Consider the following 288,358-nt stretch of genomic DNA (forward strand, 5'->3'; position numbering starts at 1 on the left):
GCGAAAGAGACAAGTCGGTAGATTTCGTTCTTCCCAAGAGAGAAAGTGTGGCGGGCGGAGGTCCGCGTGTCTCCTCTAACGCGAGCTGGGTGGTGGTGTATCGAGGTCCACGCGATCCCGGGGCGGGAGGCGTGCGCTCTGCTGCCCAGGCTCCGGGACTGAACACCTCGAAGTGCCGTCCCTGGAGGACAGAGCCACTTGGGGAGGTCGGGCAGGATGCTGGGTGGTGGCGGTGGGAACGGAAGGAAAGCGTAGTGGACACGAGGGTGAGAGGACCCGGTGGGGGACTGCAAGGGATGCGCCAGCGGAGGGAAAGCACAACCCAACCCAAACTTTCGCGGACCCCGGGGTCTAGGAAGCGCGAGCCAGGCAGAACCACCAGCCTCTCCCACCGCCCGGTGCGCCCAGCTGTAGCGAGGAGGGGCCGAGCGCAGCGCGGGCTGGAAACGGGCGGTCCCCGCGTCGCGCCCACTCGCCGAGCCAACGCGCCGCTGCTCCCGGCGCTGAGCGGCGGTCCACCTGAGAAGCCGGACCGCGGGGCTCCGGCCTGCGCGCGGGCTCGGACGAAAGGGGAAATCCAACACGGATCGGGAAACCAGAGTGGAAACTTGACCTCACAGCCTCGCCCCGCCGGGGGAAGTGCCCTTGGGCGGCCGGCGAGCGCGCAGGCTGGAGTCAGGCTCGGGAAGTGAGCGCAGAGATTTTCACGGGCTAGAGAAAACGGATTAAAAAGACACGTAAAAAGCCATCCAAGGCGGCCGCTGGAGCCCGGCAGTTTGGAAGACCACCCCCTTTCCCGCTAGGAGGACAACCGTGACTCGCACTCGCCGAGACCAGGCGCTCCTGGGCGGCCTCGGGTCTGCGTGGAGGAGGTGTCTCTCCAACGCCGGGAGCATATTCAGACGCCCACGGCAGCGGCCAGGGATTGAGATGCGGCGCGCAGCCGGGGGACCGTCCCGGCTGAGGAAGGTCCGGGGCGGAGCCGGGCACCGCTGACCTCGCGCGGGTCCGAGGGGTGTGCCCGGGCCCCGCCCGCCTCCGCCCCCTCGCGCGCCCGCCGTGCGCTCCTCCCCGCGGCGGCTGTGGCGGCGAATCCAGGGGCTGCGCGGAGCTGCTCGCCCAGCCGCCAGTGCCTGCAAGCTCCGGGTTGCTTGGGGAATTCACTTGGCTGCTTCGCCGCTACTCCCTCCTCAGGCTTCTGATGGCTTTCTGTCTCCGGCCCTGTCCCTCTCTTTAAAAGGAAAACTTTACCGAGATTTCGTTTTCCCCTTTGGAGGAAGAGGATTAAAAGTTCTCAGAACTGGTGCCGCTCGGGCGCTGTTTGCCGGCGGGGTTCCGGTGCCACCATGTGCACCAACATAGTTTACGAGTGGCTGAAAGCGCTCCAGCTCCCGCAGTACGCCGAGTCCTTCGTGGATAACGGCTACGATGACCTGGAGGTGTGCAAGCAGATCGGGGACCCGGACCTGGACGCCATCGGGGTGCTGGCGCCCGCGCACCGCCGCCGCATCCTGGAGGCCGTGCGCCGGCTGCGCGAGCAGGACGCCGCCGCCGCCGGCCTCTATTTCACGCTGGAGCCGCAGCCGCCGCCCGCGCCACCCGGGCCGTCCCCGCTCGCCGTCCCCACCCGCCGCCTGGGGGAGTCGTGCGGCGGCCCGAGCCAGGGCCCCCGCGGGGACCCCCGCGGCCAGACGACCGCCCCTCGCGGCAGGGAGCTGGTGAGCTACCCGAAACTGAAGCTGAAGATCATGATCCGGGATAAGCTCGTCCGCGACGGCATCCACCTGAGCAAGCCCCCGTACTCCCGCAAGGTAAGGAGGCGCCGCCCGGACAGCGCGGGGCGCGCGGCTTAGGGACCCGCCCAGCCGCTCGGCTCCGGCTTGGGGCAGCCCATTCCGGGAGACGACGCGAGACGAGGATGCTTCGGGCGATTGGGATCCTTTTCTGTGTTCTTTCTGTCTTCGCTCTTTTATTCCCTCCTCCCTGGTGTTAAGACAGGACCTCTCACCCAGGTGTTAATAATTCTCCACTAGGACCAAGTCCCCCGCGTAGTCTCGGTCAGCAACTGGACGCCCGGTGCTCCCCCAGTGGGGCCCCGGGCAGTTCTTGATAGCCTCCGTGTATTTTTGGGTCTAGGGGTACCAGAAGAATGGTTAAACCCCACATGGTTCTCGACCTTTCTTTTTTCTCGTTCTTTTCCTTGCCTTTTCTAGAAGCTGCCAAGGGAAACTGGCCAACTCTTTTCATCAAAGAGTGAGAATTGATGCCCTGTTGCTCTCAATTCCATTCAGTCGCATCCCAGCACCGCTGCACATTTGGAACGCGAATGACTGGCCTGAACAGTGTAGGGGAAAAGTTAACAGAAAACCAAGTCGGCCCACTTGGAATAAGTTCCTTCGACTTAGGTAGAGGGAGGTAGTGGGTGCTCAGGGCGTTGGAGGTCCCAGGGCCACTGAAGGTTCGCTGCTGAGTTCTGTGCTGGGTCACCAGTTTGGTTGATTATTAATTCAGGTGAGATGAAGCAGGTGCTACGGACTTCTCAGTGGGTTCGAATGTGGGAAAGGAGGGCACAACCCAAGGAAGTGAGATTTTTCGTCACCAGTGAGGAATTCCCTAGGGAAGGAGCCTGGAAAGAAGCAGGGAAGTTGTGGCAGCCGCTGTGTGAGGAAGGCTGAACTGTGGATTTGAGCGTTTAATGATTATTTCTTTCGAGAACTCGGCCTCCAGCTGAGACTGTTCAGCTTAGGCTTCTGCAGCCATCCAGGTAGAGGGGTCCTAACTTGAAAGGAGGAAGTAGACAGTACATGGAATCCTCAAGCCTGCCTGGGGTTACTGTAGGAAAAGGAGCGCCTCAACGGGAAAGTCAGGACAGAGAGAGGCTCAGGGGGAAATGATGGTGGTGCTGCTCTTGCTGGCCAGGAGTGAACACCGCCTGCAAACAGGGCCAGGCGGATAATCCACACGTTGTGTGCTTGTCTGGGGCGCTTGCATTGCTTTATAGTCTGAAGACCATAACGTCTGGATTCAAGGAAGTTCCAAAGAAAACTGTAAAAAGTAGACAGAGGAGTTCAGGCCACTCAGACTTCTGTGATAACAGCCCAGGAAGTGAGGTGGGCTTGGGCTGTGAGAGTGTGAGCACCTGGGCACATGGTGAGAGCACAGGTCAAGTCCTGGCCAGAAAGGGATGCCAAGAACAAGTTCATGTCACTTGGTATTGCTTATGCTTCAGGAGGAGAGCTGGGTGCTGGGCTGGGAGGACAGAGGAGAGGATGGGCTGTAGGCAAGGTTGATGTGCAGGAAGTAACACATTTTGATTCTGATGCTTAAAAAGACAGACTAGATATCAAACAGAATCTAAAAAGAATCAGTGGAGGAGGATTCTAAGCTCATGAGTGCCCGGCCATCGGCTTTGGACTGTGCATTCCTGCCTAAATCAGTGTATGATATGGGTAAGAGCAATTTAATGAAGAAAATTTCAGCTTACATTGTAGTACGATTTACTTTTCATGTAAATAATAATTTTGGTCAACTTCTATATGTAAATCCCATAACAATAATGTTCGATAATAAAAATGTACCCTTTTTCACTTTCTATGCCTATGTAATTCTCTTTCTCAAACTGAAGAATAAAATGAGGCCAGAATGTTTTTGAACCACTTCCACTGATGCTCCCAACTGGGGACCAGAAAAATGTGGCTGACAAATTTAATTGTAAAAATATTCTGTTACTTTATATATTTTTTGCAAGAAAAACATACACTAAATTATAAATAATTATACTTAGAAACCAAAATATAATTAGTATAGTCCAAACTGAGCATGCACGTGTATAGTGCCAGATTATGTTGGTCATTCTGAATTTGTTGCTTATGTGTCCATTATCTCTTTCAGTTTTGGATTTTAGTTTATTTAAGATGTTTTTGGATGCAGCTTGTTTCTTTACAGACAGGTTTAGGACTCCTCTTTAAAATGTGATCCAATTTTTAATTTCCTCAGATTCCTTGGCTCTGTTATGATCAGAAAATATAATGTTTATTATGTGCATTTGGAATTCTGCTTATTAGAGAGGCCTCACCTCTTCTTTATAGTCTCTGCATGGCTGATCCTTGTAATTTTTTTGTACTGTGGTGAGATTATTAGATGGTTTGAAAGCAGATTTTACCAAGGGTGATCAAGGCAGGAAGAGTGAGCCCTTACAGAAGAAAGTAAGTTGCAGAGTTTCCCCAAGAATTACTTGAAAGGACTGTAGGATTGTAGTATTTGCCTCAATAACAGATAATATTACCAGGAACTCTGCCACACTGCTATGTTCATTACATCTTATCAACAGTTGTTAATTTCCTCTTTTAGGTCAGTTAAAGTGTAAGAAAAGTAAGTTTCTCTTTGTTTTCCAAAGGCAGTATAGCTTTGGAAAAAGCGCTGCTTAAAATCTAAAAACATTGAATGACTCCCTCCTTTGCCCTGTCCTTAGCTTCTCTGACTGTGGTGATTTTCTACCTTCATGAAATGAGGACATGTTTTCACAAAGTAAGTATTAGGTAAAGCTTGTACAAGAAAAAAAGGAAGTGAAGTTGCTCAGTCATGTCTGACTCTTTGCGACCGCATGGACTGTAGCCTACCAGGGTCCTCTGTCCGTGGGATTCTCCAGGCAAGAATACTGGAGTGGATTGCCATTTCCTTCTTCAGGGGATCTTCCCAACCCAGGGATCAAACCCAGGTCTCCCTCATTGCGGGCAGATGCTTTACCATCTGAGCCACCAGGGAAGCTCCTTCTCAATACCAAGCTTCTCTCTCTGGAGGCTCTGCCAGGCTCCAGGTTACTGAGATAAGCAGAATGCACCAGCCCTGCCCTCAAGGAACTTGGGATCTGGTGGGGAAGACAGAATAGAATGAACAACAATGATAAGGTATGCTGATTGCTTTCATGGGAGGCACATGAGCCATGGACAGGTGCCTCCAATCTAGTCTCGGGAGGTGGGGTCATGACAGGCTCTCTAGAACCTGTCTTTAGTCTGAGAACTGAAGGATGCAGGGGTTAGCCTGAAGGAGAGGAGCGACCTAAAGAGAACAAATGTTCTAGGCAGAGAGAATGGTGTGCTCAAGGGCCAGAAGGCGAGGGATGGCACCATCTAGCAGGGCAGAGGGGATGTAGAGGGATTCAGTCTGGCTGGAGCACAGAGTGCTTGGAGGAAGTGGTAGGAGGTGGAGACAGGCGGGGGCTGGTCCTGAATGGACTTGGACTGTATCTCAAGAGGGGAGCTATTGATGGATCCTGACCAGAGATGGAGTAAATGATTAGGATGAGGTTGCAGTGTCAGGAGACACGTGCTGCAGCCTGGACTGCTTGGCGACAGCGGGAGGTGCCATGGAGGTAAGTGAGCCAGGATTGGATGACTATTTGAATGACAAGGGTGAGAGAGGAGGGAGGTTGAAATGACAGGTAGAGAGTTCCAGTCTAGGGTTGTGAAGCCCTCTCCTGAGTAGGGAACCCAGGAGAAAAGCAAGTTTAGAAACAAAGATGTTGCCTTCGGGTTTAAACACACTGAGTGTCCAATGCCGGAGGCATATTTGTACATATTTATCTAGTTAACAGTTAGAAACATGGCTATGGAGCAGAGAAAAGATGCTGGGGCAAAAGATACAGATTTGGGAGTTGTCCCCATGTTGAAGCAACAAATATGAGTAAGCTGTAGAAGGAGAAGAGAGAAGGGACCCAGACAGAACCCTGGGGAAAACCAGGATTTGAGAGATGGGCGGAGGATGAAGAACCTTGGAGGGAGGTGAAAGGGTGAGTCTTCGGAAGCAGTGTTGCTTCAAGGAGGAGGGACTGGTCAGGAGGTCAGAGTGCGACCAAGCAGGATAAGAAATAAGTGTATCCATGGGAAGTAGCAGCCATGCCAGCGGAGACCTCTGAAATAGCAGGTTAAAGTGATGGACAGAGAGGAAGTAAAAATGGGGAGCACAAACTTTTTCTTTTTAAAGACTTAATTTTTTTAAAGAGCAGTTTTATTTTTTTTAAGATTTTAAAATAAGATTCTTTTATGTGGACCATTTTTAAAGTCTTTATTGAACTGGTTGCAATATTGATTCTGTTTTATGCTTTGGTTTTTTGGCCATGAGGCGTGTGGGATCTCAGCTCTCCGATCAGGGATAAAACTCATATGCCCTGAATTAGAAGGTGAAATCTTAACCACTGGACCATCCTGAAAGTCTCTAAAAGCACAGTTTTAAGGTCACAGCAAAACTGAGAGAATGGTACAGAGATTTCCTATCTACCCCGGCCCCTACCCAAGCATGGTTGCCTGTCTTATCTGCATCCCCCACCAGAAGTGGTACATTTGTTATGATTGATAAACTTACATCAGTATATTGTAATCATCTAAAGTTCAGATTTTACATTAGGGTTCACTATTGATGGTATGTATTCTGTGACTTTGGACAAATGTATACTGAATGACACATAGCCATCATTATGGTATCAAGCAGGGTATATTCACTGCCCTAAAAATCCTTTGTGTTCTGCCCATTCATCCCTCTCTTTTCCAACACCTGGGGACAAATGATTTTTTTTTTTTTTTTTTGCTATTTCCATAGTTTTGCCTTTTCCAGAACATCACATAGTTAAGAGTTCTGTAGCCATTTCAGATTGGTTTCTTTCACTTATTAGCGATAGGCATTTATGATTCCTCTGGGTCTTTTCATGGCTTGATAGCTCATTTCTTTTTAGTGCTGAGTCATATTCCATTGTCTGGATGTACTGCAGACAACTTTTTAACGAAGTCAGACTGAGAAGATAGAACTGAAGCTACATCTGGAGGAAGAAGGGGGAATTTGGGTCAAGCGAGGAGTTTTGTGAATTTGTATTTTTTTCAAGAATGAGAGAAGCTATAGCGTGTCCGAGTGTTGGTGGGAGAATGTCAGGGAGAGGGAGCCTGTGAAGATAATGGGAGAAGGGAGATGACCCAAGAGATCAAGGAAGTGGAGGGAATTGTGTCCAGAGAACTGGAAGGAAAGGGGGTGGAGACGCTTTCTCTGTGACAGAGGGGTAGAGAGGAGGATGGATGAGCAGACTGGGAACTTTGTTGGGGTGACATTGAAGAGTCTTCCTTTCTCTCTCTGCCCACATGATACCAGTGAGGGGATAGATGGAGAGATTAGAGATTTTTGGCGAACATTGTGTTAATAGATAAATATTAGGTATTTTGAATCTGGTGTTTATGCTGCTGCTTCTGCTTAGTTGCTTCAGTTGTGTCCAACTCTTTGTGACCCCATGGACTATATATAGCCTGCCAGGCTCCTCTGAAAACTGGAGTGGGTTGCCATGCCCTCCTCTAGGGGATCTACCCGACCCAGGGATGGAACCTGGGTCTCCTGCATTGCAGGCAGATTCTTTACTACTGAGGCATGAGGGAAGCACCTTTGCCTAAATAGAAATATTGTAGAACAATGCTAAAAGGATTTATATAAGTAAACATGAATAGAAACCACACTCACTATTCATATATTTGTGCTGCAGGTTATAAGCTATGTATGATGTTGTGTTATGTAAGTTTGGCCATGCTTGTGCATGGGGGTTATGGTAGATGTGGATGGTTCAGTTCAGTTCAGTTGCTCAGTCGTGTCTGACATTTTGTGACCCCATGGACTGCAGCATGCCAGGCTTCCCTTTCAATCAACAACTCCTGGAGCTTGCTCAAACTCATGTCCATCATATTGGTGATGCCATCCAACCATCTCATCCTTTGTTGTCCCCTTCTCCTCCTGCTTTCAATCTTTCCCAGCATGAGAGTCTTTTCCGTGAGTCAGTTCTTCACATTACATGGCCAAAGTATTGGAGCTTCAGCTTCAGCTTCAGCATCAGTCCTTCCAATGAATATTCAGGACTGATTTCCTTTAGGATGGACTGGTTGGATCTCCAAGAGACTCTCAAGAGTCTTCAACAACACAGTTCAAAAGCATCAATTCTTCGGCACTCAGCTTTCTTTACAGTCCAACTCTCACATCCATACATGACTACTCGAATAACCATAGCTTTGACTAGATGAACTTTTGTCGACAAAGTAATGTCTCTGCTTTTTAATATGCTGTCTAGGTTGGTCATAGCTTTTCTTTCAAGGAGCAAGCGTCTTTTAATTTAATGGCTGCAGTCACCATCTGCAGTGATTTTGGAGCCCAAGAAAATAGTCTTTCACTGTTTCCATTGTCTCCCCATCTACTTGCCATGAAGATGTGGATGGTAGGGAACTGTAAAGGTATCCTGTTTTCTAGCAGACTTGGGAAAGCGGAAGGGGGCTCTAGGGTAGATTGTGGATGAAGCAGGTATATAGATTTCACTGGAAAATACCTCCTAGGCACACGCTACCAACTAGAGCTGTTTCAGTTAGTATAACCTTACTTAATAATACTATAGGAGTGTTAAACTTCATTCACACCACAGACTTTCATGGTAATAGGGTTATTCATAGGTGTCTGGGAGAGATGGCTTGGGATGAAGGTGTTTGGAGGTAGCATGAGGGCTCCTGTGTCTGGCACCAGGGTGAAGGATATAGAAGAAATATTTAGAAAGAGGTTGGCACAGATAGGCTTGTGTCCTTTGGAGTTGTGCCTTGGGTCCTGGCAGAAGCTGAAATGACAATAAATATCCCTTCTCCCAGGAATTTCTGCCTTTATGAAGTTACTTTGGACAGTCTGGACGTTGGCAAATTTCAGCTTTTTCAAATCAAATCAATATCATCAAGTATCCTCAATCTGGGCAAGATATGATCTTTCTAGGTTTTTTTGTTTGTTTGGTCTTATTCCCTGAAAAGAGTACTGTGGATAAAAAAGAGAGAGAGGAGATGAGCTTGGGTGCTGGCAGGGCTGCCCGTTTCATCATGCTCCTCATAGTTTAGTTTCTATGGAGTTTCAGCATCCCTGGACCCTCAGCCATCCATCCATCCACGCATCCATCAATCCATCCGCCCGCCGTACTTGATGAACATTGAACAAATGCCATGTGCCAAGCCCTTGGCTTTATTGTAGAGAACTAGACAGATATCCTTCTGCTTACTCTTTAATGGACCTTGATGTTGAGGGTCCAGCCCATTGCTGAATGGATGCACCATGTAAAAGTTGAATATTACTTCCAAAAGTTAGCAAGGATTGGAGAATTTTATGCTTGTCTTCATTTCAGATGTTAAAAAACAAGATCAACTGTGGTTGAGACTCCAGTCAGGTAATGAAGTTTAAAATCAAAATGTTTTTCTTCATTAAGTAGTATCAAAGAAGAACTAGGACTTAAAGTGCTATTCTTGCAAGTCATTTGAAAAGAAGATATTGGCAGCAGGGCCAGGACCAAGATAATGCAGGTAGGGTGCCAAGGTGCAAAATTGAAGAAAGGGATCACCCTCGGGGTTGTGCCAGCCTGGGCAGTCTGCCATTAACAAAATCAATCCCTTACCAAAAAATAGCGGATATTTGTGGGGATTGCAGGGAGCCTTCAAGTCGAATGCTGGGCAGTCACCTACCCTTCAGATACTCAGAACCTGCCTTCAACAGCAGGGTGCTGAGAGCCTAGTTAGAGAGCTGAGCTCCCAAACTAAGAGGACATAGTTTCTATGGTGATGACAGCCCATTCAGGTTATCCAGGTGAGAGAAGCATGTGGGTTCCTGTTACTCCTCTGTTGACATGATGGTCTAGTGGTTAAGAGCACAGGCTCAGAAGCAGACTGCAGAGTTCATGTCCCACCTCTGCCCCATGCAAGGTTATCTTTGGCTCCTCTCTCTGCTGTGTGCTTAGTCACCCAGTCGTGTCTGACTCTTTGTGACCTTATATACTGACCTGCCAGGCTCCTCTGTCCATGGGATTCTCCAGGCAAGAATACTGGAGTAGGTTTCCATGCCCTCCTCCTGGGGATCTTCCCAATACAGGAATCCAACCTGAGTCTCTTACGTCTCCTGCATTAGCAGGTAGATTCTTTAGTGTCTGAGCCACCAAGAAAGCCCAAGAATACTGGAGTGGGTAACCTGTCCCTTCTCCAGGGGATCTTCCTGACCCAAGAATCGGACCAGTGTCTCCTGCATTGCAGGCGGATTCTTTACCAGCTGAGCAAACTGGGAAGCCCCTCTCTAAAAAATAGTAATACTCGTGACTCTTAAGGTGATTGGTCCTTGTACAGGTGGCACTAATGGCAAAGAATTGCCTGTCAATGCAGGAAATTTAAGAGTTATGGATTCGAACCCTGGGTCAGGATGATCCACTGGAGGAGGAAATGGCAACCCACTCCAGTATTCTTGCTGGGATAATCACATGGACAGAGGGTCCTGGTGGGCTGTAGTCCTTAAAGTGATTAGATGAGCTAATACCCTTGAAGTCATTAGAACAAAATTTCTATCCATTTCTTAGGACTGTGATCATAAACTCCCACAAACTGGAGGTGTGAAAAAATAGGAATTTATTCTCTGCCGGTTCTGGAGGCTAGATGTTCAAAACTAAGGTTCGGTAGAGTCTTGTTCCAAGATCCTAAAGGTCTGCACCGATTTACCTTTGGAGGTTTCCCCAAAGCACCTCCAAACAGCGCATCTCTCCCTGCCACTGAGAGGACAGGCACTGCCAACCTGCTGGAGCATGTGCCCAGATGTCCAAGCTGTCTGCATGGCAGCCTGGACCTGGTGCCTAGCCTTCCCCTGCTCTCAAAGTGCAAGTGTCAGTCGCTCAGTTGTATTTGACTCTCTACGACCCCATGGACTATAGCCGACCAGGCTCCTCTGTCCATGGAATTTCCCAGGCAAGAATACTGGAGTGAGTAGCCGTTCCCTTCTCCAGGGGATCTTCCCGACCAAGGATTGAACTTGGTCTCCTGCATTGCAGGCAGATTCTTTACCGTTTGAGCTACCAGGGAATCCCTTGGTCTGGGCCCCACTCAAACTAATGGATTTGGAGGGGTCTTTTGGTAAAAGGGCTGAAGCAGCACATCCAGAAGGGACATAGGTTTTCTCCAGAATCCAAAGGGGCACTGTGCCCCTTCTTTGATTGTCAGAGTGGCCAGATGCAACAGCTCATCCTTACTTTAGATAGGATATCTCAGTATAACCCACACCACTGGACCCCTGACAGTTGCACTGAGATAGAAAGCCCCTGAATTTTTGTTAGATTTCCCACTTTCTGACATGCAGAAGTCTTACCAGTACATCTAGAGTAGTTGGTACATCTTGCCCACTAGGTTCAAGCAGCGTGATGTCATGAGTATAGTGGTCCAGTGTGTCATTTTTCAGAAAGGAAAGGCATTTGGAAGAACATTGCCCATGGTGAGGGCAGGTATATCCAGGACTGTGACAGTTGTCACTTTTCAAGGTCGTAGTCTGTGTAGAGCTAGAAACAGCATCGAATCCTTGGCTTATGAAAGTTAAGTGAAAGTGAAAGTCAAGTCGCTCAGTCGTGTCCGACTCTTTGCGACCCCGTGGACTGTGGCCCACCAGGCTTCTCCATCCATGGGATTCTCCAGGCAAGAATGCTGGAGTGGGTTGCCGTTTCCTTCTCCAGGGGATCTTCCCAACCCAGGGATTGAACTGAGGTCTCCCACACTGCAGGCAGACGCTTTAACCTCTGAACCACCAGGGAGGCCATCCTTGGCTTATAGCTAAGGCTTCTTATAGCTAAGGCTTATTATTGCTACTGCCAGCATGTGAGCTAAAGGTTTATAACAGTTATTTTCTAAGGTTTATGAAAAGTGCTATTTGCGATCAAACTGCTGATTTGGGCTTGAGGAGGTTTGGGTGGAGTAGGAAGAGAATCCTTGTTTTCAGTCAATATGAAAGTATTAAGGACAAGGAATTGTGGATCATGCCAAAAGGCATTAAGTATACAATCTGTCTTACATAGAGACTAAGTGATATCTAATAGTTTAAACAGATTTCATTACCGCTTCTAATCGAAATAAATGGTCTGATGAGCCCTTAAAACCTTCCTATTATGTTTCCATAAAGTTATAAATACCAGCAAAATAAGATCTACCACATTTGGAACATGCTCAAAAGACAAGGAAAACAGTTCGTGTGTATTCTTTACCAAAATCCTAATGAACAGCTATTCCAATTTTAAGGTATTTTTCTTAGAGCATAACTTTATAATGAGACTAGAGATGAGCCTGTTGATTTGACACCTGTATTTTTTTAGCATTCTACCTCTATTTGACAAGATTATTTTAAGTACAAGTCAGAAAATAATGTACAGTATTTATTTTCTTGATTTTTTGTTTTAAACAGTTAACAATTAAAATAAGGAATGCATTTCAGTTTTAAAGAATTCAAATTTAGTAAAACCATTTCATCTATGGAATAGAATTTGCACTTAACCAAACTAACATACGACCCGCTTGCAGTTTGTACCAGTTTGTACTGTGTTCCCGTTTTGACTTTTCAACACAAATGAAAACTCTTTAAGTGGTCACATAAGAATAATAGAATTGAACTAATTCAAGTTTTGTTTGTTTTTTAACCAATCATGGTGCTAACATTGTTTATTTTCAGTCTGTTTGACTTATTCATGTAGTACCATGGGAGAGACATGACCACTTTTACCAGCTTATTTTAGAAAAGGACTCTTAGAACCCAGTTTGTGGGTTGGTCCCAGTTATATAACCAGGAGTTCTGTGAATTAACTCCCACGTAGAACACGATGCTTATAAAACGACAGGTAATAAAAGATGCTAGTTTGAAGTGAATGTAATACCATTATCACTTGACAGTAACTGTGACAGCTAGAAGTTAGGCCAACAAAAGATTTTTTCAGGGAGAAATGTTGTATCACTGACATTGTTTAGAGTTTCTTTAGGGCATGCTCATAATTCAGAGTTTCATTTTCTTTTAAGGGCTCGTCTTTGCCTGCCCCTCTCTCTGCCCTGTCCTTGGAAGACATAAAGAAACTTAATCTTTTTAGTTTAATAAAAATTATTTATTTTGTTAAATGGTGCCAGTATATATCTCAAAAGACTGTTGTGTGAATTAAATGGAATAATATTTATAAGGTTACTTTGTAAATTCTAAAAGAACTATACAAATTTAAAGTGTTCTTATTGATAGTGTATAAATCATTGTTTCTAATACAATTTTAAAATATTTCTGATTGAAAAGTGAATACACTGAATTGAGAAAATTTGGAAAATACTAAAGCAGATTGAGAAGAAATTTAAAATGGTCTGTACCATTTCTAACCCTCATAGTGTATTTCTTTAAAAATTACCCATGAATTAGAATTTCTGTCTTATACACATGCACAAATCTGGTATTGGATAAGAAGACGGGTAAGGCTATTCTTGTGTTAGCAAATATCATTTGATGATTTTAATACTAAGACATATTCCATCTTAGTTTAACACCATAATTAATTCAGTCATTTTCTTATTGGGTTGAAGCCTTACCCATGTTATTATTGATTATTTAATTTCTTTATTATTTGAAAATGTCATGTTTGAGAAGTAGTATTTCATCATTCTTTGAATGATATTTCTTAGATTACCAATCAACATAGTTTTATATTTGTAGCTTTTATATTTATAATTGCTACTGCTAAGTCACTTCAGTCGTGTCCGACTCTGTGTGACCCCATAGACGGCAGCCCACCAGGCTCCCCTGTCCCTGGGATTCTCCAGGCAAGAACACTGGAGTGGGTTGCCATTTCCTTCTCCAATGCATGAAAGTGAAAAGTTAAAGGGAAGTTGCTCAGATCTCGAAGTTGCTTCGTGATCCCATGGACTGCAGCCTACCAGGCTCCCCCATCAATGGGATTTTCCACGCAAGAGTACTGGAGTGGGATGCCATTGCCTGCTCCGATTATTTATAATTACGTAGTGCTTTTAATGGTGTTTGCCTATTTTTTTTTTTGTTGGTCTTACACTATTTCCGGTTGCTTTGCGAGAATTCTTTCTATATTAAGGAAAATAATAATTGTTGCATAAAGGTTGCAGAGGTTTTTCAGAGTGTTGGTTTAGCTTAGAATTTTATGATTTATTTTTGGATGTCCAAAATTTTTAAACTCTTATGTATTCTACCTTATCAATAATTTTAGTTGTTTCTTTGAGACTGAAGGAATATAGAGGATACAGACTTAGAATTGAACTTAAAATCTTTTTTTTTTTTTACCATTTACTTGGACAAATTATTTAATCTTTCTAAAACTGAGTTGCTCCATCTATAAAATGGGTGCACTATCACCCACTTGTTAAAGAGTGTTGAATACAGAGACAGTATATGAGAAACACCTCAGAGAGTAACTGACGGATAGTAATTCCTCAAAACGTCTGGGTAATGTTTGTGGTATAATACAAAACCGTATGATTATGAGGTTATTCTTAATATGAAGACTTATCTTAAATTATTAGTTTATGTCCTTGTGATTCTGTTGAGGCTAGTTGTTCTTTTCCTAATTTCAAAAAGCTTTTATACTATCAATAACATATATACTTTATTTGTCTGGTATAACAGTTGAAAATATTTTGCCCAATTTACCGTTTGCTTTTTATGGTTTTCTCTTTTTTTAATGAAGAAATATAATCAATCTCTATTTTCATGATTACTTTTATCCTTATAATATTTTATGATATTATCCTTATAATATTTGTGATTATTTTATCCTTAAATTCCTTCTCTATTAAAAAAAATCAGTTAATATTTACCTATATCTCCAATTAATTTTTTTGGTTTCAGATTTACACCAAGCTCTCTAATTCATCTGAAATTTATTTAGGGACATGATATAAGATAAAGTTCTAATGTTATATGTAATCTGATATAGACAAAATTTTGTCACCTACTTTCACAGGAATTATAGCTTTTATTTGTCTGTTCTGGTCTTATTGCATTGGCTAGAGTTTATATGGCAGTGCTAAATAATAATGGTAAGTAGATGTTTTTGTCTTATTCCAAATTTTAATGGACGTGCTACAAGGATTTTGTTAGTATTCTGCCATTGGCTCTCAGCTTAGGGTATCCTTCATGATGTTGAAGAGCATCTTGGTTTTAGTAACTTTGTAGGCATTTTTTATTAGGAATGGACATTTGATTCTAGTAAATGTCTTTTTTTGCAACTTAAAAATAGTTGAGAGTCTTTTTCTTCTTGGGCCTGCTGCTTGATGTATTGCATGAACAGATTTCCTGACATGAAACCATCCTTAAGTGATGTCTTTTGAAGCAACCTGGGTGTGAGGGTAGGAATTTTGTGATCTCACGCCCAGATTATTGTCACATTCTTTTATACTACGTATCTTTCCTTTCACGATGATGTTTGACATTTACCTTCAGTTTGGTAAGCGCTGCGACAGTTGTTGTCATGATATTATTACAGTTGACTTCTGCCAGTAGCTTTTGGAGGTTGTCATCTCTGTCTAGACAAGCAGGAGAGGCAGTGACAGCGGGGAGATGGGGGGACCAGCGCCACACTCTTCTTACTCAAAAGGCAGTTGACACGGAGTTGTGAGTAATGATTTAGTTTTCTGGTTTGTGGAGACATTTTGTCTTTGAACCAGAGGGCAGAGACTCTGAGGGGGGTGAGGGGTTAACTTGAATCTTTATTGATTTTACCGTTTTCACAGCCAAAATGGGCTCCCCCCCTCACCACCATGTGCAGCTCAGGAAATTGCTCCCAGATTCTAGAATTACATTCTTCTCCTCCTACTCTTCCACTTCCCCCACATACCTTGTATTCCCTGATCAATTAGTCTTCGCCCTTTCTGCCCCCACCCCACCCCACCCCTTTTAGTGGAAAATACAGATGGGGCTGCTTGTCAGATGCCATGTTAAATAGAAAACCCTTATAAAAGAAATGGAAGTGGCATTCATTTTAATGTGAATGTTTGGCTTTGTATAGAAACAACAGTCTACTTATAATAAAGATAAAACTGGAGAACTCTGTAAGAAATATTATTGGAGCAAGTCCTTGATTGACAAACATTTGTGGAAAGGTCAAATAGAATGACTTTCATTTAAAAAGGCCATTGAAGCGAATATTAAAGATGGGATACAAGAATGGTATGTTTCTAGATGAAACAGCTACCTCAGTTGCTGTATTCTGCTTAGTTTGTAGAAATGGATGCACCCAACGCTTCCCAAGCTGGCCATCAATCATGCAGTAAAGATATAGGCACTTTAAAGTAGCCATGCACCAGAGAAGGCAATGGCACCCCACTCCCGTGCTCTTGCCTGGAGAGTCCCATGGACGGAGGAGCCTGGTAGGCTGCAGTCCAATGGGGTCGCTAAGAGTCGGACACGACTGACTGACTTCACTTTCACTTTTCACTTTTGTGCATTGGAGAACGACATGGCAACCCACTCCAGTGTTCTTGCCTGGAGAATCCCAGGGACGGGGGAGCCTGGAGGGCTGCCATCTATGGGGTCGCACAGAGTCGGACACGACTGAGGCGACTTAGCATTAGTATAGCAAGGTAGTCATGTATCAATGCAAAATGAAATACTGCTGGATTAGGATGCTGTTCTTGGGAAACTCTTGATTGACAAAAGTAGTACTGCTTTAAGTATTAGGCATATTTTCATGGCCAGAAAGTAATAAAGTGGTAGATGGTCTTTATGAAGGGGAAATATTTTACATTAAAAAAGTTGAGTAATTTTTGTGCGTGTGTGTGTTTAGCTGCTCAGTTGTATCTGACTCTTTGCAACCCTATGGACTGTAGCCCACCAGGCTCCACTGTCCTTGTGATTTCCCAGGCAAGAATACGGGAGTGGGTTACTATGCCCTCCTCCAGGGAATTTGCCCAACCTAGGGATTGAATCTGTGTTTCCTGTGTCTCATGCATTGGCAGATGGATTCTTTACTGCTGAGCCACCTGGGAAGTCCCTGAGTAATTCTTAGGACTTGCTAACTACAGGATCCAGTTAAGATGAAAAGTTCAGTTCAGTTCAGTTCAGTCGCTCAGTCGTGTCCAACTCTTTGTGACCCCCATGAATCACAGCACGCCAGGCCTCCCTGTCCATCACCAACTCCTGGAGTTCACTCAAACCCACATCCATCGAGTCAGTGATGTCATCCAGCCATCTCATCCTCTGTCGTCCCCTTCTCCTCCTGCCCCCAATCCCTCCCAGCATCAGAGTCTTTTCCAATGAGTCAACTCTTCACAGGAGGTGGTCAAAGTACTGGAGCTTCAGCATTAGCATCATTCCCTCCAAAGAACACCCAGGGCTGATCTCCTTTAGAATGGACTGGTTGGATTTCCTTACAGTCCAAGGGACTCTCAGGAGTCTTCTCCAACACCACAGTTCAAAAGCATCAATTCTTCGGCGCTCAGCCTTCTTCATAGTCCAACTCTCACATCCATATGTGACCACTGGAAAAACCATAGCCTTGACTAGACGGACCTTTGTTGGCAAAGTAATGTCTCTGCTTTTGAATATGCTATCTAGGTTGGTCATAACTTGTCTTCCAAGGAGTAAGCATCTTTTAATTTCATGGCTGCAGTCACCATCTGCAGTGATTTTGGAGCCCCAAAAAATAAAGTCTGACACTGTTTCCACTGTTTCCCCATCTATTTCCCATGAAGTGATGGGACCAGATGCCATGATCTTCGTTTTCTGAATGTTGAGCTTTAAGCCAACTTTTTCACTCTCCTCTTTCACTTTCATCAAGAGGCTTTTGAGTTCCTCTTCACTTTCTGCCATAAGGGTGGTGTCATCTGCATATCTGAGGTGATTGATATTTCTCCTGGCAATCTTGATTCCAGCTTGTGCTTCTTCCAGCCCAGTATTTCTCATGATGTACTCTGCATATAAATTAAATAAGCAGGGTGACAATATACAGCCTTGACATACTCCTTTTCCTATTTGGAACCAGTCTGTTGTTCCGTGTCCAGTTCTAACTGTTGCATCCTGACCTGCATATAGGTTTCTCAAGAGGCAGGTCAGGTGGTCTGGTATTCCCATCTCTTTCAGAATTTTCCACAGTTGATTGTCATCCACACAGTCAAAGGCTTTGGCATAGTCAATAAAGCAGAAATAGATGTTTTTCTGGAACTCTCTTGCTTTTTCCATGATCCAGCAGATGTTGGCAATTTGATCTCTGGTTCCTCTCCTTTTCTAAAACCAGCTTGAACATCTGGAAGTTCACGGTTCACTTATTGCTGAAGCCTGGCTTAGAGAATTTTGAGCATTACTTTACTAGCGTGTGAGATGAGTGCAATTGTGCGGTAGTTTGAGCATTCTTTGGCATTGCCTTTCTTTGGGATTGGAATGAAAACTGACCTTTTCCAGTCCTGTGGCCACTGCTGAGTTTTCCAAATTGGCTGGCATATTGAGTGCAGCACTTTCACAGCATCATCTTTCAGGATTTGAAATAGCTCACCTGGAATTCCATCACCTCCACTAGCTTTGTTTGTAGTGATGCTTTCTGAGGTGCACTTGACTTCACATTCCAGAATGTCTGGCTCTAGGTGAGTGATCATACCATCGTGATTATCTCGATCGTGAAGATCTTTTTTGTACAGTTCTTCTGTGTATTCTTGCCACCTCTTCTTAATATCTTCTGCTTCTGTTAGGTCCATACCATTTCTGTCCTTTATCGAGCCCATCTTTGCATGAAATGTTCCCTTGGTATCTCTAATTTTCTTGAAGAGATCTCTAGTCTTCCCCATTCTGTTGTTTTCCTCTATTTCTGGCTCTACCTAAATGTGAAAGAAAAAAAAAGAATTCGATGAGTTGTTAATTGCATCCAAAGCCAGTGCTCTAGTCACCGTCATTTGTAAAGCATCTAAAGAAAAGATGGGATTAGTTCCTGTCTGGGGTCCCACAAACCCCCTGTATCTCCGGCTTGCTTAGGCTTGCGCAGTAGAAGAAGAATTCAGGATATGCATATTACATCCATTATAGATTAGATTGGAGCCAGGGGGTATGCAAAGTAATTTATTCTTTTGAGACCGACTTCATTATAGAGAGGTGGTGGAGAGTTGGAGTTAGGTTGGTGACATTAACTTTGAGTTTTATTGCCATGTCATTTTAAATCAGAGTTTTTACTGCCACTTCTTGGCAGAGCAGTTTGGGCCATGTTTTTATCTCTGTTAATATGGTTCCTTATATTGATATACTCACCTTGAAAATAGTGGTGAATTGAATCTTCTAATCGTTTATTAAAACATTGTGACAGTGACACGCTTGACCTGCTGAGTCATATTAGTCCTGCTGTCTGACAGGAAGCATGATCTTCTTTATCACCCCCAAGATTGCTGTTTTGGGATGCACATGCTGAATTATGTTACAAGTGATTTGCAGGAAAAGTAGGAGAGGTGTGCTTTTGGAGGCAGCAAACTTAAAAAGCAGGAGCTTCCTAGAGCAGCGAGCTAACCCTGTAATATGACCACTTCAGTGTGCTTCGATTCACTCATTGTGAGATTTAGACGTATTCTTGGTTCAAGGGCTTTCCAGGTGGCTCAAGTGTAAAGAATCTACCTTCCAAGGCAGAGGACACAGACAAGAGAGGTGGGTTTGATCCCTGGGACAGGAAGATCCCCTGGAGGAGGAAATTGCAACCCACTCCAATATTCTTGCCTGGAAAATCCCATGGACAGAGAAGCCTGTGAGCTACAGTCCATATAGGGTTGCAAAAAGGAGTCAGATACGACTAGCGACTGAATACATATACATTCTTGATTTAACCTTATATGAATTAATTATGGATATGTCTGATTTTCCTCTTCAATCAGGAGGGGACTTCTTGACTGAACTACCTCCTTCATGCAGGATAATAATCGTGGTAACAGTCTATATTATTTGAGTGCTTTATCACAGTATTTCATTTTGTCCTCATCACAGGTCTCTGAGAGCAACGTTATTTGTGCTATCCGTTTTATAGGTGAGGAAGATGAGGACTAGTTGTGGGGAAGGCAGTGGATATGTCCTAGAGATTTTCACTTTATTTTTAAAATTTAATAGCATGCTAATCAGTGTAAATTCCACAGGCTCATGATAGAATGAATCCATATTTTATGTTTGATAAGACAAAGAGAATGCCTTCATTCTTCCAACATGCATTACAGATACTGATTGGCAAAAGGAGACTGGAAAGAGACTCATATAGAAATTGAATCACATCAGTTTGGTAACACAAGACCCTGTTAATCTTGTGTTAATCTTCATCAGTGTTAATCCACTGATGAAGCAATTAGTCATCATTAACTGTGAATGTTACTGTGAACATATTCTGCACAGCAAATACTAGTTCTTTTTGGTTCTGATTTTCAAGAGTTTTTACTGTATTTTTAATAAAAATTTTTTATTTGGCTGTGCCAGATCTTAGTTGTTGCTTGCAACTGAGCTCTTTAATCTTGGTTGTGGCACATGGGATCTTTAGTTGTGGCATGTGGGATTTAGTTCCCTAATCAGGGATCAAACCTGGGCCCCCTGCATTGGGAGCACAGAGTCTCAACTAGGGAAGTCCCAGTTTTTACTGTATTACTGTCTTTGCTATATATATAACTTGTGATTTTAGTTTCTTTTTTTTCTTAATTATGTTTGGCTGTGCTGGGCCTTCGTTGGTTCACCAGCTTTCTCTAGTTGTGGTGAGTGGGGGCTACTCTTCTTTGTGGTGCTTGGGCATCTCATTGCAGTGGCTTCTGTTGTTGTGGGACTTACCAAGTGGTGCAGAGGTAAAGAATCTGCCTGCCAGTGCAGGAGATGCAAGAGGCTTGGGTTCAGTCTCTGGGTTGGGAAGATGCCCTGGAGAAGGAAATAGGAACCCACTCTAGTATTCTTGCCTGGATAATCCCGTAGACAAAGGTGCCTATCCTTGGGGTCGCAAAGAGTTGGGCACGACTGAGCATGCTCCCCCTCTTGTGGAGGCTGTAGGGCACGTGGCTCTGTAGTTTTGGCCTAAGTTGCTTGGTGGCATGTGGCATCTTCTCTGATCAGGGACCCAACCCATGTCTCCCATGCTGACAGGCAGATTCTTTAACCACTGAGCTACCAGGGAAGCCCAATTTTAGTTTAAGATAAGTTCTTAAGATCCAGGGCTTTTCTTCATTTAGAAAAAGTGTAGAATAGCATGGGAAGCGGACGTTTAATCAAGTGATTCTCTTCTTTCTTGGAATACTTCTTCTGAGTTGCTTTTGGAGCCTCCAAGACAGGTTTTGAACATCTGTAATATGGTTGGATGGCATCACCGACTTGATGGACGAGAGTCTCAGTGAACTCCAGGAGCTGGTGATGGACAGGGAGACCTGGCGTGCTGGGATTCATGGGGTTGCAAAGAGTTGGACACGACTGAGCGACTGAACTGAACTGAACTGAATGGCATTTTGGTGTTTGAGGTGGGGTTCTGAAACAATTGCAAGTCATTTTAGTAAACAAGTTAGTTAGTGTGTGCTCAGTCACACAGTCATGTCAGACTCTTTGCAATCCCATACTAGTCTCCTCTGTCTATGGAATTTTCCAGGCAATAACACTGGAGTGGGTTCCCATTTAGTTAGTGGGTAGTCCTATTTTAGTTCCAAATCCCAAACAAATGGATGCTTGGGGCTAGTGCACTGGGACGACCCAGAGGGATGGTATGGGGAGGGAAGAGGGAGGAGGGTTCAGGATGGGGAACACATGTATACCTGTGGCAGATTCATTTTGATATTTGGCAAAACCAATACAATATTGTAAAGTTTAAAAATAAAATAAAATTAAAAAAAATAAAATAAAAAGTAAAACAAACAAACAAAAAATGTGACTGTATCGAGACAGAGCTGATTTTCTTAGAAATGTGCATTCTAGGGAGAAATGATTTATTAATATTTTTATCATGTACATAGCGCTACTGTTGTAATAAGCATTGTCTCCCAACAAGTTACTTTTTAAAAGATTTTTATTTTTAAATTTAAAAAAATTAATTTATTGGAGTATGTTTGATTTACAATGTGTTAGTTTCAGATGTTGGAGAAGGCAATGGCACCCCACTCCAGTACTCTTGCCTGGAAAGTCCCATGGATGGAGGAGCCTGGTGGGCTGCAGTCCATGGGGTCTCTACAAGTCAGACACAACTGAGCGACTTCACTTTCACTTTTCACTTTCATGCATTGGAGAAGGAAATGGCAACCCACTCCAGTGTTCTTGCCTGGAGAATCCCGGGGACGGGGGAGCCTGGTGGGCTGCCGTCTATGGGGTCACACAGAGTCAAGACATAACTGAAATGACTTAGCAGCAGCAGCAGTTTCAGACACACAGCAGTGATTGTTATACATATATTCATTGTTTTTTTAGATTCTTTTCTCATACAGTTATCACAGAATACTGAGCAGAGTTCCCTGTGCTGTGCAGTAGGCCCTTGTTGGTTATCTATCTTCTATGGAATAGTTCCTGTGTGTTCATCCCAAGCTCCTGATTTATCCTTCCTGCTACCCTGCTGTGTTTCCCTTTTGGTAACCTTGTGCTCAGTCGCTCAGTCGGATCCGACTCTTTGTGATCCCATGGACTGTAACCCACCAGGTTTCTCTGTCCATGGGATTCTCCAGGCAAGAACACTGGAGTGGTTGCCATTTCCTCCTCCAGGGGATCTTCCCAACCCATGGGTCAAAGCCAGGTCTCCTGTATTGAAGGTCTCCTGTATTCATTACCATCTGAGCCACCAGGGAAGCCCATATGTTTGTTTTTGATATCTGTGAGTCTGTTTCTGTTTTGTAAATAATTTTACGTGCAATCTAATTTTTTTTAATGATACAAATTTGTATCATTAAAAAAAATTAGATTGCATGTATCAGTGATATCATACACTATTTGTCTTTCTCTAACTTACTTCGTTTAATATGATAATCTCTAGGTTGCTGAAGTGATAATCTCATCCATGTTGCTGCAAATGGCATTGTTTCATTCTTCTTTATAGCTGAGTAATATTCCAGTGTGTGTGTGTGTGTGTGTGTGTGTGTGTGTATACCACATCTTCTTTATCCATTCTTTTGTCAATGGACATTTATATTGCTTCCATGTCTTCGTTATTATAAATAGCCCCAAAGGATATGTGCACACAAGTGTTCATTGCAGCACTGTTTACAAAAATTACTTTTAAGGATACTTTTTTTTTTAGCACATGTGTCTTGATTTGTTTGTTTAAAAAATATATTTATTCATTTATAATAAGTACCCTCTTTGCTTAGGTTCATCCATTTTAATGGTCTTACTTTGCAATAAAATTAAGGATATTTGAAATTGAGTAGCAGTTCCAAACTTGGGGAAATAAGCTGTCTTGATCTGAAGAACTAGTTGACATATTGTTGAGTTCCAGTAAAGCTCAGCCCACATTACATCTGTGAGCACCATGTGTGTCTTAACTGGAATATGCCTAGGAAACCTTCAGATCATTTCAGTCTGAAAAAAAGACTCACATACTGAATATGAGGCTTAATTTTGTTGGAAAGAAGGAAAGTTTCAAAATAATGAGAAAGCCTTTGGTTATACTGTAATGTCCATTAGGATCAATAACTTGTTTTAAATAATATTAAGCTCTATAGTTCTGCTTTCATTTAAGGTATAGAAAGCCACAAGAAGACACTGCTCCCACTTTAAGCATGAGAAAAAGATGCATAATGTACAATATCATGCCTATCTTTTGTTCCATCAGAGATCTGAGTTCTAAAGGCAAACAGGTGATCCAAATTCCAAGGAGAGAAGAGACACATCATGGTCAGTTCAGTTCAGTCGCTCAGTCATGTCTGACCCTTTGTGACCCCGTGGACTGCAGCACACCAGGCCTCCCTGTTTATCACCAACTCCGGGAGTTTACTCAAACTCATGTCCATTGAGTCGGTGATGCCATCCAACCATCTCATCCTCATCCTTCTCCTCCTGCCCTCAAACTTTCCCAGCATCAGGGTCTTTTCCAATGAGTCAGTTCTTTGCATGAGGTGGCCAAAGTATTGGAGTTTCAGCTTTAGCATCATTCCTTCTAATGAATATTTAGAATTGATTTCCTTTAGGATGGACTGGTTTGATCTCCTTGCAGTCCAAGGGACTCTTGAGTCTTCTCCAACACCGCAGTTCAAAAGCATCAATTCTTCGGCACTCAGCTTTCTTTATAGTCCAACTCTCACATCCATACGTGACTACTGGAAAAACCATAGCTTTGACTAAATGGACCTTTGTTGGCAAAGTAATGTCCCTGCTTTTACCAGCTGTCAACGCAGATGTTAAGACAACAAGCAAAATTTTTTGAAAAATTTAAAAAGCTAGTATGGGCTAGCAGAACAGTTTTAAGTGGTCACAAACACAAACACACCCCAGACACAAAGAGGATCTGTATATGCTTGCCACTCTTTTCCATAGGCCTTCACTCAGTACTCATGAGAAAGATTAGGAGGGGGCAGAAAACCAGAGAGAGCCTGTCAGTGATGCAGGCATGCAGGTGATGGGAGACAGGCACAAAATCCCCCAGAGTCCCAGAACTTTTGTCATAGGATACAAAAGGTGTCATAGGCAGAGGATGGGCAAGAAAGCTGCCCAACCACCTGGATCCAGGTTCTTTTTTACAGATTAGTTGTTTAGGTATAGAAAATAACTGTTCCAGCCCTGCACTGATGCTGGATAAAGCCCATCTGTACCAAGGGAGCTACAAGACTGAAGGCAGGAGGAGAAGGGGACAACAGAGGATGAGATGGTTGAATGGCATCACTGACTCAAAGGACATGAGTTTGAGCAAACTCTGAGAGACAGTGAAGGACACTGGAGCCTGGTGTGCTGCAGTCCACGGGGTCGCAAAGAGTCGGACACGACTGAGCGACTGAACAACAACCACCACCAAGGGAGGAGTGGGAAATCCATTTATGCCCAGGATCTGAACTGACATTAACCGGGGGTCTGCCATAGCTGGGGAGGAGCAGGCATGGACCCACGGCCCTCCAGCAATGCAAGGTAGAGACTGGCTGTCATTCATGGGTAGAGAAGGAAGGGATGCTGAGAAAGCCTCACCTCGGAAGCTTAGGTGCACAAGGTCTGTCAAAGACATGTGCAACAGGAGAATAAAGAAAACTCCTTTTGACTCCACCATGGAACACTAAGAAAAACTCCTCTGTTACTTACTCCAGATCTCTCACTAAACATAAGGTAGCTGGAATCCACTGCTAGAGGAATTCATAGTTTTTGCTGTACCTTGTTACTATAGCAACAACAAAACACGCATCTACTTCAGTACTCTTAGATTAACACAGCCACTCACAATAATAGCCTGATAACAGAAGAGATGTGCCCCTCCCAGAAGTAAATTCATTTACCTTAGTCTCAGCTGCTCTTTTACATACAGTGTTTTGCATTTAATCAAAACTCATAGATATGCAAAAGGAATGGAAAAGTAAATTGACTTAGCAGAGAAAAAGCACTCAATAGAACCAGACCTAGGAATGACCAGGATGTTGTAACTGAAAGTTAAAAAATGGCTATTAATTATAAAAAAAATACCATAGGGGAAAATGGGTATGGGATTATATGGAAACTCTTTATACTACCTTCTTGATTTTTCTATAAATCTGAAACTTTTCTAAAATAAACTTTATTAAAAATTATATTGTTAAAGAACATATTTAAAATATATTATTAAGGAAATTAAAGTTTAAGCCAGAGACTGAGAGAAAGAATTTGAAAAATGCTTGTCGGATTAAAGGACTGATGCTGAAGCTGAAGCTCCAATACTTTGGCCACGTGATGCGAAGAACTGACTCATTGGAAAAGACCTTGATGCTGGGAAAGATTGAAGACAGGAGGAGAAGGGGATGACAGAGGATGAGATGGTTGGATAGTTGGATGGCATCACCGACTGGATGGAAATGAGTTTGAGCGAGCTCTGGGGGTTGGTGATGGACAGGGAGGCCTGGCGTGCTGCAGTCCATGGGGTTCAGAGAGTTGGACACGACTGAGCTACTGAACCGATGAACTGACTGACTAGAATATAGAAAGAACTCAAACAATTCACCAATAAGAATAAAATCATTTCAGCAGGAAAATAGACAAACATTTTGACCTTCACTAAAGATTTATGGATTGCAATTATGCCCATGATAAGATGCTCAGCATCATTAGTCATTAGATAAATGCAGATTAAAACCACTGTGAGATACTGTTCAGTTCAGTTCAGTCCCTCAGTTGTGTCCGACTCTCTGCGACCCCATGAATCGCAGCACGCCAGGCCTTCCTGTCCATCACCAACTCTGGGAGTCCACTCAAACTCGTGACAGTTGAGTTGGTGATGCCATTCAACCATCTCATCCTCATCCTTCTCCTTCTGCCCTCAATCTTTCCCAGCATCAGGGTCTTTTCCAATGAGTCAACTCTTTGCATGAGGTGGCCGAAGTATTGGAGTTTCAGCTTCAGCATCAGTCCTTCCAATGAACACCCAGGGCTGATCTCCTTCAGAATGGACTGGTTGGATCTCCTTGCAGTCCAAGGGACTCTCAAGAGTCTTCTCCAACACCACAGTTCAAAACCATCAATTCTTCGGCACTCAGCTTTCTTCACAGTCCAACTCTCACATCCATACATGACCACTGGAAAAACCATAGTCTTGACTAGATGGATCTTTGTTGGCAAAGTAATGTCTCTGGTTTTGAATATGCTATCTAGGTTGGTCATAACTTTCCTTCCAAGGAGTAGCGTCTTTTAATTTCATGGCTGCAATCACCATCTGCAGTGATTTTGGACCCCCCACCCCAAAAAAAAGTCTGACACTGTTTCCACTGTTTCCCCATCTATTTCCCATGAAGTGATGGGACCAGATGCCATGATCTTAGTTTTCTGAATGTTGAGCTTTAAGCCAACCCTTTCACTCTTCTCTTTCACTTTCATCAAGAGGCTTTTTTTTTTAGTTCCTCTTCACTTTCTGCCATAAGGGTGGTGTCATCTGCATATCTGAGGTTATTGATATTTCTCCTGACAATCTTGATTCCAGCTTAGAATGGTTAAAATGAAAAAGCCTGTCAAAACCAAGCACTGTTAAGAATATAAAGCAAGTAGAATGCATGTTTCTGATAATGCAGAATGGTCCAACCTCTTTGGAAAACAGTTTGGCAGATTCTTATGAAGGTACTCATAAGCTTACCACACAACTAAGCAGCCTCATTCATAGCTGTTCCCAAGAGACGTTAAATGTATGTTCATACGAAAACCTGTGCATGGATATACATCGAAGCTTTACTGAAAATAGTCCCAAGCTGGAAACAGCCCGAATCTTCATCTGCTTGTGAGTGTAGAAACAGATTGTCATATATTCATACTGTGAGATACTACCAAACAAGAAAAAGGAACAAATAACTGACCCTTGGCAATAACCTTGGAAGCCTTATGCAAGATGAAGGGAGCCAGATTCAGAAGACTATATAGTGTATACTTCCATTTGTATGATATTCTAGAAAAGACAGAAGTATAGTGACAGAAAAAAAGACCAGTGATTGCCATGGGCTGGGATGGAGGGATGGGAATGACTGCCAGAGGGCACATAGAAAATTTTTGAGATGATGAAAATGTTATATATTTTATTGTGGTTGTGGATTCATGACTGTATATGTCTGTCAAAACTCATTGAGACAAATAGATTAAAAGGATACACTGTTGTATGCAAATTATATTTAAACAGACTTATCCCCAAATGCTAGTATACTCTAGAAGGACACATAGTAAGGTCTTAGAAAAAATTTAAAATATAATTTTGAGATCGTGTGATACTTCCTGTTTACAATAATGCTGTGCTATGTGAGGAGGGTTGGATAAGTTACCGCTCTTCTTGGGGCCTTATTTTCCTTATCTGTAAAATGGGATAGCAATCCTTGATACCTTATATGAATTTTTTTTGCGAGCATTTAAATAATACACATAAAGGACTTAGAAAAATTCCCAGAACACAGTAAGGACTCAAATAATGTTATCTCTGTGTTGCTTTAGCAATTGAATGTAATAGGGGACAGAAGACTTAGATCTCCATGTGTTCTTGATGACCTGAAGTAAGAATCTAGATAAATGTTACTATTGATCACTGAAAAACTGCAACCTAAAAGTTGAGGATTATGTTTTATTTAGTGGCCTTATGGGATATAGCCTCTCAGATAACTTGGAGAGGAGGTAAGGGAGGTAAGGGTCTGAAGAGGTAAGTGAGGAGCCAGGCTATATAGGAGATTTTGCCAAAAAAAAAAAAAAAATCCAAACCAAACAAAAATCCAGGTAGTCGAAGTATCAAAAGATGACTGCTAATTAAAGAAAAAACAGACACCTCAAGTTAATGAGTTTAGCACTTTTCTCTGTATGGGAAGATGCAAGAGTCTGAGCTTATTCAAATTACTCCTTTGATATACACTTTAACTATCTAGGGCCAGTATCCTGTTTTTCTCCAGCCTGTGTTCCCCTTAGGTTCACCATCAAGGGTGGCTGAAGAGGTTGATGACTTGATGGCTGCAACACCCTTTGTTTACTGAAAGGCAGGTGCCATTCTTTGTCCATGCTGTTTTACTGCAAAACTGATGTTTGCTTGTGCTGTGCATAAACTCATTTCTGCATTCATTTGACATTTTTTGACTCTCTCTGTTAGACTTTGTTTGTTCGGTGGTGGAATTATCTTGAAGAATAAGACTCAGTCTGTGCTCTCAAGAACTTATTATGAGAACAGACCACTCCATAAGGAATTACAATGCTCTAACTGTGATAAGTACTGTGAGAAGGTGTGGGAGCCTGTTATGAGAGTCAATGGAGTGGGTATCTGATCTGGAAAGCAGGAAGATCTTATGGAGGAGGTGATGATGTGGTTGACCCCTGATGCAAGCTAGTCATCAGTTGGCCTGTTTGGGAGTGGAAATACATTTTTAAAACTTCATGGAACACCCATACAGAGAGAATAGAACCTTAAAAAATAGAACTCAGTCTGTATAAATAGTCTTCAGTCTTTAAGTAAAATCAGTTGATATCCAGAGTGTCCATAGCTAGAGCTTACAAAGGATCTGATTCAAACCTTTTCCCGTTTGTGACTTGGCATCATTGTTAGTCATAATGGAAAGGTCAGACTTAAACCAAAGCCCTCAAATTGCTAAAGAGAGCAGTTAGGATTGTAAGTTGAGGTGTGAACCATGGTGGTTGGTTCCTGTGTGGGCAAAATCAGCTGAAACCTGTGTCACAGAGTCTCATGAAGAGAGAAGCATCTGTCAACCTGTGTTAGAGAAGTGCTGGTTATTGTCAGTGTCCCTGAATGTGCTTGACAAATTCTGCTGCTTTTGAAGGATCAGTCTGTTGATATGCTTACCTACAGGTAGAAAAGCACAACCGAGACAGCCAGTATGCCATCTGGAAAGCTAGATGGTTTATGATGTTCATTTCAGTTCAGTCACTCAGTCGTGTCTGACTCTGCGACCACATGGACTGTAGCCCGCCAGGTTCCTCTGTCCATGGGATTATATAGGCAAGAATACTAGAGTGGGTTGACATTTCCTCTTCCAGGGGCTTATTTAGTGTAGGATGCAGCTTAGGGCTGGGCTGGGTTTTTGGGGTGCTTTGCTTTAGTGCTAAGGAGTGTAGAATTTATTCCATTGCGTGGGACCTGTCAGATATGTTTGACCAGGACAGTTACCTAAACCTGTTTATTTTACAAAGCTTCTTTATGCTTTCACCATTCTCTGTTTTCTTCCCTGTTATCTCCTCAGGAATTCTGATTCTCTTTCTCCACAAGCACCAGTTTATTGGGTTGCTACCCTCCAACTTTGGGGCTTTGATTTAAAAAACTGTCTCCTATATTTCTCTAATGGTAATCAACTACTTTGCCTTTTTTGTTGGTCAAAAGCATATAATTCAGGATATTCCTGCAAGGGTTGAACATGGATTTAATTGCTAAACTGCATTAGTTGACTGGGGCTGCTATAACAAAATACCACAGAGTGGGTGATATAAACAACAAAAATTTATTTTCTCACAATTCTGGAGGCTGGAAGTCCAAGGTCAAGGTGTGGGCAGGGTTCATTCCATTCTGAGGACTCTTCTTGGCTTGCAGATGGCCATCTTTTCCCTGGGTCTCCTCTCTGTGCGTTGTCTGTGTCCTAATCTTCTGATCGCCTCTTATCTTATAAGGGCACCAGTCCTATTGGATGAGAGCCCACCCATATGACCTTATTATCCTGTAATTACCTCTTAAAGGCCCTATCTTCAATACAGTCATATTCTGGAATTCTGGGGCTTAGGACTTCAACATGTGAATTTTGGGCAGGACACAGTTCAACCCATAACACTGACATAAAGGGGTTGCATCTATATTCTACTACCTGACAGGCAGTCATGCTGTTGGGGTTTAAGTCAATCTGGGTATGTGTTGAGATCTGAGCTTGACTCTAAGGCTGAAAGTGGCTAGTTGCTCAGAAGCTGATGGATCTAGGTGGTTGCTCAGTGAAGGTGATCCGTTCTGAAGAGCTCTGCTGCTGCTAAGTCACTTCAGTCGTGTCCGACTCTGTGCAACCCCACAGACGGCAGCCCACCAGGCTCCCCGGTCCCTGGGATTCTCCAGGCAAGAGCACTGGAGTGGGTTGCCATTTCCTTCTCTAGTGCATGAAAGTGAAAAGTGAAAGTGAAGTGGCTCAGTCGTGTCCTACTCTAGCGACCCCATGGACTGTGGCCTACCAGGCTCCTCTGTCCATGGGATTTTCCAGGCAAGAGTACTGGAGTGGGGTGCCATTGCCTTCTCTGTCTGAAGAGCTCAGTCTCTCCCAAATCCAGAAGCAGTCCTTATTACAATAGTTTTAAGTAAGTTTGGAAAGGAAGAAGATAAGTCCGTAGCACGATTGCATGATGTTTACTAGAGAACAACGAGCTAAGCAAGTGCTCGACAGCATGTATAGTTGATGAGATCTCAGGCGCTCAGGTTAGATGCCCTGGGCTCCATCATTTTTGATTTGTGTAACCTCCAACAGAGATGGCTTAATCTTTCTCTGCCACTCTTTTCTTATCTATAAATGAAAGATAATGTTCCCTACCTTATAAGATTGTTCTGAAGATTAAAGGAGAAAATGTATACCAAGCATTTATCACAGTGCTTGGTACATAGTAAGCATTCAGGAAGTTAACTAATATGTGTTCAATGTTTAGCTGCTGTTAGAGATAAAAATGGTGAATCTTTTCACAGGCATGTTAACAGGAGAACTATTAGCAAAATATTTGTCTTTCCAGCCATATTTGTATAAATAAAGTAAACTTTTTCTTATATATTTAAAAAATATTTTAAATATAGTTCTGGTAACCTTATCAAATAATGTGTACTTTTTATTCTTGTGTACACCATAATATTTTTGAAAAATAACTCTCCTTGGCCTTAATCCAACAATTTGAGAAATATCAATTTAGATGTAACTTCAATTTCAGTTCAGTCACTCAGTCATGTCCGACTCTTTGCAACCCCGTGGACTGCAGCACACCAGACCTCCCTGTCTATCACCAACTCTGGGAGTTTACTCAAATTCATGTCCACTGAGTTGGTGATGCCATCCAACCATCTCATCCTCTGTTGTCTCCTTCTCCTCCTGCCTTCAATCTTTCCCAGCATCAGTCTTTTCCAATGAGTCACTTCTTCGCATCAAGTGGCCAAAGTATTGGAGTTTCAGCTTCAGCAGCAGTCCTTCCAATGAATATTCAGGACTGATTTCCTTTAGGATTGACCTAGGTAGATTTATCTTCTAGAATTGAACATTTGATTCTGTTAACAGTATAAATTTAATTGTCTTACTTATGTGGAGTAGATGCAAATAAGTTATTTCTTTGTGTTAAGATACCCAGAACAATTGGATACCATTACCATTTTGTTACAGATAATGTTATAGGAAGGTTTGCATAAAGAAAGGATGGCATTCACAGAAAATGCTGAATAAACTCACTGGTAATGATTTTCTTGAACCTTTTGTGCTTTCTGCCTACTTCTTCCCACTTTGAGCAAAGCAATTTATTATTAATGCTTTTCATACCACTTTGCTAGTCCTATACTCACTTTAGCATATTTTGAAACATCCAATAAAAATGAGTTGGGCACTTATAAATACTTTGTAATATATGGCTATTTTTTTTTTTAACAAAGGGATTGGATTTCATTTTGGCCACTCGTGCTTCAGCGATGGCCACAGAAGGAAAGAGCTATATGGCTATTTCGAATAGTATCATAAAATAATTCTTTCAAAAGTTGCCCAGTTTATACAATGCAAATGGTAACTGAGATACTTATGATTTGTATTGCATGTTTAAAAGAATAAAGTCAGCAGAAAAGGTTTGTTAGTTTTAGTAACAGATTGAAAGGACATTTAAAAATGTCATAAATAGTTGGGACTCTTCAGCATCTTTTTTTTTTCCCCTTAAGATAGATTAGTCTTTACCACATGTGGAAAAGGTACTTTTCTAATATTTATCATCTCCTTTAAACAATCCTACAAACAGAGCTATCCAGCAAACATATTCAGAGGTTCTGCCACAGGAAAGGAAGTATTTGTTCTTTGTGATTGGGATTTCTCTTTAGCAATAATTACCATAAGGACAAATATCATATGATACTGCTTATATGTGGAATCTAAAAAAGTACAAATGAGCTTATTTACAGAATAGAAACAGGGTTATAGGTGTAGAACACAGTCTAATAGCTACTGGGGGAAAGAGGTTAGGGATAGCCTGGGAATGACCTATACACACTGTTACATACGAAACAGATAACTAATAAGGACCTACGGTATAGCACAGAGAACTCTCCTCAGTATTCTGTAATAACCTCCATAGGAAAAGAATCTAAAAGAGTGGACATATGTATAACTGATTCACCTTGCTGTACAGCAGAAAGCAGCACAACATTGAAAATCAACTATGCTGTGTGTGTGCCTCGTCGTGTCCGACTCTTTGCGGTCTCATGAGCTGTAGCCCACCAGGCTCTTCTGTCCATGGGATTTTTCAGGCAAGAATACTGGAGTGGGTTTCCATTTCCTTCTCCTGGGCATCTTCCCTACCCAGGGGTCGAACCCATGTCTCCCGCTTTGCCAGGCAGATTCTTTAGCTGCTTAGCCATCCAATACAAATGAAAAAAAATTAACCTTTTAAACTACAAGTAGAGGTGACTAGGAAAGGAATCAGGTTAATACTAGTGTAGGAATGTTTTCAGTAATAATTACTTACCACGATCTTATACACGTGTGTCACATACACACATGCACATTTTTCTTGTTGGCATTTACCTTGGAGCAGGGCCGGTGGGCAGTGTGCAGGAGGCAGGTGCAGAGAGCTTTTTGTAAGTGATAGGGCATGTCAGTTCTCATTTCCTTTCTGCAGAGAAGTGCAAAGTGAAACAGCCCACGGTACCCTCTGGGGCCTGCCAACTCCCTCCTTTTGCTGGCATCCTAGAGATGTGCCATCCAGCCCCCACCCCTGCCTTCTCAACCACAACTGGCTGGTCGTTTTTGTTTTTTAAATCTTTGTGGTGACTACTGAGGGTTGTGAAATTAATTAATTAAGCAGAACAAACAGTGAGAAGCAAACCTTACCAAGGCTTTGCTGTAAATGCTAAGGATCACCAACTAAAAGGCAGAAATCAGGGGTGCAGAGTGGCTTGGGCTGGAGTTGAGGAGTTGGCGAGATGCATGGCCGGGCTGTGCTTCCTAAACTCTGGGAGAAAAGTCCTTGGTTCTGAGCTCTGGGCATTTTGCATAACCAGCCTTCTTTGCAATTTCTGCCATTTGACGTCTTAATCTGTTATTCTAAGAACTACCAAATCACATTACACAGATCCAAGTTAATCCAAGTTAACCTCTGAACTTGACCTACTTTCATTTAGAATTAGCCTTATTTAAAATTGTAAACTACTGTCTTGACTGTGGCACATTAAACAGTGTTCTGTTTATGAAACATGCCTTTTTCTCCCCACTGTAGATCCCTTCTGGCTTGAGAAGTCTCTGTAACAAAACCAGAATATACATTTCAATTATCCCAGGGCACTTGAACTTTCAAGGATTTAAAAATAATGTATATATTTTTCTTTTCCATTTTGGAAACCAAAGAGATTCTTTAGGATTGAAAATGCTCAATTGGTTTTTGTTCTAATGTTTCCGAAAAAAATTTAAACTTGTTTTTGTGAATGAAGTCCAGTCCACATATGAAATCTATACCCAAGTCACAATAGTTATGATTATGTAAATTGTAGAAGTGAATTTGGCGCAACACTTAAAATATTCTGCCTGAAATTGCAGTACTTAATTGTAATCTTAGATGACTGTCAGGATAATTGCTGTTTTAAGTCTCTTCAGTCTATAAGATGTGAAGGCAGGCCCTTGTCTTATTTACCTCTTCAACCCCAAGGCAGGACACCATGCCCGGTGCCTGGCAGGCACCCACTGAATGGAATGTGCGCTAAGAGGACACTTGCCTCCATTTTCATCTTGCTGATTAATTTCAACAAACGAGCAACCAACATTCAAGTCAGAACCATGCTATTTATTATTATGGGTTGGTTTCCAACACAAGCATTCAGCCCAAAGCAACAAAAGCATACTGTGAGAATCACTTGGGTATTATGGAATTTATCATAAGGGGTGTAAGTGTTAGTTGCTCAGTCGTGCCCGACTCTTTGCTACTCCATGGACTGCAGCCCACCAGGCTCCTGTGTCCATGAGATTTTCCAGACAAGGATACTGGATATCTTTTTGTAAGTGATGTGCTATGCATCATTTATATCAGTTACATGTGTAATATGTTTATGAATGTATCTGTGTGCATTCATTTCCCTCCTGTGAAAGTGAAAGTCGCTCAGTCATGTCTGACTTTTTGCGACCCCATGGACTTTACAGCCCATGGAATTCTCCTGACCAGAATACTGGAGTAGGTAGCTGTTTCCTTCTCCAGGGCATCTTTCCAACCCAGAGACTGAACCAGGGTCTCCTGCATTGCAGGCAGATTCTTTACCGGCTGAACTACTACGGAAGCCCTTCCAGCTTGTTGTTGTAATTCAGCAGCACCGTGCCCTGCTGGGTCATGGTCGCCACCCCGGGTCCCCGCTGCTGCAACCACGGTTACCACCTCCCTGCCGGCACCTGCGCACTGCCTTGGTTTGTCCTGACCCCTGGGGAGCCAGTTATTAAATATTAACTGAACTCCACTGAGGAGGCCTTATTGTGTGAGTTACCTTTAGGAATTTAAGTAGTCAAAGTTAACTTAAATTCTTCTGAACTGAGATTTTACACACCTGCCATGCAGCTTGGTCCCAGGAATGGTCAGACCTTGGGCAGGGGAGGAGTCTGGTGGCACTGCCAGAGGTGGGGTGGGCAGGTTAGGAGCTCAGACTCTAACTGGGGGCCCAGGCCCACCCATCTGTGGAACCCAGGGATGGAGCCAGGTCTTTTGGAGATGAAGGCTTGCCAAATTGAGTGGGTGGGCCACTTTCAAGGAACAAAATGCACAATTAGGTCAAAGCCCTGGGAAAAGCCCAGGTATGAAGCCCAGAAGCTTCAGTGTGTATGTGTTAGTCACTCAGTCATGTCCGACTCTTTGTGACCTCATGGATTATAGCCTGCCAGGCTCCTCTGTCCATGAGACTTTCCAGTCAAGAATACTGGAGTGGGTTGCCATTTCCTTCTCTAGGGGATCTTCCTGATCCAGGGATTGAACCCAGGTCTCCTGCATTGAGGGCAGATTCCTTACTATCTGAGTCACCAATGAAGCCTTCATGGCAGACCTGACTTTGATCAAGTAAAGGGAGCATTTTAGGGATCAGGCAAAGCTTTCAGGGACAACAGGATTGTAAGACATGATACCCAGGAAGCTTAGTGGTGGCAAAAGACAGTAAGAGACTTACTGAAAAAGGGTGAGGATTCTGTATTAGAGGATCAGAATAAATCAGTAGGGTGTGTGCATGGTGTGTGTGTTTGTGCATGTATGTGTGGAGAGAAAAAGAAGGAGAGAGTGAAAGTCTGATTTATTTTAAGGCATTGGCCCACATGATTGTGGGGGCTGGCGTGTCTAAACCTGCAGGCCAGGCTGGAGACTCAGGAAAGAGCTGATGTTGTGGTCTTGAGTCCAAAGTCAGTCTGAAGACAGAATTTCTTCATTCTTGGGAGACCCGGTTTTTCTCTTAAGGCTTTGAACTAACTGGATGAGACCTACCCATGTTGTTCAGGCAAAACTGCTTTAGTCTGTTGTAGGTTGATTTAAATGTTAACCACATTAAAAAAAAATATCTTCATAGCAATGTCCAGACTGTCTTGGGGCACCATAGCCAAGCCACATTGATACAGAAAATGAACCATCGCAAACCCCAATGTGAACTCCCCACTTGGACACAACAAAGGGTGGGAGGGGGTCAGGTCACCTCCTGCCACAGTGTGATGGTCTGCCATACCTAGCACGCAGCAGAACGACACAGGTGGATTTTGGGGGGGTTGATCCCTGCTTTGCCATTGGCTACTTTAGTTTGGGGTCTTGAGTGAGGTGAACGCTTTAGCCTTTTCAGCCTGTCTCCTTCCTTATAAAATGACAGTTTTTGTAGAGACATGCTTTGTCAGAAGTGAAATGGCTGGGGTTTTCAATTTTTTTGTAGTACCCTTTATGAAGCAAAAATCTCATAAGGAATTCCCAAGCAGAGTTAACAGGAGCTTGTCTGAAAGAACAGTTAGGGCAAGGAGTAAGAGTCAGATAACACATACACAGCAGGTTGGGTAACTCATCGGTTTGAGAATCACTGATTCATGTCATTCTAACCCTCTTTCCCATCCTGGCTTTGACAAAATCAAGATTTGAAGTCACATTTCTCCTGGCTGCAAAATTGGCTAGAAAATTCTCTGTTGAAAGTTGTGTCATTTACCCTGGTTTGCACTGATTTGCATAAACACAAGTGTACATTTTGACATCTAGAAACATTTTTTTATGATTTTTAAATGAGAATTTCCTCTGCTCACTCCTCTGGAGAAAGTTCTAGTGAGAGCAAGTCAGAAACTTAGAAAAAAAAATTTATTGGTGTACAGTGGATTTAAGATGTGTTAGTTTCTACTGTCTAGCAAAGTGAATTGAATTAATTATACATCTGCATATAACCACTCTTTATTATTTTCCGGTATGGGTCATTACTGGATAGTAAAGTCAGAATTATAGAACTTACTTGAACTTACATAAAAGTGAGAAAATTTTAATTAAAAAAAATTTACTATCAGAGTCTTTGCTTTGCCATGTCTATAGGTTTGATTTGCTTGGAGCCAAACTGGATATTATGACAACATTTAGGTCTAAATAACTTGAGGAAGAACATCTAAACCTAAAATTATGGAACTCTGGAGTACTGGGAATTATGGGCAGTTTTTAAAAATACTTCAGCACGATGAGGGCATGATTTCTGTTGATGAACTTACAGTTGATAAGAAAAATTTGTGAAATATTACATGTGTAAATTAAGTGATAGCTTAAGGCAGCAAAGATGGGGAAAGCAGGGGGGCTGCTAGTTGAACTGAGTTTAGAATAAGGAGGATGAATCCTTCAGGGTGGGGTGATCTGGGAATTTCTAACATAAAGGATGAAATTTGAGTCAGGTTTAGATATGAATTGAGAGAAGGAATGGAAGCATTCCAGGAGAACGTGAAATATAAGCAAACACATATAAGCAGTGGGAAAGGAATGTTCAAGGGAGAGCAAAATCCTTTTTTTTTTTAAAGTATATTCAAAAATAAGATACTCAAAGGAGATTAAGGCCCTTCAGATGCCAGTGCATTGTGATTGGAAAATTATAATGCATGCAGTTTATAAAAAGGCTCCCTATGGTGGCACAACCTCATTAAAAGAAAATTGTTAGTTTTGCAGGGCTGTAACCTCTATAGTGGACATTAGGCAAATTAGTAGGAGTTAGTATATAGGAAATTTAATTTTAATAGGATGGTTACACTGCATGCTGAACCCTGTGATGTAATAGTAAATACTATAGCTACACAGATATGTGCATTCATGTGAACGCCAGTATTTATGGAATATATTGAAGAGGCAGTTATTACATCATTAGCTATTAAACTTGCACATAAAGTTATGTTCATAATATCACCATCCCTTCCAGTGGCTTGGTGGCCCTGTTCATTGCTTATATGTGTGCCGACGAGAATGTTGTCATTATAAACTTTTTGTAAATGGAGTGACATCCTTTGGTCATTTTTAGTAAGGAGATTGATGCTGCTGCTGTTGGGACTGTTGCAGTCCCCATCACATCCGATTGGTGAGGGTGGCTGTGGCAGTGATTTGTTGTTTGTTGTTCAGTCTCTGAGCCCTGTCTGACTCTTTGCAACCCCATGAACTGCAGCATGCCAGGCTCCCCTGTCCTCCACTATCTCCTGGAGTCTGCTCAAATTCATGTAAAGAGTCACTGATGCTGTCTAACCATCTCATCCTCTGCTGCCCCCTTCTCCTCTTGCCCTCAGTCTTTCCTAGCATCAGGGTCTTTTCCAATGAGTCAGCTCCTTGCATCAGGTAGCCAAAGTATTGGAACTTCAGCTTCAGCAACAGACCTTTCAATGAAGATTCAGGGTTGATTTCCTTTAGGATTGACTGGTTTGATCTCCTTGCTGTCTGTCTAAGGGATTCTCTGGAGTCTTCTCCAACACCACAATTCGAAAGCATCAGTTCTTTGACTCTCAGCCTTCTTTATTGTCTAACTCTCACATCCATACATGACTACTGGAAAAACCATAGCTTTGACTATACGGACCTTTGTCATCAAAGTGATGTCTCTGCTTTTTAATATCCTGTCTAGGTTTGTTGTAGCTTTTCTTCCAAGGAGCAAGCGTCTTTTAATTTCGTGACTGCAGCCACCATCCACAGTGATTTTAGAGCCCAAGAAAATAGTATCTGTCACTGCTTCCACTTTTTCCTCTTCTATATGCTGTGAAGTGATGGGATGCCATGATCTTAGTTTTTTGATGTGGTTTGGGGAGGGATGCACTGTTTAATATGCTTTTGTGGATGGTATATTCTATTTATCTGTTCTGTTTTTCTTTTTTCATATTATGATTTTCCTTAGAAATGTAAAATCCTGGTGATTAAGAAACCATCCACATAGTTTTGCTCCAAAATTGACTTCCCCTAATTTGGCAGTGTAAAATGCTCTTATTGCTTGAGACAAAGCAAATGCTTTCAAAGTTAATTCTGAATAGCTGAAATTCTTTGGCAACAAAATAATTCTGAATACTAGCAGAAAATTTATGGATTTCAATTAGAGTTTGTAGGGTATCATAATTCCAGTTTTATATTCCATGCAGTTCAGTGTTTTGGACTTTTAATGGGGCCAGTGCAGTAATAATAAAAGTGATTCAAAATGCACCCAGTAATTACAGAGATTTGCTGTTGCCTTTGCATTAAAAATGATGATGATTTACACTCAGTGAAATTGCGGTCTGTGGCTCTATTTAGGGTATTCTTGCTATTAAGCTGCTTATTAGTTATGGTCAGTGATTTAAAGCTTAAGAGCTGTATTAGAGGGCTGTGAAATTATTTATTCTTTAATAGATAATAGTAAATTTGAAACAGACGTTAGGTTAATTATAATCTTGTACATTAAGAATATGTATTAGCCCTTTGTCTTTTCTTAGGTCTTTTGAAATTCATTTCAAGTAAATGGCAGATGGGTGATTAGGTTAGAAATCCTGGTATATTCACTGCTTCTCCTGGTTTCTAAATGGTTAAACACCTTTTCTGAATGTTCAGGGAAATAATTTGACTTCTCATTGTGAGTCCTTCTCTCTGCTAAACAATTGCTTGTTTTTACTTTCAACTTGTCCTTGTTCCAGGTTGACATTGCTTAAATTAGGCTGAGAAGATCATAGGGTTAGCCCCATCTTCTGACGTGAGGGTCAGTGTGGGACAGAGATGTGGTTGAGGCCAATACACTTTTAAAACTGGTACTGCAGGAAGGAGTTTGTCATTATTCCTACTGCTGATAATTACATGTATGTTATAAATTTGCATGTGTATATGTGCTCCTCATTGTAGTTTTATGTAAGACAGAAATTATCCAGTGTAAATATCAGATGTGTCAGAATGTGAGTTTCTCATAACAGTAATTAAATTTGATATTCAAGTTCCTGTGTTAATGTCCTCGTATAATGCTTAGATGTTGCACTGAATCAAGAAAAAGTCTAAGATAAAGAGATTCTGTCCAAACTTGTTAAATTAAATCAAATGAGCAAATACACATGTATTATTTAGGATAAATTAATATTATTAAGTTGTGCCATAATAAGAAAATGACCCCCTACTCAATTTCAAAACCTTAACAGATACTTATGTATGGCCCCAAGAAAGTCTAGTATTTGTTGGTGGAGGCTGTCTTCCACACAGTGACTCAGAGATCCAGACTCCCTCTATCTAGTGTCCTGTCATCTCAGCACAAGGCCTCTTCAGGGACAAGAGTGCTTGAGATTGGATCTTGCTATTTTTAAAGAGTGTGACCTGGAGATGACTTCTATTATTTCTACTTAAATCCTGTTTGCCAGAACTCCATCATATCCCTAACATATTTGTAGGGGAGCCTGAAGCAGTAATCTTCCTTTGTGCCAAGGAAAAGGCAGAGCCGTCAGCGTGTTCCCTCTGCTGCAATATGCAAATACTTCTGAACTCTGTGTATAATCATGTGAATTTATCATTGGAAAAATGCCAGGAAGGCATGACATCATTTGAGCAGTTTTATCATCCCCCCATCCCCCTACTCCATGTGCCAAGAATCGATAAGAAAATCAGCTGGTTGTACCCAGTTTCCTGTCACTTGTGCTGCGGCACATTTTAGTTTTTCCTAGCTTTTCTCTTTCCTTCCTTTAGAGAAGTTGGTGACCCAGCACAGCTGAGACACTGCACCTGGGCAGGGTAAATCATACAGTATGTTCGCCCTGAATCTGTCCCACATTGGCTCCCACTTTTTCATCGCTGATCCTCCTCCCTTTTTGTTCCCAGAAAATTCCCCTCATTTCATTAGAATTAATGATGCACATTCTGAAGGTGGGAAGGAGTCATTATTTAGCCATTTAAGATAAGGAGCAGCGGCTGCACTTTGCTGGAGCAGCCATGAAGAGACACCCCACATCCAAGGTAAGAGAAACCCAAGTGAGATGGTAGGTGTTGCGAGAGGGCATCAGAGGGCAGACACACTGAAACCATAATCACAGAAAACTAGCCAATCTGATCACATGGACCACAGCCCTGTCTAACTCAATGAAACCAAGCCATGCCGTGTGGGACCACCCAAGACGGGTGGGTCATGGTGGAGAGGTCTGACAGAATGTGGTCCACTGGAGAAGGGAATGGCAAGCCACTTCAGTATTCTTGCCTTGTGAACCCCATGAACAGTATGAAAAGGCAAAAAGATAGGATACTGAAAGAGGAGCTCCCCAGATCGATAGGTGGCCACTGACTCATTTGAAAAGATCCTGATGCTGGGAAATATTGAGGGCAGGAGTAGAAGGGGACGACAGAGGATGAGATGGTTGGATGGCATCACCGACTCAATGGACATGAGTTTGGGTAAACTTTAGGAGTTGGTGATGGAGAGGGAGGCTTGGCATGCTGCGGTTCATGGGGTCACAGAGTCGAACACGACTGAGCGACTGAAACAGAACTGAACAATAGAACACTAGGTTGATAAATCTGGTTACATGTTGTATTAGTTTTCTCTTGCTGCATGACAAGTTTCCACCAACTTAATGGTTAAAAATAACCCTCATTGGTTATCTCACAGTTAGTTCTGTAGGTCCACACTCTGGGCAAGTTGGCTGGATTCTCTGCTCAGGGTCTTAGAAAGCCAAAGCCAAGGTATCAGTCAACTTGGGCTCTTATCTGGAGTATTTGGGGGAGAATCTGCTCCTAAGATCGTTAAGTTGTTGGGAGAATCCAATTTGTTCAGCTGTAGATTCGAGGTTCCTACATTTTTGCTGGCTGTAGGGTTGGAGACGACTGTGTGACTTCACTTTCACTTTTCACTTTCATGTATTGGAGAAGGAAATGGCAACCCACTCCAGTGTTCTTGCCTGGAGAATCCCAGGGATGGGGGAGCCTGATGGGCTGCTGTCTATGGGTCACACAGAGTTGGACACGACTGAAGTGACTTAGCAGCAGTGCTGGGCAACCAGGGGCTGACTGTATTCCTTCTCATGTAAGCCCTTCCATCTTCACACTGGAAGTGGTGAGCCAACTCCTTCTCTTGCTCCCAGTTTCTCTGTCTTCTAGCCAGAGGAGCATTGTGTTTTAAAATGACTAGAATTAGATTAAGCCAACCCAAAGAATCTGCGTTTTGTCATATAGTGTAATTTAATCATGGGAGTGACATCATGTTTTCATGGGTGTCAGCCTTACTCAAAGGGCAAGGGGTTTAGAGAAAGGCGAGAGTCAGTGATGACATTCTTCGAATTCTGTCTCCCTTAGGTGTTTCTGCCCAGGATAGGTTCGGGAGGAAGTTTTTGTTGTGCAGAACCTGTTTTTTTTTCCTCCCCCAAACACAGCTTTGAAAGGGAAGAAATCTTTCTACAACAGGAGTTAAATGCAGGTAGGGGAAGAGGAGGAAACTGAGGTTGGTGAGGTGGGAGGATGAATTTTCTTGCAAAGTATTCATGATGTATACAAAATACTTAAAAAGCAACTTAATTTGGATAATGGGGATATAAAATAGCTTATTTTTTTTAAAATTAAGACTGCTGCTGCTACTGCTGCTAAGTCGCTTCAGTCGTGTCCGACTCTGTGGGACCCCATAGATGGCAGCCCACGAGGTTCACCCGTCCCTGAGATTCTCCAGGCAAGAACACTGGAAAAATTAAGACTATAATCATAAAAATGCATTTAATAAATAAAGCGAGAAAAGAATAAAATACTGGGCAATTAAAAGAGAGATTTAGTGGAGAATGGGACATGGGGGAGAGCACAGAGACTGAAACATTCAGAAATCTTAGTAGAGTAGCAATAGCCCTTAAAGGATAATGTTGCTGTGTCTAACAGCCAGGTTGCTCTTTACATACACAGTGTCATAATTTTCTTACATGTTGCCAGTTCAGAGAGATCACCACTCAGAGATGGGCATCCCACCTCTCCCCTTCAAACTGCTAGTACTGTCTTTAAAGACCTGCCCTAATTTGAAGTTGTCTCGGTTATTTGCACATCTCATTGTTTATTCTCTCTATCCCCTCCCCCTCCCTAAAGTGTACACTCCATGAAGGGAGGGGCATAGCTGCCTTGCTCTTCTAGGCATTGCACCCAGTGCCTAGAACTGTGCTGTGCACAGGATGAGCACTCAGGAAATACAGATGGAATGAATAAACGACTGGAATGGTCTACCACCCTTTCATCATTGGCCCCTGAGGCAGATCAAATTAAATAAAGGCTTGGAGGTTACAGTTTTCTCTCCCAAATAGGGACTCCCTTTATTTCAATGAGGCTCTTCTAACCTCTTCCCTCTTCCCACTTGGTTGTTTCATCTAATAGAATTCTGATGATACTTAAGTTTGTATTCATACAAAGACCTCGATGTTTCTGGTCAGCAGGCTGATATATCAAATGTTCTAACTGTAACATGCTTACTTGCAGTGGTATTTATTAATAAATTAAATTGAATTTTGTCTTGTCGGGGAATGCTTGCCTTGCTATTTAAATTGTTTCATTGTTACATTAAGTTGTTAAATTAAAAAAAAAGAGAGTTTCTGTAAAGTGTTTATACTTTTCAGGTAACTTGAATATAAAATGATGATGAATGTTCCCTATCAACCTTGCCCTGGAATGGGAATACAGAGAATTGAAGCCTCGGCCCAGGTCTGTCATTAATGTCCTTAGAAGTCAACATTATTTGTGATTTCTGAGAATCATTTCAACATCCATAAGATGAAGAAATTCACAGCATAGGACGTGTGATGGTTTCTTATCCTTCCCCATGAGGTATCCCTCATGCTTTTTTCTTCTTCATTGGAAAAAGATTTAGTTTCTTTGATTGAGACTTAATATTCCTAAATATTGATTGCCATGTGCTCAAAGAAAAGATGGTACCATGAAAGAATTTTCACAGGGTTCCTTAAAGTGAATTGCTCCTCTTACCCTTGGCTTTTCTCCTGTGAAAATGAAAGTATAGAGTAATAGACTGTGTTACTGTATTCTCAGTCACCTTGCTACATTATATGCCTTTCTCCCGAAGGATTATATATTCCAGCCCTTTGAATTAAATTTAGGCAGATGGCATGTTTTAGTCAAAGAAAGGTGAGTAGACGTGATACGGACCTCTTCCAGGCAAAAGCTTTATAAAACCATGCAGAGTTCACAAATTTAATATCTTCCGTCAAACCGCAATAATCGGCTATGTTTTTGATGGAGACTGATTTGTCAGCTTTGGTCCTGGAGTCATGAAAATGTCCCAGAATCATAGCATACCCACCTTGGAATTGCATCATGAGTAAAAAGAAAGCTTTGTAGTTGGAATTCATTGAAATCATGGGGTCATTTGTTACTGCAGCATAAGTGGCCCATCCTCACTCATACACATGCTGACGCTTGTGTACATCAGTTCAAATCATCTTGGCCTTATTTCTTATCCCACTCACTGCTGAGTGAACAGTTCTGCACAAGCTTCAACAGGTAGCTCTGAGATGTAGCCTGACGGCTCATTGGCTCAAGCCTGTGCTTCTTGTTTTATAGCCAGGATCTCCTTTGACTTTGTCAGTAGCTCCTATGAGAGCCGACTGGGCACTCAACGTGTGTAAACACGAAGTGCAGAAAAATGACCACCCACGAAGCAAACCTTGACAAGTGGGTAATAGAAGATGAGGGCTAAATGTTTCTTCTTTCTTCTCTCGCATGCATGGTTTTGAAATGCATTTCCTGAGGTTCCTCTGACCATCTTACAGAATCAAACAGCACATCACAGAGTGGTCAGTTGCATCCTTGTGTTTATTTCACTCTCCCTGGCCACTATTTCTGCTCTCTGGGATCACATTCTCAAATAAATGACTGTACCTAAAGCTTTCATCTCAGTTTCTGTTTTTGGAGGAGCCAGTCAGACATTTTTTTAATTGACCCAATTAGAACATTATCTACCACTAGAGTGAATTCTTTAAGTAATTCAGTGGTGTCAACTTTAACTTGACACTGTAAAGGATTTTACTACATTTATAGAAGCTCGTGAAGCAAGCATAAGCACTTTGTTACTCAGCCTGGAAGTTATTGTTAGATTTGCTGATTCCAAAACACGACTTTCCCCTCCACCTCACAGAGATTAATTTCCTGTCCTGAGTTCTCAGTCCATTCTGATGCTGTAACACAGACTTTATTTGGGAGGAATCATGTATTTTTGAGGTTCAGTGATTTATTGACTAACATACTGTTGGGGTTCCCTGGTGGCTCAGATGGTAAAGAATCTGCCTGCAATGCAGGAGACCCAAGTCCTGTCACTGGGACAGGAAGATCCCCTGGAGGAGGGCATGGCTACCCACTCCAGTATTCTTGCCTGGAAAATCCCATGGACAGAGGAGCCTGGCGGGCTACAATCCATGGGGTCACAAAGAGTCAGACATGACTGAGTGACTAACACTACTACTATTACTACTAGGCGAATGTTTATTTGTTTAAGTTTTATTTATTCATTTTAAAAGCCAATTAGATCTTCACCTTTCCTCAGTTGAATTTTCTTTTATAACAGGTGTCACAGAGTTCCTTGCATGAACAATGGAATGGATTGAATAAAGTAGGCAGATGTTTAAATGTTAATACAGAATTGTGGTTTTGGTGAAACTGTTGCTTTGGGGAGCTCCAAGTGGCCAGTCCACTGACAGAGACAAGTGGAACGTGTGTCTGCATCGTGGGAGATACTGCCTTGCTTAGGAACTGAATTGGCCAAGGTCCCATAGCGTCTTGGCTCTGTTTCCCCTTCACCTCCTTGTCAGTCTGTTCTCTAGAAGTCTTAAAATCACAGCATGATAAGACCAGAGGGTATCTGAAAATCATCTCATCAAACTCTGTGTTCCATAGATCAGAGGACAAGCCTGTAAAGGTTAAGGAAAATGACCCACTTTGGTGGTAGAAGCAAGAGAAATGGAGGGGGTGCCATTTTGGTTGTTAAGAAGCTACCATTCTTTTCTGACATAATTAAATTCTTGATTGTGATGCTCTTAAATGAACCATGAAATTCTAAGTGCTTCCGATGCAAGTGTGATTTTTAACTAAGGCTTTTTTCCCCCCTAATCTGAATGTTAAGGTGGCAGATGCATAACTAATCTTAGCTGAATCTATATTAAGAAATCAGCAAGGTGTCTTTATTTAACTTGCATCATCTGTGAATATAATGTAGTGTCAAATAACATGATTTTGCACATGATATCCTAAAATAAAAACAACTCTGCCTTCAAAGTGATGGTAGAATGCAGTTATGTGAGAGGTGATTTTACATTAGGTCCCAAAGGAAATGAGAAACACAGAAGAGAATAACTGAAGAACTGGTTCCTAAATGTGATTTCAGCAGATGTTTATACATATTTTTTAATGGGCTTCCCTGGTGGCTCAGAGGGTAAAGTGTCTGCCTGCAATGCAGGAGACCTGGGTTCGATCCCTGGATCAGGGAGATCCCCTGGAGAAGGAAATGGCACCCCACTCCAGTACTCTTGCCTGTAAAGTCCCATGGACAGAGAAGCCTGGTAGACTACAGCCCATGAGATAGCAAAGAGTCGGACACAACTGAGCGACTTCACTTTATACATATTTTAAATACAGTTTTATCTGAGGGACAAAAAGTCAGCTCTTGGGATTGTGTTCCATGTCATACAAGGGAAACTCCTATCAACAATAGGGGGTTTCTGAAATCTCTTGTTATCCTAGTTTTGAATTGTCTGAAAGATGTGCAGTCCATTGAACTTCTCTGTTTTTGCTTGGGGATGTTTCCATGGATCTGTATTAGTTTCAGGAAATTTCGGTCCTTTCTATTATCTCTGGAACCAGACATGATTCTTGCAGAAACTACATGGGATTATCTGTTTCTCTGTTTTTTAACATCTTTGTTACAGTGGGTCAGATTCCTAAAGGAGTAAACAATGAAAAATTGTCAGGCTCAACTGTGGAAGATTGTGTGAAGATGAAAGCAAACTATTCTGATTTAAGTCATAAAAAATGTTGGCCTTTAGCTTATTGAAATACTGCTGTATTCAAGCAGTACTGAACTGTATTCAAGAAGTACTGAAATACTTCTTGACTGGCATACTCACCCATGCATGACTGGAGCAACCACACAGTATTAAAGAAGTTGCAATTCTGGCATTTGACTTTCACTTGGTTAATCTTTTATTTTAATGTATTTGAATTTCTTTAAGAACATGATCTTAGTTTCTGATGATTCCCTTTCTTCTGTGAAAGCATCTTCTAACATGAGAAACCGAGACTCTTAGGAATTAATCCAAGGGTCTTGGAACCTACTTGGGTACCAACTATTCTCAGTGGATTTTTACATAAATACTATGTTTCATATAAATTTATTTGAAGGAGTTCTTGAATTCTTGGTCACTTTTTTATACAACAATGTACATTTTATTTTATTTTTCCTTATTTTTGACTGTATCATGGGGCTTGTGGGATCTTAGTTACCTGATTAGGGATTCACCCACATCCTCAGCAGCTAAAGCTCAGAGTCCTAACCATTGGACCACCAGGGAATTCCCTCTTGGTCACTTTTAAAGCAACAATTTTTCTCAAACAGTGGAAAGAAAGTAAGAAGAATGTAATATGAAGTTACTCTCTTTTGTGGTGTATAGTGGGGGTGTGGGGGTGCATACACACATACCCTATGGCAAAAGTGGGCGGTCTTATGTTTTAAAACAATTAAAAAGAGGTTTTTATGCTTGAATAAGCCGAGAACGACTGCTATGGGAGTTATGTTCTATAGAGCATGCTTCACAAAGCTAAATGAAATTTTTAAAAGTTAATGGCTAGACAGTGCTTAAAGCATACACATTATTCCTGATTTATTCTAATAACATTTGTGGATGACTAACTTAATAATGTTGCCGCACATCCATTATGTTTTTCTTCTGAAGATGTGTCTAAGTATCTGTGCCTCCTTAGGGGTGGGTTTATATCACTCCCTGATTGAATGAAGAAATAGAATTCCATGCCTGTTATGGGGCATGTGTTAGAAAAAACATTCAGACACTTATATCGGCTTACACTGTGCCAGATACTGTTCTAAACCGTCTTGCAACTATTTTCTCTTTTAATTCTGATAATAACTCTCTGAAATGTAGGTAGCACTGTGGTTCCCGTTTCAGATGGGAAAGAAGCACAGAGAAGCTCTGTGTCCATGGCTACCCATCTAGGAAGTCGTCAGCCTGGAGTTTCCTTCCAGAGTCTGAGCATGGATCTCTAACCCTGCACTGCTTCCCCCAGGATTTCACTTCTGTCCTGGCAGGAAGGGATGTGATGATTGCTGAGGAATACCTGGAGGATAGGCTGGTTTGGTTTGAGGAAGTAGACCCATGCTTCCTCCATCCTCCCCCACCCTCCCCGCCTCAACATCTCTCTCACACACATACACACATACAGAGCCACCCTGGACTTACTCTGGACACCTGACATTAGGCTACCTTGAACTGTAACTGTTTGAAGCCCTCTGATTTGTGTTTTGCACCCAAACCTTCTCAGAGTACCACTTCATAACAGCAAGTGTATGTGTGCAAAAGACCTTCAGTGTATGATGGAACTCAGTCCTATTTACATGTTTTGCTGCTTCAGGTAACCCATTTACATGTCCTCAGAGTTCATTTGGACAAGGCTAACATTTTGAGGATTATTCAGAAGACTTCATAAGTACTGTTGATTTCTTTAAAAAAAAAAAAAAACAGTTAGCTGATGGTTCTTAAGACCCAGAACAAGGGCATCAGAGTTTGTGGCTTTCTTGAGATGTTTGAAAGTGTCCCTCTTTCCCCTGCAAAAATCAGAGAAGTGGAGTGATGGAAAATAGCAGAGATCCCCTGAGTAGTGCTTCACTCTGCTGCCACTGAACATGCAAATGTGCTTTCCAAGGAATTGCTAAAGAGGATTATGACAGTTGTCTTGCTTCCCTGCCCATTCCAATTTGGCAGGTGAGGTTAAAGCCCAGTGGAGGCCACGCTTCAGTATTCAGGGAGCTGGGACTGGACGCCAAGAGACAAAGGGTTATTTTTGATCAGAATTGCCTAAGTCACTTCAAAAGCTCTTGCTTTTGTAAAGGCTGGCAAGCACAGTCCCTTTGAGAAGTGTTTCCCTGCCCACCCCTTCCACCCAAGCCAGCCTAGCTGTCTTTACAAACCCTCTCCCCAGAGGAGGAAAGTCAACTCACCTTCAAGGCAGAAAGACTATCTACAGACTTCCTAGTTTCAAGAGGTTGAGGCAGGTAGGGAGCCAGGAAGGTAAATGAAGAGTGGTTGGAAGGAAGGAGTTATTGCAAAGGGCAGAATTATATTCCATACTGATGCACTGGTCTGAGATCCACTGGTGATTTTGTGTGTGTGTGTGTGTGGCCTGTATCTTGACTCTGGTGGTTCTCAATGTGTGGTCCACAGATTCCCTGGGGGTCCCCAAGACTAAGTTTGCAAGGTAATAATTATTTCATAACAATACTCTTTGACATTATTTGCCTTTTTCACCTTGTGGACAATTGCATTAGTAGCACAAAAGCCATTAAGTGTAAAAATGCTATCACATTAATGCCAATCAAGGCAGTGACACTAAACTACGGTAGTGCTTATGGCATTCTTGTACACATGCCAAAAAAAATGACCATTTTTCTTAAAATGTCCTTGATGAAGCAGTAGAAATTAGTAAGCTTATTAACTCTCAACTTTTGAGTACATGTTTTTTGATAACCACTCACAAAGATTTCTGTTGCAAATGGAAATGAATGTGAACCTTGTCTCTCTTACCAATCCCTTCTATTGTTGTCTAAGTTACTAGCTCAACTAGCTGCTTTAGTCGTGGAATATCATTTTCACTTAGAAGAACACTATGGAACAAACTATGGTTACCTATTGGATATTTGGCAGCTAAATTTCTTGAAAGTGAGTAAAGTGAACCTTTCCCTGGTGGCTCAGATAGTAAAGAGTCTGCCTGCAATGTGGGAGACCCAGGTTTGATTCCTGGGTTAGGAAGATCCCCCGGAGAAGGAAATGGCCACCCACCCCAGTATTCTTGCCTGGAAAATCCTGGGAGCCTGGTGGACTACAGTCCATGGGGTCACAAAGAATCATTCACTACTGAGCAACTAGTAATATTTTAAGAAAAACAATGGACAATATATGTTAATGACAAAATTTGAATATTTAAGTAAAACTTACATTAAAAACTTGTGTATGCCACAGTAAAACTGACAGTTTCCCAAGACTTGAAGCCTTTTTTGATGGGGTGGGTGGTGATAGTAGCATGTTTCTTTTTTGACATTGAATGATGATTAAGTGTTAACATTTAGAAGATTTGCATAACTCAGGAACCCAGTACTTTCCAGATGATTAATGCATGATATTACCAAGTCACATATGAGAAAGGATCTGTTAATAGTAGAAGACAGACAGATTTTCATGTAGTTAATGGAGTACAAAAAGTTTATTGATATGGTTTCAGATTTCACATTGTAACTGACTTAAGAAACTATACGTTATCAATTTTGGCATGGTATCATAAGAAGTCTATAATTGTTTACCTAGAAAATCTATTAAAATATTTTCCTCTTTCTAATGACAGATTTCCTTCATATATTTCAACTAAAACAACATACTATCACAGTTCAAGTGTGGAAGATGTAAGTACTTGGTAGCCTATTAAACTAGCCATTAAAGAGATATGCAAAAATGCAAAACAATGCCATGTTTATTATTAATTTGTGGGTAAATATATTTATCTTTCATAAAAATGTTGTTTATGTTAACATGATGAATGTACTATCTTAATTTTTAAATGAATTTAATATTTTAAATATTTCACATTTGCAGTTTCAAATATGGTAAATATCAAGTTATTTTATTTATATATGTGTATATATACATATATATATACATATATATACATATATAATACATATATACACATATATATACACATATATATATGAGTTACAATTCATGAACAAAAGCTCTTTGAAATCCTCAGTGGTTTTTAAAACTACAAATTGTTCCTGGAACCAGATGTTTGAGAACTGCTAATATAGAAATTGCCATGTTGACTAGCTGGAGGTTTCTGAACTGTTAAAGGAGTCAAAAAAGTTCTCCAGGTTGGGAATAGTAACTCCTTCATTACATATCTTTAAGTGTACAATGGAAATTATTTAAATATTTTCCTCTGTGAAATGAAGACCTCTTGGAGCTCAAATATGCTTACATTGCACGTTAAACTCTCATTCTTCAATTCTTCAATAACTGATAGCAGAATAGAAAAATACTGGCGTTTACATTCATTTTTAACTTATTGGAAATAAAAATGCCCACGTATATAGTATGTAATTTGCAGAGAAATACTTACAGGTAGTCACTGAAACCTTTTTTCTTATCTTGCAATTTACAGCAAATCATAAATATTCAGGTATATAAACTAGTGGACATCAAGCAAAATAAAAACGTTCACCCCAACTGCTGACTATTTTATATTTTTGATCTTGTAGGAAATAGTTAAATCTCAGTCTGCATCCTAATATACATGGAGGCCATGCAGAAACACAGTATTTAGTTTTTAATGTATTTTTTATAAATCATATTTTTCCTACATAATTAAATAGTTGGCATCATTTATTTAATAGGATGAAGTTAAAATTTTCTTATATATTATGAATGACATTAAATATAATATCTAAATAAGTATTATGCACATTTCTTACCCTGAATAAAAATGAAATACTTTTTGCTTAAAATCACATTTGCATGTACTGCTGAAAATGAAGTGATTAAAAATACTCCTAAGCTCATTTGAGAAATTATATATTTCTATGAAAGGGTTCCATATTAGTTTCTGAGGGCTGTACCACAGACTGAGTGGCTTAAAGCAACATACATTCACTCTCTAGCAGTTTGGGATTCCAGAAGTATGAAAACACAGTTTTGGTGAGGCCATGCTCCCTTCCAAAGCTTTGAAGGGAGAATTCTTCCTTGCCTCTCTCCTAGCGTCAGGTGGCTCCTGGCATCACTGGGCTTGTATTAATAGCTGCATCACTGCATTCTGCATGTCCATCTTCATATGGCCTTCTTCTTTGTGTGTCTCCTCTCCTCTTGAAAGGACACCAGTGATGGCATCTGCAGAGCTTACATCATCTGCAAAGGCTGTATTTCCAAGTTCACATTCTGGAATTTCAGGTGGCTGTGAGTTTGGGGGGATGTTATTCAACTATTGTACATTCCCAATCAAAAATGGTGGGGGGAATTCCCTGGCGGCCCAGTAGTTAAGACTCCTTACTTCCTATTCAGGGAGCATGGGTTCAATCCCTGGTTGGCTGAGTCCTGCATGCTGTGCAACCAAAATAAATAAGTAAATACATAAATAAAATAAAACAAAAATGATGGGGAGTGCAGACATACTTTTACAAGGGTGAGCTTCACTGTTGGATAGAACGGTTTTGCCACTAATTTGACACTCTCAGGATATCTACACTTGAAAGCCTCAGATTCTTTGTAAAACTGAGTTCAGGACAGCCATCATGTGGGCTTATGGTAAGAAGTAAAGGAGATTATGTTTAAATATGCTGTGTCCTCAGCACAGTGCCTGGCACAGAAGAAGTTTATTCAGTTAATATTAGTAGCTGTTGACTGTTACTGAGGTAGACTTTTTATAATCATAGTATGTACTATAAAGATAAAGAACTAAAGGAACTAAAGAGCCTCTTGATGAGGATGAAAGAGGAGAGTGAAAAAGCTGGCTTAAAACTCACCATTTAAAAACCCAAGATCATGACATCCGGTCCCATCACTTCATGGCAATTAGATGGGGAAAAAGTAGAAACAGTGACAGATTTTATTTTCTTGGGCTCCAAAATCACTGTGGACGGAGACTGCAGCCACAATATTAAAAGGCATTTGCTCCTTGTAAGGACAAACCTAGATAGGGTATTAAAAAGCAAAGACATCTCTTTGCCAACAAAGCTATGGTTTTTCCAGTAGTCATGTATGGATGTGAGAGTTGGACTATAAAGAAAGCTGAGTGCCAAATAATTGATGCTTTTGAACTGTGGTGTTGGAGAAGACTCTTGAGAGTCCCTTGGACTGCAGGGACATCCAGCCAGTCCATCCTGAAGGAAATCAGTCTTGAGTATTCATTGGAAGGACTGATGCTGAGGCTGAAACTCGAATACTTTGGCCACCTGATGTGAAGAACTGACTCATTGGAAAAGACCCTGATGCTGGGAAAGACTGAGGGCAGGAGGAGAAGGGAACAACAGAGGATGAGATGGTTGGATGGCATCACCGACTCAATGGACATGAGAACCCATGTCTCCTGCATCTCCTGCATTGCAGGTCTTTCTTACCACTGAGCCACCTGGGAAGCCCTAGTATTCAGCATCCTGTAGCATTTATCATTGTTTCTGTTCTGGACTTCTATTGAGCGTTTCTAGGCCTGTGTCTTGATCACTATTTTGGGTAGCATTTGGAGACTTAGAAGCATAGTACAGAAAGTCTCTAAAAGCCCTTTCTTTGTAATTCTGTACCAGTCCTGCCCAGCCCAGCCTAATCTGTCCTCTTGGAACTGTCAAACTGATTTCATGTCACAATTCTCTTGGTGACTGTTCCAGATCCCCCATGCCACCTTCGGGTGCCTTAAAACTACCCCTGCCCCCTCACCTCCCCTTCTGCAGACGGCCTTGGCTACGTCATTACCTAGAACATCGAGTCTGCTGCACAAGAGCTCCCTGCCTCTCCCCTCCTTCATCTCAAAGTGTGTTGGCATCTTTGCCCATCTGTTCTTTGTTCCCTGTTTCGGGTGAAGAATTACCCTCTCCCCTCTAAGACTAATCCGTCCTCTGGGTATCTACTCATGGCCCTAGTCATAATTATGGCCCATAATTATCCCTTTGTTTTCTTGCATTTGGTCTCTCTCCATGGAACCCTTCCACTCCTTCTGTAAACATGCCCAGATCCTTCCTTGTTCTTAAAAGCACTGTCCCCTCCAGCTACTATTTTGCCTCCTTAACTGTGCTATTATACTTCTTGAAAGTGTGGTGACCTAGCCCCAGCTTCATGTTGTGACCGGCTGTTAATTATTATAAAATTGCTGAAAGAACAATTCAGAATTCCTAACAGTTCAACTCCTGATAATTTCTTCCTGGTAGAGATAAGTCAGGACCAACTCTGGGCAGTGAGGGAGGTCCTAGGCCTCTTGTCTCCAGTTTTCTGCAGCTTGCAGACCACAGCCCTGTGGGCTGCTCTCCATGTGGGGGAATTTTAGCATATTTGGAATATGCGATGACTGCAACAATGTGCTTTTAAGAAATCAGGAATTTACATAGCTATTCAGTTGGAAAAATTATAAAGCCAGTTAATGCCTGGAGGAGAGAATAAACAAAGACACTTTTGTCTTTTAACCTCTGAGTTTTTTCCTGAGGGTTTGCTGAATAAGAAGGGGTAGAAAAATTTCCATCCTCTCCAGTATATTTCAATTTGCTGAAAACCTGCAAATTTAATCCTGAGTGAAGCCTAGAACTCTGTGAGTCCAGAGAAAGTGGTAAGTAGCAGTGCAGTCTGTTATAACCCATTTAGTTTTGTCCAGGAACTAGCTAGTAAATCAGTACTTAGCAAGGACACTCCATACATGAAGACAGTTCAGTTCAGTTCAGTCGCTTAGTCGTGTCTGACTCTTTGCGACCCCATGAATCGCAGCACGCCAGGCCTCCCTGTCCATCACCAACTCCCGGAGTTCACTCAGACTCACGTCCATCGAGTCGGTGATGCCATCCAGCCATCTCATCCTCTGTCGCACCTTCTCCTGCCCTCAATCCCTCCCAGCATCAGAGTCTTTTCCAATGAGTCAACTCTTCTCATGAGGTGGCCAGAGTATTGGACTTTCAGCTTTAGCATCTTTCCTTCCAAAGAAATCCCAGGGCTGATCTCCTTTAGAATGGACTGGTTGGATCTCCTTGCAGTCCAAGGGACACTCAAGAGTCTTGTCCAGCACCACAGTTCAAAGGCATCAATTCTTTGGCGCTCAGCTTTCTTCACAGTCCAACTCTTGCATCCATATATGACCACTGGAAAAACCATAGCCTTGACTAGACGGACCTTTGTTGGCAAAGTAATGTCCCTGCTTTTCAATATGCTATCTAGGTTGATCATAATTTTCCTTCCAAGGAGTAAGTGTCTTTTAATTTCATGACTGCAGTGACCATCTGCAGTGATTTTGGAGCCCCCGAAAATAAAGTCTGACACTGTTTCCACTGTTTCCCTATCTATTTCCCATGAAGTGGTGGGACCAGACGCCATGATCCTAGTTTTCTGAATGTTGAGCTTTAAGCCAACTTTTTCACTCTCCTCTTTCACTTTCATCAAGAGGCTTTTTAGTTCCTCTCACTTTCTGCCATAAGGGTGGTGTCATCTGCATATCTGAGGTTATTAATATTTCTCCCGCAATCTTGATTCCAGCTTGTGCTTCTTCCAGCCCAGCGTTTCTCATGATGTACTCTGCATAGAAGTTAAATAAGCAGGGTGACAGTATACAGCCTTGACGTACTCCTTTTCCTATTTGGAACCAGTCTGTTCCATGTCCAGTTCTAACTGTTGCCTCCTGACCTGCATATAGGTTTCCCAAGAGGCAGATCAGGTGGTCTGGTATTCCCATCTCTTTCAGAATTTTCCACAGTTTATTGTGATCCACACAGTCAAAGGCTTTGGCATAGTCAATAAAGCAGAAATAGATGTTTTTCTATGAAGACAGGATAGTGATAAATAACGGTTTATATTGCATTTGGGTATTTGTGTTTACAGTCAAAAAAAAGAAAGTATACACAGATCATTCTGGAGCGGGCAAACATTTTTCTGGTCTATAGAATCCCTAGGAAATCTACCCTGTGGAACTCCTGTAGCAGGAAAAAGAACATCCATGCCAGCTCATTGTGTAACACGACATCGTGTACTCCAGACTGTTGTTCTGGGAGGCAGCCTCAACCTTCCCAGGAGCTCAGAGGCACCCCTCAGAGGCCTTTGGAGGAACTGAAAGGTGACCATGAAGATACTGATGGGATTAGTGAACATATTGATATTTTTTTCTCAGCCGTGGAGGCAAAGGTATCTATACTCCTGTCTGACTTGCTAGACTTAAATTTCTTGATAGCAACTTAGTTTACTGAGAAATTGGATGTAAAAATTTTACTGTGGACAGTTGAATCAGCCAGCAGCAGTAGTATGTGATGTGCTCTATAATATTCCCAGGGTGGATATTGCTGTTGTTGCTCAGAGGCCAAGTCCTGTCCGACTCTTTGCGACCCCATGTTCTGCAGCAAGGCAGGCCTCCTTGTCCCTCACCATCTCCCAGAGTTTGCCCTAGTTCATGTCCATTGAATTGGTGATGCCATCCAACCATCTCATCCTCTGCTGCCCTCTTCTCCGTCTACCTTCAGTCTTTCCCTGCATCAAGGTCCAATGGGTTGGCTCTTAGCATCAGGTAGCCAAGGATTGGAGCTTCATCTTCAACATCAGTCCTTCCAATGAATATTCAGGGTTGATTTCCTTTAGGATTGACTGGTTTGATCTCTTGCTGGACAAGTGACTCTCAAGCGTCTTCTCCAGCAGCACAGTTTAAAAACATTAATTTTTTGGCACTATGCATTCTTTATGGTCCAACTCTCACATCCATACATGACTACTGGAAAGACCATAGCCTTGACTATATGGACCTCTGCAAAGTGATGTCTCTGCTTTTTAGTACACTCTCTAGGTTTGTCATAGCTCTCCTTCTTAGAAGCTGTCATCTTCTAATTTCATGGCTGCAGTGGATATAAAGAAGTGTAAAATGTGGTTATGCCTTTGGAGAAATTTGAAGCTAAAATGAGGCTGGATTTATACACACCTGCCACCTCCCCAGTCTGTTAGAGTATTACCAATCTTCCTTGGGTCCATCATGATAGGTAGTGTGACATGGCTAAATGTTGAGAAAGTCATGTGGTAAAAAAAATCATGTGTATCACCAGATTAGTGCATGTGTGCCATCCAGGCAAAATTTTTACTGTTATTTTTAATTTATTTTTCCTAAGAGATAGTTGCTTCTGCTACTGCTGCTAAGTCATTTCAGTCGTGTCCGACTCTGTGCAACCCCATAGATGGCAGCCCACCAGGCTCCCCCGTCCCTGGGATTCTCCAGACAAGAACACTGGAGTGGGTTGCCATTTCCTTCTCCAATGCATGAAAGTGAAAAGTGAAAGTGAAGTCGCTCAGTTGTGTCTGACTCTTAGCGACCCCATGGACTGCAGCCCACTAGGCTCCTCTGTCCATGGGATTTTCCAGGCAAGAGTACTGGAGTGGGGTGCCATTGCCTTCGAGAGACAGTTGACCCACCCCCAGTTGTAAGGAAATTGCATGGACTATTATTGTACAGTCACCAGTTTTTTGTTTTTTTAAATCTCAGCTACCAAATGTGGAGAATTTATTGGTTCTACATCTGCAGTGGGGCTACCTCCTTTTAAATACTATCACAATAGCAAAATAACTTCTAAATGGCTTATCTTGCATCTGACACTGATTGCCTTTTAATTAGGGGGAAATTAGAAGCTAAAAAGTGTAGCAGACCTGAAGTCAGTTAAAAATCAGAATAATCAGCTAAGAAAAAAACACACATTATCTCATAAAACTTAATATTTAGCCACAGGATAATAGTTTTTTATTCTCTCAATAACTTTTTCTGTGCCATCGTGCACCCCCTTCGTTTCTCCGATTGGAACTCTAACAGATTAGAATTGCCAGATATGTGGGAAATGAAAGACTTCCTCTCTTCTTCTCTCACCCTCCTTAATAGCCTAGAACAAATAAAACTGAGAAACCCACAGTTCAGCCCAGGAATTAGGTTTGTATGGCCCTGAGGTAAGAACTCTGAGTGTCTCAAAGCAGGTCGGGGAAGAATTAGGCCAGCTAGGGTTATAAACGTTTTAGTAATATCTTCTCAGAAATAGATAATAATTTGGCACATTACAGACTACAGCCATTCAATTTTTATAAACTCTGTCTTTAAAAACAGTAAAGCTTCAAGAACGTTAGTAGAACCAAAAATATAATTTACCATTTATTGGTCTTGTGGTCTCCCTGATAGCTCAGTTAGTAAAGAATCCGCCTGCAATGCAGGAGACAAGGTTCGATTTCTGGGTCGGGAAGATCCCCTGGAGAAGGGAAAGGCTAGCCACTCCAGTATTCTGGCTTGGAGAATTCCATGGACTGTATAGTCCATGGGGTCGCAAAGGGTTAGACACAACTGAGCAACTTTCACTCACTCACTCACTTATTTATTGGTCCAGAGATGGAATTTTGCGAGTTTTGAGAAAGGACCAGATTTGAGGCAATTTTTTTCATGATTTTTTTTTTCTAAGTCAACCTAGTCCTATATCCAAAGAAGGCTGTAAATGCTTATAAGGTGTGTGTATGTGTGTGTTCTCAGTCATGTATGACTCTTTGTGACCCCATGGACTATAACCTGGCAGGCTCCTCTGTCCATGGGATTTCCCAGGCAAGAATACTAGAGAGGGTTGCCATTTCCCCTTCCAGGGGATCTTCCTGACCTAGGGATGAATACGCGTCTCTTGTGTCTCCTGCATTGGCAGGCGGATTCTTTCCCACTAGTGTCACCTGGAGAGCCCAAACTTATATAAAACAGATTTTTGTTCCTTGGAGGAATGAAGAAAGGGCTTTTTTTTTTTTTCCTCTCTGTAGGAATATGCTGGACAATTTAGGGGGAAAATGAAATGGAAAAATGTGAGCTGATAGGAGCAGCTCTGTGAAGTGAGACTGGACTGACATCGCTTGTTTGCCCATAAGACGTCTTTTTAGCAGTTATCTCCTTAATGCTGATCAGAGTTGTAAACGTGTTCATTTCTCTTCTGCTTGAAGAGTGGGATCTATAAGGAGCAGGATCTAGGATGTCACGGTGCATGCCAGGTGCCAGAGCGCCAAGGAGCCTTCCTAGCAGGGAAATTACTAATGTCTCCTGTGATCATGAAGCAACATGTGCTCCGCTAATTACTGTTCTCTGAGACTGCTCTCACATCTTGAAACTCTCCATGACCCAACTGCGGAAATCCTGTTTGTCTGCCTCCCACCCTTTCCCCCAAAGAATGAAAACTAGCAAATGGCAAGGCTGGGCTTGTTTAATCAATGCAATTTGTTTTTGCTGAACCTAAGATGCGAGAGGTTTCAGTTGGGGCTGTTAGCTTGATGCTGTATTTGTGGATGACTTCGTGGCCCACATCTTTAGCTGAGTTTAATGTGGAGGGTGCCTGCGTTTACTAGATGACAGCCTGGCCAAGGCGTTTTCTTTCTTTCCATAGGTTCCTGGAAGACGATGATCTTTAACACAGTGACCTTTAATGGTTGGCAGGGGTATCTTGCTGACTCCAGGCAGAGCTGTATCAGGCACGGTGCAACACCTGAGAATCTTTTGTTTTAACAAGAGTCTTCTCAGGATGGTGTCGCCTTCCTTGGTGACTTTGTCAAAATTCAGCTGTAGTCTTCCTGAGGTCTTTTGCTGTTCAGTTGTCCAGTCGCTCAGTAGTGTCCAACTCTTTCCGACCCCACGGACTGCAGCACTCCAGCCTTCCCTGTCCTTCACTATCTCCCAGAGCTTGCTCAAACTCATGTCCATTGAGTTGGTGATGCCATCCAACCATCTCGTCCTCTGTCATCCCCTTCTCCTCCTGCCTTCAATCTTTCCTATCAGAGTCTTTTCTAATGAGTCGGCTCTTAGTTGCCCTAATGCTGTAATCAGAGGCTCCTTCTGGTTTTTCAGGTAGAAATAGCAAGTTAACTCACACTCTAAAGCAAATACATTTTTGTTGCAGCTCTTTTTCATTTATTCATTTATTAGAGCATTAAAAATGAAACAGTTTTGCCTTCATGTTAAGCTAAATTTCCCTCACTTCTCCCCTCAAAAGAAAAAACACCAAAAAACTTAGCTTGTCAAGTTAGATCGAACATTGCTTTTACATAGTTTATAATAGGAGCTTAATTTTCAAGAATGGATTGGCTTGGAGATGGGTTTATCTGAGTGACTATTTGAATATATTAGTGAGTACTAAGATATTATTACTTGGTATTACAGGGACAAAAAGATCTCAAAACAGCCTGATTCTCTGGGGAAAGAAACTTTCTGAGCATGGCTAGTAATACTTTCTGTCCATTTAGATGCAATTGTTGGATGATTTTGCCCAAAGTAATTAATAGTGACACATTAGTTAACATATTGCTATCAGCAGGTGGCTGTTTGAGCAGGGGTGAACATAGCCTGTGCTAAAACAAATTATTGTACCCTAGAGAAATGTGCAGAATCATTTTTTAAAGTCTTTCGATAATGCCTGCAATACAATTTTTCTGCAAGAGATAAAACTGAGGGTAACACTGGAGAGTTGTAGACTAGAAAAACAAAAATGAAAGAGAGCATAAGTGATTCAGCCTTTTCCAAAAGCATTTTCAGTTAAGCAACAATAAAAACAAACACACCAAAAAACAAGTAAATGGTTCAATACAAGCAGCACAGTCTGCCTGTCGTATCAAAAATCAAGGGAGAGACCCAGGCATCCTCATTCTTCCTTTACACTCTTTTTTTTCCTTCTCCTTTGTCCATTCTGATCTGTCAAGGGACTCTTGGCCCAGGACACAACAGTGACAGATGGGCAGGAAACTGGAATCTGTTGCTGCTTTTCATTTGTGGAGGAATCATGGTGACCATGAAGGGGTTAAAAGTGTCAACACCAATCAGAGCTTGGCGATAATTAGTGTAATATCAATCCCAGAACACTGGTGCAGACGACCACACAATAGCAGATGAATTCTGCTAGGTTACTGCTTTGTAGGAAATCCTTATTCATCTCTTTCCAGCTTATGCACAAATATGCTTAAAAGCCTGTGTGAAAAAGTTACTGTTTGTGCACACAAATGATTATGATTAAAGATGATTGTGAATCTTTTATTTAGGAAGGTGCATTTTGAATTAGCCTTTACACAGACAAGCTGGATAGATACATACCTCCTGAGCACGAGCTAGGTAGCGTTTCAAATATTTCAAATATTCTGCGGTATGTTGACTGATATTCTATGACTAAGGCTACCAAAGTGTAGAGTTGAGTGATGTGATTTAGGAAGGCAAACTATTACAAGATATATTTTTATTTAATTTTGTTTTACTTTCCTATTCTCATAAGAAACATTAAAGGAAAGAGAAGTAGACCTTTTTAAAAAAACAGATATAGGCTTGAGAAGAATAAAATACATTTTCTTATTATTAGCTTCAAAGAGAAAATTGATTGATAAACAACAGTCTTAAAGTTAGTTTTCAAAAGTCCATATGGTAACCAGAAAAGGACAAATATGACTTAAAAAATGGAGCAGAAATCCGTGATGGACTAGGGGAAGAATGGGTAAAGGAGAACTTAAATAACCCCGATATGTTCAAATCCACAGGTCCCAATGGCTGGCATCCTAGAGTTCTTAATGAATTGGCCGAAGTCATCACAGAACCGCTAGATATCATTTTTGAAAACTCGTGGAGGACTGATAAGGTGCCTGAAGACTGGAAAAGGGCATATTTAGAACCTTCTTTCAAAAAGGGAAATGGATGATGACCCTGGAAATACTCATCAGCCTAACTTTTTGCTTGGAAAAATTCTGGAATTATCAACTTAGTACACTGGGTAACACATTCATAATAGCTAGACAAAAGGCAGTGAAATATCACATATAAAGAAGTACTGAATTCATTTTTTTAAAAACATACCATTGTTAGAAACAGTCTTCTGCGTGTTTGAGGGTTCTGCCCTCCACACTATACATTCTTGATGAAAACAAATGAGACTGGCTAAGCTTTTGGTTAATCTGACTAATTTTAAGTGTGTAATACAAGACAAAAAAGTTTCTGGCAATAGCTAGATATTATATCATTTCTAAATTAGCCTTTAACTTGAAAACAGTCATTTTAATTTTGTATTTAAACATTTTTTTTCTGCTTCATATAAGATTGTGTTTTCATAGGTTGAGATATTTTGCATAATTCTATATAGAATAGTTTGGTGAAGGAGCTCTTACTTTAGGTGGTTTAATATAGTTATTTCACATATAAGTACAATGATAAAGGTGACAGATTTATGTTCCTTATAAGATATACTTATAAAGAAAGAAAAGCAAAGGAAGAAACTGTTTTCTAACTTCTGTTTTTAAATTTCATCTGACTGAACTTGAGTGTTGGGACCTGTAAGAGTGTCTTACTCTGACGTACGTTAAGCAAGGGCCAGCTGTGTGGCTTGATGGCTGGTTTTCCTCAGCCCTGGACGCTGCTATGTCCCAGACTGCCTCCCCAGATTCTGATTTCAGGCCTTTGGCGGGGGGTGAGCAGTGGGAGTGGATATTAAGAGCCCTTTATAACAAGAGACTAAAAGGAGAGTAGAAGGAGGTGAGAGGAGGAAATGAAGATGAATCTTGAATTTTTTCTGCTTCCTGATGTTCTTGCCTTTGGATGTTGGCAGTTTTCTTTTCTGCTTAGAAAATGCAACCATGTTGAGAAGACCAAAAACTTAGTTGAAAGGAGACAATCAAAAAGATCTAGAAACACAGCCAGCCCCACGGTCAAACAGCTTCTGAGAACAGCTAGGCAGAACTGTATTCCAAAATCTTCTCTGGACTGCTTAGATATACATAAGAGATAAAAGTTTACATCACATAATACTCAAGAGTAGGAAACTCTCAGAAAAAAAAAGAAATTTACCTTCATTTTTTCCTGGTGCATACTGGAATGGGTAGGCAGTTAAGGTCTCCAAGGGCCATTTTAATCACTTTAAAAATATCAGGTTTACATAGTTTAGCCACTTCTAAAGATTAATTTAGACTGGGTAAATTCAGTCTCATTCTTAAGTACAAATGCAAGGAAATTAAGCTCTGAAAGTATGTATCCATTGTCTTTTAAACAACGTGCTGTAGCTTGCAGCTCTGTAAGAGTTATATTCCAACCAATCTTTCATCATTATTTTTTTTAAGTGAACTAGAGTCTTTAAAATTTCCAAACTAGGTTTTCTTTTCATGGAGTGGGGATCTCTATAGATTTATAGATATGATTTATTGTGATAATAAATGGCTTCCTGTTCTAGACCTCATTTCCAGGTGCAGCATCTGTGGCAGATTTATTTCACAGATGTACATTTTCATGCATTTATTGAATTGTTGCTGGAGAGGACCCGATTTCTGAAAAATCTATTATTTTCACCCTGGGCATTATGATGCGACCTACAGGAACTAGAAAATTCTTCAGTCATTTCAAGTTTGATTTTCTTTTTGTATAATATGTACCTTCAATTATTTTGCCAAGTTTAAATCTTCTCTTTGGGTTTGCTCTTAAAATTTGAAAATGATAATCCTCTACCGACATTGCCAGGAGAAATATCAACAACCTCAGGTATGCAGATGATACCACTCTGGCAAAATGGCAGAATGTGAAGAGGAACTAAAGAGACTCTTGATGAGGGTGAAAGAGGAGAGTGAAAAAGCTAGCTTGAAACTCAACATTCAAAAAACGAAGATCATGGCATTCAGTCCCATAACTTCATGGCAAATAGATGGGGAAACAATGGAAACAGTGACAGACTATTTTCTTGGACTCCAAAATTACTGCAGATGGTGAGTGCAGCCATGAAATTAAAAGACGCTTGCTCCTTGGAAGAAAAGCTATGATAAACCTAGACAGCCTATTAAAAAGCAGAGGCATCACTTTACCAACAAAAGTCTATAAAGTCAAAGTCCATAAGTAGTCATGTATGGATGTGGACCATAGAGATGACTGAGTGCCTAAGAATTGATGCTTTTGAACTGTGGTGTTGGAGAAGACTCTTGAGAGTCCCTCAGACTGCAAGGAGATCAAACCAGTCAATCCTAAAGGAAATCAGTCCTGAATATTCATTGGAAGGACTGATGCTGAAGCTGAAGCTCCAATACTTTGGCCAGCTGTGCGAAGAGCTGACTCACTGGAAAAGACCCTACTCGTAGGAAAAGATCCTCATGCTGGGAAAGACTGAAGGCGAGAGAAGAAGGGGACAGCAGAGGGTAAGATGGTTAGATAGCATTATCCACTCAATAGGCTCGAATTTGAGCAAACTCGGAGAGAATGGAGGACAGAGGAGCTGTGGTGTTCTGCAGTCCACAAAGTGGCAAAGAGTTACATGACTTAGCAACTGAACAACAACAGCAATCTAAATTAAGAGGCACAATCTAGAACAGTGAAATAGCCTATGGAGTTGAAAGATTTCTTACCTGAAAGTAGAGGAAGAAAGCTTTAAGCAGAAAAGTATTGAAGGAAGCCCATTAATTCCTTTGCATTAAATGAAGATGAGTTAAGAGTTAGACTATAGATATGAGAAAGGAAGTAATCTTACCATGAATTGTATCTGGAGATAATAATGCTTAAGAAGAGTAATTTTTCACAGTGTTCTTTTCTTTTATCTAATATTCATGGTATCCTTAATTTTTTAAGGAGAAGGAAATAATGGAGGGATAAATAAATATATTATCAAAACTAGAGGATTATCTTGATTTGTATTTCCTAGACCATCGAGAGAGGTTAATTACAGACTTCATAATATTGAGGAATTGGGAGGATTATAGCAAAATTTTCTTCATTTGATCTAAAATTTTTGAAATGAAGATTTTACTTACTCACACATTCTTGGCAGAGTGAATGCATAATTTTAAGAGTTCTTTCCTCACAAAGGAAATTATATCAATTTAGAATAGCTGTTACTCAGGCATTTTTTCTGTCTAGAGAAATTTATAGCATCTTGATGTTGTGAAATTAATAACAGAAACAGTAAGCATTGAGTTTTCATTTTGGAGTTCCTCAGATCCAAGTTCAAATTCTAGAATCATGTTGATAGCTTTTTCCTGTGGTGATTGTGTTATGAACATAAGCTAACTGTTATATATACAAATAGATAATTGATAAGGACCTACTTATATAGCACAGGGAACTCTAGTGAATACTCTGTAGTGACCTATATGGGAAAAGAATCTAGAAAAAAGACTGGATATATGCCTGTGTATAACTGATTCATTGTACTGTACACATGAAACTGACCCAACATTGTAAATCAATGATACCTCAATAAAAATTTTAAAAAAAAGAAGACAAGCTGAGACTTTAGCACGGGAAATGATCTTGAACAATTACTGAACTCATCAAAGACTTTTTAATCCTTGTCCATAAAATGGGAAGAATAAATACCCTTCCTTAGTTCTTAGGCGGCTTAAGAGTTCTGCAACAAACCCACACAGTTCATGGTGTTTGACGCATAGTAGGTGCACAGTGCCTCACTCTCTTGCCTTCTTTTTTTTCTCTTATATAAAAGATTACCTTGAAACTAACTAGACCACTCAAGCATAAATTGACATGTCCTTGTGGCTGTCTTCAACCCACTGAATAAGGCCCTTTGCTTTCTTTGGAGTGTGTGTTTGTGTGTGTGCTGAGTTGCTCAGTCTTGTCTGACTCTGCAACCCCATGGATGGTAGCCCGCCAGACTGCTCTGTCCGTGGGATTTCCCTGCCAAGAATATGGAATGGGTTGCCATTTCTTTCTCCAGGTGATCTTCCCCACCCAGGGATTTAACTCACATCTCTTGCATCTCTTGCATTACAGGCAGATTTTTTACCACTGTGGCACCTGGGAAACCCTTGCTTTCTTTTAGGAAGGATAAAACAGGATTTCAGTGCCTGCTCATAGTAGGGTTGAAGAAGCGTTTATTGATAGAATGAAAAGGCTGTGATTTTTAAAAACAATGAACCAATGACTAAGATCAGTGTTTTTCAAGTCTGGGGTAATAGTCACATATAAAGGAACTCTTTAATTTACCTCTTTTTAAAACAGCTCTAGATTTATAAATTTGCTCTGCAAATTAGTGAGGGCAAATGTGCATTTTCCTTTCATTTTATGACTGTGATTTACAAATTAGGAGTGCACGTGGGCATTCCCCCATAGCCTTTTCTGAGATGAATCCAGCCAAGACACGAAGCAGATGATGGCGGATCAGCAAAATCTTCTAGATGCAGAGAAACCAGATGTGCTATGCCTGGGATGCACCTGCCAGCAAACAGAAGAGCCTTTCTGGTTTGTTCTCAGTGAAGAGTCTGGGTGTTATAAAAAGGTCTTTGCATGAGCACTGAGCAGTAACAAAAAAAAGGTCAAAGAAAATTTAGTTCTTGGACAAAATGATTAATATTTACATGTAATATTTAATTATGTGTTAAAATATCATGTTCAGACAGGCATAGCATTTCTGAATTTCAAAATAGAGAAGAAGATTATATCCAGAGACATATGTAAGACATAAGCAAGAGCTTCACCTTAAAAATGGCCAGATCTCCATTCATACCAAGGACGGAGTAATAGGGAATTCTTAGAGTAGATCAGCTGACAACTTGTGCTTAGAAGAAAGCCATCATAGATCATAGATGCTGTATTAAATTAAACAAAGTTAGTTCTGCAGAGCAAAGTGAATCAGCTGGGCTTTCTCTTTTAAATTTCCTAATTTTATTCTTATTAATAGTCTGAGTGGTAATCAATGAAACATTCCTATATCAGATGTCTTACCTATCAGATTCTTTGATTCAAAAATCCTCTTCAGTTTTCTGTTATTAATCTCTTAAGGAGATAAAATATAATCATTTTGTATTTCATGATCATTATTTTAGATATTTCCATAAAAGGAAAGAAAAAAGAACAGTAGTTCAGAAAAATGAACCACCTTATTTTTTAACTGATCAAAATAGAGATTTTCTTTTAAATTGTTTAAATTCCTAGAAATTAAATTTTATTTTTTATGGTTATTATTTAAAGATAATATTTAGAGGAAAATTGCAGGTTAAAGACTATTTCAAGAGCTTGGTGGGTTTTTTTTTTTCTTTTTACAATTTGGCCAAAATTTCTTCCACTAGAAGAAAAGGAAAGAAGTTGGCTATTTAATGTTGATGAGAAATACCTTTTATAGATATATTCTGTACCATGCCCTTTGTCAGATGAATTTTCCTTTGTTATTCCAAAAACTGAGATGCTGTATTGAGTATCTTGAGGGCAAAGTGGAATATTGATTAAGACAAATGTTAGAAATTCTGTTGTTCATTGAAGTTGTTGCTCAGCTTGATAAACTGGACAGTATTCTCAGATACCCTGTGGGTTATGAAAGCATTGTTCTTTGAAAAGTTCTAATCATACAAAAATGTGTGCACAGGCCTGAAAAAGCACCTCGTGTCTGTCTAGGCAGTAGAGCAGAGATGCATTCTAAATGAAAGTTGCCCTGTGGTTTTGTATATGTAATTGCAGTTGACACCTTTTTCCTTTCAGTTACCGTTTGAAAAAGGGACTGTGTGAGAAAGCTGAATTGGAACCATGTTATGAATCCTGGAATGTATGCTCATGCAACGCTGTGATCTGCAAACATATGTCCTCTGTTCAATAAATGTTACAGCTTTCACTGCGATTCCCGCCTTGGCTCTTTTGTGATCATTTACATTTCAATGAATGGGACCTAGTATGTGCGTTATTTAAATGGATGATATATAAATGTTTACGATACTGGAGCATTATGGTTAGCATGGGAAATCAGAGTACTAACACAGAAGAAAGGAGAAAGCCTGGCTCCCCACACTGCATGCAAAATTCAAATAAATCCTTAATGATGTTTGCTTGGATGCTTTTGTGTGATGGTTATGTATATGTGTGTTGTGGCTTCTCCCTTCTCTCCCCACCTCTCTTCTGATTAAAAAAGTACTTTTGAGGGTGATAAATAGCATGCAATTCTGTTCCAGTTATTGTGGCCCCCCAGAGTGGGAGGGAGAGTGCTGGGATATATTAGGGGGTCAGTGGGGTCATTTGTGGAGTTTCTCCCATGGATTCTGCTGTGGCTCCCAGAGTCCCTGAAACTCCATCACCCACAGGTTGATGTGATTCAACTATAAATAAGCGGCATCTTGGGGGTCATGAGACCTAAACATTTAAATTCCAGCCTTACCACTTTCTGCCTCCAGGACCTTTGAACAAATAGAATAATTACTGTAAATGCTTAGCACACTAATTAGCACATGATAAGCAGCCCCCAACATTAATTCAAAGAAGTTTTGAAATAGTGTTTTGGGTTCTCTATATATGGTATCATGTGGTATGTTTTGATGATAATGAATAGCTGTTTTTATTCACACTGAATACAAGATGAGAGGAAAGTAAATTTAAAACCAGGAAGATGTGGAATAAATATTAGGAAGAAATGTGCAGATTTCTGATTTTTAGAAACGAAAAAGGACCTGAGGAAGACCTAAACAGATTCAGAAATTGTGTAGTTAAGACACACTGGAGCCTGGACTGTGTGACAAGCCCACCATGACACTGGGCTGGTGATAGACAGTTGAGGTTTTCCCAGATCCTCTAATCCTGGCTTTTTGTCTGATGTCAGGTCCTAGAAAGATACCTACAGGGATCTGTGGCATCTTAAAAAGAAAAAAGACCCATCTTTGTAGACTGGCTTTAATTTCAACTTAGTTTCAGAAGTTTTCAAGACATGCTTTTGTTCATAAACTAAAGCTCCAACCAGCCCCTGGGTTCTGCGGGAGCCAGCATTATGGTATGAAAACCTAATCTTTCAGCTCTAAAATCTCATGCTTCAAATCTTCCTTGATCTGTTGAGCATTATTTAGAAAAGTCAATAATGTTGGTGAGCAGCTGCAAAATGTATTTTTTAAAAAACGTTTCCCCTACGAGCATGCGGTAGTGATCCCAAGTAAGGAGGATTTAATAGAAAATAAGATGGTTTATGTTATTAGTAAAATCACTTCGCCTAAGGCAGCCTTTAAAGTCTGTCAACTGAATCCGGAAAATGAATACCTTTTAGTTTGATTGCAGGTCATATGCTGTCCCATTGAGGATTTCTTAATTTATAAGAGGAATCTTGAACAATTTTAGTGAAAAGCTTACTTCCCTCCCTCCCTGACCTTAGAGTTACTCTGAGGACAGAGCGTCTTCATATAATTATGGACACTTTTTTGGCCCACTTTCTCCACTTTAATACATCCACATACCATTAACAGGATATCTGTGGAATCTCATCTGTCTCTTGGTTGAGTAATGAACACCAATCATAGGTTGTATATATTCGGTGTGCATTCTTGTACATCTGCCGAGCTCCATCAATTCAACTTCAACTTCATTTTGGAAATTAATCAATCTACATACTAGCATTTGCAAAAATAGCCATTTTGAGTGAAGAATATACATTTAGTCTTTTTTCTAAATCCTGACCTGTAAATCAGAAGCCCTGATGGCAATCTAGTCTTGGTTTTTCTGGTGAGTAGCTGTTTAACCACTTCCTTTCACCCCTTTGCTCCTCTCAGGTCTGTAAACATGTCCACTGGACAGCGTTGCCTAAACACACCCTGTGAAAGGTCTGGGAAACAGATGGTATCTGTGAATAACATCATGTCCTTGAGAAGAAAGTCACTGAGCGGCATGGTCTGTTTTTTGACTGTGACCACCCCAAGGCTGTGAGCACATCTGGTTCACCCCCACTAGAGTTGTTCCCTGCTTATGACTGATCCTTATGTAGTTCTGGTGCATTTCTGGTACGTGGTAGGTGTTCAGTAATGTTGTTGAATGAAGAGCCAAGTGAATTGCTCACATGCATAAGGAAACTGAAGTCAAGTTGTGTCAGTTGGTTCTACCAGGGCACTTCTGGTCTCGGGGAACTTGCAGGAACTTGATGGCCTTTGTGTTTGAAGGAGAGCATGCCTTTCACTGGGGCTTCCCTAGTAGCGCAGATTGTAAAGCTTCTACCTGCAGGGCATCAGACCCAGGTTCAGTCCCTGAGTCAGGAAGATCCGCTGGAGAAGGAAATGGCTACCCACTCCAGTATTCTTGCTTGGAGAATCCCATGGGCAGAGGAGTCTTGAGAGCTATAGTCCATGGGGTCACAGAGAGTCGGACACAACTGAGCACACATACGTGCCTTTCACTCCAGGACCCAAGAAACCAAATTTCTCTTTATCAGAAGTTCACCTTGAGGTGGGGTTTATTGTTGTTCAAATCCTCTGGGTTTCCTGTTTCCTTTTGTATAAAACTATAAATGCAAATATTTTATAAAATAAAAATTTACATGCTCATTTAAGTTTTCTTCTGCAGAAATATATCAAATATAATTTGTGAAGGCGTCTGAAAGTACCAAATTGCCACACTATTGGAATTATGATTTTCCTTTGGTTATATTTTTCTAACATGGATTGTGAAAAGGATATCACCTATTCCTGCAATTAAAGTTAATAAAATATAAATCTATTCTTGCAATTAAAGTTAATCAAACTCTGATGAATGTACTTATCACATGAATGCTAGTGTATGCTGTGTTACTAGAGAAGATGCAAAGATACTTTGATAACCTGTCCTACACAAAGAGTGAGGCTTCCCAGGTGCCACAGTGGCTAAGAACCTGCCTGCCAGTGCAGGAGATGCAAGAGGCACAGGTTCTATCCCTGGGTTGAGACGATCCCTGGAAGAGGAAATGGAGTGAGTAATACTCGCTCCATTATTCTTGCCTGAAGAATGCCATGGACACAGGAGCCCAGCAGGCTGTGGTCCATGGGGCTGCAGAGAGTCGGGCATGACTGAGCTCCTTAACCTTTATCTACGTTTTATAGGGTTAAATTATTATAAGACCACACATGTTCTTAGTCGTTCAGTTGTGTCTGATTCTTGTGATCCCATAGCCTGTAGCCTGCCAGGCTCCTCCGTTATAAGGGCCTTACATTAAGAAGCAGGAGGGGTCAGATGTATGAGAGAAAGTTTATCTTAAAAGACAGTGTGTTAGAGGGGTCAGGAGACAAGGGGAAGAAGGGGTGAAATATACTGCCAGTCTAAGGTGCTGTAGAGGGTAAGGCCACTGGTAAGTGCCACTGGAAGAGAAGAAATGTTCAACTAGTACACCATACAGCTTTTTCATTAAGATTTTCTTTTTAGCTTATCGGCAGAGCTATCTTGATATTTATGCTTTATCACTCAGACACACGCAGCTGTAAAAGTAAAGCAAAGGAAGCATGAGGTCATCCTCCAGCGTTTTTCTAGGCAGACTCTTCTGAGTCACGGTTGGACTCAGGTCTGTCTTCACAGTGTCCTGGTCCGCAGGAGGATGGCTGACGGAGCCTGTCTGAGAGCCCCTGTCATCTCTGGATTTCATCCAAGCCCTTCTATTCATACGAGTTTAGATGGTGGTACTATCTTGATCTTACTTGTCTGCAGAAGGTTTCCAGACAGTGTCTCATTCTTTCTTCAAATGGTGATTAAATGGTTTGTTAGCTGAAGTGTAGGCTGGAGTCTCTGCAATTGTCCTACCAGGAACGGCATCCGAGTTTGCATATGCACACCTCATAGCAATTGTGTCACTAGTCCTGGGTCGTCAGCTGTAGCTTCCCTTCCATCGTTCTCTGTCCTGATGTCATCGAAACGGGACAAAGTGTGCTTTCAAATCCACAAAATACACTTGTCTGTAAAATTATGAGGAAAATTAGGCCACCCATCTCATTTTACTTTCTCTTCCTCTCTGTATTATATATTAGTAAGTTTTGATAATTCTATATTAGTAATTTCGTCTGTAACTACCTTAGACTGCATAAGAATTTCTTTTGACCTTTTTTGTAGTTGAGTCTGTGTTAATATTATTCTGTGGTCTTCTGATCTGATTTACCCTACAGTCATGGCATATATGAGCTTCCCTGTTGGCTCAGGTGGTGAGGAATCTGCCTGTAATGCAGGAGACACACCCAGGTTTGATCCCTGGGTTTGAAAGATAACCTGGAGAAGAGAATGGCTACCCACTCCGGTATTCTTGCCTGGAGAATCCCATGGACAGAGATGCTTGGTGGGCTATAGTCCATAGGATTGCAAAGAGTCAGATAGGACTGAGCAACTAACACACACATACATACACACACAATACATACTGGTAAATTTGGTTTACTGTATTCTGTATTTCGTGGGGATCTCTGGTTCATGGAGAGTCTTTAAATGATGATTTAAATATTATATTTTATAAAATGTAGCACCTTCTGCTATGGAATGATAATTTTTCATTTGAGTCCTTTAATGGTGTATGAAAGTCATTCAGTTGTGTCCAACTTTTTGCAACCATATGGACCACACAGTCCATGGAATTCTCCAGGCCAGAATACTGGAGTGGGTATCCTTTCCTGTCTCCAGGGGATCTTCCCAACCCAGGGATCGAACCCAGGTCTCCCTCATTGCAGGCGGATTCTTTACCAGCTGAGCCACCAGGGAAGCACAAGAATACTAGTGGGTAGTCTATCCCTTCTCCAGGGGATCGTCCCGACCCAGGAATTGAACCAGGGTCTCCTGCATTGCAGATGGAGTCGTTACCAACTGAGCTATCAGGGAAGCCCGAGTCCTTTAATGATGATGCCTTATTATAGAGTTAACCATCATAGCACCAGTGTCCCCAACCACTGCTGAAACCAGGAGTTTGTTCTCACTAATGCTTCAGGGCAAGAAATACTCTATATTGTAATTAGAATTCCAAGTGGCAGCTCATAATTTACTATTTGACCTTTAAATATTAGGACCCTGTTAAAATATTTGAAGTTTCTAAATGTCCACAGGAACTATTGGTCTTCCATGCCTTATGCTCAGAGGATGTGTGGTGAAGCAGAAAGAGGCTGGGGCATTGGGAGAAAGGAACCCCAGCTCCCTACTGAGTGGCCTTGGTGGAAAAATACCCAGTGCTTTCACTGGTCAGAGCAAGGTATACAAATTCCATTTAATTCTTATAATAACCCAATAAGGTAGTTGCTGCTGCTGCTCCATTTTATAGGTAAGGAAGCTAAGACACAGAGACTTTTTAAGTCTTAGGAAATTCATTTCACCTCTTTGATTTCAGGTGTCCTTAGATTTATAAAAGGTATGCTTGTGAGTACTAGCCATATCCTGAAAACACACTGCATATATCAGGTGATTGAAATGGAAACTGATTTTATTACACTGGTTTTTAATTACTTTTTCCTCCTCCATGAGTGCCCCCTAAGGTATAATAGTTTGCCATTTGAAATCACTTTATACAATCTGAGAGGAAAACAAACATTTTGGAATTTTTGACCCTCCCCCAAATAATTTTCTCTTACACATATTGATTCTTCTTGTTTTGTCTTAATTGATAACCTTTTTTTATATTGGAGTATAGTTAATTAACAACATTGTGTTAGTTTCAAGTGTATAGCAGAGTGATTCAGTTACACATATACATGTATCTATTCTTTTTTCAAACTCTCTTTGCATTTAGGTTTTTCATAGTATTTGGCAGAGTTCCCTGTGCTATATAGTAGACCCTTGTTGGTTATACATTTTTAGTATAGCAGTGTGTGCATGTCAATTTTTTTTTTTTTTTTACTAATATAACCCAGTGGGCAGCTTTGTACCAAGATCCAAACATTTCCACATGTCTGTGAATATTCTCCATGATGCCTGAACTGAAGGAATTTGGTGACCAAATTTTTTTTAAATTGGGCCTTTGGGGAGAAAACGTAGTATCTTCTCTACTTTGAATGAACCGATGATCATTCAGTTAGACATATAACAAACTATAACTTCCAATAGATCTCATCTTGATAAAATCCCAATATTAGCATTAGAAATATTATTTTTAGAAAATTACTTTATTGCCCCCCATGAAATACAAAACAGGGTAATATTTATGTACATGTTAAGACAAAGGAGTTCATTGAAGAGTTTGATAGAGGTAATTGACTAAGGCATAGTGTTAGGAAACACTGGACTCATTGCCTCAAATTTTTGAGGCTGTTTTCTTTCCTTCTTTCTTTTTCTCTCTTTCCTTCTTGTAACTGACAACAAAATGAGTCAAATATATCTCTTTTAGCCCACAAGTCCTATTCATCTGCTTTTATTTTTCTATGCTTTAATCTCCCTCCAAGTACATTCAAAGAATAAGTAAATATGTTTTTTGAAAATCTTGGCACATTTCCTAGATTTTAGAGGTGTGAGGAAAGGGTTGGCAAAGAAGTGACTTTTGAATGAAAAATTAAATCTCTACTTAGATTTAAAATCTCCAGACCTCATTGATATAAACCAAAATAGTGTTTGTAGTATGGAAAACAGCCAGTTGTATGTGATTTAGAGAAATGAGTTTTTTAAAAAGCATGTAGCAACTAAATCTGTATATAAATCTAGTGTTTGGTGTTTTTAAAACACAAACCGTAGTATAAATCTCAACCAATACTTGAATAAACTGATGAAGGCTATATTCTAGCATGGAGTATAGTATTTAAAAAGTCCAATCTATCAAAATAATAGGTCTGTTAAATGCAATAATAGGAATAAGGCAAGGCCTCTGACTGTATCATTCAATGGGGAGAAGTTGGAACACATTTACAGAGCGTGCTTCACAGAGTTACGTACAGCTGACGGAATAAGGACAAGAAAGTGCTGGGAATTAAGCTTACTGCCATCAGAAGTTTATTGCCCTTCTGCTTTATATTTTGAATCTTGCCTTTAGATTTTTTTAACTCTTAATTAATAGTTGCTTAAGGTTTACTCATTTTGATACTCTGCTGCTTAGCTGTGGTGTTAGTAGAATGTTTGGGGTCTGTGTGCCTGCTGAGTCGCTTCAGTTGTGTTCAACTCTTTGTAGCCCTATGGACTGTAGCCCACAAGGCTCCTCTATCCATGGAATTCTCCAGGCAAGAATACTGGAGTGGATTGCCATGCCCTCCTCCAGAGGATCTTCGTGACCTAGGGATTGAATTCCAGTCTCTTATGCCTCCTGCATTGGCAGGTGGGTTCTTTACCTCTAGCACCACCTGGGAAGCCCCACGTTCGGGGTCTACTTATATATAAATTCACCTTGTTTCATAAATAGTAAATAATCTTGGGCAAATAAAATGCTATGCCCATTTTCATTCCCACCTCCCAAACGAAGATTGACTTCCAGTTAGGAGAGTAACTTGGACTACCCAGTACACCTCTCTGCTCACCTTGGGGATCCCAAGGGAGCTTCTAATTATTGAAAAATTGCATGAGTATAAATATGTCTTCACAATAAAGGATGAGTTTATTTTTTGCATGATTCAAAAACAATTCTAAGGCATTATCTGGTTATAGAAAAAAATTAAGCGTAATTTTCCCCTTGATGGTAAACTTGGTTACAGTAGACATAGAGCATGATAAATATTAATAGGTTATAATCCACATCCTGTAGTTAAAAATGCTTTCAAACATTTTGGAATTAACATCCACAGGAAAAACATACAGCAGAGGTTGAGAGTTGTCTGTGGGTAACACTCATTCATATTTTATAGAGTCATATATTCAAAGTGAAAAAATTAAGCTGATCCACACTTATTACAGATCATAAAACACAGTGCAAAGAAAAGAAAACACAAATGTCAGTGGAAAGAAAAGAGTTACACGTGGATTTGACTTCTTTCTGCCACCTAAATCCATGTGGCCTTGGGTGAGTTACCTCACCTATGTCAGGGTTATATGAACTGTTTATGTAGTTCTTTGCTCAGATATGCAGATGACACCACCCTTATGGCAGAAAGTGAAGAGGAACTAAAAAGCCTCTTGATGAAAGTGAAAGAGGAGAGTGAAAAAGTTGGCTTAAAGCTCAACATTCAGAAAACGAAGAAAATGGCATCTGGTCCCATCACTTCATGGCAAATAGATGGGGAAACAGTGGAAACAGTGTCAGACTTTATTTTTGGGGGCTCCAAAATCACTACAGATGGCGATTGCAGCCATGAAATTAAAAGACGCTTACTCCTTGGAAGGAAAGTTATGACCAACCTAGATAGCAATTCAAAAGCAGAGACATTACTTTGCCAACAAAGGTCCATCTAGTCAAGGCCATGGTTTTTCCAGTGGTCATTTATGGATGTGAGAGTTGGACTGTGAAGAAAGCTCAGTGCCGAAGAATTGATGCTTTTGAACTGTGGTATTGGAGAAGACTCTTGAGAGTCCCTTGGACTGCAAGGAGGTCCAACCAGTCCATTCTGAAGGAGATCAGCCCTGGGATTTCTTTGGAAGGAATGATTCTAAAGCTGAAACTCCAATACTTTGGCCACCTCCTGCGAAGAGTTGACTCATTGGAAAAGACCCTGATGCTGGGAGGGATTGGGGGCAGGAGGAGAAGGGGACGACAGAGGATGAGATGGCTGGATGGCATCACCAGCTCGATGGACATGAATTTGGGTGAACTCCGGGAGCTGGTGATGGACAGGGAGGCCTGGCGTGCTGCAATTCATGGGGTTGCAAAGAGTTGGACACAACTGAGCGACTGAACTGAACTGATGCATATAGTAAGTGCCCAATAAATGTTAGCAGTTTCCATCAGAATTCACTTTCATATTTGACAACTTTGCTGTTAAGATTGTGTGATGAACCAAGGCCCAATTCCTAAATGACGCTATTTGAGGAGAGTTTATTGAGCAGTGTTCCTGCAGGTACCACAGTGGGCTCCTGAAGGGACCCCAAGGAGGAATGAAGAAAGTATTTACTGTGTGTAGGAAGGAGGTGGGTGTACAACAGTGCTTGTTGTTCAGTCGCTGAGTCCTATCCGACTCTTTGCAACCCCATGGACTTCAGCACACCAGGCTTTCCTGTCTGTTACTATTTCCTGGAGTTTCCTCAAACTCATGTCCATTGAGTTGATGATGCCATCCAACCATCTCATCCTCTGTTGCCCCCTTCTCCACCTCCCCTCAATCGTTCCCAGCATCAGGGTCTTTTCCAGTGAGTCACTTCTTCGCATCAGGTGGCCAAGGTATTGAAGCTTCAGCTTCAGCATCAGTCTGTCCAATGAATATTCAGGACTGATTTCCTTTAGGATTGACTGGCTTGATCTTGCTGTGCCAAGTAAATTCCTGTTGCATGATGTGTATGATTTAGATGAACAGTCTTAAAAGCTGGGTAGGATTTTGATTTTTGGGAGGGTGAAAGAGGAGTGAGGGGGAGGGATTCTCCAGTAGCGGAGCTGCTTGAGCAGCTTGAGGCCTAAAGGGATGTGGAGGAAAGGATGTCGGCCAGTGGCTCTGGAGCCTAGGCATGTAAGGACGAATAGGTGAATAAAGGGAAGATGTGTCTGTTGGCTTGGAAAGTGGTCTCTGATTCCTAAATATTATGAATATCCTGAGAGGCCCTACTTTATTTTTTAGGCTGGATATTTTCAAGCTCTTGTTTCTCAAGGTGTATGGCTGTCGGCATTCACATGCCCAACGTATTTTCATATGACAAATGTGTATTGATGCCTTACTCATGCCAGACACTGTTCTAAGTGCTAGGGAAAACGAGACATAATCCTGCCATCATGGAGAGTGATTTTCTGAAGAAATATAGGTGTGGGTCATTTAGTGCTGTATTAGAATGCAAATCCATGATAATCTGGTTATGATAGGAAGAGCCTAGTGCATAAAATCACCAATTATGCACAAACTGCCGCTTTAAATATTCTTGTCAGCAGATTACTGGTACACTGAAAATCCACACCAGCTCTTCTGGGTGTCTGGCTCCCAGCACTGACAACTGCTGCTCAGGTCTTTGAGGAGGGAAGTGATGTCATCTGAGAAGAAACCAGAGCATGCTAATATTAAGGCTAGCCTTGATTTCCCTGGTGGCCCAGGGGTTAAGCCTCTGTGCCTCCACTGCAGGGCGCACAGATTTGATTCCTGGTCCAGAAACTAAGATCTTGCACGCTGTGCTCTGCGGCTAAGGAAAAAAAAATGCTAGTCTTCCTGTGAGCACCATTATTCTGAGAATTCATGACAGCCTTTCCCTGGTTCTCCCCTGAGACTTCCTCCTTCTTATTTGGTCGTCACCACCTTTATAAAGGCCAAAGGCACAGCTCTTGTCAGCGCCAATCTACCACTGGCCTTTTCCTCTCATTCAATCTTAGCTCCCTCTATTTTATTTCCCATTCTCATTAATTATATTTGTCTGGACTGGCCCTGTCAGGTAGCACTCTGTGCGGTGATGGGAATGTTTTATTCTGCCCCATTCAATACTGTAGCCACTAGCCATACGTGACTGCTGACTGTTTGGAGTATGGCTCATGCTACTGAGGATTCAACATTTTAAAATTTAATTTAATTTTTTAAAATTAATTAACTTACATTTAAATAGTCTTAGGTAGCTAGCAGTAACATGTTAGACAGTATAGAAGTAGATGTTCATAAAAACTATCCAAGTCCACATTCTGTTTGGTTGACAATCATATTTCTGGAAAATTCATACATTCGATTTTTCTAGTTTTCATGTACCTGGAATTCCTTTTTTGCAGCCAATCTATGATTTTTTTTTTTAATGAAAATTCTCACCTAGATCTAGGAGCAGGAAGGTGACATTACCTCTTGCTGTTTGTCTACACATGGCCTTCCAGCCATAGCAGCAGGCAGGAAAAAGATGCCATGTTGGGGGTACAGCTTTGTGGTGGCTTTTTATTCTATTCTACCTCTTGTCAGTCTCTCACCAAGGAAAAGAACAGCATTTTTTTCTTCCTCTCTTTTTAAACAGGCTTCCTCAAGGTAAGAGTTGCAAGAGAGAAGAGATAGTACTGTTGAGACAAAAAGGTACTCTGAAAAGTGATATGATTCCCCTTTACTGGCTCCTGCTGGTTGGGGGATGGGAGATGAAGGAGAGGGAGGGGTCATATATGACCTGACAGGTATCTCCATGAATGATGTCATTCATTCGTGAAGGATGCACAAGATAAGGAGTCTGTTAGCAGGGCTAGGGATATGTTGAACTCCATTTTGGATGCAATGAGTTTGAGGTCTTTGGGGTGAGATGTGCAGTTGGATGGAGAATGGATTTCTGCACCTCTGGAGAGTGATCTGTGCTGGAGATAAATGTCTGGGAGTCATTGGCATATGCTAATTAAAACCACAGGAAAGATAGGGTGGCCCAGGCACAGTGTGGAGAGTGAGAGAAGGAAAGGCCAAGAGACAGCACATAGCCCTAAGCATCAGTATTCATATGAACCCATGAAGCATAGGAGCTTTGACCAAGGTAGGAGGAAACAGCCAAGAGAAGATGGTCACCAAAGACAAAAAGAGAGACAGTTCCAAGCAAAAGAACATTTGACAATGTCATGTGTTGTGAAAGGTCTAGGTAAGGAAGGACTGAAAAGTAGCCATTAGATAAAGTCCCACGACATGGAAGGTAGAGACTCCAATGAAAAAGGGTGACGTGGCTTTGACAGATGGATGGAAGACGAGCAAACAAGGCCTGCAAGAGGGGTCCACTTAGAATAAGTGTGGCTGTGAAGGGGCGGGAGCTGGAATGGCTGGAGCTGCGGTGGGGAGATGGCTGGAGAGGTGTTTGGATTTGGTTTTGTTTAGTTCTACAGGTAGGTTAGCGATGGTTGAGGGTCTGTAGAGAGGGGTTAAAGGTGAGATGTGGGAATAGAGTGAGCAGATCATCCAGAGAGGGGCTCCTAAGAAGGGTACAGGTAGAGGGGGAGACAGCAACCTTAGGCAGGGGGAGGAGGGTGTCTTTCCATCTAAGATAGAAAGGACCAGTGTGGAAAGTTTATAGGCTAGTAGATAGTGAGAAAATCCTGAGTGCTGGTTTTGGTGAAGCTAGTTTTATGTCTAAGATTCTCTGTATCCCTAAAGTGACCTTTATATTTGACCTAATAGAAATAGTAATATGCTCATCAAAAGAGTCCCCATCGGAATAGGCTGTGCTCCCGAAGTTGGTCCAGGGCTTTACGAAAGGGCCTGGCCTGCTGTCCTCTGCAGAAGGACTTCTTGGCAGCAGGCAGTATGCAGGCTCTCAAATCAAGGGGAGCTCTAGGTATCCCCCTTGAGTATGTTAAAAGCAGAAAATGAGCACAGTAACTGTTTTGGCTTTTCCTCTCTGCACTTTGTATTGCAAATGTGTGGTTTTAATTTTAAAAACTCTATGAAAATACCTCCCTGAGTTTCTAAGTCATACCATACCATAGTATGCATGTGTGCTCAGTCATGCCCGACTTTTTGTGACCCTGTGGACTATATCCCACCAGGTTCCTTTCTCCATGGAATTTTTCAGGCAAGAATACTGGAGTGGGTTGCCATTTCCTCCTCCAGGGGATCTTCCCCACCCAGGGATCAAACCCATGTCTCCTGTAATCCTGCAGTTTCAGGTGGATTCTTTACCACTGAGCCAACGGGGAAACCCAAGTTTGAGTCTCTAAGGTGCAGAGCCCCGAAAGCTGTGAGCAAGACTTTGGATTGTACCAGTACTGCATCCAGAGGCCTGGTGTTAGCTGCACCTGCTTGTGTGCGATGGGGTTCCGTGGTGCCTGCCTGCCTGCCTGCTGTGGTGCACAGCTGAAACCTTCATTGTTTTTGCAGGTGCTAGAAAACACAGTTGCTTTAGGCGGATAGGGTGGGTTGGGGTCTGTGTGGCATCAGCTTCTGGGAAAATCTTGTTACACGAAATGAAAATCTGACTAAACATTAGAATACTTAATGATTTCTTAAAATAACATACCCCTTTCATTACATAAAAACAGGATGTATAAAATCCATATCCAGTTTTAAGCATAAACATTTCATTATGTGAATATTTTTCCAATATGAAACAGAGCAGCTGTTTCTCCAGATGCCAGATCAGCGCTCTGGAGGGAATAGTTGCTCAATCCAATACCACAGTGAGCTGGATATTGAAAAAAATGCTACAAGATGTATCTGGTCTAATCAGTAAGCCTCAGTGAACCAAAATATAAACACACAACACGGAATTAATGCAAGAATTTGGATTACATTCTAAACAAGGGAAATGTAATCGCTATGTTTTTGAGCTTATCATGTTCTAATTTTTATTATTTAAAACCTATTAAGGATCCATCGCAAGAAACCCTCTTTGTTTTTCCTACAATCAGTTGTCATTGTGGCAGCCAATTGTTTTGAGAGAGAAAGTACAACATTATTATTTATGAGAAAGAGCTGACACATACAATCCATATATTTAGCTGACTCTAGTATGCCTGGGCCAGCATATTAAATCATATGCATAACTACTTGAAAGATAGATCCAGAAGGTTACAGGTAATTTTTATGCAGGAACCATCAGCCCTATACTGAAATGAAAAACTGCTCATAAAGTAGTCCATAACCTCTTGCCATTCTGCTCGAAGAGTGGTAAAATGAAGAGCAAGGGAAATTTATGGAAGGATTCCGTTGCTCTGGAATGAGTTACCTGATAATTATGTGGAATTTAAAAAAGTCTGCAAAAATTGGCAATTTACCTGGAAGAAACTTGTTAGAAAAAAAACTTGTTCATTTTTTATTTTATTTTTTGCAAATAAAGCTACATCTCTGGAATATTTGTCTAAGATGTATATACTTAAAATGTTCAGTTATATTATCAAGTTTAAAATACTTTAACCTGTTTCAGAGCATATAGGATTTCAGTAAAAATTTATACAGCCTATCCATGTAGGAAAAATACCAGGCAGTATGTAACAATTTTTATCTTTGATTGGTTGGATTTATAGGCATTGTTATGATTTTTCCTTTATTGATGAATATTAGCTCTGAGCGTGTACTGCTTCCATGATTACTAAAAGACAGCCCATCAAAAAAAAAAAAAACCAAACCAACCTGTTTCATACATTTTTATGGACAGTTCATGGAGACCATTCAGATGTTCTTGACTAAGGACTTTCTTTTGTTTTTCAAAGAACTGTCATTTGTCTTTTCATTATATTTATAAAGGAATTCTTTAATCTCTATAGTGTGATCCACTGCTTCTTTAACTCTTTGCCACTCATATTCCTTATCCTAAGATACCAGAGACCCAGTGCTGGTTCTGGGTAGGGCTTACTTAGCCTGAAGCTGCCCAGAGCCTACGCCTTCCACTTGCTTTTCTAGCCCAGCCAGTGTTGCTCTGTACTCACAGCTGCTGCGCTGGCCAATTCCTGGCCCACACCCCTCTGCTTATTACTGGATAATGAAGCCCAGCGACCATGCCAGGCAGCGTGGGAACATGGCTTTGGGTGACATTTGCTTCCTTGATTCTACACAATGTCTTACCACTGATGAATTATTATATAAATTCCAATTATATACTTATTTTGTTAGTGTAACATACCTTCTTAGAATAAATAAATGAGGACACATACTTATCGTTAAAGGGTTTCAAGCCACTAATTAGATTAGCTCTGTGAGTGCCTGGCAGAATGTAACTTGTGTGTTATCTTTGGCAAATGTGCTATCAACTATAAAACCCTTAATAGGAAATGTGACAGGAAGAAAAGAGCATGAGAGAAAATCATTGAGTTTTCAAAAGTAGCTTCCTGATAGAAATAGCTATAACAAACAAATGGTTCTTAATATTATCAAGGATATATAAATGCATAGCTATGTTAACCATATTTTGGAGGGGAAGTTCTAAAAATTGCACCCATCCACATTGACTCCTGGTGGCTCAGATAGTAAAGAATCTGCCTGCAGTGCAGGAGACCCAAGTTCAATCCCTGGGTCAGGAAGATCTCCTGGGGAAGGGAATGGCTACCCACTCCAGTATTGTTGCCTGGAGAATCCCATGGACAGAGGAGCCTGATGGGCTATAGTCCATGGGGTCTCAAGGAGTTAGATATGACTGAGCAACTCAGATTACCAACACACTGACTTATTAAGTTTTATTCCCAACCACCAATGCCCTAGCCCTTGAATGAGTGTCTCTTATTTATAGGAGGTGTATATGGTGCAGATAAAAGGTTGAGAACCACTGATAGTGATACAAGAATCTGGAGAATGTCGTGGCAACTAGTTGAGGATCTATTAATGGAGAGGGATGGAGACCAGTGGTTCCCTGGTGGCTCAGATGGTAAAGAATCCGCCTGCAATGTGGGAGACCTGGGTTTGATCCCTGGGTTAGGAAAATTCCCTGAAGGAGGGCATGGCAACCCACTCTAGTATTCTTGCCTGGAGAATCCCCATTGACAGAGAAGCCTGGTGGGCTACAGTTCATGGGGTTGAAAAGAGTCGGACACGACTGAGTGACTAAGCACAGGAGGCCCGTGGAGGATTTTTAAACATTGACAGTTTCAAATAAAAAGCTACAGAGATAACTCCAAATGCTGCTGTAAATATTATCAGAGGGAAAGGATGAGGCTGGATGGAGTTATAGCATGAACCCTTTCCCCAGTGATTGTTAAGTCAGAAAACATGCTCCCAAAGTCAATAATTAATCTCACCAAAGAGAGTAAGGTGTTGCTCTTAAGAGCAGCAATGGGCTTGCTCCTGCCTCTTATGAACTTTATGAAATGGGCAAGAACTATTAATGAGAAGGCAGCAAAGTGCTTCTGTTAGTAGGTGCATTGAGTGTTCAGGTCACTAGGAATTCATTTAATAAATTACTACTCTAGCATAAGAAATTACTTCTTCATAGCTTGAAAAAGTGTTCCAATGGAGTAGCAATTTACTTCCTTCTTTTCAGGAGGAACAAACCCTATATACAGTATGAAGAACCTGCCATTTTTTGGTGTCATTTAAAGGATTTTTATTTTTGGTCTTAAATTATGGATTTGTAAAGAACTTTGATTTTCTTAAGTCCTAATACCATCTCAGTTTGAGAGAGGAAATATATACATATATTCACACCATGAATGCAGAAAACAGCTAGTGAAAAGTGAAAATTACGTGTTAAGAAAATCAAAGTTATTTTAGTGGTAAGGACCACAAAAAGATAAGAGTTGTAGTTTAAGTGAAATTTTCTTGGGGCCTCATTTCTGAACAATGTGGTCATGACAAAAAGAAATGGGTCAGATCAGAGAATGGGGTGGGAAGTGAATATTAGCTTGGAGCCGAGGTAGCAGTCATCCTTAAGGGTGGCCATCACAGGGCGCCATGATTAATTAAGGAATCTGCCAGTCATATGGGCCTGTATCGTGGCTTCAAAAGGGCAGAATGCCTAGATATTTACACAGGGATCATACACTCATATTCAGAGTGTTGTCACCGCTTCTCTTGGCAGCCTGGGGCTTGTTGGCAAAACGTCTTCAATTATGGGCAAACTGCCTCGTTTCATATCATCACACACCAATTTGTTAGGATGTGTGTATTTGGAAAGCTTTGGAAACAGACGTATTTGACTTATTTTTTAAAGGGTGGGGAAGAATCCTTGTGTACATATATTCGAAAACACCCAATCTTCTGAAATTTCACTCATATAAATATTTAATAAGAATGCTTCTGCCTTTCGAAAGGGAAACAAACTGAAGGAGGGATATCTGTATTAATGTTGATGTTAGTAGCTCTTTGGGTGTTTACAGAGAGATTGCCGAGTGGAGAGTCTAGAATATTTCTGCCTGAATATCCCCCCACATTTAAACTAATCAATAATACCATGGTCTTTCTCTAAATAAGTCCATACTGCCTAGGTTTTTCTTTTTATCATTTCCTCCATACTCTGTGAAAATAATAGGGGTTAAAGTATTAGCCATTATAATTCATATTGCAATAATATAAAGATGTAAGTGATATAAAGATAAATATAAAGACACAGAAAGAATGGAAAAGGGCCTTGACAGCAAAAATAAAGGCCAATTAATAAAAGTCAAAATGAAAAAAAATTTAGCATTCTTCCTTTTTTTTTTTGCTCCTCACTGGCCTTTCTCTAATAGGCTGAAAAAAAAAAACAATTATGAGAAATAATAAAGAGTTATTAGCACATAAATGATGTATTCTGCTGCACCTCGTCTATGGTTTTATATGTTATTTTAGGCTTTGAAGAAAATAGCTGTTTTCCTGTGACGTTGATTGTAACATGAATGCCAATAAAATGAATGTTGTTTTCCTGTTAGATTTAGGGAGTTTGACAGTCTTTATTTGTGTGTGCTAACTGCTACTGCTAAGTCACGTCAGTCGTGTCCGACTCTGTGCGACCCCATAGACGGCAACCCACCAGGCTCCCCCGTCCCTGGGATTCTCCAGGCAAGAACACTGGAGTGTGCACTTGTTTAATTCTTGTCTTCTCTGCTAGACTGTAAGCTTTTAGCGATAGGGCCTGTAACTTCTTCACCATTCTCCCATCACCTGCAACAACTATGCTGTTACTGTTCAGTCTCAAAGTCACGTCCAGCCTCTGTGGCCCCACGGACTGGAGCACGCCGGGTCTCCCTGTCCCTCACTATCTCCCGAAGTGTGCTTACATTCATGTCCATTGAGTTGGTGGTGAAATTTAACCATCTCATCCTCTGCCACCCTCTTTTCCTTTTGCCTTCAATCTTTCCCAGCATCAGGGTCCTTTCTAATGAGTCAGCTCTTCTCATCAGGTGGCCAAAGTACTGGAGATTCAGCCTCAGCGTCATTCCTTAAACAACTCTATTTCTTGCTAAAGATATTTTTTTAATGACTCTTGAAGACATGCTGTTCTGTAAAAGTATCATCAAGTATAATAAACCTAAAATCTTGTAAAATAAATGAATATAGATAGTTAGATATTCTCCACTCATGTCATGGTGAATTTACTAACACCAGCAGAGATGCACCTGTAAGCCCTTGAACTGACTGTGTGATAATTTTTTCTATTGCAGCTTTTTCCAGACTTGATGGGACTTCTCCGCTTCTGTGTTTTCCCTTCCACTGTCTAAAATGCTTTGCCCCTCTCAGCCTGCCAGAGCAATGACTTATTTTTGTTGTTTAGTCTCCTAGAACTTAGCCTCTCCCTCTGTTCCATTTCTGAGTTTATAATACCAAATAAAGTTGGACTGTGAGGACTCATTTGCTGGAAAGATAGTCTACAACCTGGAAACTTTCCATGTTTGAAGCTTTGAATTTTTCAAAATGAATGAAGATCTGTTTCCACTTTTAAAATTCTATTGATTTCTTACAGTGGTAGATACTTGCTACTATAGGATTTTTAAAATGGAAGCCAAGAAATTAAGGTGAAACAAGCAATAAGGTGAGTCAATAGGAAGATGAGAAGCAAAGGCCAGGGTAAAGTTGCTTTCAATTTATCTCATTTATTCTTGAGAATCATTTTTATGCTAATTAACAAGTCTTCCTAGGAGTCTGAAACATCTAATTTGTTTTCAAGTATTTTAGACAAATATATCATGTGAATGATATTACCTGGTTTCAGGCAATTATTTCAGTTCCCTGAATAAAATTCATTTTCTTACTCTATGATATGATTTTGAAATACATTTTAGAGGACTACTAAAAAAAATCATCTGTTTGTCAACATAATTTATACTTTTGTTGCTCATAAGGATCACCTAACCTAGAGAAAGTAGTATGTGGGTTATTTTTCCTATGCATCTTTTTACTCACTTCAACTAATAAGGTGAATCGCATCAGAGTGCTTTTGGGTGATCACACCTCTTGGTTTATGCCTGTTGTCCGGGTATTATTATTAACAGCATCCATTTCACTTTCAAAAGTTTGGACAGTAACTTTTGTGGTTAGTCAGTCTGTAAGACCTTTTAGAACAACTTCTTCATACTCTAAACATGTCCCTCTTTTCTCTAACTCTGCTTCTCAAACATCAAGCTTTTCTTCCTCATATATGCCACAGAGACGAATCTAGCATGGCCATCATACCACCAGGACATAAAGGATTGGGAGCTGGAGACAGATGACCTAGTTTGAGAGCCCAGCTTGGCCACTTGCAGGGTACGTGACCTTGGGCCAGCCAGCCAGCCTGCCAAGCCCCAGCCTTCATTTGCACGTGGGATTACAGCAGCATTTCGTGGAAAGGTAGTTGCAGGCCTTGACTCGTGCCCAACTGCCTGAGTGCTCTGCCATAACATAAGACTACGAGAGCCTTAAATAAGACGACATATTTACAGGCTCTTAAAATAGAACCTGGCTCATGGAAAAATAAAAGTGTTAATTGCTCAGTCATGTCCAACTCTTTGCGACTCCATGAAATGTAGCCTGTGAGGCTCTTCTGTCCATGGAATTCTCCAGGCAAGAATACTGGAATAGGTTGCCATTTCCTTCTCCAGAGGATCTTCCCGACCCAGGAATTGAACCCGGGTCTCCTGCCTTGCAGGCTGTGTCTTTACTGCCTGAGCCACCAGTACTAGGTATGTGATAGTAATTGTTTCTAGTGCTCTGAGAGAATTAAATATGATATAAATGCAAGTGCCTAACACATAGTCAGCACTCAGTAAATGAGATCTAGTGGTATTACTGGACACTAACCTGATGTGTCTCTGGTTTTTCTCCCTCCCTAATTCCATCAAAAAAACATTCATCATAGATATTCTAAATATGTACATTCATGTGTGTGTGTATATGGGCCCAGAAAAGGAGCTCTGAGCAGATATTGCTCTATATTCCCAAATAGATGGTTCAGTGCTGCCAACTACAGTTAAAAAATCTAGCAAAATGCCAACACATTTTGAATAAGATGCAAATGTGAAATTCACTTGCTCTTAGAGGGTGTATAAAGGCCTTGCTAAATTAGAAATGCAGAGAAGGGAGGGTTTATTGGTCCTGTTTATTTGAAGTCAGAGCCAGAATTGTGATGGTTTAATGCTCCCAAATATTTCTTTGGGTTTTTCCAGGAGAGAAAGATTGTATTTATCTCTTAAATGGCCCATAGCTATTTTCACATAGAAACTGGGAGAAATTATTTTTCTTTAGCATTCTTCAAAGAAGGTATAACTCCCGTGGAATACAAGTTCCTTCAGTGAATGAAGTATTTCGTATCCCTCACGTGCCTTGCATGGGTCCTGTACATATCAGAAACTAGTGAGCATTTGCTGAAGGCAAGGAGGTCATACCTCACATGAGGGGTGCAGCCATTACTTGATTTCATGGTCTTTTTTTTTTTTTCTTCCCATTTCCTGTTTACCAGGAACAAACTTCAGTAGTCAGAAGTCGGCTTGACCTCACTGAGTGACATTTAAATGAAAAGTTTTGAAATTTTCTTTGTGATCAGCTTATGATGATTTTTTTAAAAATATGAAGTCATGTCCTGGGATACTGCAGAGGTAATTAAGGCTGTGTAGAGGGAAGAGCGCTTCCCAGGTGGCTCAGCAGTAATGAATCTGCCTGCCAATGCAGGAGATGTGGGTTTGATCCCTGGAAAAGCAGATGGCAACCTACTCCAGTATTCTTGCCTGGGAAATCCTATGGACAGAAGAGCCTGGTGGGCTAGTCCATGAGGTCACAAAAGAGTCAGACACAACTTAGTGACTAAACAACAATAACAACAACAGAGGGAAGAGAAATTGTGGTGAAGGGGAGTGACTTCACTTGGTCACATCAGAAGTTCGTGGCCAGGGCTGAATTCTAGTACCCGTGTATTTGCCCACTCATTCATTCTTTCATTTATTTTATTGAATATTGAGAGCCTCCTCTGTCACCCTGGAAAATATATGAATTTATAATGGCAAACAAAATAGACTTGGTTCCCTGTCCTAACAGAGCTTACCATCTAGGGGAGAGGCAGACAAAATACTGATATGAATAAATATTCAAATAAATATATGATCAGTGTACTAAAACCAAAGTACAGGAGACTAGGAGGAGGGGTAGGTGACCTACTTTAGACCAAGGAAACAAGAAAGGCTTTCCGTACAAAAAGTTGCCAATTTAATAGACCTGTTATTAGGACTACAGAATGATTGGTTAGTACTTCTGGTGGATTCCTTATAGTTAATGTGTTTGGAATTGTAGCTAATGCCCAAGCTTTGTATAGTGGTGTTGGGTACCAGGCATTTGCAGTTGGCTGCTGCTGCTGCTGCTAAGTCACGTCAGTCGTGTCTGACTCTGTGCGACCCCACAGACGGCAGCCCACCAGTCTCCTCTGTCCCTGGGATTCTCCAGGCAAGAATACTGTAGTGGGTTGCCATTTCCTCTCCGCAGTTGGCTGAATGCAGTACTTTCAGGCTGTCTGTGTCTGAAAGGTTGTCCCAGATACTGGCATGACTTGAGCCTGAACTTCAGAAGAATTACAACTGCAAAATCATTCACTGACATCAGACTCCATTGTGCTTTCTTCTCCCAGATCATCTCTTGTAGTTACTTTCCGCCTCTATGTCCTGAGGCTTAGCAAACACATCCATTGTAGGAGGTCGACTTAGTCTTTCTGCAAACTCATTTCTGTGAAGGTAAAAATACAAAGCACCAGAAGCCAAAGAGAAAAGCACGAGCACGAGCACTTGCATTTCACAGCCTTAATTATCCATTGGTATTATCTGAGCACTTTGATCTTCCTTGCGCCCCCTCCCTTGTTCTTTCTCTCATTTCTTTGCTTGTTAAGACTTCATCAGAGGTTAGGGAAGGGCAGGAAGAGGAGAATGCAGTAGTCTCTTTTCCTTTTTATTAACAGCTCTTGTAAAAGGTTTTGGTGGCAGGGAACATTGAAGGTAAAATGAGATTATAATGAAGTTTACAGATAATGCCATTGACTTTAATTATACCAAGTTCTGAGCAGCAGAGGTAATTGAAACTGAGTGGATTTTTACAAGTTTTCATCTAATCCATTATGTGACAAAGGTAGGTATTGGTAAATAGCTGTTTCCACTTGAAGGTATATAATTAAATGGATTTCAGAGAGTTATTATGATGGCTGATTCTTTTCAGAAGTGAAAGGAGAAAGATACTAGGCAGGAGTATGGAGCAAGGAGGTGGGTGTTTGGAGCTCATCCACACTTGAGACATATTACTGGAAAGGAAACTCTGAACAGTCTTTACTAACAGTCGGTTAATCAGAAATTGTCACCAACTTGCATGTCTGTGAATTCTGGCCATTAGAGGAAAACTGAGGTTCAACCTGACTGGTCCTTGGGTAATTCAAGAGCCTGAAGCATCTTCGAAGACTTACAGAAACGCTGAAGTAACTTCGATGTCATTTTAAAATGTGTGTGTAGTACGTGTGTATATTTTCCTCTGGAGAAGAAATGACAACCCACCCCACTCCAGTATTCTTGCCAGGAGAATTCCATGAACAGAGGAGCCTGGTGGGCTACAGTCCATGGGGTCACAAAGAGTTGGTCATGACTGAGGGACTAACACTTTCACGCTTTCCCTAGAAGTCAATGTGTGTACCTTAAAATGTGACAATTCTATTATATTTACTCAGTTGAACGTCCCTCCTCCAGGCACAAATGGAGGACAGAATGTAGCTTCTCTAAAGCTACAGAAGAAAACCTTGGTAAAGCTATTAATTTAATTTTATATGGTAGAAAAATTTTCATCAACTGCCTTAGAACTTACTCAACATGATAACACCACTGCATAGTATGTCACCCTGAAAACTGATCCTGCTCTGAGACCCACTGCACCTTGAGCAGCCCCCTCAAAACTCCCCATTAGGTGTGGAATGCTCACACAGACCGTGAAATCTTTTTTTTTTCCATACTGAAAACAATAAGTATTACTGTTTTAACATGGTGCAAAAAGCTTTATACACAATCAATAACTTAATGCTCACATCAGCCTTCTGAGATCGAGGCTATTATTTTTCCCAATTAGTACTGCAGCTTAGAATAACTTCCCAGGAGCTAGTCAGTAGAGTTCAGATTCTAACTCAGGTCTAGTGCAGCCCTTATGCCCTTGTTTTTTGTCCTCCCTGGTCGTGAAGGTGTTCTGGGCTACTTGCCCCCCACTTCCCACCCCATCTCACAGTGATTGCAATACTGAATTTTTTAAAAAAATTATTGCTTTATTGCTTTAAAAAAATTTATTGCTTTTGTAAGTATTGAATTACAATGTTGCATTGATTTTCAGTTCAGTTTAGTCGTTCAGTTGTGTCCAACTCTATGCAACCCCATGGACTGCAGCACACCAGGCTTTCTTGTCCATCACCAAGTGCCGGAGCTTATTCAAACTCATGTTCATCAAGTCAGTGATGCCATCCAACCATCTCATCCTCTGTCATCCCCTTCTCCTCTCGCCTTCAATCTTTCCCAGCATCAGGGTCTTTTCAAATGAGTCAGTTCTTTGCATGAGGTGGCCAAAGTATTGGAGTTTCAGCTTCAACATCAGTCCTTCCAATGAACACCCAGGACTGATCTTCTTTAGGATTGACTGGTTGGATCTCCTTGCAGTCCAAGGGACTCTCAAGTGTCTTCTCCACACCACAGTTCAAAAGCATCAATTCTTTGGCACTCAGCTTTCTTTTTAGTTCAACTCTCACATCCATAGATGACTACTGGAAAAACCATAGCCTTGACTAGACAGACCGTTGTTGGCAAAGTAATGTCTGTGCTTTTTAGTATACTGTCTAGGTTGACAATAGCTTTTCTTCCAAGGAGGAAGTGTCTTTTAATTTCATGGCTGCAGTCAGCATCTGCAGTGATGTTGGAGCCCAAGAAAATAAAGTCTGTCACTGTTTCCACTGTTTCCCCATCTATTTGCCATGAAGTGATGGGACTGGATGCCATGACCTTAGTTTTCTGAATGTTGAGCTTTAAGCCAACTTTTTTGCTCTCTTCTTTCACTTTCATCAAGAGGCTCTTTAGTTCTTCCTCACTTCTGCCATAAGGGTGGTTCATCTGGTATTTATCCTGGCAATCTTGATTCCCACTTGTGCTTCACCCAGCCCGGCATCTCTCATGATGTACTTTGCATATAAGTTAAATAAGCAGGGTGACAATATACAGCCTTGACGTACTCCTTTCCCAGTTTGGAACCAGTCTGTTGTTCCATGTCCAGTTCTAACTGTTGCTTTTTGACCTATATACAGATTTCTCAGGAGGCAGGAAAGGTAGTCTGATATTTCCATCTCTTGAAGAATTTTCCACAGTTTGTTATGATCCACACAGTCAAAGGCTTTGGTGTAGTCAATAAAGCAGAAGTAGATGTTTTTCTGGACTCTCTTGCTTTTTCAATGACCCCATGGATGTTGGCAATTTGATCTCTGCTTCCTCTGCCTTTTCTAAATCCAGCTTGAACATCTGGAAGTTCATGGTTCACATACTGTTAAAGCCTGACTTGCAGAATTTTGAACATTACTTTGCTAACATGTGCTGCTACGTCACTTCAGTCGTGTCCGACTCTGTGCGACCCCATAGACGGCAGCCCACCAGGCTCTGCTGTCCCTGGGATTCTCCAGGCAAGAACACTGGAGTGGGTTGCCGTTTCCTTCTCCAATGAGTGAAAGTGAAAAGTGAAAGTGAAGTCGCTCAGTTGTGTCTGACTCTTCACAACCCCATGGACTGAAGCCCACCAGGCTCCTCCTTCCATGGGATTTTCCAGGCAAGAGTACTAGAGATGAGTGCAATTGTGCAGTAGTTTAGCATTCTTTGGCATTGCCTTTCTTTAGGATTAGAATGAAAACTGACCTTTTCCAGTCCTGTGGCCACTGCTGAGTTTTCCAAATTTGCTGGCATATTGAGTGCAGCACTTTCACAGCATCATCTTTTAGGATTTGAAATAGCTCAACTGGAATTCCATCACCTCCATCAGCTTTGTTCGTAGTGATGCTTCCTAAGGCCCACTTGACTTCACATTCCAGGATGTCTGGCTCTAGGTGAGTGATCACCTAGATGGATCACAGGGAACCATACTGAGTATCTTGTAATAATGTATAATGTAAAAGAATCTAAGAAAGAATGTATATATGCGTGTAGTTCCCTGTATTGTACAGTGGGTCCTTGTTGGTTATCTATTTTATATAATGTATATATTTTAATCCCAAACTCCTGTGTAATTAATCCCTCTCCTTTCTTTTCCCTTTGGTAGCCATAAGTTTGTTTTCTGTCTGTAGATCTATTTGTGTTTTGAATAAGTTTATTTGTATCCTTTTTTTAGATTTCACATGTAAGTGATATCATTTGATATTTTACTTTGTCTGACTTACTTCACTTAGTGTGATAATCTCTAGGTCCACCTTTGTTGCTGAAAATGGCATTGTTTCATTCTTTTTTATGGCTGAGTAGTATTCCTTTCTGTATATATACTAATCTTCTTTACTCATTCATCTATTGATGGGCATTTAGGTTGCTTCCATGTCTTGTCTATTGTAAATAGCCAATGAGTATTGGGGTGCATGTATCTTTTCAAATTATATGTGTTTCTCTTGAGGTATGCCCAGGAGTGGGATCACTGGATCATATGGTAACTCTGTTTTTAGTTTTTTGAGAAATCTCCATACTCTTCTCCATATTGGCTGCACCAGTTTACATTCCCACCAACAGTGTAAGAAGGAACCTTTCTCTCCACACCCTTTTCAACATTTATCTAAACTTTAATTTGTAGGCATTTCATCCATACCCTTCAATGCCTCTGAGTTCTTATCTGGAAAATAATGATAACAGGAGTCCTTTATACAACTCAGTATTATTATTTTGTCTTTATGATACAGATGAATGTGATATAGACTTATGCAGCATAGATTTTGCTGGCATGGGTATCTAAGGAAAATATATTTGGACTACATCCTGTTTACATGATGTATTAGCTGGAACCCCTGCTGTGTTTGCTGGGTTCCCAGTTAGGTAAGGTACTTAAGGCCATGTAAAAGTAACTAAAATTTATCTAGAAAATCACATTATTTTAGTATTTCTTTTATCTTCATTAATGTTTTCTTCTTTGCCAGGATATGTACTTGTCTTTTTTTCCTCTGTTGGTTTTTTTTTTTTTTTTAATACCTCCTCTACTTTTGTCAAAGAATATGTCATGATGTAGATGGACTTACTGGTCCATGACTGTCTTTGTCTCAGCACAGTCATTACCATGAACTTTCTTATGCAGTGTTCTCAAGTTGTGAAACTTAATGTGATTTGCAAAAATTGATTAAAAGTATATTTCTGACTGCCTGTTTATTAAACTACTGGTGTTTCATTATGGCCATAAATGCTACTTTGGCAAAATTTTTGATTCTGTGTATGTGTACTTGAAAATTGGAGACTAACGTCTATTCTCTAAACACACATTTTCCAGCGAAATGACATTATATTTTGCTCTAAGAATGCCACTTGAAAAAAATTCTATTTGAATAATGAGTTATCAAACGCTCAAGTGTTTCTCTGTCCCCAGTTATTAATAAGCTGTTTTCCCAAACCATTTTTCCTCCTAACTTGACAAACATGCCCATTTATTAATATTTGTACATGCCTGCTTTATCTGTTAGATAGGTGATATGGAATAAGGTTCTGTCTGTTTCTGTTTCATCTTGAAAAATGTCATATGGACCAATCATGCTAGCTCATGGCAATCTTTCTTTAAATTTATTCGGAGCCTTCTTTCTAGGAAATGGCATGCTTTATTTTGGTGTCACATGTTTCAAGTTTCAAATAAACACCATCCAGGGACTTCCCGTTCATGCCATGAAGACTTGTGGGGTTATGATGGTGGGGGTGAGAGAGGAAGAGTGTTGACCAGCTGAAAAATCACCTTCATGGCACTGAGCATCCTGGTAGCTGTTGTCCGGTTAGCCAGTAAGTGCTTGAGAAGGATATTTATCATACAGATGGGGCTTTAGACAATCAGCAGTTTCTCAACTGTAAGGTTGTTGATTTTTAGGATTAATTAGTAGGGTTATTAATCCAAACAATTAAATTCTCTCCTAAGAGTACAGCTGTCTGATTAATTAATCTATTAATTAATCAGTGGCTTGTCCAGATGTCTGTTGAGATACTGTCCCCTGAGCACTGCTGGGATGTGTGTTCAGACCATGAATTAATCCCTTTCACTTACTCAACTTTACAGTAAAAGGAGACTATTTATAACAGAGCTTGTTGTGGGTTTGCTGTGAGCAAAAATCTATTTGTAATTATTTCAGGATATCCTTCTCACTCTCATATGAGACATACTTTGGTGTCATGAATTGATAACATTTGATAAAATCTTAATAGCTTTTCAGATATATTTCCTCTCACCTTACGGGAAAGTGTACTTACAAAATTAAACATTCCTGCTGAAAAGAGAAGAGTCATCACATTCTAAAACATGATTTATTTATTTCAATAAAGCAAGAAAATTATACCGATATTTCTAGTCATATAAATTTCATGACTTCTTTGAGAGCCACTGTTTTCCAGGTAAAACTTTTCATGGCAAACTGTGTTTTCCTGAGTCTTAACTCCAAATCCATGACTGACTCCAGGTTCCCAGAATAGCCTTTCTGGCGCAATACCTGGGACTCCCCAGAGAGCCACTGTCTGTAGGTAAAGGAATGCCTTGCTCCTCTGGGCATGGCTGAATTACTGTGGCCTCTGTTTACTTGTCTACTGCAAGAATAGGGCCACCTCTGTCCCCTGCAGGCCGCCCATCACCTCAGCTCTGCTTGGCCAGTCCTGCTGCGTAGCTGTCTCCTTCCTGGAGTTATATTACTTTGGCTGGATGATGCCAGTCTCTCTAGTGCAGCCTTACCAATCCACTAATGCAGTGGAGTCCATGAGGTGACAAAGCTTCTGAGTATTCTTTTTAAAAGTGGGAAAGAATGGTTCTCCCCTCTTTTTGTGGGAACATATAAAATAGCAAAAGATAACATGAGTTTAGAACCAGAAAGACTTGGATTTGGGCATTCATCCATCTATTGTCTTGTTGTTCAGTCACTCAGTCGTGTCCGACTCTTTGAGACCCCGATGGACTGCAGCACGCCAGGCTTTCCTGTCCTTCATTAGCCCCTGGAGTTTGCTCAAACTCATATCCATTGCGTCAGTGATGCCATCCAACCATCTCATCCTCTGTCTCCCCCTTCTCCTGCTGCCTTCAATCTTTCCCAGCATCAGGGTCTTTTCCAATAATGAGTCGGCTCTTTACATCAGGTGGCCAGAGCATTAGAGCTTCAGCTTCAGCATCAATCCTTCCAATGAGTATCCACTGTCTACATACATTAAACAGAGGGTAGTGATGATGATGGTGACTTTACAAGGGTAGCTTTGAGCTATTGCAAGATTGAATGTAATCCAGGCTCCTCTTTGGAAATTCAGCTATTGATTTCCCCAGCAGAGTTAAGAACGTTCTGTAAATCAAACGCATGCATGCATTCATTCATTCTTCAGTAGGTACCCAGTGTGCATCCATTGTGTCCAACACTGTGTTACGTCTTAAAGATGTGTGCCAGGTGCATAAGGGTGTGGAAGAGGACCAGAGGGAAGAATATGCCATGGGAAGTAGTTGAGGTTGTGGACCCATTTGAACTTACTAGCAGGAATGTGTGGAAATTTGAAAAAAAAAAAAGACTATTGATGGACCTTTGGGCAACGGAGACATTTACAAGGAGAGCAGAAGAAGGGCCGGTAATGAAAACTGAGGAGATGTGATCAGTGGGGTGGAGGAGAACCAGGAAAGGGGATGAAAGCCTCAGTGGGTGGTGTCACAGAAGACAAGGAAAGAGTTCCAAGGAGCCAGTGGGCAGAGGGACACATTTTGAATGCTAAGTGTCTCTTGGATTAGGCAAGACCAAGGCGTTGGTGGCCTTGATGGAGTCATGGCAACGGATGCCAAACTGTCATAGTTTTGGAGGTGGATAGGAAGGTGGAAATATAAATTTCTTGAAAGAAGCATGGCTTTGTAGGAAAGAAGGCAATAAAAGAGGCAAGGAGAGTTAAGACAGGTTTGTTTTTTCAGATGAAGGAGACTGAGCATGTTGTGATATGTTCCAGATAGTTTTGCTTGCCAAAAAAGTGTAAAATTTGCAATGAACTAAGGTTTCTATAATTATGAAAATGGAAATTAATCTGTCACCTCCATTTTAATGATTGAAGTAAGATATATATTCTAACCTAACACAGTTATTGTATTTGTCAGAGTTGGAAGGGAAATGCATTTACTTTAAATTTTTTATTCAGTTTTTCCAGATTAAGCCTGATATTTTGACTTGTGAAATACTTTGGGGGAAAAAGACCCAATCTAAACAGTTTTCCATGAACATCTTTGACGCCTCAGTGTTCAGCTCAGATGTTTCCTTCCTGAGTTGGAATTAGAAGCAATGAGAACCAGACCCCTTGTCAGGTCATATTTCAGTCAGTTCCTTGTCATAGGAGATTTGTAGAAAAGAGAACATCTTTGCCTGACTGCTTGGTTAAACTAAAGATCCTGCTATATCAAACTGATCCTGGCCCTTTCTTTCAGTCATTACATAGATTTTTATTGGATGAGCCTGACTTGTGAGGTCAGGTCACCCTGAGCCCAGCAAAAAAAAGCCCAGGTCAGTTTAGCAGCTGACCTGTGAGCAAAAGCTGCTAAACTCAGGAATTTTGCTGGGCTCAGGGTTCTCCCCATTTTCCCTCCCCTTTTTGTCTTCCTCTGGATTCTTATTTTTAGAAGGGAGAGTCACACTATTAACAGAGAGAGGAAGGAAAGTGACAAGGAGATAGGACTCTCTTTGCAGTGTGGTCAGAACTGCTGCTTGTTCAGCCTCTGGGTCCTTGAGGAGCTCCTTTAGGGCAGGAGAGCGTAGGGCAAGGACCCCTCTTAGATGTTCTGTGTAGCAGGGGATGGTGATGATTCTTGCAGTGGTTCTCCCTGGTCCTGCCTCTTCTGGCTAACTTCACTCCAGCGCTGCTTCAGGGAATTCACAGAGGAGTCAATGTATTCCTGCAAAGGAACTAACCAAGTGTCTCAGTTTGAGATGCCAAACATTTTTTTCTTTCTTCCCTCCCTGCTTTCCTTCCTTTCTTGCTTCCTTCCCTCCTCCTTCCCTTCTTTGTTTCCTTCCTTCTTGGATTCAGATACATTCTTTATCCCTTGATAGGTAAAAGAGGTCAGTAAACAGAACTGAGAAATGGCTAGCTTCCCTGTCTTTTCCCTTTTGGGGAGTTTCATTTGCAATTCTTCTTCCTCACTTCTCCTCCCAACCCCCAACCCCAGTCTAGCTCAGAGTGCTCCCTGGCCCTCTCGGGTTTATCTTTCTTTCTCTTCAATTTCAAAATTAGATGAATAAACACATCTATTCTTGGAGTACATTCCTTTCCCTCACTTTCCCTCTCCTCATTTAGAATCCTGTGTTTTGACATAATTTATCATGGGTTGTCACCCTGGATGATTAAAAAAGGCACTAATGAGATGAAGCGTGTCAAGACTCGATCACAGGGTCTCTACATTCTGTCTGATGGTAATAGGACACCTTCAGGAGACTTGGAGAAAGTGGGAAGTGTGAGAACAAATTATGGATTCTTGTGGATGAGGGCAGAGGTGAGGCGAGGAGATGCCAAATCAGAATTCCTTAAGGAAATCAAACAGCTCGAGAGCAGTTCTGTTCCTGACTGTGTGACTACTTCATCAAGCTATGGGGGTGACTGCTAAAGCTTAGAACGACCTAACCACATGAACAGACTCTTCAAAAATAGGTGTAGATTTTTCTTGCAGTGTTCGGGACTGGACTGTGATGATTGTGTAACATACATAATATGAAAGGCTAGCAGATTGATTCATTTTCCATAGATTTCACGTGGAACTCACAAGCTGACTCTGAGACACACCGAGTTTATTTGCTTCTCCAGTGGGACTTCTTGTATGAGGTCTATCTCTTACTCTGAATCAGTGCAGCATAGCAGGCAAGTTGGCAGTGGTTCATTAGGAAACGAGTATACAAAAATAAGCAAGTCATGAAATCCATCAGGTTTCTGCCACAAAAATTTATAGATTATAAGTTAATAATATTGTTCGGTATGTACCAAACACCACCAATTAGATCTTTTCTGCTGATCTGCATGCAACTGTTTCATTCAGATGTTTAATCAGGTTACTTTTATATCCAGAACAAGTCCTCTAATTCATGTAAGAGTTTATTTTAGTTCAAGACTTGTATTTAACTATAACTTGTGATTTATTATTTTTTTTAAAAGACCACTGTATGTGTGTCTGCTTAATATTGTTTTAGAGACTTGAAACCTCGGTACATCTTGAGGACACTTTCTTCACAAACCTTCACAGAATGAACACATATCCACATTGTGTGAACATAAATGTACCTTAGATTACAATCCCCAATCCTAGTCATGTCAGAAAACTTCAGTTCAGTTCAGTTCAGTCGCTCAGTCGTGTCCGACTGCTTGTGACCCCTTGAATCGCAGCACGCCAGGCCTCCCTGTCCATCACCAACTCCCGGACTTCACTCAGACTCACATCCATCGAGTCAGTGATGCCATCCAGCCATCTCATCCTCTGGCGTCCCCTTCTCCTCCTGCCCCCAATCCCTCCCAGCATCAGAGACTTTTCCGGTGAGTTAACTCTTCGCATGAGGTGGCCAAAGTATTGCAGTTTCAGCTTTAGCATCATTCCTTCCAAAGAAATCCCAGGGCTGATATCCTTTAGAATGGACTAGTTGGATCTCCTTGCAGTCCAAGGCACTCTCAAGAGTCTTCTCCAACACCACAGTTCAAAAGCATCAATTCTTCGGCGCTGAGCTTTCTTCACAGTCCAACTCTCACATCCATACATGAGCACTGGAAAAACCATAGCCTTGACTAGATGGACCTTTGTTGGCAAAGTAATGTCTCTGCTTTTCAATATGCTATCTAGATTGGTCATAACTTTCCTTCCAAGGAGTAAGTGTCTTTTAATTTCATGGCTGCAATCACTATCTGCAGTGATCCTGGAGCCCCCCAAAATAAACTCTGACACTGTTTCCACTGTTTCCCCATCTATTTGCCATGAAGTGGTGGGAGCAGATGCCATGATCTTCGTTTTCTAAATGTTGAGCTTTAAGCCAACTTTTTCACTCTCCTCTTTCACTTTCATCAAGAGGCTTTTGAGTTCCTCTTCACTTTCTGCCATAAGGGTGGTGTCACCTACATATCTGAGGTTATTGATATTTCTTCCGGCAATCTTGATTCTAGCTTGTGCTTCTTCCAGTCCAGTGTTTCTCATGATGTACTCTGTATATAAGTTAAACAAGCAGGGTGACAATATACAGCCTTGACGTACTCCTTTTCCTATTTGGAACCAGTCTGTTGTTCCATGTCCAGTTCTAACTGTTGCTTCCTGACCTGTATACAGATTTCTCAAGAGGCAGATCAGGTGGTCTGGTATTCCCATCTCTTTATAAAAAATAGTTCAGTTAAAGCATTATTTTTGTCTTATATTACTGTGATTCTCTTCTCATATGGTACAAAAAGATTAATCATGGTATGTTGGCTGACCTATAGAACTGATAGAGCTAACCACATTCACTGTGAATGCGATGATGCAGTTCAGAATTTTCATGAAGAAGCAGCTGCCAGAAGGAATGTGTGCTGGGGAGTGTTCATATTTTATGAAAACTATCTTGGTCCATTGCCTCCTTCCTTGAATTAGTGCTCATTTATCCTTAAGGAAGGGGCTGAAGGCTCAGCAGAGCTGGTAAGATAACCCCCAATCTCGTTAGCACAGCAGCAGCTGCCTGAATTTGCTCATACCAAATTGCAGCAACTTGTTTCGTTTCATTTGTGCTGTCTTAGTTTGTAAAAGAAACAAATGTATTTTACACTTTTGAAATGTCTTAGCACAGATTGAGAGCTCTGTAACAGCCTGAAAATTGGTAAAAATCTCTCACTTATGAAACATCTTTCATTCCCCTTTGAGGTTGGACAGGCTGAAAACCTCACATTCTTTTTTTCTTGGCAGTGAAAGTTCATCATTTTCAACATAACATTTTGAATTCAGAACACAACTTCTGGATTAAAAAGAATGGTGGGGCTGAATCAGTGTCATAAATTCTGCAGTTTTTTTGTTTACTAAACTAATCTATTTTAAAAATTACATATGGGGGTAGTTTATTAGATCGTATTTCAGAATGTGCCTTTACTGTGTTTGAAGGGATCATTGTGGAAACATAGTCACAAAAGTTTCTCACCCTAGGAGTATAAGTATAGTTCCAGAATAAGGAAAATTGTTAGGTAATTAAAAATAGCAAAGGAAAATATTGGGTCAAGAATACTGAAGCAAAAGGGTGTAGGATGGGAAATATAGGGACCCTGAAAGCACACAGTTTACTAGGACTCATGTCAAAACAGCTACATTACTTGAAGTTGATGAGCCTCTACTAGAATGGATGTAATGGAAATACATTGTCTATGTATGAAGCAGATTAACATGCTGTAATTTTAAAGCCATGTAAAGGTAAAGACAAAATTGAAAAGATAAGACTTTAAGTTCAAGATTCACATTCTTTTAAAAAGAAACTGATCTTATGTTTCTTCCTAAGGAATTGCATCGAGTATGTTAACTGAAGTTATTTCTAGGTGATTACAGCAGAAATTAAATTGGATATTAGGGAGGAAAAGATCCCATGTATTAATAAAACAGACTCTGTTGTCAGCATAATTTTAGGCCAACTGGTATAATATTACCCAGGCAAGTGTGATGTTTTTCGTGCTTTGTGCAATAATTTTGTGTGTGGAGGTCTATGTAGATATTAATGTGGGTTTATATTGACAAAACGAGAGATACTGTTTATTGGATTTCTAGTTGAAGGCACTCCTTCCTTTCAAGCTACAGGAATCAAAATCAAGATCTCAAAGCAATATTTGCACTCCCTTACTTATTGCAGCATTATTTATAATAGCCAGGATGTGAAAGGAACTCAAATGTACATTGACAGTTGAATGGATAAACAAAAATAAGGTTTATATTTGCAACAGAATATTGTTCAACCTTAAGGAAGAAAGACCTCCTATAAAACGTGACGACTTAGGTGAACTCGGAGGATATGAAGGTAAATGAGATAAGCCAGCCACAGAGAGACAAACACTGCATGATTTCACTTACAGGAAGTATCTACAATAGTCCAACTCATAGAAGCAGCAAGTAGAATGGTGGTTCTGGGGCTGGTGTTGTTCAGTCACTAAGTTCTGCCCAACTCTTTGTGACCCCATGGACTGCAGCATGCCAGACTTCCCTGTCCTTCACCATCTCCTGGAGTTTGCTCAGACTCATGTCCATTGAGTCGGTGATGCTGACTCTGGAGCTGGAGGGAGGGGGAAATGGCAGTTGCTGATCAAGGGATAGAAAATTTCAGTTATGCAAGATGCCTGAATTCTAGAGATCGCTGTACAACATTGTAGCTAGAGTTAATATCTCACTGTGCTCTTAAAAGAATTGTTGAAAGGGTAGGTCTCGTGTTAAATATTCTGACTCCAAAGAAAAAAAGAAAAAAGTTTAGAGAATCAGTACTTCAGATGTGCTCCGTTAGAAACTGACAATAATAAGTAGATTGAGTTAGGGGAATGATGGGCGTTCGGTGCCCTCTCTCAGAACGCCAGGATCCGCGCCTTCACTGATGTCTGCTCTTTAGCTTTTTCAGTGTCCATTGAGGGAGGGTTGCAGAGCTAGTTCTCTGTGGAGTCAGGTCTGGATAGTGGTTTCCCAAGTTCCTGACCAATAGCTTTCCATTAAGTTGTTACACAAAGATTTCAGGTACATTAACATTTTAGCAGGTCTGTGAATGGAGCAAAGTCATTTGATACACAAAAAAACTGCCTTTTCTGTGAGATAGAGGTTTTTTAGATCTTTCTGTATTTATACAGTAATTGAAAACTGGGCATGACAGACTGAGTTCCTGTGTGCGTCTACCTTTCATTGGAAATATCCTCTAGGAATTTTTGTAAAAGAAATTTGGTGTTAGTTTATGAGGCCGTGTGTGTAGTTTTAGGCCTTAATTTTTCATAGAGGCTAGATTAAAAATACACAATTTTAAATTTAATATATTTTTTTTAAATTTAGAACATAGACTTAATATTAGTAGAAAGCAATGTTTCATTTCTTAACATGAAGACCAACAGCTGGAGAATTTTAGATTTAATAAAACCATCAAAAATGAGCTATGACAAGATTGTGAAAAAAATCTCATTTTTAATAAATTTATGTATTTTAAATTGAAGGATAGTTACAGTATTGTGTTGGTTTCTGCCATAGGTCAACATGGATCAGTCATAGGTAAAAATCTCATTTTTAGTACTAGTCTTAATTTTTCCTACTACAAAGACCTGGCAGTTCTCGATGAATATAGTTTGAAAAGACAGCACAAGTGTTCTGCAGTTGGTATGAGATTGTGAGGAAATTATACCCTTTTCCCTCCGACCAGGTAGATCGGAGCCAGGAGATAGATTCCCTGTCAGATTAAGTGCTATGTAATTACAAAGTCGTTTTCAAGGTAGGCGGGTGAGGTCAGTTGTCAGGTTTGGGGAGTTTTGAAACACATAAGCATGTGCCAGCAGTGTTAGATGGGAATTCAGTTTCAATTCTAGTTGTTGAGGAGGGAACTAGCATTGGCTTATCTTTCCTTCAAGTCCCATGAATCCTTTGCTGAGCTTGGTGGGAAGAATTCTTTTGATCCTCTGACACATTGACTTAATATTGGCTTAAAAGCTTCAGCATCATGGAATTTGTGAACCAAGGCTGGCAAATTTACCAAATGAATTAATGTCGGGTGTAATTGCCTTACTGATAGCTTCCCAAATACATCTTCTACGACACCTTCTTTCCATACATGCTGTTGTTAGGAAAACGCTAGGCTGTGCCTCATTGGATAACTGGAGTGATAAGAGTAAGATAATTTTAAAAAAAATGGAGAGCAAAAATTTTTACTGTAAGAACTTCTGAAGCTCTGAACTGTGGCCACTGATTTGTATCTTAAGGCGGACAGTCAGAGCCTCGGCCACTAAAATACGGCCTGGCTGCGTTTTTGCAGCCAAGGTTTCTCTGACGCTATCTGCGTATCACTTCCCGTGCCCGGTCAATGTTGTGCTCATGTTGCTGCTTTTAATTTTGAATTTTCTAAAATGTGTTGGTAGGAATGGATGGTGAAAAATTGAGTAATCTCTGTGGCTTTAGTCTTAGTCTGGAAACCAAAGAATTATGTAGGATATTTGAAATAAATTTAAATATTTTTCAAGTTTTTAAAAACAAAATAGCCTATGAAAAATGTGAAGGATAGAAGGGATGTTTCTAAAAAATATTAACACATTAAAAAAAAATCTATTGAAATTCCCTAAAAAGCAATCATTTACTTAGTTATGTTTTCTTCAGCAGAATTTACACTAATTAGATCACAACATTTTGCAAGTTTACCATGCAGTAATTCAAGATGGAGTGATGAGCTGAACCAAAATGATAAACAAATTAACTGTTAGGACTGAAAGATAAACAAAATAACCATAAAGATTCTATCTGGTTCTGGGCAATATACTTTACAAGGAGAAAAATTCTTCTTTTAAGCAGAAAAGCCACAATGATAAAGGGAAAAGAGCTATTTCCCATGAAGGATGTTTGAGGCACAAGACTGTTTACCATAGACAGGATTCTAGTTGGAGTAGAAATGTGTTGCCATATAGTAGGTACATAGCAAATATTTGTTGAACGCACGAATACCTATCTTCATAATGCTTGGGGACTGTCATGTGAAAGGAATTAGATAGGTTTGTCCCATCGATAGAGTTAGGATCCGGTCTACTCAATAAAAGGGAGAACTTCAAACTGTATAAAGAGGGACAAGCATCCCCTGGGTGAGTTTGCTGAGTAGTACAGACTGCACGGCCCTTTGCTGTGGTTGCCATGGAGAGGATTCAAGAAGTGCACGGAAGATGGGGTCAGGGGAGTTTGCTGGCTTTTTCTTTTTCCTTTTGATTCTGACATGCTGTAAAGTGATCTTCTGTGTTTGTTTGTTTTTCTTGGATTCCTACTCAATTTCCTGATTCTGTTTTGGCAAATGTTGAGGTTTTATAATACCAGTGCCTTTGGATTTATTGAAACAGAACAAAACAAAATGGAAAAGCCATGCGTGAGATGAGGCAGGCCTGGGTGGCCGTCACTGGATCCTCTCTCCAGCAGTCCCCAGCATTTTCGGCGCCAGGGTCTGGTTTTGTAGAAGACAATTTTTCCATGAGCTGGGGTTGGGCGGGGGGCGGTGGGGGATGGTTTTGGGATGATTCAGCCACGTTACATTTATTGTGCACTTTATTTCTATTATTACTCCGTCAGCTCCACCTCAGATCATCAGGCAGTAGATCCTGGAGGCTGGGGACCCCTGTCCTATACGCTGTATGTGTGGCAAGAGGAGCTGATGTTTCCACTCCATTTTAGTGTTTAGAATTGTTTTTATAAACACTGATGGAGTTTAAAATTCCAATTACATTTTAAAAGCTGCTTACTTTCCTGTATTAGATAGGTAAGAACTACCTTGAAAAGCTGTTATTTTTAAATCCCCTGATATGGGCTTGACTGTGCCTCCCCTAAAATTCCAGAGAAGGCGATGGCAACCCACTCCAGTACTCTTGCCTGGAAAATCCCATGGATGGAGGAGCCTGGTAGACTGCAGTCCATGGGGTCGCTAAGAGTCGGACATGACTGAGTGACTTCACTTTCACTTTTCACTTTCATACATTGGAGAAGGAAATGGCAACCCACTCCAGTGTTCTTGCCTGGAGAATCCCAGGGACGGGGGAGCCTGGTGGGCTGCCGTCTCTGGGGTCGCACAGAGTCGGACACGACTGAAGCGACTTAGCAGCAGCAGCAGCAGCAGCCCCTAAAATTCATTTGATGAAGTCTTAACTCCTAATACCTCTAAATGTGATCTTCCTTGAGATACGGTCTTTATAGAGGTAATCAAGTTAAAATGAGCTCATTAGATACAAATACAATACAACAGTGTGTGCTCAGTGTCTGACTCTTTGTGATCCCTTGGACTGGAGCCTGCTAGACTCCTCTGTCCATGGGATTCTCCAGGCAACAGTACTGGAGTGGGTTGCCATTTCCTCTTCCAGGGGATCTCCCCGACCCAGGGATCAAATTCACGTCTCTTGTGGCTCCTGCACTGGCAGGAGCTCATTAGAGTGGGTGCTGATCCGAAATGACTGGGGTCCTTATGAAAAGAGAACTCTGTATACAGACACATGTATAGGGAGGATACCAGGTGAATGTGGAGACAGACATCTACAAGCCAGGGAGAAAAAGCTGGAATGGGTCCTTTCCTCACTGGCCACAGAAGGAACCAATCCTGTGAACACCTTGGTCTTGGATTTCTAGCCTCCAGAATCATCAGACGCTAAATCTCTGTTGTTTAAGCCATTGAGTTTGTGCTACTTACTTAGCTACTTGTGCTAGCAAAGTCGTGCACTCCCTAAAAGACAGTACTTTACATCTCTACCGGGTCCCTAACAGGGGAACATATTTGGTAGATAAGAGAAAACGGTTGCTTCATATGAAATATTTATTTTCCTCAGATACACCTGGCTTTAATTTTTCTCACAGTCCCATTTACGTTAACACAACTCGTTGCGACTTTTGTCGCTTCCATTAAACATTTGGGAAAAGAGCCACCAGCAAAGCGTGAAGATCCCACATTATACTCTGTGCTGTGTTCTGTAAACGAGGCACATAATTTTCGCGCTTATGAGATACTTTCCATGCCGGGCACACACCTCTTGTCACACATCTGACACTGTCCCTGTTCAGGTTTCCATTTACATTTATATGTGAACAGTATTTGGGCTGGCTGATAAACACACAGTGGAGGGAAGGAAGTAATTTACCTGAAGCATTTAGTCCTTTGCAACTTTTATTATTCCTAGCTGATCCGCCCCATCGGAGTAAAAACAGGAGAAAAATGTCCCTTTTCAACAGAGACTTTATTCAGGACACGGCTGGGTCTCAGGCAGTGACTGCACTCCTGGGAGCAGTTGTCAAGCCGGGCGATGTTGTGTGTAAGCACTGCCCGGGGGATGTGATTCTCCAGCAGTCTCCCCACCCCAACCATCTGTTGTGCAATGTATCTCCCACAAAATCGTATTCAAGCATGGAAGTGAAATTTGTCTTATTACCAGTATTTTACTATGAGTGAGACACTTGCTGGACATGTCAAAGTAACAGCAGACGGTCTTTGAAATTCAGATCACCTACTAGTCCTTTAAATCAGACTTTCACACACTGTCCTGGAGCCGAAGTCTTCTGATATGGCCTGAGGTCCCTGAACCAGTCACTTGGGGGAAGGTCTGACCTTCATTTTCCTCGATGCCACAAAAGGTTTGATCAGGATTTGGGGCTGGGCCCAGGGGCATGACCTGGGATGGGTGTTCTACTGAGGGGAGACAAGGAAGAAAGAGCCGGGGGGTCCGTAAAAGTCACAGGTCTTCATAGGAAATTAGACCTGGCTCTGGAGTGACCAGATATTCTCAGATGGAAAGTGCAAGTGAGGAAGGTGAGAGAAGAGACTGAGGACTGATTAAAGTGGAAGCTGTTCAGACGTACCCAGGCAGTGGGCATGCCGGACTCTTTGTGACCCCATGGACTGTAGCCCACCAGACTCCTCTGTCCATGGAATTTCCCAGGGAAGAATACTGGAGTGGGTTGCAATTTCTGCCTCCAGGGGATCTTCCCAACCCAAGGATCAAACTGAGGGGAGACAAGGAAGAAAGAGCCAGGGGGGTCCGTAAAAGTCAGAGGTCTTCATAGGAAATTAGACCTGGCTCTGGAGTGACCAGATATTCTCAGATGGAAAGTGCAAGTGAGGAAGGTGAGAGAAGAGACTGAGGACTGATTAAAGTGGAAGCTGTTCAGATGTACCCAGGCAGTGGGCATGCCCGACTCTTTGTGACCCCATGGACTGTAGCCCACCAGACTCCTCTGTCCATGGAATTTCCCAGGGAAGAATACTGGAGTGGGTTGCAATTTCTGCCTCCAGGGGATCTTCCCAACCCAAGGATCAAACCCGTGCCTCCTGCTTGGCAGGGGGATTCTTCACCATTGAGCCACCAAGGAAATTCACCCAGAGAGAGTGAGGGGCAATCACCCTGACCTCAGTGAGGTGTTCCACGATAGGAATGGACTCCTCTGAAGACTAGAATGGAGCCAGACAGTCCTCAGCTTTTCTGCTGCTTAAATTATTTATTTAGGAGGAACAGAGACTCCCTGAAGTCACCTGGAGTAGTGCAGTCTCATTATAAGGCTCTGGGACAGAAATCTCACTTCAGTTGCCTAGAGCTCCAGGAACAGTCATACAAATGTCATTTGGGAAAAGGATGGTTGTCATCAGGGCTCTAAGGCAGCTGGGATTTCTGATTCTCTTCCCGCCTCCCCAGCTCACCAGACTTTAAATAAATGTCTGTTTTCCCTCCTGTTCAAGTTCTTATTGAATAAGTAAGCTTTCTTATTTAATAAATCCTGGAATGCAAAGTCAAGTGGGCCTTAGGAAGCATCACTACGAACAAAGTTAGTGGAGGTGATGGAATTCCAGTTGAGCTATTTCAAATCCAAAAGATGATGCTGTGAAAGTGCTGCCCTCAATATGCCAGCAAATTTGGAAAACTCAGCAGTGGCCACAGAACTGGAAAAGGTCAGTTTTCATTCCAATCCCAAAGAAAGGCAATGCCAAAGAATGTTCAAACTACCACACAATTGTACTCATCTCACATGCTAGCACAGTAATGCTCAAAATTCTCCAAGCCAGGCTTCAACAATTCATGAACTGAATTTCCAGATGTTCAAGCTAGGTTTAGAAAAGGCAGAGGATCCAGAGATCAAATTGCCAACATCCGTGGAGTCATTGAAAAAGCAAGAGAGTTCCAGAAAAATATCTACTTCTGCTTTATTGATTATGCCAAAGTCTTTGATTGTATAGATCATCACAAACTGTGGAAAATTGTTCAAGAGAGGAATACCAGACCACCTTACCTGCCTCCTGAGTAATCTGCATGCAGGTCAAGATGCAACAGTTAGAACTGGACATGGAACAACAGACCGGTTCCAAGTCAGGAAAGGAATACAACAGGCCCTGCTTATTTTACTTATATGCAGAGTACATCATGAGAGATGCTGGGCTGGATAAAGCACAAGCTGGAATCAAGATTGCCGGGAGAAATATCAATAACCTCAGATATGCAGATGATACCACCCTTATGGCAGAAGGCAAAGAAGAACTAAAGAGCATCTTGATGAAGGTCAAAGAGGAGAGTGAAAAAGTTGGCTTAAAACTCAACATTCAGAAAACTAAGATCATGGCATCTGGTCCCATCACTTCTTGCAAATAGATGGAAAAACAATGGAAACAGTGAGAGTCTTCATTTTGGGGGGCTCCAAAATCACTTCAGATCGTGACTGCAGCCATGAAATTAAAAGATGCTTGCTCCTTGTAAGAAAAGCTATGATCAACATAGAAAGCATATTCAAAAGCAGAGACATTACTTTGCCAACAAAGGTCCATTTAGTCAAAGCTATGGTTTTTCCAGTAATCATGTAGGGATGTGAGAGTTGGACTATAAGGAAAGCTGAGTGCCAAAGAATTGATGCTTTTGAACTGTGGTGTTGGAGAAGACTCTTGAGAGTCCCTTGGACAACAAGGAGATCCAACCAGTCCATACTCAAGGAAATCAGTCTTGAATATTCATTGGAAGGATTGATGCTGAAGCTGAAGCTCCAATACTTTGGCCACCTGATACAAAGAACTGACTTACTGGAAAAGACCCTGTAAAGATTGAAGACAAGAGGAGAAGGGGACGACAGAGGATAAGATGGTTGGATATCATTACCAAGTCAATGGACATGAGTTTAAGCAAGTTCCGGGATTTGGTGATGGACAGGGAAGCCTGGTTTGCTGCAGTCCATGGGGTTGCAAAGAGTCGGACACGACTGAGTGACTGAACTGAACTGAAAATTGAAAAAAAAACAAAAAAACAAATGTGGCTCCATTGATGCAGTTCATGTCTCTCTCTGATTCTGTTTTCCTTTATCTGTCGTGGCTTCCATTGCCCCCACCAATTGCTGATCTATCATCGTAGGTCTCAAGTTCATACTCCCAAAAGCAAGGGTGGTGTTGGTTTAGTTGACTTGACTATGACCTAGTTGCTGTCCAGCACGAAGGTGGGCTGATCTTGGGTCAAGGACCCATCTCTGGCTGTAATGGGGTGGTCACCTGGTATCTTGTGTGGTGCTTGTGACAGGGGCTGTAGGTTGTACATCTTGTGACCTGGCCACCCAAACAGAAGCAGCACCATCTGTCACGGTGTGCATCAGTGCCGCTCTAATGCAGTTCCCATTGTTTTGACTTGAATCTCCTCTCGTTAAAAAATCCTTATTTTCGTTACTGTTTCCCAAGGATCAAGTTTGCACTTTCTTACTTGGAGTGCAAATTCTTAGTAATCTGACTTCAGACTACTTTCCTCACCTCCCCTTCCATAACTATTCTATTCTGACCTTCCCTCATATCTTGAATTGCTCTAAAATTTATTTCCCTAATAATTGTACTCCTGAGCCTCTTTTTTTAGGAAACGTGGTAGGCACAATGCTAGAATTGGCCTCAAAAGAAAAAAAAAAGTAACAATGCTGGAGAACAGAGGAAACTGCTGTGTGATATTGGATAAGTTACTAGTCATCTCTGGGCCATTGTCTCATTTACAAAATATACTAAAGTACATCATGTTATCTAAATTTCTTTCTTCCTCTTATATCCCGTGGAGGGCTGAACCAGTGCCTGAACTCAATCTTATCTCTCTTTTTCTTTTCTGAAGTCATTGCATTTGAAATCTCAGCTTTTGTTTGAAAGTTCATTGTGATATTTTATAGAGTCACTCGCTCTATTATCTGCCCCCTTGCTCCTGCACCCTCTATAGTGGCTGTACAGTGCAGGGGAGCCCTGTGAACCTGTGGCTTTGCTTCCCTGTTGAGTGTCCTGAGCCTCTTATTAAACGCCTTCTTTGAGCCCCATGCGCTAGGAGACCAGTCTAACCCACAGTCACGGTCTGACACCTTCCTGGCCAGTTAGATATTTGGGCGCTTGCCTGGTCACACGCGCAGGGATTACTCTGTACTCCTAACAGCTCTTCTCTTCCATGGGCATAATTGAGTCACTCATTTTCTTCTCGTGATACCCTGTTCGGTGACCACTGGTCATGTCACCTGTTGTCTGGGCTCAGTAGCCTGATATTCCATTAAATGTTTTTCAAGTGAAGTGACTAACACAAGAAAAGAAAAAAAAAATGAATGTAAAAAAAATAAAGAAAATTAAGAGACACAGGGGGAGATGGAAGGGGTAAGGAAGAAGGGGAGGGAAAGAGTAGAGAAGAGGGAGAGGTGGAGAGGCCAGAGGAAAGGAAGGTGGCAGAAGAGGCAGGAGAGAAGGAAAATTGTGAGACTAGATCTTTGCCTAGATTACACATTTTTCTCAACCAGCACTCCACAGCTGCACCGCCCGTTCACATTTATCCTCTAAGTGACTATCCATCTGGTCTTCTCTCCTTTACTTCTCCTGGCGATTGCTCTACAGAATGGGGGCATCAAACCCCAAGAAGCAGATTAAAATATGTTTTAAAGAAAAAGACATGATCAGAAAAGGAGCTGCTAATGTCTGCGGAGATGGAGAAGTGCTTGATGAAGGAGATGACACTGGGTGAGCCCAGCAAGATCAGCAGGCTGTGTTAGGCAAAGAAGGAGGCATCTGAGTTGAGTCCAGCCTGCAAAAAGATGTGTGTGTGTGTGTGTGTGTGTGTGCGCACGTGTGTGTGCTTAGTCATGTCCAACTCTTTGTGACCCCATGGACTGTAGCCCGCCAGGCTCCTCTGTCCATGGAGTGTTCCAGGCAAGAAATACTGGGGTAGGTTGCCATTAATGACTCCAGAGGACTCTCCCCGACCCAGGGATCAAACCCACGTCTCTTGCATCTCCTGCATAGGCAGGTAAATTCTTTACTACTGGACAAATAGACGATCTGATACAAATGAAGGAACTACTGTTACATACAACACCGTGGTCTCAGAATCTCAGAAACACTATTTGAGTCAAAGCCAGACACAAAAGAGACATTCTTATGACCCCATTTTATAAGGATGCTTGCCTGCTCAGTCGCTTCAGTTGTGTCTGACTCTTGGCGACTGTATGGACTGTAGCCTGCCAGACTCCTCTGTCCATGGGATTCTCCAGGCAAGAATACTGGAGTGGATTGCTGTGCCCTCCTCCAGGGAATCTTCCCAACCCAGGTGTCTTCTGTGTCTCACGCATTGAAGGGGGATTTTTTACCCACTGGACCACCTGGAAATCCCTTTATAAAGGTGAAGAACAGACAAATTTAATCTTTGATTTTAGAAGCTGTAAAGTGATTACCTGGAATTGAGGGTAATATTCCATGGGACAAGGAGACTAAAAACTTTCTGTGTGTTGATTTGGATAGTGAGGAAATGGGAACATATGTATGTAAAAATTCATCATTCTGCACACGTAAGGTTTTTGCATGTCCTTATGTCTGAAATATACTGCAATTAAAAAATACTAAGTAGAAGAAAGTTTACATGTAGAATTGTACATTTAAAATAACAACAGAAAGTCTATTAGACAACTATCCCTGATTTTAAAATGTATATTTCTGTTTTTTTGAAGCTTGTTGAAATTTAAAATTAGGCTGCATTAGTGCCATGCAAATACATTATAGTTCTGATTTGAAGGTTAAATTTAATAAATGAGTACCTTTAAATATTTATCAACTTAAAAATAGATCACTGGTAATGTTTGTCTCATGCCATTTGGGCACCTGTTTTTTATGACTTGGGGAAAAGTACTCATTTTTATTTATATCATCAACTAGTAAAAATGAAAAAAATTGTTATTTTTATTTATTTGAGGAGCAAAGTATCCATTATTTCATTCATGACTGTGAACTTGTTTTTATAAACGCCCTGCACAAATAGTTGAGGAATTTGCTGTGCATGCTCTACTAGCAAAATCCAAATATTAATAAATGTTTAGTTCTTTGAAATATGCCTGGGGTGTGTGTCAGTATAAACATACTTTCCTTAACATAGTAATGTGAAAATATTGGCTGGAAAGATTCATATTTTTGTGAACTGAAAGTGTATCCATAAGTATTTTTTAATAAATAAATTATATTAGGCACAGTTTGAAATATACCAAAGACATAAACAGTTTCTTCACTGGAACTCTGCAGCTCTAGACTGAGGTCATGACTTTAATCTTGGCTTTGATGTTGGTAAGAGAAAATGCTGCAAAGGTCCCAGGGGACTAAATAACCCAATGCCTCTCCCCTTTACCCTTGGCTATTAGGACGTCCAGATATAAATGCATGTTCACTTAAGTACGTAATTCATTTCAAGTATATGGTGAGTTTCTATTTATTTTTTTCATTTTAGCTTCCCAATTTTGTATATTTCTTTTAAATAAGAATGGGGGAAGAAGTTACTTATGAATGATTTGAAAGCACATCTCCCATTTAACTGTGTTTTTACAAAGAGTTTCAACGTCCCTTATGTGCTCGTTGCTTCCTTCTTGTCTGACTCTGTGACCCTTATAGACTGTAGCCCACCAGACACCTCTGTCCATGGGATTTTCCCAGCAAGAATACTGGAATGAGTTGCCATGTCCTCCTCCAGGGGATCTTCCCAATCCAGGGATCGAACCTGCATCTCTTTACATCTCCTGCATTGGTCAGTGGGTTCCTTACTTGCTGAGCCATCAGGGAAGCCCCAGTGTCCTTGAAGGATGAAGTAATTTAGAAAACACTGGTGAGGAACTTCCCTACTGTACAGTAGGTAAGAGTCTGTGCTTCCAGTGCAGGGGGCCTGGGTTCACTCCTTGGTTGGGGAACTAAGATCTCACATGCCTTGTGGCTGAAAAAATTTAAAAAAAAAAAAAAAAAAAAAACAGAAACAGAAAACCTCATCGTTGAGCCATGGAAATGTACCATGGGAAAACAGGGATTCATATTCGAAGAGATGAATCCCTGGGTAGACACGTGTTGCTTAAGTGACTTACTGAGAAATGGAATCCCAGCTCCTAATACCTATCTCCATGTGTAGCCTCGTGAGATGCGAATGCATGACAAGCTATAAACACAGGGTCTGGCATATGATAGGTGCTCAGTGAATGCTTCTCTCCACCCTTCCTTTCTTGCTTTTCCAGAAATTCCATGGCCACTGTGATCCCTCTATTAGCTATACTTACGGTAGCTTTGGGGGCTTCCCTGTAGCTCAGATGGTAAAGAATGTGCCTGCAATCCAGGAGACCTGGGTTCGATCCCCAGGTCAGGAAGATCCCCTGGAGAAGGGAACAGCTACTGGCTACCCACTCCAGTATTCTTGCCTGGAGACTCCCGTGGACAGAGGAGCCTGGCAGACTACAGTCCACAGGGTTGCAAAGAGTCAGACACGACTGAATGACTAACTCTACTACTACAACAGTAGCTTTTAATAGTTCTATTCACTGACCATATGGTAATTTCAGAATATATATTAGTAAGAAGAGAGTGAGTGATCTTTGGTTCAGATAGTTTTTCTCCCTTGTTTTCAGTGTTAATAAATACGTTCAAGTGGGACCTAGCAAGTTGAAGCTATGGGATTTCTCATCTGTGAATTTGAATAATTGGGGTCATGTGGCTTTCTCTCTTCATCATCTGAGGGATACTGTGGACAGTCTTTCTCCGAGCAACTCTTACCTGGTGTAAAGATGCTGTTCCCTGTAGAGGAGATTTGCATAGGCTATGGTGACCCAAAAACATATTAAGAAAAATTAATAGTATGTCTTGAAAAGTAAGTGAGAATCACAGGAACCTCAGTTGAAGCAGCGTCTCCTGTGTAGGCTCTGTGCACAGCACTGGCTGCCATGCCACGAGGCCCCAAAGGACTGAAAAAGATACCTGGGAAAAGCAACTTTTCAGATTCATTGGCCTTTGGAATTGGTTTGTGACTTATAAACTCAGCTTAGAACATAATTATGTCATTTCCATCTTCGCAAATGCGGCATGCTCTCAAATCTAAGCTGCGGGGACTGCTTTATGAAATGAAATTGCTCCATAGTGCTTTCAATGGAAATTGCTGCATCAGCTACATGGTAGTGTCTATTCTGGAAGCTAATTGAAATTGCTCTGGCAGATGCTGGAAACAAATGCTGGGTTGCATTAGCTTATGGGGGTCACTTTCTCCACTGTCACATGTAAAACTTGTCAAACTGGCTTGCATTCTAGGAAAGCGCACAGGCCTTGGAGAAAGGGAATTTGGCTGCTGCCCTCCATACAATGCATACTTGTGGTGGCATTCCAGCCCTGTGCCTCATACAGTAATAATACCTACTTCTCATCATGGGGCTTCCCTGATGGCTCAGATGGTAAAGAATGTGCCTGCAATGCAGGAGACCCGGGTTCGATTCCTAGGTCAGGAAGATCCCTTGGAGAAGGGAATGGCTCTCCACTCCAGTATTCTTGCCTGGAGAATTCCATGGACAGAGGAACCTGGCAGGTTATAGTCCAAGGGATTGCAAAAAGTCCGACATGACTGAAGTGACTTAGCCTGCATGCATGCACTTCCCATGATTGCCACATAGATTTGTTGACACATTGTATAAAAGGAAAAGTCTACTGAGTATGTGTGTCTTGTACTTCTTAATATTGATTTTGTCGTTATAAAGTGAAAGTGAAAGTCACTCAGTCGTGTCTGACTCTTTGAGACCCCATGGACTATACAGTTCATGGAATTCTCCAGGCCAGAATACTGAAATGGGTCCTAGGGAAGATAATGACATTATATTCATTATATTCCTATGTCATTATATTCACAGTCATTTATTCAATAAACATTTATCAAATGCCTAATAATTTGGTTATTTATTGAGTGCTTAATAAAAATGGTTAACTTTTATTGAATGCCTAGAATATGCTAGAACACTGTATTTTTTATGTTTTAGCTCACTTACTCCTCACAATAGCCCTATAATCTCTGTTTTATAAATGAGAAAACTGATATAGCTGAGGCATAGAGGTGAAATGATTTGATCAGCATTTGTTGAGTGCTTTAAATCTAAAGCACTTTAAAAAGTGTTTTAAATATAAATAAAAGCAGCATTTTTTGAGTGCTTGCACTGTACTGGGTGGTAGGAACACACAGGTCAATAAGATACAGCCTGAAGTATGAGAACATTAAAGCCTAGTTGTGGGTAAAACAAGAATAGGAAAACTGATGGGCCTGAAGATGGAGAACTGGCTTGGTCCTCGAGGAGCTCCATGGAGGGACACCTGGAAGCATTTTGGACCAAATGATGGGGAAGGGGAGTTCCAGCGGCTTGGGAGAAAGCTTGGACTAAAGGGAGCCTGGAGCATACACGAGGCAGCTGGACTTTGAAGCCAGTGGTTAAACTATCAGAAGTCAAAATAAAGGGAGCTTTACATTTTATCAGGAACTGAACAGACAGAGCAAGTTAAGGTCAGCAACTCGGGGGGACTGTCCACTCCCAAAGCCATATGTGAGGAGACAGAGAAGACCCTCTAATGCCTAGACCTTAATGGGGAACCCATTTTCTAGCAAGCCTGGAGAGCTTTGGTTTCTGAGGAAGCTTAGAACCAATGACGTACTTTGTCAATCTGGGACCTGTCCCTCAGGGTACCTGGATGTCCAAGCTTGTTCTTCTGAGTGTCTCATTTTTCAGTTTAAGCCATTTGAGCAACATAAGTCTGCCTATAGGATTCATCTCTTTCAAGTATTGTATTCCTTTGGTACATTCCCCTGGCTCGACAATGTTTCTTAAGTTACTTCATCTTTTAAGGAGATTGTGTCTCTAAGTAGAAAACTGGAATTCTTTGCAGAAACATAGTTAAATGGGAGCTATGCTTTCAAACCATTCAAAAATAACATCTTCCCCATTCTTATTTAAGAGAAATATATGAGATTAGAAAATTAAAATAAAAAATAATAGAAAGTCATCATGTACTTGAAATGAATTAAATACTTAATTGAACATTGCATTTATCGCTGAACTTTGTAGAAGCCGAAGTATAAAGGAAAATGCTCTGGATCCTTTAGTTCCTATAACCTGACAGAAAAGAAGCATAACCCCTGATCTGGAGAGAAACTTTCCTGAGTTCTCTGTAAGCATTTTCTCTACAAGCATGGCGGGTATGCTACTCTTGAGGATACTTTCAAGAAAAGATACTCCTTGTTACTCCTAAAGTCACAAATTAATACAAGACGAGATGCCTGGTTTTTGTCTCTAAATAAATGAATTGGAGAGGAAATCGGACCAGTTGTGCTCCATTGTGTTTTCTAAGAATGAGGGAGCATAGCCTCCTTTACAAATTCTTGAGGAACAGAGCAGACAGGGGAACTGTTCTCAGTATCAGTGACTAGAGACATCTGTTTAAGTGCAGTTGGCTGCAGGCGGGTTTGGACCATAGTCACTGCTATCCTCAGTCTAGAGAGGCCACTCGCGTCTCAGCTAAGCTGCCCCCTTGTGGTGATTACCCAAAAGACTGGCACCCCGGCATTAGGGTTCCAGGAGCCCCTGCAGGCTTATGCCCCCTGGAGAGGTCTGGTGGAGTCCTAGTAGACTAGGGAAGCTTCCACTGAAGTTCTTTTCTGGTTAATGGACAGGTGATATGTGATCACCATTTCAGTTGTGGATTCTGTAGGAAGTATAATGTTATTTCATCAAATCAATTGAGTGTTGGTGTTTCCTCCTTTAAGCCACATGTACTCCTTGCGGGAAAGAGCCAAGGCGCCGTGCTCTTCCTTGGTCCCAGGCCACCCTGTGGGTCTCATCCCTTCCTCTGCCCTGCCTCTATCCAGCCTGCTGTCTGCTCCCCTTCAACTTGGAGCTCAGCCTGCGTGGGTAACCTGCCCCTTTTCTTCTCAGGACTCCCTCCTCTTCTTCTCCTCACAGATTCCAGCCTTAGCCTTCCTCCTGGCGGACCCCTCAGCCACAGACTTTGCCCACTTCCTCCTCAGCTCTGCTCTCAGAACCAAGACCACAGAGCACAGTGTTTGCTTTGCACGTTCATTCCTGTAACCTGAGCAGGCGTCGTGGGCAGAGCCTGGTGGGCGTTCACCATGGGGGAGATTACATACAGGAATAACTAATGCGGGTTCGAGGCCGCAAGTGCGTGTACATTACAGAAGGTAAAAAACACTTCCAGAAAGACCCGGAGAAACTTCCTGAAGGAAACCATGTTCCTAAAGCAGAATGCACTTCTTTCCCTGGTTGCTGGAAATAGGATACGGGTGAGCTCATCTCTTGAGCTCAGCCCACTGGAGCGCCCGGAGGTAGTCAGACCAGTTTTCCTCTGTGGACTGTACAGAGTTATATTTTCCTGCGTGTATCCTGATGGGAAAAGGGTAGGGAATTTTTATTTTTATTTTTTTAGAGGGCTTAGATTTGGACATCGGGATTGTGACTCTGAGGGAGAGTTCCAAGGGAGGCAAGGTTGGAGGGAGGCAGTAGAGTCTCTTCTGTGTTTTTATGTTTGTGGATATGGCTGGGTTTTTGTGTGCGTAGCAATAGCCAATGAGGCTAAAAAGATGGATCAGTGCGCCATCAGGCAGGGCCTTTTTACACACCAGGGTCCTGAGCTTGACTTTTACTTTGAAGTCTGGGTTGTCGGTGAAGTTTATGCCTGTGGAGAGTGATAATCAGAGCGAAGCTTCTTAGGTACTTAGGTATTTCTTGGGGTAGAAAGGAAGATGGGCTGGAGAAGTCCTTGGGGGAGGTTTTGAAGTTTTATATGTAAGGAATAAGATAGGGTTGAATTGCCAATGTCAGTTGGATCACCGCAAAAGAACCAGAGTTCCAGAAAAATATCTACTTCTACTTTAATGACTATGCCAAAGCCTTTGACTGTGTGGATCACAACAAACTATGGGAAATTCTTGGAGATGGGAATACCAGACCACCTGACCTGCCTCCTGATAAATCTGTATACAGGTCAAGAAGCAACAGTTAGAAATGGACATGGAACAATAGACTGGTTCCAAATTGGGAAAGGAGTACAACAAAGCTGTCTGCTGTCACCCTGCTTATTTAACTTACATGCAGAGTACATCCTGTGGGATGCTGGCCTGGATGAAGTACAAGCCAGAATTAAGATTGCCGGGAGAACTATCAATAACCTCAGATACACAGATGACACCACCCTTATGGCAGAAGGCAAAGAAGAACTAAAGAGCCTCTTGATGAAAGTGAAAGAGGAGAGTGAAAAAGCTGGCTTAAAACTCAACATTCAGAAAACTAAGATCATGGCATCTGGTCCCATCATTTCATGGCAAATAGGTCGGGAAATAATAGAAACAGTGACAGACTTTATTTTGCGGGGCTCCAAAGTCACTGCCAACCCACTCCAGTGTTCTTGCCTGGAGAATCCCATGGACAGAGAAGCCTGGTAGGCTGCAGTCCATGGGGTCGCACAGAGTCGGACACGACTGAAGCGACTTGGCAGCAAAGTCACTGCAGATGGTGATTGTAGCCATGAAATTAAAAGACGCTTGCTCCTTGGAAGAAAAGCTATGACCAACCTAAACAACATATTAAAAAGCACAGACATTACTTTGATAACAAAGGTCCATCTAGTCAAAGCTGTGGTTTTTCCAGTAGTCATATGGATGTGAGAGTTGGACCATAAAGAAGGCTGAGTGCTGAAGAATTGATGCTTTTGAACTGTGGTGTTGGAGAAGACTCTTGAGAGTCCCTTGGACTGCAAGGAGATCCAACCAGTCCATCCTAAAGGAAATCAGTCCTGAGTGTTCATTGACGGGACTGATGCTGAAGCTGAAACTCCAATATTTTAGCCACCTGATGCGACGAACTGACTCATTTGAAAAGACCCTGATGCTGGGAAAGATTGAAGGCAGGAGGAGAAGGGGACAACAAAGGATGAGATGGTTGGATCTCATCACCGACTCAATGGACATGAGTTTGAGTAAGCTCTGGGAGTTGGTGATGGACAGGGAAGCCTGGCATGCTGCAGTCCATGGGGTGGGAAAGAGTCAGAAGCAACTGAGCAACTGAACTGAATCCTTCCTTGTCAAAGGCACCGGGAACCTTTTCCTGTCTCTCTTCTCCAGAGACCAACCCAAAGGAATGTAGTTACTTGACTGCAATCTTGCATTCTTGGGCAGACGGTCTGGCTTGGTGTAATTCACTGCCCAGGACGGTAAGACTACAGTTTACAAGGAGGGCAGCTGTATGTGTGTGTGGATATGGGGGAGAGGGGGCCGGGGGCAAGCAGGAGGGGTCCTTGTGAGCTGCCCATACTCCCAGAATAGGTGTACTGTTCTATATGCTCACTGCTTACTTGGTTATTAGTTTCCAATAACCCCTCACACACAATAGGATTCTTAATGGCAAAGCTTTGCCGCCTATAGCAAACCATTTTAATGTTAAAATCGTTCTGATTCCGGAGGACTTGGACATAAAAATGGTATGCCCATATTTTAGGATATATGCTATGCTTTTGAACTGTAGGAATAGTACATTAGCATTGTAAGCGGTGACTGGCTCCTTCCCCACTGAAGATAATACAGGAAGGGATAGGGTAGATGGAGTAATGTGATATTATCTTTGCTGTTTCCATGATTTGTTTTCCTGTAAGAACATTTTCATCGAAAAAAAACCAATATAACTCAGCAGATCCTTGTAACAATTCTTCCTAAAAACAGTGTACGTTGTGGAAAAATAAGCATTTGCTCGTCGTAACTCTGACCGCATTATGCCTGTGTATCTGAAGACTTATGATCTCAAAGGGCCATTAAACTTAGTAAGATTGCGCACATTACAGAAATGAAGGATCGGTAAATGGTAGCTGCCAATTTCAATTAGACTGAAATTTAACAGAGGGCATATACGTTTTTTTGTGTGTGTGTGTGTGTGTTTATTTCCTGGCTAAATTTATTTTCTGAATTTTTGTAGTACTGAAATCAAAGGAGAGGGAAGAATCTAAAAACCCCCAATTAGTCTTACAAGGAACCTGAAAGTGGATCCTAGCTTGGTGCATGAATACCTCCGTCTGGCCCTTGAGGATCCAGATGCTAATAACAGGGTCCTTTGGTGGGGCCTTGGGAACCAGGGCTGATCTGCCTGGGGCGTTGGTTTTACTTAATATGAAGTCATTAGAAACAGTTTTATGTTAAAGGGATACATTATGTGTAAAATAGATAGCCAATGGGAATTTGTAGTATGACTCAGGGAACTCAAACAGGGCCTCTGTAACAACCTAGAGGGATGGGATGGGGAGGGTGGTTCAAGAGAGAGGGGACATATGTGTGCCTATGGCTGATTCATGTTGATGTTGGGCAGAAACCAACAAAATTCTGTAAAGCCATTTTTCTTCAATTAAAAAATAAATTAAAAAAAAAAAGAAAACAGGGGTACATTATAGAGAGAATACAAGAAGCTCTTGATTTTTGGTTTTTTTTGAAATTAAACTTTTTTAAAATTAAAAATTGTCTGTTTAGGACACCCCTCCCTTGGTTGGACATTGTGGTGCTGGGAGTTGTTGGGAAGTGGAGAGTTGGAATGAGATTCAAGTTAGGAGACTGAAAGAAATGGGTAAATTATTTCAGACCAAATATTCCTTTGGTGTGGATTTTATGGGGGAGGGGGCATATGTGGAGAGTCTGTGTGAATATCAGGGAATATCCGTATGAATATTCCATGTCTGTGAAGGGCTCAGGGTCTCCTAAGGATTGTAGAATCAATCTGATAATATTTTCTGGTTAATACGGATGGATGGTCCCACAGTTTGGGCTTTTAGTCATCATGATAAATGCTGCTGTTTTATCTTTTATGCTTTCATAGAGTTAGAATCACTCAGTATTGGAGCTGGCAGGGACTTGTGGCTTTTTTCAGTCTCTTACTCTACAGAATACGGTCTGGTTGAAAGAGTTAAAGGTATTAGGTGAGTTACTGAAACAATTTAGCTATTAAGTCACTCAGTTATTTATTAGTTAATTTATTAATAAATTTATTAGGCTAGGAATTTGGTTTTCCTAACTTACAGTCTTATTCCTTTTGAGAAAATAAAGGTTTAGATGTAGGGATATGTTAATACTTCTAACCAGTCTTAACTTAATTGAATTTCTTCAATGCTGTATTTTATATCTGGATCCTTATCTGAAACCTCAGGCAAAGTACAGTCCCACTCCTAGCTGATTCTTAGATAGCTCAGGAACTAAGAATTTTGTGTTTGTTGTTTAGTTGCTAAGTTGTGTAGGGGTTGTGAAAACAAAAACAAAACAAAGAGGAATATATGTCAAAAATCATATGTGGCCCTCAAAGTCTAAAATATTTACTCTCAGTTTCTTTATATGAATAAAGACCCCAAAGGCAGATGTCCAACTATGTAACTCCAGATCCAGTCTCAGCCTTACTAACAAAACCCTACTTTAATTCCAGGCAGCAGGGTGCTCAGCTCCAGACAATTTGTCACAAATCATCCAGTCAGTCATGATAATTCTGTTCATATTTCTCAGCCTGTTTTGTTGTTAAAAGTAGACGTGTAACTTAATTCTGTCTTCTGAGCTCTAAGTGGAAATCTTTGGATTGGGGGACTGGGAGTCATTTGGGGAAAGCTTTTGCTTTTCTGGTGTATTCATTTGACAACACCTTGTTCACGTCTTTGAATGTGATGTGGTGGCTGGTGTTGCAGCAGCTCTTTTGTTACAGTGAGGAAATGGCCACAAGGTTTGCAGGGTCATTGGCCTTAACATTATAAAACTAAGAGCAGCAACCACCTATCTCAAGATATCTTGCTATGTGTAAGGAAATTAAATCTATGTTTATTTAAGGCACTGAAATTGTTTTATCTGTTATCAAATATCTTCCTACTGATAGGGGCACTATCCAGACTGAAAAATTTCAATTGTTTCCAGTTTTTTTCCCATAGGAAATGGTTTCTGGTTAATCAAGAATTATTGGACTTTTCTTAGCCTCTGTTTTTATCCATGATTGCCCGACTTCCTTATTACTTAATATTGATACAGGTTTGAAGTGAAAGTCACTCAGTCATGTCCAACTTTTTGTGACCCCATGGATGATAAGGTCCATGGAATTCTCCAGGCCAGTATACTGGAGTGGGTATCTTTTCCCTTCTCCAGGAGATCTTCCCAACCCAGGGATCAAACCAGTGTCTCTTGCATTGCAGGCAGATGCTTTAACAACTGAACTATGGGGGAAGCCCAAAAGTAGTTGCCTTTGCTGAGGGAAATTAATTCTCCAGGCAATTCTCCATGTCAACTCCTCTGTTGACATGATGGTCTAGTGGTTAAGAGCACAGGTTCAGAACCAGACTGCAGAGTTCATGTCCCAGCTCTGCCCCATGCAAGGTCATCTTTGGTTCCTCTCTCTGCTGTGTGCTTAGTCACTCAGTTGTGTCTGACTCTTTGTGACCCCATGGACTGAGCCCTCAAGGTTCCTCTGTCCATGGGATTCTCCAGACAAGAATATTGGAGTAGGTTTCCATGCCCTCCTCTGGGGGATCTTCCCAACGCAGGAATCCAACTTGGGTCTCTTAAGTCTCCTGCATTAGCAGGTAGGTTCTTTAGTGTCTGAACCAACAGGAAAGCCCAAGAATACTGGAGTGGGTAGCCTATCCCTTCTCCAGGGGATCTTCCTGACCCAGGAATCGAACTGGTGTCTCCTGCATTGCAGGCAGATGCTTTAACAACTGAGCTATGGGGGAAGCCCAAAAGCAGTTGCCTTTGCTGAGGGAAATTAATTCTCCAGGCGAGAATAATAGAGTAGGTTGCCATGCCCTCCTTCAGGGGATCTTCCTGATGGAACCCATTCTCCTGCATTGGCAAGATAAGGTTTTTTTTCTTTTTCTTTTTTCTTAAAAACCACCAGCACCACTTGGGAAGCCCAAGCTGAAGGCAGGAAGTGGAAGCTGCAAGCTGACAAGGATGGGATACAAACCCACGTGTGCAGAGCACAGTGGATTAGCAGTAGTCCATCGCCTTCACCACTCGGCTGCCTCGTCCTGGCAAAACTGAAGTGAAAGTTGCTCAGTTGTGTCTGACTCTTAGTGACCCCATGGACCGTACAGTCCATGTAATTCTCCAGGCCAGAATACTGGAGTGGGTAGCCTTTCCCTTCTCCAGGGGATCTTCCAAACTCAAGGATCGAACCCAGGTCTCCCTCATAGCAAACAGATTGTATACCTGCTGAGCCACAAGGGAAACCCAAGATACAGGTTGAGCCTTTGTAATTTGTATTAACTTATGCATTTTAAATAAACTCCATAACCTTGGAAAATTACTTATCCTTTCAGTTTCCAGATTTCTAAAATGGGAAAAATAATAGTACCTACATTATAAGGTCCTTTGGGGCTTAAAAAATTAATGCATATAAAACATTTAGCAAAGTGTCTGGCACGTAATTACTGCTCAAATATGTGTGTGTTGTTGCTGTTGTTTTATTGTTATAATTCTTCTGTTTCTCTTTCTCTTCCTCCTCTTTCTTTCTCTAGGTCTTCCACAAAAGAAAAACATTTTAAGTTAAATATAGAACTGCAGCACTTCACAAATAGTACAAATGGCTTTAGAACTACTCACGAAATACATAAGAGGGAGAAACTTGAACCTTTAAATTCAGTGTTGGAAATAGCCTGACTGTTTCTCATTCCTGATGTAATTTTAATTTGGGTTTTTGATACTGGGCAGATTTGGAGTATAATGACAGCAACGGAAACATTTCTTTCAGGTTTTGAAAGTTACCTGGGTAAACTGGAAAAATTTACAAAAGCACCTTATTGCTAACTGAAGGCCTCTGCTTATGTTTAACACAGTTTGATTTTTTTTTTAAAGGATCCATGTGGCGTGTCACCTGAGTGATATACATTTTGTGTAGGATTTTTTTTTATCATACAATTTATATTTCTCATAAAGTACCCTTGGGGTTTTGACAGGGAAGAGAATCTATTAGTAAAATTAGGTACAGGGGGTAAAAAAAAGTGCCTCTTTTTAAAATGATGCTTCAAAGGGAGGAATATTTCTCTTGCAATAAATTATTTTTTGATTGCCTCTATACCTCTTCCTGCTCATATCCCCATTCTGAATGGCATCATTAAACAGTGCCCGATGTGAATATTAATGTGAGTCAGGAGAAGTCTGCCAGCCACACACAATGCATTCAAATGTTGGCTTTACATAATTATCCTTCCTTTTTCCTGTGTTCTTTATGATGCCCAGTCTAGATTTTGCAGTGCTATCTAGTAAATCTGTGGTGAACATTTCTTTGTATTTGGATGACAGCCTAAAGTATTGCCAGTCTTATACCTACATGAAATTTGGCTCAAAAGAAACCAAGCTATTTCTTGTAAGCTATTTTGCCATTTTCATTGGCAAAAATGAAATTTTACCAGAGTTTTAAAGACACTGTTCACATTTCACTGATGTTTTGTTTCCTTTTTTTGTTTTGTACAGATATTCCTTGTCACTCGATTATTGTTCTACATTTTTAATATGTGCAGAAAGGTTGATAATGTCAGCCTCCATAGCCCAGTGCCTGGGATTTGTTCAGAATAGTTATTGAATATTGAAGGAAAGCCTAGTAAATATTTTAGTCTATGAAGATGTATAATTCCTCATGAATGAAATTATTATTATTATTGTAGGCCATTTGATAGTGCTGATAGATGTGCTTCTTGTTTGATTCCCAAATGTTGATGACGTTTCTTTAATCTCATTACAAGTCTTAGGTAGAGGAATGAGGCTCCAAATACAAGGAGATTATACAAGAGCTCCTGACTCCTTTAAATGACTTTCACCCTTTGGTAGGAATGATTTGCAATCTAACACACTGAAATAACTTGAAAATTGCATTTTTACACCATTGCTGACCATTTTTAAGAATTTGTGGGGAAAATAGTATTAATAATTTCTAAAAGTCTATGGTTTGGCAAGTGTGGCCCTAACTTTTAAAAATAATTAACTTAATGCTCATTCCAGTAAGAGGGTTCCTTAAACAAACATATTTGGGGAATTAAAAAGAGAAAAAGAAGCCAATCACCAGGAACCAACTGAACTTGGGAAGATGATTTGCTTTGATGGTAGAATTAAGGGAGTGCTGGTGAGGGGAGGTCAAGACAGGCTATCTGAATTTCAAAAGATAATTGTCAAAAGGACCTCATAATGCACTCATAGAAAATAGAGAAATTTGGTCTAAATCAGTGGTTTTCAAAGATTTATTTGAACACAAATGATTTTTTTTTCCAAACAAGCATCATGAGGAAATACAATATGTAAATAAAAGAAAGAAAGAAAGAAAGTAAATGAAAAAGAGTTGGCTTAGGGAGATGAGAGAGTTCCCACCCTTTGCTCCCTTCTCTCCTGCAGTCCCTGGAACTGCTAATACTCTACAGAGGATAGATGGGAAACCACTGGCCTACAGAATAACATCTTTGGTTGCGTTCTAATTGGTTGAATGACCATATCCAAGCAGTGCCCATTGCTATCTTGAGGACATTCTGGAATACGTCCTATAGTGGAACATCACAGAGATTCATCGTCTGTTTCTCATGCTCCCCATTTTCTAATTTTCTTGGGTGGATAAAGGTATTTGTGAAGATCAAATCCCTGAATATGATGCTAGGGAAAATATTAATATACTGGATGGCAAAATCAGACTCTAAACAGCTCTCAAGGTGTAGAGTGACAGGCAGTCCAATAGGATGAAATTCAGGGGAATAGATGAAAAGCCCCACATTTAGGTTATTAACACCAGTCACATGCCTCCAAGACACAGGATGTAATTTAGCAGAATGAATTTAAGTGTGAAGAGGTTTGGGGGTTTCAGTCCATTTTAAAATGACTACTAGTCAAAAGTAGTAAAAGAATAATGTCTAAAAATGGACAGCACAGTGATCTCATACTGATTGTCAGAACCAATCCGAATTGTGGGGTTCAATGTGGTCATAATGATTGTTAAATGCTTGCTCTATGTCAGACTTACTTTTACTTTGTGTGGACTGTTATCCCTGGCTTTCTGACCATATGAATTCTTCTTGTGTGGGTACATCGGGAATCTCCCATTTGTGTCCCCTCTTCTCACAGCCCAGAGGGCGTGTGGAGGGGGTATCCTGGGTGCCATCCTAGTCACCAGCAGTGGTTGCCCTGAAAGATCCAAGACCTCCTCCCGTCCACTGAAGAGTTTTCAGTGAGTCCTAATCCTTTAATTTTCTTCAGACAAAATTGGCATAGTTTTCCCCTATTCTAAAGAAGAAGAAATCAAAGGATCAGGGATGATTCAGACTATGGGCTTGATATGGGTCCTGTGACAATAGACTGCTCTTGACTGCTCACTTCTAATCCAGTCCTGACTCATAAAATTTGAAAGCATGTGTCAATGGCTAATGCTCATTTAAACATAATAAGCCTTAAAAATAATACTCCTTCCAAGTTCATGCTTGGAAAGGACATTAGATCAGTTCCACTATTTACACCTCATAACTTAAATTTTTAACAAGCTATTCTAATTAAAATCTTATAATTTATATAAATTCTTCCTTTCTCTTTTTTACATTCTTCCCTTGCCACTGTCTTAACCTCTTTCCTTCCTTCAACACATATTAAGCATTTCTATGCCACAGGTTCTAGAAAACAAAAAGAACAAAGCGTGGTCGGTGAGTCAGTGTTCAGGTGTAACCCATCGACGCAGCAGACAGATGAATGAAACAACAGATAGAAGGCAGTTTTCGTTTTTGGTTACTTTCTTAAAAGAGACCATCTTAGTATTCTTCACAGAGCTAGAACAAATAATTTCACAATTTGTATGGAAATACAAAAAACCTCGAATAGCCAAAGCTATCTTGAGAAAGAAGAATGGAACTGGAGGAATCAACCTGCGTGACTTCAGGCTCTACTACAAAGCCACAGTCATCCAGACAGTATGGTACTGGCACAAAGACAGAAATATAGATCAATGGAACAAAATAGAAAGCCCAGAGATAAATCCACGCACATATGGACACCTTATCTTTGACAAAGGAGGCAAGAATATACAATGGATTAAAGACAATCTCTTTAACAAGTGGTGCTGGGAAAACTGATCAACCACTTGTAAAAGAATGAAACTAGAGCACTTTCTAACACCATGCACAAAAATAAACTCAAAATGGATTAAAGATCTAAACATAAGACCAGAAACTATAAAACTCCTAGAGGAGAACATAGGCAAAACACTCTCTGACATACATCACAGCAGGATCCTCTATGACCCACCTCCCAGAATATTGGAAATAAAAGCAAAAATAAACAAATGGGACCTAATTAAACTTAAAAGCTTCTGCACAACAAAGGAAACTATTAGCAAGGTGAAAAGGCAGCCTTCAGAATGGGAGAAAATAATAGCAAATGAAGCAACTGACAAACAACTAATCTCAAAAATACACAAGCAACTCCTACAGCTCAATTCCAGAAAAATAAATGACCCAATCAAAAAATGGGCCAAAGAACTAAATAGACATTTCTCCAAAGAAGACATACAGATGGCTAACAAACACATGAAAAGATGCTCAACATCACTCATTATCAGAGAAATGCAAATCAAAATCAGTATGAGGTACCATTTCACGCCAGTCAGAATGGCTGTGATCCAAAAGTCTACAAGCAATAAATGCTGGAGAGGGTGTGGAGAAAAGGGAACCTTCTTACACTGTTGGTGGGAATGCAAACTAGTACAGCCACTATGGAGAACAGTGTGGAGATTCCTTAAAAAACTGGAAATAGAACTGCCTTATGATCCATCAATCCCACTGCTGGGCATACACACTGAGGAAACCAGAATTGAAAGAGACACGTGTACTCCAATGTTCATCGCAGCACTGTTTATAATAGCCAGAACACGGAAGCAACCTAGATGTCCATCAGTAGATGAATGGATAAGAAAGCTGTGGTACACGTACACAATGGAGTATTACTCAGCCGTTAAAAAGAATACATTTGAATCAGTTCTAATGAGGTGGATGAAACTGGAGCCTATTATACAGAGTGAAGTAAGCCAGAAAGGAAAGCACCAATATAGTATACTAACGCATATATATGGAATTTAGAAAGATGGTAACAATATCCCTGTATACGAGATATCAAAAGAGACACTGATGTATAGAACAGTCTTTTGGACTCTGTGGGAGAGGGAGAGGGTGGGATGATTTGGGAGAATGGCATTGAAATATGTATAATATCATATATGAAACGAGTCGCCAGTCCAGGTTCGATGTACGATACTGGATGCTTGGGGCTGGTGCACTGGGACGACCCAGAGGGATGGTATGGGGAGGGAGGAGGGAGGAGGGTTCAGGATGGGGAACACGTGTGTACCTGTGGCAGATTCATTTTGATATATGGCAAAACCAATACAATATTTTAAAGTTAAATAAAATAAAATTAAAAAAAAATAAAAGAGAGAGACCATCTTACTCCGTGCCTAAGGCTCAATGATGTTTCTTCCAAAATGCACCAAATACAGCATTTTGGGGGCAAAGTGCCTAGTTCTTTATTTTAAAATTGTAGTAATTATTGCAGATAAACTCTCATTAGAGTTATACTCTTCTTCCTTTGAGAATATGAAAATTTCCAGCTGGCACCTCCTGCTCTGACTTCTCTTTATGAGATTTCCTGACCCTCAGGCCACAATTTCTTATTCCTTCTGTCACCGGAGGGAAATGGCCAATGACAGCATTAGCTTTGCTGGTTGCTGAGTGGGTTGGGAGTGACGGGAGACGTCATCTGCTTTCACTAGTCTAGCCTTTTGTGGACACCCCCATGAGCTGACAACTGCTACTTCTCCAACTGAAGTTCTGATACTGGTATGGAAATAGTTTTCTCTAGAGGCCAATGCACAACAGCTTTTATGCAAAGCATTTAACTTGATCTGGTAATTTGCATATAATTTGAACATTCCAGATAATTTTTTGACAGCATTCCAAAAAGTTATGGTACTGCTGCTTCTCCTTCTTCCTATTCCTCTTTTCTGTTTCCTTTGCTTCATTTTGAGAATTTTAAAATTATTGGTGCAAACTGTATTTTTCCCCCTTTATTTAAAAATAGTATCATTGAGATGTCATCCACATACTATACAATCCACATACCATTCACTCATTTAAAGTATACAATCCAGTGGTTTTTTGTATATTCACAGAATTTTGTAACCACAGCTCAGCCAATTTTAGAATATTTTTATCACCTCAAAAGTTAATCCTGTATGTGTTGGTAGTCATGCCTTATTTATCCTCAGCTCCCATCTACCACCAACCCTCAGCAGCTGCTAATCTGCTTTTTCTCTCTAGAGATTTTTCTGTTTTAGAAATTTAATATAAATGGAGTCATTTATCTGTTCTTTTAGATGGTCTAATAGATGGTCTTTTATAATGGGCATCTTTATTCAACATAATGTTTACAAGGTCCATCCACAATGAAGCATGAGTTAATGCTTCATTCCTTTTTAATGGCTAACTGATATTCCACTGCATAGAGATTACCTCTTTCCCATTCTCTTATCTTCTTGAGACATCGAAGATTTGGCTCGTTTATTAGATTACAAGTATTTTAAGAGGACAGATTCTTCTCCTATGAGGCCTATGTGTTCTCCAGCATACAATAGAACACCTGCCAGTTCAGTTCAGTTCAGTGGCTCAGTCCTGTCCGAATCTTTGCGACCCCATGAACTGCAGCGTGCCAGGCCTCCCTGTCCATCAGCAACTCCTGGAGTTCACTCAAACTCACGTCCATCGAGTTGGTGATGCCATCCAGCCATTTCATCCTCTGTCGTCCACTTCTCCTCCTGCCCCCAATCTCTTCCAGCATCAGAGTCTTTTCCAGTGAGTCAGCTCTTCTCATGAGGTGGCCAAAGTATTGGAGTTTCAGCTTTAGCGTCAGTCCTTCCAATGAACACCCAGGACTGATCTACTTTAGAATGGACTAGTTGGATCTCCTTGTGGTCCAAGGGACTCTCAAGAGTTTTCTCCAACACCACACTTCAAAAGCATCAAGTCTTCAATGCTCAGCTTTCTTCACAGTCCAACTCTCACATCCATACATGACCACAGGAAAAACCATAGCCTTGACTAGACGGACCTTTGTTGGCAAAGTAATGTCTCTGCTTTTGAATATGCTATCTAGGTTGGTCATAACTTTCCTTCCAAGGAGTAAGGATCTTTTAATTTCATGGCTGCGATCACCATCTACAGTGATTTTGGAGCCCCTCAAAATAAAGTCTGACACTGTTTCCACTGTTTCCCCATCTATTTCCCATGAAGTGATGGGACCAGATGCCATGATCTTCGTTTTCTGAATGTTGAGCTTTAAGCCAACTTTTTCACTCTCCTCTTTCACTTTCATCAAGAGGCTTTGTAGTTCCTCTTCAGTTTCTGCCATAAGGGTGGTGTCACCTACATATCTGAGGTTATTGATATTTCTTCTGGCAATCTTGATTCCAGCTTCTGCTTTTTCCAGCCCAGCGTTTCTCATGATGTACTCTGCATATAAGTTAAATAAGCAGGGTGACAATGTACAGCCTTGACATACTCCTTTTCCTATTTGGAACCAGTCTGTTGTTCCATGTCCAGTTCTAACTGTTGCTTCCTGACCTGCATATAGGTTTCTCAAGAGGCAGGTCAGGTGGTCTGGTATTCCCATCTCTTTCAGAATTTTCCACAGTTTATTGTGATCCACACAGTCAAAGGCTTTGGCATAGTCAATAAAGCAGAAATAGATGTTTTTCTGGAACTCTCTTGCTTTTTCCATGATCCAGCAGATGTTGGCAATTTGATCTCTGGTTTCTCTGCCTTTTCTAAAACCAGCTTGAACATCTGGAAGTTCACGGTTCACATATTGCTGAAGCCTGGCTTGGAGAATTTTGAGCATTACTTTACTAGCGTGTGAGATGAGTGCAATTGTGCAGTAGTTTGAGCATTCTTTGGAATTGCCTTTCTTTGGGATTGGAATGAAAACTGACCTTTTCCAGTCCTGTGGCTACTGCTGAGTTTTCCAAATTGGCTGGCATATTGAGTGCAGCACTTTCACAGCATCATCTTCCAGGATTTGAAATAGCTCAACTGGAATTCCATCATCCCCACTAGCTTTGTTCATAGTGATGCTTTCTAAGGCCCAGTTGACTCACATTCCAGGAAGTCTGGCTCTAGGTGAGTGATCACACCATCGTGATTATCTTGGTCGTGAACACAGTGCAAATTCAGTAATGTTGAATTGATGCTGTAGAAGTAGATGTGGAAGAAATGAGTTTGTTCTTTTAGTTTTGACAAAGTGAAGGTTATGAAGGAAAGATATAAAAGGGACCATGAGAGAAATGATTTGACATAGTAGATTGAATGAGTAAGAAATTAAAAAATAATAATAATATAAAGAAGAGGGGCAAAACTCCTTAGATGAACACAGAGGGATTTGGAAATAGGACTCAAAGAGTGGGAGTAGCCAATTAGAGATACATGTAGACACATAGGAGCAGTTTGAGTTGAACCAAAATTTTAGAATGTTCATCACAGCTTACGGGCAAAGACAACTGCCAAAATGTTGCTTTGCTTTGTTTGTTTAGTTTTGTAAATATCATGTAGTTGTTGAAATTGGAATTAGTACATTCATGAATAATTGAAATTTTTTGTGACTTGTCACTGTCATCTCTGCTGCCATCGTTGACATCGCCCTCAAGTCACCCCTGTTACCACCACCACCAGCAGCTGCAGTATCATGTTTATTGAATGCGTATTTAAACGTACTGAAAATGACCATTGCTTGGTGTTTAGGATGCTAGGCTGAAGTATTTTACATGGATAATTTTATTAGTCTTCCTAACAGTTCTATGAGGTAGGACCTATTAATATCCTCAGTTTTATTAATACATATGAGAAAAGTGAGGCTGGATTTTTAACTAGATTTGAGGGACTCTGATATCCATACCTATTTTAAAGTAATTTCTAGTTGCAGCTCCTAACCTTTTAGTCTAATTTCTGCTTCAGTCCCTTTTTGACTTGGTGATGATTTCATAGTTATGGTATAATAACTAATAATTTCATAGTTATGGGTACTTGTCAGTAAATATTCACATCCCTTCTGCTCTCCCTGCGGATGGCATGTGCTTCTCCTTCCATTAATTGGGGCTCATGTGACTGGCTTCAGCCAATGGAACTGTAAGGGACATGACCTAAGCAGAGGCGTTAAATGTGCTTGCACTCTTTGAACTTTCATGCACCATACATCCACCACAAAAAGAGAATGCCCAGATAGCCTCTGACCCTTCAAGACTAGGGCCTAAAATGAATATGTATGGAGCAGACCTGAGCAGACCTGTCTGGCATCACCCCCAGCTAACCCTCAACGTGAAACCCACTGGATCAGCTTAACTATGCAAATCTAAGAGCGTGAAACTAAATGCTTGAGGTTGCACACAACCAGGGTGAGATGGTTAGTTACACTGACTTATTGTGGCAGTACTGAGTATTATAATAGTATTTATTTGTTTCATTCAGTTAGTAATTGATTTAACCAAGGCTGATTTGTTTGTCTACCTTGTGTCAGTCACTGTAGCGGGTGTTGGGCTTACAAAAATGCATCCAGTAAAGTCTTTATTGTCTTGTGTTTGGAAAGTCAGGAAAGATGATGTGTCCATAACGTTATTAGAAGACAGGATAAAGTGCCTGTCAGTGCCCTAGCAAGTAGCTAAGTCTATGCTCTAGAAGTTCCCAGGAGAGGATATTATGACTGATTGAAAGAATCCAGAAAGGCTGGGGGACTCTGAGAATGCAAAGTAATGTATGTAAGAACTAAGAGAATTAAACTCTGCTGAACACCAAGAAAAGTACACATTCGTGAGGTTTGACTGTCATGTTTTTAGTAAACAGAGATGACACGCTCACCAAAAATCTAGAAATTAGAAAGCCATCAGTAAAAATTGAGAAATTGAGATGTCTCCCAAGTGTTCATTTGTATCAGCATATGATCAAGGTATTTGCATGAAACCATAGGGATGAAATATGAAATCTCATTCTGTTCTTTTTATGTCTCTTGGCCTGGATCATAAAAAGAAGATACCTGTCATTGGATTCCTACATCTCTCACTTCTTACCAGTTTTTTTTCCTGTGGCCAGTGCCTGGCATGATGTTGCCCAGTGGCTAAGCATTTAGATGCTGGGGTCAGATAAACCTGTGTGAAGGTCCAGCCTTTCTGCACCAAGTAATCTTCATAAAAGGTCAGTCATGTGGCAGACCATTATCAGATGTTAAATACTATTATTCACAGTATGATCTAAACCTTTGATGAACAGCTCCTGAGTCACATGCATCCCCTGCTGCTGCCTAATGTTCTGACATGCTCAACAGACAAATTTTAAATCTATCTTTAATTCAGAAAAGATGTTGACTTGGATGAATAGAAGAATGTGTGTGAGAATCACTCATCCCAGGAGTGATCCCCCAGCTACGTGAGAACAGCAGAGAGAGAAGTGGCAGCAGCCAGGAGTAGGCTGAAATCTGGGACAGACAAGCCCACACACTGGCCAGCCTCCATGCTCTGGGACCTGCCGAGATACTCTAGGCAGCATGACTTCATCTGCTAAGCCCTCATTGTATTAGGAGACAGGGGATTCCACCACAACAGGGGAAGTCTAGGTTGGATGAAGAGTGCCCCCCATCTTCAGCTTAGTACCTAAGGGTCTCCGTCAACCTTGCATTGAAGGAGTAAACTCATTTCAGCTCCAGATCCCTGGTGAACGTGTGTCTTCATGGGCAAGTATGTCTTTAGTTCTCTGAACCACAGCTCTTCCTCTCTGAAAAATGGAGAAAATATTACCTATCTATTGTCCTTTGGGTTATTTCAAGGTTGGAATGAAATACTGCATTTAGATGGACTTAAACCCTCATGTGCCTATTGAATGTAAAGGATGGACTTGAAAGCTATTTTGCCATTTTTGATACCTCCCCAGATATGTCCAGGTATGAACATCTCAGCGAAGCTGGCTTTTTTTTTTTTAATCAACAGTGTTCTCTTGAAAATGTGCAGTTTAACTGAAAAGTCTTAGCTGACACTTGTATGGCTTTTCATTTTAGAAAAAGAAAAAGGAACCCTCCATCTCATCAACAGTTTTAGCTTTAAGCACCCCACTGTGGGATCCAAGGCTGTTCACCATGATGGGGACATGAGGACTTATGTGTTCGTTCTTACTCGTTGGCACAGCAGCTGTTTCAGGAAAATGGATAGGGGACTGTCATCTGAGTGCATTCCTGTGTGTGATTTAACCATCTTCCTTTTCATAGGCAATTTCTGCTTTTTTTTATTCATTTAAACCAGTTTAATACTTTTGTTCAGTACCAGCCATTATTAATTTTTATCATGTACATATTTTAAATTCCTCACCTGACAGTTTTGAGAAACTAATGAAAATTAGAGTGTGTTAGCATATCACATCCCTACAGAGACCTGCTAATACATTCAATTACATTTAGTAATGGTAGTGGGACTACAGAGAAAAGCGTTACCATTTATACCTGCTTGCTCCTGTGCTGTCTCTCAATCTCTCTCTCTCTGTCTTTCCACCAAATATTTAGAAAAAATATAGCATTAAGCAAAGGAAAACCAATTTGGATGCTATTTTAAAATACAGTTATTTCTGAAAATGCTTTGCTCTTGGTAAGAAACAGGATGGTTATAGCACATGTAACCTACTTGTTATTTGTCAGTTAGGAATATTAGTCCATTTATCTACACGACTGAGAAATTTTCTTTTGCTCACCAAAGGCTTCAAAGGAATTACATAAAGATATTTTTTTCTGCCAAGATATATACTTTGACATTTTGATTTTGTTTTAAAGTAGCATAATTACATTTTCTCTGTCCATTCTGTGAATCACAGCTACCTTGGGAATTCCTTTGAAAAGCCTGATTAGGAATGTAAGATGCGACTGACTAGAATGTATTGATGTTCATCAGTCTCCTGAGCCAGGTTTGAAATTCAGCTTTGTCCAGCAGGGCCTGCCCTGAAGTGGATGACATTATTTTGAGAACTATGGCCTGAATAACCTTGCTTGTGCCATGGCCAAAAGATTGGCCAAGTCATCTGAGGGTAAATAGTGTGGGGGCCCTCAAACCTTGATGCCAGCACTTTTATGGCTTAATTTGAAATAAATTAAATGCAGAATCTATTCTTCATGAGTCTGTCAAGATCAAAATTTTCTGTTTTAGATGGTAACCTTCTCTAAGTCAGGACAATGCTGTTAAGTTTATTTTGTGTTACCTGTATATGTATTTTAATTCAAATTTAATAATCTATTCATTTACTAGCTAATGATTTGGTAGACTGGTGTTTTCATATATGTTGATTAATTTGTTTCAGACCAAATACTGGCTGGTTTTTCCCAGTAAGAAAGAATAGTTAGGGCACAGAGCTGGACATCCTTTGACCTGGGTATGTTGTGCACAGGCATTGTGCTGTGTATTCTGGTTCTAAAAATAGGCAGGATAAAGTCAATTATTTAAGCTGTAAATTTCAAAACCTTTGCAAGTGAAAGTTATTCAGTTTCTAACCTCCTGTGAAATTTTTAGCCTTGGCATCCATGCCAGGATGCCAGAGTTTCTAACTTTGATGTGGTTTCAGTTCTGATCTAAGTATAATACTCTAGTTATATGAATTAGTAGCAAAATACAAAAGTGCAATTAATGAGATTTGTAATATTAAAAATGCTGAACATTATCGAGTATTTGATCTGTGAAAATATACGTATATTCAAGGTATACTCAAGGTAAGGATATTCAGGATATTTATTCTGTGTAGCTAATGTACATATTTATGAGTGTGAACGATATTTTCCTTTTTTTTTTAATTAAGGAACGATATTTTCAATATGAGATGTTGCTAAGCTTCATGCATAACTCAAACCTCTGCTCAGCCTGCTCAGGAAGGATGGAGCTGCTGTTCTGGGATCCCCCTGAGGAGTGATGGCTCATCATCTCTGTGGGCTCCATTACCGAAGTGTGGGTGCTCCATCCTCCTGTCAACAAAGTTGTCTTTTGTTAGCAAGAAGGCCTGGAGGAGTAGAGAGAAGAGAATAGGTTTCCATTCCCTCATAGGAGCTGCCTTTCTAACTAAGAACATGCTTATACATGTTTCCTTTGCTTCTTTTTTGGAAGAATCCTTTTTTTGGAAGGATTTTCATATGTTCACTCTTAGAAAATCAGGAGATAATAGTTATTCAGATTCGTCAATGTGAACATCCACTCTGTTTTAATTGGGTACCCATTCCCTAAAAACTTCAGCATAGGTAATTTCTGATAACCATGTAGAAACAAGGACAACTTCCAATCAAGGAAGTTATTGATGGATTGATTTTTACTAGGAAAGGTTGCTGCTGCCAGTTGTAAAGGGCAAGGATATTGCAGAGTTTTTTATGAGGGTAAAGATGGGGGACAAGAATATTTACTATTTGAGGCTGAGACTGTACACATTGCAGTTAAAAGGATTAGAGGTAAGAGAGAATAAATATAAAATTCAGCAGAGCTCTGCAAAATCTAGCAAAATTCCAAGGAGGAATCCTAAAAAATGGTTAAAATTCTAAAATGTTCTCACAACTTGAAGAAAGGTACATTTTCAAACTTCATAGTTCCCCAGTAAACCAGGATTGCTTTGCTCACCCCATTTAAAACAGGTTCCATGTGAAATTTCCTTACTAAAAGAAGTAAGATGTTATGAGGCCTTTTCCTTAAGGGCAAAATGGAAAAGCATCTAGAAAAGTTGCCAAGTCAAATGGTCACTGGCTTTGTCAGATTTTTGCTTCAAAGCCATGACCTCCAAAGTTAGTTAGACCTGAGGACTTTCTTCAAGAAGATCACTCAGATGCTTATCTCGTTGCTAAGCAGTTAAGCATTTTTTAATTTAATGTTAGCTTCCCTTGTTCTGCCTCCTCAACTCAAATATCCCTTTGAAGATTCATTGAACTCTTGTAGAAACTTTAAAATTGCATAATAGTAACTTTAGGCTCCTTAATCCTCTGTAAACCTGCTTTAACATCCAAGAGACATTAATAATAGTTGGACAATGATAGATGGGAATTGCTTTGTAGACTGGGGCGGGATACAGGATCTGAGAAATCCAGATTTTTAACCTGATTGCTGAATTCTTCTACCTATAATAACCCCTTCAGCACTCAGCTCTTGCAGCTGAAATATTTGTTGTTGTTGTTTTAAAACTTTTAACTTTATATTGGGGTATAGCTGATTAAGAATGTTGGGATAGTTTCAGGTGGGCAGCAGAGGGACTCAACCATACATATACATGTATCCATTCTCCCCGAAAACTCCCCTCCCATCCAGGCTGCCACATAACATTGAGCAGAGTTCCCTGTGCTATATCCTTGTTGAAAGTGAAAGTGTTAGTCACTTAGTCGTGTCTGATTCTTTGCTACCCCATGGACTGTAGCCCGCCAAGCTTCTCTGTCCATGAATTCACCAGGCAAGAATACCAGAGTGGGTTGCCATTCCCTTCTCCAGGCCGTCTTCCTGACTTAGGGATCAAACCCAGGTCTCCTGCACTGCAGGCAGATTCTTTACTGTCTGAACCACCAGAAAAGCCCCCAGTTCCTTGTTGGTTATCTATTTTAAATCTAGCAATGTGTACATGTCAGTCCCAAACTCCTGAACTATCCCTTCCCCTAACATTCCCCCTGGTAACCATAAGTTCTTTCCTTAAGTCTGTTTCTGCTTTGTAAATAAGTTCATTTGTCTCATTTCTTTTTAGATTCCACATGTAAGGGATGTCATATGATATTTCTCCTTCTCTGTCTCCCTTACTTCAATTAGCATCACAATCTTTAGGTCCATCCACATTGCAATGGAGATATTTGATTCAAAGTTGGAGATCCAAGATTGGAAGATTTCCTCCAAGAATTTCTTTTCCCATGTCCTTCTGTTAAAACAGGCACCAGCAGGACGTGATGCAGTCAGTCCTCTGCTCTTTTGCTGGGGGAGGCTCTACTTAGATGCGAGCCGATTCGTTGGCTACAGTGAAGTCAAAGTTGGCTACCCACTGTGAAGCTCTCTTCACAGTGGGTTGATGGAGCAAATCAACCCCATTGGGAAGGTGGACCTTTTAAACATGGTAAAGGGCAAAATTGGCAACCCACTCTAGTATTTTTGCCTGGAGAATCCCATGGACAGAGGAGCCTGGTGAGCTACAGTCCATAGGGTCTCAAAGAGTTGGACACGACTGAAGTGACCAAGCACAAAGGGCAGTGTTCAGGAAAGAGGCAGAAGGAAGGGTGCTTTTCAGAGCTTCTGCAGGTCAGGCTCGTCTCTCCAACTTGGTTATCACCTTATGCTACTCTGACTCTCTTCCTCTCTCTGTCTTTTTGAAATTTTTGGCTCAAAAATTTAATGGTTGGATAACAAGACTCTCATCATAAAATTTCAAAATGTCTATAAAGAATGTGTGTTTTTAAATGAGCCAGATCCTAAATTTTTAAGAGCTTTGTACGTGATTAACTTTCAGCTGCCTCAGACTCTGCTGTGAGCTTTCTTTGGTATTCTGCCCTACATGCCACTGCAAGACTGATGTGGTTACATTTATAGTGTTTGATGACAGGCAAGCAGTATAGAATCTATTCATTTTAACTATAAACTTGAGATAATTTAGCTTTTAGAGTTTTGCAGTAAAATTCTTGCTTGTTTCACTGGAGTTTGGATTCATGATGTATTTACTAAAGTAAATTCCTCTTAATTCGGTTATAAGATGCTTAGGAGAAAAATCATATTCTTGGAATACTTGTTTTTTTGTTATAGCAATGACAGTAGAACATAAAGATGTTTGATTTGTTGTCCTGTTTTATTGTTCTATTTTAATTCCTAGAGTCTGGAAATAATGAATTACACCTTTTGTTAAAACTTTCTCTTTTGTTTCCTGTAAAGTGAAGAACAAGGTTATTACACACACATCACACAATGTGTTTTCTTTTTTTGTAGGAAAATAATGAGCTAGATTGTAGCTTACTGCAAAAATGTATGTGGCACTTGTGATTATTTCTTAGTTTAAAGAATCCATTTTCTTTTCAACTTTCTTGCTTTAAAGGTTTGATAAAAGTTTTCAGCTTCCAGCTTTTCTCATTTTTATTCATTGTTGTTGGTGCATTCAATTTCATGTATCACAGGCTATGAAAAAAGCCCTAAATATTGTCCTTGTTGGTAGAAATGTCAGCTATCTGGACTTCAGCTTCCTTATCTATAAAATGGGAGGTGTACCCTCAGTTCAGTTCAGTTGCTCAGTCATATCCGACCCTTTGTGACCCCATGAACCGCAGCATGCCAGGCCTCCCTGTCTACCACCAACTCCTGGAGTTTACCCAAATTCATGCCCATTGAGTCGGTGATGCCATCCAACTATCTCATCCTCTGTCATCCCCTCTCCTCCTGCCCTCAATCTTTCCCAGCATCAGGGTCTTTTCAAATGAATCAGCTCTTCGCATCAGGTGGCCAAAGTATTGGACTTTCAGCTTCAACATCAGTCCTTCCAATGAACACCCAGGACTGATCTCCTTTAGGATGGACTGGTTGGATCTCCTTGCAGTCCAAGGGACTCTCAAGATGTACCCTAGATGATCCCAGAAATCTTTTGAAGCTCCAGTTTATTTATTTATTATTTTTAAATTGAAAGATAATTAATGTACAGGATTATGTTAGTTTCAAGTGTGCTACATAATCAGTTGACATTTGCATATGTTAGGAAATGATCACCATGATAAGTCTAATATCTGTATTACCCCTTAGACAGTTATTATACTATTATTGACCATATTACTTATGCTATATAGTACATCCCCATGTCTTATCTATTTTATAACTGAAGCCTATACAATAGATCAGCCAGCTTGAAAAAGCTGGTTTAAAACTCAACATTCAGAAAACTAAGATCATGGCATCTGGTCCCATCACTTCATGGCAAATAGATGGGGAAACAATGGAAACAGTGACAGACTTTATTTTATTGGGCTTCAGAGTCGCTGCAGATGGTGACTGCAGCCATGAAATTAAAAGACGTTTACTTCTTGGAAGAAAAGCTATGACTAACCTAGACAGCATATTCAAAAGCAGAGACATTACTTTGCTGACACAGGTCCATCTAGTCAAAGCTATGGTTTTTCCAGTAGTCGTGTATGGATGTGAGAGTTGGACTATAAAGAAAGCTGAGCACCGAAGAATTGATGCTTTTGAACTGTGGTGTTGGAGAAAACTCTTGAGAGTCGCTTGGATTGCAAGGAGATCCGACCAGTCAATCCTAAAGGAAATCAGTCCTGAATATTCATTGGAAGGACTGATGCTTAAGGTGAAACTCTAATACTTTGGCCACCTGATGTGAAGAATTGACTCCTTGTAAAAGACCCTGATGCTGGGAAAGATTGAAGGCAGGAGGAGAGGGGGAATACAGAAGATGAGATGGTTGGATGGCATCATCGGTTTGATGGACATGAGTTTGAGCAAGCTCCAGGAGTTGATGAAGGACAGAGAAGCCTGGTTGCAAAGAGTCAGACAACTGAGCGACTGAACAAAAAGCGACTGAGGCTTTTATGTCTTAATCCCGTTTATCTATTTTACCTACTTCCTTACTCACCTCCCTTCTCGAAGCTATCCCTTTATTCTCTGTATCTGAATCTGTTTTCAGTTTGTCTTGTTTGAATGTTGTGTCTTTTAGATTCCCCACTGAAGTGAGATATTGTGGTATTCTTCTTTCTCGGCTATATACTACTGTAGTGTAATAGGTTTATAATACCTTTCACACAAATAGTACATAAAAAGTGACTTGTGTGAAAAGTATTATAAACCTATTGCACTACAATAATAATACATAGCACAAATAATACGTGAAAAACAAACATAAAAAATAAATGTTTTTAATTTTACCATACAGTACCTTGAATAAAGTACAGTTGTATAGTACAACAGCTGGCATACAGGGGCTGGGATCAAGTGAACAGGCAAGAAGAGTTACTGCCTGGAGGAGGGATAGGAGGTGGGAGATGGTAGAGCTAAGGGTCCTCTGCAGTAGGAGATTGAGGGCAAGTTGTGATTTCACTCGTGCCTGACATTGGTGGCACAGGTTGTGATTCCTTGCTGGATTCAATTCTGTCTCCCCTTTTGCTTCTGGACATCCTGAGCTTGAAATAAAGATACTGCTGCACTGCATGCAGTCCTGCACAGTGACGTTCACAAAAGCACAACCACTTGTAGAGGATGCACACACGTGACAGTGTATGCCAGACGTGAAGTAACTTACATGACTGGACATGCAAACACGTGTTTGCAATCTTTGAAAGTTCACAACTGGAAGGTTCACAAGTAGGGGACATACTGTGTTATGTTGAAGTATAGTGCCTCTATACCCAGTTTGTTGAATTTTTTTTAATCGTAAATGAATATTGAATTTTGTCAAAAGCTTTTTATGCATTCAACAAGATAACTATATGGTTTTTGTTCTTTAGTTTGTTAATGTGATGTATGACATTGATTGCCTTGTGAATATTGAACCATCTTGCATTCCTGCAATAAAGTCTATCTTGATGAATGATCATTTCACTGTTGATTTTTCTTTGATAATATGTTGTTGAAGAAATTTTCTTCTATGTTCACCAGGGATATTGGCCTGTAATTTTCTTTTCTTTTTTTTTTTTTTTTTTGTGGTCTCTGTTGGTTTTGTGTCAGGGTGATGATACATGGAATGAGTTTAGAAACATTCCTTTCTCTTTGGAATAGTTTGAGAAGCATAGGTGTTAACTCTTCTTTAAATGTTTGGTAGACTTTACCTATGAAGCCATCTGGTCCTAGACTTTTTGTTGAGAGTTGTGTTTATTACTGATTCAGTTTCATTATTGGTTGCTGGTCTGCTCATATTCTATATTCCTGTTTCAGTCTTTAAAGATTGTATGTTTCTGGGAAATTTATTCATTTCTTTTAGGTTGTCCATATTACTGGCATATAATTATTTGCAGTAATCTCTTATGATCTTTTGTATTTTAGAAGCTGTAAAATTTTATTTTTTTTCTGATTTGATTGATTTGAGTCCTCCCACTCTTTTTTTTTCTGATGAGTTTGACTAAAATTTTATTAATGTTGTTTATATTTTCGATGAGCCAGCTTAGTTTCATTGATTTTTCTGTTGTTATTTTAAGTCTCTATTTCATTTATTTCTGCTCTGATCTTTATGATTTCTTTCCTGCTGCTAACTTTGGGTTTTGTTTGTTCTTCCTTCTTTAGCTGATGTAAGTGTAAGGTGAGGTTGGTTATTTGAGATTTTTTTTCCTATGGTAGGCTTGTATCACTATAGACTTTCATCTTAGAACTGTTTTTACTGGGTCCCATAATTTTTTAATCTTTATGTTTCCATTTTCATTTTTCTCCAGGTATTTTTTAATTTCCTTTTTGGTTTCTTCAGTGACCCACTGGTAGTATAGTAGTGTACTGTTTAAGCTCCATGTGTTTATGTTTTTTATAGTTTTTTTCTTGTACTTGACTTCTAGTCTCATGCTGTTGTTTTCAGAAAAGACTCTTGACATGGTTTCAGCCTTCTTAAATTTACTGAGACTTGTTATGTTTCCTAGCATGCACTCTACCCTGGAGATGGTTCCATGTGCACTTGAAAAGTGTATTCTGAAGCTGATGCCCCAGTTCAGATGACACTGTAATCATGGCAGCAATCAAGGTTAATAAGTCATTACAGTGACTGAATTACTCTGCTCATGTACTGCATTTTTGAAATATGACCTTTACATTCTAGCTGCAAGGTCCTCTTTTGCATGTTCCCCAAAAGGCATTCTTAGAGACATCTGCCAGCATTTAGTGCTAGCAGTCATGTAGTCCAACCTTTTCATTTTATAGATAAGGAAAGCAAAACAATGTTTTATTAAAACGTCAGTGTGATAGCAAATAAACTGACTTTTAAAAATTTTCTAATAGCTATGGGACCCTAGTCTTACTATAAATAATCCCAAACCAAGGTTGCAAAACCTCAAAGCCAACTCTATAGCATATTCCTACAGTCTAAGTCTTCCCACTGTCCTGGGGCTGCCCTCTTGCCTATCTGGGTGCGGGGCTCAGGGTGAATGTGACTGGGGTTGGCCCCACTGGTTAGTTGGTTATCATCTGTACCATTATCACGCCAGAATAAAGTCACTGAAAAGAAACAGAAAACACAAACCACTTAGGGTTTTCTCACTCTGTGGAGATAATTATTACTTCCCCACATACAATAAATTTAGTCAATAAACTTATGATATAATAATTTTATTCATTGTTTTAGTGAGGAACACTTAGCTCTTTCATATCTATTTCATACTCTCTATTTTGATACTTTTTTGATATATGGACATGTGAATAGTTACTTCTTACCTTTCATCTTAAAAGATTGAGATGTTTAGTGCTTAAGTTTTTTACATGCCAGAAATGTATAGTTTAAATTTAATGCTCTATGCCTAGCCCTGTGATAAGAAAATATTAGAAGGATAGAATTGCTTGGCCTACAGAAATGAAGATATGATGGGAGAAGGTTTGGCAGTAGATGGGAATGGAGTTGTGGGATCAGATTTTTGTTATTCATTTTCTTTTAAGACCTTCAGACTACACAATGAGTATGATGCTGCCAGTTCATAAAACTTCTTGTGGAAACAGTTTTCCATCTTTAACAATTTTTGCCTGTGAGGCTGACTTTCTTTTTAGGACATAGATCATTAGGTAGGACCTTGAGTTGGGTTGGGCAATAAATGATGACCTTTCCTCCTGTATCTGCAACTCCTTCCTACTGGAAATTTTGATTGGATTCTAAAGATATCCCCAGTCTGATTGATTTTTCCAGCTGGGATGAAAAAAAAATCATAAAATCATCCCATCTTCATAATGTTGTATTTTCCTAGTGTCAAATATATCACTGTACTTTATTTGGTGAGGTTTATCCAGTGCCTTTCCAGCTGAAGCCCAGCATCTCTCTCTGCCAAAGAGTCAGCGACATAAAATTGCTTAAATAGTCATTTGTAATGGGAGTTGTGTGAGATTTCAGGATGCCATTGAATGATACAGCATCTATTATAACATGGCTCACCCTAAATTGAAAGCCAGATTTTGTTATGCATGCTGGGGGAAAAGGTCTGCCTGGGCTCATAGCTTTGAGAAAAGTGTCCATAGTTTTCCTAGATTCTCAAATAGCTGTTACTGTTTTTTAAATGCCTTTAAAGGAAAAATACGTAGCTAAACTAAAGAAAAGACCTCAGGTTTTCATTAAGGGACAAATAAAATTATGTTGTTGCCTCTGTACCAGATATGTGGTAAACTTACAAGTAGCCTGATGGCTGTTGGACCAACTTGGCCACAACCGGTACCACAGTGAGTCACAGCCAATCTGTGAGTTTTGTTATATGGAAGCAGGAGAAATGGACATTTTTGCCCTATGACCAGTAAGAATGGGGAAAGAGAAGAATGTAATGACTTGTGCAGTGTTCATGGGTGAGCCCTATGTGTTCAGTAAAAATATCCATAGCATAGTTTTCTGTTTGGTAGTGATCAACACATAAAACCCAGGTGGTGCTGATGGTTAAGAACCCACCTGCCAACGCAAAAGACCTAAAAGATGCGGGTTTGATAGCTGGGTTGGGAAGATCCCCAGGAGGAGAGCATGGCAACCCACTCTTGTATTCTTGCCTGGAGAATCCCATGGACAGAGAAGCCTGGCAGGCTACAGCCCAAAGGGTCTCAAAGAGTCAGATGTGACTGAAGCAACTTAGTACGCATGCACACAACACCTAAAAAAGTAAACCTCAGTGATTTCGATCAGAGCAGCGATGACTGGAGGGAGGATTCATAATCAAGTGACCATAAAACACCTATAATAAAAAGTATGAAATAGAGGCATTTTAAATGAAAGGTGCTCAGTGAAAGATATGCAGTAGAATGACTGAATAGGTGCCATAATTATACTTGAGGAGTATTTGCAATGAGGCCGGAATAATAGCTTAATATTGTAATACATTGAGAGGTCTCAAAAATTATTGGCAAGTTGAGAAAACCATATTTCATTCCATTTGTTAATACTTCTTTTAAAAACTAAGAATTTACTTTTATTTATAGCAAATACAGTACACAAATTTGATTTTTATATGTTCTATATTCTATATATTTTTCTCTATACTTGGCATATTTTTCTGAATACAATTTTCTGTGGGATTTAACATCCATTAAATTTTTAAAAGGAATTAAATATTTGCTTAGCAATTAGATGTCCTGTCTACAGTCCTTTAAATCTTGTGGGTAGAATTTTTTCTTAATTATCTATGCAGTGGGGATGAGATCAACTAACATACAGTAAGGAAGATAATTTTATCCCACTGTGTAGTATTAATAGTAGCTCTTTTCGTTCATTTGACTTGGATATAGTTTAAAGAAAAAAGTGGACTACTGTTCTGTACATCAGTGTCTCTTTTGCTGTCTCGTATACAGGGTTATTGTTACCATCTTTCTAAATTATATATATATATGTGTTAGTATACTGTATTGGTGCTTTTATTTCTGGCTTACTTCACTCTGTATAATAGGCTCCAGTTTCATCCACCTCATTAGAATTGATTCAAATGTATTCTTTTTAATGGCTGAGTAATACTCCATTGTGTGTGTGTACCACAGCTTTCTTATCCATTCATCTGCTGATGGACATCTAGGTTGCTTCCATGTCCTGGCTATTATAAACAATGCTGTAATGAACGTTGGGGTACACGTGTCTCTTTCCCTTCTGGTTTCCTCAGTGTGTATGCCCAGCAGTGGGATTGCTGGGTCATAAGGCAGTTCTATTTCCAGTTTTTTAAGGAATCTCCACACTGTTCTCCATAGTGGCTGTACTAGTTTGCATTCCCACCAACAGTGTAAGAGGGTTCCCTTTTCTCCACACCCTCTCCAGCATTTATTGCTTGTAGACTTTTGGATCGCAGCCATTCTGACTGGCGTGAAATGGTACCTCATACTGATTTTGATTTGCATTTCTCTGATAATGAGTGATGTTGAGCATCTCTTCATGTGTTTATTAGCCATCTGTGGGAGAGGGTGGGATGATTTGGGAGAATGGCATTGAAACATGTATAATATCATATATGAAACGAGTCGCCAGTCCAGGTTCGATGCACGATACTGGATGCTTGGGGCTGGTGCACTGGGATGACCCAGAGGGATGGTATGGGGAGGGAGGAGGGAGGAGGTTTCAGGATGGGGAACACATGTATACCTGTGGCGGATTCATGTTGATATATGGCAAAACCAATACAATATTGTAAAGTTAAAAAATAAAAATAAATTTTAAAAAAAGTGGACTACTGGTTTGATTTGAATTTTATTTCTGTTACCTTGCTGTAACAATTAGAGGGAAAAAATAAAATATCCAACTGGAAAATCATCCTAAATTCATTAGACTTATCCCTTGTTTGCCAGTAAGAAGCAATTGTTACGCTATGCTTTTCTGCCAAGGTAAAGTGTATAGTCTGAAGATTTTGTTACACAGAATGTGGTAAATGTTTATGGAAGACTTTACTAAACAGAAAGGAAGAAAGAAATTATGAGTTTCTGACACATTAGCAAGGGTTTGTTTGGAATCTTAGCTTGCCTGGGGTTAACTAGTATTGTAGGTCCAAAGTAACTGAGTTTAAATGTCACATATAATGACAAGTAGGAAAATTGGGAAGCTATTTGCATGCGGATGGGGATAAAGGTGATTGGTCGTTGATTCATTGCGTGATGAATGTTTGCCCTTGGTGAAATGTTTTACCTTCCGTGAAATTATAAACAGTATTTCTTGCTGACTGTAAAATGTAGACACCAAGCCTGGAAGTGTTTGCTTCTGAAATGCTGCTCCAATTAGAAAACTGTTTTTTTAAACCCAATCAGAAGAGGCAAAGAGACTTGGGATTTTTCCCTTTTGAGGTTTAGACTTCTCTTAATGTCTGTCTTTCTCTTTAGGAGAAGTGAGAGAGGAACTGGATCATATACACCAGGAAGCATTAGAGGTTAGAAGACCAAGATGTTTTGCATATGTTCCTTAGGAACGTTTTTGAAGTCTCTAGAAGAAATTAGGTTTATTCTTATATCGTTTTGTTTTATTAGAATTCCTCTCTATTGATTTATGTGCTTTTTTATTTATAAAGTTAGTATCTTTTTGGAAATAAACACAATTCTTAACTGTGTAGGAACAAATTTTCCCCAACCATGTGTCAGTATCTCTTTAGGACTTTGATAATTAGAGCCTCAGAACTTGGTCAAAAAAATAGATGTTTCTTTTTTTTCTTGTAGAAACATTATCAAGTACTTTCATTGATTGAAAAGATTGATTTCTTCAAGACCACTTTGCTTCATACTGCTTCCATTTCATTATATTAAAGTTAGAACTTGATTTTATAGGGTATACATTTGGAAATTGTTTTATGTGCCTATGTATGTATGTGTGTCTGTATCATGTTTTATAACCCCTAAATTCTTTAAGGCATCAAAGAGAAATAAAATTCACAGAAGCCCCTTGATAAACCTCTTGGTCAAATAGTAAATTAGGATCAGGGTTAGAATTAGAGTTCACCAACAGCGCTGAATTTTAAGCCCGTTATTGAAACACACTGGTTGTGGTTTGATCTGCATAGAATTGTAGGTCAAGATGTTCACAGACGGATTTCTGTGTTTGTTGAAAAGACATAACAAAACCAAACATCAGAGACCGCCCGGGAAGCCCCCTTCATGTGATATGAAACACCGGCATCCCGGGACTTGAGGAAGAAGAGGCCGCAGTCAGAGGCTCCGTGGGGCTGCCCCGCTGGAGCGCCCCCTCCCGCTCCCCCGCACAACAGGACACCTCGCTGATTTGAAGAAATGCCACCAACAGCTGATGGCAAGTGTAAAGAGGGAAGACAATCCCCACTTGGGGGTCACTGAGCCTGACATCTCTCTTTCAAGAAATTGAGCAAAGGCCAGCTCCCCTGGGCTATGTGAGGTCAACATGCCAGACAGCACCACCTGTGGAAACGGGCTTGGAAATTGTCTCTAAAAAAAGCACTCTCCAAGTTCATTTCTCTAAGCTCACGCAATCTGTTTCTAAAACAAAAGGAACATTGTCCCTTCCTCTGCTTTGAGGTGATAAAGCTGACCTGTAGGTTAGAATCATAGACTTTTTCTATAGAGGAATATATTTATGAATTTACTTCAGCTTAAACATGAAGGCCATCTGGAGAAAGGGAAAGAGCCAGTTATATTGAATTCCTTTGTACTAGGTATAATCTTGCACCATGTATGCTAACACTTTTCATCTCAAAGGATTTTCCATAACTGCGTGCAGTGAGGGTCTTAAGCACGGATGGTTTTAAGCTGAGAAGCTGGTCAAGGATAAGGATTAGTGAGGTCTGTGGCAAACGAAGGCCTATGTCTCATCCAAGAAGAGTTGGTGTTACTTGGCTCCAGCTGATGGTTGCATAAAAAGTACCTATCCAGGGCTGTTAGGTCTTAAAACTTGTTTTCATAATAAAGTAAAACCTTGAGTTTTTATTTGAGAATTTTCAGTCTTAACATTTTAAAATTGAGGTATAGGTGCTTGATGGGCTTCCCAGGTGGTGCTAGTGGTAAAGAACCAGCCTGCCAATGAAGGAGACAGAAGAGACGTAGGCTTGATCCCTGGGTTGGGAAGATCCCCTGGAAGAGGGCATGGCAACCCACTCTAGTATTCTTGCCTGGAGAATCCCATGGGCAGAGGAGCCTGGAGGACTAGAGTCCATAAGGTTGCAAAAAGTCGGACATGACTGAAGTGACTTAGCACACACGCATAGGTGCTTTATAATATTGTGTTAGTTTCTGCTGTAAAACGAAGTGAATCAGCTAAATGTATACGTATATCCCCTCCCTCTTGACCTCCTTCCCAACGCTACCCCTGTCCTATGCATCTTGGTCACCACAGAGCACTGAGCAGAGCTCCCTGTGCTATATAGCAGGTTATCACTCAGTTCAGTTCAGTTCAGTTCAATTGCTCAGTTGTGTCCGACTCTTAGCGACCCCATGAACTGCAGCACGCCTGGCCTCCTGTCCATCACCAGCTCCCGGAGTCCACCCAAACCCATGTCCATCAAGTTGATGATGCCATCCAACTTATTACTAGCTGTGTATTTTACAAATGGCAGTGTGTATATGTCAATCCCAATCTCCCCACCTCCCTCCCCTATGTCCATATGCCTGTTCTCCTCATCTCTTTTCCTGAAAATAAGTTGATCTGTACCATTTTAATGTATTCTACATATATGTGTTAATATACCATATGGTGTTTCTCTCTAACTTACTTCACTCTGTATGACAGACTCTAGGTCCATCCACGTCCACCCACAAGTGACCCAGCTTCATTCTTTTTTATGGCTGAGTAATATTCCAATGTGTATATGTACCATGTTGTCCATATGTACCTTCTTTATCCATTCATCTTTCCATGGACATTTAGGTTGTTTCCATGTCCTGGCTATTGTAAATAATGCTGCAATGAACAATGAGGGTACATGTGTCTATTTGAATTATGATTGCCGAACAAAATACAGATATATGCCAGAAATGGCCCTTGGCTCATAAGTATACTGGGATCATTATCAGTGGCTCACTGAGGTCCTTTATCTTCAATACAATTTTGTGAAACAGGTATTATTATTCTGTTTTCCTGATAAGGATGCTACACTTCTGTGTAGTTAGGTAACTTGCATAGGATTTAGCAACTAGTATATAGCTTCCCAGGTGGCTCAGATGGTAAAGTGTTTGCCTGCAATGCAGGAGACCCAGATTCTATCCCCACGCCGGGAAGATTCCCCTGGAGAAGGAAATGGCAACACACTCCAGTACTGTTGCCTGGAAAATTCCGTGGATGGAGGAGCCTGGTAGGCTACAGTCCGTGGAGTCGCAGAGACTCAGACACGACTGAGCAACTTCACTTTCAGTTTTTCATATAGGAAGAAAAGGAGACCAACCTCAAGTGCGAAATTTGAGTTAAATATTTATTGATATATAATAATCTTTCAGAGACGTGCTAGGCTCTAGGGAGCCAATAAGAAATTAAATAAATGCAGGAGGCTTATAGTTTATTTAAATTAAAATACAGCAGATGAGGGCAAGGATAAGATGCCTGAGCATGTGAGAGTAGAAGGATTCCAGGGGGTGATGTTCTTCTGGTGCTTGAGAGATGAGTAGGAGCTGACTAACAGAAGTACATAGCAATGGGATTTATGGTGTTCTGGGCATAAGTAGGAAGGATTCGCAGAGGTGAAAGTGGACAGGGGACCTTCTATGAAGTCATAGATGTTTGGTGTAACTGGAGATAGAGTTCCAGATTGGGGTGGAAAACGGCAAGAAAGATAAAACTGTTGAGATGAAGCAGAGGAGGCAAAATAAAGACTTTTATATTTTCTAGCCTTATTAAGGTATGATTGACAAATAAAGGTTTTATACATTTAGATTTTACAGTGTGATTTTTTTTGAAGGTGTACAACATGGTGATTGAATATACATATCCATTGTGATATGATTACCACTGTCTAGTTAGTTAACACATCTGTGTGTGGTGAGAACACTTAAGATCTACTGTTAGAAAATCTCAAGCGTATGATAAAGTATTATTCCCTTTCATTACCTTGCTGTACATTAGATCCCTGGAACATATTCATTTTATAACTGAAAGTTTGTACCCTTTGACCAGTATCTCCCCATTCCTTCCACACATTCTCCACCACCAACCCCTGGCAGCCACTGTTCTGCTCGCTGGTCCTCTGAGTTTGACTTAGATTTGACATGTAAGTGAAATCAAACAGTGTTTGTCTTTTTGTGTCTGACAATTCATTTAGCCTAATGTTTTCCAGGTTTACTCGTGTTGCTAATAGCAAGATTTCCCTTTTTAATGGCTGAATAATATTCCATTGTGTGTATGTATGGTGTGTGTACACCATATTTTCTTTATCCAGGCATTTGTTCACCAGCATTTAGGTTCTTTCCGTATCTTGGCTATTGTGAAGAATATTTCAGTAAACATGGGCATATAGATGCCTCTTCAAGATACTAATTCATTTCCTTTGGATATATGTTCAGAAATGAGATTGCTGAATCTTACATTAGTTCTATTTTTCATTTTTTGAGGAACCTCCACACTCTTTTCCATAATGGCTACACCAATTTGCGTTCCCACCCGCAGTACGGAACTGCTCCTTGTCTCCTTGCCAGTGTTTTTTAGCTCTTATCTTGTTGGTAATGGTCAATCTAACAGGTGTGAGGTGATATCTGATGTGATTTTGATTTGCATTTCCTTGATGATAAGTGATTTTTCAACAACTTTTCACATATTTGTTGACCATTTGTATGTCCTCTTTGGAAAAAAGTATATTCATGTCCTTTGCCCATTTAAAAAATCAGGCTATTTGTTTCCTTTTGCTTTTGAGTTGTATGAGTTCCCTTTATATTTTGGATATTAGCCTTATCAGATATATGGTTTGCAAATATTTTCTCCCATTGCATAGGCTTCCTTTTCATTTTGTTGATGGTTTCCTTTGCTGGGCAGACGCTCTTTAGTTTAATGCAGTCCCAATTGTTTGTGTTTGTTTTATTGTAGGTTCTTTTGAGATTGTATACAAAAAAAGAAAAAAAATTACCAAGACCAAAGCTAAGGAGCTTTTCCTCCATGTTTTGTTTTTTTTTTTTTTTTCCTAAGAGTTTTATAGTTTGGGCCTTACGTTTAAGTCTTTAATCCATTTCAAGTTGATTTTACACAAAGAGTTTTAAAGTAGAGAATGACTTGATAATGGCCACAATATGGAGAGAATAGATTGAAGAGGTCAGTGAATATGAGGTTGAAAATAGAGGTGGGGAGATCTTTAGGAAGGTAACTGGAATAATCCAAGAAGAGGGTAGTGATGTGAAAATGCCATTAAAGTTTGCAGGCAATCTTTAAGAGGTACAATAAGTCAGAGTCAGAACTGGGACCAAGTAGATGCAGGGAGTGAGAGAGGAGATATTAATCAAAGATGAGATTAAGATTTCTGGTTTTATGAATTGTGCAGATGGTGATGCCATTCACAGAGATTCATAGTTTGAAAGAACTGGCTTTGAGGGGATGGCAGATAAAGCAATCAGATTTGGATGAGTGTGAAGTGCCAATGGGACCCTCAGGTGGAAATTTCTAGAAGTCAGTCAGTGATATTGATCTCATACTCTGGGGAGCAATGATGATTAGACAAATAGATTATAAGTGTGTAGATGGTGATGGAAAGTATGGAAAAGGATGAGTTGGCTAATGCAGGAAGTGGCATAATTGCTCTCAGAGTATTGGTTCCAGACACTGAGTTGCTCAAAGCACCCTTACTGGGGCTTCTGGATGAAAACAGCCAACAGGATGCCACTCTAAACAGGGGTACCATCCCTGCCACGTTCATGTCCCAAGAGGAAATTTAGGTGACTTGGCAGACTTTATTTTCTTGGGCTCCTAAATCACTGGTGACAGTGACTGCAGCCATGAAATTAAAAGATGCTTGCTCCTTGGAAGAAAAGCTATGACAAACCTAGACAGTGTATTAAAAAGCAGAGTCATCACTTTGCTGACAAAGGTCTGTATAGTGCAAGCTATGGTTTTTCCAGTAGTCATGTATGGATGTGAGAGTTGGACTGTAAAGAAGATTGAGTGCTGAAAAATTGACGCTTTCAAACTGTGGTGTTGGAGAAGACTCTTCAGGGTCCCTTGCACTGTAAGGAGATCAAACCCGTCAATCCTAAAGGAAATCAACCCTGGATATTCACTGGAAGGACTGATGCTGAAGCTGAAGCTCCAATACTTTGGTCACTTGATTCGATGAGCTGACTCATTGGAAAAGACCCTGGTGCTGGGAAAGATTGAAGACAGAAGGAGAGGGGGACGAGAGAGGATGAGATGGTTGTATGACATCACTGACTCAATGGGCAGGAGTTTGAGTGAACCCTGGGAGATAGTGAAGGAGAGGGAAGCCTGGCGTGCTGCAGTCCATGGGGTTGCAAAGAATCCATGACTTAGCGACTGAACAGCAACAGCAACAAGGGGATCATTGCTCCCCATGTCCTCTTCTGAAAATGTATCCTTTGAGCTTTTCTCAGACATAATGCCTCTACAGTTTAGGTGACAGGGTTCATACCCACTCACACCCAGTGTCTTGGAGGGACTCTCTTTCAAGAGAGTAAATTGAAAGGTTATGTGACAGAATTTGAACCTGATTCTCTGGGACTTGATGCCGCCGCATCATCAGCTGGTTAGCCGAATCCTGGCTGGTGCAGAACTTCTCTCTCTGAGGCTGCCCATCATTGTTAGAGAAGCAGATTGTGGGTGTGTCAGTGCACTCTCTACCCACTGCCAGAAAAGGAAGTTGAAGGCTCTGGCTGGCCAAGATGCACCCCCTCACCATGGTCCTCCTTTCAGTTGATGTCCACGATCTCCTAACCATTCCTTTGCCAGAAATAGTCAGCTCTGGGAGAGATGCAAGCAGTCATCTCAACTTGGACTCCACAAAGGTGGAGATGGTTTGTCTTAAATAACCCCATCCGGGCAGAACAAATGTGCTTTGTACTGTCCTCTTTTAGAGGCATCTGCAAGTCAGTGAGAAAATAGAGAAAGTAACTGAAAGTAATTGGCTTGCAACTTTATATGGAATTGTAACTTGATCAAAAGTTGGCTATTAGTTTATATATTTAAGTACTGGTTAAAAGTTTGTGACCAGTGATGCTTCACTATATACATTTAATCACGATAAAAACCTGATAGAAAACATGATGACTTACTTTTCTTCCACAGTAAGATTCCGTAAGCTTTTGAACTGATAAAAGTCATTGCTCTGTGAGGTAGAATTGATTGTGGAAGCACTTTTACACGAGGATGTTTTTTAGATTACCTCTGTTGGATTCTGATTAGCAATGTTTATGTCCCATTTAACGTTTTCCATATGCTGTTACTATTTGAAAGTTTGGTCTGTGAATTTATTCACATTACCAGCTGTGGAAGTCTAGACCCTATGCAGCAGCTTCAAACCAAATGTCTGGATATTCTGGCATCCTGACTCTCAGAGCTGTTTATTTTAGTCGAGTTTAGTTTCATTTTTCATGCAATGTGGGGTTGGATGACATTTGTGAATATAATCACAAGCTTTTGATGTCCTTTATCTTTATGATGGGGCCATTCTGTCATATGCTTAGTTGACCTACAATATGAAAAATCTTGGCATTTTCCATAGCCCTAAAGATAAAGCTGAATATTCTAGAAAATTCACTTGAGATGAATTACGCTATGACTTTTTCAAAGTCATTTGACTAGCTTTATAGAAGTGATCTGTGCTGAATGGATGAAAGCAATTTCAATTAATGAAAGTATGACCAGGAGAAAAAAGTCACCTGAAATGTTACCACCCAGGCTAGAACATCTTGCCCAGTGATCATCTTTCCCAGATCTCTCTCTGTGAATGTACGGCCATGTCTTTAAAATGGTATTCTTAATAAGGCTACAAGTGCACCTGGTATGTTGACTCATAGACAATGATCATATGATTTATTGTCCACATCTGGACAATTGGGAATGAAAGGGAGATCTATTCTTAACCAGGCTGGGATGACCTGGGCTGGATCTGGGTGGACCTGGACTGTCCCAGGCACCTGGGACTAGGATTACTCTCCTCATAGCCCCCCTATTATGTGCATAGTTGTTCATTTATTGCACATTTATTATATGCCAGTCATCAATCGGTGAACTAAAGAAAATGCAGACTCCGCCTTTATGGACGCGCCATACAATAGTGGTTAAAATGCCACACAGTGGGGACTGTAGTAGAAGTGTGCCTGTCACGTTAGGAGAACACACATGGACAGTCAGTGAAGGCTGAGACTGAGCCGTAGAAGGGCTGAGGTGAGTTTCAAAGGATTAATGAAGTCAGCCTGACACAGAAGGGAATAGGAACTGTTCCACTAAAAAACGATGATGTACACAAAGACTAGAGGAAAAGAGTATGTGGGAAATTGGGAACATGTTAAAGGCTTAGGATATTAACAACTTTTAGTGGAAAGTAGGAAGTGACTGAAGATGTGGCTGGCCATAAAGGCAGAGACCTGATTATGAAGCATCTTGAATTGATATGTCCTGTTAGAGAGATTGGGCTTTACATTAAGTGAAGTCTCTCAGTCGTATCCGACTCTTTGCGACCCCATGGACTGTAGCCTATCAGGCTCCTCTGTCCATGGGATTTTCCAGGCAATAGTACTGGAGTGGACTGCCATTTCCTTCTCCAGGGGATCTTCCCGACCCAGGGATCGAACCCAGGTCTCCCGCATTGTAGACAGATGCTTTACCGTCTGAGCCACCAGGGAAGTAAGCAGAAAGGTCATCAGATTTGCATTTCAGAATGCAGGATTAAGGTTCTATTCATAGGAAAGTTTGGAATCTATCTGATGAATTAATGGGAGTTGAATCAACAGTGTTTGGAGCAAAGGAGAGGAAAGTGTCTTGGAGCCAAACTCAGATACCAAACTGGGTGATGAAAACATTCTCAGAAACACAGAACACTGAAGGAGGAGCTGGTACGGGGGAAAGGGAGAAGGGTGATGGATGTGTTCAGTCTGAGGCTCCAATAGGACATCTGTCAGTGTGGTTTTGTCTGGTGATGTCTGTCGGTGTGATTTTGGCTGGAACTCAATAGAGAATTCTAGGCTGGAGAGAGATTGAGGAATTGATAGCTTATAGGCTGTGTGAAGCCACGGGAATTTGAGGCCAGTTTGATTTTTATTACTTATCATGAATTTCTATTAACTCTGGTTCAAGGTTATTGAATTTGTAATAGAGTAGAATAAATGGTAGCTAAAATGATGACATTTTGAAATTCATTCATCCCCACCCATTTTCATGAAAGAAATGTTTGTCTGGGAGATATAAAATACCACTATTCAGAATTTATTGTCCAAAGGAATTGGCAAAGAGATTTTTAGTCAAAAATCAAGTTTAGAACAGTCACTCTTCTTTCTGTTTCATAACAAGGAGAGGTAATTAAAGCTGTCCGATTTAACATTGCAAAGGATTGTGTTCCAGACTGCATTCTGGGGAGAGGGAGACTTTGGGTCATAAAATCAAACAAGCGGGAGAATGATCAGAGAATAAGGGAGTTATGAGTGACATTGTAACGGAAAGTTGGAGTCCAGCTGCTAATGGCTCAAAAGCCAGCATAGAGGCAAAGGTAGTGTAAAGGAAAGTTTGCTTTATTCTGGATGCTGGCAACCCACAGGGAGGGCGGACTCCTGTCCAAAGGCTGACTCTCCAACCCAACAACCAGTGGGCAAGAGCTTTTATAGACAGAGGAAGGAAGCTACATTCAGAAACAGCAGTCAGCTCTGACAGTCATCTTGAAATTGGTCATGGGTGGTCTGACCAGCATCATCTTGATTGTTTTAAGTACAGTTAATGTTCAGTCCCAGGGTTGGTTTGTCCTCATTTCCTTGGGGACAATTCTTGGAATTGTGGCAGCTTATGTCATGCTACAGTCTGGTCATCATGTAGTTAAGCTTCTTCCACTTGGTAGGGGTTTCAGTATCTGTAAGACAGCTCACAGGATGTAGCTCAGAATATTATCTGTAGTCCTTGAGAAGGAACTAAAGGTCCTTGGCTATCCCTAATGACTAAACTATTATTATTTAGTCTTGTAAGACTATTTTCTCTGGTTTCTGCATATTCTCACTTCTGTGATTAAACTTATTCTTTGGCTGAAGTTTTTCTGCAGACAAAAAGCAGACAGAGCACATGGTGGGCAAGGACCATAGAGTCCTGCTCTGTTTCAACATTAGAGATTCTTTATTCAGCTGCATCATATTTTAGAAGAGGAAACGGGAGACTAGAGTGTTTCAATGCCTTCTCCCAAGGTCACACATGTGCCCATGGTCAGAATGCTACATACAGCTTGCCGACTCCCTTCCGGCACCCTCCCAGCCAAGGATTCTGCAGAAATGAATGATTAATTCATTTATTATTCAAGAAGATAAACTTTTATTTGATTCTTTTTTGCCGTTTCAAAGCCATTGCTATCTCAAAATACTGATAAATAAAAGCAGATAGTAACTACATCTAAATTGGCCAAAGTTTGGGAACAGACAATGAAAGGAAACAAAAGAGCATTTCTTAGGCAGTTGCTTTGCATTTTTCTCCTTAACTTCAAATATACAAAGTGTGTTGTCTCTGTGGTTACATGTCCTTTATTTAGCTGCACTAAGAGCCATTTGGTTCCATTATAAGGTCCAAATATTGCCTTCAGTTTAATAAGTAAGATTTTTTTTGTCAAGTGGTTTTAACCGTATTATAAATGTTTTATAATTGCCATTCTCCATAAAAGGGAAATAACTCAGTGATTATGTTACTGTCCATTATTTTCTCCCATTAATTTCCTGCAGTGCTATTGAACAAAAGCTCAGGGAATGAGAGGGGTCTAGATGGTGGCGACACCGTGGCCCAGTAGAGATATTGGCTAAGGCAGGGACTGCTCAGCGCCGTGGCCTTCTGTGGCCACTCATCTCTGAGACCCTGATTCATTCCCTTCTGTCTATGTGTGTTCTTATGGCTCCTTGCAATTCTAACAGTCTTTTATCCTGCAGTCAAGACATACATGTTCATTTCCCTACAATTGTTGACTCCTCACACTTTTTCTTTTCCTATCTAATGTGTCGCTGGAAAATGTCACTTTTTTCTGGTCAACATGAATTTGGTATTTATTATTTATTTTCTTGGTGCCAGCCAAGGTGTAGAAGATGCCTTTTGTGCCTGTCATCTCTTACATTCATTAGACCTGCCTTCCCTGAGAACTGAGAATACCCAGTTTGCTTTTCTCCCAGACATGAAGCATTGCTTTCCTAGTTACAAATGAAATGTCTGTGCTTGAAGTATGTACATACTTTCTGAGTAGTCCAAGATGGTAATGTTTTATTATCTTGATTTAGTGTTAGAAAATGAGAAACAAGTTGAATGAATTAGGACACATTTAAAATCCACATATTTCCTAAAATGTGTCAGATTTTGATCTAAATAAGAAGTAAAAAGTGAAACAGTGTTAGAAATAAATACTCTCAGCCAGTTAATTAGACTTCCCCTAGACTAAGAGTTCCAGTAGAATTATCTAACCCTTGATGGCAATCTTCCTATTTTTTTTATTCCATTTTCATTTTGATTGTTGCATTTACAAAATGGCAGCCAAAGACATTTAGGAGAGTGAAAGTGTGTGTCTTCACTACACACAACACGAATATCGAGTGTGTACATGTGAAGACTTCATACATCCATATGCATGTTATCTATTGCTCCATCGAGCAGTCCTCTTAATTACGCTTTATATGTGCTTTGTGCAGCCAGGCATTGATCTTTCAAGTACCGTTGTCTGGTTCAAAGACTTGTAATTAGGCAGAAAGACCTGGTAAAACGAAGTCTATGGAATTATTCAAATGCCCTGTGTGTATGAAATTGTTCATCTAGAATTATTTATCTGGCAAAAGGCACTTTTAAAGATGCACTGAGCCTATTTTGAAATTTCTGTTCCTCTCCATTATTTACTGATGTTTCATGCATTTTGTTGGACATTGGCAAATTGCTGGGCTTCTTTTCTGTTTTGATATGAAACTGCTTTGTGCTTTCCTGTGGGCCTGTTAATTGGTGAGCTCTTTATTCAGGAGATCAAGAATCAGCAGCTTCTTTATTAACCCATTGTGAGCTCTGAGATATTCCCAGGAGTGTAGAAAAGAGGAGCTGCCTTTGAGACTTCATGCTCTTCCTATTCTGTTACAGCACCAGTCACAGCATGGACGATGCAATCAAGAAAGACAAGAAGAATTTAATAAATAGTTTAGGATAGCATCCCCTGATACTGAGGATTCTATAATGAGCCTTTTTGTCCTTTTCTCCCCGCTTTTGGTTAGCATTTGCCGTTCCTTTTACTTCTGGGACTTTTCTCCTGCAGGATGAAACAATCCTGTTAGGGATTTTAAAATAAATAATTGAATTTCACATTGCAGTTTTGGAAACCCTGAAAGGAATGATGTTTATTTTCCTGGAAGGCATTGTCCTGGTCTGTAGGTGGTGGTGTGAAATGTCTTTGAATTTTCTCCCTTGAAAATGGAGAGACCAGTAGATTCCTTGTTTCTCTTTCACACTTAAATACACCATCGTCACATGCCTTTCTAAAGATGTATGACTTTACCTTCTAAGCAGTCTGAGAAATTATCGTTGCATAAAGAATTCCCTGGGGATTTGCAAGGTTTATAACTGGAGGAGGAGGAGATAGCTAGCCCTGCGCAGTCTCCACCACTCATAGGGGTTTAAGTGCTCCATTGCTACATGGCTTATTTTTTTTACCCAAACACATGACACCCCTTCCTAGGGCCTTGCTATTGCTCCATTTTAGCATTTGCAGAGTATGTTTTTTCCTTCCTTCTGATTAGCCTCTGCTTCCTTCCCCTGCTGCTGCTGTTCTGATACAAGTGCCTGTGAGTAAGCAGTTAGCTCCAGCATGCAGGGAGAGGGTTTTTTTCCCTCCGTGATTCTTAACAGTTTTTACATCAGAATGATTTTCTGCCTGGTTGGTTTGACTTTTTTTTTTTCTTTAAAAAATTATATATGTATAAACAAAATCCTAAAGCAGACGGAAAACCTAAAATGCCTTCCTAACACTTTGGAAATCTGCTTGTTGTCAGTTTGCCATCCATTCTCCTCCTTTTTTGTTTTTTTGGATGATGCCATCAACAACTTTTGTTGTTTGTTATTGCTGTTCAGTCGCTCAGTTGTGTCTGACCCTTTGCAACCCCACAAACTACAGCATGCCAGGCTTCCCTGTCTTTCAGTATCTCTCAGAGTTTGCTCAAACTCATGTCCATTGAGCTGGTGAAGACATCCAACCAACTCATCCTCTGTCGCCCCCTTCTCCTGCCCTCAATCTTTCCCAGCATCACTGTCTTTTCCAACAAGTCATCTCTTCACATCAGGTGGCCAAAGGATTGGAGCTTCAGCTTCAGCATCAGTCGTTCAATTGAATATTCAGTGTTGATTTCCTTTAGGATTGACCGGTTTGATCTCCTTACAGTCCAGTGGACTCTGAAGAGTCTTCTCCAGCACCACAGATTGAAAGCATCAGTTCTTCAGCACTCAACCTTCTTTACAGTCCAACTCTCACATCCATACATGACTACTGGGAAAACCATAGCTTGGACTATACAGATCTTATTTATTTATAATTAATTGTTTATTTATTTATTTACTTTTGGCTGCATAGTTTCTTTGCTGCCACCCAGGCTCTTCTCTAGTTGTGGGGGGGGGGGCGGTTGGGGCTCTTCTCTAGTTGTGGTGGGCAGGCTTCTCGTTGTTGCAGGGCACAGGTTCTAGACTCATGGGCTTCTGTAGCTGTGGCTCATGGACTCTAGAGCTCTGACTCAATAGCTGTGGCACCTGGTCTCAGTTGCTCTGTGGCATGTGAGATCTTCTCGGATCAGAGATAGAATCCATGTCCCCTGCATTGGCAGAATGATTCTTATTCACTGTACCCCCAGGGAAGTCCACGTTGGAATCCTTTTAAGTAGAATGACAAGCCCATGTGATCAGGACTCCGAGTGACACTTTCACATCCCTGTTTAGTCATCATTATAATGGACACCAGACAATTTTAGTCTCAGACACTGAAATTCATTTCACGCATTTCTATTGTCTTTCCTTGTCCTCCCCACGTTTTTTCCTAAAGAGGAAATTGGAGCACTTTAAGGTTTCATTTCTCATGTAAATGGCCTGTGAAAACAGGATAAACATAACACATTGAGTGTCACATAGGCTTGTTGGGGCACACAGAATTTTTCTGTTTGCCAAGATGTTTACAAAGAGAAAGCACTCTGGTGTGTGCAGAAGTAGACTTCATATGTAAGTGTGAAAAGCACACTTGACTAGCGATTAAGCGACCTGTTTGGTAGCAGTGGTTTTGTACTAACTGGCTGTGTAACGAGGCAGGTCATGTCACTGGACCTCATTTGTGTCATATATATGAAAATCTTGGTTATGTTCATTTATTTTTGTTTTTTTTTCCTGAAACAATAAACATGTATGTCCACTTTGTCCTCTTATGAGCTCTTTGGTTGAAAGGTTGAAGTTGCTCAGTCGTGTCTGACTCTTTGTGACCCCATGGACTACAGCCTACCAGGCTTCTCCGTCCATGGGATTTTTCAGGCAAGAGTACTGGAGTGCATTGCCATTTCCTTCTCCAGGGGATCTTCCCAACTCAGGGATCGAACCCAGGTCTCCTGCATTGTAGGCAGACGCTTTACCCTCTGAGCCACCAGGGAAGCCCTAAGCCCCCTCAAAACTTGAATATTGCTGAATGAACAGAAAAACAAAACTCTACACAAAGATATTTAGAATGATTGTATTAATCAGAATTTGTGTTACAAATCATCTCTTGCTGTACACAATTATATCCAGCACAGTAAATGTAAAAGAGCATTTATGTAATTTATTAATTGCAATATTTACTTGATTCTCTAGAGTTGCCACGTCAGGTAAGCAGAAGAGTCTGGGAACTCTCTACATCATACATCCAATTAATTACTTTGCACTGTGTTTTTCTAGTACAGAGCAGTGCTAGTGATCAAAAAATGTGTTAATCAAGGAGTACAATGGATGTGACATTTGAAATCATGTAAATGCAAACTCTTACAGGTTTTTAGAAAAAAGTAGACTTCAAACCCCCCAAAACATTAAATAAGACAAAAATGTAACATTAGAAGCCATTACTACTATGAAATTGTAACAATTATGAATATTTATGTACCAAATAACACAGCATTCACTTCCATAAAACCGAAACCAATGAAATAAAATACAAACTCCAGAGTAATCCAATTACACATAGAAATTTAGTATAAAATAAAAGTAGTATTTCAAGCATGGGGATAAATATGGTCTTTTATAATAAATGGTGTTGGGAAAATCGAATAGCCATTTTGAAAAAAGTAAAATTAGATCCATTTCTCATACCATGCACAATAGTGAACTCCAAATGCATCAGAGATTTTTAAAATGAAAAGAGTATACACATACGAGAAGAAAATATCACGAAATCCCTCTAAAACCTGGGTGTAGGGAAAGACTTTTGAGTGATTGTTAAAAATTCTAATACAGTGAAACAAAAGGTAAATTCGACTACATAAAACGTAAAAACTTTGCATGTTCAAAAGCAAACAAATGACACATTCAAAAGAAGAAAACACCATAAGCAAAGATGTTCAAAGACGAGTGACTATTGGGAGACAATATTTTCAGAATCCATCAGTGATAAAGGGCTCAGATAAAGGGCTAATACCTTTAATTAGTAATCATCTTTTAAAAATCAATGGGAAATGAACAGCAATCCTATAGAAAAGTGGGCAAATTACATGGATAATTCACAAAAGAAGAACACATGAAAAAATGTTCAAATTTGCTCACAATGGGAGAAATGCAGATTGAAACAACGGTAATCTATTCCTCATTTGCCAAATTGGCAAACTTAAAAGCTTGATGAGACATTCTTTTGGCAAGGCTATACAGAAACAGGCACTGTCATACATTGCTGATGGGAATAGAAAATGGTACAGTTTTTACAGAGGAGGACTTGGCAGTATCTACCAAAACTCTATGTGCGTTTGCTCTTTGACTCAGAAATCTTATTTCTAGGAATTTACCCTGAAGATAAACCTACAGTGGAAAAATATATATGCACAAGGTTGTTCACCGAAGCATTTTTTGTTATTGCAAAATACTGGAGGCTACTTAAGTGTTCAAGTGTAGAGACTGGTTGCAGAAACTATAGAATAAACACACTCTTATTATTGTGCAACTATAAAAAAATTATAAGGAGGACCTCTATAATAGAGTGATAAATGCCATTTATATGAAAAAGCTATATGCCAAAGAGTATATTCCTTTTATATGTAAAATAAGGAAAAATTAGAAAATTGGAAAGCATACATATGTGCTTGCACATGTGCTAAGTCACTTTAGTCGTGTCCAACTCTTTGTGACTCTATGAACCATAGCCCTCCAGGCTCTGCTATCCATGGGATTCTCCAGTCAAGAATACTGGGGTGGGTTGCCATGCCCTTCTCCAGGGATCAAACCAGCATCTTTATCCCTCCTGCCTTGGCAGGTGGCTTCTTTACCACTGGCACTACCTGGGAAGCCCACATATGTGCTTATCTTTGCTAAAAATTATATAAGAAGAAGTAAGCAGGAAACAATGAAGATGCTTACCTAATAAGGGGTGAGTATAGAATAGGATGAAAGCGCTATGGAAGGAATGACACTTCTCTGAGTCTATCTTTTTTTATATATTTTTAACTTTTAAAAGCATGTTAACGTGCACAAATTCTGTGTTCATGGGGTCACAAAGAGTCAGACACAACTGAGTGACTGAACTGAACTGAACTGAAAGCAAATAAGTAAATATGTTGCTGTTGGGATCTAACTGTAGAATATAGGGTAGAAGAAGAAAGGAAAGATGCCCTTTGGGGATACATGAGAGTGGAGATCCTGGGTAAACAACATGTGGTTTTAAAAGATATACGTGTTTTGTGGATATGCATATACATGTGTAATTGCATTAATGTATATGGATAATTGTATGTGAATGTTTGCATCTGCGTGTATTTCTGAGCTCTGTTTGTTGAATGTGTGAAGGAAAGAAACCCCAAGGAGACTCACCCTAAGGAATGAGTCTACTTAGCTCCATATCTTGGTCTCTAAATACCATTCCTCCCTAAGCTGAACCAGAGGTACATGAGAAAATGCCTGATTGCAGGACAGGGCTAAGGCGGGTAAAAGGACTTGATCTTCTTACTATACCACAAAGGAAGAAGGTACTGGGCCCAAAAAAGATGGGAAAGGACACAGAAGCCAGCAAGAAGAGACTTCTGGCCAAACCTTAGACAGTTTGAACACTAAAATGGTTAAGTGCAATAATGAATTATAAATCATTAAAAATAATAGGAATTCATGAATCTGTGCCAGAAAACAAAAGGTAAAAATGATACTCAAAGGGACAGGAAGGCAGGCTGTACTTCCAGCAGAATCCTGAGGGTTGACTGGTAATGGGGAGGGTGGAGATTGTGCAGGAGCCAGAAAAGTCATGGTAAGTAAGGAAGGGATCAGGCAAAAACCAGCACTGGATGCTAAAGGTAGGAGAAATTTTGATGAGAAGGAGGTGGATATATGGATGTTCTTAGTGTTTCCCAATGTACTGCTTATTACTAGTGATAGAGAAAATCTATGGTAAATTTACAGTCCAGGAATTGGGCAACACCTTGACCAGCGATTGAAATTAACATCACCAGTGAGACATTGTGTATCATCAGCTGTGATATCAAGGATACATCACCTGTGCAATATTCTGGCCTAGAATTATACCTGAATACAGTCACAAGGAAAATGAGACAAAATGGAAATGAGCAATGTCCTATTAAAATAACGAATACATGAGAGTATGGAACTACATTCTTCAAAAATGTCAATTCCATAAAAGACGCTGAAAGTTATTTTATAACAACTATGTCAGTGCCCCAGACTAAAGGCTGTAGAGACATGACAAGCAAAGGAAACACTTGACTCTAGACCAGATCCTCTGCTGGAGGGTGGAAAAACAGGAGAAAAGATGCATTTCAGACAAATTTGATAAAACTTCAAGTATTAACTTTAGAGAAAAATATTTCTGTAAAATTTATTCAAGTTCATAACTATATTGTGGCCATGTAAGAGTATATCCTTATTTTTTAGTGATAAACACCTTGATGTACATAATTATTTTGTTGATAAAGGGGAATGTAACCTACCTTCAAATGATTCAGAAAAAAAATGAGAAAGAGGGAGAGTGAATTGTAAATAGTGTAAAATGTGCAACGTAGGTGAATCTAGTCAGAGGGTAGATGACATTCTTTTTAATATATTTTTGCATTTTGTAAAGCTTGAAAATGTTTCCAAATTAACAGTCTTTAAAGACAGAAAAAAATAAATTTCTCACATACACCCAGTGGACGCTCCTGCAAGAGATGGCCCTGGCTCACTCTGTTCAAGGGCATCAGATAAACTTTTAAGGTCAGCTCTGTGGTCTTTGGGATAAGTTCAGAGCTCTCTCCAGAAACTCTTCCAGGGACCCATCTGCTCAGAAACCCAGGGATCCTCCTAAACAGCAGCCCAGTGATGATGGGCATGTTTAATTTGTTTCACTGTGATTGTCTTCCAGAGGATGTTAATAAGATAGTTTGGAGATCGGTATTATTTCCTAGCTCTTTCTGTGAACTGCAGAGGATGCTGACTCTCCTTAAAGCCATCAGAACTAGTAGTGCCCAAGATGAAAGGCCACAGTTAAACGTAGAATTGTCTCTCCTGAATCTTTCCAGCAGAACCACAGTTGATTTAGCAACTGGGACTCCTCTCAAAATATAGAACGCCTTAGTGAGAAAGTGAAAACTGTGGCTATTAAAGGGCTTAACATGGTTTTCTACCCATCTGTGCATTTCAAATTATTTACTAATTGAGATGGTATGAGAGATATTAAAGAGCCAGCTTTTCATTCTCCTATTGGGATAATGTGGGTTTTGTCCACTTTCGAGGCAGAATGTGAGTAAAAGAGAGCATGTATTGAGCATATGGAATGAAGGTAAAAATGTGCCTTGTTAATAGATTAATAGGTATCCTTTGGGGAGATGAATTTCCTAATAAATAAGATTGGGAAATAGAGCATGTTCTCAGAACATTTAAAGAGATGACTTCCACATTATTGGTCCTAGGAATATGTTTGAGAAATCATGGGGTTTTTCATCTCCCTGGTTCTGTGAATTTCTTTTTTTTATAGATTGTGTTATTAGCAAGGCATATCAAGTAAATACCTTAATACTAAGTATTTACTTACCTATAGTATTTTCCCCAAAGATCATGTAATCAGAAGAAGAGAACAAATACAAAAGAATATATAATTTTGCACACTAGCTCAGCTTCCTCCTGATCAAATAGGGTAGTTTGAATGGACAGAGGTGGTTCCTTAGAAAGATAAAAAATTCTTAGAGGTGATCAAGAAAAGCAGCAAGCCCAATTTTCCCTGTGGTTCTCCCAAAGTGTAATAGAATGAGTGTATTCCATTTTTGCTTTTGTTAAATATAAGAGAAGTGCCATCTAGAGCATAAGTAATAGGCTCTAGCAAATAGTTCTTTGAAAATATCTAGCAGTAGGGTATGTATTTATAGCATTAGGGCATATTTCCCATTCCTCCCCCCAGCGTTAGATTTTCATAACTTGTAGTGGCTGAAAATAGGACTACGAAAAGCTACAGTAAATCTCCTGTAGGTCACCGCCCTATTGTGCCTGTAGAAAGAAGCAGCTCTGTGGGGAGGGGGCAAGATGGCCACGAAGTCCTAATAGACCATTTCTGTCTTCTCCCTATGATTGTCCTCAATCACTTGACAATCACGATGCTATTAGGAGCACCCTGACCGAAAACACTCACATGCTTAGATTTGCCATTAACAACATTGACAGGAAGCTTTGAGGTTGCTGCAGACCTGACGGGTCTTGAGAGCCTTGAATTAGAAGTCTGCCTGTCCTTATGACATGCTAAAACGGTCCAGCTCCTTCTGCAGAAGGATGCTCAGGCAAGAATCGGAACTGTACACACGCAAATGTCTCAATTATTTCTTCTATATCTCTTTTCATATTCCACAGATTATTACATGAAATACAGTAGATTCCGGTTGATGTATGTGATTGTGGTAGTGGTTTGTACTAAAACGGACATTCTGAGCACACCCTAGAAACAGGATTTATAGAGTGATTTTCAGAACTCCGCCCTTCCTCAGACCTTTGCCTTCTGGCCACCCTGCATTCCCACTATGCTGAGCCAATGTGAGGTGAGGCGAACATTTCCACGGTTTAATACTGCAGCTGCGCCCTGTAGATTTCATGATCTGCTCAGCATTGGGAAGTCAGGTTAAGGTTTCTCTGAGAGAGGGTTTTAAGATTGATCTTCCAAGTTTCATTAGATCACCTCTCTTCTCTGCCAGTCTACTCGATGAGGTCAAGCACAGACTTTTCCCTAATATATAGCACCAGGAGGATATAAATCTCCAAATTGGCCAGTGCTGAAGTTCTGGATGGCAATTTGGCAGTTATACATGTGTGTGTGTGTGTGTGTGTGTGTGTGTGTGTGTGTATATATATAATCCCTTTATGAGCAAAATTGCTAATCTTTCCCCCTTGCCCTCAGCTGGGAAAAGAACAACCATAAAAAAAAAAAAAAAAAAAGCAGAATCTTAAGATTCCAGATAAGTATTATCCTTAAAATTGGGCTTCACAAGTGGTGCAGAGGTAAAGAATCTTCCTGCCAATGCAGGAAACGCAAGAGACGCGGGTTTGATCCTTGGATCAGGAAGATCCTCTGGAGTAGGAAATGGCAACCCACTCCAGTACTCTTGCCTGGAAAACTCCATGGACAGAGGAGCCTGGTGGGCTACAGTTCATGGGGTCCCAAAGAGCTGGACATAACTGAGCACACAGCACACACATTACCTTGAAAGATAATTTCATTTGAGACATCACCTTCAAACTTTTTACTGGATAATATACATTAAAAATATAAAACCAAAGATGAAAATGTTGTATTTTACTTATAAGAAGGAAGTACATAATATATTTGGGAAAGCACACTTGGTATCATAGCAGATTAAAATTAGACATCATACTGTAATGGAAAAGTATCTTTTAAAATGTTTAAATCAAGGGTTTCTCTAAACGTTCCCATGCACATCTGAGAAGTATGGGACGACTGTATGATCTTGGAAGACATTGTTAGTCATCAAATTATTAATCACTCTTAAAACTCATTATGTAGGAAACTGACTTGCTGGAAGGAACAGAGCGAAGATTAGCAAGGAAATCCTCATTCATTAGAAGGACCTTGCTCTGTTTTTTTTTTTTTTTCAAAGATAGCTTGTCAACAGTTTAAGTTCATGGTTTCCCCATTTCCCCTCATTTTTTGTAGATTGATTATCTTCCTTTATTCCTTTCCTTTCCTTCTTTATGTCTCACATCCTCTCAAGAATAAGAAGACATGGCAGCAAAGGACAGACGAGGCATATAATACTCTGAAAGAGAGAACAGGCTTCTTGGCTACACACTTACTGAGCAGTGTTTCTGTGATGTAATGACCTGACTTAACTGAAAGATGAAAGAAGTACAGTATTTTATGGACTCATTCACCTTTCTCAATTAAACAGCTCAAGTTCATCTCATTTGTAATGTATCAAACTTTGGCCACAGAAAACAAATGAGATTATAACTACCTCCTTTCAGAGATGGATGTTCCAGGCAAGCCTTTGGGACACTGCAGTCCGCTTGGTAATTAAGGGTCTCATTCTAAACTAGTAGTAAACTTGCTCTCTGGCTTCTTTTGACAATGGAAATGAATGAGGATGCAGAATCTTGGACACTGAGAGGCATGACCAATTTCCATTTTGATGTGAAAGAACATTATTTGAATTAGTTACGGACTTAAAAGTTAAATATGAAACTGAGGAACCTGGTCACTGAATTGTGCAATAAATTGTGTAATAGGTGAGTCTTTCCCAAAGTTTTGACCCCCTTCACCTTGTTGATGGACGTGCATTAGTTTATCAGGACCCTTCACTCCAGGCTCCCCAGTGTGGGTGAGAATATTTCCAGGGTGCAGAGGTTTGGGTTAAATATCACTAATGGAATATTTCCAGTTTGGGAATCGTTCTTTTGTTTTTGATTGTCCTAGAACAACAACTGCAGAGAATTCCACCCTTAAGCTACAGCACTCCTTTGCATGCATTTAATCATTTCAATGTGTCAGGTCTTCCCTAAACCATGTGCTTAATTGGATACATGTACTACAACAAAAGGTCCACTTTGACACCTGCCATTTCGGAAAAACAAGCACGAGTAAAGAAACAAGGATATTATAATAGATGTATTTATTTTGACAAGTGTGATTTGTTTTTAATTATTAATATCTCACAGTATACCAGTAACTGTCTTGTAAGATATTTTGCACAAGCAACATCTGATAATGTGTCATTACCACATTAGCATTCCTCTGTGCAATTAAGGATCTAGTCAGAATAGGGGTTGACTTTCATTTTTAGTGAGAATTACCATGAAGCTAGAGAAAAATATGAATATGAGAATTCATAATAATATTGCATTTATGTTAAGCTTTTCATCAGCAATTTGAAAGCTTTTCATTGTTTCTACCACAGTGAAATCCTGAAGCCTTGATACAAAAATCTCCAATGATAAAAAATTCTATAATTTTTTCAATCATGTATTTATCTAAGTTTATAACATAGAATTCTTTTCTTTTTAAAAAACTTTGTACACTTTGTCTTTTGGAAGTTTGTAACGGAACGTATTTTAGCTGTAACAGATTGAGCTGTGAGATCAAAGCTGAGAAGGACCAGAGTTCATCTTTTTGTTTGGGTAATGGTTAGGGAAATCTGAGGAAACATGGGTGATTTCTCAGCAGTGGTTGTCTCTCTCTACTTCACACAACAATTAAAACTTTCTCATTGCATGTGCATCATTTCTGTTTAAATGTTCTGGTGCTGAGTTTCCTTGACAAACTTGAAATAGTGAGAAAAGAGATATGGAAGGAAAGATTCTGCCCCTCCCCCATTCCCACCACTCTTTCGGAGACTAAGAAATCTGATTTTCCTTTAATTTGTACTCAGCAGTGTCAGCTCTGTCATAGGAAAGGGCATCCCCGCTGACAGTAATCATTATAGCTCCAGGAGACCAGCAGAGATAAATATACGATAAACCATCTTCTGAGTGGGTCATACTTGTCCTGATACTTTTGAGGTCCAGGTACTTTGCACAAAGATTTCTTCCATCAGATGAGTTTCTCACTCATGATCAAAGATGTGCTTGTTTTTGATCTTTTCACAGAAAAATATTAATATATTATACCTCAAAATATGCCAATTGTGTTTATTGAAGGATTCTTTTTTTAAAATGAAAAATAGATGCTAATATTCAACAAAATAGGATCTCCATAAATTAAAAATAAACAAAAACACAAATCCAGAAACATTTCACACCAGATGTAAATTTAAATGGAATTTTGTTCTAATCTCTCATGACAGAACCTGATATTTGCAGAATTAATTTAAAATTGAATATGTATTGTGCATCAAATTCAGAAGCATGCAGCATATAGGTTTTGGGGTTTTTTTGTTTGTTTGTTTGTTTTTGCAGTCAGAATGCAGTTCCTAAATCCTACAAAAGGGAAAACAAATAGCACCAAGCAAGCATCTGCTGGTGGAATTAAATTATGTTGGTATTCATCACTGCTTTGTATAATATTGGTTTTTTTCTCTTTGTACTCTGAGTTTGGTCTACTGTTAACCTTTATAAAATTTACTTAGGTAGCAATTTCTTTATCATGTCCCAAGATTGGAGAGAAGCAAGTAGGAATCACTCAACCTTGTTTAACTAGAATGGGCATTTGCACTGTTACCAGACTACATGGTTCTAGTAATGAATATCTTCCCCTAAAAGAATGTTTTTATTGTATTTTCTACTGTATTGCTTTTATTGCATTTGGAGATAAAGTTTAAGCAACTGAATCTACAAACAGAGTTTAATGTAGTTTCTACAATTCTGCCAGGATGTTTTCTTTTTAATTTTGCATGGCTAGGTCTCTTTCTATTTTATATCCATCAGTCAGATAAACCCTATGATGTATCACATAAATTAATGTTTTAAAAGTATTGAAATACCATAGGAAAAAAGGAGAGAAACATCCAAAGTTGTTATATTGGCATGGTATAATGATGGTAAATTTTATTTCCTTTTTTGAATTTTGGGGTACCTTATAAAAATGTACCATTGACAAGGAAGTGTTTCCATAATCAAAAGACAGAAAAAAGAACCTTGTTTTAGAAAGAATGGTTGTCGGATCAGTGATGATCAGGCTGCCAACAGCACTTGCGGAATTCCTACTGTGTACCTTTCACCAATCAACTCCATGGTCAGGATTCAAGCCTGATATAATTAGAGGGTGACTTCCCACTGCTTTTGGAATCTGCCCTTTCAACCAGCCATAAAAACCATTTCCACAGCTGGTGTCCCTAAAATGTCAACTGACATAATTTTTGCCAAGATAATCCTTGATGTGATACCATCTTTCAATGAAGATGTCTCTAGTGTGACTGTCTTCTTTCCAGAATCTAGTGAGATAGTTGTTACATCTCTTTTTCTTTTTTCTCCTGCGACAGTATTAGTGTTTTTAACCTTTTCTGTTGTTTTTGTCCTCTTAAGCTGCTGATGTAAGCAAAGAAAGATGGTCATTTCCCTCCATTTAAGATATATCTTACCACGCTCTCTCTGAATATGCTTTTTATTTTTTGCTTTCAGTAAAAAATAACTCAATAAATTTGCCTTACTCTGACTTAAAACAAAAGAGTTGCATAGGGTGTGTTTGTACCAGCTCATTAGGACGTGTATGTGTATTTTGAGAAAAAGGCTTTTAAAAAATGTTTTCTAGTGAGTCCCCTCAAGACTTCATCTGTACTCTGTCCCTGAGAACAGGGTGCATTCCCAGTTCTGCTTCCTGTTGGCTCTCACAAGCTCTGGGCCCTTCTTCCTCATCCCTGTATCAGGGAGCTGGCTCCCCCTCCTCTTGGGTACCAGGCTGCTTTGCAAAGCAGAGGAGGGCTGAAATGAAGTCTCTCATGGTGGCCCCCAAAACTCACACTCTCCATCTGCATCTGCAATGGTAATCTTTCTTTTTGGGATCAGATTACAAATGAAGTGATTTAGGAATAGCAAGTCTCCTTTATTTGATTTGAAATGCCCAATTTAGTAAATATTAGTAAATTTAGTAAATATAGTGAAATATGGGGAAGTCCTCATTACAAATCCCAAGCCAGACAAACCCTCATAAGATCCTCAAATAAGCATAGAGACATTTACTAGAATGATGATGAAAATGTATGCCCAATTTGTGTGTTTGTTTTTTTTTTTTTTCAGATTGATTCCCATTTATATCTATCTCCCTTTTCCTTTGCCTGTCCCCAGTCCATCAAGCTTCCCCACCAAATTAAGGGCAATTCCCACCCTTAGTCTCTCAGTCATATCTGACTCTTTGAGACTCCATGGACTGTAGCCCACCAGGCTCCTCTGTACATGAGATTCTCCAGGCAAGAATACTGGAGTGGGTCACCATTCCCTTCTCCAGAGGATCTGGAAGAGATGTGACCAGAGGGTGGCAAAGAGTCAGACATGACTGAGTGACTAATGCTTTCACTTTCCCACCCTTAAGACTTTGGTCATATGGATCTTTCCTGGAATATCCTTCTCTCCCATTTTTTTCTGGGTTCAGATGACATGTCATTTCCCATATGAAGCCTTCTAGAGCTGATCTCGTTGGCTGTCACCCTCTTCATTGTGAGCAATATGGATATTATAGCCTTTTTAAAAAATCTTCAAATAAATTCTAGAGAGGATGTACAGGAAAGGGAACCTTCTTGCACTGTTTGTGGGAATGAAAATTGGTATAGACACTGTGAAGAATAGTATGGAAGTTCCTTAAAAAACTAAAATTAGATTTACCAAATGATCCAACAGCCCTACTCCTGTGCGTATATATGGAAAAGATGAAAACTCTAATTCTAGAAGATAAATGTACCTTAGTGTTCATAGCAGCACTGCTCACAATAGATAAGACATGGAAGCAACCCAGTGTCCATCAGCAGATAAATGGATAAAGAGGATGTAATGTGTGTGTGTGTGTGTGTGTGTGTGTATATCTGTGTGTGTAGATGTTTATATACACACACACACACACACACACACACACACACACATCCACACACTCAGTGGAATAGCGCTCATCTATAAAAAAAGAAGTAATACCATTGCGGCAACACAGACGGACCTAGAGATTATGATACTAAATGCAGTAAATCAGGGAAAGACAAATATCACATGATATCACTTATATGTGGAATTTTAAAAAATGATACAAATGAACTTATTTACAAAACAGAAATAAACTCACAGACAAAAGAAAATAAATTTATGGTTATCAAAAGGGAAAGAGCAGGGGAGGGATAAATTAGGAGTTTGGGATTAACAGGCACACACGGTAAAGCATCTGCCTGCAATGCAGGAGACCCGGGTTCGATCCCTGGGTCGGGAAGATCCCCTGGAGAAGGAAATGGCAACCCACTCCAGTATTCTTGCCTGGAGAATTCCATGGACAGAGGAGCCTGGTAGGCTACAGTCCATGGGATCGCAAAGAGTCGGACACGACTGAGCGACTTCATTTCACTTCACTTCACTTCACTGTATAGGACAGAGAATTATATTCAACATCTTAAAATAACCTGTAATGAAGAGAATCTGAAAAAAATTATACATATATATATATATATATATATATATATATGCATGTAATTGTTGTTGTTCAGTCACTAAGTCGTGTCTGACTCTGTGACTCCATGGACTGCAGCACGCCAAGCTTCTCTGTACTCCACTGTCTTCCAGAGTTTGCTCAAGTTCATGTCCATTGAGTTGGTGACGCTACCTAACCATGTCATCCTCTGCTGCCCTCTTCTCCTTTTGCCTTCAATCTTTCCCAGCTTTCAACAATGCCTTCAACATTTCCCAGGGGAATGTGTGTGTGTGTGTGTGTGTGTGTGTGTGTGTGTTGTGTGTGTGTGTTGTGTGTGTTGTGTGTGTGTGTGTGTGTGTGTATACATGTATATATCTTTGTTGTTGTTAGTTGCTCGGTCATGTCCGACCCTTTTGCTACTGATGGACTGTATCCTGCCAGACTCCTCTGTCTGTGGGATTTCCCAGGCAAGAATACTGGAGTGGGTTGCCATTCCTTCTCCAGGGGATCTTCCTGACCCAGTGACCGAACCCGAGTCTCCTTCACTTCAAGCAGATTCTTTACCATTGAGCCACTGGGGAGCCCTATGTATACATACATATATATACACACATGTATATTTATATATAGCTATGTATATAAATATATATGTGTGAATAAATGAGTCACTTTGCTGTACACCTGAAGCTATCACAACACTGTAAATCAACCATTCTTCAGTTTTTTTTAAAGCCTTTATTGAGGTGCTGTGGACATTCTTGTCCTCTCTGTTACCTTATAGTGTAAGGCCCGCGTCTAACTCATTTGTTTTCTCACACTTTATTGTTTAGAGTTTTGCATGTATTGGGCACTAAGTAAAGGGTTATTGTCATTGTTTAATTTGAATTCCCAACATTTGTTTATTTTTATGGTGAGGTGTTGATTAGAGAAAGGAAGAGAGGCATTAAAAAGTAATTTGCAGGAATTGATAATAATCACATCTAACAATTTGCATGGCGATTTGCAGTTTTACAAAAAGGCGTTGGCACATAATAATAAGGAAGACTTAGTGGCAAAACCTGGTCTGGAACATCTTTATGATAACATCCAAAGAGGCTAAGAAAAAGCTGATAGTAGGCAGTTTGGTCTTATCTACATCTTGTGTGCAAGTGCCCACAAGGAAGTCTGTAGGTATTTTGCTGTCTACTTTTGTTATGATAATCCAAAGGTTACTTTCAAAGCTGTTTTCTACCAGTCTGTTTTGGAGAGAGATGACAAACAACCATATCAGTAGAGTACAGTTGAGCTTTTCCCACCTCTTCTGGAATTACTCAAATTCTTCTTATTTCCTTCTATTTTCCCTCCTCCCCTTCTCCTTTTCCACAAAAAGACTTTAAATATCATAGTAAAAACAGGTAATGATAAAACTGAAAATTAAACATTTAATTTTGGGTTCTGTACTTCTCATAATTTTTCTTTCTTACACAAAACCTGAGTGGTAAAATTAAAATTTCAACTTAAACATGAAATGATAAAAATATACTTGCCATAAGCTTTCCATTTTTGTTAGACTGGTTTATAATATTTTAAAGGGTACATTATGAAAAAAAATGTTTAGTTTCAAACAGAGGCAAAAATTTCTACCCTAAGCAAAAGTATCAAATTTATATGAGAATGTATGAAGTATAATGTGAATTTCTCTCTCTATCCTACCCCTGTCTCACTCTTGTTTTCAGAAGAAACTTCTGTTAAATGTCTGTTGTACATTCTTGGAAACTTTTTCCTATGTACATATGTACATATGGACTGCAAATCAACTATTCTTTCTCCAGGGGATCTTGGACTTGGACTTCCTTAGACTTCCCTGGTGGTGCAGAGGATGAGAATCTGTCAGCAAGTGCAGGGGACCTGGGTTCGATCCCTGGACCAGGAAGATTCCACATGCCACGGAACAACTTAGCCTGTGCTTCACAGCTACTAAAGCCGTGCATCCAGAGACTGTGCTCTGCAACAAGAGAAGCCACCCCAATGAGAAACACATGCACCGCAGCAAAGAGTAGCCCCCACTTGCTGAAACTAGCGAAAGCCCAGTCAAAGCAATGAAGATACACTGTAGCCAAAATAAATTAATGAATAAATTCATAAATAAAACACATTTTTCAAAAGTTTAAGATTAAAAAACCCTTATATTATATTCTGTATTATGTTCAAGAAAATTAGAGATACCAAAGGAATATTTCATGCAAAGATGGGCTCGATAAAGGACAGAAATGGTATGGACCTAACAGAAGCAGAAGATATTAAGAGGTGGCAAGAATACACAGAAGAACTGTACAAAAAAGATCTTCATGACCCAGATAATCACAGTGGTGTGATCACTGACCTAGAGCCAGACATCCTGGAATGTGAAGTCAAGTGGGCCTTAGGATGCATCACTACGAACAAAGCTAGTGGAGGTGATGGAATTCCAGTTCAGCTATTTCAAATCCTGAAAGATGATGCGTGAAAGTGCTGTACTCAATATGCCAGCCAATTTGGAAAACTCAGCAGTGGCCACAGGACTGGAAAAGGTCAGTTTCATTCCAATCCCAAAGAAAGGCAATGCCAAAGAATGCTCAAACTACTGCACAATTGCATTCATCTCACATGCTAGTAAAGTAATGCTCAAAATTCTCCAAGCCAGGCTTCAGCAATATGTGAACTGTGAACTTCCAGATGTTCAAGTTTTCGAAAAGGCAGAGGAACCAGGGATTAAATTGCCAACATCCACTGGATCATGGAAAAAGTTTTCGAAAAGGCAGAGGAACCAGAGATTAAATTGCCAACATCCACTGGATCATGGAAAAAGCAAGAGAGTTCTAGAAAAACATCTATTTCTGCTTTATTGGCTATCCCAAAGCCTTTGACTACTTGGATCACAATAAACTGTGGAAAATTCTGAAAGAGATGGGAATACCAGACCACCTGACCTGCCTCTTGAGAAACCTATATGCAGGTCAAGAAGCAACAGTTAGAAATGGACATGGAACAACAGACTGGTTCCAAATAGGAAAAGGAGTCCGTCAAGGCTGTATATTGTCACCCTGCTTATTTAACTTATACACAGAGTACATCATGAAAAACGCTGGGCTGGAAGAAGCACAAGCTGGAATCAAGATTGCTGGGAGAAATATCAATAACCTCAGATAGGCAGATGACACCACCCTTATGGCAGAAAGTGAAGAGGAACTACAAAGCCTCTTGATGAAAGTGAAAAAGGAGAGTGAAAAAGTTGGCTTAAAGCTCAACATTCAGAAAACAAAGATCATGGCATCTGGTTCCATCACTTTATGGGAAATAGATGGGGAAACAGTGAAAACAGTGTCAGACTTTATTTTGCTATGCTATGCTAAGTCACTTCAGTCGTGTCCGACTCTGTGCAACCCCATAGACAGCAGCCCACCAGGCTCCCCCGTCCCTGGGATTCTCCAGGCAAGAACACTGGAGTGGGTTGCCATTTCCTTCTCCAATGCATGAAAGTGAAAAGTGAAAGTGAAGTCGCTCAGTCGTGTCGTGTCTGACTCTTAGTGACCCCACGGATTGCAGCCTACCAGGCTCCTCCGTCCATGGGATTTTCCAAACAAGAGTACTGGATTGGGGTGCCATTGTATATTGGGGGGCTCCAAAATCACTGCCCATGGTGATTGCAGCCATGAAATTAAAAGACGCTTACTCCTTGGAAGGAAAGTTATGACCAACCTAGATAGCATATTCAAAAGCAGAGACATTACTTTGCCAACAAAGATCTGTCTAGTCAAGGCTATGGTTTTTCCAGTGGTCATGTATGGATGTAAGAGTTGGACTATGAAGAAAGCTGAGCACCAAAGAATTGATGCTTTTGAACTGTGGTGTTGGAGAAGACTCTTGAGAGTCCCTTGGACTGCAAGGAGATCCAACCAGTCCATCCTAAAGGCGAGCAGTCCTAGGTGTTCATTGGAAGGACTGATGCTGAGGGTGAAACTCCAGTATTTTGACCACCTCATGCGAAGAGTTGACTCATTGGAAAAGACTCTGAGGCTGGGAGGGATTGGGGGCAGGAGGAGAAGGGGATGACAGAGGATGAGATGGCTGGATGGCATCACTGACTCGATGCATATGAGTCTGGGTGAACTCTGGCAGTTGGTGATGGACAGGGAAGCCTGGCGTGCTGCGATTCATGGAGTCGCAAAGAGTCAGACACGACTGAGGGACTGAACTGAACTGAATATATTTCTAGGACAGAGTTCTAGAATTAGAATTTCTGGGTCAAGATTAAAGCACAGTAACATATAGATTTTCTGGCAAATTGGCCCCAGGATGGGTAAAACAAGTTGCTGACACAAATAGCACATGAGAACACATTTTCTCCATGTATCTTCTTCTAAAATTGGATATTATTAATTTTTTTCTTAATAGTTTCAAGAAATTGGGCAACAATTAGCTCATCACTTAATTGTCATTTATCTTATTATCAGAGAAATTTAGCATCTTTTATTGTGTCCATCAGGTTGGTTGTGAATTGTTTATCTTCTGCTTCTGTTTATCTTCTTGTTTATTCCAGTTCTAATACCACATTTTTTTCAGTACTAGAAGTTTATAATATATTTTATAATTTAGTAGATCAAATCCCTTTTCGTTTCCTTTTTCAGAATTGTTTTAGCTTTTGCACATTTACTTTTCCAGATAAATTTGAGAGTCAACTGGACAAGTTTCATAAAAAATTCAGTTGGGGATTTTGTTGCAGTCTGCACTGAATCTATAAATTAATTTTAGGAGAGTTTATGGGTTTACAGTATTGAGTTTTCCAACCAGGAACATGGTTAACCTCTGTCCTTACATTTTTTTCATTTGTAGCTTCCTATAAAATGTATGGGTGCAGCTCATGTGTGTTTGCTATTTGTCTTATTGCTAGTATTTTATGCTTTTTGTCCCCATTGTGAATGGGATATTTCACATTATATATTCTAATGATTATTAAAGAAAAATAAGGAAGTTCTTGGTTTTTGTTCATCTTATTGTAGATACTTCCATCAGTTTTAGCAGGCGTTTAGTGGATTTTCTTAGATTAAGAAATTCTTATTTTTTAATTACAAAATAATACTGTAAAATTTGCAGTTTAAATCCATAACATAAAAAGGGGAAAATGCTTTTCCATCAAATCAGTAGCCAATAACATTAAAAAAGCTTTTAATGAAAAAAAATCAGTGTCCTTATCACAAGCCTTTCCACCCTCATCTGACCTCCCCAGAAGCTACTACTTAAGTAGTCAAGCAATTTTTTGATGGTATTTTTTCTGGCACTTTCTTGATGTATCAGCTTCTATAGATTTTTCTAGGTGGAAGATTCACTTTCTTTTAACTCATCTTTGCTCCTTCATTTCCTTTCAAATAATATATATCACAACCCACTCTAGTATTCTTGCCTGGAGAATCCCCATGGACAGAGGAGCCTGGCAGGTTATAGTACATGGGGTTGCAAAGAGTCGGACACGGGTGAGTGAACACAGCACAGCACAGCACAATGTATATATCACATTAAAAAAAGAAAAAAGGAAAAAGACTAGTGGCCACTATTTACATTATTGGAACTATTTACCATCTTTATTGCTGGGCCAAACAGCATGCCATGTTTGATTTTTGTTTTGGATTTTTTGAAGATAATAGATGTTCTTTTCTCCTCCTACAATTATGTCATTACATTTAGTGTCTCTTTCTCACTCTTTTTTTTTTTTTTTTTTGGTATTATTGGCTAAAACTCTTAGTATAATGTTAAATAGTAACAATAATATTGGTTACTCGTATCTTATCTCTAACTCTTACGGAACTACTTTGAATATTAATTAATGATTTTGAAGCCTACACGAAATGCAGAATAAAAGGAAAAAAAATAGAAAATTGTACCCCATCTCACTGATGGTATTGCAGTGAATGAAGCTCACCCAAGTCTAGGAGCAGCAACATAAATGAGAGATGGGAAGTGAGGAGAGGATTTAATCTCTACAGGAACAAAATTTTAAAAGAAAGTGGAGGTCCGTTTACTAGAAATAAAAAGCATAATGGGGTCTTCAAGTGTCTGAACAATAAAAAAAATAATTATAGTGTACAAGGCCATTTTAAGTTCTATAATTATTAGAAAAGGCTAGCAGGAAGTTGAAATTTGCCTTTAATCACACTTGTTCAACTCGTGCATTAGTGACGATGTACTGTAAATATAAACCGCGAGGTACTCTTTTATGTCATTTTTGGGTAGCAGAAAAAAAGGGGACAGTGGCTGTGATAAGGGGTCATTTTCTAAGAGCTCCACATCCCCAGAGCTCCCTGGACAGAATTTCATAGGAAATGAAGGCTGTGGAGGCTTTTCTTGGGTAATGTAGACGGAGCCAGTGGAGGGTGGAGGGTGACTGCTGGTAGCCCGGCTGCCTGTTACAGCAGCACGTGCCTCTGGGAAGCTCTCATCAGAGTCCGTGTGGACTTGGGGCTCAGCAGTTCACTCTCAGACTGAAAAATTCATCTGCTTCCACCCTCCCTTTCACATTCCCCAACACGGACCTGAAAGCCGAGATTAGTAGCACAAACACTGGACGCCTAGCACTCACCAACATCAGGTTTTCCTCATTAAACGTCTGACGGGTAATTTCTGAGTCCTCACCTCTTTCTAATGGGTTTTGGGGTGATGCCGCGGGGCTCTGCCCCTGTATGCAAGACTCCCTTCAATTATTGACTTCTGCTGCAGAGCTCTGGATAAAATCTCTTCCTGTTTAAAGTTACCTGCAGTGGGTCCTGTTTTCCTGACCAAACTCCAGTAGGTACAGTGACATGCTCTCATGTTTTAATGTCCCAGGGGATAGCTAGTTTGTGCTCTGCAAAGAAGTTACCTGCCTTAATAAAACAAACAAATGAAAATAAACCCAAGGTTTTAGCAAAAGAAGGAGAATCTACAATTGAGTAGGGACAGCTGGACAAAACAATTGCCTAAGTCTCTTTTTACTGTTTCATCTTTCTTTTCAGTTCTCAAGTTATAGTTTCTCCTCCATCACCATGCCTGCTTCATGCAATAATGTATTATCTCATCCTTTGAAGCCAAGAATAGCATATGTGACAATATTAACCCTTGCCCAAGGCAGACATTAATAATTGATCATAGCAGTCTTACCTGCTGATAGATTTGGTCTGCATTCTTCTCAGCATTGTGGTCTGGCCAGCCACTAAGAACCAACTAAAATTGACATGTAAGAATAACTTATGTATTGGCTACAACTTTGACAAAAATCCCTCAAAGACATAAAAATTATAATGTTTATATAAAAACAATTATACGAAGAGAGTAAAGGAGGATCGTATATCAAGCATTTTTTTTCTTAGGTTTTGTGGATAATTTATCATTCTAACAAGGAGACTAAGTGCTTGTTTATGTATGACAAAAGCGTGATTCTAGCCTATGTTCATGGGCTTCCTTTAAGATTATAACCACACGTTCTGAAATGTGAGACCCTCAACCTAAATGCATTCCCTCTGCTTAACTAGTAAGGTCATCTTGCCAAGTGGGTACCTAATACACACCCACACTATACAACATGCCTGCTTCCCTGACATTATTTTTTTTTTTTAGTTGCGTATAATTGCTTTACAGTGTTGTGTTAGTTTTGGCTGTACAACAATGCGAATCCGATTTATATATATAGACACATATCCTCTCCCTCTCACCCGACGCCACCCCACCCCTCTAGTCATCACAGAGCGCCTAGCTGAGCTCCCTGTGCTATGCAGCATCTTTCCACTAGCTGTCTGTTTTGCACATTAGACAGTGTATATACATCAGTGCTGCTCTCTCAATCCATGCCACCCTCTCCCCCACTGTGTCCACAAGCCTGTTCTCTACATTCTGCAAATACAGGATTCCATACATATGCGTTAATATACGATATTTGTTTTTCTCTTTCTGACTTACTTCACACTGTATGACAGACTCTAGGTTGATGAAATTCACTACAGATGACCCAACTTCATTCTTTTTTATGTCTGAGTAATATTCCATTGTGTGTGTGTGTGCATACCACATCTACCACATCTTTTCTATCCGTTCATCTGTCGATGCACATTTAGGTTGAATCCATGTCCTGGCTGTTGTAAATAATGCTGCAGTAAACACTGGGGCACACCCCAACACCGCTGACACAGATATGCTAGAGATAGTTTTACTCTTTGTTCCGGTCATCTCAGTAGGTAGCAATCCTTCTTTGTTCCTCTTTATTAGTAACTTTAACTTATTCTACTTATTCAGAGGGTTTTGTATCTGTTAAAGTTGTCATCTGGTTTCTAACTTCTGGTTTATTTTGGTTGAGACTTGAAAGTATTAGTCACTCAGTCGTGTCCAACTCTTTGTGACCTCATTGGCTGTAGCCCGCCATGCTCCACCATCCATGGGATTTTCCAGGCAAGAATACTAGAGTGGGTTGCCAGTTCCCTCTCCAGAGGATCTTCCTGACTCAGGGATCTTCCCCACCCATCGATCAAACCCAGGTCTCTCGCATTGCAGGCAGACGCTTTACCATCTGCGCTACCAAGGAAGGGCTGAGACTTAACACATGTTATATATCATTAAAGTCACCCATTTAAATTTGCTGCCTTTGAAACAGCACTGTAGCCATTTATTGGTTCAATAATATCATTTAAATATAATTTTAGGATATTTTTATACAAGGGGAAAACTGTAATACCCTCTCAGAATCCATTTAAAACTCACTGACAATGATTTTCCATTAATGCTGTGAATCACTATAGTTCAAGGATAATGCATTGCATGAAACTTTTGGTCATTTACATTAATAAAATGCCATGCAAAAGAAATAAACTTACTTTGCATTTTATTAGACACTTGTAAATATGTTGGAGAAGGCCAAGAATATAGCTTTTAGGTTCAGTGTATCCATGCCAAGGACAGTTACCTTTTAACTGTTTATTTTACAAGGAGCGCTGAAAGCATGCAGCGGGTTGCTTTTATGGTAATTGAAGTTTGTTACCATGCACTCAGTTGCCTGTTTGTAGTGTTATCTCTGAGAAAATCACCTGGAAATGTGAAATTTACCCAGACAGAGATAAGCAGAGCATGCCATGGGTATTAACTCAAATATCATTTTTTGAACCCCTACAAGTTAACCAGGAAGCTGGAGGCCCAAATATCCATACAAAACAGTCTCTGCCTTCACAGAATTTACAGTTCAACTTTGGAAGCAAAGATATTAGCAGTGAAAACTGATCTTGTCTTTCCTCAACTGTAGGCTCACTTCCTTAGCTCCTGCATTGCTTACTCAATGCAGCTCAGTGCAGCCTCCTTGGATCACTTTGCATTAATACAACAAGTCCCTTACATACAAACATTCGAGTTGTGGACTTTCAAAGATGTGAACACATGTTTGCACATCCAGTCACATAAGTTAGTTCACGTGTCTGGTGTACATTGTCACACGTGTGCATCCTCAACAAGTGGTTGTGCTTTTGTGTACTTTACAATACTGTACAGAGCACAGTGACACAGTATCTTTGTTTCAAACCCAGGATATCCAGAAACAAGTGTAAAAGTGGTGCTGATGGAGCTACAGTGGTGCTGATTGTGATAGTCGGGTACCTAGGCTAACTTCTTTGGACTCACGAACAAATTGGATTTACGAATGTGTTCCTGGAAAGGAAGTTGTTTGTACGTAGGGCACCTAGTGTACTGCAGTTTCCCTCACGAGTCTCAGCATCCCTTCGTCTTTGATCCCAGCTTGTAGCATGCTTTAACAAAGTACGTTATTAGTAAATAATATACTGTGTTTTTTAAACCTACCCCCCTTGTTTATTATCAGTTCCATCTTACTAAAAAGTGGGTTCTTAGAGGGCAGATATTTTAGTTTCTTCACTTTATTGATGAGCTCCTAGATCCTATAAAGTGTTTGACACATCAAAGGCATAGGAATGAACAATCCTAAAAGAGTTGAGAAAGGGATTTAAAGAGAAAGTAACATTTAAACTAGACCAAAGAAGAGATAGAAATTTCCAGGAGGAATATAGACTTCCAGTAGACGGATGACCATATGGAAAGGGACAGCATGTCTAGGGAGCTAAGAGTGACTGCAGGTGGCTAGGGAGCTGGGACTGAGATGCTAGAAAGGGACGCAGGATTGAGGAAGATGTCAGGGAAGTAGAAAATGAGAGAAGATGGGGCTGGAATGCAATGGTGAAGGGCCTGATAAAAATGAAAATCAGCATATAGGTGGGCTTGCTTTGCTAAGTCAAGAGTATTTTTTTTTTTTAAGAGAGTGGCTCTTTTCCTGAGGATTCTGACTTTAGCTTATAAACCAAATCTTCAAAGCTACTAACGATGCTACCCTTTCAGTTCAGAAAGCTAGCTGTCCTCATTTTTGTGATGGAGATCCTATTATCAACATTGAGTCTGTGCCGAGGTTTAGCATCAGAGGGTGATAACAAGAAAGCGGCGTGACAGTGGACAGTCAACTGTGATTAGCCAAGGGTGTTTCAGAGGCTGTGAGCAGGGCAATGTCAAAGTGTGTGTGACAGCGAGAGATGAACCTGACCTTCCCTGTATTGGACCTGAAGTTGGTGAATAAGGCAGAGGAAGGGGTGAGATGGTTGCCATGGACAACATGAACTTCCATGAACCACCGCTCCGGTGAAATAGAAAAGTGCCGGAGCCGGCATATTGCATATTGAGTGCAGCACTTTCCACAGCATCATCTTTCAGGATCTGGAATAGCTCAACTGGAATTCTATCACTGCCGGGAGTCAGCGTGAGGAGTTCCACCCATGACAAAGGTCATGAGGAAGGAGGCTCGGCATACGCAAAGGCGGGATCGAGCCTCAGGAGTCCCCCTGGAAATTCTTGAGTATCTACCCCCAAAACCAGAGTCTGCCTACTTTCTGCTTTGTGCTTTCACCTACACCTCTGACTTTATGGGGGGGCTGTCCCCCACTACCTCTCTGAAAAAAGAGTTAGCTTACAGCTCCAGTTAATAATTCCTGGGCGTGACAAGAGTGTTTCAACCTACAAACTCCTTTGGAAATCCTCTAGCCTGCCTGAATAGGTTTTTCCAGCCACATGTGATTGTTCAGAGCCTCCCAACTGTGAGAGGCAGGAGATGTTCTAAACTGTCTAAACAGATTCCTTTGAGTAGTTAAAAGATTGATTAGAAATTGTATTGGTGAAGGGATTTTCACTTATTGGGCCAATGTTTGCTGCTAAGTCTCCATACCCCTTACCTACTGTGTCCTTGGCAGTGTATTGATTGATATAACGGGTGTATAGAAATGTAAGTAGTAGCCTCAATGTTTGTAACTTAGGACCCTTGAGTTAATTCTTTTCTTGACTGAGCTCACCTCACCTTTGCCCTATAGGAATGCAGCTTCGTCCAATGCTTTTTTGGAGGCTGGTGCCTGACTTTGGAATAATCACCTTTAGAGAAAGATAAGTTTCTTAAAATGTTAACAGGCCTCCTGGCCAGAAGATGATGTAATTCACCTGAACTTTTGCATATGATAAGTTTGAAAGCCTGGCTTCAATTAGGAACAGGAACTGCTGTCCTTGCATGACTCCACCCCTTCCCCCATTATCCTCTATGCACAACTTAAGGTATAAAAACTACTTTGGAAAATAAAGTGCGGGCCTTGTTCACCGAAACTTGGTCTCCCCATGTCGCTCTCTCTCTCACTCTGGCTGAGTCTCCATCTGGAGTGCGGAACCCGCCATGGTTACTAATTATGCCTGGGCTTCTAAGATCCGACCGGGGAGGCCTTAGTGTCTCCTCTTCTTCGGGAGAACGGAAGGACGCCTGCGGCCTACGTAAGTGGTGCAAACTTCTTGTCTTGAAGTTTTATTGGTCTCCCGCGTAAACCAAGCTACTCAGCCTCTTTTCTCCACTGAATTTTCCTACTGAGCTATCCTCATCCTATTACTCTTTATATCTTTGATAAAATATTTAAATAAATAGGTCGACGCTGTCCCCGCTTCGAATACCCTGGATCAGCCGGGGCTGGTCCCCGGCAGGAAAGTGGTGATTGGAAGCAGCCATGAGGAACAAGACAGTGAGCAGGAGAGCAGGACTGTCCTGAGGTTAGAGAAACAGTGGCTGCACTAGGAAGATTTTGAGAATAAGTTCTGAGCTGGAGGAAAACTAAATTACATTTAACATGAGAAAACAGAAGAAAAATCTGATCAATGCTATGGTCAGTGTATAACACAGAGAATGAAACAGACCTGTGGACACAGTGGGGAAAGGAGACGGTGGGACGGTTTGAGAGACTAGCATGGAAACATACACAGTACTGTATGTGAAATAGATAGTCAGTGAGAATTTGTGGTATGACTCAGGATGCTCAACCTGGTGCTCTGTGATAACCTAAAGGGGTGGGATGGGGTGCGATGTGGGAGGGAGGTTCAAGAGGGAAGGGATATATGTATAATACTTGTGGCAGATTCATGTTGATGTGTAGCAGAAACCAACACAATATTATAAAGCAATTATCTTCCAAAATTAAAAAAAGAAAGAAAGAAAGAAAAATCCAGAGAGGATGAAGTGCTTGGAGTGGCAGAGGTGGGGTGGGGACCAGAAGACTTCTGAGTCAGGATGACTTCATGAAGGAGGCAGGGAGGATGCCCAGTCATGGTAAATGGTCCAAGGAGAGGCTGGAGGCTGGGGGTCATACCACAGGGATGTCAGCACTCAGGGGCACTTGGAGGGCAGAGGAACAGTTGGTGGGTGAAGGTGAAAGTGTTAATCGCTCAGCCATATCCAACTCTTTGCAACCCCATGGAGCAGCACGCCAGACTCCTCTGTCCATGGTCATAGCTAATAGCATGCTAAGTCACTTCAGTTGTGTGACCCCATGGACTGCAGCCCCCCAGACTCCTCTGTCCGTGGGATTCTCCAGGCAAGAATACTGGAGTGGGTTGCAGGCTCTCCTGCAGGGGATCTTCCCCATCCAGGGATCAAACCCACACTCTCCTAGGTCTCCTGCATTGGAAGGTGAGTTCTTTACCACTAGCGCCACCCGGGAAGCCGCATAGCTAATAGTGAAAGTGAAAGTCGCTCAGTTGTGTTTGACTCTTTGCCACCCCACGGACTTAAGAATACTGGAGTGGGTAGCCTTTCCCTTCTCCAGGGGAGCTTCCCAACCCAGGGATCGAACCCAGGTCTCCTGCATTGCAGGCAGATTCTTTACCAGCTGAGCCACAAGGAAAGCCCAAGAATACTGGAGTGGGTAGCCTATCCCACCTCTGGCCGATCTTCCCGACCCAGGAATTGAACTGGGGTCACCTTATTGCAGGCAGATTCTTTACCAACTGAGCTATGAGGAAAGCCCAAGGGAATCTTGTAAATGGTCACCTTATGTGCTGTGCTGTGCTTAGTCACTCAGTCGTGTCCGACTCCTTGCGACCCCCATGCATTGTAGCCCTCCAGGATCCTCTGTCCATGGGATTCTTCAGGCAAGAAATCTGGAGTGAGTCACCATGCCCTCCCCGGTCCCCTTATAGGCCCAACCGAAAAATGAACAAGTGAGCCAGTTCCAGGCAAGGCAACTTCCCAGTAGTTGAAACACTTGTGGTGCCTCCCAGGTGTCATCTTATATTACCCTGAAAATAGCTGCTCCATTTAGGGTTGCTGTTAACAGAGTTTATGCAGAAAAGATAAAGAATGGGGCAAGCTGTTCTCATCCTGCATCTTCAGTTAAGGGCATTTACTGCCTTGAAGGGTGGAGGTGGGGGCAGGATAATGGGTAATTTATAGTAAATGATCCTAGATATTTATAGATACATTTTACCCATCAGATTGTCTTCATGTTATTTTATATGCCTGACTTATAATTCTGAAAGAAGGCAAGGCAATTCTTATCTTTCCACAGGCACATTAAAACACACGTATGCATTTATATTAAAATAACACTAATGGCATTTGGTGTCTTGTTACTATTAAAAATAAAACAGTAGAATTTACAGAGAATAACAAAACTTGTTCTTGCAAAGTACCACAGTCCCTCATTGTTACGCCCTTAGAGCATCTTCATATTTTAAGGAATTTGCAATCATGTAAAATGTATTGAATTTGATAGACTCCCACCATAAAACAGCCGACTGCTTCATAACAACCAACAAAGGGATTGCATTTTTTCTGCCTGGCAGATTAACTGCTGGTTTTGTTTCCTGCCAGATCGCTCGCTGTAACATGAGTAATAAATCAGCATGATTTTCTTCCTTTTTAAGGTTTTTATCTTTGTTTTTTTTTAAAAAAGCACATCAAAACTCTCTTTTCTAGTGGACAGAAAGCTTCAGGACCTAATCTGTATGTGTTCCTTGCCCCCATCAACAATTTTATTCAAATTTAGACGAGAGGATGCCCTGATTTGGGGAAAGAAGCATAAAAGGGCAGTTTGATAAATGCGAGTTTGTGGGGAAGGTGGATTGTTTTCATGGGTGTCTGAGCCATTTTTTTAAGACCTTCAATCAAGTAGACTTGACATACAATAAACTGCACATATTTAGAGTGTACAATTGTATACGTTTTGACATAACACGAATATCACCATTAAGACAATGGACATAAACATCATCCCCAAAATTTGTTGTTGCGTGTATCAATAATTCATTACTTTTAATCAGTGAATATTATTCAGTAATACTGCTGTATACTATTGTATGGCTATATGCCCCACAATTATATGGGTGTATAAATGCCAAAATTTGCTTACCCTTGCATTTGGATTGTTTGGCTATTACAAATTAAGCTGCTGTGAACATTTATGTACAGATTTTACATATATCAGTTGTCAGACCTGATGCTTTCCTTTCTCTAGAAGTGGAATGGCCGGATCAAATAGTAGGGGTCCATATAGCTTTTTAAGAAATTGCTAGGCTGTTTTCCAAAATAATTGTGTTATTTTACACTCTCGCTGGTGGTATTCTAGTTGCTTCACATCCTAACCAACACTTGATATTGTCAGGCTTTCTAATTTTAGAGATTCAAAAAGGTTTGTGGTGAAATCTCATTAGAGTTTTTATTTGTATTTCCCTACTGCACAATTGTACTCATCTCACACGCTAGTAAAGTAATGCTCAAAATTCTCCAAGCCAGGCTTCAGCAATACGTGAACAGTGAACTTCCAGATGTTCAAGCTGGTTTTAGAAAATGCAGAGGCCAGAGATCAAATTGCCAACATCCGTTGGATCATGGAAAAAGCAAGAGAGTTCCAGAAAAACATCTATTTCTGCTTTATTGACTATTCCAAAGCCTTTGACTGTGTGGATCACAATAAACTGTGGAACATTCTTCAAGAGATGGGAATAACAGACCACCTGACCTGCCTCTTGAGAAACCTGTATGCAGGTCAGGAAGCAACAGTTAGAACTGGACATGGAACAACAGACTGGTTCCAAATAGAAAAAGGAGTATGTCAAGGCTCTACATTGTCACCCTGCTTATTTAACTTATATGCAGAGTAGATCATGAGAAACGCTGGACTGGAAGAAGTACAAGCTGGAATCAAGATTGCCGGGAGAAATATCAATAACCTCAGATATGCAGATGACACCACCCTTATGGCAGAAAGTGAAGAGGAACTAAAAAGCCTCTAGATGAAGGTGAAAGAGGAGAATGAAAAAGTTGGCTTAAAACTCAACATTCAGAAAACGAAGATCATAGCATCTGGTCCCATCACTTCATGGGAAATAGATGGGGAAACAGTGGAAACAGTGTCAGACTTTATTTTTTGGGCTCCAAAATCACTGCCCATGGTGACTGTAGCCATGAAATTAAAAGACGCTTACTCCTTGGAAGGAAAGTTATGACCAACCTAGATAGCATATTCAAAAGCAGAGACATTACTTTGCCAACAAAGGTCCGTCTAGTCAAGGCTATGGATTTTCCAGTGGTCATGTATGGATGTGAGAGTTGGACTGTGAAGAAGGCTGAGTGCCAAAGAATTGATGCTTTTGAACTGTGGTGTTGGAGAAGACTCTTGAGAGTCCCTTGGACTGCAAGGAGATCCAACCAGTGCATCCTAAAGGAGACCAGTCCTGGGTGTTCATTGGAAGGACTGATGCTGAGGCTGAAACTCCCATACTCTGGCCACCTCATGCGAAGAGTTGACTCATTGGAAAAGACCCTGATGCTGGGAGGGACCGGGGGCAGGAGGAGAAGGGGACGACAGAGGATGAGATGGCTGGATGGCATCACCGACACAATAGTCATGAGTTTGGGTGAACTCCGGGCGTTGGTGATGGACAGGGAGGCCTGGTGTGCTGCGATTCACGGAGTCGCAAAGAGTCGGACACGACTGAGCAACTGAACTGAACCGAACTGAACTGAATGGTTAGTGATATTGAGTATCTCTTTATATGTGTATTTGCATATATTCTTTGATGAAATGTTTGTTCAAATATCTTGACCATTTTTAACTTTGGTTATTTGTTTTCATGCCGTTGAATTTTAAGAGTTCTTTCAGTATATTTCCTATTAATTTTTAAGTCATATAAGCACAGGGACTTTGTTTTGTTCAGATCTATATTTCCAGCTTTTGAAACAAATTAGGCACTTAAGGTATCTTTTCTAAGTAAATGAATTAACTTTCTAATGGAACATTTTATTTTACAAATGAGGTAATAGTTTATCCAGAGTACTCGAGGAATCTGGATTCTAGGTTCCTTGATCAGTTGGCTAGAATGAAGATATCAACTAACGTTTAATTTTTTTTTCTGAAATGTTGGAGTCAAATGTCTTGCCTTAGTAAGGACTGTGCATCAAGCAATATTTATTCTTTGAGGACCATGTTTTTTTTCCCTATGTATCTGAAGATGAATTAGAACCAAAAATGTCAGAGAGTCCCTTATCTGGAATTCAGTAATACTCCTGTTCTCCATGTGTGGATAGCGCTCGGTCATGTCCGACCCTGTGTGACCCCATGGATCTGCCAGGCTCCTCTGTCCATGGAATTTTCCAGGCAAGAATACTGGAGTGGGTTGCCATTTCCTACTCCAGGGGATCTTCCTGACCCAGGGATCAAACCTGCATTTTCACACCCCAACCCCAAGTTCCCCATGCAAGTGAGACAGAGGCTCGAGAAGAAGATGAAGTCAATTATGTAGCATTAACACTTTTACACTTCCTTAAACAACTGACTAGAAATCTGTTTTTTCATACACATTTGTTTCTGTTTATGTCAATGTATATCCTTGTTTCATTTTTCTTTTAGACTTTTTAAATTCATTTGATTTTTTTAATATTTGAGATATGAATCCTTTATTTGCTTTATATCTTATATTTTCTTTTAGAAAGTCCCTTTATTTTTAACTTAACTGTGTAGACCTTTATAATTCTTATATGGTGAAACATCATAGTCTTTTATAGTTTATACTTTTTGTGCCAGTTTAAGAAATCTTTCCCAAAATCTTTTCCTGTATGATCCCAAGAAAGATCATACAGGTATTTTTTACACTTTTCTGATAGTTTTAAAGATTTGTTCTTAATCCACTTTATATATTTACTCTCTCAGAAGTTTATTGTTTTGATTTAATACTTTTTAATAATATATTTTATTTAAAAATGAGAGTCAGCAGGAAAGAGGAACAAGACAGAATCTCAGAGTCAATAAAGCCTTTTTTGAAGGCAGTGAATGAGAGAGGGCAAGCCTAGCACCAGAGTCTCAAAGGCAAGGTATTTGGCCTGTAGAGTGCTGAAAGCTAAAGACAAGCTCTCTTTACCACACTGTGATTCTAAATTAGTTTGACGCTGAAATGCAGTCAGCCCGGAATGGGCTTAAGACATAGCTCCAAAACATATAGGCTACTCACTTTGGAAAAAAATCTAATTAAGCTTCTGAGTGTATGTGTAAAATGGTAAGTCTTTTTCCTTCCCCAGTTATTGAATGAAATCAAAAAGGAAGCAACCAAGGGGGTATTTTTTTCTAGATAGTCAGATGTCTTTGCTAGTGTATCCATATAGTAACACATTTAACATGGCAGTGATGCAATTTTGAAAACAGAGAAACTATTTTGGTGTTTTAGGAGAGCAATCATTTATTGTAAAAAAAAAATAATTGTTTCTTCATGCCAAGGGGCTTACTAGGAAGTAGAATGATAGTGAGTGATTTAATTCTCTGCTGAAATATAGCTGTCTCTGGGATGGGATGCTTATGAGATTAAATCCAAGATCTTTACATTTCTTTCATCTCTTAAAATGTTACTCTGTTTGGAACATTAATATGAAGAAGAGTACTATCCTGGGAGAGCTATGCCCAGTGAGTGAAGAACCAGAGCAAAAAGTAATAGGCTGTAGAAGCTAGATGTCCAGAATCTCCTCTAGAAACACCCCTGTTAATGGGCTAACATCATTATGTCATTAGTTGTTTTTTTTTTTTTTGTCATTAGCTTTTTGATACTAAAGATGCACTGCTATAAGATTTCCGTGTGTGTGTCTGTGTATGTGAGCACGCCCAGGATGTCTCTTTGCCACCGTATGGACTGTAGCCTGCCAGGCTCCTCTATCCTTGGAATTTTCCAGGCAAGAATACTGGAGTGGGTTGCCATTTCCTACTCCAGGGGATCTTCCTGACCCAAGGGTCAAACCCATGTCTCTTGCATTCGCATGTGAATTCTTTACCACTGAGCCAAGTGGGAAACCCATAAAATTTCTAGAGATATTTAAAGTGGTATATATTTTGTAGGTATGTAATAAAAAGTTTTCTTAAAAATTTATGACTTATTTAAAATACTGTTTCTAGAACAACAAAGTATAGTGGAAATTTGGAATAAGACTTTGATCTATTATTTTCATTCTACCTCTTTTAATATATGGGGTTGGATAAAGCAGTCAACTTCTCTGAACTTTATGTTTCCTCTCTGAAAATGAGAGAATTGGTCTAGACTCCAGATGGTGTCCAAGATCCCTTCCAGCTCTCAGGTTTCTATAATTCAAGACATATTCCTAAGTCTTACCTAACAGAACTCTACTGCTCTTTTTCTAATTATTTCTTAATTTTATGTGCATGCATGCATGCTATGTTGCTTCAGTTGTGTCCAACTCTCTTCAGTCACTAACTCGTAGAGTCTGTCTTTGTCTCCAGCCTATAAACTAAATATCTTCTGATTTTTTTTTTCAGCTCTTCAGATTTACTGAGAGAGTCTAGATTTGTTCCTTATATGATGAGGCTTGTATAGCACAGGGATCTCTACTCAGTACACTGTAATGACCTATAAGAGAAAAGAATCTAATAAAGAGTGGATATATGTGTATCTGACTTACTTTTCTGTACACCAGAAAACTAACACAACATCTTAAATCAACTATACTCCCATAAAAAATTTAAAAATTAAAAAATAAAATGGCCATGAACCTTGCATTCTTCTGGAGTGCAGTTTAAAAAAGAAAAGAAAAAAGTGAGGTTTGGTTATAAAATAATGAAAAAGTGTATTTCACAACCCCCAGTGTCTACATGGCAAAATATCTGTTGGGTTTGAATGTAGTCACTCAGGTAGTTACATGCTTACTCTGCCAAACCTGCCATTATTCAAAGCAGTCTTTTTCTTCTTTTAATATAAATTTACTTATTTTAATTGGAGGCTAATTACTTTACAATATTGTATTGGTTTTGCCATACATCAACATGAATCCCCCACAGGTGTACACATGTTCCCCATCTTGAACCCCCCTCCCACCTCCCTCCCCGTACCATCCCTCTGGGTCATCCCAGGGCACCAGCCCCGAGCATCCTGTATCATGCATCGAACTTGGACTGGCGATTCATTTCATATATTGCTGGGGTCCAGCCCTGGTGGATCCAGGGAATTCGAAGGGGAGACAGCTTCAGCGATCAGGATATGATAGAATTAAAGATATAAAGAGTGGTTAAATAAGGATAGCTCAGTGAGAAAATTCAGTGGAGAAAAGAAGCTGAATAACTTGGTTTACGTGGAAAGCTAATAAAATTCCAAAATAAGGAATTTGCATCACCTACGTAGGCCACAGGCGTCCTCCCGTTCTCCCAAAGGAGAGGAGACACTAAGGCCTCCCCGATCAGATCTTAGAAGCCCAGGCACAGTTAGTAGGCTTGATGAGCCTCCATGCTCCAGATGGGAATTCAGCCAGAAGGTGAGAGAAAGAACGATATGGGGAGACCAAGCTTCGGTGAACAAGGCCCGCACTTTATTTTCCAAAGTAGTTTTTATACCTTAAGTTGTGCATAGAGGATAATGGGGGAAGGGGTAGAGTCAGCAGTAAGCCAGGCTTTCTTCCTGCAAACTTATCATATGCAAAAGTTTCGGTGATTTACATCATCTTCTGGCCCGGAGGCCTGTTAACATTTTATGATCCTTTCTTCAGAAAACTTATTTTTCTCTAAAGGTGATTATTCTAAAGTCAGGCGCCACCCTCTGAAAGCATTAGATAAAGTTGCATTCCTATAGGGCAAAGGTGTGGTGGGCTATAACAAGAAAAGAATTAACTCAAGGGTCCAAGGTTACAAACATTAAAGCTACTACTTACATTCCTATACACCAATTATATTAATCAATACACTCCCAGGGACACAGTAGGTAAGGGATATGGAAACTTAGCAGCAAACATTGGCCCAACAAGGTGAAAAACCCTTCACCAATACAGTTTCTAATCAATCTTTTAACTGCTCAAAGGAATCTGCATTTAGACAGTTTAGAACATCTCATGCCTCTCACGGTTGGGAGGCTGTGAACAATCACATGTGGCCGGAAGAACCTGTTCAGGCAGGTTAGAGGACTTCCAAAGGAGTTTGTAGGTTGAAACACTCTTGTCACGCCCAGGAACTTTATTAACTGGAGCTGTAAGTTAACTCTTTTTCAGAGAGAGGTGGTGGGGGACAGCCCCACGTAAAGTCAGAGGTGTAGGTGAGAGCACAAAGCAGTAAAGTAGGCAGACTCTGGTTTTGGGGGTAGATGCTCGAGAATTTCCAGGGGGACTCCTGAGGCTCAATCCCACCTTTGCGTATGCCGAGCCTCCTTCCTCATGACCTTTGCCACGGGCGGAGTTCCTCACACTGGCTTCCGGCAATATATGATATTATAAAAGTTTCAATGCCATTCTCCCAAACCACCCCACCCTCTCCCTCTCCCACAGAGTCTAAAAGACTGTTCTATACATCTGTGTCTCTTTTGCTGTCTCTCATACAGGGTTATTGTTACCATCTTGCAAGTCCTCCTTTGGAGTTGCCTTTAGTCGTAAGTCACCCAACCAACTCTCCCCTTGTTTTGATAGAGTATGTTTCAATTTTGACCCCAAATTTTAGTTTCTTTTAGACTCTTTTATTACTCTCACTTCTGAATGACAGCACTGTCCAGAACAGGAAGTTTTTCCAATCTAAGATTGGCCTTTGCAGGTATTAAACATTAGTAAATCTTGCTAAAGAGAAGGTGCTGAAGACTCAGAAAATAATTCAGAGGAAATTCAAAACAATTGCATTTTGATCAATTGCAACCTCATTGGAATAAATACATTGTCTTCAAAGACAAATAGGATATAGGTTTTATATGTGTGTGTGTGTGTGTAAGCTTCCCCAGTGGCTCAGTGGTAAAAATCTGCTAGCCATGCGGTAGACACAGGAGACAAGGGTTCGATCCCTGGGTTGGGAAGATCCCCTGGAGGAAGGCATGGCAACCCATGCCAATATTCTTGCATAGAGAATCCCATGGACAGAGGAGCCTGGTCAGCTACAGTCTGTGGGGTTGTAGAGTCAGACACAACTGGAGCAACTTAACATGCATGTACATAAGTATATGTGTGTGTGTGTGTATATATTTCACACACATGTGTGCATACACATGTGCACCCCTTCTGCTGCATACCAAGTACTAAAACAGTGATTTACCCTCCTAATGTCACTTGAATCTTGCAATAACTATTTGAGTGATTATTTGAAAATGATGATAACTTACTGAAATATGGAAATTTTAGTGGCCCTGTATAAAAAGGTACTTTCCATACTTTAGAGCCCCATCTCATATGTTTGTCCATTCATTGTTCATAAACTTTTCTAGATGAGAATAGCTATGGCTTTCTTTAGTACACTGTATTTCAACCCTACCTAGCCTTTATAATAAGAAACTAATTGTATTTTATATCTTAAATTCATTATGATGCTCTTAAAGAGAAACTGTCTTCTTACTCTGCTTTCAATATGAGGAGCTATCATAGAATTCTGTATAGTGTGAGTTTTATCTTGTTTCAGGGCCTTCCTCTGTCTGTTATGGGAGTAACCATTTATTTAGCAGTGTTTTAAAATTGAGAGAAGTCCATCATGTGTGGAGTCTTAAGATTAGGCTATGTAAACACCAAGAAGGTTTTACATTTGTATGACTGTGGTATGTTCCTAGTTATTAAGTGACATCATCATTATGACACAAGTGATTTTCATACTCATTCCAATAAGTGTGAGCACGAGACCATCCTCTGGAAACTGTAACCACATGTCCCAAACTCTTATAGGATGTAATCAGCCAGGGACACAAGTGCTGAGCCTGTGGTCCCCAAGTGGAATCACTGTGTTTTTAAGAGAGCCTGCTGTCAGAATTCAGGGGGCCTCTCGTGTGTCTGACCTGCCAATAAAAGTTTGCTGCAGTGACAAGTTAGGTTCCCAAAAGTATAGCTCAAATAATAATTATTTTAAAACTATATGTACATATGTGGAGATGGGCCCAGAATAGCTGCTCTTTTCTTTAGCACAGAATCTCCAAAAGTTCAGAGTCTCATCGGATTTGGATAGAGTAGGTGGGGAAGATGAAAGAAAAACCTGTCGCCACTTACAAAAGATTCATTTGGTTTTCAATCAGTTGAAGGACTGTGCCGAAGACGGTACTTGTGAAATTGATCTCAATTAAAATCAGCCTGAGTGCTGCGCTCTCCCACAATAGCTCCGCAGGCCCAGGGAGAGCACAGCACCTGTCTGGACTCTCCTGGCACTTTTCCTGTTTTTAATTTTCACCTCAGCCTTTTCCTCTAAGCAGTCTTTGACCTCCGGGGCATTCCCAACGAACTCCTTTCAAGGCGCGCGCCTCTCCGGTCCTTGTTGTAATAGAAACGCGGGGAGGAGGAGGGGTGCCGCCGTCTTTCACCTCTGACAGCAGGGCAGGCACGTGGCCCATAGCTGTCAAGACACTGACACACCGCTGCCGCAGGATAATTGGGTCCTTGAGGAAGATTCCTAAGGCAGTATTCTGCCCCGGACCAGCAAGGAGCAGCCAGAGGAGGAGAGAAAGAGAACTGGTTCCAACCCGGGACTGAAATCTGCTCTTGATAAATAATCTATTTATAACAGGACAGGATGACGACTTTTGTTCCCAAGAATTGGTCATGATCCATGCAACTCAGGGGATGATTTTGAAAGATTTCAAGATTGAACTTTATGTAACGTGAAATCAAAGCTAGGTTACTGTGAGATCAGATTTGTAATGTGAAATCAAAGCTAGGGTGAGAAAGATGCAGAACATCTCATCTAAGAGGAAGCAGTAAGCCTCACACGGGCCAGGTCTTTTCATGCTGGAAAGTTTGTTGTTTTAATCAAAGCAACCTATCTGACAGCTCATTATTAAGAGACAACGAGAAGTGACTTTATTAATGTAGCATCGAGTTGGTTTCCTCTGCAAATTAAAGTTCTTTGTTCAGTTGTGACAGTTTGCAGAGGAGGCATCTGTTGAGGACCAAGTGGGATAACATTTTAAAAGTGTAATGTGATAACAATTAACCTGTAATTCCTCTTTCTTATATTCCCCCCTTTCAATTTTATTAGATAAACTTATCATGAAAGGCGATGAAGACAAAATCTTTCATGTGATTTCCTTGTGAAGTGGCCCCTTGTGATTGGCATCATCTGTCACAAAACTTCTTGGTGTTTATTTCCCCCAATATTTATGATTGTGCTTCCAAGATGTGGCAGGCTGGTGGTTACTATGCCTGCCTTGGTTGTGAAAGGCCAGAGGTCTTCATTAAACATATTTTAGTGGGGAAAATAATAATGCAGTCGATGTATTCAGTCAGCGTGTGTTATTACCAAATAGAAATTTAGGTAATAACATGTACTGTCGGCAATGGCACCCCACTCCAGTACTCTTGCCTAGAAAATCCCATGGACAAAGGAGCCTTGTGGGCTGCAGTCCATGAGGTCGCACAGAGTCGGACACGACTGAGCGACTTCACTTTGACTTTTCACTTTCATGCATTGGGGAAGGAAATGGCAACCCACTCCAGTATTCTTGCCTGGAGAATCCCAGGGAGGGGGGAGCCTGGTGGGCTGCCATCTATGGGGTCACACAGAGTTGGACACAACTGAAGCGACTTAGCAGCAGCAGCATGTACTGTCGGAGCTGTGCAAAAAGATTTTTTCCTTCTGTAGTGATAGCCAGAGCATTCTGAAATCTTGAGTCAATAAGTAGTCAATAAAAACCATTTTAATTATAAGCAATTTACGTGTGGTAAACAGGAAAATGATTTTGAAAGGCAGAAGTGAGCATCTGTAAATAACAGCCCATAGTAGCAAAGTCTCACATGCTCTTCAAAGTTCTGTCACTGGCCGTCTGGAACTTGAAGCCTCCACACCGTCTCTCTGTTTTCCACCCTGGATGTTTTCCTTCTGAACATTTTTATTGCAGTGGAAATCACAGCAAATTTGACCCATGAAAGAAATATGACATGAATTTTAGCAAACTCCAGTACCTGGCGTGTTGCAGTTCATGGAGTAGCAAAGAGTCCTAAACAACTTAGCGAGTGAATTGCAACAAGGCATTTAAGTAAGGAATGATGTTGCATTTGTCTTCCTTGGACAGTGAACAGAAACTTCTATGACTTGTTGAATTGACATTTTCAGTTTGGTTAGTTAAATATTGTCAGAGGTAAATTTCCTCTTGTGAATTTTTTTAGAGATCAGCTTTGTTTCTAGGATTTTTTTTATCATAAAATTTCTAGAAATCAAAATGCTTGAGTTATACTTAGGCCAATAACACAGATAGATTCAAATGGTTCCTTATCTTGGGTGATAATGTAGATGTTGTCATAGTTTTGCTTCTTGATAACTAGAGAATACAGGGCAAGTGTGGTCAGTGGATCAGGACATTAAATAAGGAAATGATAATATATTGACATTTAAAGTTCCTGCCAACAGAAACAAAGATTATAACTTGTTTCTTTCAACTTGCATTATATCTTTATTTGAGAAAGCTCTAGATTTTCTTTCCTTTACTTACTGAGTATTTACTCGGAATCTTCTGTGTGCCAAGTATTGTACTAGCTACTAGCCTACAAAGATGAATAAGACAGGGTCATTGTCCCAGATGATTTAAGGGCAATAAGCACCCCAAACTGTAACAAGAGGAAGGAGAGAAGTTTGTAGGAGGCACACCAGGTACATTAAGAGTGTTACTATACAAATACACACACACACACACATATGCTCAGACATACAGTAATTTTCCTCTATATTATGCGGTAAGCCAAAAGAATTTTGAAGACTAGAGAAAATTTCTTCTCCCCTTTAATTAATCTCATTGTCCTTTACCAGATCTTCTGAGAATTATCAAATTAACACCTCCCTGTTGAGAGAGATTAGGTAAGTTTTCTTCCTAACATGCCCACACATGACTCTGGTTTTGGATAAAGATGACTAGCTGGCGGACTTGTGGAGAGGTGGCAGGCTCTTTCTGGGGTTCACTGAGGGACCTGCTCTTTCTGAGTTCTCTACCCTCCCCTCTTCCCTCCACCCCATACTCCCAGGTTCCTCACATGTAAATCTGCTCCTTCCACCTTCATCTTGTCTGCTCCTCCTTCACACCCCACTGTGGGCTTGTGTTCCATTCTCTTCTGTGCTGCTCTGGGTATGTACCCAATTCAGCAAGTCAGCTAGCTTGCCGTAAACTTTGAATGTGGAGTGATGGCTCAGCCATTCCGTCTCAACCTTCTTCCCAAGATCACAGATACAGGAAATGACAGCTTTTGTCAGGCATCTTGGGGTAAACACACAAGTGTTTAGGGCCTGAGACTGTCACCTGGACTCCAGCCACCCTGGCCCCACTGGCCACCAGGAATGTACGGGATGATGCGTCAGGTACATGGATTACCATTTGCACCATGTCTGAGTCCAGTATACGGAATGGACTTCTGGTTTTCATCCCTTCCTATAACATTCTATCATTTCATTGCTGCTGCTGCTGCTGCTGCTAAGTTCAGTCGTGTCCAACTCTGTGCGACCCCACAGACGGCAGCCCACCAGGCTCCCCCGTCCCTGGGATTCTCCAGGCAAGAACATTAGGAACCTCCAGTGCACAAATATAAAAGGAGTGGTGTTTGGCTTGGTAGTTCTGAACTCTGGAGTTTGACCAGCCTATGCTGAAAATCTGGCTCTGTTCTTTGAGCAGAGTGACTTTGGGCTGTTTCACATTTTTTGTATCTCAGTGGCCTCCTCGTGGGGTTGTAAGGTGGATTGGATTCTGTGAGTTAAGGTACATAAAACAGTGTGGAATTTCCAGGCAGTTTGTGTTTCGTTAAGCAGTTCTGCCATTGTTGGGGGCTATTTCAGCCAGTAACAAGGCTTCTGGAGCAGAGATTGAATGAGAGAACTATTTTACATCTTTTAGCTCAAAACAAATAACCTATGTGCTTTCATACATGTATGCATAAATGAATGCATACACACACACACACACACACACAGTTGTCCCTTGGCATCCACAGGGGTTTGTTTCCAGGATTCCCCAAATCCCCAGATGCTCAAGTCTTATATCAAATTATGTAGTATCTGCATACAACCTACACACATCCTCCTATATACTTTAAATCATCTCTAGATTACTCACTTAGCTGTGTGCAATTCTTTGCGCCCATGGACTGTAGCCTGTCAGGCTCCTCTGTCCATGGGATTCTCCAGGCAAGACCAGTGGAGTGGGTTGCCATGTCCTCCTCCAGGGTATCTTTCCTACCCAGAGATTCTGCTCACATCTCCTGCATTTGCAGGCAGATTCTTTACCATCTGAGCCACCAGGGAAGCCCCTAGATTACTTAGAATACCTAATTCAATGTAAATGCTATGTAAATAGCTGTAAATACGATATAAATACTATGGTAATAGTTGCTAGAGTGTGGCAAATTGAAGTTTTGCTTTTTGGAATTTTCTGGGATTTTTTTTCTTCCTGAATATTCAGTTCACAGTTGGTTGAATCCCTGGTTGCAGAGCCCATGGACACTGAGGACCAGCTCTATATAGTGTTTTCTGTACTTGGAAACCACTGCTCTACTTTCTCCTTTGTTCCCCAGTTAACTCTTCTTTGTGTTTTCAACTTAGTTCAGATGTGATGTCCTCTCAAGAAGGTCCCTGCCCTTATTCCGTTTACTTTTTAGTGGAGACAGGCAGGCAGTAAACAGGTAAACAAATAAATCAAATTATTGAGAATCGTGATGGTGATTATGACGAATGCTGTGTGGAATTCCTAGGAGGTAACTCACTGGGGGAGAACTGAAGGAGGGGGAGGTGCCCACCTGCAGGGTCTTCAGCAGAGGGATTCTCATGTGTGGGTCAGAGGGAAAACTCATTTGAGCATATTTTGGGCACAGAAAAGAGGCTATTGCTGCTGGAACAGGAGGAGCACAGGGAAGGTGATATTAAAGGTTGGAGATTTGGCCAGAGCCTTCTAAAAGATTACCTGGTCCTCCCTGGCCTCTAAATGTTGGAGAACACAAGCCTTGGAAACTGATTGCTACAACCCTCCTGGTAGAATCTCAGAATCTCATTTATCTAAAGTCAGAAGTAAACTAACTTTCCCACCCCATCCTTCAGCCACAGCTTCCTGTTGTTTGTGACTTTGCATCCTTCATCATCTAGCAATGGCACAAAGTAATGGCTAGATATATATCACCAAAATATTCACATGAATGAGTTGAATCCAAGATACACATGGGAAAATGAACTGTTGGTTTAAGAGCAGACTACACTTCTTCATGCAGAAATATTACTTCCTCTCTTAAAAGAGCCCTGCGGCTCCTTCGTCCCACCTACTCATTCTGTGTTTCTTTTGAAAATTCTTGAATGCCATTTAGCATTGAATAAAATGTCTTCCCCCTCCTCTCTTGCTAATTATAATCAAACAAGCAGTGAACTAAACAGTTGGGGGTGAAAGAAATTCTGATGATGTTAAAAATGCAAATAGTTTTCACACCAGATTAATTCATTTAACTAAGAGTCCTGATCTTTAAGCATTAAATGTTATAGTGTGAAACGTTTTATTCACCGGGGAGATAGTCCACAGAGAAGCTGGTCTGAAGCTCATTTCTCTATTAGGAGCGATGTTAAGATAAACAGGATGCATATTGTCAGCTGGTTATTAACTAGCAAGTTGTGAGTTCTTTAAAACATTTCAGGATGTGATTTACATGATTCAAGACTAGCAAGTCTGGGGAACTCTGCGGCTATTTGAGGTTAGCAAAAGCCAAGTCATACACGAGTCTGAACGGATGTTTGTGTTGTCTGTGTGTTTGACTAATATTTGAATTAAATGTTTTATATTTAACCAAAGCAAGATTGAAATTCATTATTACTGCTGATATGCAGCACTAATTACAGGAAAGAACCAGCCCTTCCATGTTCAGTGCCAAATGCTGATGGTGGAAGGGGAAATCATAGGTTTTAGATCTGGAAGAGAATTTAGTTTACTGTGTTTCAGCTGTTTTCAACTTAGATTTCCTTTTAAAAACATCCCTTGCCTTTATTTTCTTCAACCTTCATTTTCTTTAGTTTGTATTATTAAATCAGAAATTTTCCAAAGATGAAATTATATTATAATGATAAATGTAGTTGTTCAAACTACACATCTGCTATATCCAATCCTGCCTTAACCTGGTTGAGAACCACTGTGTTCTTTAGAGAGAAGAAAACTGAGGCTTTGGGTAAGTAGGTTTTGAGATTAAGCTTGATTATGGACTTTTTTCAGGTAAAACAGGTTGGGATTCCTTCCTCATGTGTCTTATATAAATGCTCGAGGAGGCTAGACATTCAAATTCAGGTTTTTCAGATATTCAGGCATTCCTCCTATCCTTGTGCAACGTGGATGTGTGTTCAGCTGTGTCTGACTCTTTGTGACCCCGTGGACTGTATCCCGCCAGGCCCCTCTGTCCATGGAATTTTCCAGGCAAGAGTTCTGGAGTGGGTTGCCATTTCCCACTCCAGTGGGTCTTCCTGACCCAGGTCTCTTGAGTCTCCTGCATTGGCAGGTGGATTCTTTACCACTAGTGTCACCTGGGAAGCTCTCTTCCTGTTCTTATCCTAAAATGTTCTAAAACCACTGTGTTGGGTATGTCTCCCCATATGAGCTGGTATCACAGGTTTGAATTTCCCTCTGCATCTCAGGCCCTGTGCACATATGTTTTACTTGTATAGCAGCAAACATCTGGGTCACTTTGTTACCCTGGGATGGTCTCTGGAAGTAATAGTATACATTAGAAGCATGTATCAAATTCTTTTAGAAAAAGGACTTTGTTTTAACTTTATGATCTCACAAAGAGAACAGTTGGCATATTTTAACAACATTATTAGGAAGGATAATGGCAAGTGTGATCTGCTGGTGGAAAATTGAAATCACAGATTAAATTACATTTCTTTCTAATAAATTCACTAGGAGACTAGACCAAAGCAAATGCCAGCAGAACCCAGCCCGAAGATATTAAATAAAGATTATTTGATTGAAAAGGAAGATAAATCAGGGTGGGAGCAAGAGTCTTGTGAATGTGCCTGGTTCTAATTGTTTCTAGCTGGTGTTAAAAGGATTCCTGAATCTTACGTGTTCAGTTAAACAAAATGAGCTGGTTCCTTCTAGTAAACTTGACTGAAATTTGTTTCCGGGGCCCCTGCATGGGAAGGTAGAAATGGGATAATAATAGCATTTACTGCTATAATAAACATTAAACCGGTATTCAAGGAGTCTTGAACATTGGTCTCTACTACAGAGTAAGATACCTCACTACAGAGTAAGATAAAAGTTGTGCATGCACGCCAAGTCACATCTGACTCTTTGCTCTCCATGGACTTTAGCCTGTCTGGCTCCTCTGCCCACAGGATTCTCCAGGCAAGCATACTGGAGTGGGTTACCATTTCCTCCTCCAAGGGATTGTCCTGACCCAGGGATTTAACCTGTGTCTCCTGCATTGGCAGGCGGATTCTTTATCATTGCGTTACCTGAAAAGCCCAAAATAAGAGTAATTATCCACTAATAAGTGCTGTGCACATTTGTTAGTGCTGAAAAACCATAATATATAATAGTTTCAAAATTTACGTGAGCATGTATATAGCATCAGATAAAACACATAATTATATGAAAGATATAAAATAGTTTAAAATTGAAATGCATTAAAATAGAAGGATTCATTTTATTTTGGTTTTGATCCCACGTTTCTATCCTATATTTTTAGATAATAAAAATCAAGGTGTCGTTGGGAATCCTGATCAAAAGCCAGTTGATCTCAACTGCATGCTGACTTTGAATAAAGCAGAGCTTGAGAGGTCAAGAATAGAAAGTGATGTATAGGATGAATAGGGAGAAAGTACATATAGGATTAAAAGGGAGAAATCTATAGAGAAGTTTGTTTTTCCGTTTGATTCTAAATTATGACTGACTTGAGGAATCTGTCTAAAGAATGGGACTGGGAAGGAACCCCCAGGTAAGACTTGAGTTTTGTGAAATTTTGAAACTGTAGATGAGAAGCTAGGGAGCATTTGGTTAGATTGGTGAGCATATGAGCATGATCGGAATACTAGGTAAGAAGTGACATATGTTTGAGCTGATTTATAGAGGAGAGGCAATAGAGATGTTTGGTGATAAAAGATTTTCTTCAGAGTGAGGGATGAAGCATGCTAATGAAAATTATGGTGTGTGAAGGTTATTGCTGAGAGATGAGTTTAAAAAACAATGAATTGGGAAGCTGGAGAATTTAGGAGTTTATGGACAGACGACAGAGGAAAATCCATCACTTTGTGGCCAGATGTTTAGTATTCAACATCACAGATTCTGTTGGATGCAAGCTCTCTTGCTGTTGATATAGTGAGTGCTCTTAATTTCATTTGGCCTCATTAATGATGGACCACTGGAGCTTCTGACCTCTGATATTTTAAGGGTTAGAAGTCTATTTTATAGTCTATTTGTGTGTGTTATGTGTGTTTCATAAAATCTACGTCTACATACAGACCGCTCTATTTCCCATCTTGAATTCTAGCAAACCTGCTTCCGTGGGCCAAGTAACTAGAAATTAATTATAAGGAACTCAGAAAGGATCTTAAGGAAACTCTGGTCCTTTGAGTTTTGTGTTTCTACCCATAGTGTGTTACAATGGCTTGTCTGTTGGTTCGTACTTTGAATATTTAATCTCAGATTTGGCTTTGAAAGACCTCATTTCAATTCTTTGAATTGTCTGCCTAGCTAAAACAGTACCCTACTGTTAGAGATGTTAGTTAAAGATGGAGCACATTTCCACACACAAACACACTTTAGTCAAGCAGAACCTCAGAGCACGGGAAACCTTGGTTTACATATTGCCTGGTTATTCTGACCTCCTTCTATTTGTTTTATTAGAGAGATGTGATAGGCAAGAGATGTGAGCCACAAAATCCAAGTCAGAAACTCCTTTTCTCAGCTGGAGACCACACAGCACCGCCAAGGAAATGCCTCAAGAGGTACAATCTGGTAATATTGTGGAAGGATAAAGGACGGTGCTTCCGTCTGTCCTAGGTTTCTGTCTCGTCACAACAAAGATTTGGAGTGACGCTTCTGTAAGATAGTGGTCAACAGGAAGGCCTAGGAGCTCCACACTCCTGAGTGACAGGCCATCTTCAGGGCAGCCTTTCTGTGCCCATTCTTCAGTCAACTTTGATCCCTTACTATAGCTAATTCTAGATGCCCTTTAATATTGTGAACAAATAGACCATCTGGTATTATGAAGCCCATGTGTGCAGGAGCCTGCCCCTCTGAGATAAGTGGCATGTAGGTGGCTGTATTTATAGCTCCGCCTTCTCCAACCATTGTGTTCTCTGACCCATTTCTGTGTGCAAACCCTACCCCCCTTTATTTCCAAGTGACATTTTTAGTTTTTCAAAATCTCTTTAAAAAAGAAAAAAAAAAAAAGTGGTGCTTTTACAGTAGCTCAGAGGAGGTGAAAACTTTCACACGCAGAGACCAGGATGGTAAACACATTCCAAGGGGACATTCCGGCCTTCATTATGATGAGGCTGAGAGAAAGCATCACGTGGGCAGTGCTGGTGTAAGAAGATGTAACTCCCCTCTGAAATTTTAATACCTTAAAACATACCTATGTGTTTATAGCTTTTCTACCTTTTAGTCAACTCTTGAGGAAGAGCTTAGTTTTAATATTTTACCAGAAGGATCACCAGATAGAGGCTTACAAAAAGAAGCACACAGAAACTCTGCACATCTAATTTTCTGGGGAAAAAAATTTCTACTACTAATCATTGTCCAAACCCTTCTCATTTTATTAGGCATGACTTCATTAATTTATATTCTTCACTCATCATCTCTTTAATGAAAAAAATTACATTGAAATACTCATGTCAAGTAGAAACTGAAGCAAAGTAGATTGGATTACGCTAGTAATCCCGGAAGAGAAATTTAAATTCTATAGTTAATTTGTAGGCAATTACAAATTATATTTCCAATGCAAATCAGAACAATGGGCTGTGACAAGTTAAGGGGATGTAGGGTGGGGAAGGTTGGAAAATACATTGTTTTCCTGTGTGATGATGGCCTTGGGAAAAAGATAACCAGATCCCTTCAAGTTTGACAATAATAAGAATTAAAAGACATGGGGCCCATGAGGAAGCCAATGGAGAGGGAAGAAAGCTTTGTGTTATGTGAAACAGATGACCAGTCCAAGTTACATGCATGAAACAGGGTACTCAAAGCCGGTGCACTGGGACAACCCAGAGGGGTGGGATGGGGAGGGAGGTTGGGAGGGGGGTTTGCATGGGGGGGACACATGTACACCCATGGCTGATTCATGTCAAGGTATGGCAAAAACCACCACAGTATTGTAAAGTAATTAGCCTGCAATTAAAGTAAATAAATTAATTTTTTTAAAAAAGAGAGACAGGATGAAATAATAAAATCCAGTGGTCAGTAGTGCCTAAGGAGTATGGTCATTCACATTATCATAGGACTGAATATCAGTGCAATTGTTCATGGACAAGAAGCCAAAAGTACTTGGTTGACTCTGCCCTGTTCTTCTTTGGGGACGCACTGGTAGAGCTCAGGTCACCTCCCTGAATCACATTAGCAGTCTTGTTGAGATAGCACATCAGTTAAATGAAATTGTCATCCCCACAGGGCACCCAGCATAAGACACCACATTTTGTCACCAATAAGTATGGCTATCGGCACTGAGAGAATAAGATGGGGATTGTGAGCAGTGATTTAGGAGAGGAAGATTGGAACACTTGTATATAAAAGATGTTAGGATTCTCCCCACTAGACTAGTAAGGTTAAGGCAAACCCTGTAAGACAGAGTAAGGAAACCCAAGTAGAAACTAGATTCCACTACTATGTTTTAATGTTCTGAATGTCCTCATTTTTCTTCTTCTGTATAAAATGCATTCCCTTTGAAGGTGAAAAAACATTTTATGTACTCTCCCCATTGAGGATACATAAATATCCATTGTGAATGCATATGGAACTAGCAGAGAAATCTCTAAAATGAACTGTATATGTTATAGTGTCAGATTTTTACCTCTCCAAGAATTACTATCAACTTCTTTCTTTGATATTACAAAAAAAAAGAATACTTTGCTAGAACTCTCTTGATGCATCTGTCCATTTCCATAGTCATCCTACTTTAGGCCAGCATATTATTTTTAGATTTTTGAGGTGAAGGCTTTTTAAATGCACAAAACCTAATACTTTGCTGTGTTTCTGAAAGATTAAAGAAAATTTTCATTAAGAAATAGTAAGAAAATTCAACTATGTCTTCTCATGTGTTACCAGCATTTTGCATGCCAAATAGAAAATATGCCAAGCTGCATTGTGTATTAATCAATCAAAATGCAAAAGTAACAGCACAATTCACCATAACAACCAAGAATATTCCTCAGGGGAGCTTTCATTGAATTGCCTGGGTTTTGACATAGAGTAACCCAGCTGTCCAGCTATTGATTTGAGCATAATTATCTGCTGCTTAGTAATTATTTACATATGCATTGGAATTGTGTCACTGTGCTTTTCAGTGGAATTAGAAGAAATAGTGACAGTCCATTACTGTTTCAGGGCATCACTATAGCTTCCAAAGATAAGAATCCATTGTTAGGCTTTTCAGTGGGGCTGAATTTTTCACTGGACATAGTCCCACCCAAGGAAACTGGGCTTCTGGACATCTGTTTTAGATTTTTTTTTTTAGTCCTTAGTTGTATATCATATTCCTTTACACATTTGAGCTTGAAGCCATTTCTTAAGCTTGCTGCTGCTGCTGCTGCTGCTAAGTCGCTTCAGTCATGTCCCACTCTGTGCAACCCAATGGACGGCAGCCCACCTGTGTGTGTGTAGCCACACTCTCTTGACAGATTTTTTATTATAAGAAATTTTACTATTTGGTAAAGATTGTCGCTTGGACCCAAGATGTTTACTTTTTGACAAAGTTTTATGAAAGAAAGGGGAAAAAACAGTATTCAAATTGATTTTTCCTAAATCTACAGGCTAACATCTGAGTATACAATGTAAATAACTCTTCAGGACGATGCTAAAAAGATGCTTTCCTCTGCTTATTCATAGTCCTCTGGGCAACTCCATGGGTGAGACTGCTCTTGAGGGGTCAACACTATTTAGCCTTGATATTAAGATGCGTGATCAAGCACATTGGTTTTTTTTTTTTTTGTCCAAATTAATTTCCCACATGAAATGGACTAACATTTCACTATTCATAAATTTCATTTAAAGCCTATTTAAGCCAGAAACTTGTGATCAAGTTGGTATCACCTGAAAATGTAAAATGTAAAATGTATAACCTGAAAAGTAAAATGAAGTTTACTCATTTGAGAGATGTTTCCACATATGTATGGAACTCAGTATGATTATTTTCTATTGTTTATATAATAGTAAAGATATTGCAGATTTTTTCTGACTTGCTTTTTAAAAATTATTTGTATATTTATTTTTGGCTGCACTGGATCTTTGTCGCTGTGCAGGCTTTTCTCTAGTTCCGGCGAGGCAAGGGGACAGTACTTTTCCTTGTAGAACACGAGCTTTAGGGGGGTTGGGTTCAGTGGTTGTGACTCCTAAGCTGGAAAGCACAGACTAAATAGTTGTGGGGCATGGGCTTAGGTGCTCTGCAGCATGTGGGATACTCTTAGATCAGGGATCGAACCTGCATCCCCTGCCTTGGCAGACGGATTCTTTACCACTGAGCCACCAGGGAAGCCCCTCTGACGTGCTTTTAAGTGACAGAAAAACTTAGCAAGATGTCTCTTCAGCTAATTTTGATGTTTTACTATACTATCAAACTTTTGTAAGATTCGGTGTTAGATTTCATATTTATGACTTAAATAATTAAAATTTTTTGTGAATGCCATTTTGTTTAGAACCATGTTTATAATATCTGTAATGGTAACACATTGCTGAGGCGCTGAGCAAAATATGTAAAATGTAATGTGCTTCACAAAATAAATTGAGGAAACACTGAACTGTTTTCTTCGGAGGCTTCTGAAACCCTCCCTTAGTTGTGCTCAAATAACAGGAAGAGAAATGCAGATTTCCTTCAGACCAGCCTAATCTAAATATGAAACACCCTTCACTTCCTTTTGGTTCCACTTTATCTCTTTGCTCTTGTTTAGTGGAAATCCTTTCATTATCTAGTTAATAATAGACATTTATTCAGCTTTTACCATTTATCTTTTGAACTTGTTTGCACTGGTGTTGTCCGTCATTAGTTGAAAGATCCGAGATTGCAGGGTCAAGTTCTCTTTCATTCTGTTTCTAAGATGCTTATTACCATCCCATGCTAAGTAGATAATAAATGGAAGCTTTCAAAGTGCCTTTGTTTATACTACCCATTACCCCTGTCAGAAAAATATTTTCCTCTATTGCTCATCAGCTGATGCTCTTTCATACCTATGGTAAGCCTAGGGATGGGGGGGATAGGATAAGATATGGTGTAGGGTCTGAGCTGAAAAGAGTTTGGAAGTGTTAGTCGCTCAGTCATGTCTGACTCTTTGTGACCCCATGGACTGTAGCCTGCCAGGCTCCTCTGTCCATGGAATTCTCTAGCCAAGAATACTGGAGTGGGTTTCCATTTCTTTCTCCAGGGGATTTTCCCGACCCAGTGATTGAACCTGGATCTCCTGCATTACAGGCAGATTCTTTATTATTTGACCCACCAAGGAAGCCCCACAAGGTATCAAATAAGAGCTTGCTTCTGGAATCAGTAAACCCAGGGGAATAGTCACTTCACATCTTACTCTCTTTCTGACCTTGGAACTTTCAAGGTCAAATTCTTCATCTGTAAAATGGGAATATAGTACTGATGTTCTGGACTGATTTGTGTCCCCCACAAAATTCGTATGTTGAAGTCCTAACCCTAGTACCTCTGAATGTGACTGTATTTGGGACAGGCTGTTTACAGAGATAACTTAAGTTAAATCTAGGCATACACACTAAAAAAAAAAGAGAGAAAAGGGAAATAAAAATCTTTTTTTTTTTGATGTGGACCATTTTTGAAGTCTTTATTGATTGTGTTACACAAGACTGCTCCTGTTTTATGGTTTTTTTTGTTTTTTTTTTTTTTTTGGCTGTGAAGGATGTAGGATCTTAGCTTCCAAACCAGGGATCAAACCCACACACTATGCATTGGAAGGTGAAGTCTTAACCACAGGGCTGCCAGGAAGAGGAAATTTGGACATAGACATGGACAGAGAGAGACATAGGGAGAAGACTCCCATTGACAAGTCAAGAAGAGAAGTCTGGAACAGATAGATCCTTCTCTCACAGCCTGCAGAAAGAACCAACCCTTGATGCCAGATGTCTGGCCTCCACAACTGCAAGGCAGCTAATGCTGTACACCACCAGTATAAAGAGGTTGAAAGATAAATGATAAGACAGTATCTGTTTTTCAAGCCATCTAGTCTGTACTGCTTTTTGTTATTGCAGCCCTAGCAGGCTAATGCAGCATCATTCATGATATTGTTGTAATTAGATAAGATCCTATTTATAAAGTGCTTGCCATAGTGAATGTTGTGTAGTATACGCTCAACAATGGTAGTTTCAGGAAATGATCAGAGATGAGAAAAGAGAACAAAACTGGAAACTTTTTTAGAAATGCATTTGTATCCTCAAGGCCTTTGTGGGCACGGAGGTAGATTTGGAAGAAAATACAGATGAATTTCTTTCTGTTTAAATTAGGTCACATGCAAACATGTGAGGTTTTATGGATCGACAGTATTCAATTGTGTTTTCCTTTGCAGTTGTCCCTTTGGGATGATAAATGAGCCCAAATACTAACAAATGAGCCTCACAGGAGGATTTATGATCTTAAACTATAGGCTTCAGATGATGTCAGCATGTTGAATGCTTGGTAAAAATATGGAAGTACTGGTGTCCCAATCTATCTGGTTTCATTGGATTGGTTTCACACTTCATTGCTTTCTGGCAAAGAAATATTGTGAACCCAAATAATTTAAAAAATGGCCAGTGTTAAAATGATGCTTCCTGCTATTCATTCATGCTCTTCTCTGAAGAACCAGCAGTTCCTGTATTTATGTGGGTCTACGGAACATTTTTAAGCATCCGTTAAACATTTTAAACATCCATTCTACATGCCAAACATCACTTTTGCAAGCCTTTCCCTTGCTAACTTTTTAAAAGTTCTTTTATTTAAAAGTTCTTCAAGATGAATAAGTATGATTCTTTTTTTCTCATTTTGTGCTTCCAAAGTGTAATTCCTTCTAATTTGAAGTTTAGTAAAATTGTAAGTTAGAGTAATTGCTTCTAAAATGCCTTAGTTTCTCATAAGACTCTCAGAGTCGGCACATTCCTTAAGCTATTAGAATTCTTCAACTACTTTGCCCTTCAGCTGCATTCATGTGTCATGTTTTATTAAACACTAATGGGTCTTCCCAAGTTATAGCAGCAGTAGTTAGGGAAGGTCATTTCAGTGGCAAGATTATATTTCATGAAACAGTCTTCCCCTCTATATATACATGTACAAACTTAACTATAGTCAAATAGATTCTCTAGAAAGCTAGTCAGGTTTTTTGTTTTGTTCTGTTTGGTTTGAAGGTAATTTTGTCAAGAAAGGTCTACTGGCACAGAAAGAAGACACTAGTCACCAGTGAGGAAGAGGACGAAATCCACAGCGATCATCAAAGCAAGCTGGACTCTAGCTCTAGCTTACATACCATGGCTCACAGAGGACATATGCAAGTGAGAATAGCAAATACTTGTGCTTATAGTTAATACCCAGGTAGGTGGGGAAAATGGTAAAACTATTTGACTAAGTAGAAACTTCACAGAAGTTCCCAGGCTAATCCCAGGAAGAAGGGATAATTAAAAATCCTACCTACTCTGATTCTGCCTGTCCATCTCTTTCCGTGGAGAACGTCAACAACTTTGTAGCTGGCCCCACTGTCTTGACTAATTCCTACATCACCTGCTCTGTCTTTCTAAAGCATAAATTGTATTCTGCCCCTTCTCCACTTAAAACCATGCAGTAGTCCCTAATTGCCCTCTAGATAAAGTTTAAATTTCTCGACAAGGTCTATAAAGTACTTCAAAATCTGCCTTCTGCCTACTTCCAAGTTCATGTCCCACAATTACTCTGCCTCCTGCCAGACAGAACTACCTACAGGTCCAGGCTTTCTCTCACCTCTGGATTTTGCATGTAATGTTCCTGCTGTGCACCAGCCCTCTGTCATTCATAACCTACTGCTTGCTATAAACTCAACCAGTCAATCCTAAAGGAAATCAACCCCAAATATATATGGAAAGTATTGATGCTGAAGCTGAAGCTCCAATACTTTGCCCACCTGATGCGAAGAACCAACGTATTGGGAAAAGCCCCTGATGCTGGGAAAGACTGAAGGCATGAGGAGAAGAGGGCGAGAGAGGATGAGATGATAGGATGGCATCACTGACTTGATGGACATGAGTTTGAGCAAACTGTGGGAGATAGTGAAGGACAGGGAACTCTGGTGAGCTGCAGTCCTTGGGGTCGCAGAGTCAGACACAACTGAGTGACTGAACAACAACAAAGCTTTGTTGCTCTGGAACTGGATTACACGTTCCTTTCATGTGCTTGACCCACACACCAGCCATGTACTTATCCTTGTATTAATATTAAAAGTACTTACTACTGGGACTTCCCCGATAGTCCAGACGTTAAGACTCCATGCTTCTAGTGCAGAGGGTGAGGGTTCCACCTGTGGTTGTGGAACGAAGATCCAACATGCTGTGAGGCACAGCTAAATAAATAAGAAAATAAAGATCCACAGAAATGGCATCATTGATCCCAGATGACATTTAAGATAAGGTAACTGTACTCATTACTTGTCTACCCTACTAGAAACTGTTTGAGCGCGTAAAGAGTGTCTGGTGCCTGTCATATATATGGTGTTCAGCTGGTCTCTAAAATGCACAAGAACAAGTGTGAAAAAAAGTAACTATAGAAGGAAGAGAGGCAGGAAGGCTGACCGCAGTGGAAAGTCCTAGAAGTGGGAATGGATCATGAGGAGAAAGGGGCTGGCATTAGTACTGAGCTTACTATTTATTGTACCAGTTTCTCTCATTAAATCTTCCTGACAGCGTTTTTAAAGTGGGAATTGTTATCTGTCATTTCAGATGAGGAAGGTGGGCCTCATAGGGTTCAGCCCACTGTCAGAGTTCTCGAAGCTCGTGAGTTGTGGGCTGGGGATTTGAATGCACCTCTGCTTGATCCCCACACCTGGGCTTCTCCTCCGACCCTATGCTCCCTTCTGCATTTCCCAGAAGGAGCAAACAGGCGTTGTCACATGATCACTGTGCGTCTTCACCCCAGTCTTGATCAACTCGGGCAGGTCTTATTCTCAGCTGCTGCTCATTACCCAAGACTTCCTGTGTTTTATGCTGAAATAGAAGTAAGCTCAAAACAGACTCACTGGCCTATTTTTGTTCATCAGTATAAACTAACGGTTGTAGCAGAGCTGATTCATTTAATTGAAGGTGCAAGAAATATTGCAGAAAGTAAAAAAAAAAAAAGGAATGCTGAATTAAATTTCTTTGGAAACAAGCAGTTCGGGTTCTTGGAAGGGGTCGTGGCCAAATTCATAATCAGACTGTGATGAATTCCAGCCCAATGATTAAGTCTATGTAATCCAACACGAGGAAATATGTTTGTGCTCTGAGTCTCTTGCATCACGGCATGTCATATGCACAAGTACACTTAATTAGCTGCTCTGATGACATCAGTTACAGTGTCATGTGTCATGAATGGCTAATTGCTTGTGAATCAAAAGCCCTATTTAAACAAACACCGGGGGGGGAGCTCACTCTGAGTTCTGTACCAACTGTAGTTTAAGCTGACATGACATATCTCTGGTACGTGGCAGCAAAGAAATAGGCATTTTCATACAGAAATGCAAGAGACATCAGTGGAGCAATGAGGACATTTTTTAGAAAAGTTCTCTTATCTAATCCGAAAGTGCAAATTGTAAGAATTTTTGAATACTGGTTATTAAAGGGCACAATCACATTTCATGGCCATTTTATCGAACTAAAGCACAATTCTATCTTCTCCATCTTGTGTCTTCTAAGTGTACTTTGATTCTGAATGAATCCACCTAGCAGCTTAATTATATTTTGAAAACACTTCTGGGGGTTTAAATTTTACAGAGTCAACCACTCACTTGTGCTCTAACACCCAAATAGATTAGCATCAAGTAGATGAAGGAAAATGACTGATCAATTTTATCTGGACATATTACTTGTGTCTGAAGACTTTTTTTTTTTTTAAAGCATACAACCAGAGAGACTTTTATTGACTATTCTTTTCTTTGCTAGATTAAAAAAAAATCAGAATAGTTTTGTCTTTCAGAATATCACATGATAGTAACCATTAACAGTTCCTTTTATTACCTTTGTGTCCTTTATCATCTAGTCATTAAGTCCAGTGGTCATGCTTACATATGTTGTTGGCACACTTAAAGTCTGTCCCACTGTCTTGTGGCACAGACCAACAAGTAACTACTAAAAGCTTTTCTCCTCCTACTGTACACATCCCAGCTTTCCAATGAAGAGTTGATGCTTTCAAACTGTGGTGCTGGAGAAGACTCTTGAGAGTCCCTTGGACAGCAAGGAAATCAAACTAGTCAATCCTAAAGGACACCAACCCTGAATATTTATTGGAAGGACTGATGCTAAAGTTGAAGCTTTGATCCTTTGGCCACCTGATTCAAAAAGCCGACTTATTGGAAAAAGACACTGATTCTGGGAAAGATTGAGGGCAAGAGGAGAAGGGGGTGACAGAGGATGAGATGGTTGGATGGCATCACCGACTCAATGGACATGAGTTTGAGTAAACTCCGGGAGATCGTGAAGGACAGGGAAGCCTGGCATGCTGCAGTTCATTGTATCACAAAGAGCTGGACATGACTTAGTCACTGTACAACAGCAACAACAGCCTTCCTTACATTTACAGAAGAGACATTCTCACCAGTGGAGTGTAAGCAGAAGTGACCTGTGCCAATCCAAATCTACCATTTACAGAATGACCACGAGTGGTCCTCTCTGTCTTTCTCCCAGTGCCTTGGCAACATTGGAATCTATGCGTGGAAGATTTCAAAGCTACCATCCCTGTGGATCCAAAGGAGAGAAAATATGTTATGCTCATTTAATAACCCAGTGTCCTAGGCTTTTAAACACGGGACATGAACGCGACTCACATCCAACTTTCCTCATTCTACACATGAGAAACTAAGCCCAGAGACTAAAAGTGATTCACCTGAGATCTCCAAGCTCACTGTTATTTCTACTCCACCCTTCCCAGAAGGGTAGAGTTGGAACAGTTTTTTGGTCCCTATAGATAATCGTAACTCATTTTTATAAACTGTTTTTCATATCATCAGGAATACTAAGCACCTTTCTCAAAAATCATAACTTGGTAACAGAAATGAAACCAGTGTTTAGACCTTCTGAATCACAATCCAGAGCTTGTAACACCCAGGATGTTGCCTTTAAGAAAGAAATCTGTTTGTGAACAAAGAGCCAAACATCAGTTTTACTATGGGGGAGCATTCTCATGGAGACTCTGTAAGGCTAAGTTGGTCCACTTCATTTCTTGTCCTTTAACAAATTCTGTGGTGCCACTGTTCTGTTCAGGTTCAGGAAGCTCATTCAGTGGTATTGCACATTCTCAAAAGGCAGCTTGTCTTCTCACCAAGTATCGTCAGTCAAATCCAGGATCCTTCCATCTCTCTGTACCTCAGTGTCCTTTCTCCTGTAGTTTTAATCTTGCCAAATCAGTACTGGGTCAAGCCTGGTGCCCACCTCCTCCAGGATGTTGCATTTTTATGGGTAACATATTTGTGTTCGATAATCTTTTAATTTTTTTCACAATACCTGTTCATTGACTGCATTTTTCAGACTCTGTGTTTGCTGTCCTTGATCTTTTGGAGACATTGCAAGCTTTCTTGATATGAGAAAGCTTTAATGTTTAAAATTTTTTTCTTATGTGTTCAAAGAAAAATAATCAGTGAAGATTCATGCACAAGCCAACAGAAACAGGAAGAAGTTAACCAGTGGAAGAGATCACAGATTGTTTGTGATCCAAGGTTGTTTGAGTGTTAGGTGACTTGCTCAAGGTTCCATTGAGTGTTGGGTATTGGCTGAATGAAGTTGCCCCCAAAATTCAGGGCTAATTCTGTATCCTTCCTAGCTTAAGAAATAATTATGACAAAGGAATGAACCATAAGGGTAAGCTAGGTAATAAAGGAGTTCATCTCTTTCTCTTTCTTCCTTTCCTTTCCTCTCCTCCTCACTCCTTCCCTCTTCTGAATTATTTTTTTAATGTCTATTTGCTCATTTAGCTGTGCAGATCTTTGATCTGTAGCTGTGGCATGTGACATCTCTAGTTTCAGCCTGTGGGATCTAGTTCCCTGACCAGGGATCGAACTCAGGGGTGTGGAGTCTTAGCCACTGGAGTGATTTCCACTACACTTCATGATTTCCTCTACACTTAGACTAAAATCCAAATTTCTCATTTCAACTGGTAAGGTCCTTTTATGGCACAGCCCTGCTAAATGTCTTTTATCTCACTCATCTCTGTAGTCTTATGGCCTAGTACAGTACCTATCACAAAATAAATGCTTGACAAATATTGGTGAATTATAAAATGAATGAATGAGGAATGATATTCCTCTTCCAGAGAACCTGTGTACCCTTGATTGGATTTCCTTTCAAAAGCTACATCTGGTCTTTCCCATTGGTGCTGATGACACCCCAGGGAGCATATTCATTTCCCAGGTTTTATGCCTTCCTAGTTGGACAGTTACAATCTCTTATGGGTCCCTGAAGTCCAGCCAAGTTCTCCTCTGACATTGAGGTCAAGTGGCTGTGCTTATATGAGATGGAGCAGTGATGAGTGGATTCTGGCCAGGACTCAGATGATCTGCCTGTCTATTAGAACTGGCTTGATGGTTTCCCAGTGCTTGTTTGCTCAAGAATCACTGACAGAATGTCCATTCTCCTTCCCCTCCAGGCCATCCTGGTTTATACCTCAATAAACTCATTTTTCTCACAATGAATAGTAACCAGCAAAAGTCTTTTGATAGGCCACCAAGATATCAGCATCATTTCCTTTTCATTAACTACTTGATAATAGGAAATCATAACTGTCATCTTCTAAACAGTATCTGGAGTTTAAAAAAAAAATGTCCCAGGTTTAAGATTCCATTTGTAGCGTAGTCCATGAGAGAAAGCCCCACCTTTTGAAAAGTGTCGGCTTTAATCATGTAACTGAATTACTCTCAAAAAGTAGATTGCTTACTGTATGAGGTAAATTCATTTTTATAGTGATGGAAGTTAACACATACAACCAGGGTATCATTTAGTATGTTGGAAGAGGTAATTTTTTCTGAAAAGTGGTTTGTTTATTGTCTACTTAGCTGAGCATTGAAAGGAAGACACCAATGACAGGCACACACCTCCTTCTCCCCCACAGGCTGTGCATGCTCGGTCGCTCAGTCATGTCCGACTCTCTGCGACCCCATGGTCCATGGCCCGGCAGGCTCCTCTGGCCATAGAATTCTTCAGGCAAGGATACTGGAGTGGGTAGCCATTTCCTTCTCCAGTGATAAAGTACGAAGTGAGAGCATGAAAGTGAAAGTGTTAGTTGCTCATTTGTGCCCGACTTTTTGTGACCCCATGGACTGTAACCCTCCAGGCTCCTCTGTCCAAGTGATTCTCCAGGCAAGAATTCTGGAGTGGGTAGCCATTCTCTTCTCCAGGGGATCTTGCCAAACAAGGGATTGAACCCAGGTTGCCTGCGTGTGCGTGAAAAAGTCTCTTAGTCCTGTCTTACTCTTTCCGACCCCATGGACTATCCTATCTCTGGAATACTCCAGGCCAGATTGCTGGAGTGGGTAGCAGTTCCCTTCTTCAGGGGATCTTCCCAACCCAGGGATTGAACCCAGGTCTCCCTCATTGCCAGCAGATTCTTTACCAGCTGAGCCACCAGGGAAGCCTGAGTATGTGTAGGGAAACCCTAAATCAAGCCTTGCATGTGAAGTCTGCGAATGTCTCTGAAGGCTGCTTTACAGTAAAAGCAATTCTTCCCATGGTTTTATAGCCTGCTGAACTAAGTGCAAGAAGGGTACAAAAATAAATAGAAAGGCTGCTAATACGTGTCCTTTACAGACACCTCTGAATGGTTGTCTTTAGCACCTCGTGAATTTTTGTTTCAAGGGCAAGGCATTCCCACAACATACAGATATTAGAGTTCTGTTAGACTGAACGAAGGCAGAGTGGCCTAGAGATGTGGAGAGACTTCAAGGGCTCAGTGGTTGAACCAGGTGTAGAAGCAGCATTGTTGCTAGAAGGTGTGTTGTTTTTTAAGATGTGGACTATTTTTATAGTCTTTATGAAATTTCTTGGGGCTTCCCCAGTGGCTCAGTGGTAAAGAATCTGTCTGCTAATGCAGGAGATGTGGCTTCGATCCTTGGGTCAGGAAGATCCCCTGGAGGGAGGGCATGGCAACCCACTCCAGTGTTCTTGCTCGGAGAATCCCATGGACTGAGGAGCCTGGCAGTCTCTAGACCATAGGGTTGCAAAGAGTTGCACATGACTGAAGCGATGGAACATATAGGCACATTGAATTTCTTATAGTATTGCTTCTGTTGTTTATGTTTGGGGCTTTTGGCCACGAGGAATCTTAGCTGCCAACCAGGGATTGAACCCACACCCCCTGCATTGGAAGGTGGAGTCTGAACCACTGGACTGCCCAAGAAGTCCCAAAAGGTGTGGCTTTCATGCAGAGTTCATAGAAGTGGCCCTTTCTCTTGTTTTAATTACAAGGAGGGCAGATCGTTAGCTTACCTGTATCGTAGAGAACCCGTCTGAGGTCTCTATATCTAGAGAGGAATCTGGTGGTGAGTGTAATTCCCCCCACCCCCTGCCCCTGCTTCGCACCTCTGTGTCTTCCTTTGTCTTTGGCACTCAAAGCTCAGAGGGCAAGTAGCTGTTACAAAGCAGGGCAACTTCCCTAAGAAGAGCAGAAACAGTCATAGTAAAAGGGAGAGAGAGGCAGTTTATAGAGCCAGCAGTTGTTCCTCACACTGTAAATTCTCTTGGGGAAACTGCAAGCTGAAGTCCGGTGAACTGTATCTGGTCAGCAGATGTTCAGATGGCTCGTGTGCTCGGGAGAGCCAGCTCCATGTACTAGTTGTAGAGAGGGGTCGGTGCTGTCGAGGGGATGCTCTCAAAGCTATTCCTGAGAGTCAGAAAGCATATTGCCCGTGGAAAATCTGTATCATAGCCCAGGGAAGGACAGGGATCCGAATATCTGAGCCCCAAGGCCACTTAAATCTCAAGAATACATTTTTCTTGCTGTTGGGGCTGTTTTTATTGAGCTGTGACTTTTCCCCTAGAGTGCCCATCTTATAGCTGGTCATGCTGAGCCTGGAACATTGAGAAAATGAGAGCTGGATTCATTCTGTTGAAGACCTGTGGCTCTTGGACTCAGGAGACACCATAGGCTCAGCAGAAATTCTAACGTCATGAACTCCTTTTTCGGGCAGTTCATGGTAGCTGTGTTTTTGTTTCATGCATTTTTTAACACTTGGGACCTCTTAAAGAGTTACATCATGACTCTCATTGAGCTGCCTCCTATTAGCTACTATGACCTCCTAGATTCCCATACTTCACATATTATTAATAATTCACCGTAGCAAACATCACCGTAGCAAATGCCAGAGTTTCTTTTTTTGGCTGCATGGCATGGCTTGCTGGGTGTTAGTTCCCCAACCAGGGATCAAACCTATACCGCCTGGAGTAGAAGCACCAGTGGAGTCCTAACCATTGGACCAGCATGGAATTCCCCACAGTTTCTTACAATATCTGCTATCATTTCAGTTCAGTTCAGTTCAGTTACTCAGTCGTGTCCGACTCTTTGCGACCCCATGAATCACAGCATGCCAGGCCTCCCTGTCCATCGCCAACTCCCGAGTTCACTCAAACTCATGTCCATAGAGTTGGTGATGCCATCCAGAAATCTCATCCTCTGTCATTCCCTTCTCCTCCTGCCCCCAATCCCTCCCAGCATCAGAGTCTTTTCCAATGAGTCAACTCTTCGCATGAGGTGGCCAAAGTACTGGAGTTTCAGCTTTAGCATCAGTCCTTCCAAGGAACACCCAGGACTGATTGCCTTTAGAATGGACTGGTTGGATCTCCTTGCAGTCCAAGGGACTCTCAAGAGTCTTCTCCAACACCACAGTTCAAAACCATCAATTCTTTGGTGCTCAGCTTTCTGCACAGTCCAACTCTCACATCCATACATGACCACTGGAAAAACCATAGCCTTGACTAGACGGACCTTTGTTGGCAAAGTAATGTCTTTGCTTTTGAATATGCTGTCTAGGTTGGTCATAACTTTCCTTCCAAGGAGTAAGCATCTTTTAATTTCATGGCTGCAATCATCATCTGCAGTGATTTTGGAGCCCCCCAAAATAAAGTCTGACACTGTTTCCACTGTTTCCCCATCTATTTCCCATGAAGTGATGGGATCAGATGCCATGATCTTCGTTTTCTGAATGTTGAGCTTTAAGCCAACTTCTTCAGTCTCCTCTTTCACTTTCATCAAGAGGCTTTGTAGTTCCTCTTCACTTTCTGCCATAAAGGTGGTGTCATCTGCATATCTGAAGTTCTTGATATTTCTCCCAGCAATCTTGATTCCAGCTTGTGCTTTTTCCAGCCCAGTGTTTCTCATGATGTACTCTGCGTAGAAGTTAAATAAGCAGGGTGACAATATACAGCCTTGATGTACTCCTTTTCCTATTTGGAACCAGTCTGTTGTTCCATGTCCAGTTCTAACTTCCTGACCTGCATACAGGTTTCTCAAGAGGCAGATCAGGTGGTCTGGTATCCCATCTCTTTCAGAATTTTCCACAGTTTATTGTGATCCACACAGTCAGAGTCTTTGGCATAGTCAATGAAGCAGAAATAGATGTTTTTCTGGAACTCTCTTGCTTTTTCCATGATCCAGTGGATGTTGGCAATTTGATCTCTGGTTCCTCTGCCTTTTCTAAAACCAGCTTGAACATCTGGAAGTTCACGGTTCATGTATTGCTGAAGCCTGGCTTGGAGAATTTGGGGGATTATTTTACTACGTATGAGATGAGTGCAATTGTGTGGTAGTTTGAGCATTCTTTGGCATTGCCTTTCTTTGGGATTGGAATGAAAACTGACATTTTCCAGTCCTGTGGCCACTGCTGAGTTTTCCAAATTTGCTGGCATATTGAGTGCAGCACTTTCATGGCATCATCTTCCAGGATTTGAAAGAGCTCAACTGGAATTCCATTACCTCCACTAGCTTTGTTCATGGAGAAGGCAATGGCAACCCACTCCAGTACTCTTGCCTGGAAAATCCTATGGACGGAGGAGCCTGGTAGACTGCCGTCCATGGGGTCGCTGAGAGTTGGACAGGACTGAGCAACTTCCCTTTCACTTTTCACTCTCATGCATTGGAGGAGGAAATGGCAACCCACTCCAGTATTCTTGCCTGGAGAATCCCAGGGACAGGGGAGCCTGGTGGGCTGCCATCAGAGTCAGACACGACTGAAGCGACTTAGCAGCAGCAGCTTTGTTCATAGTGATGCTGTGTAAGGCCCACTTGACTTCACATTCCAGGATGCCTGGCTCTAGGTCAGTGATCAAACCATCATGATTATCTTGGTCATGAAGATCTTTTTTGTACAGTTCTTCTGTGTATTCTTGCCACCTCTTCTTAATATCTTCTGCTTCTGTTAGGTCTATACCATTTCTGTCCTTTATCGAGCCCATCTTTGCATGAAATGTTCCCTTGGTATCTCTAATTTTCTTGAAGAGATCTCTAGTCTTTCCCATTCCACTATAGTACCTATCATAAGAGAAGAGCATGAACAGAAAAGCCTGGTGGATCTGGGGAAGTATCTTGGGGCAAGAATGAAAACAATTTTTAAATTTATTGGTTTTAGTTTAAGTATATTCTAATTCTACTGTGCATTCTAATTCATGACATAGTGGAATTTATTTATGAAAAAAGTAAAGTTTAATACAAAAATATTTGAGGGAAATGAATGTTCCAGGAAGATGCTTCACACCTGTCCTACTGTCTGAACTCTCAGTGCATTTTGCACATCCCCTGGGAATTCACCTGACTGAGAAGGAAGGGTATGTGGATACTCCTTGTTGCCCTGAGTTGCAATTCCATCTTGTCCTGCCCAGATTTAGATAAAGAAGTACAGGATTGCAATGAATGTTTAAATAAACGAGTGATAAGGGATCAATACAGAATCTGGAGTGCCTAGTCCCTCCCCATCTAGATGAAAAAGAAGGAGAAAAAGATCAGTGATTCCAAAGGAGATTTAAATGTTCCATCGCACCCTGACCCATGGAGCCCGCACAGTCCATCCATACCTGTGTAGAGGCTGCACCAAGACTGCGAGAATCAATTTCTGCACAGAGAAAATGAGGAAGGAAGTGAAGATTAATGACAAAGCATTTGTGCAGCTTTCCAAACTACTCAGAGGCAGCCTATAAATAAACTGTACTAACTATATACGAGAGCTTAAATTTCATAATGAAATCAATTTAAACTAATTGTATTGAAAGTTCCGTGTAATTGCACCATTTCCTCTGTATACTTTATATTCAAAAGCTCTCATAGTTGATCTTTGTTTGGGTGATTTTCAAAAGGTTATAATTTTTATATCTCACTAAGACACACATTTGAGTGTTTATGATGTTCAAATGCAGAAACTAATTACCATTAATGAGAAATGTTACAAGTTATACATTTCTCTTAATTCAACTTTTCAATAAGAAAGCGGAAAAATGTTTAGTCTTATTTCCTGTGACTAGAGAAATGCAGGAAATTTATTCAAATTTATGGCAATATTCCTTTTTAAAAAAAACTATTCTTTGTGATGCTCAATAGACACAGTGATTATATATGTTTTTATTTTCATTTGAGTATTTTTAAAATTAAATATCAGCTAGCACCAGTAGCAAGAAAGCCTAACCTTGTCAATAGCAGTTCAAGGTATTCAAGAATCTTTCTTCCAGAAGCCATGGTGTTAAGGAATCACTTCACTCCCAGCATATAGTCAATTTGTTTTTCTATTTTCAGAGAACAGTTAGCATTGTATACTCATGCACATCCATGGACACCATGAAAAAAGCACCAAACAATGAGAGAACTATTTTTCCCCAAGGCTCTATTGGCCTAACTGTGAACTTGCCAATATTTCATGTCCTCTTCATCCATCCATGCCTTTGCACAGCAATTTCCTCTCCTGAAATGCTTTGTTCTATTTCTCCTCATGGCAAACTCTCACTTAATGTCTCGTATTTGATTTCCCTGGCACCTCCCCTAGGCAGAAATAATTACCCATTTCCCTATATATGTAATACTACTAATACACTTTGAAATATTTCTAGTTTTATGTTATAATCCATTTTAGGTATTGGCTAATAGACCTCTCCCTCAAGCAGGAACTAAATAAAGACAAAGTCTTGTTTAGTCATCTCTTCTCTTGCTTTTTTATGTGCCTTGTTATTTTTGATTGAATTTCAGACATTGTGAGTTGAAGAACTGAAGTGCTTAGTCACTCAGTTGTATCTGACTCTCTGCAACTCCATGGACTGTAGCTCACCACTCTCCTCTGTCCAGGGCGATTATTCTCCATGCAGGAGTACTGGAGTGGTTGCCATGCCCTCTTCCAGGGGAACTTCCCAACCTAGGGATCGATCTGAGGTCTCTCGCATTGCAGGTGGATTCTTTACCCTCTGGGCCACCAGGTATACCTGAAGAACAGAAGAGACTGAAGTAAATAGTGTTAAGATCCAGAAATGAACACACTTCTTGTTTTCTTCTGTCATTATTTTGAGTGGTTGCAGGCCAGCCTAATCTGAGGTTGGGTTGGATTTGGGCTTTGTGGTTGCTACAGTTATCACTGCAGATGGTGATTGCAGCTATGAAATTAAAAGACGCTTACTTCTTGGAAGGAAAGTTATGACTAACCTAGATAGCATATTCAAAAGCAGAGACATTACTTTGCCAAAGGTCTGTCTAGTCAAGGCTATGATTTTTCCAGTGGTCATGTATGGATGTGAGAGTTGGACTGTGAAGAAGGCTGAGCACCAAAGAATTGCTGCTTTTGAACTCTGGTGTTGGAGAAGACTCTTGAGAGTCCCTTGGACTGCAAGGAGATCAAACTCGTCCATTCTGAAGGAGATCGGTCCTGGGTGTTTGGAAGGAATGATGCTGAAGATGAAACTCCAGTACTTTGGCCACCTCATGTGAAGAGTTGACTCATTGGAAAAGACCCTGATGCTGGGAGGGATTGGGGGCAGGAGGAGAAGGGGACGACAGAGGATGAGATGGCTGGATGGCATCACCGACTCGATGGACATGAGTTTGAGTGAACTCCAGGAGTTGATGATGGACAGGGAAGCCTGGCATGCTGTAATTCATGGGGTCACAAAGAGTCAGACACGACTGAGAAACTGAACTGAACTGAACTGATAGTTATCCTTGAGTGCACCATGGACTTCAAATTCCATCAATGGTGGTCTACTCTTATCTTGTGCTTAGAATAGATCTTGTGGTGCTGAAGGCTTTTTCTTAATGTCCCTACTCCATCCTCAGATTGCAGCAACCCATGCACATCTAGGCCATTCTTATCCTTCCCCCAGCAATAGACTATGATTGAGTGAAGTAGCTCAGTCGTGTGTGACTCTTTGAGACCCCATGGACTGTAACCTACCAGGCCCCTCTGTCTATAGGATTTTCCAGGCAAGAGTAATGGGGTGGGTTGCCATGTGATTGCTTGTTACTAAATGTTAGGCTTGTGGTGAGGCCAGTAGAGCGGGGGGTGGGGGATGAGAGTTGGATGCATAGTGGGAGGATTCCTTAGTTCTCATGATTCAGCCCCGATTTTAGGGAGGTCTTGTGAGCCTGAGCCTTGGGTATAGAACTTTCTCAGCATTACTGTCCCTCCATCCCCTCCCTTCATCACAGCAACCAACTATGAGTAGGAGAGCTTTCTGCCCCATTTCTAGCAGTTACAGTTGTCTGCTTGGTATCAGTACAGGATTTGAGGCCCAAGTGAGTTCCTTATCTCTCCTGCCCTGGAAGCAGTGAGACTTTTGTTTCCATCTGTCCCATAAAGCATTGGATCTTTGATTCAACCATGGGACGAGAGGAGTTCCTGCTCCCATCCCCCACAGCTTTACCTAAGAGATGGTCTCTGGGGAAGTGGATGGACATTCTTGTTGTCCTGAGTGGCAGCCATTCACTTCCTGACACTTTTAACACTGCTTTCATTCTTCCCTGCCCTCGGTCTTGTTCATGAGCATACTACTGTGACTCATGAGATACTATGGATCCTTCTCATATCTTGGGTCTCCAGTTATTCTAAACCATCATGTTAATACACATGCTATCTTTAAAAATTTGCAAAATTAAAGCTTTCTCTTCTTACCAGGTTTTCCCATACCTTGGGGCTGAACAGTTTGTGTGTCCCATCTTTCCTTGGAGAAATTTGTCGTTCTTTGCCTTGTGACTTCACCTCTCTGATGGGCTTCAGAAAAGTTACAGTTTTGTAGATTTTCTACCTTTTTTTCATTGTTAAGGAAAGAGTAATTTTTATGGCTTTCTATATCCCAAATGGAAATTGAGCTTCCCTGTTCTAATCACATAAGTGCCCCAACAGCCAGCAAAACATCATGACAAAGGAAACACTCCTTAAACTGTATGGACATTTTTTTTCTCATTCAAAAAATCCACATATCATGCTGTGGGAGATAGCTCAACATTTCTTCTTAACATTTTTCCTCAATTCTGTTGATGAAAGTGAAATAGTGCAGGAAAATGGTTTTTATTCTTTTAGGCTTGACTTTTTTGGGAAAGCTCATAAGTTAAATAGCAACAGATTTCAAGCTTTACCCAATGTCTGTTAATCCTTCAGTCCTCATGGAGAGATGCACTTGTCGCAAATAAACACATTGGGTTATTTTTAAGTCCAATCTGAGCCAATCCTTTTCACTTGCTGCCTGGAATAAAAATTCAGGTGAAATAACTGTGACAGCTTGTAACAAAAGTGCTCTTTGACTATCTTTTTTGTCAATAATAAAAAAAAGAAAGTTCTTTTAAAATGTGCCACATTGGAAAAGTCACCTTATCCTGGTCCTCTGTATAGATCATGCTGAAAATGGCAAGCTACAAGACTGCCCAAGACCAGGCATCAGGGCTTTGCCTGTGCTTCTGGCACCTTGTACTGATGGGGGAGGGAAGCAGCCTGTTTGCAGTGTTGAGAAAAATCAATTTTCATCTTCAAAAAGATGAAACTACCAAGCCAGATATTGACTTAGAAATAAAGTGTTTCTTAAAGACTTCCTATATCCTATAAATGTCAGACCCAAACCTAAGAGTTTGGTGATTTAAAGTTTATTGCTAATTTCAGACAAACATGCATATAGCTTTGCCTCAAGAAAAGAACTAGTTACAGCTAATTTTCTGGCAGAACATTTGGTACATGCATACAACTAATGTCAGAACTCTCAAAATCAATCACTTTTTTATTCATAGGTATCACTGGATCCCAGGTCTTTTTCCATTTATTTTCCATTCTAAGGTTTTATTCTTCTTTGTCCTATAAATTATTTCCACACATTTATGATGAATTATATATAACTTGGTTGGACAGGCCTTTAAATGCAGCTTCTGCAGTGTATAATATCCATAGTTATTTTCTAAAATTTAATAAAGTGAAGTGAAATTCACTTAGTTGTGTCTGACTCTTTGTGACCCCATGGACTATACTGTCCATGGAATTCTCTAGGCAAAATACTGGAGTGGGTTGCCGTTTCCTTCTCCAAGGGATCATCCCAATCCAGGGATCAAACCCAGGTATCCCGCATTGCAGGCTGATTCTTTACCTGCTGAGCCACAAGGGAAGCCCAACTTTAATAAGGAACATGTTTAATCAGTTGGGGAGATCTTTAGTTCTCTTCTGACTTGAAGGCTAACCAACGTGATGGCTGATAAACCAACATACAAAGTAGACATGGATGAAGAAGATAGGGAAAAAAGAACAGCAGCTGCACAGGACCTGAGCAGACCTACTTTAGAAAGAATACTTTGGAAAGTCTGAAGAATCTGTTGCCTCATCACCTGCTTCCTGATAGTTTTTGTTGAGTGGGTTTATCCTGATTTGAAGCATACACCTGGATGCTATTTTAGGGAGAGGAAGAAGAGAAGGAGGAAAAAGGAAACCATGTGAAAGGCTGAGATTATTTTTTTTTTAAAAAGACTCAGCATTACCTCAAAGGATTAATTAAACTATTGGATCAGGCTAAGCTTTACACTCAGAGAAGGCAATGGCACCCCACTCCAGTACTCTTGTCTGGAAAATCCTATGGATGGAGGAGCCTGGTAGGCTGCAGTCTATGGGGTCGAAAAGAGTCAGACATGACTGAGAGACTTCCCTTTCACTTTTCACTTTCATGCATTGGAGAAGGAAATGGCAACCCACTCCAGTGTTCTTGCCTGGAGAATCCCAGGGACGGGGGAGCCTGGTGGGCTGCTGTCTATGGGGTCGCACAGAGTCGGACACAACTGAAGAGACTTAGCAGCAGCAGCAGCAGCAAGCTTTACACAATAAGAATGTGCTTTCGACTCTTTACCTGTGTAGGGGATGCTTGTAAAGAAAACAGATCAGCTATAGATAAAATAAAGGAATTACTTCATTTCCCCTACACATTAGTATTGTATTATGAATTAAATTTATAATCCCACTACACATTCTTGAGAAACTACTATTTGCTAGAAATTGCCAGAAATAGAAGAAGTAAAATCTGGTTCCTACCTTGAAAATGCTTTTCCCAAATGAAAAATATCCTGAAATTATCAACTTCTGTCTCCTAAATATGGTCCACTCCCATTTCTCCCACCTGTCCACACATTTTTTTTTCTAGCTTAGTGAATATTACCTCCGTGGAGAATATAGAGAATATTATTGAATAGTCACATAATAACACAGTTTTACATGTGTGCTTTCTTTATGCTAGACATTGTGCATCCAGTTGACAGTTATTTGTGTTAATCTGCAAAAATCCAATTTTAAGATTTTTTGAGACTTTATAGTTTAAACCGAGACTCGGTAAGATTAAGTAACACTCTATTTTGGATGGGGTTTCAGAGCAAGCCTTCATATGAGACCTTTCTGCCTTCCAGTTCCAGACCTCTGAATCTTTTTTTTTTAATTACTTATTTTTGGCTGCATGGGGTCTTAGTTGTGGCACAGAAACTTCTCTCTAGTTGTGGCACATGGGCTTAGTTACCCCACAGCATGTGGGATCTTAGTTCCCCAGATCAGATCAGATCAGATCAGTTGCTCAGTCGTGTCCGACTCTTTGCGACCCCATGAATCGCAGCACACCAGGCCTCCCTGTCCATCACCAACTCCCAGAGTTCACTCAGACTCACGTCCATCGAGTCAGTGATGCCATCCAGCCATCTCATCCTCTGTCATCCCCTTCTCTTCCTGCCCCGAATCCCTCCCAGCATCAGAGTCTTTTCCAATGAGTCAATTCTTCGCATGAGGTGGCCAAAGTACTGGAGTTTCAGCTTTAGCATCATTCCTTCCAAAGAAATCCCAGGGCTGATCTCCTTCGGAATGGATTGGTTGGATCTCCTTGCAGTCCAAGGGACTCTCAAGAGTCTTCTCCAACACCACAGTTCAAAAGCATCAATTCTTTGGCACTCAGCCTTCTTCACAGTCCAACTCTCACATCCATACATGACCACAGGAAAAACCATAGCCTTGACTAGATGTGTACCTTTGTTGGCAAAGTAATGTCTCTGCTTTTGAATATGCTATCTAGGTTGGTCATAACTTTCCTTCCAAGGAGTAAGCGTCTTTTAATTTCATGGCTGCAGTCACCATCTGTAGTGATTTTGGAGCCCAGAAAAATAAAGTCTGACCCTGTTTCCACTGTTTCCCCATCTATTTCCCATGAAGTGATGGGACCGGATGCCATGATCTTCGTTTTCTGAATGTTGAGCTTTAAGCCAACTTATCAGGGATTAAACCTGTGTCCCCTGCATTGGAAGACAGTTTCTTAACCACAGGACCACCGGGAAAGTCCTATAGAGCTTCTCTTGACTCCATCCATTCAGAACAAGGTAGGCACTCAGTAAGTTATTAGTACATGAATGTGGAAAGTAAATCTGATTTGCCAGTACATGTTTATAATCTTACTTGGGAACACGTTCCTCCCAGGATAATTTTTCAACAGTAGGATAACAGACACATTAGCACTTGGACTTTTTTTTTTTTTTCCATATCTGTCTACTGAAGACTCATCAGAGCTCCAGTGTGAAATAAACATCCTGCATTTGCAACCTCAACTAAAAAAGGCAGTGCTTTGTATTTGCACCCCAAAGCATCAGACAAAAACAAAGAACTTGAAAAGATACCACCTTTTCATCTCAGCATAATCAATAAGGATATTTTTTCAAACATTAAATGATCACATTCAAAATATGATAGGGGACCATGTCATTATTTTGAAAACTGGTAGAGGGAAAGAATCTAGCATTTTACCTGCCTTTTCTCTGTGAACTGTACAAGTGGGTAATCAACCAATAAAGGAGGGGGATTGCCTTTTTATAAAAGCATTCCCATCAGCAAAGGAACATTCAATTAAAGAATTAGGGTATCACCATTCTGCATCCCTAATGAGTTAGTAGATCTGGGTTTTGAGTATCAAGAGTGCTAATGTCACTAAAAGAGAGACAAGCAGTTGTCATGTGCCTCCTGATGGAAAATAAATAATAAATAAGGCACAACCTGTGTTCTACCTAAAGGGATTAAACCTGATTCTGATCAAGCCTTGGGATCACACTTCCCCTTTGCAGCAAATACAGAGGCACCTTGACTGGCACCACCCGTGTGCAAGCTGTGCGAAGCCTAGAGGACCAATGACCTAGCTTCTTCAGTAGAAATTGCAATGAAAAGAAGGATAAGGTGGATGGAGTGGGGCAGTGAGGTGAGGGGCTGTGGATTAAAGGAGACATGAACACATGAAGTCTTTAAAAATAGGCACGCCTAAACCAAAGTGTCTAAGAATTCTATTGCTTTGGTGATGAAAATGTAAAGAAACACAAGGAAGTGGTTTCTATGAAAGTCAAGATTGTGGTGGTTTTTTCAGGGGAGGGGATTGAGATATGGACAAGGTTGGGAAGGCTTTTGGAGTGGCTGACAGAGTTCCATTTCTTTCACTGGGTGGTGGTTATAGAATATTTGCTTCATAATAAATTTATTAGGTGATATATTTGTTTTAGGAGGTTTTCTGTATCTGTTTTATTTTACAATAAATATGAAAAAAGTGTTCTTAAATATGATTTTGCAAGGCCTATGTTTCCCTTAACTGTTTTTAATACTATCCACCGCTTCCCTTATAGCTCAGTTGGGAAAGAATCTGCCTGCAATGCAGGAGACCTGGGTTCGATTCCTGGATCGGGAAGATCCCCTAGAAAAGGAAATGGCAACCATTCCACTATTCTTGCCTGGAGAAGCTCATGGACAGAGGAGACTGGCAGGCTAAAGTCCATGGGATCGCAAGAGTCAGACATGACTTAGCAACTAAATCACCACCACCACACATCTGACCTTGCAAAATACTAAAAAGTGTGGACTTGATGACTAAACCACCACCACAATATGTCTGACCTTGCAAAATATTAAAAAGTGCCCAAAGAATTCATTCATCTCACTCACTTATTTACTAATTGCTTACTATGTGCCAGGAACTGTTCTAGATATTGGAGAGTCAATGTTGAACAAAACGGACAAAATTTCTCTCTGTATAGATCTTGAAATCTAGTTAGGAAACAAGGAATAAACATCGGCATGCATTAGAGATACTATAGATTCAGTTCCAGACCATTGCAATGAAGTGAGGCACAGGAATTTTCTGGTTTTCCAGTGCATATAAAAGTTAACATTATGGCCTGGATGCATCACTCAGTCATGTTCTACTCTTTGTGACCCCATGGACTGTAGCCCACCAAGCTTCTCTGTCCATGGAATTCTCCAGGCAAGAATACTGAAGTGTGTATCTTCTCCAATGGATCTTCCCAATCTGAGGATTGAACCTGAGTCTCCTGCATTGCAGGCAGACTCTTTACTGACTGAGCCACCAGGGAAGCCCTGTTAACACTGTACTATAGGCTATTAAGTGTGCAATAGCATCATGTCTAAAAAAACAAAAAGCAATGTATATGCTGACATTGAAAAAAATACTTTATTTCTAGAATATGTTAACCATCATCTGACAACACAGGGTTGCCACAAACCTTCAATTTGTAAAAAATGCAATATCTGCAAATTATAGTTAGGCAAATTGGCATAAAATGAGGAAGGCCTGTATGATAAAATATATTGTCTTTTGGGTAGTGGTAAGTACTAAGAAATAAAAACTAGGGGGGAAAAAAAAACACCATCAGGAAGGGGTTACAATTTTAGACAGAAGGGCCAGGGGAGGACTTACAAAGAAGGTGAGCTGGAGTCAGGATCTAAAGGGAATGAAACTGTGAACCAAGTGGATGGCGGGGCAACAGCAGGGACAGAGTCTCTGAGAGCTCCTTTGTCTTGTGTGTTCCAGGAAATGCAAGGAAACTGGTGTGGCTGGAGCCAGTGAGTAAGAGGGAGAGACATATAGGAAGTCAGCAAGGAGTCTTGTAGGAGATAGAAAGGACTGGGCTTTCACTTTACATGAGATGGTGAGATATTGGAGGAGTTTCAACAGAGGCAGGAAATTGTCAGACTGATTTTTTAAAGGATCTCTCTGGTTGAGGTGTGAAGAATAGACTAAAATGGGGGCAAGAATAGAAGTAGGAAGAACAGTAAGGGGATTCTTGCAATAACCTGAGCAAGAAATGGAGGAGCTGTGGTCCAGTGAAGTGGGGTGGGGGAGGCGGTGCTTGCATTCTGACTGTTTTCTGAAAGAAGAGTCAAATAGAAATAAAAGACACCCTAAGCTGTGGGGCAGGAACAACTGCAAGGGGAGAGGTGCCATTTCCTGAGGAGTATCAAGAGTTCAGTTTGGGACAGACTGCATTCGGGATGTCTGGCTCGTGGTTCAGGGGCGTGACTTGGGAGACATAAGCACATAAAGAATTTAAAGGCAGGAAGGAGATGGAACAGATGACCTAGGCTGAGTATGTATAGAAAGGAGACAAGGTCCGAGAATGAAGCCCTAAGACACTCCACTGTTAGACGGAACACAGCCCCAAAAAGGAGGTGGAGAAAGGAAAGAGCAGAGAAAACCAGGAATGTGGTGCCCTCGAAGCAAGCAGTGGAAGTGAGTTTTAAGGAGAGTGGTGATCATGGGGTCAGGTACATTGGTATGTAAATAAGATGAGCTCTCTGAATTATCCATTGACACCAACACTGTGCAGACCGTGGTGACTCTGATAAGAGCAGTTTAAGTGGAGATAGTCAGGGAAGCCTGGGCAGAATGGGTTTGAGAGAACATGCAAGGAGCAAAACTGAAGACGATGGAAACACACAATGTTTTCAAGGAATTTCACTGCAAAGGGAAAGGAGAAAAATTGGGAGAGTTGATGTTTATGTAAAGCTGTTTGGGTATCCGTAGGGTTTGGTTCCAGGACCTGCCAAATCATGGTTGCCTTCTATAAAATGTCAGAGTACAGTCAGTTCAGTTCAGTTCAGTCACTCAGTCATGTCCGACTCTGCGACCCCAAGGACGGCTGCATATCAGGCCTCCCTCCCTGTCTATCGCCAACTCCTGGAGTTTACTCAAGCTCATGTCCATCAAGTCGGTGATGCCATCCAATCATCTCATCCTCTGTCATCCCCGTCTCCTCCTGCCTTCAATCTTTCCCAGCATCAGGGTCTTTTCCAATGAGTCAGATCTTCGCATCAGGTGGCCAAAATATTGGAGTTTCAGCTTCAGCGTCAGTCCTTCCAATGAATATTCAGTACAGTCAGTCCTTCTGTAATCTTGGATGTAGAACCTACAGATATGGAGGGTCAATGCTCTGCTGTCTTATGAATTCAGATTTTTTTTAATTAACTGTGTGCTGTCTTTCTAGAATTATAGGAAGAGTGAAAATACTAGGTAAATATTGAGCCCCAACCACGTGGCAGATATGGCACTTCTAAACACTTAGGTAACTCTTTATCCTCATAACTGCCTATATGAGGGCCAGGCTACTTTGTTCCCATGTTGTAGATGACAAATTGAAGCACAGAAAGAAGTAACTTGCCTGATACCACAAGCTGGCAAGTGGAGAAACCAGTTTGGAGCTCAGACATTTCAGTCCAGCACTCAAACTCTATTCAGCTCCCCATTTTAAGTCTTTTCTTAAACTAATGTTTGCACGAGGTCAGTGTTACTGGACAGTATACTGTATTTAGAGCTGCCACTGTCAGTCAAGAACACATAGAAGTTCTCAGTAGGTTAACTGTAAAAGTATCACTGTGCTCATTATAAACTATTAACCCAGTGAGGTATGTTCACGTGTGCTGTGATGGGAAAAAAGGACTTCACTTTATTTTTAGTGGTTCTAGGTTCTTCTCTCCTAAGCATCTTTACTATAGATGACTTTGCCACAAACATTTTTGCCACATAACTAATTGACCATAAGGCAATTTTTCTGTAAAAGATGAAATGATTTTAAAAAGAGGGACATTAAAAAGGGGATGATGAGACATAAGAAATGAATGACAAGGCTTTAATGCAAAATACAAAATATTTGAATGCATTTAAGATGTGTGTAGATTCATGACAATTGATTTTATTTTATGGGTTGTACATAAGTATTTGTCTTCCAAGTCTTTCATTCAGTGTTATACTCTATCCATCTATCTATTTATTTTTGTTTGTTGATTCCTCTCCTCATTCAGCACTGCACTTTTTTTCTTCTGTCTTAAAAAGTTTATTTTATTGAAGTATAGCTGATTTACAACGTTGTCTTAATTTCTGCTGTATAGCAAAGTGATTCAGTTATGCATATATCCATTCTTTTCCATAATGGTTTGTCCCAGGGCACTGAATATCATTCCCTGTGCTATCCAGTAGGTTATTGTTTATCTACTCTTTGTATAATAGCTTGCATCTGCTAATCCCAAGCTCTCACTCCATCCCCGCTCCACTTTGCTTCTTAGCAACCACAAATCTGGTCTCTATGTCCGTGAGTCTGCTCCTGTTTTGTAGATAAGTTCATTAATGTCATATTTCAGATTCCAAACACAAGTGGTACCATCTGATATTTGTTCCTGAGTTATTTTACTTAGATTGTGAATCACTAGGCCCATCTGTGTTGCTGCAAATGACATTATTCAATTCTTTTTTATGGCTAACTAATATTCCACTGCACCTGTACACCATATCTTATTTATGCATGCATCTTTTGATGGAAATTTATCTTGTTTCCATGTCTTGGCTACTGTGTATAGAGCGTTGAACATTTTCTGTTGACTAAAAGTGTTTCTTTCATTTAAGAGGGGTGTCAGTTTCTAAACAGCAGGATCCATATTTGTAATTGAGCTTTCTACTGCATTATGAACGCCTCTTCGCTGTCGTTTGTGTTCTTGACATATTGTCACACATCCTTGGATAGATGTTCCAAAGTCCTGTGGGAAATGTGGGTTCAGCTCTGTACCTTCCAAGCCCTCAACCTCTTTCTCCTCCAATGTAGTGTGCTTCGAAATAAGAGATCAAAATTTGGGACAAATTATCATCTGTCAACTCAATGAAGCCATCAGTAAGTTCTCTAACTAGAATAGAATAGTTGAAACCAAACTGTTAAACCAAAAAAAAAAAAAAAAATCCTTACAGCCAATTAGTTATGCAGGGAAAGCATTTTTGGCAAAGATGTTTATGGCAAATAAGCTTAGGGCAAAAATATCAGACACAATTTTCAGTGACTTAGCAAAACATTGAAACATTGGCAGTCAAACTTTGAAAATCTGTTTCTTTATTCTCTATTCTGTACTCTCTCTGCCTCCCTAACCTCTCTCTCCACTGGTTCGTTGCCCAGTGAATAATCCACGTTTAGAATTCCATTTTAGCACTCAACTCTCCCTTTTGCTCTCCAGTCACTACAGAAAAGTGTCCTGAATGCACTGCTTTTCCATGAATCATTCATTCTTTCATTTTTTTTTCTCTTGGCTCCAATAGCAAAGCAACCCATGGAATTTGGAGTGACTAGTTATCATTCATTTCACTTTCTGTATTTGTGGAGCAAAGGGCTGTCAAAGATAAAGAATTATGTCATTAGCATATTAAGAAGCAGGACCCACATGTCTCTACATTTGTTAAGTAAACAAGTGACAGCAAGGGGAACAGGCTGATCACAGTATTTCTGAAATTTAGAAATTTTGAGGTTTGAAACTGGAAAACAAGACATTTGCCAATATGACATCTTACCCAAGTCCAGTGCTTTGTGGACTAATGAGATTTTTTTTCAATGAAAACGCAAAATCATAAAATGTTACTATTAAATGAAGAACTGATGAGAAGCAATTATTGGAAGGCATTGTACTTTAAAAGTGGATTGGATTTCAGAAAAAGGACCATCAGCCAACATCCCTCATCTTGCTTTGTAATTGCAATTTACAGGCCATCTGAACAATTGTGTGTGACCCTTGAGAAAAGAATTAGTGATTGCAATCACAGCCTTCTAATCAGGAGTCTTAAAAGGAGCATTACTTGACGATCTTCCTCATACACAGGGCATGCCAACTGATTCTGCAGTTTCTTTCACATGATGTTGTGTTTTAAGTTTGCTAATAATTGTCTAATCTAATTAAATCAAATACAGAACTTGAAATAGGGGAGCTCAGTAACGTCATCTATAGAAAAATGGAACCGAAGGCCTAATTGCTGTCACTTTATGAAGGCTGAATTCTTGCAGAAAGTCTATAGTAAACACAAAAATTGTGTTAAGGTAAGAGCTTCATCTCTTGAAACACTTGAAAATGATGAGGCAGGAATGTTGCATGTAACTCACTATGAAAAATGAATATATTACTCGATTGAGCTTCAGATTTACTTTTGGTGGAATGGGTATTGTTTTCCCCAGTGTAATAATCTTTTTTGCCAGGGTATTTGTTTTTGAAATCTTGTTAGAGGGTATCTGGCTCTGATGCCCAATCTTTCCCTTCTCCTCTGCTCTAATCCGTTGTTCTCCAGTAGAATCCAGAGAGTCATTTATATGGATAAGCACCTGTTGTAAGAAGCAGTTTTACATCAGATATAGAGAAAGAATTTAAGGGACAAATGAATTATTCACTCTAAAAGAAACACAGAGCTGGTTGTAATTTGTAATTTAGCAGGGTATTTTTCTTGAAACCTGCTAGGGATATGAACTCCTTCTTTAAGAAAGGCCTTAAGCATTCCTGGAAGCTTCTGTGTATTTCTTTAGTGGTCAGCTGATTCCATCTCAGTCATAGTCAGGTGTATCACGCTGCCTACATTTTGATGTTTCTAGGTTTTATTTCTTTTATCATGGAAGCAAGTTCCATGGAAACTGCAAATATTTTTCACTCAAATAGTTGAGTGGATTTACCATTTTCCTGCATTAACATTTAGCAGCTCATATCAAAAGGACTAATGACACAATATAGAATTTGAAAGGATGTCAGTGATTAAATAGCCAAAGGCTTTTTTTAATGTATGTGTTTTATAACAAGATTTTGCTTGGGTTGTATATTTGTGTGAGTCATAGTTCATTAAAATTGGTTTGTGTCTTATACCCTTTTCTCTTTTCCTAGAAGTGTTGAATTTTGTGTATATCTTTGCAGAGAATGCTCGTTTGCTCTGGTTTTGTGATTTGGAAATACAGCCCTGAAACAACTGGGCTGAGACCACAATTCTCATTTCACTTTGGGCCTTTCTCACATCAGTGGGCAAAATGATTTTTTAGTCACTCCAGTCGACTTGAATCCCAACTACAGTCTCAGGGGTGAAAAGTCAAAGGGTTATCCATTTAGCCATTGAATTCTCCAGGTAGACCTTTGATAACCATTACAATTATTTTATTCTCTCCTCCCTTCTCCAAGCACTGCTATAGTTAATGTTATGTCAGAATTTCCATTATGATTCATGTTTTTCTGGGATTTAAAATGGAAATTCTTCAGGCAGAAAATGGGCACATATGGTTATTGCAGAAAAGCTGTTGTAAAGCCAATTTGAAGGTGAGCTGCTGAGATTTTGCAGAGTTAAAAACACTTGGCCCGTTCCCACAGCTGGAAAAGGGCCATTCCTTTCCTTGGACAGTGTTAATTATCAGCTGCTTGAGTTAATTTCTAGTTCCTTGAAATTTGAGTTTATCCTTGTTCTCCTGCCTCCTTCCAAAATGGACAGGACCAAGAATTAGGTATTAATAAAAATAGGCGTTTCATCTTAACTCATGTTTACAACCAAAATTTTGTTTTTTCCCTATGGTATAAATTTCTCCTCTGACATAAAAGTATTTGTATTGCAGAAATAGCAACGTTGACCGGCGTGGTGATAGCTTATTTGTGTCAGAGAGGGTTTGACTGTATATCCATGCTTTCCATGTTGCACTTCCTTGCAAAATTATTAGTCTTAGAAGAAAAGATGACTGAAGAAGGGGTAATAGGTAAAGGAATATGTTTCAAGACAGTGTTCCAGTGGAATCTGTTTTTTTCCTTTAGATTGTTAACTAACCTTCCATTGACTAAAGACTCTGAAGACAAAGCCAATAGTGGGTTTTGCCTCTTTTTGTGCAGCTGACTGCTTTTTGTGTCTTTGTGTTAAATATTAAGACTTAGAACATGAAAGTATATACCTGAATAATTAAATCCACATCTAGAGACCGCATGGTTGGCACTCAGTAAATGTTTTTTAAATAGTTGAAAAATAAACTTAACTAGCAGTCTTTTGAGGTACAAGCACCTAAGAACACTGACTGTATGACTTCTGCCTGGTATTGACTCCCTTAATTCCATCATGACTTGATATTGGCTGCCAACATGATATATGTGCCTAATATGTTCTCACTAAATCACATAATTTTTGTTTTAAAAAACCAGCACCATTGAGAGAGAGACAATTATATGAAAAGCACTTATTGATGAAGAGGGTAACATACAATAGAAGAGCTGGCTAAGCATTTCTGTGATGAAAGCCTATTGTTTACTGAAAGATCCTACTCTTCTTTTACTGGTTTCAATTATTTCCAAGTTGACAAATTGTGATCAATACTCTGTTATTGGTCTGATAATTAACAGATGATGGCCTGTCTCTATGAATAGTAAATGCTGGGTGCTAATTAACATTTGTTTTGATTGCTTGGTATTTAGTTGTCAAAGGCAGCTATTATAATGGCACAGAATGTTAGGAGAGGGTTTGTTTGTTTTTTTTTTTTTTTGGTAGCTTTGGATTGTTATCAGAAATAATTATTTTGTTTATGTGTGTGAAGGGATGGCTGATCTCTGTTACTGCTCACTGTAATGTAACTACAGTAGTCTAAGAACTCGTCTAAAAGCCAAAGTATTTCTAATTAATTTTATCTCAAGGGAGAAAGGATCTGTAATCAAAGTGGAGACCACGAGATTTCTGAACAAGAACTAAAAGAGCTAAATATGATTGGTTGGACTATCACTTATTTAATTAAAAATTAAGATAATATGGACTCTTAAAAGTTTGAGGGGTTATATGATCTTTTTTATAATTAAAAAATAAGTCTTCATATACTTTTCCATTTAACGGGGGGTTCACTGCAGTTTCAAGGTATGCAGTTATCTATGGAAATGTTTAATGGGTCACTGTCGTATAATAGAATTGGAGAATTTCCTAGAAAAACCAAGGAGTTGATGTTTTCTTTTGCCTGAAACCTTCTCATCGGTATTCTGATGTTCAGAGAGGTATCACAGTTATCTGAAAAGTGTATGGAGTCTGGGTTTAGACTTGGATTCAAATCCTGGCTGTGAAACCTGTTCCCTAGCAATATAACTTTGGACATCATTTTGGAATATCTATAAAAATGTGACTAATATTTCTCTAGCTGGGTAGATGTAAGGATAACCTATAAAAATGTGACTTACCTGTAAAAATGTGACTAATACTGAGTCAGTGATACCGTCCAACCATCTCATCCTCTATCTCCCTCTTCTCTACCTGCTCTGAATCTTTCCCAGCATTGGGATCTTTTCCAATGAGTCAGCTCTTCACATCAAGTGGCCAAAGTATTAGAGCTTCAACTTCGGCATCAGTCTTTCCAATAAATATTCAGGGTTGATTTCCTTTCAGATTGACTGGTTTGATCTTGCAGTCCAAGGGACTCTCAAGAGTCTTCTCCACAGTTCAGAAGCATCAATTCTCTGGCACACAGCCTTCTTTATGGTCCAACACTCACATCAGTACATGACTATTGGAAAAAGCATAGCTTTGACTAGATGGACCTTTGTTGGCAAAGTGATGTCTCTGCTTTTTAATATGCAGTCTAGATTTGTCATAGTGTTTCCTCCAAGGAGCAAGAGTCTTTTAATTTCATGGCTGCAGTCACCATCTGCAGTGATCTTGGAGCCCAAGAAAATAATATCTGCCACTGTTTCCACTTTTTCCCCATCTATTTGCCATGAAGTGATGGGACCGGATGCCATGATCTTAGTTTTTTGAATGCTGAGTTTCAAGCCAGCTTTTTCACCCTCATCATGAGGCTGTTTAGTTCCTCTTTGCTTTCTGCCATTAGAGTAGCATCATCTGCATATCTGAGGTTGTTGATATTTCTCCTGGCAATCTTGATTCCAGCTTGTGATTCTTCCAGCCCGGTATCTCACATGATGTTCGTTGCATAGAAGTTGAATAAATAGGGTGGACAATATGCAGCCTTGATGTACTCTCTGCAAAAAAAAAAAAAAAGAATTCAGTTTTAATCAGTGTGGGGTTCTCTTCAGACCTTCAGCAGGTTGGATGAGGTCCCCCCATATTGGGGAAATCAATCTGCTTTACCATTACCAATTCAAATGTTAATCTCATCCAGAAAAACCCTCCCAAACTTGCCCAGAATGATGTTTAACCAAATATCTGGGTATCCTGTGATCCAGTCAAGTTGATACATGAAATTAACCATCACAAGATTTTATTATAACACCTGGCACGTAATTAAGAGAAGAGGCTATGGGGGCATGCTGTGTCCCTTCAAATCCTGATTTTGCCAGCCTTTAGCAAGGTGACACCAGGCAAGTTATGTCACATCAAAGGTCTCAGTTTCCTCATCAGTAAAATGAGGATGGTATTATTACCAGCCTCATTCAGGGTTGTTGTACAGGCCAAAGTTAATACATGTTAGGTATGTAGAACAATGTTTTCACTTAGTCAGTGGTATGTGAGGTTTCCTGTTACTAGTATCATAAGTATAATAAGTGATGAATAAATCAGTCATTTTACATACTTTAATTTACTCATTCAAGATACTGACTGAAATTTTACCACAAAATTATCTCCTTGATCTGAAATGTTGAAAATGTCATAAGTGAGAAAGTCTTATTTTCTAGAATAACAGCTAATTTATACAATTTATATTCATTGAACAGCAATTATGCCCGGTGTAACTTAGGAGGGTTAACACACAGATGTACATAATCACGGGAAGGCAAAGGATTAGCATGGTTGTATCAATTGTTGGCATATCCTTTTTTGAAAGCACGTATTTGATGAGTTTGAGCATTGAGGATAACTCACAAGGCTGTTTCAGACAAAGACTACATTTTTCACATATCAACCAAGAGAAACTTAAAAATAATATATTTAAAAACTAATCTTTAAGCATGTGTCTTAGTATTTAGTCCAAAAATTGGGTTTCTCTTTTGTGTCTCATTTTTCTTTCTTAACACATCATATCCTGATTGAAGGTACAAATTTTAGTCTGTTGGTTGTTCTCAAACTCATTGATTTTTTAAATATCTCAAGACATTTATTTATTCATATTAACTAAAAAAGACACACCAGTCCTATTTGGGTTTTGAATTCCTCCCTATGAAATAGTAGTATTATGAAAACTAAAAAGATGAGTCAATATTTTAGTAAATATTAAAAAAAGAGAAGGTCGATCTCTGGTTAGATTAATTTTAAAATACATATGTATTTTATATAACATATAATGCAATATTATTTATTATCTAGTGTTATAGTATATATTATGTGTAGTAAATACACTTTTTTTTCGGTCAGGTTTTTCATATTTGACAGCTTGTCCTTCGCGTCCTTAGGCAGGCTGGACTTTTTGTTTTCCATCTTTGTTTTGCTTTTCCAGTAGGATTTCACTGGCCAACACTTAATTAAAGCTCATTTCCTCTTTTTACGCTCCAGGTATTATTGTGCCACTCCCTTCAAGAACTCATTTGCACGCTGTTTATTTGAGCTGTGAATGTAATCATCTCGATCCTACACTATTGCAGGATGACTGTAATAAGATGTATTGACTTTTCTCTGGAACATATTTTTGCCTCCATGGTGTGTTGTTTTGCTAGAATGCTAAAGGCAGTGTTTGTCTAATGGCACATCTTAGTAAAAGCAGTCCCTCCTTTTAAGATAGTGATGAATTTGCATTACTTGTGTCGGTAATGTCTGAAGTTTTAAAATAAAAGCAGTCCTCGAAAGGAGGCTTAAAGTATACATGATATATAGGTTTGGAAAAGAAAGAGAGTTGGGCTGGTGCTAGAGTTGGGCTTTTCTGCTCCTCAGTTGAAATAGAATGGGAGCGACTTCCCTGGTGGTCCGGTGGTTCAGACTCTGCACTTGCACTGCAGGGGGAGCGAGTTCAATTCCCGATAGGGAACTCAGATCCCACATGCTAAACGGCACACTCAAAATAAACAGGTGAATACAAATTTTAAAATTTTAGAAAAGAAATAGAGTGGGATGAATAAACAACCAGAATTCTCCCAACCAACCTTTCCCCATTATGTGTACACACGTACATATCTGAAATTTCACCTGTGTTATGTGAGTACATGTGAACATATGTGTTTATATTTATGCAAAAGCCAGGACACTGGGTGTTTTGTAGTCTCATTTCCAGAACAGATTTTAAAAAATATAGAAAGTAATGATATAAGCTGAGGAGGATGGAGAAAGAGAGAATATGGTATATGATAATGATGTCAGCTGACACCTTTTGAGAGCTTGTTATGTGGTTATTATTCTCAAATGTTGTACATATATTAAGAGGGATATATTAAGAATTATGAACATTTCCGTAGCAGAGGGTGGAATAATGTCCATAATGGCCTGAAAAAATGCATCTAAACATTCATCTGCAGATTTTACAAAGTCAGCATCTACAAAGATTAAACAAGATTCTGCAGATGAGTGAAGCAATCCTGAGATTTAAAAAACCCACATTGAGCACAAGGGTCTGTCTGGCCACCCCTGATTGTAGCTTTGCCCAGAGGTGGTATAACCTTCAATTAAAATTTTTTTTAATTAAAAAAAGTTAATTGAAGTATAGTTGATATGGAGTCGTATAATTCATATGATTCCATATAGTGGAGGACAGAGGAGCTTGGCATGCTTCAGTGCATGGGATCGCAAAGAGTCGGACACAACTTAGTGACTGAACAACAACATGGAATAATGTTAGTTTCAAGTGTACAGCACAGTGATTTGATATTTTCATAGATTATACCCCTTATACAGTTACTATAAAATAGTGACTGCATTTCCTGTGCTGTATGTTATGTCTTATTTTTTTATACCTCGTGGTTTGTACCTCTTAATCCCCCTCACCCCTCTTGCTCCTCCCTCCAGCCTTCTCCCCACTGGCGGTGATCACTAGTTTGTTCTCCATATCTGTGAGTCTTTTTCTGTTTTGTTATATTTTTAAAGAGAAGCCATGAATTAGAATATTTATACATGGAATCTTGTGATTTGAAATTTCTGGAAATAATTTTTTTTTTAAGTCTTGTGTTTCACATCCTGTGAAGGGTGGACCACGCAGCCACCTGTGGTCAGGACTCAGCCTGTGGGTCATCTGCTGCTTGAGCCTTCAGAGAATTACCAGGGCAGCATCAGGCTTATGAGAAAATACTGAATGACAAGCTAAGATCTTCAGTGATTTCTTTGGCTGATCATTTGACTGTTTTAAAAATCTGCCTGTCCACGATAAGTTGGGGAAAAAGCATCATGGAAATTATGCTTTGTACACAGCAGCACAGTTTCTACTTTCCTTATGTCTAGTCAAACATGTGTAAATCCAAACCCTCAATGATACTGCTCTACCCAAACCTTAAGTCCTACTTCTAAGATGTGGCCAAAAATATTCAAACAATGGACTTAAAATATTATAAATAGTATATCAGTTCTTTAGGTCAATGGGCAGAAACTTTTAGAACTGTCATCCTCTTTCCTCGAAGTAGGAAGAAACAGGTGATTTACTAAGCAAATAGATAAGTCATTTTGAATCAACATTTATACTAGTTTGTTATTTACACATTCTAGGTCCATTATTTTGAGTTATTTATATTATTTTGAATGACTCGTATTATTCATCACTTTTATTAGGTAAAATTACTTGCATTTATTACATTATTGTTTGCTTTATTTTATGGTATGTATTCCTTTATCTTGTGCCTTGTTACCTCTTTAAAACAAGTAGGTTCCAGACCAGAGGTTTCTATCTAAGGTTGTACATCAAAAACACCTGGGTGATTTCCCTGCCCCCTGTAAATATCTAGAGGTGAGACCTCCACATGGGTATTTTGGGAAAAGATCTCAATTTGATATTAAAGTGTTTTTCTGAAACTAACACTAGACCAAATGAGATTTAGATTGTATTTGATTGATTTCCCACTACATTTCATTATTTTTCTTGGATCTGAATTCCGCTAGAACTTACCAACCCGTGGGATTCAAATGTAAGGAGATATTTCAATTCAAGTAAAGGAGATAATCTCCTTTTAATTAAAGTATACGCCTCCACTGCCCAGTTGTGGACGAATCGGCTTACATTTTGGATTCCAGCGCTTCAGATTCGCACAAGCCTAACCTTGACACACTGCAGCTTTCCCCCTCTAAAATATAGACTTGTTTCTGAATGCTTTTTCAGATGTACTGATAGAAGCAGGAAGAACTAGGTGATTTTTAATATGCTCATTTCTTTCTAAGCACTTAGCTGATCTTTTTAACAAAAGAAGCAGAGATTTATACATAACTAAAAAAGATCAAATGAATTGCCTAATGTGGCTGTGACCTGTCTTCTCACAGAAATTTTAGCCTTGATGGCTTTGTTTTTCAAAAAACACATTCAAGGCTTTCTCAACATTAAGCTAACCTTCTGTCTTAATGTTTCTCAATTACCTGTCAGAGCAGTTGGGATCACTCTGAGAAGCCTGCCATTACCTTAGATAAGGGCATGACCTGGGCTTTAAAATTGACTGTGTTAAGTGTGTTGTTTGGTTTGAAAAATAGGAGATTTGTTTTTTCAAGATACATTCAAGCATTCACCCTAAAGTGACAGCTCTGGTATTCTTTCTTGGCTTCTTCTTGAAGAAAGCAAGATAATCTTGATTTGGGTCAAAGTCCTGGTTTTATAGTAAGACAAATGGGTATTAAGCCTCCAATAGGCAAAGAGGCTTCCCTGGTGGCTCAGACAATAAAGAATCAGCCTGTAATGCAGAAGACCTGGGTTCGATCCCTGGATCGGGAAGACCCCCTGGAGAAGGAAATGGCAACCCACTCCAGTATTCTTGCCTGGGAAATCCCATGGTCAGAGGAACGTGGTGGGCTACAGTCCATTGGGTTGCAAGAGTTGGACATGACTTAGTGACTGACCCACCACCACAAGGCAAAGAGAGGGAACCCTACTTTTTGAACCAGAGTTTTGATAAACCTAAGCACCGACACCTAGGGGAGACACCCCAGTGCTTTGGGGCTGCACGATGCTCAGACCCCCTGTGCTGACATGCCTACCTCCTTCCTGAAGCCAGTTATAGCAGCTCCTTTGGATCAGCCCCTTCCTCCCATGAATTCTCTGTTGTGCTTCTTTTTTGTGTGTTCATGAAGCTCTCTGATTTTATTTTGCCAAATTATTGAGTGTTGTTATTTTAGATCATGGTGCATTTTGAAATACTGTCTCCATTAGTCCTACATCACTTAATATTATTTATATCATCACTTTGTATCACCCTGGCCTGGAGTAGCAATATAGAGAAAGAAAGATACTGATCTGGATCACAGAGTCTTGCCAGGATTTGTTGATTCCATGATGGCTGCAATCAACATTGGCATAAAGCTACAGATAAATCCAGCCAAGTTCAAATGATATATCTCTGACCAAAATTTATTTTAGCTAAATACACACATTTCAACTTTTTTAAATTAAAATAGTTACATGCTTGTAAAAGAATCTTTATACCTTACTATTAGTTTTTAATAAACAAAGGACTATGTTAAATTCTTACATTTTCCATATATCATCTGTATTAAATTATTTCATACTTGAAAATATAGATATTAAATGTTTGCTTTAGCATATTGTTATATCAGAAAATCTTCCATCAGGTTTAATAGAAGTAAATATGTTCTTAGAAAATTTATTATAGGTTCTTGCAAGATGAGTTCTGCCTCAAAAAGACTTGAAGTTTGCCTGATACGTATAGAGTAATCTTTCATGATAGCTGCTAATATAAGAATAAGACTATAAATAAGTTCAGCTCAGTTCAAGGAAACTTTATAATGTAGCTTCCAAGATTTCTTTCTTTACATCATTGAAGATTTCAGAGCAATAATTTTATACCATAGCAAGAACTTGAAAGCTCTATAGAAATATAATATTTAAGCTAATAAGATATACAAGCATAAATAAACATAACAAATAAGACATATTATTCAGCGTAAGCGTAGGTTTAGTCTCCAGATTAATCTGTTGTCACAAACAGCAGGATTCCATTTTTAAGGCTGAATAATATTCCATTGCATGTGTATACCACATTTTCTTTATACATTCGTTGGTCAGTGGACATTTTAGTTTGTTTCCAAGTCTTCACTAGTGTGAATACTCTTCAAGATTCTGACATCAATTATTTTGGATATATACCCCAAAATGGGATTGCTGGATCATATGGTAATTCTATTTTTAAAAAATTTGAGGCAGTGCCATACTGTTTTCCATAGTGGGTGCGTCAGTTTACATACATACACTCTTACAAACAATTGTTGTGCTTCTTTGATAAAGAAGCTTCACAAGCCTTTGACTAGATAATTGTTCAGCATTTTCTTGAGTTTCACATTGGTTTGTAGTGGTCTAATAGTTTGACTGAATCCAACAATGACTTCAATGTGTAGCATATTGATTTTATTAGGACTAGTATATTCTGAATTGTTGAAATATATCTACTTTCAAGATATGGTGGATAAGTGTTAACCTAGAAAGGCAAATAGAAATGGGTGGTTTGGAGGGTGGTTTTAAATGACTTGTGTTTTTGCTGTTAGTGATAAAGCTTACATGTATTATTGGCATGTTGCCATCCCAGGGATCTGGGCAGCACGCAGTGTTTGATTATAACCGCACAGAAGGGGAAATGGTTGAGTAAGAACCTTGAATACATGCAGAAACACGTATTTTGTATGTTCCTAACTTGAGGGCAATTAGTGCTTTACCATAAAACACAACTCTTCGGTTGTGGATATGTGTGTGTCTTTGCTTCCTTCTTTCTTTTTCTTTGACATTTTCAAAGCTTCTCGTGTTGGCCTTTTTTTGAAAAGGTCTGAAAGTTTTTGTATTAGGTTCCTCAAAACTCGATCCTACACACGTCTATTTGTAGTGTGTGTATGTGTATTTGTTTATATAAAAAACAAAGGACTTCCCAGTCCTGGTTTACAAATATAAATTCTGACAACAATGTTTGAAATACATAAAATTTGAGTCCGGTTGGAGTGAGTGAGAGAAAGTGAGTGCAAGTTGCTCAGTCGTGTCTGATTCTTTGTGACCCCATGGACTATACAGTATATGGAATTCTCCAGGCCAGAATACTGGAGTGGGTAACCTTTTCCTTCTCCAGGGGATCTTCCCAACCCAGGGATCAAACCCAAGTCTCCTGCATTGCAGGCAGATTCTTTACCAGCTGAGCCACAAGGGAACCCCAAGAATGCTAGAGTGGGTTGCCTATCCCTCCTCCAGTGGATCTTCCCCACCCAGGAATCAAACTGGCATCTCCTGCATTGCAGGCAGATTCTTTACCAACTGAGCTGTGAGGGAAGCCCTGAGTCTGTTTGGACTCTTTGTCTAATAGATGTCTTTTTAAAAAATAAGGGTGATTTTTATCTAGGCAAAAAAGACAAAAACAACAAAACTGTAGTAGTATTCTGAAGCAGCTGCAAGTTGGTTTCTTGTGGTCTGAGTTGAATTCTTCCTTGTTCACTCCTGAGCATATTCACTCTTGTGTGTGTATGTGTCTCTGTGTGTGTATTTTCTTTCATCTAAGTGCAGTAGTCTGCTATAGGGCCCTAAGCCCAAGGTGTTTATTTGTAATTGTTTAGTTGAAATGGTTCATAGTCATGAAAAGCCAACGGTAATTTTCACATGAGCTGCATGTGTTAAGGAAACTGTCTTGGGGTGTTTGCTGTGTGCTATACAAACCATGTAATTTCTATGATATAGAAACTTACTATCTGTTGAAAACAAACACAAATCATACCAGGAAAACATTTCATTCCTGATGTTAGAGCTGGAATGGGCTTTGATTTTTCTCCATACTAATTTATCTGAGAAAGCATTTAGATTGACTCTAAGAAAAGCTTTTGGCCTCTCCTGTTTAAGAAGGGGGAAGGAAGAATGCTCTTTCCAGTGGGAGTTAATAAAGTTGGACATTTGGTCACTGGAATGTAACAAAGGCTTCCAAAAGATCAAGACAATGAGGTTTCATTCTGAAGGCCTTTGCAGGTTTATTTTTAAAGAACAGATGAACAGCCAAGAACTATGTTGCCTCTTCAATGGAAGAGTTAAGTTCTAGTTTATCATTTTCCTTTAAAAAAGTAAAAAAAAAAACAACAAAAAACATTGAGCTTGACTAATTTGACTTGTTTTAGGTAGAGGATATCACTTTGTGCTCTATCTGTGAAAGTGCATTTGAAATAAATTTTAAAATGTGGAGAGACAAGAAAACCATTACTCTCTAAATTGCTGTATTACTGTAAAAGTAAATTTAAAGGGAATTTTAAAGAGCATCAGATATCCCATTATTGTGACAGTCCATCAATTTACGAAAGTAATCTGAGCACACACTTCAATTTATAAACAATAATTGTTCTGGGAATGCTAACACCCAAGCTCGATAAGAACAATAATAAGTTGATGCTTGAATTTGGGCTTATGGTTTAAGTTTAATCCAGGCTCTTTAATTTACTCCTCAGTTATTCACATCCTATTGTTGTTTAGTTGCTAAGTCATGTCTGACATTTTTGCGACCTCATGGACTGTAGCCCCCAGGCCCCTCTGTCCATGGGGTTTCACAGGCAAGAACACTTGAGTGGGTTGCCATTTCCTTCTCCAGGTGATCTTCCCAACCCAAGGATTGAATCCACATCTGCATTGCAGTCAGACTCTTCACTACTGAGCCACCAGGGAGGCCCATTCACATCCTATAGATTGTTCTTATTATATATATAAAATATAACATTTCATCTTCTAAAGTTCAATAATTTTATTTGCAGCAAATTCATAGAGTTATACATGATATTGATTGCTTTTTCATCTTTTGACTATTTAGACATGATATTTTATGTATTTTTATCAGATGACAACTACAGTCTCTTTAATTAATTCATCCTGCAATTAGTTCATACTGAGCATTTTAGTTGTGACTCAGAGCCCCAACATGGTAAATATTTGTTCATTCATAAATGATATGAATGCCTAATTACTGGAGAAAAACTGCCCAAAGATTTGGGAATTTAAAGAGACTGTGTACTGCATTTCTCACGGGTATGGTTTATCATAAGGTGAAATTTTATAAAAGAGATTTTACAGTTAACTTTTAAAATGGATGTCTGGATAGGATTCACGTTTGTTTATTAAACGCTCTTTGTATATCAAGACATCACAGACGGGGCTTCCTTGGAGGCTCAGTGGTAAAGAATCTGCCTGCCCATGCAGGAGACACAGGTTTGCTCTCTGATCTTCAGTTTGGTCTCTGATCTTCATGCTCCGCAGCATGAAGATCCCACATGCTGCGGAGTAACTAAGCCTGTGAACCACAACTATTGAGCCTGTGCTCTAGAGCCCACGGGCGGCAACCACGGAAGCCCACATGGCCTACAGCCGTGCTCCGCAACAAGGAAAGCCGCCGCAACCGGAAGCCTGCGCAGCGCATCTAAAGAGTAGCTCCCACTCGCCTCGACTAGAGAAAGCCCATGCACAGCAAGAAAGACCCAGCACAGCCTAAAATGAATAAATAATTTTTTTAAAATTCACAGAGGGCAAGGACCTTGCTCAGAGGCACATAACTAATATGTAGAATAGAGTCAAAATCCATATCTAACACCTTTTCAGCTGTGTAACACTGATGATGAAAAATGGTTTGTTCAAGAGTTGATAAATAATTAAAACTGGCAGGTAGGCAAGATACATGAAAGTTTGTTATACTATCCTTTCTAATTTTGTACATGTTTGAAATTTATAATAAAAAATATCTTAAAACAGAAAAAAGAAAGGAAAAAGTCTTTACTGGAAAAACTATTCTCAAGAGTTGTTACAGTTAATAATATTAATAGTATCTGACATTTGCAGAGTGCTATAGATGAATTATCTCATTTAATCTTTAAGACAGCTCTGTAAGGTAAGTCTGATTTTTGTAATCATTTAGAAAATAATAATGTGGACTCAGTCTTAACATCCTGAGGAGAGAGATGTCTAAATGAAACAGAAGCCTTCCAAGAACTGTAGTACAGAGTGGCTGAGTCAGGTATATACTAGCCTCATCAATGGTATTCTAACACAGTGCTTGCTGTCTACCGGGACTTCATATTACTTACGTCCACTTTGAGTGTTACTAGTGACTTAGAAGATTAGGTCAGGTTAATGGGAATATAAACCTGCATAGCTGCTATGAAGAACAGTATGGAGGTGCCTCAAGAAATTAAAAATAGAGCTGCCATGTTGTTGTTTAGTTGCCAAGTTGTGTCAGACTCTTTAGGGACCCCAGGGACTGTGGCCTACCAGGCTCTTCTGTTTATGGGATTTTCCCAGACAAGAATACTGGAGTGAGTTGTCATTTCCTTTTCCAGGCAATCTCCCCGACCCAGGGATTGAACCAATGTCTCCTGCATTGGCAGGCATATTCTTTAACACTGAGCCATCTAGGAAGCCCCAGAACTACCATATGATCCAGCAATGTCATTTCTGGGTATTTATCTGAAAAAAACAAAAACACTAAATCAAAAAGATACATGCGCCCCTGTAAATTACAGCTTTTTATATGATATATAAGGAAATATCTAAAGTGTCCATTGATGGATGAATGGATAAAGAAATTTTGGTATATATATGATGGAATACTGGTAAGCCATAAAAAAAGAAATTCTGCTACTCGTGACACTGTGGATGAACCTTGAAGGAATTATGCTAAGTAAAATAAGTCAGATGGATAGACAAATACAGTTAGGATAAATTCTTAAAATACCTGCCTTTCTCACTTCTGCCTCCCTCCCTCCTTTTTCAAACTTGGTTAAAAATTAGAAGTGGTCTCCTGGGCCATCTGGACTCTCTCAGATCTCAGCTTTCTCAATTTAGAGGATGGCTGTGATGAATTTAAACAGTGGAGGTAAAGTCACCTGGCTCTGTTGTGTGCTGATTCCACATACACATGCTGGATTATCTCTAAGGCCTGCAGTGGTTCAAGTGGTGGGGTTTTGTGTTCGCTTTCCATTTTGCTTTAGTGTATTTTGCCAAGTAGAGTAATCTGTAGTCTGCAAATACAGAAGTGATCATGGTTGAAGGGGAAATCTGAGATGAGAATGCAGTAGGAAAGAAGGCACAAACTTAGTTGAATGAGGTAGAAAGATACAGAAGGAGCCAGTCAGATGTCTTTAGGAATGAACGATGGAAGATCTCAGAAGGTTTGACTCAAAAGTGGGAAAAGGTGGATTTTAGAAACGAGGGGTAGATACTTGATATTCACTGTCGTAACTGGGAATCAAGGTCTGGTACATTTTACCAAACATCCTGAACACAAAGCACAAGTCACTGGGAGCTGGCGTGGACTCACCAAGAAAAAGGCATCCAAAATAAAGTGAATTTCCTCTATATTGGAATTATAAGACTAGGTCCTGGGGCTGCAGCAACCCTGACTATCAGAATTTCGGTGTTCATGTAACATACCCTCTCAATTGATCCACTAAGACAACATTTAATAATGTCCACAGCCTCTTGAGCACCATAATAAAAGAAAGATCTGCTCTGCTCTGGGTACCAATGTTTTAGAGAGACGCTGACCGTGAAGATGACGTAAAGTCTGGAAATCTTAACTCATCAAGTAGTTGAATGGGTCTGAGGTGTTTAACTTGAAGACACAATTCCCGGTAGGATACTTGAACACTATCCTACAATGTTGGGACATGGGGAGAAGAAGAAGAGAAGGTTTGGGAGAAATGCTACAACACGGATTCATGACCACAGTGAAGGGCAGGACAGGGAGTTCCATTTCACAGTGGTCCAGGTCAGAAGTGGCAAAGACCTGCCTTCAGGGGCTGACTTGCACGCGGTGTGGAGGACGCTGTGTAGGGGATAAAGGCAGTGGGCTTGCTGACCAGCAGTCATGAAAGCTGGGACTGAGGGGACGTTCTTTTGGACTTTACCCAATTGGATGTGGCCTTTCCTTCTAAATCTTGATTTATGCCACTCAAGGAGTAATTTTGGCTTGTATTTTGATGCTTTTTTAACCCATCTTACCATCTCTATTTATAAGCCATAGATAGGAGCTCTGCTTTATTCATCTTGTATTCCTAAGCTACTGGGTTGATTGTCAGTATCAATTTAGTTGAATCATTTGTAAAACAGCATTAATATAGGTTAATGCATTACATAAAAATGTCAACTCTGGTCACAGATTGTGTATCTTGTTTTTGTCTTAAACATTGTTACCTTCTTATATTTTCCTTCTAAGACCATTTTCAGCTGTTTTCAAACAGCCATTGAATTTTCAAAACTATATTTTGTTTGTGTTTTCATTTTTCTTCTGAAAAGACAAAGATCAAAGGGGAAATGGTTGGATTTTGAAAATATTTCTCTCCGTGGGCGCAATTCTGGCCTCTTTTGACTTAATCACAACAGACAAGTTGCTCTTCATAACTAGAGGACAAAAATTCTTTATCCTTTTAATGCCCCAATCATCATGTTGCAGTTTCTCCCCAACTCAGTTAGGAGTAATATGTTCTCATTTTCCTGACAGTAAAGAATCCCCCTGAAATATAGGAGACCAGAGTTCAATCCCTGAATCAGGAAGATCCTCTGGAGAAGGGAATGACTCAGTTCAGTTCACTCACTCAGTCGTGTCTAACTCTTTGTGATCCCATGGACTGAAGTGTGCCAGGCTTCCCTGTCCATCACCAACTCCCGGAGCTTACTCAAACTCATGTCCATTGAGTCGGTGATGCCATCCAACCATCTCGTCCTCTGTCTGCTTCTCCTCCCACCTTCAATCTTTCCCAAGCTCAGGGTCTTTTCCAATGAGTCAATTCTTAGCATCAGGTGGCCAAAGTATTGGAGTTTCAGCTTCAGCATCAGTCCTTCCAATGAATATTCAAGACTGATTTGCTTCAGGATTGACTGGTTGGATATCCTTGCAGTCCTAGGGACTCTCAAGAGTCTTCTCCAACATCACAGTTCAAAAGGTTCAGTTCTTCGGTGCTCAGCTTTCTTTATATTCCTACTCTCATATCCATAAATGACTACTGGAAAAACCATAGCTTTGACTAGACAGACCTTTGTTGGCAAAGTAATGTCTCTGCTTTTGAATATGCTGTCTAGGCTGGTCATAACTTTTCTTCCAAAGCACAAGCGTCTTTTAATTTCATGGCTGCAGTCACCATCTGCAGTGATTCTGGAGCCCCCCCAAATAAAGTCTCTCACTGTTTCCACTGTTTCCCCATCTACTTGCCATGAAGTGATGGGACTGGATGCCATGATCTTAGTTTTCTGAATGTTGAGTTTTAAATCAACTTTTTCACTCTCCTCTTTCACTTTCATCAAGAGGTGCTTTAGTTCTTCTTCACTTTCTTCCTTAAGGGTGGTGTCATCTGCATATCTGAAGTTCTTGATATTTCTCCTGGCAGTGTTGATTCCAGCTTGTACTTTATCCAGCCTGGCATTTCACATGATGTACTCTGCATATAAGTTAATTAAGCAGGGTGACAATATACAGCCTTGATGTACTCCTTTTCCTATTTGGAACCATGTCCAGAACAGTTCCATGTCCAGTTCTAACTGTTGCTTCTTGACTTGCACACAGATTTCTCAAGAGGCAGGTCAGGTGGTCTGGTATTCCCGTCTCTTTAGAATTTTCCAGTTTGTTGTGTTCCACACAATCAAAGGCTTTGGCGTAGTCAATAAAGCAGAAGTAGATGTTTTTCTGGAACTCTCTTGCTTTTTCGATGATCTAACAGATGTTGGCAATTTGATCTCTGGTTATTCTGCCTTTTCTAAATCCAGCTTGAACATCTGGAAGTTCACAGTTCATGTACTGTTGAAGCTTGGCTTGGAGAGTTTTGAGCATTACTTTGCCAGCATGTGAGATGAGTGCAATTGTGCAATAGTTTGAGCATTCTTTGGCATTGCCTTTCTTTGGGATTGGAATGAAAACTGACCTTTTCTAGTCCTGTGGCCACTGCTGAGTTTTCCAGATTTGCTGGCATATATTGAGGGAATGACTACCCCCTCTAGTATTCTTTCCTGAAGAATTCCATGGAAAGAGGAGCCTGGTGGGCTGCAGTCCACTAGAGTCCCAAAGAGTTGGACATGACTGATCGACTAACACTTTCACTTCACCTTCAATGTATTCTCACCACAGTAGGTATTCACAGAAAAGCAGATTTATCCCAATCATCAAATCTGATTATGAGGAGTCTTTGAGCTGGAGTCTATCACATGATAGGGAGCAATGTGTTCATGGCTCAAGATCAGCCTCCTTATGCATGTGTAGTTGTAGAGGTGAGATTATTCAAGAGCACAGTTTGGATTACAGCCAGATTCTATCACCCACCAACCTTGTGACTTTGGGCAACTTACTTAAACTCTTGGAGTCTCAGTTTCTTCACGTGTACAAGAGAAATAGTAATAGTACCTACCCCATATGGTTGTGATGATTTTTGAATGACTTATATATGAAATACATCAGTGCCTGGTAGTAAGTGCTACATTCAGTGTTTATTTTATCATTATTATCCTCAAAATGAGTGAAAGGACAGACGAAAAAGGGAAAGAAGCAATGAAAGAAAGGAGGGGAAATAGATAACTGACAATATTATTCAACTTTTCATCTCTACCAGGAGATGAAGTCCAGGGAGCATTGACAGATGATAATTCCCTGGAAAAATAAATCCCAGCATTTGTACAAACAGCCATTGATTCATTATTTAAATTTTACATCTGCTGCATTCAGCCAGGGACAGAACCAACTGGATGTCCCAGACAATCAGTGGTTTGCTCTGGCAGTACAATTAAGTCAATGGATGGCTACTAAGCTACTCTCCATGTATTGACTGTTGTTGATTTAAAGTCTGAGGCCCTTCTATCTGTCTCCACTGCATTTTAGTTAATGTCATTTAATTATATCTTTATGCTAATAACCTCAACTTGCTGACATCTTGAGATGTATCTCTTTGGCTTCTATATCATAATTTTCTTTGATAACCAAGTTTTGGATAGCACATTGTGTGTGCTACTGAATAATTTGTATTAATAGAAACAAAATTATAACTGTGCAAAGGAATCTTGTTAGGGGTAAAAAACCTATATTGCATATTATAAGTTTGATAGAGATTGAATGAATATGAGTTTATTTTAGGCAGTTTATACCAAAGTGCCTAATTTAACAAGACAAATAAATGATGTATTATAGCCACGAATGACAAAGAAGCCAGAGACACCTTGAATTATATCCAAAGGAATATATTGACTGAAAATAAAAGGAAAAGATATGCAGATGACACAACCCTTATGGCAGAAAGTGAAGAGGAATTAAAGCACCTCTTGATGAAAGTGAAAGAGGAGAGTGAAAAAGCTGGCTTAAAACTCAACATTCACAATGGAATATTACTCAGCCATTAAAAAGAATAATTTGAATCACTTTCTAATGAGGTGGATGAAACTGAGCCTATTACACAGAGTGAAGTAAGCCAGATAGAAAAACACAAATACAGTATACTAATGCATATATATGGAATTTAGAAAGATAGTAATGATAACCCTATGTGCAAGACAGCAAAAGAGACACAGATGTATAGAATAGTCTTTTGGACTCTGTGGGAGAAGGTGAGGGTGGGATGATTTGAGAGAATAGCATTGAAACATGTATATTATCATATGTGAAACAGATTGCCAGTCCACGTTTGATGCATGAGACAGGGTGCTCAGGGCTGGTGCACTGGGATGATCCAGAGGGATGGGATGGGGAGGGAGGTGGGAGAGGGGTTAAGGATGGGGAACACATGTACACCCATGGCTGATTCATGTCTATGTATAGCAAAACCACTACAATATTGTAAAGTAATTAGCCTCCAACTAAAATAAATAAATTAAAAGAAAAACGGTCAAAAAACTAAGATCATGGCATCTGGTCCCATCACTTCATGGCAAACAGATGGGAAAACAATGGAAACAGTGAGAACTTTATTTTCTTGGGCTCCAAAATCACTGCAGATGGTAACTGCAACCATAAAATTAAAAGACGCTTGCTCCTTGGAAGAAAAGCTATGACCAACCTAGACTGCATATTAAAAAGCAGAGACATTACTTTACCAACAAAGGTCCATGTAGTCAAAGCTATAGTTTTTCCAGTAGTCATTTATGGATATGAGAGTTGGACTATAAAGAAAGCTGAGCAGCGAAGAATTGAACCTTTTGAACTGTGGTGTTGGAGAAGACTCTTGAGAGTCCCTAGGACTGCAAGGAGATCAAACCAGTCAATCCTAAAGGAAATCAGTCTTGAATATTCATTGGAAGGACTGATGCTGAAGCTGAAACTCCAATACTTTGGCCACCTAATGTGAAGAACTGATGCTTTGGTAAAGAACCTGATGCTGTGAAAGATTAAATGTGGGAAGAGAAGGGGGTGACAGAGGATGAGATGATTGGATGGCATCACCAACTTGATGGACATGAGTTTGAGCAAGCTCCGGGAGCTGGTGATGGACAGGGAAGACTAGCGTACTGCAGTCCATTGAGTTGCCAAAAGTCGGACACTACTGAATGACTGAACTGAAAAGGAAGAGTTACAAGAGCATCTTGGCGTGATGCTCATAACCATTTGCTATGATTAATGCAAGGAATATTGTAATCCCCAAAATAGAAAAGTGATTTTTCTTTTCTGTTCCTAGATATAAATGTCTGTTTCTGTGCATTTGTGTGTTTCTTGGTATATATATACAAAAAGCAATTACATCTGAATTTTCTCACATAAACCTCTTTGTTGTCTCATTGTACTAATTGTTGTCATTCAGGCTCTTGATAAATTTATTCTTTTCTTTCATCTTCTTATTCTTGATCTGCTGCTTGTGTTTCACATTTCTCACTAGACAGGAACTGTTTTGTTATGATATAAAATAAAATACATCAAGATGTTTGGTGTATATAGGTGCTTTCCTGTTGGAGGAGACATAGAATTTTGTATTTGTCTTGTTAATTTGATCTGCTAAAACAAAATATTATAGACTGGCTGGTTTATAAATAACAGACATTAATTTATCAGAGTTCTGGAGGCTAGGAATTCCAAGATAAGACACTAGCAGATTCGGTGTCTGGTGAGGACCCACTTCTTAGTTCATAGATGGCATCTTTTCTCTGTGTCCTCACCAGTGGGTGGGGACAAGGGATCTTTCTGGAGTCTCTTTTATAAGAGCATATGTCTTATTCATGTAGGCTTTACCCTCATGACTTGATCACCTCCCAAAGATCCTCTCTTCTTTCCTTTTAGGGGTTAGGATTTCAACGTATGAGCTTGGGGCTAGGAGCACAAACATTCAGTCCATAGCAGTATTCAATAGAATTAACAGAAAACAGTCTCTACCTGCTTAGAAGTAGAGACCCATTGAATGTGTTGAGGAGTGGGTTTTTTCTTAAGCAAAATGGTTGCTTGTTAGGATTCAAAATATAAATATGAGGTCATGGTAGATCTTCCATGCATAAGCATAGATTGTATATATATTCTTCTTTAAATAACAGAGCAATGCAGAATGAGCTTTTTTGTTAAATAAATGCAAATAAAAGATTACATTTCTTGAGAACAATATATACCATTTATTAGCTCCATATTCTAAGTATGGATCGTTATATTATTAATTTATCTTACCCACTTGTTTTCTTCCCCCCTCTTCTCCTCTTGCCTTTTATTCCTCCATCTCCCTCCCTCCCCACTTCTCTTCCAGTGATCTATGTCTCCTGGCTTCCTTTCTCCCTCAGAGTAGAATTGCAGTGATCCATAACTTCTCTGACTGAATCTGCTATTACCTTTCCTCTGCTCACTTTGCTTCAGGCTGTGTTCTTACACTTTGGTGTAATACCAGTAACTGGGAAGGGGAGGGGAGTTGTCAATACACAGATGGCCATTTTACCCCAGCCTCAGTTTATGACCAAAAAGGTCTGAGAATTTGCATTTCTGTCGAAGTTTCATGCCTTGCTGCTGTTGGGCAGGGAGAGATATATCTCTGCTCCCACTCACTGACTTCCTTTCTCTCCCTCGAGCATAGCAGGCTTGTTCCCACCTTACGGCTTTTGCACTTGTGAATCCCTCTGCTTGGCAGGGCTTCCCTGGTGGCTCAGAGGGTCAAGAATCTGCAGGCAATGCGGGAGACCTGGGTGCGATTTCTGGATTGGGAAGATCCCCTGGAGGAGGGCATGGCAACCCATTCCAGTACTCTTGCCTGGAGAATCCCCATGGACAGAGTCTGGCAGGCTATAGTCCTTGGGGTCACAAAGAGTCAGATACAACTGAGTGACTAAACACACTGCTTGGAAAGCTCTTTCTCTGATATCCTTCAGGTGTGTTCTTAAATGTTCTTTTCTCATGAGAGTTTTTTAGGCCACTGGGCTTTAAGTTGCAACTCCCTCTCCCTACAATACTCCCTGACTTCCATTTATCCTTCACCCATTTAGCATGCTATATACTTTATAGTGTTTTTTCCTCCATCGTCTCCCTTCCTAGAACATAAGCACCCAAAATGTAGGGATTGTTTATATTAGGTTGGTATGTTTCCTATTGTATTCTTGGCACCAGGAATAGTTCCGGGTACTCATAACCTCAACAAAAACTTGCTGAAGGAACGAATGATCAAGATTAAGATTCTGTAACAGGGTTCCAAGAGAATTGTTGAAACCTCAAAAAAAAGGCACGGTCAGTGATGACTATAATTAACGCATGCTGAAGGCTCAGCCCTCAAAGAATGTAGAGAAAATCTTTGATTTTCAGGAGCATATGTCCTGAGAGAGATGAGATTATTAAACCCCATAAAGAAATTGATCAAACCAGATGACTGAAACCCAGCCCTATAATGGATGCAAAAGAATTAGGGTTTCTGCTAGACAGAGAAGCTCACTCTCCCCTTGCCAAGAACTTTCTTTTTTCTTTGTCCTTGGATTCGTGGGCAACATTTTTATGAATGTTCATTTTTTCCATAAAATATCTGAGATTATTTACAATAAATAATTTTAAATTCATATAATAAATAAAAGAGGGTACATGAATAATTTTACAAAGTCTGGAAATATAATACAGAGATGATAATAAATGTCAATAGAAACTATCATTATATATTAGATATCAATTGATTAGATTTTATTGTAGTCCTATGTCATAACTTTGAAACAAGCTACATCCATGGCTCTCTACTTTAATTTTTTGATATAATGGAAATAATAGTATAAGAACTTACCTTTGTATCATTCCTTATATTTCTGTGGTAAAACTGAGGGTAAAGCACCTAGTTCTTAAATCTAGATTTTAAATCTTCTCTATAGTGCCTTTCTAATAAGTGCAAAATTCAACTCATATCACCTTTGATTTAAAAATAAACTGGTGCCTTAATAAAAAACACAAGGAAGAGTGAGATACTAAGTCTCAACTAGTGCAATCATGTTTCGTTGTGATATTAATTCTCAATCTTTTTTTAGTTACTTTTTTAACTCCTGAAATTTAACCCTAGTAATATGATTTTTTTGGTCTGTGATTTATATACTTATGAAAATTTCAATATATTGCTGTGATGGCAATTTTTGGAAAGCCAAAAGAAATATTCATTATTCCATCATCATTTGCAGTAATCTGTCTCAAATCCTTTTCTGGAATTGATAGAGATATTTTTCAAGGCTTGCAAGTAATAATTATAGTATTGGAAAAAAATGACAGCTTGTGTGTGCTAACTGTGAGCTGTGTACTTTTATTGGAAACATGCAAATCAGGACTCATAGAGGACTGCATAATAATAGCCTTTAATTATGTCATATTTCCCTGAAATTGATTTGTATTTACATATACTCACACTGAGGATGACACTATAGAAGGTCCTCTGGTAACTCACTGGTTGGATCTGACCTTCTGACAGGCTCAGTTAACATGGGAATGAATAGAGGCAGCTATGCTAGCTGGAAGAGACCTCAACACTTAGGCATTTCTCCAAAGAAATATGTTAAGAGGCAATTTGAAGCATGTTGGAATTTGTTTGGAATCCAGATTCTGCTTTTAGAGCTACTTACTATGTACTTAAGGAGTTCTCAGACAATTGGAAGCAATTTGTGGGTTACTGCATTTATTTTTGCCTTTCTGCCCTATAGCAGTAAACTGTCAGAATATAACAGGATTGGAATGTGATGCTTGTTTCATTTGATTTTACAGAGAATATGTCCGATTTAACTTTGAAAAAGAAACGTAACAGTCATCGCATTTGCTTCAACGTTAACCCTGTTATCAGTGTTGATTCTGACATTCAGAAAGTCAGGGCCTCTTTCCTTTACTGCATACCTCTTAAAGATGCAAGCATACATTCACAGGGAAATGCAGTGTGCATGGGAGGCAGGTCCTGGGAGGTCAGAGAGGAATTTATCTGGACCTAGTTCAGTCCATGGGGTCACAAAGAGTCGGACAGGACTGAGCAACTTTCACACTCACAGTGCTTACCAGGCCATGTGCATACTGTGAACAAGTTATCAACACACACACACGCCTATCTATAGTTATAGCTGCTTTGCTCTCATTAGTACAATAGAGTCATCACTCAGTACGCACGAGGAATTAGTTCCAGGACCCCCACCCCACCCTTGGCCCATGCTATAAAATGTGTGTGAGTGCCCAGTCATGTCCTACTCCTTGCGACTCCCTGGACTAGAGCCCTCCTCTGTCCATGGAATTTTCCAGGCGAAAATACTGGAGTGGGTTGCCATTCCCTTCTCCAGGGGATCTTCCCAACCCAGGGTATCAAACCCTAGTCTCCTACATTGGCAGGCAGATTCTTTAACACAGAGCCACCTGGGAAGCCCCTTAAACCACCTCTAGGTAAAATATACAGAATACAATGTAAATGCTATGTAAACAGTTGTCGACAAGAAGCAAGTTTTGCTTTTTGGCACTTCAGGGAATATTTTTTGGGAATATTTTTAATCTGCTTTTGGTTGAATCCATGGGTGTGGAACCTGCTGATATGCAAGATGAACTGTACTCTCAGTGTTCAAGAGTGTGGTTGAGGAGTGCAAAAGTAATCTTCAGCATAAAATATAATATATGGTAACTACAGTCACTGGTACTCTAACTTTTGATGTCTTTTTTTTCCCTAGAAAGTGGGAAAATGCAGAAAATTGCTCTCCAGGATGGAATGAGTTTTCTGTTAAAGATATAAAAGGCAAACTCTAACTGTGCAGTTCCGTACCATCACCTCCTGTATCATGCCGGAGGCCTGCCTGAGTCAGTGGTGTTTATGCATACGCTTTCCCACTCCTAATATCAATCACATGAAATCCCAGACTTTGGGCATAAAACTTAACCTGGAGGAGTTAAAGATCATTGTGTCAGTAATCCTTCCTGAAAGCAGGCTGTGTATAGAACACTTCATTCTTATGGGGACCATAGGGAACGCTGAAAGGAAACCCAGTGTTTCAGAATTCATAATTAAACTGTAGAAATGGGGCTAATGTAAACAAAGATATTTAACCATAAAATATAAGTGCAATTACTAACTTAGTTCTAAAACCAGCATTCTTTTTCTTCTATATTGAATGCTTCCCATGTGAAACTAGTCTCCTTGAGCAAATAATAGAAATTTGTCTAATAATGGGATTATTTCTCAAAACAGTTTTGGAACATATATCACATTTTTGAGCATTTGGTTAGACTGAAAACCATGTTTTGAACCAAAGAACTATTGTAATAAAATAATCTCTGGTCTTAACCAATGTGCTTGTGTCATATAGAATTCCTTAAGGGTTGAGATAGCTTCTAACATTTTGACATCTTAACACTGATTTGGGTTGTGTGGTATTGCATGCAGCATGTGTGAAAGGCAGGATTTTCTCCTTCAACAAAACCAGATACCAAGAAACAAAACTTGCTATTCAGTTATATTTTTAAAACTGGAAGTTGTTTTTGTTTTATTTCCTTATTTTTATTGGGCTATAGTTGCCTTACAATGTTATGTTAATTCCTGCTGTACAATGAAGTGATCAGCTGTATGTCACACATAAATCCCCCTCCCTCTTGGAGCTCCTTCCCACCCACTCCACCTTAAGGTTCCATTATATTAATAATTTTCATACATGTGTTTTTGGATCCTGAGGATATGGGAATTTTCCAGTAAAGGCTTTGAATATTTTATATCTAGATATACTTTTGAGATACTTAAAATTTTAAAAAGTGGATTTTAACCTACTCCTTTTTGAAAATGAAAGAAAATGATCTATTGTAATTTTTTTGTTATTCAAAAATCCGAGCATAATGTTTTCCAAAGTTTTTCCCATGACATAGTTCCTTTCAAAACAAGTAAAATTAGTTTTAACTCTACCATGTAGGAGTCATTTGATTTTCATCTTAGTTTTCTCATGTGTAAAAAGAGGAGGCCGGACTGAATGAACATGAATATCCTAAAATTGATCATTTTCAGCCCTAATATTTATCATTATTTCTTCTTTGCTTAAATTTAGTCCCTTCAGTTCAGCTCAGTTCAGTTCAGTTCAGTCACTCAGTTGTGTCCGACTCTTTGCGACCCCATGGATCACAGCACACCAGGCCTCCCTGTCCATCACCAACACCCGGAGTTCACCCAAACTCATGTCCATCGAGTCGGTGATGCCATCCAGCCATCTCAGCCTCCGTCATCCCCTTCTGCTCCTGCCCCCAATCCCTCCCAGCATCAGAGTCTTTTCCAATGAGTCAACGCTTCGCATGAGGTGGCCAAAGTACTGGAGTTTCAGCTTTAGCATCAGTCCTTCCAAAGAACACCCAGGACTGGTCTCCTTTAGAATGGACTGGTTGGATCTCCTTGCAGTCCAAGGGACTCTCAAGAGTCTTCTCCAACACCACAGTTCAAAAGCATCAATTCTTCAATGATCAGCTTTCTTCACAGTCCAACTCTCACATCCATACATGACCACTGGAAAAACCGTGGCCTTGACTAGACGGACCTTTGTTGGCAAAGTAATGTCTCTGCTTTTCAGTATGCTATCTAGATTGGTCATAACTTTCCTTCCAAGGAGTAAGTGTCTTTTAATTTATGGCTGCAATCACTATCTGCAGTGATCCTGGAGCCCCCCAAAATAAACTCTGACACTGTTTCTACTGTTTCCCCATCTATTTGCCATGAAGTGATGGGACCAGATGCCATGATCTTCGTTTTCTGAATGTTGAGCCAACCTTTTCACTCTCCTCTTTCACCTTCATCAAGAGGCTTTGTAGTTCCTCTTCACTTTCTGCCATAAAGGTGGTGTCATCTGCATATCTGAGATTCTTGATATTTCTCCCGGCAATCTTGATTCCAGCTTGTGCTTCTTCCAGCCCAGCATTTCTCATGATGTACTCTGCATAGAAGTTAAATAAGTAGGGTGGCAATATACAGCCTTGACATACTCCTTTTCCTATTTGGAACCGGTCTGTTGTTCCATGTCTAGTTTAGGCCCTTAGCCACCGTATATGTCTTAATTAAATTAATGGGATCTTTGACATTTTTCACATTTTTATGAATAAATCTCAAAGACTGACCAGATAATCATTTTGTGTAGCAACATGAACAGGTTCCATAACTTAAAAAAAAAAAATTTCTTGGCACCAAAATTGTGACTCTCAACCTTCTTTCATTCCTAGAAGCTTATTTTATCATGTCAACGGGATATGCTAGAGATTTATCGCACAGAACTCAGCATTAATTTTTCCCTTTTAGTGATCACCCGTTTTTGTTCTGACATGAAGCGCTATTCACCGCAGCTGTTAGCGTATGACAGTTGACTGGCTGAACTTGGAAATACTACTTGCTGCTCGTTGAAACATGTTGCCATATATTCTTGCTGCAATGTGATTGCTCTTCTGCTTTCACAAGCTATTCAGGAAGAAAATTAGTCTCATTTCTTTATCGAGACACTTTGCATAAACATTCAGTCATCATTTATCTACAAATCATATAAAGTTAAATGTAATCAATTACAGTTGTATGTCAGTATTCAGGGTGCTGCTATAGAGGTGTCCTTGCTGCCAATGGCTGAGATTTGATAGCATCGTATCAGGGACCCTCATTCATTTGCAGCTGGGATTCCTTGATGTAAGAATGTACTGACATGTTTTTATGGGTATAAATACTCACAGATGTCCCCATTCTCTCTGAGTGGTTTGGATGCCATTTTGAGACTAGTTAGAACCACCCCCCTCCCCCGTCCCGACACACACACACTATTTGGTGTATGGACAGAATTATGTTACATATAAGCCAACACCACTGTAATCCAGAATTCATTTATACATTTGGCATCAATTCTGGTGGTTCAGTTTTCTACTGTTGTTTGTATCACAGCAAGAGATTCTATTTAAGAGTCACTGATGTTTGTAGATGTATCCGTCAAGGAAGTGGTGTGTGAATGGGTTGAGAAGAATTTCTTCTAGTTATGAAGAGTTAGTGACCAGGGCTGACACTTTTTTAGCCCTCAGAAATCTTGACAAATTCTATTTCCCTATTTACTGATAAGGAAAGTTGAGAAACACTTTTTTTTTTTTTTTGGTAAAATAAAATAAAAAATAGTCTCTCACTTTCCACCCCCAATATTTTTTCTATCTAGAGTGACTCCTGGAGAAGGCAACGGCAACCGACTCCAGTACTCTTGCCTAGAAAATCCCATGGACAGAGGAGCCTGGTAGGCTGCAGTCCATGGGGTCACACAGAATTGGACAACACTGAGTGACTTCACTTTCACTTTTCACTTTCATGCATTGGAGAAGGAAAAGCAACCCATTCCAGTGTGCTTGCCTGGAGAATCCCAGGGATGGGGGAGCCTGGTGGGCTGCCGTCTGTGGGGTCGCACAGAGTCGGGCATGACTGAAGTGACTTAGCAGCAGCAGCAGAAGAGTGACTTCTTGGTAAACACTAACCTTAAAAAAAATTACCAAAACAAGCAGTACTGTCAGTAAGACCAGTGACTTTTTCATTTGATTGAATGAAATCCTAACAAAATTATTGGTTTAGACAGTGTTTGGCTCTATGATTTGTTGTTTAGTTGAGGAGAAGTTGTATGCACCACTGCACACCGACAGTCTGGATATACACACTTTCAGAAGCTTTGCTCGGTGACAGAATGGGGTAACATAGTCATAATTTATAGTCACTAATATGAAGATGTTATATCAATTACCTAAGAAAAATACCCTACTGGATTTATATCCTTTAGTTATTAAAAAGTGGCAGCTATCTTAAATTAGTTATAGAAAATAAAGAATTTAGCAACAGAAATTAATCACTGTCATGATCCATACACAGACTCTGAGTTATAGCGCTCTGCAAAACATTTGTTTGGAAAAAGGAAAATTGCTATTATGGTCACCTTAATAGAAACAGACAATCAAACAAATCTTAATTTAAAAAATTTCATGCAGTCATAAATCATAATGGCACCGAGATTTAAGGCTGAAAAACCAACTTCATAAAGAAATGAGGCATGCCAAGGAGAACCAGTCACCCAGCCTGGTGCCCTCCTGTCCCCACATCCTATTAGTTATGTTGCAAATGTTATGACACATTAGCCCCAAGCAAAACTGTTCATTTTGCGGTAAAATGCAACCATCTCCTTAATGTATTTTCCTACTGTTGGCTTCCCCAGTCTCCTCCCATCCATTCTCCATCCAGCCAATAGAAGGAAGGCCTTAAAATGTAAGTAAAGTCACGATATCCCCCCATTCAAAATGCAGTAGTGCCTTCCATTTGCAGTTAGGATTCTGTCCAACCCATCAAATAACTTGATCTCACCTCCTGCAACCTACCTCCTACATGTTGGCTGCCTTTTACTTCCTTGAATATTCCTTCCCTCCTCCTGGGGTACTCAGAGAGAGAAGCCAGAATGATACTTGATCTGTTGTTGTTCAGTCGCTAAGTCGTGTCCCAATCTTTGCAACCCCATGAACTGCAGCTCACTGGGTTTCCCTGTCCTTCACTGTCTCCTGGAGCTGGCTGAAACTCATGTCCATTGAGCAGGTGATGCCATCTAACTATCTCAGCCTCTGTCACCCCCTTCTCCTCCTGCCCTCAATCTTTCCCAGCATCAGGGTCTTTTCCAATGAGTCAGCTCTTCGCATCAGGTGGCCAAAGAATTGGAGCTTCAGCTTTAGCATCAGTCCTTCGAATGAATATTCAGGGTTGATTTCCTTTAGGATTGACTGGTTTGATCTCATTGCTGTCCAAGGGACTCTCAAGAGTCTTCTCCAGCACCACAATTCAAAATCATCAATTCTTCAATGCTCAGCTCTTTGATCCAACTGTCATATCCATACATGACTACTGGAAAAACCATAGTTTAACCATAGGGACCTTTGTCCACAAAGCAATATCTCTGCTTTTTAATACGCTGTCTAGGTTTGTCAGGGCTTCCCTTGTGGCTCAGCTGGTAAAGAATCTGCCTGCAATGCAGGAGACTTGGGTTTGATCCCTGGGTTGGGAAGATCCTCTGGAGAAGGGAAAGCTACCCAGTGCAGTATTCTGACCTGGAGAATTCCATGAACTGTATGGTCCATGGGATTGCAAAGAGTCAGACTCAAATGAATGACTCAGCTCACTCACTCGGGTTTGTCATAGCTTTCCTTCCACGCAGCAAGAGTCTTTTAATTTCCTGGCTGCAGTCACTGTCCGCAGTGATTCTGGAACCTAAGAAAATAAAATCTGTCACTGTTTCCACTTTTTTCCTATCTATTTGCCATGAAGTGGTGGAACTAGATGCCATGATCTTCATTTTTGAGTGTTTGATCTGCATTTGGCTTAATCCATTACTTCTGTCAATAGTAGTATCTTTAGGTCCACTGAAGCTAGGACACATAGCAAAAATAAAACAAAAGAAACAGCAAGAACAAAAACCTCTTCATGAGAAAAAAGAGATTGGGGCTAAATCAATGAAATTCTGATCAGTTACTTAATAACTGCTGTATGCAATTTGTATTCTAATTGTCATAGTTCCTGAATGTTGTGTTCTTTTTGTGTTTGATGAGATTTATGACCAGCTTAACTGATATTTTGAGCTTGAGCACAAATGTTTGCATGCTTGTGAGTCATAGATGTCCCATTATGGAGTGTTGTTTGGGACTTACAACATCCTCTTGGAAAGCAAAATAGGCATTGACATAAGCTAGGTTTTCTTCATTGTTGTATTGCTTTACCATCTGTCTGCCTAGGCTTCTCAGGCTTCTTTAAATAGGCTTCAGACTGGCCAGGGTCACCAAGCATCCAATTCTTACAGATGGGGCCTAGCATGGCCATCTGAATTGCAGCTGTGTCTCAGTGCAGGCCAGGACACATTCTTTTTGGAAACTAACTCTTGTTTGTTTTTGACAGTGGTCTGATAGCATTAATATATCAAAAGAAGAAACTCCTCTTTGTTGGCAAGGGTGTGTGTGTGTGTGTGTGTGTGTGTGTGTATTTGGTTTTTAATTTTTTTTAACCCAAGTTGCAAGTGCCAGCTCTCAGAATTAATAGTTCTTTCCAAAATCTAGGTTTCTAAGGTAGGAATAATGGGGAAATTGTCTAAGGCAAGTCAGCATTTGGCAGTATATTTTGAAAATGGAATAATCAGTGTATTCTATGTAGTCTGTTCCCAAGACCTCAGTATGATCTTTCTTTAGGATCAAAGCACAAATGGAGTTTGCCAAAAACCCTCAAATGCAATTTTATTTTTTTCCAAATACCATACTGAATATGTGGATTCTCAGGCATCATTCTTCTTTAGTGGAGTACAATCTCATGGAAAAATTCCATTTCTGTTCTTTCCCTGTGAATGCATTAGGTGAAATATAGCTCAAAATTAGAGAAAAATAAACAGGATTACATATAATCTTTCTAAATGGCTAAAGTGCAAATGACAGTTCAGTTTTTCAGGTAAACATACAGCATTAGAAAAAGGAATGAGATGTGTAGCTCCATAGATTAATAGATCATTTTTCACATCTGAGGCCAGAAAGTAATGACTCAGATGTAGCTTAGCTTTGCTTGGTAACCAATGAGCATATTGATTAAAATGGTGACTCATTTAAATGACAGGTCTCCTTTCCACAGCCATCTGTCTAGTAGCAGTAGACAGTTAAGGTGTAAATTTGGATGTCTCTTAATAATAGCTTTATATGACAGCACACCATAGCTAAAACTACCACAATAATTCAAAAGCTTATGGGATTTATTTGCTTTTTACTGTCTTTGATAAAGACATCATATTTGGTAATGTAGTAACTTTTAAAAAGATTGAAAGAAATTAACAAATTCAGTAACTCTACATGAGGTAGAGACACTGCTTTTGGCTCTGTCAAGCATGGAACTAACTAGTTGCCATTTGCCATTTCAGTAGTTTGCAAGTTACTTAGTACAGCTTCTGGCTTTTAAGCGCTTTGTATTGCATTGTATAATAGGAAGGAACACACGCAAACATGGGGATTTGTTTTTTACAGTATTGGAAGCATTGATGTTGAATTTTAGTAAGTATTTCTCACCATTCGCAAAGTCACGTGAATGTAGATAAATGGCACAGTGTGACTGTGACAAGATCTAGAAGGATTAGAGAATGTTTGGCTTTAGCTAAACTGTATTTGTTTTGCCTAAATTTCGTCATTCATCTATATCCTTCCTGATTTCTAGAGCCTTCTGTTGGCCTCTATTTAATCAGAATTAGTGGGAAAATTTTAATAAGCAGATACATTTATGTTTCTGTGTGGGGGAGGAAAGGAGATGATTTGCTAAGTTATTTTGAATTGAAATAAATTACAAAAATAATATTTATTGTACCCACAGAAAAAAATGTGGACTACATTGCAAATCCCTTTAGCAGTTTACATTAAACAATCCTAATTACAGATAAGTTCTTAACAATTCTCTAAATAAAATCCTTTAGAACTTTTATACTTTTGTGGGGAAGTTCATTTATTTAAAACATAATCTTTGACTCAAACTATTTATTAATTTCAACCTTAGTATCTCCTATTTCCACAAATTACTCAAGTCATAATATATACCCAAGGGTTTAAGGCATAGTATTATATGTTATGTTATGTTAAATACTGTATTTTATTAATTTCTTTAAATATAATAACTTGCTTTTTAGAAATGAATGATAAGAGATAGATTATCATTTATTTTGTGATATTGTGAAATCCAGAAATGAGGATTTTATGGCCCAAATATGACATTATTAGAAAAAATTAAGTAAGAGATCTGGGTATCTAAAACAAGATATGATTATGATTTTTGAACAGATAAGCACAATTATTGTAACATTTTATAATGCAATATGGAATTATCTTTCTAGTATATAATAGTGCATAGAATCCTTTACATATTATAGAAATTCAATATTGAATATAGAAGATCACTTATATTTAACTATAATTATGGAATGATGGTTATATTATAAGGCTTATATGGTAGCTTTAGAATTTTAAATACTGTTTTCTAGAAAATAATTTCTACAAATATATTAGATTCTATAAGACTATATCAGGTCAATCCCAGGGTTAAAAGTAGACTTTTGTGGAATACTTAGTAATAAAATGAGTAATTTTTTGCATTTTTTAAATAGGAAATCCCATGTACAGTAAATATTTGGGATGCCAGGGATGTATCTGTTAATTTTAGCTATTAGAATTGGTGTTCTGATCTCTCAAGATGTCCAGTTTGTAGCCACAATACCACATTCAGCTTTTTGTCCACTTAAGAACTCATGGATTCTGTGATAATCTACACCCTTTAATTCTATTTTTGATGATATCAAATGATTAACAAGTGAGAAAGCCAATTCTTTTGTGTTGTAATATTTTGTTTAATATGACTTTCTTAATTGTTCATAAGTGGAAAAAATAAACTAAAAATAACAAATCTATAAACTTTTAGAGTCGTGGCTCTTCAGAGATAGTCCACCTCGATCAACTGAATAGGCCAGATCCTTGAGTCCCAATGAGATAAAGTGCTTTGCTGTAAACAGTGGCAGAACCAAACTAGAACTCAGGGCTCTTTACTTCTGGTTTATCCCCCACCCTCTCCAGTTCCATCAGTCCAAATATTCATTTAGTAGTTCAAGTAAAATATTGAAGGTTTAGGTAATATGATGGGTAGAATTAAATATATTTCCTTTGTTCAGGAAGTTTGGCCTGTACCTAAGGAGTTTACAGACTATTTAGATGAATGATATTACTCATTGGTACAATTTATTAACTTTTATGTTGTGCAGATGTTAATCATCTGACTATCTTTTTTTATTTTTGAACACACAACAAAACAAAAAAGCATTGATAAATAAATATACAAGTACACACCTGTACCATACTGAGGTATGCTGGAGTTTGATACAAAAATGAAATTCAGTGATATAGTTGTCTTTATTTAAAATTTTGACATTTCATTCACTGCATATTTTTTTATTAACCAAAGTGCATACTTTATTCACACTTATTTGATTTTTACCTAATGTCCTTCCAGGAGCCCATCTGGAACTCATTACCTTTAGTTGTACCATGTAGAGATTTCTGCCTTAATATTGATTTTTTAAATGTTATATAATAAGATTATTTATTAGAATTACTGAGATTTGGGGGCATCCATTTAGATTTTTACCTGTAATGAGTATTTCACTTGCCCTACCCTGGTCCTTGGTACATATACAACTTGGATACACATATTGACATAAACGCACACTTATGGATTTTATTTTTGAGAAATGTTTATTTGACCATCTTTAAGCTTCCCTGGTGGCTCAGATGGTAAAGAATCTGCCTGCAATATCAGAGACCTAGGTTCGATCTTTGGTTTGAGAAGATCCCCTGCAAAAGGGCATGGCAACCCACTCATATTCTTACCTAGAAAATCCCATGGACAGAGGTGGGCTACACTCCATGGGGTCTCAAAGAGTCAGACACGACTGAGTGACTAAGTACAGCACAGCACATCCAAAAGAAGGCCCTGAGTGGGCAGACAGCTTCATTGTGAGAAAATGTGTTATTGTGTACAATGCAAACTGGGAGCATATGTCATAAATAACTTAGGTATGTTAACTGGTATTTATGGATAAAGCTGCAAATTTCTGACTGTAAATATCCCAAGTTCCATAGTATACAGATTATCTGAGCTCTCAGATCAGGCTTCATACCAGTGTAATAACATGAAGACATAAACCTGACAAGTCAGAAGCCAGCCATGGGTCTGTCCTTAATCATAGCACATGGATTAGCATTCCACTTTTAAGATTATTCTTGAATTCCTATAATAAACAAATATGAAGTTTGTACTTAATCTTCTTCAAAATATGTCATCATTTTGCAACTTAAATGCAGGGTAATTATTTTCACCAGATGTTATTTACTGAAATAATTTCTGGACCAGACGATAACATTTAACATTCAGTGTAATGTTTGGATGTTCTCTCATGCCCCAATGCATTTGGACATATTACCAAATCATTACTACAAGACTGGAAGTTTCAATAATTTATAGAAGTCATTACGCCTGGCAGAGCAGTAACTCTACCAGAAATGACTAAAATGTCCCTCACACATCCCATATTCTCTAGTCCCTTCACCTGAATTTCTCTCTCACTCATTTTTCTCATCTACAAAATCACAGAAAAACTATTTTGAGCAGAATTTTAAAAGAAAGGCTACTTTATCACATGGCCTAATTTCTTCTTTTCTGTTTACACATCCTGTACATGATACAGTTTAATCATGTAACCATATCCGTTCAGTTATTTGCTGATTACCTTTGATGTTGAGATTGGATTTTTGCCTTCTCTTTGGATGTGTAATGGTTTGATATCATCATTCTGATTGCTGCCACTGTCTGCACAGAATGATATCATTCTTGGTTTAGAATCTCTGTGTCTGGAGAGGTTTGCATGATGGAAACAGTGTATGTCAAGATTCCTTGTGTAAGCTTGACTGCTCTGTGCAGAATGAACAATGTGTATTTTTGCCTGCATATTCCACTATACATACGGCTTTGTAAAAAAAAAAAAAAAAAAAAGGTCTTTAAGAATACTTTTTAAAGGAAAATTGTATTGAGCTTTATAGTATAGCTATCACTCTTCCTTTGAACACCTGGGTTCCCCTCCACCACCTTTTTTTGTTGCTAAAGAGAAAACTCTTTAATGTTGGCTTTGCACCTTGAGGGAACTATTTTCTCAAAGTTTATGAAAGAAGACTTTCATCAAGAGGATAAATTCTTGTCTTAAAAACTACTCTTCATCATAGGACATGTGAAATCATAAATGCGTATTTGGAAATAAAACACAGGGCTTCTACTTAAAAATGACAGTATGCCCACACATGCATTTTCTCCTCCCCACACTAGCTAAAAGGCACCAAGAGAATGGGAAAAAGTGTTCATTTACAAGGGCAAAGAGAACCAGAGAGAAAGCAATGGTGGAAAAATATTTTAATAATCATTACTGAAGCAAGAAGGCAGACAGTAATTGGCTTATCAGAGCAGAGGAAATTCCCTCTAACCTTAAGAGGAGAATATCACCAAGAAATTAATCACTGTGCTCTTTGGAAACCCATGTAGCAGTTCCAGTCACTTCCAAAGGCTGAGGTGAGGTGTGGGGCTGAAAGAGCAGTCCTGGAGGAAAGGCTGTCATACATTAGGTATACATCAGCTCTTCTCCTCAGTTCATCCTCCTTGTAGGATACTGGGGTTCATTTCCCTGGAGAAACTCCTCAGGGACCCCAGTTGAAGGCTCAAGGGAGGCCCATGAACAAATAATGATAGGTTTCAATTGTAAACATTTAAAAAGTCAAGGATCACCTCCAAATTATAGGGAAACCTCAAATGAGAGAACATAGAAACCTGGAGGAAACAGAATTTTGTAAGAAATGGAAGAAGACTTCAGAACTTCCACCAATATTTGAGAACTATGCCCATAAAATAAGAACAGAAAGCTCTCTAAAAGAAATAGGGATCAAGAAAGTGTTTGAAAACTAAAAATACTGTAGCCAAAAGGAAATATAGCATAAAAGTGTGGGAACATAATGTAATGAATAAACTCTTCCAGAAAGTGGTAAAAAAGAGTGGAGAGAACTAGGAAATAAAATTATGAGATTGATCTAAGAAGTCCATTAGTCCCCATTGTAAAGAATTCCTGAGACTTGGGAGGAAATAATAAGGAGAAAATTATCAAAGAAATAATAAAGGATTTTCTAGAACAAAGGGACAGAACAACCCAGATTGAACAAGTGCACAAAGCACCCAGCCCAATGAAATCAAGAAGGCTAACCCAAAACATATTATCACAACATTTCAGAACACTGGGGAGAAAAAATATTTTCTTTAGCTTTGAGAGAAAATTATTCATACCCAATGGAGAGAGCATTGGAATGGCTTTTGATTTTTCAGTGTTAACCAAAATAGGGTAAAACTTCAAAATTCAAAGAAAAGGTGATTTTCAATCAAGAATTGTATGCCCAGACAAACTATCAATCACATGTGAGTGAAGAATAACGGATAGGTGCACGCATGCTAAGTTGCTTCAGTCATGTTCAGTTCTGTGCAGCCCCATGGACTGTAGTCTGCTAGGCTCCTCTGTTTATGAAATATTCCAGGAAAGAATACTGGAGTGGGTTGCCACGCTCTCCTCCAGGGGATCTTTGTGATCCAGGAATCTGATCCACATCTCTTATGTCTCTTGCATTGGCAGGCAGGTTCTTTACCATGATTGCTACCTGGGAAGCACCAATAGATGTGCATGTATTTCCACAATATACGTCTCACTCATGCTTTCTTAGAGAATGCTACTGGAGAATAGACTCCAGCAAAACAAAAGAATAAATCAAGGCAGATAAATATGTGGATTTGTGAAATAGAAGTTCAGGCACAGAAAAACATTAAAAGGAATTTTAAGGATGACATCTATACCAGGAAATAAATACAAATTGGAGTAGGACGGTACAGGGCTGCAGGAGAGAAGTATTTGAGAACCAAATAAAGCTGCTAGAGTATTGAATATGTATGAAGTTTGTGAAATTCCAGGTTGGATGAAGCACTCACTGGAATCAAGATTGCCAGGAGAATATCAATACCTCAGTTAGGCAGATGACATCACCCTTATAGAAGAAAGTGAAGAGGAACTAAAGAGCCTCTTGATGAAAGTGAAAGAGGTGAATGAAAAAGCTGGCTTAAAATTCAACATTCAAAAAACTAAGATGATGGCATTCGATCCCATCACTTCTTGGCAAATAGATGGGGAAACAACGGAAACAGTGAAAGACTTTATTTTCTTGGGCTCCAAAATCACTGCAGATTGTCATTGCAGACATGAAATTAAAAGACACTTGCTCCATGGAAGAAAAGCTATGACCAACCTAGACAGCATATTAAAAAGCAGAGACACTACTTTACTGACAAAGGTCCATCTAGTCAAGGCTATGGTTTTTCCTGTGGTCATGTATGGATGTGAAAGTTCAACTATAAAGAAAGCTGAGCGCTGAAGAATTGATGCTTTTGAACTGTGGTGTTGGAGAAGGCTCTTGAGAGTCCCTTGGACTGCAAGGAGATCCAACCAGTCAATACTAAAGGAAATCAGTCCTGAATATTCATTGGGAGGACTGATGCTGAAGCTGAAGCTCCAGTACTTTGGCCACCTGATGCTAAGAACAGACACATTGGAAAAGACCCTGATTCTGGGAAAGGTTGAGGGCAGGAAGAGAAGGGGATAACAGAGGATGAGATGATTTGATGGTATCACCGACTCAATGGACATGGGGTTGAGCAAGCTCCAGGAGTTGGTGATGGATAGGGAAGCCTGGCGTGCTGCAGTCCATGCGATTGCAAAGAGTTGGACACAACTGAGCGACTGAACTGAACAAATGATTTGCAAAATATATGGAGAAGTATTTGACAGATCCATTGACACTGGGAGAAAGTAAGTTCATAGAATCTCAGCAGAGGCACAAGCAATAGCTTTGCCAATTCCAAGACGGGCATATGAGAAAGGAATGGTAATCATGGGGTGCTGTCTGGCTCAGCAGTGAAGAGTATTTCATTGTTCTCGTGATATGAACAATGGCTATTGATTTAACCAAAAGTCATGATATAACTGAGCTTCCATAGTGGCTCAGTGGTAAAGAATCCATCTGCCAGTTTAGAAGATGACAGTTGGATCCCTGAGTTGGGAATATATACCCTGAAGAAGCAAATAGCAACCCACTCCAGTATTCTTGTCTGGAGAATGCTATGGACAGAGGAACCTGGTGGGCTCTCCATAGGGTCGGACACAAAGAGTCAGATATGACTTAACAGCTAAACAACAACAGCATGATTTAACTATATAGAGAGGATTAGAGGAAAGGAAGTGTGTGCATGTGTTAGATCCACTACTATGACAGAGTCTACAGTGTTTTAGTCAGGTTCCCTGGGAAACGCATTCTGTGCTGGAAATTTACTGAGGCGTGTCCTTGGGATCAACTCTTGAGGAAAATGGAGGAAATAGGATTGGCCAGAGGGAGCAGTTGAGGAACTGTAAACTTTCCCCCCCTTATTTTCCTCCATGGTACTCTGCTCATGTGTTAGAGATTAACAGTAGTAAAAGAAAAAAATTCCTGTGTCACACATTTACAGAAATACTCCATTTTGAACCAAATGTATCAGCTGAGAAATGAGCATCGCTGGAAGTGGATGAGATGCTTTGGAGCCAGACTGGCTTCTAATCCTGGTTTCATAATTTCATAGCCGGGTCATTTGGGACAAGTCATTTAAATGTGCTGTGCTTCTGAGTTCACCTTTGTGAATGTGGTACAATAGTCCTAGCTGCTCACTGAATCCTTGGGAAAATGACACGCATTCAAACCCATTATGCACAAAGACTGTGTTTGGCTCACGAAGCATTAGCCATTATGTATATTATATACAATGGCACCCCACTCCAGTACTGTTGCCCAGAAAATCCCATGGATGGAGAAGCCTGGTAGGCTGCAGTCCATGGGGTCGCTAAGAGTCAGACACAACTGAGCGACTTCACTTTCACTTTCCACTTTCATGCATTGGAGAAGGAAATGGCAACCCACTCCAGTGTTCTTCCTTGGAGAATCCCATGGACGGAGAAGCCTGGTAGGCTGCAGTCCATGGGGTCGCACAGAGTCGAACACGACTGAAGCGACTTAGCATCAGCAGCAGCATATTATATGTATTAGCCTAAAAAAATGAGGGTCTCAATGGATCAAGTGCTCTCAGGACACCTCTAGAGTGAAACACCATCATTTTATTTAAATAACATTAGTTTCCTACATTTCAATTCCTCCTCATCATCTTTTTTTAATCTTCCTATTCCTTCTTCAATATAGACATGTTATATAAAACTGAAACTTTTATAAAGCATTTCATTCTTTTTGTTTGTTTGTTTTCCGTGTGTTTGGTTTCTCCCACTCTTCTTCTTTCCCGAATACAGATGAGAGCACTTTGTTATTCAATGATGGTAGAATTAGGAATAATATCACTGTGCTCTGCTGCCTTGGGATTCCCATGTAGTGCAGTGGTAAAGAATCTGCCTCACGTTGCAAGAGATGCAGGAGATGCAGGCTTGATCCATGGGTTAAGATCCCCAGGAGGAGGAAATGGCAACCCACTCCAGTGTTCTTGCCTAAAGAATCCCACGGACAGAGGAGCCTGGTGGGCTATAGTCCACGAGGTCGCAAAGTTGGACATTATTGGGTGACTGAGTATGCTCACTGCTGCCTTACTTTCAAAAGGGGAAACAAGTTTAATACATTATAATAATTGGTACGTATTTATTTTCCATTGGCAGAAGAAAGCCTCATTGTAACATTTTAAAGTTTATGCAAGTAATAAGTTCCCAAAGTCTAAAGGATAATATTTACACAGTTGGGTATATCGATAGGTTTTCACTTCCATTGCAGAATTTCTATTTGCCCATACATAGGAGGTTATGGAGTTAGAAGGGATTTGTCACGTTTGGCCAGAAACTAGGCTGCAGCTCTGCCATTAGCCCATAATGTGTCTGTTTTCTTGGTCTGTCTCACTATTTGGAAATGGAAATTGTACTTTCTTTGCCTTTAGTCTGCTTAAATGTCACAGAAGAGTAAATTGTACTGAGAGTTTGAAACGGCATAGTGAGATGAATCTCGTGGCCCCCAGTGCTCAGAAATTCTTACAGTAACTAGTGCTTGGTGTCATTGATCAGCGCCCTTCATTTCAGCTGTAGAGTGATATGCTCCCTGGGAATAGGCTGAATGCTGACCGGCTTTACGTTAGTTTCTTAGTTGGAATCAAGGGATGATTTTAAGATTAAAAAAGAAATGCTGGGATATGTAGCTGGGGATTATGATCAGATCAGCTTCCAGTTTATCCATTTTAAATCTCCATTTAGTCAGAGCTTTTAAACACATTTTGGATTAACTGCTTTTTGAGGTTATCTTGGTCCCTGCTGCCTTCCATTAGTATTGACTGTACTTTAATTTTTTTTTTTATAAGATCTAGTCTCGGTGTAGATGGAGCTCTGTGCAGTAACGGAGGATCATCTTTCTCACATAGGGAAAGAGATTAAGGATCTGAGTCATAGAGGTACTCAAAGGGACAATTTCTACTCTAAGTCCACATGAATTTATGAATATCAGCATGATTCAAGTGATGAGAGTGCTGACTCAGGAAACCTGAGTCTTTTCCCATGAATTGACTAATTGGGTTAGCCACAAAACTGAGATGATTTTATGCACCATTCTTCGGGCAATGTTAATCTTCAATCTGATATGAAATGGGGCTGCCATGAAGATTTTTTAAAAATTCAATTTATTGAGTACTTTGAGGGTTTTTTTCATTGTTTTTACTAATGAAGTAGACTCAAATGGACTAGATTGTAAGAGAAGTTGAGACTCAATGTCAATTCTAAGATGATTTGCTTAAAAAAACATTATTGTATTCCTTTGGATATTTGTTTTGCAGTTCATCTTGAGAAATAGCATCTTTTAAAACGTAAATTTCAGACCTCAGACAACTGAATGGGCTGGGAGGAGGTGTTCAAGGGTTAGGAGCTGAGAGAGCTTCCCAGGTGGCAAAATGGTAAAGAATCTGCCTGCAAGGCAGGAGATGCAGGAGATGCAGGTTCGACCCCGGCTCGGGAATATGCCCGGATAAGAATTTCCCCGGAAATTCTTGGGAATTTCCCCAGAGGAGAAACCCACTACTACACTACTGTAGCTCACTACAGTATTGTTTCCTGGGAAATTCCATGGACAACAGTGCCTGGTGGGCTACAGTCCATGGGGTCACAAAGAGTCAGACAGACTGAGCGACTGAGCACACACGCTTGCAAACGCAGCCTCTAAAAGGAAACAATGGAGACAGTCATTAGTGACCGCCTCTGAAGTCGTTTGTCCCCCAGAGATTATACAAACATCGGATTATACAGGCATCCAAGAGTCATCATAGACTCGTAGAAGGGGGAGAATGGCCCTCCATATTAAAAGGAACAGATTTTTCTTGGGCAGAAATGTTACTAAAAGGGGTGAAAAATGGTCAGTTGAGGGTGAAAGGCTGCTGTTTATGGCAACTCGGTGAAAAACTTTTCCCTAAAAGGTCATTGTTGACTCTCAAGGATGCTCCTGATGGTCCAGATGCTCTCTTTGCAATTTTCTGCCTTCAGGATAAGCAGTAGTATGCCCAGGGGGACCCAGAATACTACCTGATAAGCCCTATGACATGACCGTGGTTCTTCTCTGTCCTTTCCCTCACAAACTTCCCTTTCCCCAGAGCGGCTGTACTCTTACCTGGCTGTAAAAAGTGATGAAGGTCCTGGTAATCATTGCTTGCAAAGTACCTTACTGTCTTCCTCTGTCTCATCCTTTTTCCTATTCTAATTTGAATGGATTTTGTCCCTATTAAATGAGTGGATTCATGTAGAGACAGAATTGTCCAAATTCTAAGTGTGTGTGTATATATATATTACTCATCAGTGTTACTCATCACTGTCTCTCCAGAGTAACATGAGGCCAGGCCTCAGTGGAGCATTCTTATTTGGTTTGTTTTAGTAGGGTTGAGTCAAAATGGAAAGCTATTCATCGCCAAACACTAAGTGGAAAAATTGAGTCTGATGTGAACCCCGTTTTGCACCACTTGGCAAACATTGGTCCCAAAGACAATGGCACCCCATCTCTGTGTTACTGGTATCCTCCTCCTCATCCTTATGTTCACCAGCAAAGAAAGGTAGAGTTTTTACTGCAAATGTTGCTTGATATTTAAAATAAAAAATGAAATATTTTATTTCTAATTGAAACATCTCCAATGCAAACTTGCCTGATCCAAATGCCTCCAATAACACAGCGTCTACATTAAATAATCATGTATTTGCTCCCAGCACAGATTGCATGCTTGATAAATGTTTTGAAAAGGAACTAATTTAGATAAATGCTTCAAAGTTTTTTTCTGAAAAGGTGAATCTACATACACTGTTCTCAATGTTTTAGTCGTATCCGACTCTATGCAACCCCATGGACAGCAGCCCACCAGACTCCTCCGTCCACAGGACTCTCCAGGCAAGAACACTACAGTGGGTTGCCATTTCCTGCTCTGATATATATATATTTGGAGAGAGTTAATTTCAGTCTTATTTCATAGTGAATCTCAGATATCATTGGTCTCCTTCTCTTCTCCTTCTCAACAGTAATTGAGTTCCAGGATATGAGGTCTACTACTAAATATTCACTTTCAATTTGCATTGAAATATCAAATACATTATTTGGGAATACTCCAGATAACTTAGAAAGGTATTTAATTTAAAAATCTTCCTGAGGGGAAAAGTGAGTCTGTATTAAATGAAATAGGAGGCACCCCTAGCAGTTTTAGAAATCAGATGGACAAATGGGATGTTCAGAATTTCATGAAAGGATGGGAAAGAATCTTCATCCTAGATAGTGACATATCACTTTAAGCGCTCGTCTGGCGCTATCTGGGAGTCTTCAAACCCTGAAAATGCTTCGATTAAAATGTTCACTTAAAAACTGGGACTATCGTAACATTTGAAGTGCATTTTAACTCACTCTCTTTAAAAAAAAAATCTATAGTTTGCTGTGGACAGTAGTATAAGCTCAGAAGGTCTTCAGGAGGTGGTCTTTGTAGTCCCTCCCCCTATTGTTATCTTAAAGACACCATTGCTTTCAAAAGTGTAGAACTGTTAGTATAGTTCAATAACCTTACACTAAGGGAATATTTAAAATATTGTTTTCAAATGTGGTGACAAGGAATGGAGAACAAATGATTCTTCAGAGGGATTTTCCTGGAAAAAAACAAACTGACTGAGGTTAATGTCCAGAGGTAATGGACTCTCCCAGTGGGTCATTAATTCCCGGGAATTGGCCTGTGCTTCAATTGCTATTGCTTAAGTAAACAATAAATAACATCACACAGATATGTAATGAACTATAAAACGGCCACTTCTCTACCTGCATTGTAGATACGCCTGCAGCACATACCAGACCGCTTTCTATTAATCACCTCCCAACTTGATTGATTAGTTTCAATCAGCATCCTGTCCCCTATTTTCTTTTAAAGTAGATTAATTTCATACTTTGTAAGTCAGGGAATAAAAGCATTAAAATTAGACCCAGTAGAAATGGGGCTGTGCTGGAATATTTTTGACTGCTTTTTCCTCCTCTTATATCTCTCTTGCACTTTCTGTTGCTCTGTAGCAGTTAGTTATAACTCTTACCATGCTTCAATAATGCCAAGATTTGTGCTAACACTGGCTAGTGGAAATTGAATGAAACTTCCAAGGACAAGGACTTTTTAAATTAGCTTAATAAGCTTTCATGAGCTGTCCACCCACTTCCACCATAGTTCCTCAGTCATTCTGCTTAGCTCCCCAGTAGCCTATTAACCCTTAGGATTATTTCCTTCTTTAAGCACTTTCTTTGCTTCTCTACTTTCTCTTCTCTTCCTACCTCAATAGCTATTCCTTCTCAGTCTCTTCTGTTGGCTGTATCTTTCTTTTTGGTTTTTCTATTGTGGTAAAATCTGTATAACATGGAGTTTACCATGTTAACAGTGTTTTAAGTGTACATTGGCATTAAGTACATTCGCAATGTTGTGTAACTATCACCGCTATTGACTGCCATACTATTTCATAACCCAAAATAGAAACTCTGTGACCATTAAGCCGTAATCCTCCATGCATCCTCCTCTAGCCCTTGGTAAACTCTATTCTGTTTTCCATCTCAATAAATTTGCTTATTCTAGATACTTCATATAATAATACAATATTTGTCCTTCTAATTGTGGGCTATTCACTTAGCATAATGTTTTCATTGTTCATCCACGTGGTAACATTTGTCAGGATTTAATTCCTCTTTATACCTGAGTAATATTCCTCTCTATGTATGTAGCACATTTTGTTTATTTAATAGTGCTGCTGTAAATATGAGTGTACAAATATCTGTTTGATTTGCTGTTATCAAATATTATTTTGGTTACATACACCAAAGTCGAGTTGATGGATCATATAGTATTCTCCATCAACTTTTTGAGGAAACACCAAACTGTTTTCCACAGCATCTGCTGTACCATTTTTACACTCCTAGCACAAGGGTTCTAATTTCTTCATATCCTAAGTCACATGTGTTATTTTACTTTAAAAAAAGTAGCCAACCTAATGAATGTGAAGTGGTATCTCGTTGTTGGTTCTAGAGTCTTCTAAACTTGCCATCGTTGGAGCATTTGAGGACTTGATCTCTGTGTCTTGTCTTCCCACTTATGTCCACTCTTTTAGTGGACTCTCCTAAGTTCCATGGACATGCTGATGTATATTGCTAGCCCCAGCCTCTAGGCTTAAGTAAACCACTGCATGGTGGGTATTTTTACTTGGATGTTCAACAGGCATCCCAACGATAGAATGGCCAAAATGGAACTCATGTCCCAAGCTCCCCATCCCCTACCAACCATGAACTTACGCTTCCCACAAACTTCCAGTGTCTGTTAATGGCATCTCCAATCTACCAGTTTCTCAGGCTCCAAACTTTGGATTCATCCTCACTTTTCTCTTCCTTGCCCCATATATCCACCAGCATATTCTGTTGGCTCTGCTTTCAAAATACACCCAGAACTTCGGTCTGGTCTCTGTTCAAATACTATCTGCACAGGGAGGACTTCATATAAAAGAGCCCCTGTCCTAATATTTACAATCCCCTTCTCCTGCTCTGTTCTTTGTAGCAGCTGATATCATATATATTTGTGTCCCCCGAACCCTGGAGTGAGTGCCAGAATTTGTCTGGTTGGTTTACTACTGACCCTACAGCGCCTGGAATAGTACTCATTCAATAAATACTTATCGAATGGATGGTTGGAGAATAAGTGGAAAACAGTGTATCTGCTCTTGGGGAAGCAACAAAATCAAGATTCTAGGTATCAAACAACTAAAAATGATAAGCTTCCATGGATTTTTTTTTTTTCAGTAAAACAGAATTTTCCAGAAAAATCCTACCCTATCCTATGACCAGAATATATGTTGGTGAGCTAAAATGTCTTTATCATGTTAGACATTTTCCTTGTAAAAGTTGTTGTTTAGTGGTGTCTTATTCTTTGCGACCCCATGGACTGCAGCACGCTAGGCTTCCCTATCCTTCACCAACTCCTGGAGCTTGCTCAAACTCATGTCCATCGAGTCGGTGATGCCATCCAATTGTCTCATCCTCTGTCACCCCCCTTCTCCTTCTGCCTCAATGTTTCGCAGCATCAGGGTCTTTTCCAGAGTTGGCTCTTCGCCTCAGGTGGCCACAGTATTGGAGCTTCAGCTTTAGGATTGACTAATTTCATCTCCTTGCTGTCCGAAGGACTCTAAAGAGTCTTTCCAGCACCACAGTTTGAAAGCACCCTTTCTTCGGCGATCAGCCTTCTTTATGGTCCAACTCTCACATCCGTACATGACTAGTGGGAAAACCATAGCTTTGACTATATGGACCTTTGTCAGCAAAGTGATGTCTCTGCTTTTTAATACAATGTCTAGGTTTTTCATAGCTTTTCTTCTAAGGGGCAAGAGTCTTTTAATTTCCTGGCTGAAGTCACTGTCCATAATGATTTTGGAGCCCAAGAAAATAAAATCTGCCACTGTTTCCATTTTTCCCTATCCATTTGCCATGAAGTGATGGGACTGGACACAATGATTTTAGTTTTTTAATCATCCTCTGTCTTTTCTAAAAGAGAGGATACTGAGTAACTGGATCAGTTATGTTGCTGTAACAAACAGGCATTGTTTGACTGTAGCTACTTCTAGTTTTGTAAAATCCTGCTTTGTTGAAGTTCTCCTCATACTCACTCATTTTTCTTCCACATCTGTTAGCTTGTTAAGAATTTTAAGTCAGAGAGAAAATGTTGCAATTATAATTAAAATGCACTAGAAAATTTAGAAAACATTGATGGAATATGAATAATAAATTAATTATTATTATAACTTGGGTTATATTAGATTTTCAGCTCCTTGAAGGCAGAACAATGTCTTGGGCTCTGCATTCTTTTCAAGGCCTGAAGTCACTTTTTTTACTTAATAGATGTCTACTAGTTGCTGTATGACGGTACTGAGTATTTTCTGCAAAGGAGAATTGTAGTTTTTCTTGGTTCTTTGTGGAGGGAAAGCGTGAGGTAGTAGAAGGGATACTTGTAGGCCCAGGTTCTGATGTTTTCCTGCTCTGTGACTTTGGGAAAATCATTTTGAGGCATTAAATGGTACCTTCCTGTTAGTAACAAAAGGAATGTGAGAACCTCAAGTCTTCCTGTCTTCATGGAGGATTCTTATAACCATATGTGAGTAATGTGTAAATTGTAATATGGACATTGCTTAGGATGCTTATGACTTTTATTTCTACTGTGTTTATTGTCATAGGATAAAAGAATTAAAGAAAAGATAAAAACATACTTTAAGCCTTATTCAGGTCAAATGAACTAAGCTTTGGAGCCCTGCCGTTCCAGCCACAGGGCTGGACATCCAGTCAGGCATTTTTTCAGGCTTTGTCTCATTCAATTTTATTTTTGTTGGATCACTCATATCCTCCTGTATAGATTATCTCAGAATTCCCATTAACTTATAACTTAATTCTTAATTATTTTTTAAAGTTTAAAGCCCCTTAAAGAAATATCGTTAGTCAAACACAGATTAGTTTCTCAAAAACAAACTATTTTGAATTAGTAAGTTTTGAAGGCTTATTGATTCTGTAAATTTTTTTAAATGGAATATCTCATGATATTGTAAATACATTATACTTCAATAAAAATTTTAATACAATTTTTAATTAAAAAATTAAAAAATGAGTCAATCAAAAATAGACAAATTTTTATACAGGTAAAGTTTATTTTTTTAATTAAATATTTTCTATTAAAAATTATTTCCTTCTTCATATAATAATAAGCTCCTTTAAAGGAGTAGAAAGTTATTCAAGGAAAAATATGACAATTTGTTTTTGAAAGTTTAAAAGCTTATTGACCCATTTTAATGAGACGAGACCTTGCAGAGCCTAAGATGCTAATTCTTCATATGATATTTTTAGATTTTATTAAAAGTAACAAAGTAATTTAGCAATTCAATAATTTGAATAATTCAAATTCAATGAAATGAAAAAATATTTAATTTAAGTGTTTCTGGGCAGCCAAAAGAAAAGAGACACTCAATATAGAGACTCAATGTGTTCACTGATTTTGTAATTGTCTTAATTTTAGACAATGAAAAGTAATTTTGTCATATGCCTTAAATTTGATGTGGCCTCTGAGACTGTGAAAGCAAGCCTCCTTATTTTATTTAAATTTTTGCACATCATGACAATTCGAATCCATCTGAATGCTTCTGGTGAGTATTTAGATTAATATAAATAGCCTTAAATAAACAGGATTAGTAATAGAAGCCCTGTCACAAATTGTTGTTAGGATTTAATATGTGTGTATAATATTAATTAACATATCTATATATTATTATAGTTTGTATATTATATATATATATGATTGTATATATACATATATATGCCCAAATTATATTTATCACCTATCACCCAGTTAGGGTTAGAGTTACATTTATAAAACTTTGATATGTGTGTTTTAGTCTCTCAGTCGTGTCCAACACTGTGACCCCATGGACTGTAGCCTGCCAGGCTCCTCTGTCTGTGGAATTCTCCAGGCAAGGATGCTGGATTGGGTTGCTATTCCCTTCTCCAGGGGATCTTCCCAACCCAGGGACTGAACACAGGTCTCCCACATTGCAGGCAAAGTCTTTACCATCTGAGCCATCAGGGAATATGTATGTGTGTATGTGTGTGTGTATATTTATACCTACATACGGCTTGGAACCAGTGCCTGCCCATTAATATATAAACTATAAGGATTAACTGTGACATTGATGGTGGTGATAATGATGATTGTGATGATGTTCAGTTTCCCAGGATATCAAAAAGGAACAAAAAAGACTGCTTTGTCATTGTTTTTATCTTACATGATGGATAAAGGGACAATATGAAATGGACGACAATAATGCCATGCAAGTAGCTTTTAATTTTATTGCTAAAGCATCTGTATATCTTTTTTTTTAAATGACTCTAAGAGCCATTGATGAAGTGCATTCAAGTTTAATAATTCTGTTTTCTAAAATCCCACTCAGCTCTTAGAGATAAGAAAAAGAATCAACTAAAAGGAATAAATGGCCAGAAGTCACACATTGGGGGAGGTCAAAGAAAATAAATATGTTCAGCACTAGGCCTAAAGGTTGAAAGAGATTAATTTAAATGGCTCCACTTAGAGAATGTGACAAAGTTCCAACACTTTATGGCAGATACAGTATTTCATGCTTAAGAGTTGTGTCCGGCTACATTCTCTCTTCCCTCTCCTATAAATGGACGACAGCCAGCTGCACACGGCTACAGCTTGAGAGAATATGAATACATGAACATGCCATCCAAGTTAATGATGCCATGGATTATAATGCAATAAAATAATAATCCATTTCTGCTCCTAGCACAGCACTTTTTAATTCAGCCATGACATCCTATATGGAGATGTTTATCCTGCACTTCTCCCTGGCCATGGAAATGATTCTCCCACAACCAGCAGGGGCCTATCTGATGTTACACCACTAGGGTATATCAGCCCTGGCGATTAAAAGGATTACTTATTTGCTTACTCAGAGAGGATTAATGGCAGAGAGCAAAGGCTTTGTTTAAAAATCATGTGCCACGACTTCCTGGAGCTTAGGAAAGAGACCAAAAGGTATTTGACCATTTTTGAAGAAGCATTTTATTCAAAAATTAAAATCTTGATCCAGCAAATGGTCTCTTGCTGATGAATTCTGAACTAACATCAAATAAACAGTCATTTTCTGGTAATAGAATGCCATTGTGCTCTCTGGCATTGCTTTAACCCAGTGTGCGCTAGAACTGTTTTACTCTAGCTCATTATTACGGGAGAAGATTTTTGGGTGTATAATTGAAGTCTAAAGTATGGAGTCCTTTATACTCAGTTGTTTACTAAAGCAACATGATTAAAGAGGATTTATTTAATAGTTCTTGCAATATCTGGGGACTTTCCTTTTTACAGTGTATCTATGATATTCCAGTTTATGTATAATACAAATCTTCATACTATTTTTTATTTTTTGGGGGGGTCAATAAAGGTAATAATAATTATAAATGTTTTCTTTTACTCAAACATTGCTTGATAACAGTTATTAAGTTTTATATCTAGACATGTCATTCCAAAAGTAGAAAATTTTTAGGATATGCCTGGGATATCTTCTGTCATTATTAAAAATATCAACTTTAATAATGTACTAGAACATTAACAGAAAAATAGCTGCATTGAACATTGAAATACACTAAACATTATGTAATCTATTTCTTTCCGAAATTTTCAATTTTGAAAATAATCATAATTTTCCATTATTTCACTTTCCAGTTAGTTTATAATGAGATTTAGTTATGGTGAATTGACTTTTTAATAAGATATATTTTTACTGAGGCTTTTCCAAAAAAAAGTTAGAAATTAAGAATTGCCAAATTTCTTGTTGTTCTTGTTGGGTCACCAAGTCATGTCCAACATTTTGAAATCCCATGGACTGCAGCAAGCCTGGCTTCCATGTCCATCACCACCTCTTGGAATTTGCCCAGGTTCATGGCCTTTGAATCAGTGATGCCATCCAACTACTTCATCCTCAGTTCAGTTCAGTCACTCAGTCTTGTCCAACTCTCTGCCTCGTAGACTGCAGCACGCCAGGCTTCCCTGTCCATCACCAACTCCTGGAGCTTGCTCAAATACATATCCATCGAGTTCTCCTCCTGCCTTCAATCTTTCCCAGCATCACGGTCTTTTCCAAGGAGTCAGTTCTTCCCATTAGGTGGCCAAAGTATTGGAGTTTCACCTTCAGCATCAATCCTTCCAATGAATATTCAGGACTGATTTCATTTAGGATGGACTGGTTGGATCTCCTTGCAGCCCAAGGGACTATCAAGAGTCTTCTCCAACACCACAATTCAAACGCATCAATTCTTCAGCACTCAGCTTTCTTTATAG

The 288,358-nt window shown here is 40.1% G+C and overlaps 1 protein-coding gene across 4 annotated transcripts; it reads left to right on the top strand.

Moving 5' to 3' along the window:
* Positions 1 to 1,060: 1,060 nt before the first annotated feature.
* Positions 1,061 to 142,378, top strand: SAMD5 (sterile alpha motif domain containing 5). 4 transcript variants are annotated; one of them, XR_009495803.1, is made up of 3 exons: positions 1,061 to 1,811; positions 50,650 to 52,247; positions 61,533 to 67,579. XR_009495803.1 is itself a non-coding variant. In XM_024996846.2 (3 exons), the coding sequence occupies exons 1-2, from the start codon at positions 1,347 to 1,349 to the stop codon at positions 50,671 to 50,673; spliced, it is 489 nt and encodes a 162-aa protein (XP_024852614.1). In that variant the 5' UTR covers positions 1,062 to 1,346; the 3' UTR covers positions 50,674 to 50,707; positions 61,533 to 67,579. The 4 variants fall into 4 exon arrangements, 3 of the variants coding, with proteins under 3 accessions (XP_024852614.1, NP_001162077.1, XP_059745829.1); XM_024996846.2 differs by having other exon boundaries at positions 1,062 to 1,811; positions 50,650 to 50,707; NM_001168606.1 differs by lacking the exon at positions 50,650 to 52,247 and having other exon boundaries at positions 1,347 to 1,811; positions 61,533 to 61,595.
* Positions 142,379 to 288,358: the final 145,980 nt, after the last annotated feature.

This window comes from Bos taurus, chromosome 9 (genome assembly GCF_002263795.3).
Source record: "Bos taurus isolate L1 Dominette 01449 registration number 42190680 breed Hereford chromosome 9, ARS-UCD2.0, whole genome shotgun sequence".
In the NCBI taxonomy this organism is placed as follows: Eukaryota; Metazoa; Chordata; class Mammalia; order Artiodactyla; family Bovidae; genus Bos; species Bos taurus.

Bases quoted from the DNA above. Each gene is read 5' to 3' on its own strand.
- SAMD5 (XM_059889846.1), top strand. From the start codon at position 127,789: ATGAAACTAGAGCACTTTCTAACACCATGCACAAAAATAAACTCAAAA.